Genomic DNA, 206,311 nt, shown 5'->3' with positions numbered 1-206,311 from the left:
CCCTCCCTCCCCAGCACACACATTATTACACCTACACTCCCTCCCTCCCCAGCACACACATTAATATTACACTTACACTCCCCCCCTCCCTAGCACACACATTAATATTACACTTACCACTCCCCCCCTCCCCAGCACACACATTACACATACACTCCCCACCTCACACATTACACACATTAATATTACACTTACACCCCCCCTCCCCAGAACACACATTAATATTACACTTACACCCCCCCTCCCCAGCACACACATTATTACACTTACACCCCCCCTCCCCAGCACACACATTATTACACCTACACTCCCCACCTCCCCAGCACGCACATTATTACACCTACACTCCCACCTCCCCAGCACACACATTATTACACCTACACTCCCCCCCCTCCCCAGCACACACATTATTACACCTACACTCCCCCCTCCCCAGCACACACATTAATATTACACTTACACCCCCCCCCCAGCACACACATTATTACACCTACACTCCCCCCCTCTCCAGCACACACATTAATATTACACTTACACTCCCCCCCTCCCCAGCACACACATTATCACACCTACACTCCCCCCCTCCCCAGCACACACATTATCACACCTACACTCCCCCCCTCCCCAGCACACACATTATCACACCTACACTCCCCCCCTCCCCAGCACACACATTATCACACCTACACTCCCCCTCTCCCCAGCACACACATTATTACACCTACACTGCCCCCCTCCCCAGCACACACATTAATATTACACTTACACTCCCCCCCCCTCCCCAGCACACACATTATCACTCCTACACTCCCCCCCCCCCTCCCCAGCACCCACATTACACATACACCCCCCCCCCCTCCGCAGCACACACATTATTACACCTACACTCCCCCCCTCCCCAGCACACACATTAATATTACACTTACACTCCCCCCCTCCCCAGCACACACATTATTACACCTACACTCCCCCCCCCTCCGCAGCACACACATTATTACACCTACACTCCCCCCCTCCCCAGCACACACATTAATATTACACATACACTCCCTCCCTCCGCAGCACACACATTATTACACCTACACTCCCCCCTCCCCAGCACACACATTATTACACCTACACCCCCCCCCTCCCCAGCACACACATTAATATTACACTCCCTCCCTCCCCAGCACACACATTATGACACCTACACCCCCCCCCCTCCCCAGCACACACGTTATTACACCTAAACTTTCCCCCCCCTCCCCAGCACACACATTATTACACCTACACTCCCCCCCCCTCCCCAGCACACACATTATTACACCTAAACTCCCCCCCCCCCTCCGCAGCACACACATTATTACACCTACACTCCCCCCCTCCCCAGCACACACATTATTACACCTAAACTCCCCCCCTCCCCAGCACACACATTAATATTACACTTACACTCCCCCCAGTGGCGTGCGGTGAGGTCGGTGGCTGGGGAGGCACAAGCAGCCTTTCATCCCCCCCCCCCCCCCCCCATAGAGTGGGAAAAAAAAAAAGGTGTAGCCCCCTCCCCACATTCGTGAAACCAGCACCGAGCAGAACCAGCTAGGGGGGGGGGGGGGGTAATGCCATAGCAGGGGAGACACTCGGTATGGGGTCCCCCTGCCATAACATTAATCTGCCCCCCCAAACCAGTCAGCCCAGGGCTGGAATTCCTCGGAAGTGGGGACCCCAAAAAATAAACATGGGGTCCCCCTCCCGAGCAATAACCAGCACTGGGCTGATAGCCCAGTGCTATGCCCCGCACCCCTGGTGGCGGTGGGTGCGGGGTTCATAGTTAATATTGTTCTTGACAGGTGGCCTACAGGTCCCAGCAAGCCTGCCCAGCATGCTGGCACTTGGAGAACCGCAAGTGCCAGCATGCCCGGACATAAATGGCCCGCTGGCACCTGTGGTCCACCTGTAAAGAACAGTAATATTGTTCTTTACAGGTGGCCAAAAGGTCCCAGCAAGCCTGCCCCAGCATGCTGGCACATGGAGAACCACAAGTGCCAGCATGCCCGGACATAAATGGCCTGCTGGCACCTGTTCTCCACCTGTAAAGAAAATATTAAAATAAAAACACCAGTCTCTTTAAAAAAAAATATAGTTTATTTGACAGGGTCTTCACCTGGGGGCGGCGGCCTTTAAGCTCTTTTGCATGGCCGCCGCCTCCCAGGGCTTCCGGCGTCTTCACCTGGGGGGCGCCACCTCCCCAGGGCTTCCAGCGTCTTCCTCCGGCGTCTTCACCTGAGAGGTGGCGGCCATTAAGCTCTTTTGCATGGCCGCCGCCGATCCAGGACTTCCGGCATCTTCAGCCTTCAGGAGCTCTTCTCCGCTCCTCCTCCGCCGTCGGACTGACAGCCGCTCCCTCGCGCTGACTTATATAAGTCATCCAGAGGGGGCGAAGCGATGACGCAGCGAGCCGTGATTGGCTCACGGCGGCCATCTTCAATTTAAAAAATTACGCTGAGGCGCCATTTTTGAAATGGGTTACCGCTCCGCTGCCAAACTCTGCATCGCCGCCGCCCCGCACCTCCGCCGTCACCCGCCCTCCGCCGCCTACACCGCCGCCGCCCGCACCTCCGCCGCCAGGACCTCCGCCGACACCCGCACCTCCGCCGCGCCCACAACAGTGATTGACAGCGGATCCAGTGACGGATCCGCTGGCCAATCACTGTGGCCAGACTCACAGGGGACGTGCTTTCATAGGTTGAAAGCACGTCCCTGTGTGAAAGCGGCACCACTAATGGTGCCGCTTTCTTATGCTATTTCAATGGGCTTTTAATGCCCATTGCTAGGACCCGCCCGCTCCCGCCCCCCATACTTTTCCCTATCTGACCGGGAGGCACCACGATCGGTGCCTCCCAACCCCATTTAGAGTCGGGATAATGGTTACATTGATATAAAGGAGATACTTATGACACAGAATATGTGTCATAAGTATCTTCTTTATATTATTTTAATCATTAACGACAGGGGAGGCACTGCCTCCCCTGACTGCACGTCCCTGACTCCCCCCCTCCCCAGCACACACATTAATATTACACTTACACCCCCCCCCTCCCCAGCACACATTATTACACCTACACTACCCCCTCCCCAGCACACACATTATTACACCTACACTCCCCCCCTCCCCAGCACACATTATTACACCTACACTACCCCCTCCCCAGCACACACATTATTACACCTACACTCCCCCCCCTCCCCAGCACACATTATTACACCTACAACCCCCCTCCCCAGCACACACATTATTACACCTACACTCCCCCCCCCTCCCCAGCACACATTACACCTACACTCCCCCCCCCCTCCCCAGCACACACATTATTACACCTACACTCCCCCCCCTCCCCAGCACACATTACACCTACACTCCCCCCCCCCTCCCCAGCACACACATTATTACACCTACACTCCCCCCCCCCTCCGCAGCACACACATTATTACACCTACACTCCCCCCCCTCCCCAGCACACACATTAATATTACACTTACACTCCCCCCCCTCCCCAGCACACACATTATTACACCTACACTCCCCCCCCTCCCCAGCACACACATTATTACACCTACACTCCCCCCCCCCTCCGCAGCACACACATTATTACACCTACACTCCCCCCCCCTCCCCAGCACACACATTATTACACCTACACTCCCCCCCCCCCTCCGCAGCACACACATTATTACACCTACACTCCCCCCCCCTCCCCAGCACACACATTATTACACCTACACTCCCCCCCCCTCCGCAGCACACACATTATTACACCTACACTCCCCACCCCCCCTCCGCAGCACACACATTAATATTACACCTACACTCCCCCCCTCCCCAGCACACACATTAATATTACACCTACACTCCCCCCCTCCCCAGCACACACATTAATATTACACCTACACTCCCCCCCTCCCCAGCACACACATTAATATTACACCTACACTCCCCCCCTCCCCAGCACACACATTAATATTACACTTACACTCCCCCCCTCCCCAGCACACACATTAATATTACACTTACACTCCCCCCCTCCCCAGCACACACATTAATATTACACTTACACTCCCCCCCTCCCCAGCACACACATTATTACACCTACACTCCCCCCTCTCCCCAGCACACACATTAATATTACACTTACACTCCCCCTCTCCCCAGCACACACATTATTACACCTACACTCCCCCCCTCCCCAGCACACACATTAATATTACACTTACACTCCCCCTCTCCCCAGCACACACATTATTACACCTACACTCCCCCCCTCCCCAGCACACACATTAATATTACACTTACACTCCCCCTCTCCCCAGCACACACATTATTACACCTACACTCCCCCCCTCCCCAGCACACACATTAATATTACACCTACACTCCCCCTCTCCCCAGCACACACATTATTACACCTACACTTCCCCCCCCCCCTCCCCAGCACACACATTATTACACCTACACTTCCCCCCCCCCTCCCCAGCACACACATTATTACACCTACACTTCCCCCCCCTCCCCAGCACACACATTAATATTACACCTACACTTCCCCCCCTCCCCAGCACACACATTAATATTACACTTACACTCCCCCCCTCCCCAGCACACACATTAATATTACACTTACACTCCCCCCCTCCCCAGCACACACATTATTACACCTACACTCCCCCCTCCCCAGCACACACATTATTACACCTACACTTCCCGCCCCCTCCCCAGCACACATTATTACACCTACACTTCCCCTGTGAGAGGTGCGGGGGCCTGCGGGTGCGTGTGGTGGTGCCTGCTGCCGTGCAGGTGTAGACGCGGTACTCACCAGGCGCCGCTCTCTCTCACCTTCAGGTACCGGAACCTTCAACGGACCTGGAATTCTTCAGTCGGATCCGGACACGGCGATTCCCTCTTGGAGCTGACCGTCGACCGAGCTGAGGAGAGAATGGTTTACATCAAAGGGGGTATCGACCCTTCTTCCGCTGGAACAGGGGATACCCCAGGGGTGGCCGCGACCTTCACCGGTTGGGCGAATGGTCATCACCGGCACAAAGCCTCAGCCACCCAGATTTCACACACTCGCGCTTTCGCACGTAGTGTGATGAAAAGGATTCTCACGTCCGTGAGCAATCCCGACTCCGGCGCTCGGGGACAAACAAGGGACAAACGCACACGAATGCTACTCACCGTCACAAGTCTTGCACTCCGATCTTCTCCACTTACAGGTCCCTGTAAGGAGGCAAAGAGAAACAGCCGTGCAGGGCCTAACTCTACCCTAGTGTCACACCCTATACTATCTACAACGGCAGAGCCCTCAAACTAGCTCTGTGGGTGTGGTGCAACATAACTAGCACAAACCTCATAACAGCAATTTGCCCTGCACGGTAACCACACACATCGGAATACAACTTAACACGGTGTTGTCCCTTTATCTACCCGACTCAGAACACCCCGTAGTGGGGGCCGCACAGCTCACCCACCTAATTACCTCAGGGTGGCCTGGGCCTAGCGCCCAGGGCCACCTGTACTCACCTCGGGGAAAACACTGCTTCGCTGGGCCTAGCGCCCCCTAACTGCACACAGGCCGGAGGCCTGACTTCGCCCACGGGCCTAGCGCCCGCCTAACTTGCTGCCCGTTGGGTGACCTGGGCCTTGTGCCCAGGGTCACCTTAATATTCCCTAATGGCCAAAATACACTAGGGCCTAATGCCCTCTAATGCCCCACAGGCCTAGTGCCTGGCTTGTGCCCCGGGCCTAGTGCCCGCCTAACTGGTGCCCGTTGGGTGACCTGGGCCTAATGCCCAGGGTCACCTTATCTGTACCTACTTGGCCACGGGCCAGGAGGGCCCGACTATATGCCCCCACTGGCCAGGAGGCCCGACTCAATGCCCACGGGCCGGGAGGGCCCGACTCAATGCCCACAGGCCGGGAGGGCCTGACTGTGCCCACGGGCCTATTGCCCGAACACCCGGTGGTCTAGGGAGGGGCGGGTACAGGGGCGCCTGATAAGGGCCTACCTGACCCGCTGGGAGAGGCGCCAGGGGGGAGCTTCGGCAGCCCTTTGCTTCCCACCCCTGGTGACCCCTCAGGCGCTGTTCTTTAATCTTCGGCCGCTGGCCCGTCCTGGCCAGCGGCGCCGCCGCCGTCGTCGCGCCGCGTCCAGCCGCCGCTGGACATCTTCCTTTCCGAGCCCGTCTTCTTTCTTCGCGCTCTTCTGCGCGCCCGCTCTCTTCCGCTCCCGCCCGTCGTCTCTCCTGCCGCTCTTCGGCGCGGCCTTGTCTTCACGGTCCCGCCCGGCGTCTGACGTCAGACGCCGGGGGCGGGGCCTATGACGCGGCGAGCGCCGATTGGCTCGCCGCGTCCCTCTCTGATTGGCTGCCGCTCCGGGAGCCGCGATTGGCTCCCGGAGGGCGCCAAGATTCAAAAGCCTCTGGTCCGGTGCAGGGAAAAGGGTAATCCCTGCACCGGACACCCGCCGCCGGGAAAAGGGTAATCCCTGCACCGGACACCCGCCGCCACGCACCCAGCGCTGGGGACAGACAAGCTGCCCCAGCGCTGTCCCCAGCTAGGGACACCACCACAGATGTGCCCACAGGGCACATCTCTACATTTCCCCCCCCTTTTTCCTTTGTAGTCCCTACAAAGTTCCTCACGACTTCCATTGTCCGCGGGTCAGGGAATTCCGAGGTCCCTCCGGCGAGGTTGTGTTCAAGGGTCCAGCCCGGACAGGCTGTGACCCCACATCCTTCCACCTCCAGCTCCGGGTTCCTCTTCTTCGTTCCTCCTGACCTCCATCGGTGGATCCTCTGGGGAAGTGGCATCTCCCCACGGTTGCTCAACGTGGGCCACCAAGGGGAATCTTCCTCCACGGGGACAGCAGTCCCCCACTCTTGGCCTTCCAGATCGTCTGGGACATCGTCCCTGTCTTCAGGGCGTGGTACCGACCACCACCCAACAGCGGAATCCTCCGGGGCATCCATTTCCTCCCGGGCAACAGCCATCATATGTCGAATTTCCTCGTGGGGCATCTCCAAAGGTCCTGTGTCTTCCTCTGGAACGGGTCCTCCCACGGCATCGCGATCCTGTCCCCGTACGTCCGTCCATTTCGGTACTTCCGGCAGGTATTGCTCCAGGACTATCTCCTCCTCTTCATGGAGGGCATTCAACTGGGAGCACGACTCCACCCGATCCTGCCAGTCACTCTCGTCGGCGCTTCCGATGCCAGAGTCGTCCTCCGTCTGTTCTTGGAGGGATTCGTCGGCGGACAGCTCACCGTAGTCCGAGTCTTCCTCCGATACCTGGACTGGGGTATTATTTTCCTCCTCAGCGTACTTAGTCCTTTCCGCTGGCACCTCTGTTTCCTCAGCGTACTCCTTCGCTTCCGCTGGCATCTCTTCTTCCTCAGCGTACTCCTTCGCTTCCGCTGGCATCGTGACTTCCTCAGCGTACTCCTTCGCTTCCGCTGGCATCTTTTGGTACCCAGGACACTCCTGTTCCGCACGTCCTGGACGTGGACGGTTCCATCGCGGGGAGATTCCGGACGTCTCCGTTACTGGGTCTTCACGCTTTTCTTCGCAGCGTGGTCTCTTCACCTCCCAGTCGTCCACCTCCGCCTCATGCGGGAAAGGATTCTGCCTTACTGGGGTCACTTTCCTGGGACAGAGTAGGTCCGCGGCATCTTCCCAGGGGCACTCACTGGCCGCATGTCCTGGTCGCCGACACTTCCAACAAGGGAGGGCCACTGCCACCTTCTCCAAGACGGGTTCCTGGTCCGCCTCCTTCACTGGGGAATCTTCACCCGTTGGTTCCGGCTCAGAAGAAATGGGCACCTGCGAACTAACTTCAAGCAAGGCCTTCCGCTCCATTTCCCTGGTTTCCTCCTCCCATCTCTGGGCGCGACCATCCGCAATCATCCGGTCTTCATCCCACGGACAATCGGGAAGCGCATGTCCTCTCGCCTCGCAGAGCGCACACACAGGCTCTGCAGCCACCCGGTCCCAAAGCTGCTGACGAGACTCCGTCATCTGCTTCACCGTGGCCTCGTAGTCCGTCCTGTCTTCCGTCCATGGACATTCCAGGAGCCGATGTTGGGGATCTCCACAGCTTTCACACCGGGAATCAACCTCGTCTTCGCTCAACTCTTCGTCCCAAGGACAACTGTTGTGCTCATGCCCGTAGTTTCCGCAGAGCAAACATCGGGACTCCTTCTTCGCTTGGCCCTGCTGACGTCTTCGGTCCGCTTCCTGGACCACCTTCTTTGGGGACGTCTCTCGCCAAGTACACTCGCTGGCAAAGTGCCCTGTCTGCCGACATCTCTTGCAGGGCGTCACAGCGGCTTTCTTGCGCCCCTTCTCCCGGCGCTCTTCTTTTCCACGCTGGACCGACCGCTGCACCATCTTCAGGATGTCTGCCCCAGACACCGTCACCCAGTCGCTCTGGTCCGCACACATCCGGGGGTGAGTCTTCTCCGGAGCCGTCCGCAGGGAGGTCTTCTTGGTGGCGTTCCACATCGTGTCCGTGATCCGGTCTCTTTGATCCTGCCGACTACGCCAAGTGTGAGAGGTGCGGGGGCCTGCGGGTGCGTGTGGTGGTGCCTGCTGCCGTGCAGGTGTAGACGCGGTACTCACCAGGCGCCGCTCTCTCTCACCTTCAGGTACCGGAACCTTCAACGGACCTGGAATTCTTCAGTCGGATCCGGACACGGCGATTCCCTCTTGGAGCTGACCGTCGACCGAGCTGAGGAGAGAATGGTTTACATCAAAGGGGGTATCGACCCTTCTTCCGCTGGAACAGGGGATACCCCAGGGGTGGCCGCGACCTTCACCGGTTGGGCGAATGGTCATCACCGGCACAAAGCCTCAGCCACCCAGATTTCACACACTCGCGCTTTCGCACGTAGTGTGATGAAAAGGATTCTCACGTCCGTGAGCAATCCCGACTCCGGCGCTCGGGGACAAACAAGGGACAAACGCACACGAATGCTACTCACCGTCACAAGTCTTGCACTCCGATCTTCTCCACTTACAGGTCCCTGTAAGGAGGCAAAGAGAAACAGCCGTGCAGGGCCTAACTCTACCCTAGTGTCACACCCTATACTATCTACAACGGCAGAGCCCTCAAACTAGCTCTGTGGGTGTGGTGCAACATAACTAGCACAAACCTCATAACAGCAATTTGCCCTGCACGGTAACCACACACATCGGAATACAACTTAACACGGTGTTGTCCCTTTATCTACCCGACTCAGAACACCCCGTAGTGGGGGCCGCACAGCTCACCCACCTAATTACCTCAGGGTGGCCTGGGCCTAGCGCCCAGGGCCACCTGTACTCACCTCGGGGAAAACACTGCTTCGCTGGGCCTAGCGCCCCCTAACTGCACACAGGCCGGAGGCCTGACTTCGCCCACGGGCCTAGCGCCCGCCTAACTTGCTGCCCGTTGGGTGACCTGGGCCTTGTGCCCAGGGTCACCTTAATATTCCCTAATGGCCAAAATACACTAGGGCCTAATGCCCTCTAATGCCCCACAGGCCTAGTGCCTGGCTTGTGCCCCGGGCCTAGTGCCCGCCTAACTGGTGCCCGTTGGGTGACCTGGGCCTAATGCCCAGGGTCACCTTATCTGTACCTACTTGGCCACGGGCCAGGAGGGCCCGACTATATGCCCCCACTGGCCAGGAGGCCCGACTCAATGCCCACGGGCCGGGAGGGCCCGACTCAATGCCCACAGGCCGGGAGGGCCTGACTGTGCCCACGGGCCTATTGCCCGAACACCCGGTGGTCTAGGGAGGGGCGGGTACAGGGGCGCCTGATAAGGGCCTACCTGACCCGCTGGGAGAGGCGCCAGGGGGGAGCTTCGGCAGCCCTTTGCTTCCCACCCCTGGTGACCCCTCCGGCGCTGTTCTTTAATCTTCGGCCGCTGGCCCGTCCTGGCCAGCGGCGCCGCCGCCGTCGTCGCGCCGCGTCCAGCCGCCGCTGGACATCTTCCTTTCCGAGCCCGTCTTCTTTCTTCGCGCTCTTCTGCGCGCCCGCTCTCTTCCGCTCCCGCCCGTCGTCTCTCCTGCCGCTCTTCGGCGCGGCCTTTTCTTCACGGTCCCGCCCGGCGTCTGACGTCAGACGCCGGGGGCGGGGCCTATGACGCGGCGAGCGCCGATTGGCTCGCCGCGTCCCTCTCTGATTGGCTGCCGCTCCGGGAGCCGCGATTGGCTCCCGGAGGGCGCCAAGATTCAAAAGCCTCTGGTCCGGTGCAGGGAAAAGGGTAATCCCTGCACCGGACACCCGCCGCCACGCACCCAGCGCTGGGGACAGACAAGCTGCCCCAGTGCTGTCCCCAGCTAGGGACACCACCACAGATGTGCCCACAGGGCACATCTCTACACCCCTCTCCCCAGCACACACATTATTACACCTACACTCCCCCTCTCCCCAGCACACACATTAATATTACACTTACACTCCCCCCCTCCCCAGCACACACATTAATATTACACCTACACTCCCCCCCTCCCCAGCACACACATTATTACACCTACACTTCCCCCCCCCCTCCCCAGCACACACATTATTACACCTACACTTCCCCTCTCCCCAGCACACACATTATTACACCTACACTCCCCCTCTCCCCAGCACACACATTATTACACCTACACTCCCCCTCTCCCCAGCACACACATTAATATTACACTTACACTCCCCCCCCCTCCCCAGCACACACATTATTACACCTACACTCCCCCTCTCCCCAGCACACACATTAATATTACACTTACACTCCCCCCCAGCACACACATTATTACACCTACACTTCCCCCCCCCCCCTCCCCAGCACACACATTATTACACCTACACTCCCCCTCTCCCCAGCACACACATTATTACACCTACACTCCCCCTCTCCCCAGCACACACATTATTACACCTACACTCCCCCTCTCCCCAGCACACACATTATTACACCTACACTCCCCCTCTCCCCAGCACACACATTAATATTACACTTACACTCCCCCTCTCCCCAGCACACACATTATTACACCTACACTCCCCCTCTCCCCAGCACACACATTATTACACCTACACACCCCCTCTCCCCAGCACACACATTATTACACCTACACTCCCCCTCTCCCCAGCACACACATTAATATTACACTTACACTCCCCCTCTCCCCAGCACACACATTACACCTACACTTCCCCCCCCCTCCCCAGCACACACATTATTACACCTACACTTCCCCCCCCCTCCCCAGCACACATTATTACACCTACACTTCCCCCCCCCTCCCCAGCACACATTATTACACCTACACTTCCCCCCCCCTCCCCAGCACACACATTAATACACCTACACTCCCCCTCTCCCCAGCACACACATTAATATTACACTTACACTCCCCCCCCTCCCCAGCACACACATTATTACACCTACACTCCCCCTCTCCCCAGCACACACATTAATATTACACCTACACTCCCCCCCTCCCCAGCACACACATTATTACACCTACACTTCCCCCCCCCCTCCCCAGCACACACATTATTACACCTACACTTCCCCTCTCCCCAGCACACACATTATTACACCTACACTCCCCCTCTCCCCAGCACACACATTAATATTACACTTACACTCCCCCCCCCTCCCCAGCACACACATTATTACACCTACACTCCCCCTCTCCCCAGCACACACATTAATATTACACTTACACTCCCCCCCAGCACACACATTATTACACCTACACTTCCCCCCCTCCCCAGCACACACATTATTACACCTACACTCCCCCTCTCCCCAGCACACACATTAATATTACACTTACACTCCCCCCCTCCCCAGCACACACATTAATATTACACCTACACTCCCCCCCTCCCCAGCACACACATTAATATTACACCTACACTCCCCCCCTCCCCAGCACACACATTATTACACCTACACTTCCCCCCCCCTCCCCAGCACACACATTATTACACCTACACTCCCCCTCTCCCCAGCACACACATTAATATTACACTTACACTCCCCCCCTCCCCAGCACACACATTAATATTACACCTACACTCCCCCCCTCCCCAGCACACACATTATTACACCTACACTTCCCCCCCCCCTCCCCAGCACACACATTATTACACCTACACTTCCCCTCTCCCCAGCACACACATTATTACACCTACACTCCCCCTCTCCCCAGCACACACATTAATATTACACTTACACTCCCCCCCCCTCCCCAGCACACACATTATTACACCTACACTCCCCCTCTCCCCAGCACACACATTAATATTACACTTACACTCCCCCCCAGCACACACATTATTACACCTACACTTCCCCCCCTCCCCAGCACACACATTATTACACCTACACTCCCCCCCCCTCCCCAGCACACACATTATTACACCTACACTCCCCCCCCCCTCCCCAGCACACACATTATTACACCTACACTCCCCCTCTCCCCAGCACACACATTAATATTACACTTACACTCCCCCCCTCCCCAGCACACACATTAATATTACACCTACACTCCCCCCCTCCCCAGCACACACATTATTACACCTACACTTCCCCCCCCCCTCCCCAGCACACACATTATTACACCTACACTTCCCCTCTCCCCAGCACACACATTATTACACCTACACTCCCCCTCTCCCCAGCACACACATTAATATTACACTTACACTCCCCCCCCCCTCCCCAGCACACACATTATTACACCTACACTCCCCCTCTCCCCAGCACACACATTAATATTACACTTACACTCCCCCCCAGCACACACATTATTACACCTACACTTCCCCCCCCTCCCCAGCACACACATTAATATTACACTTACACTCTGTGCCTGTGGTGTGGCTGCTCCTCTACTCATGTCTGCAGGCTCCTCTACCACTGCACAGTGCACACAGGCAAGTGCACCACGTGACTTCCTGGGTTTTAGTGAATCCACGGAGGGGAGGGGAGAGAGGGGTGGGTCTTCAGAGTCAGGGGGAGGGAACAGGGATGGACACTGGACAGGGACGCTGCTGTATGTCTCTAGCTTGACTTGCAGCAGGAGGAGCAAGGAGGAGAGGGAAGGGCCCTCACACAGAAAATCCTCACAGTGAAGAGCTTTTGCCGGCGCTGCTGCTGCCTGTCAGTGTGACAGCACTGCGCTTCAGCAAGTCTGCAGAGCGGGGAGCGCCTCTCTTGCCCAGCGCCTCCCTGCTTTGCAGACCTTGCTGAGCGGGTAGCGCCGGGCCAGTCTGACCCTATACACCCCATTGTGTACAGGAACCCAGACACCTCGTCTCCACTCCTCTGTGACCTCCTCACTGAGCAGCTTGTGTGATGAATAGACAGGGGAGGGTATAACCAGTGGAGTGACCTCTACTGGTGAGGGGGAGATCTGCACAGAAGGTCAGAGAGTGGATGTACCTCTGAAGTGCAGACACTGACTAGGCATTGCGGTGCCGTCAGTGGCGAGAATCCATGGCGCAGGACGCTGTGTGAGCTGGTATCCTAGACCAGGGGACACAGAACCACGGCCAGTGTGTAACAGCAGGAGATCGCAGGCATCTGTAATTCTAAACTACTGTGGGGATTTAGTAAACAGAATTTTGATACCTACCGGTAAATCCTTTTCTCCTAATCCATAGAGGATGCTTGGGTCAACTTCATGACCATGGGGTATAGACGGTTCCGCAGGAGCCATGGGCACTCTTAAGACTTTTCAATCTATGCCCCTCCTCCAGACCTCAGTTATAGGAACTGTGCCCAGGGAGACGGACATTTCGAGGAAAGGATTTACTTTAAACTAGTGGTGAGATACATACCAGCTCACACCTCATATATTAGTTTCGGCATGTTGCTGTAATTGGTTGATGCCTGTTGGCGTGTGTTCTGTTGAATGCCATGTTGTGCAGCATGCACAACATGGCATTCAACAGAACACACGCCAACAGGCATGAACCAATTACAGCAACATGCTGAAACTAATATAACACAACTTGTGTAACTCTAATAACAAAACTGCAGGTAAAGTACGCACTGGGACGGGCGCCCAGCATCCTCTACGGACTAGGAGAAAAGGATTTACCGGTAGGTATCAAAATCCTGTTTTCTCATACGTCCTAGAGGATGCTGGGGTCCACTTCATGACCATGGGGTTTATACCAAAGCTCCAGTACTGGCGGGAGAGTGCGGATGACCCTGCAGCACAGATTGACCGAACTTGAGGTCCTCATCGGCCAAGGTGTCAAACTTGCAGAATGTTGCAAATGTGTTTGACCCTGACCAAGTAGCTGCTCGGCAAAGTTGTAATGCCAAGACCCCCCGGGCAGCCGCCCAGGAGGAGCCCACCTTCCTAGTAGAATGGGCCTTCACCGACATCGGTAACGGCAATCCAGCCTTAGAATGAGCTTGCTGAATTGTACCTCTGATCCAGCGCGCAATAGTCTGCTTGGAAGCAGGACACCCAATCTTGTTGGGAGCATACAGGACAAACAGAGCCTCTGTTTTCCATATTCGAGCTGTTCTAGCGACATAAATCTTCAAAGCTCTAACCACATCTAGAGACTTTGACTCAGCGAACGTGTCAGTAGCAACTGGCACCACAATAGGTTGGTTTATGTGGAAAGAGGAAACCACCTTTGGAAGAAAATGTTGACGAGTTCTCAACTCTGCGCTATCTTCATGGAAGATCAGGTAAGGGCTCTTGTGGGACAAGGTCCCCAATTCAGACACTCGCCTTGCGGATGCCAACACCAAAAGCATCACCACTTTCCAAGTGAGAAACTTCAACTCTATTTCTTGTAGAGGCTCAAACCAACCCGATTGAAGGAACTGCAACACCACATTAAGGTCCCATGGTGCCACTGGAGGCACAAATGGAGGCTGGATGTGCAGAACCCCTTTCACGAACATCTGAACTTCTGGAAAGGAGGCCAATTGTTTTTGATAAGGCCGAAATGTGCACCTTGATTGACCCCAATCTAAGGCCTGCATCCACACCAGCCTGCAGAAAATGGAGAAAACGTCCCAACTCAAACTCTTCCGTAGGAGCCTTCTTGGATTCACACCGACACTTATTTTCTCGAAATACGGTGGTAATGTTTAGATGTTACTCCTTTCCTGGCCTGAATAAGAGTGGGGATGACTTCCTTGGGAATACCCTTTTCGGGCTAGGATCCGACGCTCAACAGCCATGCCGTCAAACGTAGCCTCGGTAAGTCTTGATACACACACGGCCCCTGCTGTAGTAGGTCCTCTCGAGGAGGAAGAGGCCGAGGATCTTCTATGAGCAACTCCTGAAGATCTGGATACCAAGCCCTCCTTGGCCAGTCTGGGGCAATGAAGATTGCTCAAACTCTTGTTCTTATTATTTTGAGAACTTTTGGAATCAGTGGAAGTGGAGAGAAAACATATACCGACCGAAACACCCACTGGGTCACCAGTGCATCCACTGCTATTGCTTGAGGGTCTCTCGACCTGGAACAATATCTCTAAAGCTTCTTGTTTAGACGAGATGCCATCATGTCTGCTTGAGGAACTCCCCAAAGACTTGTCACCTCTGCGAAGACTTCTTGGTGGAGGCACCACTCTCCTGGATGGAGATCGTGTCTGCTGAGGAAGTCTGCTTCCCAGTTATCCACTCCCGGAATGAAAATTGCTGACAGAGCTCTAACATGTCTTTCTGCCCAGAGGAGAATCCTTGTCACCTCTGCCATTGCCGCTCTGCTTTTCGTTCCGCCTTGCCTGTTTATGTACGTGACTGCTGTTACATTGTCCGACTGGATCTGCATGGGATCTTGAAGAAGATGTACCGCTTGTAGAAGGCAGTTGTAAATGGCTCTCAATACCAGAACGTTTATGTGAAGGCAGGCTTCCTGACTTGACCATTTTCCTTGGAAGCTTTCCCCCTGTGTGACAGCTCTCCAGCCTCGGAGACTTGCATCCGTGGTTATTAGGACCCAGTCGTGAATCCCAATCCTGCATCCCACTAGTAGGTGAGAACTGTGTAGCCACCACAGGAGCGAAATCCTGGCTTTGGGGGACAGGATTATTTTCCGGTGTATGTGTAGGTGGGATCCGGACCACTTGTCCAACAGGTCCCACTGGAATACTCTGGCATGAAATCAGCCAAACTGTATGGCCTCGTAGGCCGCTACCATTTTCCCCAACAACTGAATGCATTGATGTATCGACACGCTTGTTGGTTTCAATATTTGTTTGACCAGTTTCTGGATTTCCAGAGCCTTTTCCACTGGAAGAAATACTCTCCGTACTTCTGGTCCAGAATCATCCCTAAAAAGGACAATCTTGTCGTCGGTTCCAACTGCGACTTTGGAAAATTCATGATCCAACCGTGTTGTTGGGAGTATTGACAGGAAGAGTGCGATGTTCTGCACCAACTGTTCCCTGGATCTCGCTTTTATCAAGAGATAGTCCAGATAAGGAATTACACTGACTCCTTTTTAACGAAGCAGGACCATCATCTCCGCCATCACCTTGGTGAATACCCTCGGTGCCGTGGAGAGTCCGAACAGCAACGTCTGAAACTAGTAATGGCAATCCTGTACTGCGAATCTCAGATAAGCTTGGTGAGGAGGATAAATGGGAACATGCAAGTAAGCATCTTTTATGTCTACTGACACCATGAAGTCCCCCTCTTCCAGACTGGAAATCACTACCCTCAGGGATTCCATCTTGAACTTGAACCTTTTCAGGTAGAGATTCAGATTTTTCAGGTTTAAAATCGGTCTGACCGAGCCGTCCGGCTTCGGAACTACGAAGAGGCTTGAATAAAAAACCTTCTCCTTACTGTGCCAAGGGTACCAGGACAATGACCTGATCCTGACATAATTTTTGAATTGCCGTTGTTACTGCCTCTCTTCCCGGAAGAGAAGCTGGCAAGGTAGATTTGAAAAATCGGCATGGAGGGACGTCTTGAAACTCTAGTTTGTACCCATGGGACACTATTTGTAAGACCCATTGGTCCAGGCCAGATTGAATCCAGATTTGGCTGAAAAGTTTCAGATGTGCTCCCACCCGAGCGGTCTACCGCAAGGGAGCCCCAGCGTTATGCTGCAGATTTGGCAGAAGCGGGGGAGGACTTCTGCTCCTGCGATCCGGGAGACGCTGCGGATTCCTTTCCTTTTCTCCTCCCCCTACCTGCAAAAAAGGGGAGACCTTTGGCCTTTTTGTATTTGTTGGGCCGAAAGGACTGTATGTGAGAGTGATGTGTCTTTTTCGCCGGTGTAGGAGCATAAGGCAAGAATGTCGACTTACCTGCGGTATCCGCTGAGACTAACGCATCCAGCCCATCACCAAACAAGGCCTCACTTTTATACAGGAGAGCCTCCATATTTCTTTTGGAATCTGCATCAGCATTCCACTGGCGAATCCACAAAGCCCTCCGAGCCGATACTGCCATGGTAGCGGTTCTTGATCCCAAGAAACCAATATACTTCATGGATTCTAGTACGTACGCAGCAGCGTCTTTGATATGACCTAACATTAGGAGTATCTCGTCTCCATCTATTGTGTCAATGTCTAATGACAAGTTTTCTGACCACTTTTAAATAGCACTGCTCACCCACTCACAGACAATGGTAGGTCTGAGTAGCGTCCCATTGGCCACATCAATAGATCACCTCACTCACTTGCGGTCTGTCGGCTCCTTAAGTGAAGCCATTACAGGCGCAGGGAGAAACACCTTTTCTCTTTTATGACAGGGCCCTGTCTAAAATGTGGGGTGACTCCCACCTTTTTTGGAAAAAGGTAAGCTGCCTGAATTCCTTTTGGGAATCTGAAATTTCTTTTCAGGTTAAATCAGACCTGAGGTGGAGGGAAAATTACATTACTTCTTTACTAAAGTAAACCCTCTCCTTGTGGTAAAAGAGGGGGCTTCGTAATTTCTAACACCTCCTTTATAGCTAAAACATGTTTTGAATGCTTTTTTGCTAACTTAGGACCTATTCCCCTGGAATCACTAGTGTCGACACAGGAATCAGAGTTCGTGTCGGTATCAGTTTGTACTACTTGTGCAAATTTGTATGTGACCCAGAAAGGTCCCTGTGGATGAAAGGCAGAACTATTAAAAATCACATCTTCAACAGATTATTTTCATTTTCTGTATGAGATTCAGTCCAACCTCTTACTGATATGATTCACACTATCATGTAACCTTTCACCCAGTCAGGCTCTTGGTGTCATATTACACCTCTGTGTCCCTAACATGTGTCCACAGAGTTCCCTGCCACAGACATGTCACACACGTGCACAGCCACAGCACAGACACTCCGGGACTTATAGGTGACAGACCCACAGTAAAATCTGTCAGAGGGACACAGATAGGATTTGCCAGTTCACAACCCAGGGCCAGTAACACAATGTCTGTGAACACAAAATGCCCACTGACATTCAGCGCTTTTATAATGTTAATCACACAATTATATAGCACCAAATTCACTGTGGCCCCCCGTTTTGCACCCCGATACTTGTTCAGTAGTGGAGGAGGACCAGCATTGTCTCTGCAGCCTGAGGAGAGAAAATGGCGCTGAGCAGTGTGCCGGCTGACTGAGGAGGAAGCTCTACTCTTCAATGGTGTGTTTCTCCTCAGCTTTTATGAGGTAATTTTTTTTATACTGGCGAGGGTAGGACTGTGCCTCAGCAACTTATGCCCCTTTTTATGCCAGTTTCCATAGGTTTCATGCTGCCCAGGGCGCCCCCCCCTCCCCGCGTCCTGCACCCTGCAGTGCCTGTGTATGTGTGGGCAACATGGCGCGCTGCGCTCCCGCCAGCCGCGCGGTACCTTTAGCCGTCGCTTTCTTGATTGAAGATCTGTCTTCTAACACTCACCTGTCTTCTGACTTCTGGCTCTGTGAAGGGGGTGACGGCGTGCTGTGGGAGTGAGCATCTAGGCACGGCTAGCGTTCAGTTCCCCTCAGGAGCTAATGGTGTCCTGTCAGCCAGAAGCAGAGCCATGGAACTCTGAGGAAGTTGGTTCCTACTTCTGCCCCCTCAGTCCCACGAAGCAGGGAGTCTGTTGCCAGCAGTTCTCCCTGAAAATAAAAAACCTAACATAAGTCTTTTCAGAGAAACTCAGAAGAGCTCCTCAGAGTGCATCCAGTCTGCCTGGGCACATTTCTAAAACTGAGGTCTGGAGGAGGGGCATAGAGGGAGGAGCCAGTTCACACCCATTGAAAAGTCTTAAGAGTTCCCATGGCTCCTGCGTAACCGTCTATACCCCATGGTCATGAAGTGGACCCCAGCATCCTCTAGGACGTATGAGAAAGTAAGATACCATCCTGGCTTGCAATTGTTAATGTTATTGTGTACTGTGTGTATATTTACAATAAAGGGCAGTTGCCCCTGTGTCACTGACACCGCTGCCTTTCCTGCATTGCTCCATCTTTCCTGCATTCCCCCTGTGTCACTGACACCGCTGCCTTTCCTGCATTGCTCCATCTTTCCTGCATTCCCCCTGTGTCACTGACACCGCTGCCTTTCCTGCATTGCTCCATCTTTCCTGCATTCACCCTGTGTCACTGACACCGCTGCCTTCCCTGCATTGCTCCATCTTTCCTGCATTCCCCGTGTCACTGACACCGTTGCCTTTCCTGCATTGCTCCATCTTTCCTGCATTCCCCCCTGTGTCACTGACACCGCTGCCTTCCCTGCATTGCTCCATCTTTCCTGCATTCCCCCTGTGTCACTGACACCGTTGCCTTTCCTGCATTCCCCCGTGTCACTGACACTGCTGCCTTTCCTGCATTGCTCCATCTTTCCTGCATTCCCCCTGTGTCACTGACACCGCTGCCTTCCCTGCATTGCTCCATCTTTCCTGCATTCCCCCTGTGTCACTGACACCGTTGCCTTTCCTGCATTGCACCATCTTTCCTGCATTCCCCCCTGTGTCACTGACACCGCTGCCTTCCCTGCATTGCTCCATCTTTCCTGCATCCCCCCCTGTGTCACTGACACCGCTGCCTGTGTCAGTGACACAGGGGGAATGCAGGAAAGATGGAGCAATGCAGGAAAGGCAGCGGTGTCAGTGACACAGGGGGGAATGCAGGAAAGATGGAGCAATGCAGGAAAGGCAACGGTGTCAGTGACACAGGGGGAATGCAGGAAAGATGGAGCAATGCAGGGAAGGCAGCGGTGTCAGTGACACAGGGGGAATGCAGGGAAGATGGAGCAATGCAGGGAAGGCAGCGGTGTCAGTGACACAGGGGGAATGCAGGAAAGATGGAGCAATGCAGGGAAGGCAGCGGTGTCAGTGACACAGGGGAATGCAGGAAAGATGGAGCAATGCAGGAAAGGCAGCGGTGTCAGTGACACAGGGGGAATGCAGGAAAGATGGAGCAAAGCAGGAAAGGCAGCGGTGTCAGTGACACAGGGGGAATGCAGGAAAGATGGAGCAATGCAGGAAAGGCAGCGGTGTCAGTGACACAGGGGGAATGCAGGAAAGATGGAGCAATGCAGGGAAGGCAGCGGTGTCAGTGACACAGGGGGAATGCAGGAAAGATGGAGCAATGCAGGAAAGGCAGCGGTGTCAGTGACACAGGGGAATGCAGGAAAGATGGAGCAATGCGGGAAGGCAGCGGTGTCAGTGACACAGGGGGAATGCAGGAAAGATAGAGCAATGCAGGGAAGGCAGCGGTGTCAGTGACACAGGGGGAATGCAGGAAAGATGGAGCAATGCAGGAAAGGCAGCGGTGTCAGTGACACAGGGGAATGCAGGAAAGATGGAGCAATGCGGGAAGGCAGCGGTGTCAGTGACACAGGGGGAATGCAGGAAAGATGGAGCAATGCAGGGAACGCAGCGGTTTCAGTGACACAGGGGGAATGCAGGAAAGATGGAGCAATGCAGGGAAGGTAGCGGTGTCAGTGACACAGGGGGAATGCAGGAAAGATGGAGCAATGCAGGAATGGCAGCGGTGTCAGTGACACAGGGGGGAATGCAGGAAAGATGGAGCAATGCAGGGAAGGCAGCTGTGTCAGTGACACAGGGCAATGCAGGAAAGATGAAAAAATGCAGGAAAGGCAGCGGTGTCAGTGACACAGGGGAATGCAGGAAAGATGGAGCAATGCAGGGAAGGCAGCGGTGTCAGTGACACAGGGGGAATGCAGGAAAGATGGAGCAATGCAGGGAACGCAGCGGTGTCAGTGACACAGGGGGAATGCAGGAAAGATGGAGCAATACAGGGAAGGCAGCGGTGTCAGTGACACGGGGAATGCAGGAAAGATGGAGTAATGCAGGAAAGGCAGCGGTGTCAGTGACACAGGGGGAATGCAGGAAAGATGGAACAATGCAGGAAAGGCAGCGGTGTCAGTGACACAGGGGGGAATGCAGGAAAGATGGAGCAATGCAGGAAAGGCAGCGGTGTCAGTGACACAGGGGGGATGCAGGAAACATGGAGCAATGCAGGGAAGGCAGCGGTGTCAGTGACACAGGGGAATGCAGGAAAGATGGAGCAATGCAGGAAAGGCAGCGGTGTCAGTGACACAGGGGGAATGCAGGAAAGATGGAGCAATGCAGGAAAGGCAGCGGTGTCAGTGACACAGGGGGAATGCAGGAAAGATGGAGCAATGCAGGAAAGGCAGTGGTGTCAGTGACACAGGGGGAATGCAGGAAAGATGGAGCAAAGCAGGAAAGGCAGCGGTGTCAGTGACACAGGGGGAATGCAGGAAAGATGGAGCAATGCAGGAAAGGCAGCGGTGTCAGTGACACAGGGGGAATGCAGGAAAGATGGAGCAATGCAGGGAAGGCAGCGGTGTCAGTGACACAGGGGGAATGCAGGAAAGATGGAGCAATGCAGGAAAGGCAGCGGTGTCAGTGACACAGGGGAATGCAGGAAAGATGGAGCAATGCGGGAAGGCAGCGGTGTCAGTGACACAGGGGGAATGCAGGAAAGATGGAGCAATGCAGGGAAGGCAGCGGTGTCAGTGACACAGGGGGAATGCAGGAAAGATGGAGCAATGCAGGAAAGGCAGCGGTGTCAGTGACACAGGGGAATGCAGGAAAGATGGAGCAATGCGGGAAGGCAGCGGTGTCAGTGACACAGGGGGAATGCAGGAAAGATGGAGCAATGCAGGGAACGCAGCGGTTTCAGTGACACGGGGAATGCAGGAAAGATGGAGCAATGCAGGGAAGGTAGCGGTGTCAGTGACACAGGGGGAATGCAGGAAAGATGGAGCAATGCAGGAATGGCAGCGGTGTCAGTGACACAGGGGGGAATGCAGGAAAGATGGAGCAATGCAGGGAAGGCAGCTGTGTCAGTGACACAGGGCAATGCAGGAAAGATGAAAAAATGCAGGAAAGGCAGCGGTGTCAGTGACACAGGGGAATGCAGGAAAGATGGAGCAATGCAGGGAAGGCAGCGGTGTCAGTGACACAGGGGGAATGCAGGAAAGATGGAGCAATGCAGGGAACGCAGCGGTGTCAGTGACACAGGGGGAATGCAGGAAAGATGGAGCAATACAGGGAAGGCAGCGGTGTCAGTGACACGGGGAATGCAGGAAAGATGGAGCAATGCAGGAAAGGCAGCGGTGTCAGTGACACAGGGGGAATGCAGGAAAGATGGAACAATGCAGGAAAGGCAGCGGTGTCAGTGACACAGGGGGGAATGCAGGAAAGATGGAGCAATGCAGGAAAGGCAGCGGTGTCAGTGACACAGGGGGGATGCAGGAAACATGGAGCAATGCAGGGAAGGCAGCGGTGTCAGTGACACAGGGGAATGCAGGAAAGATGGAGCAATGCAGGAAAGGCAGCGGAGTCAGTGACACAGGGGGAATGCAGGAAAGATGGAGCAATGCAGGAAAGGCAACGGTGTCAGTGACACAGGGGGAATGCAGGAAAGATGGAGCAATGCAGGAAAGGCAGTGGTGTCAGTGACACAGGGGGAATGCAGGAAAGATGGAGCAATGCAGGAAAGGCAGCGGTGTCAGTGACACAGGGGAATGCAGGAAAGGCAGCGGTGTCAGTGATACAGGGGGAATGCAGGAAACATGGAGCAATGCAGGGAAGGCAGCGGTGTCAGTGACACAGGGGAATGCAGGAAAGATGGAGCAATGCAGGAAAGGCAGCGGTGTCAGTGATACAGGGGGAATGCAGGAAAGATGGAGCAATGCAGGGAAGGCAGCGGTGTCAGTGACACAGGGGGAATGCAGGAAAGATGGAGCAATGCAGGAAAGGCAGCGGTGTCAGTGACACAGGGGAATGCAGGAAAGATGGAGCAATGCAGGAAAGGCAGCAGCGGTGTCAGTGACACAGGGGAATGCAGGAAAGATGGAGCAATGCAGGAAAGGCAGCGCTGTCAGTGACACAGGGGGAATGCAGGAAAGATGGAGCATTGCAGGAAGGCAGCGGTGTCAGTGACACAGGGGGAATGCAGGAAAGATGGAGCAATGCAGGGAAGGCAGCGGTGTCAGTGACACAGGGGGAATGCAGGAAAGATGGAGCAATGCAGGAAAGGCAGCGGTGTCAGTGACACAGGGGGAATGCAGGAAAGATGGAGCAATGCAGGAAAGGCAGCGGTGTCAGTGACACAGGGGGAATGCAGGAAAGATGGAGCAATGCAGGAAAGGCAGCGGTGTCAGTGACACAGGGGAATGCAGGAAAGATGGAGCAATGCAGGAAAGGCAGCGGTGTCAGTGACACAGGGGAATGCAGGAAAGATGGAGCAATGCAGGAAAGGCAGCGGTGTCAGTGACACAGGGGGAATGCAGGAAAGATGGAGCATTGCAGGAAGGCAGCGGTGTCAGTGACACAGGGGGAATGCAGGAAAGATGGAGCAATGCAGGGAAGGCAGCGGTGTCAGTGACACAGGGGGAATGCAGGAAAGATGGAGCAATGCAGGAAAGGCAGCGGTGTCAGTGACACAGGGGGAATGCAGGAAAGATGGAGCAATGCAGGAAAGGCAGCGGTGTCAGTGACACAGGGGAATGCAGGAAACATGGAGCAATGCAGGAAAAGCAAAAGTCCTACACTGGATCTCATCCTACTAGTCTAACCAGCACCCAGATCACCAGTGTATTACACAGATCACCAGTACAGCGTATCATACAGATCACCAGTACAGCGTATCACACAGATCGCCAGCACATCGTGTCACACAGATCACCATCATACTGTATCATTCAGATCACCAGCACATCATATCACACAGATCACCAGCGCAGCGTATTATACAGATCACCAGCAGATCATGTCACACATATCACCAGTACAGCGTGTCACACAGACCACCAGTACAACATATCGCTTAGCTCACCACTGCAGCGTATCACACAGATCACCAGTACAGCGTATCACACAGATCAACAGCACATCGTATCACACAGATCACCAGTGCAGCGTATCACACAGATCACCAGTGCAGCGTATCACACAGATCACCAGTGCAGCGTATCACACAGATCACCAGCACATCGTATCACACAGATCACCAGTGCAGCGTATCACACAGATCACCAGCACATTGTATCACACAGATCACCAGTGCATCGTATCACACAGATCACCAGCGCAGTGTATCACACAGATCACCAGCACATCGTATCATGCAGATCACCAGCACATCGTTTCACAGATCACCAGTGTAGCGTATCACACAGCTCACCATCGCATTGTGTCACACAGATCACCAGCGCATTGTTTCACACAGATCACCAGTGCAGCATATCACACAGCTCATCAGCACAGCGTGTCACATAGATCACCAGCGCAGCATATCACACAGATCCCCAGCACATCATGTCACACAGATCATCATACTGTATCAGACAGATCACCAGCCTAGCATATCACACAGATCACCAGTACAGTGTATCATACAGATAACCAGCACATTGTGTAACACAGATCACCATCGTGCTGTATCACACAGATCACCAGCCCAGCGTATCACATAGACCACCATCATACTGTATCACATATATCATCAGTACAGGGTATCACACAGATCATCGTACTGTATCAGACAGATCACCAGCCTAGCACATCACACAGATCACCAGTACAGTGTATCACACATTCACCAGCCCAGTGTATCACATAGACCACCATCATACTGTATCACACAGATCACCAGCCCAGCGTATCGCATAGATCACCATCATACTGTATCACACAGATCACCAGTACAGCGCATCACACAGATCGCCAGCACATCGTGTCATACGGATTACCAGCACATCGTGTCACACAGATCACCATCATACTGTATCATTCAGATCACCAGTACAGCATATCACACAGATCACCAGCACATCATGTCACCCCGAGCACCAGCACATCGTGTCACACAGATCAACAGCACATCATGTCACACAGATCACCAGTGCAGTGTATCACACAGATCACCAGCGCAGCGTATTATACAGATCACCAGCACATTGTGTCACACAGATCACCAGCCCAGCGAATCATACAGATCACCATCATACTGTATCACATGGATCACCAGTACAGCATATCACACAGATCACCAGCACATCGTGTCACACAGATCACCAGCGCATCGTATCGCACAGTTCACCAGCACATCGTGTCACACAGATCACCAGCACATCGTGTCACACAGATCACCATCACTCAGATCACCAGCGTATGGTGTCACACAGCAACAGCACATCGTTTCACACATCACCAGCACATAGTATCACACAGATCACCATCGTACTGTATCACACAGATCACCAGCACAGCATATCACACAGATGACCAGCTCATTGTATCTCACAGATCACCAGTGTATCACAGATGACCAGCACATTGTATCACACAGATCACCAGCACATCTTATCACACAGACCACCAGTACAACATATTGCTTAGCTCACCACTGCAGCGTATCACACAGATCACCAGTACAACAAATCGCTTAGCTCACCACTGCAGCGTATCACACAGATCACCAGGACATTGTATTACACAGATCACCAGCACATCGTGTCACACAGATCACCAGCACATCGTATCACACAGATGACCAGCACATCGTGTCACACAGATGACCAGCACATCGTATCACAGAGATGACCAGAACATCGTGTCACACAGATGACCAGCACATCGTATCACACAAATTACCAGCACATCGTATCACACAGATAACAGCACATCGTGTCACACACATCACCAGCACACCGTGTCACGCAGATCACCAGCACATCGTATGTCAAAGATCACCATCATACTGTATCACACACATCACCAGCATATGGTATCACACAGATCACCAGCACATGGTATCACACAGATCACCAGCACATGGTATCACACAGATCACCAGCATATGGCATCACACAGATCACCAGCACATCGTGTCACACACATCACCAGCACATCGTATCACACAGATCACCAGCACATCATGGCACGCAGATCCCCAGCACATCGTATGACAAAGATCACCATCCTGCTGTATGACACAGATCACCAGCACATGGTATCACACAGGTCACCAGCAAATGGTATCACACACATCACCAGCACATCGTGTCACACAGATCACCAGAACATTGTATGACACAGATCACCATCATACTGTATAAGACAGATCCCCAGCACAGCGTATCACACAGATCCCCAGCGTGTCACACAGATCACCAGCGTATCATACAGATAACCAGCACATTGTGTAACACAGATCACCATCGTGCTGTATCACACAGATCACCAGCCCAGCGTATCACATAGACCACCATCATACTGTATCACATATATCATCAGTACAGCGTATCACACAGATCATCAGTACAGGGTATCACACAGATCACCAGCCTAGCACATCACACAGATCACCAGCGCAGTGTATCACACATTCACCAGCCCAGTGTATCACATAGACCACCATCATACTGTATCACACAGATCACCAGTACAGCGCATCACACAGATCGCCAGCACATCGTGTCATACGGATTACCAGCACATCGTGTCACACAGATCACCATCATACTGTATCATTCAGATCACCAGCACATCATATCACACAGATCACCAGCGCAGCGTATTATACAGATCACCAGCAGATCATGTCACACATATCACCAGTACAGCGTGTCACACAGACCACCAGTACAACATATCGCTTAGCTCACCACTGCAGCGTATCACACAGATCACCAGTACAGCGTATCACACAGATCACCAGCACATCGTATCACACAGATCACCAGTGCAGCGTATCACACAGATCACCAGTGCAGCGTATCACACAGATCACCAGTGCAGCGTATCACACAGATCACCAGCACATCGTATCACACAGATCACCAGTGCAGCGTATCACACAGATCACCAGCACATTGTATCACACAGATCACCAGTGCATCGTATCACACAGATCACCAGCGCAGTGTATCACACAGATCACCAGCACATCGTATCATGCAGATCACCAGCACATCGTTTCACAGATCACCAGTGTAGCGTATCACACAGCTCACCATCGCATTGTGTCACACAGATCACCAGCGCATTGTTTCACACAGATCACCAGTGCAGCATATCACACAGCTCATCAGCACAGCGTGTCACATAGATCACCAGCGCAGCATATCACACAGATCCCCAGCACATCATGTCACACAGATCATCATACTGTATCAGACAGATCACCAGCCTAGCATATCACACAGATCACCAGTACAGTGTATCATACAGATAACCAGCACATTGTGTAACACAGATCACCATCGTGCTGTATCACACAGATCACCAGCCCAGCGTATCACATAGACCACCATCATACTGTATCACATATATCATCAGTACAGGGTATCACACAGATCATCGTACTGTATCAGACAGATCACCAGCCTAGCACATCACACAGATCACCAGTACAGTGTATCACACATTCACCAGCCCAGTGTATCACATAGACCACCATCATACTGTATCACACAGATCACCAGCCCAGCGTATCGCATAGATCACCATCATACTGTATCACACAGATCACCAGTACAGCGCATCACACAGATCGCCAGCACATCGTGTCATACGGATTACCAGCACATCGTGTCACACAGATCACCATCATACTGTATCATTCAGATCACCAGTACAGCATATCACACAGATCACCAGCACATCATGTCACCCCGAGCACCAGCACATCGTGTCACACAGATCAACAGCACATCATGTCACACAGATCACCAGTGCAGTGTATCACACAGATCACCAGCGCAGCGTATTATACAGATCACCAGCACATTGTGTCACACAGATCACCAGCCCAGCGAATCATACAGATCACCATCATACTGTATCACATGGATCACCAGTACAGCATATCACACAGATCACCAGCACATCGTGTCACACAGATCACCAGCGCATCGTATCGCACAGTTCACCAGCACATCGTGTCACACAGATCACCAGCACATCGTGTCACACAGATCACCATCACTCAGATCACCAGCGTATGGTGTCACACAGCAACAGCACATCGTTTCACACATCACCAGCACATAGTATCACACAGATCACCATCGTACTGTATCACACAGATCACCAGCACAGCATATCACACAGATGACCAGCTCATTGTATCTCACAGATCACCAGTGTATCACAGATGACCAGCACATTGTATCACACAGATCACCAGCACATCTTATCACACAGACCACCAGTACAACATATTGCTTAGCTCACCACTGCAGCGTATCACACAGATCACCAGTACAACAAATCGCTTAGCTCACCACTGCAGCGTATCACACAGATCACCAGGACATTGTATTACACAGATCACCAGCACATCGTGTCACACAGATCACCAGCACATCGTGTCACACACATCACCAGCACATCGTATCACACAGATGACCAGCACATCGTGTCACACAGATGACCAGCACATCGTATCACAGAGATGACCAGAACATCGTGTCACACAGATGACCAGCACATCGTATCACACAAATTACCAGCACATCGTATCACACAGATAACAGCACATCGTGTCACACACATCACCAGCACACCGTGTCACGCAGATCACCAGCACATCGTATGTCAAAGATCACCATCATACTGTATCACACACATCACCAGCATATGGTATCACACAGATCACCAGCACATGGTATCACACAGATCACCAGCACATGGTATCACACAGATCACCAGCATATGGCATCACACAGATCACCAGCACATCGTGTCACACACATCACCAGCACATCGTATCACACAGATCACCAGCACATCATGGCACGCAGATCCCCAGCACATCGTATGACAAAGATCACCATCCTGCTGTATGACACAGATCACCAGCACATGGTATCACACAGGTCACCAGCAAATGGTATCACACACATCACCAGCACATCGTGTCACACAGATCACCAGAACATTGTATGACACAGATCACCATCATACTGTATAAGACAGATCCCCAGCACAGCGTATCACACAGATCCCCAGCGTGTCACACAGATCACCAGCGTATCATACAGATAACCAGCACATTGTGTAACACAGATCACCATCGTGCTGTATCACACAGATCACCAGCCCAGCGTATCACATAGACCACCATCATACTGTATCACATATATCATCAGTACAGCGTATCACACAGATCATCAGTACAGGGTATCACACAGATCACCAGCCTAGCACATCACACAGATCACCAGCGCAGTGTATCACACATTCACCAGCCCAGTGTATCACATAGACCACCATCATACTGTATCACACAGATCACCAGTACAGCGCATCACACAGATCGCCAGCACATCGTGTCATACGGATTACCAGCACATCGTGTCACACAGATCACCATCATACTGTATCATTCAGATCACCAGTACAGCATATCACACAGATCACCAGCACATCATGTCACCCCGAGCACCAGCACATCGTGTCACACAGATCAACAGCACATCATGTCACACAGATCACCAGTGCAGTGTATCACACAGATCACCAGCGCAGCGTATTATACAGATCACCAGCACATTGTGTCACACAGATCACCAGCCCAGCGAATCATACAGATCACCATCATACTGTATCACATGGATCACCAGTACAGCATATCACACAGATCACCAGCACATCGTGTCACACAGATCACCAGCGCATTGTATCGCACAGTTCACCAGCACATCGTGTCACACAGATCACCAGCACATCGTGTCACACAGATCACCAGAACATTGTATGACACAGATCACCATCATACTGTATGAGACAGATCACCAGTACAGCGTATCACACAGATCCCCAGCACAGCGTGTCACACAGATCATCATCGTACTGTATGACACAGATCACCAGTACAGTGTATCACACAGATCACCAGTACAGCGTATCACACAGATCACCAGTACAGCCTATCACACAGATCACCAGTACAGCGTATCACACAGATGACCAGCACAACATATCACACAGATCACCAGTACAGCATATCACGCAGATCATTAGTACAGCGTATCACACACATCACCAGCACATGGTATTACACAGATCACCAGTACCGCGTATCACACAGATCACCAGCGTATCACACAGATCACCAGCACATGGTATCACACAGATCACCAGTACAGCCTATCACACAGATCACCAGCACATGGTATCACACAGATCACCAGCACATGGTATCACACAGATCACCAGTACCACATATCACACAGATCACCAGCATATCACACAGATCACCAGCACATGGTATGACACAGATCATCAGTACATGGTATGACACAGATCATCAGTACGGCCTATCACACAGACCACCAGCACATGGCATCACACAGTTCACCAGTATAGCGTATCACACAGATCACCAGCACAGCGTGTCACACAGATCACCAGCACATGGTATCACACAGATCACCAGTACATGGTATCACACAGATCACCAATACCGCGTATCACACAGATCACCAGCACATGGCATCACACAGATCACTAGTACAGCGTATCACACAGATCACCAGTACAGCGTATCACACTCATCACCAGCACATCGTGTCACACAATCACCAGTACAGCATATCACACTCATCACCAGCACATCGTATGACACAGATCACCAGTACAGCGTGTCTCACAGATCATCATCGTACTGTATGACACAGATCACCAGTACATCCTATCACACAGATCACCAGTACAGCATATCACACTCATCACCAGCATATCGCACAGATCACCAGTACAGCGTATCACATAGATCACCAGCACATCGTATGACAGAGATCACCAGTACAGCGTATCACACAGATCACCAGCACAGCGTGTCACACAGATCAACATCGTACTGTATGACACAGATCACCAGTACAGCCTATCACACAGATCACCAGCACATGGCATCACACAGATCACCAACACATGGCATCACACAGATCACCAGCACATGGCATCACACAGATCACCAGCACATGGCATCACACAGATCACCAGCACATGGCATCACACAGATCACCAGTACAGCGTATCACACAGATCACCAGCACATCGTATCACACACATCACCAGTACAGCGTATCACACAGATCACCAGCACATGGTATCACACAGATCACCAGCACAGCATATCACACAGATCACCAGTACAGCATATCACACAGATCACCAGCACAGCATATCACACAGATCACCAGCGTATCACACAGATCACCAGCACATGGTATCACACAGATCACCAGCATATCACACAGATCACCAGCACAGCATATCACACAGATCACCAGCGTATCACACAGATCACCAGTACATTGTATCACACAGATCACCAGCACATGGTATGACACAGATCACCAGCGTATGACACAGATCACCAGTACAGCGTATCACACAGATCACCAGCACATCGTATCACACAGATCACCAGCACATGGCATCACACAGATCACCAGCACATGGAATCACACAGATCACCAGCACATCTTATCACACAGATCACCAGCACATGGTATCACACAGATCACCAGCACAGCGTATCACACAGATCACCAGCACATGCCATCACACAGATCACCAGTACAGCGTATCACACAGATCACCAGCACATCGTATCACACACATCACCAGTACAGCGTATCACACAGATCACCAGCACATGGTATCACACAGATCACCAGCACAGCATATCACACAGATCACCAGTACAGCATATCACACAGATCACCAGCACAGCATATCACACAGATCACCAGCGTATCACACACATCACCAGCACATGGTATCACACAGATCACCAGCATATCACACAGATCACGAGCACAGCATATCACACAGATCACCAGCGTATCACACAGATCACCAGCGTATCACACAGATCACCAGTACATTGTATCACACAGATCACCAGCACATGGTATGACACAGATCACCAGCGTATGACACAGATCACCAGTACAGCGTATCACACAGATCACCAGCACATCGTATCACACAGATCACCAGCACATGGCATCACACAGATCACCAGCACATGGAATCACACAGATCACCAGCACATCTTATCACACAGATCACCAGCACATGGTATCACACAGATCACCAGCACAGCGTATCACACAAATCACCAGCACAGCGTATCACACAGATCACCAGCACAGCATATCACACAGATCACCAGTACAGCGTATCACACAGATTACCATCATACTGTATGACACAGATCACCAGTACAGCGTATCACACAGATCACCAGCACATGGTATTACACAGATCACCAGTACATGGTATCACACAGATCACCAGCACATGGCATCACACAGATCACCAGCATATCACACAGATCACCAATACAGCATATCACACAGATTACCATCATACTGTATGACACAGATCACCAGTACAGCGTATCACACAGATCACCAGCACATGGTATCACACAGATCACCAGTACATGGTATCACACAGATCACCAGCACATGGCATCACACAGATCACCAGTACAGCCTATCACACAGATCACCAGCACATGGTATCACACAGATGACCAGTACAGCGTATCACACAGATCACCAGTACAGCATATCACACACATCACCAGCACATCGTGTCACACAGATCACCATCATACTGTATGACACAGATCACCAGTACAGCGTATCACACAGATCACCAGCACATGGTATCACACAGATCACCAGCACAGCATATCACACAGATCACCAGTACAGCATATCACACAGATCACCAGCACAGCATATCACACAGATCACCAGCGTATCACACAGATCACCAGCACATGGTATCACACAGATCACCAGCATATCACACAGATCACGAGCACAGCATATCACACAGATCACCAGCGTATCACACAGATCACCAGCGTATCACACAGATCACCAGTACATTGTATCACACAGATCACCAGCACATGGTATGACACAGATCACCAGCGTATGACACAGATCACCAGTACAGCGTATCACACAGATCACCAGCACATCGTATCACACAGATCACCAGCACATGGCATCACACAGATCACCAGCACATGGAATCACACAGATCACCAGCACATCTTATCACACAGATCACCAGCACATGGTATCACACAGATCACCAGCACAGCGTATCACACAAATCACCAGCACAGCGTATCACACAGATCACCAGCACAGCATATCACACAGATCACCAGTACAGCGTATCACACAGATTACCATCATACTGTATGACACAGATCACCAGTACAGCGTATCACACAGATCACCAGCACATGGTATTACACAGATCACCAGTACATGGTATCACACAGATTACCAGCACATGGCATCACACAGATCACCAGCATATCACACAGATCACCAATACAGCATATCACACAGATTACCATCATACTGTATGACACAGATCACCAGTACAGCGTATCACACAGATCACCAGCACATAGTATCACACAGATCACCAGTACATGGTATCACACAGATCACCAGCACATGGCATCACACAGATCACCAGTACAGCCTATCACACAGATCACCAGCACATGGTATCACACAGATGACCAGTACAGCGTATCACAAAGATCACCAGTACAGCATATCACACACATCACCAGCACATCGTGTCACACAGATCACCATCATACTGTATGACACAGATCACCAGTACAGCGTATCACACAGATCACCAGCACATGGTATCACACACATCACCAGTACAGCGTATCACACACATCACCAGCACAGCGTATCACACAGATCACCAGCACATGGTATCACACCGATCACCAGTGCAGCGTATCACACACATCACCAGCACAGCGTATCACACAGATGACCAGTACAGCGTATCACACAGATCACCAGCACATCACACAGATCACCAGCACATGGTATCACACAGATCACCAGCACAGCGTATCACACAGATCACCAGCACATGGTATCACACAGATCACCAGCACAGCATATCACACAGATCACCAGTACAGCATATCACACAGATCACCAGTACAGCGTATCACACACATCACCAGCATATCACACAGATCACCAGTACAGCATATCACACAGATCACCAGTACATCGTGTCACACAGATCACCATCACTCAGATCACCAGCGTATGGTGTCACACAGCAACAGCACATCGTTTCACACATCACCAGCACATAGTATCACACAGATCACCATCGTACTGTATCACACAGATCACCAGCACAGCATATCACACAGATGACCAGCTCATTGTATCTCACAGATCACCAGTGTATCACAGATGACCAGCACATTGTATCACACAGATCACCAGCACATCTTATCACACAGACCACCAGTACAACATATTGCTTAGCTCACCACTGCAGCGTATCACACAGATCACCAGTACAACAAATCGCTTAGCTCACCACTGCAGCGTATCACACAGATCACCAGGACATTGTATTACACAGATCACCAGCACATCGTGTCACACAGATCACCAGCACATCGTGTCACACACATCACCAGCACATCGTATCACACAGATGACCAGCACATCGTGTCACACAGATGACCAGCACATCGTATCACAGAGATGACCAGAACATCGTGTCACACAGATGACCAGCACATCGTATCACACAAATTACCAGCACATCGTATCACACAGATAACAGCACATCGTGTCACACACATCACCAGCACACCGTGTCACGCAGATCACCAGCACATCGTATGTCAAAGATCACCATCATACTGTATCACACACATCACCAGCATATGGTATCACACAGATCACCAGCACATGGTATCACACAGATCACCAGCACATGGTATCACACAGATCACCAGCATATGGCATCACACAGATCACCAGCACATCGTGTCACACACATCACCAGCACATCGTATCACACAGATCACCAGCACATCATGGCACGCAGATCCCCAGCACATCGTATGACAAAGATCACCATCCTGCTGTATGACACAGATCACCAGCACATGGTATCACACAGGTCACCAGCAAATGGTATCACACACATCACCAGCACATCGTGTCACACAGATCACCAGAACATTGTATGACACAGATCACCATCATACTGTATAAGACAGATCCCCAGCACAGCGTATCACACAGATCCCCAGCGTGTCACACAGATCACCAGCGTATCATACAGATAACCAGCACATTGTGTAACACAGATCACCATCGTGCTGTATCACACAGATCACCAGCCCAGCGTATCACATAGACCACCATCATACTGTATCAAATATATATTCAGTACAGCGTATCACACAGATCATCAGTACAGGGTATCACACAGATCACCAGCCTAGCACATCACACAGATCACCAGCGCAGTGTATCACACATTCACCAGCCCAGTGTATCACATAGACCACCATCATACTGTATCACACAGATCACCAGTACAGCGCATCACACAGATCGCCAGCACATCGTGTCATACGGATTACCAGCACATCGTGTCACACAGATCACCATCATACTGTATCATTCAGATCACCAGTACAGCATATCACACAGATCACCAGCACATCATGTCACCCCGAGCACCAGCACATCGTGTCACACAGATCAACAGCACATCATGTCACACAGATCACCAGTGCAGTGTATCACACAGATCACCAGCGCAGCGTATTATACAGATCACCAGCACATTGTGTCACACAGATCACCAGCCCAGCGAATCATACAGATCACCATCATACTGTATCACATGGATCACCAGTACAGCATATCACACAGATCACCAGCACATCGTGTCACACAGATCACCAGCGCATTGTATCGCACAGTTCACCAGCAAATCGTGTCACACAGATCACCAGCACATCGTGTCACACAGATCACCAGAACATTGTATGACACAGATCACCATCATACTGTATGAGACAGATCACCAGTACAGCGTATCACACAGATCCCCAGCACAGCGTGTCACACAGATCATCATCGTACTGTATGACACAGATCACCAGTACAGTGTATCACACAGATCACCAGTACAGCGTATCACACAGATCACCAGTACAGCCTATCACACAGATCACCAGTACAGCGTATCACACAGATGACTAGCACAACATATCACACAGATCACCAGTACAGCATATCACACAGATCATTAGTACAGCGTATCACACACATCACCAGCACATGGTATTACACAGATCACCAGTACCGCGTATCACACAGATCACCAGCGTATCACACAGATCACCAGCACATGGTATCACACAGATCACCAGTACAGCCTATCACACAGATCACCAGCACATGGTATCACACAGATCACCAGCACATGGTATCACACAGATCACCAGTACCACATATCACACAGATCACCAGCATATCACACAGATCACCAGCACATGGTATGACACAGATCATCAGTACATGGTATGACACAGATCATCAGTACGGCCTATCACACAGACCACCAGCACATGGCATCACACAGTTCACCAGTATAGCGTATCACACAGATCACCAGCACAGCGTGTCACACAGATCACCAGCACATGGTATCACACAGATCACCAGTACATGGTATCACACAGATCACCAATACCGCGTATCACACAGATCACCAGCACATGGCATCACACAGATCACTAGTACAGCGTATCACACAGATCACCAGTACAGCGTATCACACTCATCACCAGCACATCGTGTCACACAATCACCAGTACAGCATATCACACTCATCACCAGCACATCGTGTCACACAGATCACCAGCACATCGTATGACACAGATCACCAGTACAGCGTGTCTCACAGATCATCATCGTACTGTATGACACAGATCACCAGTACATCCTATCACACAGATCACCAGTACAGCATATCACACTCATCACCAGCATATCGCACAGATCACCAGTACAGCGTATCACATAGATCACCAGCACATCGTATGACAGAGATCACCAGTACAGCGTATCACACAGATCACCAGCACAGCGTGTCACACAGATCAACATCGTACTGTATGACACAGATCACCAGTACAGCCTATCACACAGATCACCAGCACATGGCATCACACAGATCACCAACACATGGCATCACACAGATCACCAGCACATGGCATCACACAGATCACCAGCACATGGCATCACACAGATCACCAGCACATGGCATCACACAGATCACCAGTACAGCGTATCACACAGATCACCAGCACATCGTATCACACACATCACCAGTACAGCGTATCACACAGATCACCAGCACATGGTATCACACAGATCACCAGCACAGCATATCACACAGATCACCAGTACAGCATATCACACAGATCACCAGCACAGCATATCACACAGATCACCAGCGTATCACACAGATCACCAGCACATGGTATCACACAGATCACCAGCATATCACACAGATCACCAGCACAGCATATCACACAGATCACCAGCGTATCACACAGATCACCAGCGTATCACACAGATCACCAGTACATTGTATCACACAGATCACCAGCACATGGTATGACACAGATCACCAGCGTATGACACAGATCACCAGTACAGCGTATCACACAGATCACCAGCACATCGTATCACACAGATCACCAGCACATGGCATCACACAGATCACCAGCACATGGAATCACACAGATCACCAGCACATCTTATCACACAGATCACCAGCACATGGTATCACACAGATCACCAGCACAGCGTATCACACAGATCACCAGCACATGCCATCACACAGATCACCAGTACAGCGTATCACACAGATCACCAGCACATCGTATCACACACATCACCAGTACAGCGTATCACACAGATCACCAGCACATGGTATCACACAGATCACCAGCACAGCATATCACACAGATCACCAGTACAGCATATCACACAGATCACCAGCACAGCATATCACACAGATCACCAGCGTATCACACACATCACCAGCACATGGTATCACACAGATCACCAGCATATCACACAGATCACGAGCACAGCATATCACACAGATCACCAGCGTATCACACAGATCACCAGCGTATCACACAGATCACCAGTACATTGTATCACACAGATCACCAGCACATGGTATGACACAGATCACCAGCGTATGACACAGATCACCAGTACAGCGTATCACACAGATCACCAGCACATCGTATCACACAGATCACCAGCACATGGCATCACACAGATCACCAGCACATGGAATCACACAGATCACCAGCACATCTTATCACACAGATCACCAGCACATGGTATCACACAGATCACCAGCACAGCGTATCACACAAATCACCAGCACAGCGTATCACACAGATCACCAGCACAGCATATCACACAGATCACCAGTACAGCGTATCACACAGATTACCATCATACTGTATGACACAGATCACCAGTACAGCGTATCACACAGATCACCAGCACATGGTATTACACAGATCACCAGTACATGGTATCACACAGATCACCAGCACATGGCATCACACAGATCACCAGCATATCACACAGATCACCAATACAGCATATCACACAGATTACCATCATACTGTATGACACAGATCACCAGTACAGCGTATCACACAGATCACCAGCACATGGTATCACACAGATCACCAGTACATGGTATCACACAGATCACCAGCACATGGCATCACACAGATCACCAGTACAGCCTATCACACAGATCACCAGCACATGGTATCACACAGATGACCAGTACAGCGTATCACACAGATCACCAGTACAGCATATCACACACATCACCAGCACATCGTGTCACACAGATCACCATCATACTGTATGACACAGATCACCAGTACAGCGTATCACACAGATCACCAGCACATGGTATCACACAGATCACCAGCACAGCATATCACACAGATCACCAGTACAGCATATCACACAGATCACCAGCACAGCATATCACACAGATCACCAGCGTACAGCGTATCACACAGATCACCAGCACATGGTATCACACAGATCACCAGCATATCACACAGATCACGAGCACAGCATATCACACAGATCACCAGCGTATCACACAGATCACCAGCGTATCACACAGATCACCAGTACATTGTATCACACAGATCACCAGCACATGGTATGACACAGATCACCAGCGTATGACACAGATCACCAGTACAGCGTATCACACAGATCACCAGCACATCGTATCACACAGATCACCAGCACATGGCATCACACAGATCACCAGCACATGGAATCACACAGATCACCAGCACATCTTATCACACAGATCACCAGCACATGGTATCACACAGATCACCAGCACAGCGTATCACACAAATCACCAGCACAGCGTATCACACAGATCACCAGCACAGCATATCACACAGATCACCAGTACAGCGTATCACACAGATTACCATCATACTGTATGACACAGATCACCAGTACAGCGTATCACACAGATCACCAGCACATGGTATTACACAGATCACCAGTACATGGTATCACACAGATTACCAGCACATGGCATCACACAGATCACCAGCATATCACACAGATCACCAATACAGCATATCACACAGATTACCATCATACTGTATGACACAGATCACCAGTACAGCGTATCACACAGATCACCAGCACATAGTATCACACAGATCACCAGTACATGGTATCACACAGATCACCAGCACATGGCATCACACAGATCACCAGTACAGCCTATCACACAGATCACCAGCACATGGTATCACACAGATGACCAGTACAGCGTATCACAAAGATCACCAGTACAGCATATCACACACATCACCAGCACATCGTGTCACACAGATCACCATCATACTGTATGACACAGATCACCAGTACAGCGTATCACACAGATCACCAGCACATGGTATCACACACATCACCAGTACAGCGTATCACACACATCACCAGCACAGCGTATCACACAGATCACCAGCACATGGTATCACACCGATCACCAGTGCAGCGTATCACACACATCACCAGCACAGCGTATCACACAGATGACCAGTACAGCGTATCACACAGATCACCAGCACATCACACAGATCACCAGCACATGGTATCACACAGATCACCAGCACAGCGTATCACACAGATCACCAGCACATGGTATCACACAGATCACCAGCACAGCATATCACACAGATCACCAGTACAGCATATCACACAGATCACCAGTACAGCGTATCACACACATCACCAGCATATCACACAGATCACCAGTACAGCATATCACACAGATCACCAGTACATCGTGTCACACAGATCACCATCACTCAGATCACCAGCGTATGGTGTCACACAGCAACAGCACATCGTTTCACACATCACCAGCACATAGTATCACACAGATCACCATCGTACTGTATCACACAGATCACCAGCACAGCATATCACACAGATGACCAGCTCATTGTATCTCACAGATCACCAGTGTATCACAGATGACCAGCACATTGTATCACACAGATCACCAGCACATCTTATCACACAGACCACCAGTACAACATATTGCTTAGCTCACCACTGCAGCGTATCACACAGATCACCAGTACAACAAATCGCTTAGCTCACCACTGCAGCGTATCACACAGATCACCAGGACATTGTATTACACAGATCACCAGCACATCGTGTCACACAGATCACCAGCACATCGTGTCACACACATCACCAGCACATCGTATCACACAGATGACCAGCACATCGTGTCACACAGATGACCAGCACATCGTATCACAGAGATGACCAGAACATCGTGTCACACAGATGACCAGCACATCGTATCACACAAATTACCAGCACATCGTATCACACAGATAACAGCACATCGTGTCACACACATCACCAGCACACCGTGTCACGCAGATCACCAGCACATCGTATGTCAAAGATCACCATCATACTGTATCACACACATCACCAGCATATGGTATCACACAGATCACCAGCACATGGTATCACACAGATCACCAGCACATGGTATCACACAGATCACCAGCATATGGCATCACACAGATCACCAGCACATCGTGTCACACACATCACCAGCACATCGTATCACACAGATCACCAGCACATCATGGCACGCAGATCCCCAGCACATCGTATGACAAAGATCACCATCCTGCTGTATGACACAGATCACCAGCACATGGTATCACACAGGTCACCAGCAAATGGTATCACACACATCACCAGCACATCGTGTCACACAGATCACCAGAACATTGTATGACACAGATCACCATCATACTGTATAAGACAGATCCCCAGCACAGCGTATCACACAGATCCCCAGCGTGTCACACAGATCACCAGCGTATCATACAGATAACCAGCACATTGTGTAACACAGATCACCATCGTGCTGTATCACACAGATCACCAGCCCAGCGTATCACATAGACCACCATCATACTGTATCACATATATCATCAGTACAGCGTATCACACAGATCATCAGTACAGGGTATCACACAGATCACCAGCCTAGCACATCACACAGATCACCAGCGCAGTGTATCACACATTCACCAGCCCAGTGTATCACATAGACCACCATCATACTGTATCACACAGATCACCAGTACAGCGCATCACACAGATCGCCAGCACATCGTGTCATACGGATTACCAGCACATCGTGTCACACAGATCACCATCATACTGTATCATTCAGATCACCAGTACAGCATATCACACAGATCACCAGCACATCATGTCACCCCGAGCACCAGCACATCGTGTCACACAGATCAACAGCACATCATGTCACACAGATCACCAGTGCAGTGTATCACACAGATCACCAGCGCAGCGTATTATACAGATCACCAGCACATTGTGTCACACAGATCACCAGCCCAGCGAATCATACAGATCACCATCATACTGTATCACATGGATCACCAGTACAGCATATCACACAGATCACCAGCACATCGTGTCACACAGATCACCAGCGCATTGTATCGCACAGTTCACCAGCAAATCGTGTCACACAGATCACCAGCACATCGTGTCACACAGATCACCAGAACATTGTATGACACAGATCACCATCATACTGTATGAGACAGATCACCAGTACAGCGTATCACACAGATCCCCAGCACAGCGTGTCACACAGATCATCATCGTACTGTATGACACAGATCACCAGTACAGTGTATCACACAGATCACCAGTACAGCGTATCACACAGATCACCAGTACAGCCTATCACACAGATCACCAGTACAGCGTATCACACAGATGACTAGCACAACATATCACACAGATCACCAGTACAGCATATCACACAGATCATTAGTACAGCGTATCACACACATCACCAGCACATGGTATTACACAGATCACCAGTACCGCGTATCACACAGATCACCAGCGTATCACACAGATCACCAGCACATGGTATCACACAGATCACCAGTACAGCCTATCACACAGATCACCAGCACATGGTATCACACAGATCACCAGCACATGGTATCACACAGATCACCAGTACCACATATCACACAGATCACCAGCATATCACACAGATCACTAGCACATGGTATGACACAGATCATCAGTACATGGTATGACACAGATCATCAGTACGGCCTATCACACAGACCACCAGCACATGGCATCACACAGTTCACCAGTATAGCGTATCACACAGATCACCAGCACAGCGTGTCACACAGATCACCAGCACATGGTATCACACAGATCACCAGTACATGGTATCACACAGATCACCAATACCGCGTATCACACAGATCACCAGCACATGGCATCACACAGATCACTAGTACAGCGTATCACACAGATCACTAGTACAGCGTATCACACTCATCACCAGCACATCGTGTCACACAATCACCAGTACAGCATATCACACTCATCACCAGCACATCGTGTCACACAGATCACCAGCACATCGTATGACACAGATCACCAGTACAGCGTGTCTCACAGATCATCATCGTACTGTATGACACAGATCACCAGTACATCCTATCACACAGATCACCAGTACAGCATATCACACTCATCACCAGCATATCGCACAGATCACCAGTACAGCGTATCACATAGATCACCAGCACATCGTATGACAGAGATCACCAGTACAGCGTATCACACAGATCACCAGCACAGCGTGTCACACAGATCAACATCGTACTGTATGACACAGATCACCAGTACAGCCTATCACACAGATCACCAGCACATGGCATCACACAGATCACCAACACATGGCATCACACAGATCACCAGCACATGGCATCACACAGATCACCAGCACATGGCATCACACAGATCACCAGCACATGGCATCACACAGATCACCAGTACAGCGTATCACACAGATCACCAGCACATCGTATCACACACATCACCAGTACAGCGTATCACACAGATCACCAGCACATGGTATCACACAGATCACCAGCACAGCATATCACACAGATCACCAGTACAGCATATCACACAGATCACCAGCACAGCATATCACACAGATCACCAGCGTATCACACAGATCACCAGCACATGGTATCACACAGATCACCAGCATATCACACAGATCACCAGCACAGCATATCACACAGATCACCAGCGTATCACACAGATCACCAGCGTATCACACAGATCACCAGTACATTGTATCACACAGATCACCAGCACATGGTATGACACAGATCACCAGCGTATGACACAGATCACCAGTACAGCGTATCACACAGATCACCAGCACATCGTATCACACAGATCACCAGCACATGGCATCACACAGATCACCAGCACATGGAATCACACAGATCACCAGCACATCTTATCACACAGATCACCAGCACATGGTATCACACAGATCACCAGCACAGCGTATCACACAGATCACCAGCACATGCCATCACACAGATCACCAGTACAGCGTATCACACAGATCACCAGCACATCGTATCACACACATCACCAGTACAGCGTATCACACAGATCACCAGCACATGGTATCACACAGATCACCAGCACAGCATATCACACAGATCACCAGTACAGCATATCACACAGATCACCAGCACAGCATATCACACAGATCACCAGCGTATCACACACATCACCAGCACATGGTATCACACAGATCACCAGCATATCACACAGATCACGAGCACAGCATATCACACAGATCACCAGCGTATCACACAGATCACCAGCGTATCACACAGATCACCAGTACATTGTATCACACAGATCACCAGCACATGGTATGACACAGATCACCAGCGTATGACACAGATCACCAGTACAGCGTATCACACAGATCACCAGCACATCGTATCACACAGATCACCAGCACATGGCATCACACAGATCACCAGCACATGGAATCACACAGATCACCAGCACATCTTATCACACAGATCACCAGCACATGGTATCACACAGATCACCAGCACAGCGTATCACACAAATCACCAGCACAGCGTATCACACAGATCACCAGCACAGCATATCACACAGATCACCAGTACAGCGTATCACACAGATTACCATCATACTGTATGACACAGATCACCAGTACAGCGTATCACACAGATCACCAGCACATGGTATTACACAGATCACCAGTACATGGTATCACACAGATCACCAGCACATGGCATCACACAGATCACCAGCATATCACACAGATCACCAATACAGCATATCACACAGATTACCATCATACTGTATGACACAGATCACCAGTACAGCGTATCACACAGATCACCAGCACATGGTATCACACAGATCACCAGTACATGGTATCACACAGATCACCAGCACATGGCATCACACAGATCACCAGTACAGCCTATCACACAGATCACCAGCACATGGTATCACACAGATGACCAGTACAGCGTATCACACAGATCACCAGTACAGCATATCACACACATCACCAGCACATCGTGTCACACAGATCACCATCATACTGTATGACACAGATCACCAGTACAGCGTATCACACAGATCACCAGCACATGGTATCACACAGATCACCAGCACAGCATATCACACAGATCACCAGTACAGCATATCACACAGATCACCAGCACAGCATATCACACAGATCACCAGCGTATCACACAGATCACCAGCACATGGTATCACACAGATCACCAGCATATCACACAGATCACGAGCACAGCATATCACACAGATCACCAGCGTATTACACAGATCACCAGCGTATCACACAGATCACCAGTACATTGTATCACACAGATCACCAGCACATGGTATGACACAGATCACCAGCGTATGACACAGATCACCAGTACAGCGTATCACACAGATCACCAGCACATCGTATCACACAGATCACCAGCACATGGCATCACACAGATCACCAGCACATGGAATCACACAGATCACCAGCACATCTTATCACACAGATCACCAGCACATGGTATCACACAGATCACCAGCACAGCGTATCACACAAATCACCAGCACAGCGTATCACACAGATCACCAGCACAGCATATCACACAGATCACCAGTACAGCGTATCACACAGATTACCATCATACTGTATGACACAGATCACCAGTACAGCGTATCACACAGATCACCAGCACATGGTATTACACAGATCACCAGTACATGGTATCACACAGATTACCAGCACATGGCATCACACAGATCACCAGCATATCACACAGATCACCAATACAGCATATCACACAGATTACCATCATACTGTATGACACAGATCACCAGTACAGCGTATCACACAGATCACCAGCACATAGTATCACACAGATCACCAGTACATGGTATCACACAGATCACCAGCACATGGCATCACACAGATCACCAGTACAGCCTATCACACAGATCACCAGCACATGGTATCACACAGATGACCAGTACAGCGTATCACAAAGATCACCAGTACAGCATATCACACACATCACCAGCACATCGTGTCACACAGATCACCATCATACTGTATGACACAGATCACCAGTACAGCGTATCACACAGATCACCAGCACATGGTATCACACACATCACCAGTACAGCGTATCACACACATCACCAGCACAGCGTATCACACAGATCACCAGCACATGGTATCACACCGATCACCAGTGCAGCGTATCACACACATCACCAGCACAGCGTATCACACAGATGACCAGTACAGCGTATCACACAGATCACCAGCACATCACACAGATCACCAGCACATGGTATCACACAGATCACCAGCACAGCGTATCACACAGATCACCAGCACATGGTATCACACAGATCACCAGCACAGCATATCACACAGATCACCAGTACAGCATATCACACAGATCACCAGTACAGCGTATCACACACATCACCAGCATATCACACAGATCACCAGTACAGCATATCACACAGATCACCAGTACATCGTGTCACACAGATCACCATCACTCAGATCACCAGCGTATGGTGTCACACAGCAACAGCACATCGTTTCACACATCACCAGCACATAGTATCACACAGATCACCATCGTACTGTATCACACAGATCACCAGCACAGCATATCACACAGATGACCAGCTCATTGTATCTCACAGATCACCAGTGTATCACAGATGACCAGCACATTGTATCACACAGATCACCAGCACATCTTATCACACAGACCACCAGTACAACATATTGCTTAGCTCACCACTGCAGCGTATCACACAGATCACCAGTACAACAAATCGCTTAGCTCACCACTGCAGCGTATCACACAGATCACCAGGACATTGTATTACACAGATCACCAGCACATCGTGTCACACAGATCACCAGCACATCGTGTCACACACATCACCAGCACATCGTATCACACAGATGACCAGCACATCGTGTCACACAGATGACCAGCACATCGTATCACAGAGATGACCAGAACATCGTGTCACACAGATGACCAGCACATCGTATCACACAAATTACCAGCACATCGTATCACACAGATAACAGCACATCGTGTCACACACATCACCAGCACACCGTGTCACGCAGATCACCAGCACATCGTATGTCAAAGATCACCATCATACTGTATCACACACATCACCAGCATATGGTATCACACAGATCACCAGCACATGGTATCACACAGATCACCAGCATATGGCATCACACAGATCACCAGCACATCGTGTCACACACATCACCAGCACATCGTATCACACAGATCACCAGCACATCATGGCACGCAGATCCCCAGCACATCGTATGACAAAGATCACCATCCTGCTGTATGACACAGATCACCAGCACATGGTATCACACAGGTCACCAGCAAATGGTATCACACACATCACCAGCACATCGTGTCACACAGATCACCAGAACATTGTATGACACAGATCACCATCATACTGTATAAGACAGATCCCCAGCACAGCGTATCACACAGATCCCCAGCGTGTCACACAGATCACCAGCGTATCATACAGATAACCAGCACATTGTGTAACACAGATCACCATCGTGCTGTATCACACAGATCACCAGCCCAGCGTATCACATAGACCACCATCATACTGTATCACATATATCATCAGTACAGCGTATCACACAGATCATCAGTACAGGGTATCACACAGATCACCAGCCTAGCACATCACACAGATCACCAGCGCAGTGTATCACACATTCACCAGCCCAGTGTATCACATAGACCACCATCATACTGTATCACACAGATCACCAGTACAGCGCATCACACAGATCGCCAGCACATCGTGTCATACGGATTACCAGCACATCGTGTCACACAGATCACCATCATACTGTATCATTCAGATCACCAGTACAGCATATCACACAGATCACCAGCACATCATGTCACCCCGAGCACCAGCACATCGTGTCACACAGATCAACAGCACATCATGTCACACAGATCACCAGTGCAGTGTATCACACAGATCACCAGCGCAGCGTATTATACAGATCACCAGCACATTGTGTCACACAGATCACCAGCCCAGCGAATCATACAGATCACCATCATACTGTATCACATGGATCACCAGTACAGCATATCACACAGATCACCAGCACATCGTGTCACACAGATCACCAGCGCATTGTATCGCACAGTTCACCAGCAAATCGTGTCACACAGATCACCAGCACATCGTGTCACACAGATCACCAGAACATTGTATGACACAGATCACCATCATACTGTATGAGACAGATCACCAGTACAGCGTATCACACAGATCCCCAGCACAGCGTGTCACACAGATCATCATCGTACTGTATGACACAGATCACCAGTACAGTGTATCACACAGATCACCAGTACAGCGTATCACACAGATCACCAGTACAGCCTATCACACAGATCACCAGTACAGCGTATCACACAGATGACTAGCACAACATATCACACAGATCACCAGTACAGCATATCACACAGATCATTAGTACAGCGTATCACACACATCACCAGCACATGGTATTACACAGATCACCAGTACCGCGTATCACACAGATCACCAGCGTATCACACAGATCACCAGCACATGGTATCACACAGATCACCAGTACAGCCTATCACACAGATCACCAGCACATGGTATCACACAGATCACCAGCACATGGTATCACACAGATCACCAGTACCACATATCACACAGATCACCAGCATATCACACAGATCACCAGCACATGGTATGACACAGATCATCAGTACATGGTATGACACAGATCATCAGTACGGCCTATCACACAGACCACCAGCACATGGCATCACACAGTTCACCAGTATAGCGTATCACACAGATCACCAGCACAGCGTGTCACACAGATCACCAGCACATGGTATCACACAGATCACCAGTACATGGTATCACACAGATCACCAATACCGCGTATCACACAGATCACCAGCACATGGCATCACACAGATCACTAGTACAGCGTATCACACAGATCACCAGTACAGCGTATCACACTCATCACCAGCACATTGTGTCACACAATCACCAGTACAGCATATCACACTCATCACCAGCACATCGTGTCACACAGATCACCAGCACATCGTATGACACAGATCACCAGTACAGCGTGTCTCACAGATCATCATCGTACTGTATGACACAGATCACCAGTACATCCTATCACACAGATCACCAGTACAGCATATCACACTCATCACCAGCATATCGCACAGATCACCAGTACAGCGTATCACATAGATCACCAGCACATCGTATGACAGAGATCACCAGTACAGCGTATCACACAGATCACCAGCACAGCGTGTCACACAGATCAACATCGTACTGTATGACACAGATCACCAGTACAGCCTATCACACAGATCACCAGCACATGGCATCACACAGATCACCAACACATGGCATCACACAGATAACCAGCACATGGCATCACACAGATCACCAGCACATGGCATCACACAGATCACCAGCACATGGCATCACACAGATCACCAGTACAGCGTATCACACAGATCACCAGCACATCGTATCACACACATCACCAGTACAGCGTATCACACAGATCACCAGCACATGGTATCACACAGATCACCAGCACAGCATATCACACAGATCACCAGTACAGCATATCACACAGATCACCAGCACAGCATATCACACAGATCACCAGCGTATCACACAGATCACCAGCACATGGTATCACACAGATCACCAGCATATCACACAGATCACCAGCACAGCATATCACACAGATCACCAGCGTATCACACAGATCACCAGTACATTGTATCACACAGATCACCAGCACATGGTATGACACAGATCACCAGCGTATGACACAGATCACCAGTACAGCGTATCACACAGATCACCAGCACATCGTATCACACAGATCACCAGCACATGGCATCACACAGATCACCAGCACATGGAATCACACAGATCACCAGCACATCTTATCACACAGATCACCAGCACATGGTATCACACAGATCACCAGCACAGCGTATCACACAGATCACCAGCACATGCCATCACACAGATCACCAGTACAGCGTATCACACAGATCACCAGCACATCGTATCACACACATCACCAGTACAGCGTATCACACAGATCACCAGCACATGGTATCACACAGATCACCAGCACAGCATATCACACAGATCACCAGTACAGCATATCACACAGATCACCAGCACAGCATATCACACAGATCACCAGCGTATCACACACATCACCAGCACATGGTATCACACAGATCACCAGCATATCACACAGATCACGAGCACAGCATATCACACAGATCACCAGCGTATCACACAGATCACCAGCGTATCACACAGATCACCAGTACATTGTATCACACAGATCACCAGCACATGGTATGACACAGATCACCAGCGTATGACACAGATCACCAGTACAGCGTATCACACAGATCACCAGCACATCGTATCACACAGATCACCAGCACATGGCATCACACAGATCACCAGCACATGGAATCACACAGATCACCAGCACATCTTATCACACAGATCACCAGCACATGGTATCACACAGATCACCAGCACAGCGTATCACACAAATCACCAGCACAGCGTATCACACAGATCACCAGCACAGCATATCACACAGATCACCAGTACAGCGTATCACACAGATTACCATCATACTGTATGACACAGATCACCAGTACAGCGTATCACACAGATCACCAGCACATGGTATTACACAGATCACCAGTACATGGTATCACACAGATCACCAGCACATGGCATCACACAGATCACCAGCATATCACACAGATCACCAATACAGCATATCACACAGATTACCATCATACTGTATGACACAGATCACCAGTACAGCGTATCACACAGATCACCAGCACATGGTATCACACAGATCACCAGTACATGGTATCACACAGATCACCAGCACATGGCATCACACAGATCACCAGTACAGCCTATCACACAGATCACCAGCACATGGTATCACACAGATGACCAGTACAGCGTATCACACAGATCACCAGTACAGCATATCACACACATCACCAGCACATCGTGTCACACAGATCACCATCATACTGTATGACACAGATCACCAGTACAGCGTATCACACAGATCACCAGCACATGGTATCGCACACATCACCAGCACAGCGTATCACACAGATCACCAGCACATGGTATCACACAGATCACCAGTACAGCGTATCACACACATCACCAGCACAGCGTATCACACAGATGACCAGTACAGCGTATCACACAGATCACCAGCACATCACACAGATCACCAGCACATGGTATCACACAGATCACCAGCACAGCGTATCACACAGATCACCAGCACATGGTATCACACAGATCACCAGCACAGCATATCACACAGATCACCAGTACAGCATATCACACAGATCACCAGTACAGCGTATCACACACATCACCAGCACAGCGTATCACACAGATCACCAGCACATGGTATCACACAGATCACCAGCACATGGTATCACACAGATCACCAGCACAGCGTATCACACAGATCACCAGTACAGCGTATCACACAGATCACCAGCACATGGTATCACACAGATCACCAGCACATGGTATCACACAGATCACCAGCACATGGTATCACACACATCACCAGCACAGCGTATCACACAGATCACCAGCACATGGTATCACACAGATCACCAGCACATGGTATCACACAGATCACCAGCACAGCGTATCACACACATCACCAGTACAGCGTATCACACAGATCACCAGCACATGGTATCACACAGATGACCAGTACAGCGTATCACACAGATCACCAGCACATGGTATCACACAGATCACCATCATACTGTATGACACAGATCACCAGTACAGCGTATCACACAGATCACCAGCACATGGTATCACACACACATCACCAGTACAGCGTATCACACACATCACCAGCACAGCGTATCACACAGATCACCAGCACATGGTATCACACAGATCACCAGTACAGCGTATCACACACATCACCAACACATCTTATCACACAGATCACCAGCACATGGTATCACACAGCTCACCAGTACAGCGTATCACACAGATCACCAGCACATGGTATCACACAGATCACCAGCACAGCGTATCACACAGATCACCAGCACATCGTGTCACACAGATCACCAGCGCATCGTATCGCACAGTTCACCAGCACATCATGTCACACAGATCACCAGCACATCGTGTCACACAGATCACCAGAACATTGTATGACACAGATCACCATCATACTGTATGAGACAGATCACCAGTACAGCGTATCACACAGTTCACCAGCACATCGTGTCACACAGATCACCAGCACATCGTGTCACACAGATCACCAGCGCATCGTATCGCACAGTTCACCAGCACATCGTGTCACACAGATCACCAGCACATCGTGTCACACAGATCACCAGAACATTGTATGACACAGATCACCATCATACTGTATGAGACAGATCACCAGTACAGCGTATCACACAGATCCCCAGCACAGCGTGTCACACAGATCATCATCGTACTGTATGACACAGATCACCAGTACAGTGTATCACACAGATCACCAGTACAGCGTATCACACAGATCACCAGTACAGCCTATCACACAGATCACCAGTACAGCGTATCACACAGATCATCATCGTACTGTATGACACAGATCACCAGTACAGCCTATCACACAGATCACCAGTATAGCGTATCACACAGATGACCAGCACAACATATCACAGATTACCAGTACAGCATATCACACAGATCATTAGTACAGCGTATCACACACATCACCAGCACATGGTATTACACAGATCACCAGTACCGCGTATCACATAGATCACCAGCACATGGTATCACACAGATCACCAGTACAGCCTATCACACAGATCACCAGCACATGGTATCACACAGATCACCAGTACCACGTATCACACAGATCACCAGCATATCACACAGATCACCAGCACATGGTATGACACAGATCATCAGTACATGGTATGACACAGATCATCAGTACGGCCTATCACACAGACCACCAGCACATGGCATCACACAGATCACCAGTATAGCGTATCACACAGATCACCAGCACAGCGTGTCACACACATCACCAGCACATGGTATCACACAGATCACCAGTACATGGTATCACACAGATCACCAGTACATGGTATCACACAGATCACCAGTACCGCGTATCACACAGATCACCAGCACATGGCATCACACAGATCACCAGCACATCGTGTCACACATTCACCAGTACAGCATATCACACTCATCACCAGCACATCGTGTCACACAGATCACCAGCACATCGTATGACACAGATCACCAGTACAGCGTGTCACACAGATCATCATCGTACTGTATGACACAGATCACCAGTACATCCTATCACACAGATCACCAGTACAGCATATCACACTCATCACCAGCATATCGCACAGATCACCAGTACAGCGTATCACACAGATCACCAGCACAGCGTGTCACACAGATCAACATCGTACTGTATGACACAGATCACCAGTACAGCCTATCACACAGATCACCAGCACATGGCATCACACAGATCACCAGCACATGGCATCACACAGATCACCAGCACATGGCATCACACAGATCACCAGCACATGGCATCACACAGATCACCAGCACATGGCATCACACAGATCACCAGCACATGGAATTACACAGATCACCAGCACATCTTATCACACAGATCACCAGCACATGGTATCACACAGATCACCAGCACAGCGTATCACACAGATCACCAGTACAGCGTATCACACAGATCACCAGCACAGCATATCACACAGATCACCAGTACAGCGTATCACACAGATCACCAGCACATCGTATCACACACATCACCAGTACAGCGTATCACACAGATCACCAGCACATGGTATCACACAGATCACCAGCACAGCATATCACACAGATCACCAGTACAGCATATCACACAGATCACCAGCACAGCATATCACACAGATCACCAGTACAGCGTATCACACAGATCACCAGCACATCGTATCACACACATCACCAGTACAGCGTATCACACAGATCACCAGCACATGGTATCACACAGATCACCAGCACAGCATATCACACAGATCACCAGTACAGCATATCACACAGATCACCAGCACAGCATATCACACAGATCACCAGTGTATCACACAGATCACCAGCGTATCACACAGATCACCAGTACATCGTATCACACAGATCACCAGCACATGGTATGACACAGATCACCAGCGTATGACACAGATCACCAGTACAGCGTATCACACAGATCACCAGCACATCGTATCACACAGATCACCAGCACATGGCATCACACAGATCACCAGCACATGGCATCACACAGATCACCAGCACATGGCATCACACAGATCACCAGCACATGGAATTACACAGATCACCAGCACATCTTATCACACAGATCACCAGCACATGGTATCACACAGATCACCAGCACAGCGTATCACACAGATCACCAGTACAGCGTATCACACAGATCACCAGCACAGCATATCACACAGATCACCAGTACAGCGTATCACACAGATTACCATCATACTGTATGACACAGATCACCAGTACAGCGTATCACACAGATCACCAGCACATGGTATCACACAGATCACCAGTACATGGTATCACACAGATCACCAGCACATGGCATCACACAGATCACCAGCATATCACACAGATCACCATTACAGCATATCACACAGATTACCATCATACTGTATGACACAGATCACCAGTACAGCGTATCACACAGATCACCAGCACATGGTATCACACAGATCACCAGTACATGGTATCACACAGATCACCAGCACATGGCATCACACAGATCACCAGCACATGGTATCACACAGATCACCAGTACAGCCTATCACACAGATCACCAGCACATGGTATCACACAGATGACCAGTACAGCGTATCACACAGATCACCAGTACAGCATATCACACACATCACCAGCACATCGTGTCACACAGATCACCATCATACTGTATGACACAGATCACCAGTACAGCGTATCACACAGATCACCAGCACATGGTATCACACACATCACCAGTACAGCGTATCACACACATCACCAGCACAGCGTATCACACAGATCACCAGCACATGGTATCACACAGATCACCAGCACATCTTATCACACAGATCAACAGTACAGCGTATCACACAGATCACCAGCACATGGTATCACACAGATCACCAGCACATCTTATCACACAGATCACCAGCACATGGTATCACACAGATCACCAGCACATCTTATCACAGATCACCAGCACATGGTATCACACAGATCACCAGTACAGCGTATCACACACATCACCAGCACAGCGTATCACACAGATGACCAGTACAGCGTATCACACAGATCACCAGCACATGGTATCACACAGATCACCAGTACAGCGTATCACACAGATCACCAGCACATGGTATCACACAGATCACCAGCACAGCATATCACACAGATCACCAGTACAGCATATCACACAGATCACCAGTACAGCATATCACACACATCACCAGCACAGCGTATCACACAGATCACCAGCACATGGTATCACACAGATCACCAGCACATGGTATCACACAGATCACCAGCACAGCGTATCACACAGATCACCAGTACAGCGTATCACACAGATCACCAGCACATGGTATCACACAGATCACCAGCACATGGTATCACACAGATCACCAGCACATGGTATCACACACATCACCAGCACATGGTATCACACAGATCACCAGCACATGGTATCACACAGATCACCAGCACATGGTATCACACAGATCACCAGCACAGCGTATCACACACATCACCAGTACAGCGTATCACACAGATCACCAGCACATGGTATCACACAGATGACCAGTACAGCGTATCACACAGATCACCAGTACAGCATATCACACAGATCACCAGCACATGGTATCACACAGATCACCATCATACTGTATGACACAGATCACCAGTACAGCGTATCACACAGATCACCAGCACATGGTATCACACACACATCACCAGTACAGCGTATCACACACATCACCAGCACAGCGTATCACACAGATCACCAGCACATGGTATCACACAGATCACCAGCACAGCGTATCACACAGATGACCAGTACAGCGTATCACACAGATCACCAGTACATCTTATCACACAGATGACCAGCACATGGTATCACACAGCTCACCAGTACAGCGTATCACACAGATCACCAGCACATGGTATCACACAGATCACCAGCACAGCGTATCACACAGATCACCAGTACAGCGTATCACACAGATCACCAGCACATGGTATCACACAGATCACCAGTACAGCATATCACACACATCACCAGCACATCGTGTCACACAGATCACCATCATACTGTATGACACAGATCACCAGTACAGCGTATCACACAGATCACCAGCACATGGTATCACACAGATCACCAGCACATGGTATCACACAGATCACCAGTACATGGTATCACACACACATCACCAGTACAGCGTATCACACACATCACCAGCACAGCGTATCACACAGATCACCAGCACATGGTATCACACAGATCACCAGTACAGCGTATCACACACATCACCAGAACAGCGTATCACACAGATGACCAGTACAGCGTATCACACAGATCACCAGCACATCTTATCACACAGATCACCAGCACATGGTATCACACAGCTCACCAGTACAGCGTATCACACAGATCACCAGCACATGGTATCACACAGATCACCAGCACAGCGTATCACACACATCACCAGCACATGGCATCACACAGATCACCAGCACAGCGTATCACACAGATCACCAGCACATGGTATCACACAGATCACCAGCACATGGTATCACACAGATCACCAGCACAGCGTATCACACAGATCACCAGCACATGGTATCACACAGATCACCAGCACATGGTATCACACAGATCACCAGCACATGGTATCACACAGATCACCAGTACAGCGTATCACACACATCACCAGCACATGGTATCACACAGATCACCAGCACATGGCATCACACAGATCACCAGCACATGGTATCACACAGATCACCAGTACAGCCTATCACACAGATCACCAGCACATGGTATCACACAGATGACCAGTACAGCGTATCACACAGATCACCAGTACAGCATATCACACACATCACCAGCACATCGTGTCACACAGATCACCATCATACTGTATGACACAGATCACCAGTACAGCGTATCACACAGATCACCATCATACTGTATGACACAGATCACCAGTACAGCGTATCACACACATCACCAGCACAGCGTATCACACAGATCACCAGCACATGGTATCACACAGATCACCAGCACATCTTATCACACAGATCAACAGTACAGCGTATCACACAGATCACCAGCACATGGTATCACACAGATCACCAGCACATCTTATCACACAGATCACCAGCACATGGTATCACACAGATCACCAGCACATCTTATCACAGATCACCAGCACATGGTATCACACAGATCACCAGTACAGCGTATCACACACATCACCAGCACAGCGTATCACACAGATGACCAGTACAGCGTATCACACAGATCACCAGCACATGGTATCACACAGATCACCAGTACAGCGTATCACACAGATCACCAGCACATGGTATCACACAGATCACCAGCACAGCATATCACACAGATCACCAGTACAGCATATCACACAGATCACCAGTACAGCATATCACACACATCACCAGCACAGCGTATCACACAGATCACCAGCACATGGTATCACACAGATCACCAGCACATGGTATCACACAGATCACCAGCACAGCGTATCACACAGATCACCAGTACAGCGTATCACACAGATCACCAGCACATGGTATCACACAGATCACCAGCACATGGTATCACACAGATCACCAGCACATGGTATCACACACATCACCAGCACATGGTATCACACAGATCACCAGCACATGGTATCACACAGATCACCAGCACAGCGTATCACACACATCACCAGTACAGCGTATCACACAGATCACCAGCACATGGTATCACACAGATGACCAGTACAGCGTATCACACAGATCACCAGTACAGCATATCACACAGATCACCAGCACATGGTATCACACAGATCACCATCATACTGTATGACACAGATCACCAGTACAGCGTATCACACAGATCACCAGCACATGGTATCACACACACATCACCAGTACAGCGTATCACACACATCACCAGCACAGCGTATCACACAGATCACCAGCACATGGTATCACAGATCACCAGCACAGCGTATCACACAGATGACCAGTACAGCGTATCACACAGATCACCAGTACATCTTATCACACAGATCACCAGCACATGGTATCACACAGCTCACCAGTACAGCGTATCACACAGATCACCAGCACATGGTATCACACAGATCACCAGCACAGCGTATCACACAGATCACCAGTACAGCGTATCACACAGATCACCAGCACATGGTATCACACAGATCACCAGCACATGGTATCACACAGATCACCAGTACAGCATATCACACACATCACCAGCACATCGTGTCACACAGATCACCATCATACTGTATGACACAGATCACCAGTACAGCGTATCACACAGATCACCAGCACATGGTATCACACAGATCACCAGCACATGGTATCACACAGATCACCAGTACATGGTATCACACACACATCACCAGTACAGCGTATCACACACATCACCAGCACAGCGTATCACACAGATCACCAGCACATGGTATCACACAGATCACCAGTACAGCGTATCACACACATCACCAGAACAGCGTATCACACAGATGACCAGTACAGCGTATCACACAGATCACCAGCACATCTTATCACACAGATCACCAGCACATGGTATCACACAGCTCACCAGTACAGCGTATCACACAGATCACCAGCACATGGTATCACACAGATCACCAGCACAGCGTATCACACACATCACCAGCACATGGTATCACACAGATCACCAGCACAGCGTATCACACAGATCACCAGCACATGGTATCACACAGATCACCAGCACATGGTATCACACAGATCACCAGCACAGCGTATCACACAGATCACCAGCACATGGTATCACACAGATCACCAGCACATGGTATCACACAGATCACCAGCACATGGTATCACACAGATCACCAGTACAGCGTATCACACACATCACCAGCACATGGTATCACACAGATCACCAGCACATGGTATCACACAGATCACCAGTACAGCATATCACACACATCACCAGCACATCGTGTCACACAGATCACCATCATACTGTATGACACAGGTCACCAGTACAGCGTACCACACAGATCACCAGCACATGGTATCACACAGATCACCAGTACATGGTATCACACAGATCACCAGCACATGGCATCACACAGATCACCAGCACATGGTATCACACAGATCACCAGTACAGCGTATCACACACATCACCAGCACAGCGTATCACACAGATCACCAGCACATGGTATCACACAGATCACCAGCACATGGTATCACACAGATCACCAGTACATGGTATCACACAGATCACCAGCACATGGTATCACACAGATCACCAGCACAGCGTATCACACACATCACCAGTACAGCGTATCACACACATCACCAGTACAGCGTATCACACACATCACCAGTACAGCTTATCACACACATCACCAGTACAGCGTATCACACAGATCACCAGTACAGCGTATCACACAGATCACCAGTACAGCATATCACACAGATCACCAGTACAGCATATCACACAAATCACCAGCGTATCACACAGATCACCAGTACATCGTATCACACAGATCACCAGCACATGGTATCACACAGATCACCAGTACAGCATATCACCAGTACATCGTGTCACACAGATCACCATCATACTGTATGACACAGATCACCAGCGCAGCGTATCACACCAGTACAGCCTATCACACAGATCACCAGCACATGGTATCACACAGATCACCAGCACATGGTATCACAGATCACCAGCACATGGTATCACACACATCACCAGTACAGCGTATCACACAGATCACCAGCACATGGTATCACACAGATGACCAGTACAGCGTATCACACAGATCACCAGCACATGGTATCACACAGATCACCAGCACATGGTATCACACAGATCACCAGCACATGGTATCACACACATCACCAGTACAGCGTATCACACAGATCACCAGCACATGGTATCACACAGATGACCAGTACAGCATATCACACAGATCACCAGCACATGGTATCACACAGATCACCAGCACATGGTATCACACAGATCACCAGCACATGGTATCACACAGATCACCAGCACATGGTATCACACAGATCACCAGCGTATCACACAGATCACCAGCACATGGTATCACACAGATCACCAGCGTATCACACAGATCACCAGCACATGGTATCACACAGATCACCAGCACATGGTATCACACAGATCACCAGTACAGCATATCACACAGATCACCAGTACAGCATATCACACAGATCACCAGCATATCACACAGATCACCAGTACAGCATATCACACAGATCACCAGTACAGCATATCACACAGATCACCAGCATATCACACAGATCACCAGCATATCACACAGATCACCAGTACAGCATATCACATAGATCACCAGCATATCACACAGATCACCAGTACAGCGTATCACACAGATCACCAGCGTATCACACACATCACCAGCACATCTTATCACACAGATCACCAGCACATGGTATCACACAGATCACCAGTACAGCATATCACACAGATCACCAGCGTATCACACAGATCACCAGCACATCGTATCACACAGATCACCAGCACATCGTGTCACACAGATCACTAGCACATCGTATGAGGACAAATCTGGAGACAGGAAACATTAATATCAAGTCTGTTTTATTCTGCGGTCACAGAAATACCTTGGAAGGGAATGAACTGATTACTGAATTACAATACATGATGTGACACATTGAGTACTACAACTTCTCATAGGGCACAACAGGACCGACACCAATTACAAGTCTCATATACAGGATTCAGCTCATTGCACTTACAACTGTAAACTTTATCTTTTTATATTTTTTAATATAATTTATTTTATACATAATTTTCCCATCATGTCCATCTTAGCCCCATCTAACCCTTCCAACAAAACAAAGGCAGGCTAGGTGGATGTGAAGACCCGGCTCCGTGTTCATCTCCCGGGACCCAGCTCCTCCCACCCAGGGGTCTCAGCCAGCCCCAATATAACGTCCTCTCTGTCTATAGGAATATAGCTTTATTTTATACACAAAGAAGCTTCTGCTTGGCAGGTGACACCAGCACACATGGCTATCGCTCGTCATGCTGGATTGTACATTTTCTTTTTTTTCTTCTCTTTTTATTGTATCTTTTTTTTTTTTTTTTGCATCACTTATATCACAGGAACAATTTACTCGCTGTACAACTATTTACAATGGTGGCTGAAGAAAGAGCCATTGACAACATAACCGAGACAGCTAATAATACAGATTGCAAAGAGTCCCCACAATGGTACAGATCATCTGGGAGGGTTATTTTCTGCACCATACCATTTATAGCAGTGACCTCACACCTTCAGTGGAATACCCCCCCCCCCCCCCCCCCGCCCCAGGACGGAGATAAGCGGCACATATTGGGATGATCGCAAACCAATCTCTTTCTATGTATAAACTTATTAATAAGTCCGTAACTCTTACCGATTTCACGCCCTTACATACCACGTGTCAGTCACCCTGCAGTCGCAGTGTATCGTAACGCTCTCCTTCTACCAAAGGGAGGTCTCCCTGATCAGAGTGCACACCAGCGGGAAAGTCACTGCGCCCACCTTGGATACTCCAGAGGTTCCCCGCTGCGGTGATGACATGTACAATGACACAAACAGAAACAATATACCACGTACCAATCTCCTCTCACCCAGATATTGTACCCAAAATATTAGATTTTACTTATTATTGTTTTTTTCAGGGTAGAATTATTTTCTAGGATATTGTGAGAACATTGTAGTATGATAATTATGTACCGACTACGAGAATTCTGTGGCGACACATAATTAATGTTCTCCGGAACAATTACTATTGAAATTCCCATGGAGAGTTCTATACAATAAATTTGAGAAGATACATTAATTAGATTTGCAGAGCGGGTAAATTATTGTCTATCTGGCTCAGGGCTTGCCAACATGACAGATATTCAGGATATCACTGTCTGAGCACACAGCAGCTATGTTGTAAGTTTGCAAAAATTGCTATAAAGCGATTTTTGCGCATACGCGCATTTGCAAGGTCCTAAACTGCGCTCTGAAGAGGAGGGCGGGAACGGGGTGTCGATGCCGCGTTTTGTGGGCAGTGATGCTCCGTTTAAGGGGACGTGGTCCGGACAACGCAAGTGTAACCAGACCCTAGCTGAGGCGTGTTGCGGCGGTTACGTGACGTCACACACAGCAGCTGCGTCCCAAAACATGGCGGGTAGCCGTCTGCCTTCACAGCTAGGCTGCGTATGCAGACGGCTACTCGAAACATGTGAAGCCGTGAAATGCTTTTGCATGTCTGCGGGAAGGGGCTGGATCTGGCATGTGAGGCGGGCTTGCCCTGAGCTGGGCGTCCCCCAGGACAGGTTTTAAGGAAATCTAATGAGTCCAGGTGGTTAAATCAATTTAACAGAGGTACTAAATAATTTACCTGTGTACAAGCATGGATATCCTTGAAACCTGGACTGTAATGGCGGAGTTTGGGAAAGTCTGGTATAGATTATAAATCAGTAATTTACTGTATTATTAAACTCGACTGTTCTCCAAAAACCATATCCTGAAAACCTAATACCTTAAGATACGGAACTCAATTGGTATTATCGGATGATGTACCCCGGTAGAGTTTGAGTGTGGTCATCACAGACACTTCATTCACCCGGCTGTGCCACTCTACGTACGTACATATTGCCCGACAAGGTTATGCAGAAATCAGGGAAATACAAGGGGACGAACAGGTAAATATGGTCATAGTAAGAATCTGCAATCCTCAGAAATGATAAGAAAACGTGCAAAGTACACAGAGCAGCTCTAGCCATGCATTAGGACGACAGACTAGTCTTACAGGCTACAAGCCTTTGGCAAATTCCTTGGAGAAGTCAAACATGCCACTAACATCATACACACAGGGCGTAAATAGAAACATCTCAATGCAGATTCCCAACAGCACATATTCAAATCAATCCGTATACCTAACATTGAAATGTTGATAAATATGAACACAGTATCCCCCCCGATCCCAAATTTGTTGCATAGACAATTAGACATGATCATCGGTTACTACAACTCAAAATGGATGGAAGCGCCAAACGGGTAGACCAGTGAGACCGTCAGCTTGGAGCATGCTCAACAGTAAGCGGACACGGGAGCGACTTTACAATACTTGAGCAGTTCAAGATACGGACGCCTTGCTCCGTAAGATAACATGCGGCAGAAGTAAGGAGGCTCTTTGAAGACCATCTCTCCGAGCATGGTCGCTGCTGATGGCTTAGGACTTGAATTGCACAGTCTTTAGAAAAAGAGAGATCATCTTATTTTGTGCTCTTTGTCTTCTCTCTATTGCTTCTAGAGATTCCCTATGTGCTAATCCCACCACAAAAGAGACACACACAAAGTATAATGATGATACCGAGAAATACACTGGAGAGCAAAATAAATATGAGGTATATGAGTAACTTAAAGTGGAATGGTTAAGGCCGTTCTGAAATGAACAAAAAAGAAAGACAAAGGAGAGCGACAGACACGGGAATCGCCATGTGAATGGCTGATTGATGGCTTACTACTGATTGCCGACAGACATGCCTGGCCTGCATTATTATTATATAGTCAGCCAGTCATCGCACTGTCTCTCAGAGTCCTATGGCCGCATGTTTCACTAGGATGAACAGTGGTAGGTCCTCACTTTTTTTCTTGCAGGCGCCTGGCGCCTTGGATTTGGTTTTTGTTGGCCCCCTGGATTAAGCGGAAGCATGGGATATCACCATTGGTCAGAAATGGAATGCTATCGGAAATGTGGAGCATGTCACTCCAAGCCCTATATTCAAAGGTCATCGGTGGAGATCCCGGAAAGACATATGAAGGACACCAAGCAAGTCCCAGAACTCTGAGTATACGATCGACGTGAGAATAGGAGATTACCCTCGCCGGAGGCTGCAAGTCTCCTCTTTCACGCCGCAGCCGGGGTATTTGTTCCTTGTGGCTTCTCATTACTGTGTTCTCACATCTCGCCCAATACTTGATGGTATTATTTCACCAAGATCATTTGTTCTGCTCTGTGGATCACCAGTGAGGGCTCCGTATTCCCTACAATGGACTGAAGAGAAAGGGGAAATTATTATTTATTTCCCAGCATGGCCGACGTGTGTCACTCTGTAACAGGCCTCACCCCCCACCCCACCTCAAGTTACTTCTTACTTACTTACACAACTTGTAGTATCAATGGCTCAGCTCTATAGTGTAAGTACAGTAACCTGGGGTGACTGTAACACGTGTAATATCAATGGCTCAGCTCTATAGTGTAAGTACAGTAACCTGGGGTGAGTGTAACGCCTGTAATATCAATGGCTCAGCTCTATAGTGTAAGTACAGTAACCTGGGGTGAGTGTAACACCTGTAATATCAATGGCTCAGCTCTATAGTGTAAGTACAGTAACCTGGGGTGAGTGTAACGCCTGTAATATCAATGACTCAGCGCTATAGTGTAAGTACAGTAACCTGGGGTGAGAGTAACACCTGTAATATCAATGGCTCAGCTCTATAGTGTAAGTACAGTAACCTGGGGTGAATGTAACACCTGTAATATCAATGGCTCAGCTCTATAGTGTAAGTACAGTAACCTGGGGTGAGTATAACTCCTGTAATATCAATGACTCAGCTCTATAGTGTAAGTACAGTAACCTGGGGTGAGTGTAACGCCTGTAATATCAATGGCTCAGCTCTATAGTGTAAGTACAGTAACCTGGGGAGAGTGTAACGCCTGTAATATCAATGGCTCAGCTCTATAGTGTAAGTACAGTAACCTGGGGTGAATGTAACACCTATAATATCAATGGCTCAGCTCTATAGTGTAAGTACAGTAACCTGGGGTGAATGTAACGCCTGTAATATCAATGACTCAGCTCTATAGTGTAAGTACAGTAACCTGGGGTGAGTGTAACTCCTGTAATATCAATGGCTCAGCTCTATAGTGTAAGTACAGTAACCTGGGGTGAGTGTAACGCCTGTAATATCAATGACTCAGCTCTATAGTGTAAGTACAGTAACCTGGGGTGAGTGTAACTCCTGTAATATCAATGACTCAGCTCTATAGTGTAAGTACAGTAACCTGGGGTGAGTGTAACTCCTGTAATATCAATGGCTCAGCTCTATAGTGTAAGTACAGTAACCTGGGGTGAGTGGAACTCCTGTAATATCAATGACTCAGCTCTATAGTGTAAGTACAGTAACCTGGGGTGAGTGTAACGCCTGTAATATCAATGGCTCAGCTCTATAGTGTAAGTACAGTAACCTGGGGTGAGTGTAACGCCTGTAATATCAATGGCTCAGCTCTATAGTGTAAGTACAGTAACCTGGGGTGAATGTAACGCCTGTAATATCAATGACTCAGCTCTATAGTGTAAGTACAGTAACCTGGGGTGAGTGTAACTCCTGTAATATCAATGACTCAGCTCTATAGTGTAAGTACAGTAACCTGGGGTGAGTGTAACTCCTGTAATATCAATGGCTCAGCTCTATAGTGTAAGTACAGTAACCTGGGGTGACTGTAACACCTGTAATATCAATGACTCAGCTCTATAGTGTAAGTACAGTAACCTGGGGTGAATGTAACTCCTGTAATATCAATGACTCAGCTCTATAGTGTAAGTACAGTAACCTGGGGTGAGTGTAACTCCTGTAATATCAATGACTCAGCTCTATAGTGTAAGTACAGTAACCTGGGGTGACTGTAACACCTGTAATATCAATGACTCAGCTCTATAGTGTAAGTACAGTAACCTGGGGTGAGTGTAACTCCTGTAATATCAATGGCTCAGCTCTATAGTGTAAGTACAGTAACCTGGGGTGACTGTAACACCTGTAATATCAATGACTCAGCTCTATAGTGTAAGTACAGTAACCTGGGGTGAGTGTAACGCCTGTAATATCAATGACTCAGCTCTATAGTGTAAGTACAGTAACCTGGGGTGAGTGTAATCCTGTAATATCAATGGCTCAGCTCTATAGTGTAAGTACAGTAACCTGGGGTGAGTGTAACACCTGTAATATCAATGGATCAGCTCTATAGTGTAAGTACAGTAACCTGGGGTGAGTGTAACACCTGTAATATCAATGGATCAGCTCTATAGTGTAAGTACAGTAACCTGGGGTGAGTGTAACGCCTGTAATATCAATGGATCAGCTCTATAGTGTAAGTACAGTAACCTGGGGTGAGTGTAACTCCTGTAATATCAATGGCTCAGCTCTATAGTGTAAGTACAGTAACCTGGGGTGAGAGTAACACCTGTAATATCAATGGATCAGCTCTATAGTGTAAGTACAGTAACCTGGGGTGAGTGTAACGCCTGTAATATCAATGGATCAGCTCTATAGTGTAAGTACAGTAACCTGGGGTGAGTGTAACTCCTGTAATATCAATGGCTCAGCTCTATAGTGTAAGTACAGTAACCTGGGGTGAGTGAAACTCCTGTAATATCAATGGCTCAGCTCTATAGTGTAAGTACAGTAACCTGGGGTGAGAGTAACACCTGTAATATCAATGACTCAGCGCTATAGTGTAAGTACAGTAACCTGGGGTGAGTGTAACACCTGTAATATCAATGACTCAGCTCTATAGTGTAAGTACAGTAACCTGGGGTGAGTGTAACACCTGTAATATCAATGGCTCAGCTCTATAGTGTAAGTACAGTAACCTGGGGTGAGTGTAACACCTGTAATATCAATGGATCAGCTCTATAGTGTAAGTACAGTAACCTGGGGTGAGAGTAACACCTGTAATATCAATGACTCAGCTCTATAGTGTAAGTACAGTAACCTGGGGTGAGTGTAACACCTGTAATATCAATGGATCAGCTCTATAGTGTAAGTACAGTAACCTGGGGTGAGTGTAACACCTGTAATATCAATGGATCAGCTCTATAGTGTAAGTACAGTAACCTGGGGTGAGTGTAACACCTGTAATATCAATGGATCAGCTCTATAGTGTAAGTACAGTAACCTGGGGTGAGAGTAACACCTGTAATATCAATGGCTCAGCTCTATAGTGTAAGTACAGTAACCTGGGGTGAGTGTAACTCCTGTAATATCAATGGCTCAGCTCTATAGTGTAAGTACAGTAACCTGGGGTGAGTGTAACTCCTGTAATATCAATGGCTCAGCTCTATAGTGTAAGTACAATAACCTGGGGTGAGTGTAACACCTGTAATATCAATGGCTCAGCTCTATAGTGTAAGTACAGTAACCTGGGGTGAGAGTAACTCCTGTAATATCAATGGCTCAGCGCTATAGTGTAAGTACAGTAACCTGGGGTGAGTGTAACACCTGTAATATCAATGGCTCAGCTCTATAGTGTAAGTACAGTAACCTGGGGTGAGAGTAACTCCTGTAATATCAATGACTCAGCTCTATAGTGTAAGTACAGTAACCTGGGGTGAGAGTAACACCTGTAATATCAATGACTCAGCTCTATAGTGTAAGTACAGTAACCTGGGGTGAGTGTAACTCCTGTAATATCAATGACTCAGCTCTATAGTGTAAGTACAGTAACCTGGGGTGAGTGTAACTCCTGTAATATCAATGACTCAGCTCTATAGTGTAAGTACAGTAACCTGGGGTGAGTGTAACACCTGTAATATCAATAGTTCAGCTCTATAGTGTAAGTACAGTAACCTGGGGTGAATGTAATGCCTGTAATATCAATGACTCAGCTCTATAGTGTAAGTACAGTAACCTGGGGTGAGTGTAACTCCTGTAATATCAATGACTCAGCTCTATAGTGTAAGTACAGTAACCTGGGGTGAGTGTAACACCTGTAATATCAATGGATCAGGTCTATAGTGTAAGTACAGTAACCTGGGGTGAGTGTAACTCCTGTAATATCAATGGCTCAGCTCTATAGTGTAAGTACAGTAACCTGGGGTGAATGTAACGCCTGTAATATCAATGACTCAGCTCTATAGTGTAAGTACAGTAACCTGGGGTGAATGTAACGCCTGTAATATCAATGGCTCAGCTCTATAGTGTAAGTACAGTAACCTGGGGTGAGTGTAACGCCTGTAATATCAATGGCTCAGCTCTACAGTGTAAGTACAGTAACCTGGGGTGAGTGTAACTCCTGTAATATCAATGACTCAGCTCTATAGTGTAAGTACAGTAACCTGGGGTGAGTGTAACACCTGTAATATCAATGACTCAGCTCTATAGTGTAAGTACAGTAACCTGGGGTGACTGTAACACGTGTAATATCAATGGAGCAGCTCTATAGTGTAAGTACAGTAACCTGGGGTGAATGTAACTCCTGTAATATCAATGGCTCAGCTCTATAGTGTAAGTACAGTAACCTGGGGTGAGTGTAACACCTGTAATATCAATGACTCAGCTCTATAGTGTAAGTACAGTAACCTGGGGTGAGTGTAACACCTGTAATATCAATGACTCAGCTCTATAGTGTAAGTACAGTAACCTGGGGTGAGTGTAACGCCTGTAATATCAATGGCTCAGCTCTATAGTGTAAGTACAGTAACCTGGGGTGAGTGTAACTCCTGTAATATCAATGGCTCAGCTCTATAGTGTAAGTACAGTAACCTGGGGTGAGTGTAACTCCTGTAATATCAATGACTCAGCTCTATAGTGTAAGTACAGTAACCTGGGGTGACTGTAACACGTGTAATATCAATGGAGCAGCTCTATAGTGTAAGTACAGTAACCTGGGGTGAATGTAACTCCTGTAATATCAATGGCTCAGCTCTATAGTGTAAGTACAGTAACCTGGGGTGAGTGTAACACCTGTAATATCAATGACTCAGCTCTATAGTGTAAGTACAGTAACCTGGGGTGAGTGTAACTCCTGTAATATCAATGGCTCAGCTCTATAGTGTAAGTACAGTAACTTGGGGTGAGTGTAACTCCTGTAATATCAATGACTCAGCTCTATAGTGTAAGTACAGTAACCTGGGGTGAGTGTAACACCTGTAATATCAATGACTCAGCTCTATAGTGTAAGTACAGTAACCTGGGGTGAGAGTAACACCTGTAATATCAATGGCTCAGCTCTATAGTGTAAGTACAGTAACCTGGGGTGAGTGTAACACCTGTAATATCAATGGCTCAGCGCTATAGTGTAAGTACAGTAACCTGGGGTGAGTGTAACTCCTGTAATATCAATGACTCAGCTCTATAGTGTAAGTACAGTAACCTGGGGTGAGTGTAACTCCTGTAATATCAATGGCTCAGCTCTATAGTGTAAGTACAGTAACTTGGGGTGAGTGTAACTCCTGTAATATCAATGGCTCAGCTCTATAGTGTAAGTACAGTAACCTGCGGTGAGTGTAACACCTGTAATATCAATGGATCAGCTCTATAGTGTAAGTACAGTAACCTGGGGTGAGTGTAACGCCTGTAATATCAATGGCTCAGCTCTATAGTGTAAGTACAGTAACCTGGGGTGACTGTAACACCTGTAATATCAATGACTCAGCTCTATAGTGTAAGTACAGTAACCTGGGGTGAGAGTAACTCCTGTAATATCAATGGCTCAGCTCTATAGTGTAAGTACAGTAACCTGGGGTGAGTGTAACACCTGTAATATCAATGACTCAGCTCTATAGTGTAAGTACAGTAACCTGGGGTGAGTGTAACTCCTGTAATATCAATGGCTCAGCTCTATAGTGTAAGTACAGTAACCTGGGGTGAGTGTAACTCCTGTAATATCAATGGCTCAGCTCTATAGTGTAAGTACAGTAACCTGGGGTGAGTGTAACTCCTGTAATATCAATGGATCAGCTCTATAGTGTAAGTACAGTAACCTGGGGTGACTGTAACACGTGTAATATCAATGGCTCAGCTCTATAGTGTAAGTACAGTAACCTGGGGTGAGTGTAACTCCTGTAATATCAATGACTCAGCTCTATAGTGTAAGTACAGTAACCTGGGGTGAGTGTAACTCCTGTAATATCAATGACTCAGCTCTATAGTGTAAGTACAGTAACCTGGGGTGACTGTAACGCCTGTAATATCAATGACTCAGCTCTATAGTGTAAGTACAGTAACCTGGGGTGAATGTAACGCCTGTAATATCAATGGATCAGGTCTATAGTGTAAGTACAGTAACCTGGGGTGAATGTAACTCCTGTAATATCAATGACTCAGCGCTATAGTGTAAGTACAGTAACCTGGGGTGAGTGTAACGCCTGTAATATCAATGGCTCAGCTCTATAGTGTAAGTACAGTAACCTGGGGTGAGTGTAACGCCTGTAATATCAATGGCTCAGCTCTATAGTGTAAATACAGTAACTTCGGGTGACTGTAACGCCTGTAATATCAATGGATCAGCTCTATAGTGTAAGTACAGTAACCTGGGGTGACTGTAACACCTGTAATATCAATGGCTCAGCTCTATAGTGTAAGTACAGTAACCTGGGGTGAGTGTAACGCCTGTAATATCAATGACTCAACACTATAGTGTAAGTACAGTAACCTGGGGTGAGTGTAACGCCTGTAATATCAATGGCTCAGCTCTATAGTGTAAGTACAGTAACCTGGGGTGAGTGTAACGCCTGTAATATCAATGACTCAACACTATAGTGTAAGTACAGTAACCTGGGGTGAGTGTAACGCCTGTAATATCAATGGCTCAGCTCTATAGTGTAAGTACAGTAACCTGGGGTGAGTGTAACACCTGTAATATCAATGGATCAGCTCTATAGTGTAAGTACAGTAACCTGGGGTGAGTGTAACACCTGTAATATCAATGGATCAGCTCTATAGTGTAAGTACAGTAACCTGGGGTGAGTGTAACACCTGTAATATCAATGGATCAGCTCTATAGTGTAAGTACAGTTACCTGGGGTGACTGTAACGCCTGTAATATCAATGGCTCAGCTCTATAGTGTAAGTACAGTAACCTGGGGTGACTGTAACACGTGTAATATCAATGACTCAGCTCTATAGTGTAAGTACAGTAACCTGGGGTGATTGTAACGCCTGTAATATCAATGGCTCAGCTCTATAGTGTAAGTACAGTAACCTGGGGTGACTGTAACGCCTGTAATATCAATGATTCAGCGCTATAGTGTAAGTACAGTAACCTGGGGTGAGTGTAACGCCTGTAATATCAATGATTCAGCGCTATAGTGTAAGTACAGTAACCTGGGGTGAATGTAACACCTGTAATATCAATGATTCAGCGCTATAGTGTAAGTACAGTAACCTGGGGTGATTGTAACGCCTGTAATATCAATGGATCAGCTCTATAGTGTAAGTACAGTAACCTGGGGTGAGTGTAACGCCTGTAATATCAATGACTCAGCTCTATAGTGTAAGTACAGTAACCTGGGGTGAATGTAACACCTGTAATATCAATGGTTCAGCTCTATAGTGTAAGTACAGTAACCTGGGGTGAGTGTAACTCCTGTAATATCAATGGCTCAGCTCTATAGTGTAAGTACAGTAACCTGGGGTGAGTGTAACACCTGTAATATCAATGGCTCAGCTCTATAGTGTAAGTACAGTAACCTGGGGTGAGTGTAACTCCTGTAATATCAATGGCTCAGCTTTATAGTGTAAGTACAGTAACCTGGGGTGAGTGTAACACCTGTAATATCAATGGCTCAGCTTTATAGTGTAAGTACAGTAACCTGGGGTGAATGTAACACCTGTAATATCAATGGATCAGCTCTATAGTGTTTGTACAGTAACCTGGGGTGAGTGTAACGCCTGTAATATCAATGGCTCAGCTCTATAGTGTAAGTACAGTAACCTGGGGTGAGTGTAACTCCTGTAATATCAATGGCTCAGCTCTATAGTGTAAGTACAGTAACCTGGGGTGAGTGTAACGCCTGTAATATCAATGGCTCAGCTCTATAGTGTAAGTACAGTAACCTGGGGTGAGTGTAACTCCTGTAATATCAATGACTCAGCTCTATAGTGTAAGTACAGTAACCTGGGGTGAGTGTAACGCCTGTAATATCAATGGCTCAGCTCTATAGTGTAAGTACAGTAACCTGGGGTGAGTGTAACACCTGTAATATCAATGACTCAGCTCTATAGTGTAAGTACAGTAACCTGGGGTGAGTGTAACTCCTGTAATATCAATGGCTCAGCGCTATAGTGTAAGTACAGTAACCTGGGGTGAGTGTAACGCCTGTAATATCAATGACTCAGCTCTATAGTGTAAGTACAGTAACCTGGGGTGAGTGTAACGCCTGTAATATCAATGACTCAGCTCTATAGTGTAAGTACAGTAACCTGGGGTGAATGTAACACCTGTAATATCAATGACTCAGCGCTATAGTGTAAGTACAGTAACCTGGGGTGAATGTAACTCCTGTAATATCAATGGCTCAGCTCTATAGTGTAAGTACAGTAACCTGGGGTGAGTGTAACACCTGTAATATCAATGGCTCAGCTCTATAGTGTAAGTACAGTAACCTGGGGTGAGTGTAACACCTGTAATATCAATGGATCAGCTCTATAGTGTAAGTACAGTAACCTGGGGTGAGTGTAACACCTGTAATATCAATGGCTCAGCTCTATAGTGTAAGTACAGTAACCTGGGGTGAGTGTAACGCCTGTAATATCAATGGCTCAGCTCTATAGTGTAAGTACAGTAACCTGGGGTGAGTATAACGCCTGTAATATCAATGGCTCAGCTCTATAGTGTAAGTACAGTAACTTGGGGTGAGTGTAACGCCTGTAATATCAATGGCTCAGCTCTATAGTGTAAGTACAGTAACCTGGGGTGACTGTAACGCCTGTAATATCAATGACTCAGCTCTATAGTGTAAGTACAGTAACCTGGGGTGAATGTAACACCTGTAATATCAATGACTCAGCACTATAGTGTAAGTACAGTAACCTGGGGTGAATGTAACGCCTGTAATATCAATGGCTCAGCTCTATAGTGTAAGTACAGTAACCTGGGGTGAGTGTAACACCTGTAATATGAATGGCTCAGCTCTATAGTGTAAGTACAGTAACCTGGGGTGAGTGTAACACCTGTAATATCAATGACTCAGCTCTATAGTGTAAGTACAGTAACCTGGGGTGAATGTAACGCCTGTAATATCAATGACTCAGCTCTATAGTGTAAGTACAGTAACCTGGGGTGAGTGTAACACCTGTAATATCAATGGATCAGCTCTATAGTGTAAGTACAGTAACCTGGGGTGAGTGTAACACCTGTAATATCAATGGCTCAGCTCTATAGTGTAAGTACAGTAACCTGGGGTGAATGTAACACCTATAATATCAATGGCTGAGCTCTATAGTGTAAGTACAGTAACCTGGGGGTGAATGTAACACCTGTAATATCAATGGCTCAGCTCTATAGTGTAAGTACAGTAACCTGGGGTGACTGTAACTCCTGGAATATCAACACCTGTAATATCAATGACACAGAGACTAAAGGAGTATAACACATTATATTACTGCAGTGTATATGGTCATTTCTCAGGACTGGGATAGTATTGATACTAGACGGAGGTTCAGAAGACACGTATACAGATAATCACCTTATACTTCAGTGCTCCTTTGATACCAACGCATGGTGAGAGAGCAGAGGGAGTGGGTAAATAAATATATACAAGCTTACAGGAAAAGTGAAAGTAACCGCTGTGTCTCAGTTTCTCATGTTAAGTTTTGAATGTTGCAACACGACTCCCATTTCAATCACGCCGTCAGGAACGGAGGAAGAGTGTGATTCATATACTATATGTTACAGCAAGAATATTACCGCAAGGATTCACTATCCAATATCCATTTCAGGTGTCTGGTGTGCACCTATTACTACTACCACAATTTGTGAGGTAGCTCCAGCTAACATCTATAAGGAACTAATTCAGTGTATGTCTCTATCTTTATTATTATACTTATCCACCCGCCAGTGAGAGTAGGCCATTGCACATCAAGGGAGTTAAGTAACAGACTTTTCACAGACTCCAATGCAAAGCTACCCTCGTGGCTAACGTAACCTAGTTATAAGGGCAACATACCCCGCAGCTGCCCTGTGTGAGAACAAAGACTACTCTTCTACCTTGATTGATATCCCAGTTAGAAAGAGAACATAATTCCCAAACTGCTGGACTTATCAGTGCTCATATCTTCTGTGGATTTGTATTACACATATGGATACCATTGATACAGGGACAGCATCAAGGGCCCCAATTAGGAACAGGTATTGCAGCTGCTTATTTATAACAAAATACCTGGGTATTGCAGTATTAATTCATCTATATTTTTGTTTTTTTAAAAGGTAATTTTTGTATTGCATGCATTACCTATTGTATAGGAGTAAACTGAAATACCTAGTACATGTATAGAGTGTTAAAGGTTTGGTGAGGGATGTTAACCAGTCAGACTATTCCCTGTCTAATAGTCTAATGTATGCTAGGAGGTAAACCCTCTGTATGTTATTAAAGCTATTGATTATTGCAATAAAACAAAAACTGTTACTTACTGTGTTGGGTATGTGAGAGTAGGCCTTGCCATGGAACCTGGCACCCAAAGAGAAAACAGGTAAACCCATAGGGAGGTAAATCATATGGGATATTCTTCATCCCTCCAGGGAGGGCTTACCCAAGCAAGCCCAGAATTAAATTATAGCTTGGGTGGAGGCACAACTATAAAATACTACCAATAGTAATCCCTAAAGGGAAAAAGGGGTTACATGTATATGATAAGTTTTGTAGGATTTGGAAGAACTACCATCTATCCCTTATGTATATGGTAGGATTTGGAAGCACTACCGTCTATCCCTTCTGTATATGGTAGAATTTGGAAGAACCACCATCTATCCCTTCTGTATATGGTAGGATTTGGAAGAACTACCATCTATCCCTTCTGTATATGGTAGAATTTGGAAGAACCACCATCTATCCCTTCTGTATATGGTAGGATTTGGAAGAACTACCATCTATCCCTTCTGTACATGGTAGGATTTGGAAGAACTACCATCTATCCCTTCTGTGTATGGTAGAATTTGGAAGAACTACCATCTATCTCTTCTGTCTATGGTAGAATTTGGAAGAACCACCATCTATCTCTTCTGTATATGGTAGTATTTGGTAGAACTACCATCTATCTCTTCTGTATATGGTAGGATTTGGTAGAACTACCATCTATCTCTTCTGTATATGGTAGGATTTGGTAGAAGTACCATCTATCTCTTCTGTCTATGGTAGGACATGGAAGAACCACCATCTATCTCTTCTGTATATGATAGTATTTGGAAGAACTACCATCTATCTCTTCTGTATATGGTAGGATTTGGAAGCACTACCGTCTATCCCTTCTGTATATGGAAGGATTTGGTAGAACTACCATCTATCTCTTCTGTCTATGGTAGGACTTGGAAGAACCACCATCTATCTCTTCTGTATATAGTAGTATTTGGAAGAACCACCATCTATCCCTTCTGTCTATGGTAGTATTTGGAAGAACTACCATCTATCTCTTCAGTATATGGAAGGATTTGGAAGAACTACCATCTATCTCTTCTGTATATGGTAGGATTTGGAAGAACCACCATTTATCCCTTCTGTATATGGTGGTATTTGGAAGAACTACCATCTATCTCTTCTGTATATGGTAAGATTTGGAAGAACTACCATCTATCTCTTCTGTATATGGTAGTATTTGGAAGAACTACCATCTATCTCTTCTGTATATGGTAGGATTTGGAAGAACTACCATCTATCCCTTCTGTATATGATAGGATTTGGAAGAACTACCATCTATCTCTTCTGTATATGCTAGGATTTGGAAGAACTACCATCTATCCCTTCTGTATATGGTAGGATTTGGAAGAACTACCATCTATCCCTTCTGTATATGGTAGGATTTGGAAGAACTACCATCTATCTCTTCTGTATATGGTAGGATTTGGAAGAACTACCATCTATCCCTTCTGTATATGGTAAGATTTGGAAGAACTACCATCTATCTCTTCTGTCTATGGTAGTATTTGGAAGAACTACCATCTATCTCTTCTGTATATGGTAAGATTTGGAAGAACTACCATCTATCTCTTCTGCATATGGTAGTATTTGGAAGAACTACCATCTATCTCTTCTGTATATGGTAGTATTTGGAAGAACTAGCATCTATCTCTTCTGTATATGGTAGGATTTGGAAGAACTACCATCTATCCCTTCTGTAAATGGTAGTATTTGGAAGAACTACCATCTATCTCTTCTGTATATGGTAGTATTTGCAAGAACTACCATCTATCTCTTATGTATATGGTAGGATTTGGAAGAACTACCATCTATCTCTTCTGTATATGGTAGGATTTGGAAGAACTGCCATCTATCTCTTCTGTATATGGTAGGATTTGGAAGAACTGCCATCTATCCCTTCTGTATATGGTAGAATTTGGAAGAACTACCATCTATCTCTTCTGTATATGGTAGGATTTGGAAGCACTACTGTCTATCCCTACTGTATATGGTAGAATTTGGAAGCACTACCATCTATCCCTTCTGTATATGGTAGGATGTGGAAGCACTACCGTCTATCCCTTCTGTATATGGTAGAATTTGGAAGCACTACCATCTATCTCTTCAGTATATGGAAGGATTTGGAAGAACTACCATCTATCTCTTCTGTATATGGTAGGATTTGGAATAACTACCATCTATCTCTTCTGTATATGGTAGGATTTGGAAGAACTGCCATCTATCCCTTATGTTTATGGTAGTATTTGGAAGAACTACCATCTATCCCTTCTGTATATGGTAGGATTTGGAAGAACTACCATCTATCCCTTCTGTCTATGGTAGGATTTGGAAGAACTACCATCTATCTCTTCAGTATATGGAAGGATTTGGAAGCACTACCATCTATCCCTTCTGTCTATGGGAGTATTTGGAAGAACTACCATCTATCTCTTCTGTGTATGGTAGGATTTGGAAGAACTACCATCTATCCCTTCTGCATATGGTAGGACTTGGAAGAACCACCATCTATCTCTTCTGTATATGGAAGGATTTGGAAGCACTACCATCTATCTCTTCTGTATATGGTAGGATTTGGAAGCACTACCGTCTATCCCTTCTGTATATGGTAGAATTTGGAAGCACTACCATCTATCCCTTCTGTATATGGTAGGATTTGGAAGCACTACAGTCTATCCCTTCTGTATATGGTAGAATTTGGAAGCACTACCATCTATCTCTTCAGTATATGGAAGGATTAGGAAGAACTACCATCTATCTCTTCTGTATATGGTAAGATTTGGAAGAACTACCATCTATCTCTTATGTATATGGTAGGATTTGGAAGAACTGCCATCTATTCCTTCTGTATATGGTAGTATTTGGAAGAACTACCATCTATCTCTTCTGTATATGGTAGGATTTGGAAGAACTGCCATCTATCCCTTCTGTATATGATAGGATTTGGAAGAACTACCATCTATCCCTTCTGTCTATGGTAGGATTTGGAAGAACTACCATCTATCTCTTCAGTATATGGAAGGATTTGGAAGCACTACCATCTATCCCTTCTGTATATGATAGGATTTGGAAGCACTACCATCTATCCCTTCTGTATATGATAGGATTTGGAAGCACTACCATCTATCCCTTCTGTATATGATAGGATTTGGAAGCACTACCATCTATCTCTTCTGTATATGGTAGGATTTGGAAGAACTACCATCTATCCCTTCTGTATATGGTAGGACTTGGAAGAACCACCATCTATCTCTTCTGTATAAGGAAGGATTTGGAAGAACTACCATCTATCTCTTCTGTCTATGGTAGGATTTGGAAGAACTACCATCTATCCCTTCTGTATATGGTAGGACTTGGAAGTACCACCATCTATCTCTTCTGTATATGAAAGGATTTGGAAGAACTATCATCTATCCCTTCTGTATATGGTAGGATTTGGAAGAACTACCATCTATCCCTTCTGTATATGGTAGGACTTGGAAGAACCACCATCTATCTCTTCAGTATATGGAAGGATTTGGAAGAACCACCATCTATCTCTTCTGTATATGGAAGGATTTGGAAGAACTACCATCTATCTCTTCTGTCTATGGTAGGATTTGGAAGAACTACCATCTATCTCTTTTGTCTATGATAGGATTTGGAAGAACTACCATCTATCCCTTCTGTATATGGTAGGATTTGGAAGAACTACCATCTATCTCTTCTGTATATGGTAGGATTTGGAAGAACCACCATCTATCCCTTCTGCATATGGTAGGACTTGGAAGAACCACCATCTATCTCTTCTGTATATGGAAGGATTTGGAAGCACTACCATCTATCTCTTCTGTATATGGTAGGATTTGGAAGCACTACCGTCTATCCCTTCTGTATATGGTAGAATTTGGAAGCACTACCATCTATCCCTTCTGTATATGGTAGGATTTGGAAGCACTACAGTCTATCCCTTCTGTATATGGTAGAATTTGGAAGCACTACCATCTATCTTTTCAGTATATGGAAGGATTTGGAAGAACTACCATCTATCTCTTCTGTATATGGTAAGAGTTGGAAGAACTGCCATCTATCCCTTCTGTATATGATAGGATTTGGAAGAACTACCATCTATCCCTTCTGTCTATGGTAGGATTTGGAAGAACTGCCATCTATTCCATTTGTATATGGTAAGATTTGGAAGAACTACCATCTATCTCTTCTGTATATGGTAGTATTTGGAAGAACTGCCATCTATCCCTTCTGTATATGATAGGATTTGGAAGAACTACCATCTATCCCTTCTGTCTATGGTAGGATTTGGAAGAACTACCATCTATCTCTTCAGTATATGGAAGGATTTGGAAGCACTACCATCTATCCCTTCTGTATATGATAGGATTTGGAAGCACTACCATCTATCCCTTCTGTATATGATAGGATTTGGAAGCACTACCATCTATCCCTTCTGTATATGATAGGATTTGGAAGAACCACCATCTATCTCTTCTGTATATGGAAGGATTTGGAAGAACTATAATCTATCCCTTCTGTATATGGTAGGACTTGGAAGAACCACCATCTATCTCTTCTGTATATGGAAGGATTTGGAAGAACTATCATCTATCCCTTCTGTATATGGTAGGACTTGGAAGAACCACCATCTATCTCTTCTGTATATGGAAGGATTTGGAAGAACTATAATCTATCCCTTCTGTATATGGTAGGACTTGGAAGAACCACCATCTATCTCTTCTGTATATGGAAGGATTTGGAAGAACTACCATCTATCTCTTCTGTCTATGGTAGGATTTGGAAGAACTACCATCTATCTCTTTTGTCTATGGTAGGATTTGGAAGAACTACCATCTATCCCTTCTGTATATGGTAGGATTTGGAAGAACTACCATCTATCTCTTCTGTATATGGTAGTATTTGGAAGAAACACCATCTATCTCTTCTGTATATGGTAGGATTTGGAAGAACCACCATCTATCCCTTCTGTCTATGGTAGTACTTGGAAGAACTACCATCTATCTCTTCTGTATATGGTAGGACTTGGAAGAACTACCATCTATCTCTTCTGCATATGGTAGGATTTGGAAGCACTACCATCTATCTCTTCTGTATATGGTAGGATTTGGAAGCACTACCATCTAACCCTTCTGTCTATGGTAGTACTTGGAAGAACTACCATCTATGTTTTCTGTATATGGTAGGACTTGGAAGAACCACCATCTATCTCTTCTGTATATGGTAGGATTTGGAAGCACTAACATCTATCCCTTCTGTCTATGGAAGGATTTGGAAGAACTACCATCTATATCTTCTGTATATGGTAGGACTTGGAAGAACTACAATCTATCTCTTCTGTATATGGTAGGATTTGGAAGCACTACCATCTATCCCTTCTGTCTATGGAAGGATTTGGAAGAACTACCATCTATCTCTTCTGTCTATGGAAGGACTTGGAAGAACTACCATCTATCTCTTCTGTATATGGTAGGACTTGGAAGAACTACCATCTATCTCTTCTGTATATGGTAGGATTTGGAAGAACTACCATCTATCCCTTCTGTCTATTGTAGTACTTGGAAGAACTACCATCTATCTCTTCTGTATATGGTAGGACTTGGAAGAACTACCATCTATCTCTTCTGCATATGGTAGGATTTGGAAGCACTACCATCTATCTCTTCTGTATATGGTAGGATTTGGAAGCACTACCATCTATCTCTTCTGTATATGGTAGTACTTGGAAGAACCACCATCTATCTCTTCTGTATATGGTAGGATTTGGAAGAACTACCATCTATCTCTTCTGTATATGGTAGGATTTGGAAGAACTACCATCTATCTCTTCTGTATATGGTAGGATTTGGAAGAACCACCATCTATCCCTTCTGTATATGGAAGGATTTGGAAGAACTACCATCTATCCCTTCTGTATATGGTAGGATTTGGAAGAACTGCCATCTATCCCTTCTGTATATGGTAGGATTTGGAAGAACTGCCATCTATCCCTCTTGTATATGGAAGGATTTGGAAGTTCCACCATCTATCCCTTCTGTATATGGTAGGATTTGGAAGAGCTACCATCTATCCCTTCTGTCTATGGTAGGATTTGGAAGAACTACCGTCTATCCCTTCTGTATATGGTAGGATTTGGAAGAATTACCATATATCCCTACTGTCTATGGTAGGATTTGGAAGAACCACCATCTATCTCTTCTGTATATGGTAGTATTTGGAAGAACTACCGTCTATCCCTTCTGTATATGGTAGGATTTGGAAGAACTACCGTCTATCCCTTCTGTATATGGTAAGATTTGGAAGAACTACTGTGGCCGGAGAGAGCCCTCCGCCACATGGTTAATGACGGCCGTGGCACTGTAGGGGTTAATCCTTAGCTGCCAGGCACCATTTGGACAATAGGCGCTTGGCGTCACTGTTGAATGTACTTACGGCACTGGGCGCGGACTGTTTAAAAATATGTTTAATGATGTGTTTTAACATGTCATATGCAGTGCTCTGTGTACAATTGTAGGATTGCATGTTTAAATGTATTTATATTTAAGATGTGGTCACCTGTATTTTAAAGGGAAAAATGCACTTACTATATCTGTCTGAATAAGGATCTCCTATCTTCTGGGAATAGGAAGTGGCATGCTAATCGCCCTCTCCCAGCAGATGTGTGAATGACAAAACCCTTTTGATGTGCACGGCAGGTAATGGCTGTGAGTGTCAGATTGGGTTGGGAACCTGTATTTATTTATGTAGCTGGTTTCATTGATATACGAATCCTGAATGGTAGATGCAGGAAGGAATAATATTTGTTTGGGAAATAAAATACAAACCGTATTTGAAGCTATGTGATAAATTTATCAATAGTGAATGTTAAACTGATAAACGTCTGTGTGACAGGAAAGAGGAAATTGTTTTATTCATTTATTTGTATTTTGTAAGATATCCTGATTGGATAGAAAGGACTCAGGGGGGACATGACCCCCTGTTGTACTGTGTGGAAAATTGACATAAAAAGTAGGCCTGCGAGCATCCAGAGTGTATTATACCAACTACATTCTGCTGTGAATATCTTGCTGTATGCTGTTTCCCCTAGCAATAGGGAAGAGTTCTCTTTAGAACTATTGCAAATAAATGCCATTTGCCTCAAGAAGACCGCGTCATCTTGTGACCTACAGGGCTATAAGAAACTTAGCCCCGTTCACCGGATGTCCAGGGTGAACCAGCGTCTCCAAGTTCTGACTTCCGCCAGCTACCGGTAGAGGCCTAGTCAAGTGACTAGTGGGGATTTGTCAACACCACACAGGTGTGGTAAGGCAGCGTGTCGGCACATACAGAGCAGAACCGTGGTTCCAAACGCCACGGCAGGTTAGGAGTTTGGTGGTGGCAGCATAAACCCGCCCACGGCGCAGTGGGTGGAGTCAGTAACAGGCGGTTACTGACGGTAAGCGGGAATCCCCTATGTGGCCAGGTCCGGTGTGACCTAAATATCCATTCTGTGCACTGGGGACGGGAGCGAAAGCGATGAGGGCTTTTCGTACGGGACCGTCCGGTCACAACTACCATCTATCTCTTCTGTATATGGAAGGATTTGGAAGAACTGCCATCTATCCCTTCTGTCTATGGAAGGATTTGGAAGAACCATCATCTATCCCTTCTGTATATGGTAGGATTTGGAAGAACTACCATCTATCCCTTCTGTCTATGGTAGGATTTGGAAGAACCACCATCTATCCCTTCTGTATATGGTAGTATTTGGAAGAACTACCGTCTATCTCTTCTGTATATAGTAGTATTTGGAAGAACCACCATCTATCCCTTCTGTCTATGGTAGGATTTGGAAGAACCACCATCTATCCCTTCTGTCTATGGTAGGATTTGGAAGAACCACCATCTATCCTTTCTGTCTATGGTAGGATTTGGAAGAACCACCATCTATCCCTTCTGTCTATGGTAGGATTTGGAAGAACCACCATCTATCCTTTCTGTCTATGGTAGGATTTGGAAGAACCACCATCTATCCCTTCTGTATATGGTAGGATTTGGAAGAACCACCATCTATCTCTTCTGTATATGGTAGGATTTGGAAGAACCACCATCTATCTCTTCTGTATATGGTAGGATTTGGAAGAACCACCATCTATCCCTTCTGTATATGGTAGGATTTGGAAGAACCACCATCTATCTCTTCTGTATATGGTAGGATTTGGAAGAACCACCATCTATCCCTTCTGTCTATGGTAGGATTTGGAAGAACCACCATCTATCTCTTCTGTATATGGTAGGATTTGGTAGAACTACCATCTATCCCTTCTGTATATGGTAGGATTTGGAAGAACCACCATCTATCTCTTCTGTATATGGTAGGATTTGGAAGAACCACCATCTATCCCTTCTGTATATGGTAGGATTTGGAAGAACCACCATCTATCCCTTCTGTATATGGTAGGATTTGGAAGAACCACCATCTATCTCTTCTGTATATGGTAGGATTTGGAAGAACCACCATCTATCCCTTCTGTATATGGTAGGATTTGGAAGAACCACCATCTATCTCTTCTGTATATGGTAGGATTTGGAAGAACCACCATCTATCCCTTCTGTCTATGGTAGGATTTGGAAGAACCACCATCTATCTCTTCTGTATATGATAGGATTTGGAAGAACCACCATCTATCCCTTCTGTCTATGGAAGGATTTGGAAGAACCACCATCTATCCCTTCTGTCTATGGTAGGATTTGGAAGAACCACCATCTATTCCTGCTGATGGGTAGTAATATGGTGGCACCTGAGGAGTTTGCTCTTCTCCAGTCTGTCAATACTGACACCTGGGTACTGCAGGCCGAGTAACAATGCTGCACAATATTGGAGCTGGACGTCAGATACAGAATTACACAACGTGAGTTTACTGACATCTAGGTTAATAGTGGATGCAGAACATATTCAGTCTCCAGTCACCAACAACGCATTTCTGAGGAAAACCAGCATGAAAATAAAATATTCCTGGCTGTAAATAATGTATGGCCCAGAGCACTGATAATGGCTTATTTGTATCTCCTTCATCATTGTGCATTACTGAAGTCACAGCCTCCTCTGTACCATGAGACATGGACATCAGGAGTTATACTCACTTTTATACCCAGAGTTCCACGCTGCAATTTGTCTTCACAGGATGCTTCATATGTGTCTTCATCCTCAGATCTCCACTGGTGTTACCGCCATGAAGAGGAAACAGGAGAGAGTAGAGTATAAGCCTGGCTTTCCTCGCAGTGCAGAGAGCAAAGGTCAGTAAAACGCGCTGGACACACAGGATACAGCGGTGAGACACAAGGGAGGTTATTGCTAGTATTGTCTCTCTGCAATGTCGTCATCTCTTACCCTGAGGATACGCTGTGTGTATGACATGGACAAGACGCAACAGTATACAGATGTACCGCAGATTGGATTGCCTGCCTCGTTATATATCTGCGCGCAGTTAATCCCAAATTAATACCACAGATGTCTCACTAGTCACATAGAGCCACAAACAGTGTGCATAAGGGTAGGTCAGTCATTCATATGTGATGTGTGTGCTTCAGACAGTATGCTCGGCTGAGGCAGGGACTGGAGTGGCTGGTGGTATGGTCTCAGTGAGGCGCTACGCTATATGCGGGTGTCATATAATGTCACAGAAGCAGGGTGGTGAGCAGCGGCCATTAAACAACAGAAAAGTCCAGTAGCGGCAGCTGGTTCATTAGACCCGAAAGAAAAGAATAAATCCTGGTCTCATTGTCCCTCCCTGAGCGTCGAGTCCAAGCGTCCAAGACGCAATAGTTGTAGACAAGGTAGTCTCACAAGGAACACAAATGTCTCTCACATAGATGGTCTGACCCAGGACGTGAGACAACCACAGTAGACTGATAAAAGCTTCTATTAAGGGTTTGCAGGTGTAATACAAACAAATTAGGATAAAACATAAGATACAACTCCAGTACACATATACAGTATAGCTACACTCTCTCAAGTAAATACAGAGAAATGACAATAATCATTATAATAATAATAATAATAATAACTAATAATGGCGAAACCTAAAAGTTATGCTGTAAAACGTCTTGCAATGAATTCCACGGAATAGTAACTTACCTTACAGAGCTCGCTCACCAAAACGAGGAAAATTTCTTGCCAAATGCAGACACCGCTGAAATTGGGAGAGTAAAATCAGGTTACTAGTACTAAATAGAATATGTTTGTGTTGTATCATTTGTAACAATCATACGTACTACATACTACTCACCCAGCGTGTAATATTATACAGGGGATACACTGCAGTGCACACCGTACTTACAGGGGATACACTGCAGTGCACACCGTACTTACAGGGGATACACTGCAGTGCACACCGTACTTACAGGGGATACACTGCAGCACATACTGTACTTACAGGGGATACACTGTAGCGCACACCGTACTTACAGGGGATACACTGCAGCGCACACCGTACTTACAGGGGATACACTGCAGCGCACACCGTACTTACAGGGGATACACTGTAGCGCATACTGTACTTACAGGGGATACACTGCAGCGCACACCTTACTTACAGGGGATACACTGTAGCGCACACCATACTTACAGGGGATACACTGTAGCGCACACTGTACTTACAGGGGAAACACTGCAGCGCACACCGTACTTACAGGGGATACACTGCAGCGCACACCGTACTTACAGGGGATACACTGCAGCACACACCTTACTTACAGGGGATACACTGTAGCGCACACCATACTTACAGGGGATACACTGCAGCACATACTGTACTTACAGGGGATACACTGTAGCGCATACTGTACTTACAGGGGATACACTGTAGCGCATACTGTACTTACAGGGGATACACTGCAGCGCACACCGTACTTACACAGGGGATACACTGCAGCACACACCCTACTTACAGGGGATACACTGCAGCACATACTGTACTTACAGGGGATACACTGCAGCACATACTGTACTTACAGGGGATACACTGTAGCGCACACCGTACTTACAGGGGATACACTGCAGCGCACACCGTACTTACAGGGGATACACTGTAGCGCATACTGTACTTACAGGGGATACACTGCAGCGCATACCGTACTTACAGGGGATACACTGCAGTGCACACCGTACTTACAGGGGATACACTGTAGCGCATACTGTACTTACAGGGGATACACTGCAGCGCATACCGTACTTACAGGGGATACACTGTAGCGCATACTGTACTTACAGGGGATACACTGCAGCGCATACCGTACTTACAGGGGATACACTGTAGCGCACACCATACTTACAGGGGATACACTGTAGCGCACACTGTACTTACAGGGGAAACACTGCAGCGCACACCGTACTTACAGGGGATACACTGCAGCGCACACCGTACTTACAGGGGATACACTGCAGCGCACACCTTACTTACAGGGGATACACTGTAGCGCACACCGTACTTACAGGGGATACACTGCAGCACATACTGTACTTACAGGGGATACACTGTAGCGCATACTGTACTTACAGGGGATACACTGTAGCGCATACTGTACTTACAGGGGATACACGGCAGCGCACACCGTACTTACAGGGGATACACTGCAGCACACACCCTACTTACAGGGGATACACTGCAGCACATACTGTACTTACAGGGGATACACTGCAGCGCACACCGTACTTACACAGGGGATACACTGCAGCACATACTGTACTTACAGGGGATACACTGTAGCGCATACTGAACTTACAGGGGATACACTGCAGCACATATTGTACTTACAGGGGATACACTGTAGCGCATACTGTACTTACAGGGGATACACTGCAGCGCACACCGTACTTACAGGGGATACACTGTAGCGCATACTGTAATTACAGGGGATACACTGTAGCAAATACCGTACTTACAGGGGATACACTGTAGCGCATACTGTACTTACAGGGGATACACTGCAGCACACACCGTACTTACAGGGGATACACTGTAGCGCATACTGTAATTACAGGGGATACACTGCAGCACACACCGTACTTACAGGGGATACATTGTAGCGCATACTGTACTTACAGGGGATACTCTGCAGCACACACCGTACTTACAGGGGATACACTGCAGCACACACCGTACTTACAGGGGATACATTGTAGCATACACCATACTTAAAGGGGATACACTGCAGCACATACTGTACTTACAGGGGATACACTGCAGCACATACTGTACTTACAGGGGATACACTGTAGCGCATACTGTACTTACAGGGGATACACTGCAGCACACACACCGTACTTACAGGGGATACATTGTAGCGCATACTGTACTTACAGGGGATACTCTGCAGCACACACCGTACTTACAGGGGATACACTGCAGCACACACCGTACTTACAGGGGATACATTGTAGCATACACCATACTTAAAGGGGATACACTGCAGCACATACTGTACTTACAGGTGATACACTGCAGCACATACTGTACTTACAGGGGATACACTGTAGCACATACTGTACTTTCAGGGGATACACTGCAGCACATACTGTACTTAAAGGGGATACACTGCAGCACATACTGTACTTACAGGTGATACACTGCAGCACATACTGTACTTACAGGGGATACACTGTAGCACATACTGTACTTTCAGGGGATACACTGCAGCACATACTGTACTTACAGGGGATACACTGTAGCGCATACTGTACTTACAGGGGATACTCTGCAGCACACACCGTACTTACAGGGGATACACTGCAGCACATACTGTACTTACAGGGGATACACTGTAGCACATACTGTACTTACAGGGGATACACTGCAACACACACCGTACTTACAGGGGATACACTGTAGCGCATACTGTACTTACAGGGGATACATTGTAGCGCATACTGTACTTACAGGGGATACACTGCAGCACATACTGTACTTACAGGGGATACACTGCAGCACACACCGTACTTACAGGGGATACACTGCAACACACACCGTACTTACAGGGGATACACTGTAGCGCATACTGTACTTACAGGGGATACACTGCAGCACATACTGTACTTACAGGGGATACACTGCAACACACACCGTACTTACAGGGGATACACTGTAGCGCATACTGTACTTACAGGGGATACACTGCAGCACACCCCGTACTTACAGGGGATACACTGTAGCGCATACTGTACTTACAGGGGATACACTGCAGCACACACCGTACTTACAGGGGATACACTGCAGCACACACCATACTTACAGGGGATACATTGTAGCATACACCATACTTACAGAGGATACTCTGCAGCGCATACTGTACTTACAGGGGATACATTGTAGCGCATACTGTACTTACAGGGCATACACTGCAGCACATACTGTACTTACAGGGGATACACTGCAGCACACACCGTACTTACAGGGGATACACTGCAACACACACCGTACTTACAGGGGATACACTGTAGCGCATACTGTACTTACAGGGGATACACTGCAGCACATACTGTACTTACAGGGGATACACTGCAACACACACCGTACTTACAGGGGATACACTGTAGCGCATACTGTACTTACAGGGGATACACTGCAGCACACACCGTACTTACAGGGGATACACTGTAGCGCATACTGTACTTACAGGGGATACACTGCAGCACACACCGTACTTACAGGGGATACACTGCAGCACACACCATACTTACAGGGGATACATTGTAGCATACACCATACTTACAGAGGATACTCTGCAGCACATACTGTACTTACAGGGGATACACTGGAGCGCATACTGTACTTACAGGGGGATACACTGTAGCGCATACTGTACTTACAGGGGATACACTGTAGCGCATACTGTACTTACAGGGGATACACTGCAGCGCACACCGTACTTACAGGGGATATACTGTAGCGCATACTGTACTTACAGGGGATACACTGCAACACACACTCACTGTACTTACAGGGGATACACTGTAGCGCACACCGTACTTACAGGGTATACACTGTAGCGCACACCGTACTTACAGGGGATACACTGCAACACATACTGTACTTACAGGGGATACACTGTAGCGCACACCGTACTTACAGGGGATACACTGCAGTGCACACCAAACTTACAGGGGATACACTGCAGTGCACACCGTACTTACAGGGGATACACTGCAGTGCACACCAAACTTACAGGGGATACACTGTAGCGCACACCATACTTACAGGGGATACACTGCAGTGCACACCGTACTTACAGGGGATACAATGTAGCACACACCGTACTTACAGGGGATACACTGCAACACAAACCATACCTACAGAGGATACACTGCAGTGCACACCGTACTTACAGGGGATACACTGTAGCGCACACCATACTTACAGGGGATACATTGTAGCACACACCGTACTTACAGGGGATACACTGCAGCACATACTGTACTTACAGGGGATACACTGTAGCGCATACTGTACTTACAGGGGATACACTGCAACACACACCGTACTTACAGGGGATACACTGTAGCGCACACCGTACTTACAGGGGATACATTGTAGCACACACCGTACTTACAGGCGATACACTGTAGCGCACACCGTACTTACAGGGTATACACTGCAGCACATACTGTACTTACAGGGGATACACTGTAGCGCATACTGTACTTACAGGGGATACACTGTAGCGCACACCGTACTTACAGGGGATACATTGTAGCGCACACCGTACTTACAGGGGATACACTGTAGCACACACCATACTTACAGGGTATACACTGTAGCGCATACTGTACTTACAGGGGATACACTGCAACACACACCATACTTACAGGGGATACACTGCAGCGAATGGCGTACTTACAGGGGATACATTGTAGCACACACACCATACTTACAGGGGATACACTGTAGCGCACACCGTACTTACATGGGATACATTGTAGCACACACCGTACTTACAGGGGATACACTAGCGCACCCCGTACTTACAGGGGATACACTGTAGCGCACACCGTACTTACAGGGGATACACTGTAGCACACACCATACTTACAGGGTATAAACTGTAGCGCACACCGTACTTACAGGGGATACACTGCAACACACACCGTACTCACAGGGGATACACTGTATCGCATACTGTACTTACAGGGGATACACTGCAACACACACCGTACTTACAGAGGATACACTGCAGCAAATGGCGTACTTACAGGGGATACATTGTAGCACATACACACCATACTTACAGGGGATAAACTGTAGCGTACACCGTACTTACAGGGGATACATTGTAGCACACACCGTACTTACAGGGGATACAATGTAGCACACACCGTACTTACAGGGGATACACTGCAACACACACCGTACTTACAGGGGATACACTGCAACACACACCGTACTTACAGGGGATACACTGTAGCACATACCGTACTTACAGGGGATACACTGCAGCACACACCGTACTTACACAGGGGATACACTGTAGCGCATACCATACCTACAGGGGATACATTGTAGCATACACCATACTTACAGGGGATACATTGTAGCATACACCATACTTACAGGGGATACTCTGCAGCACACACCGTACTTACAGGGGATACACTGTAGCGCATACTGTACTTACAGGGGATACACTGCAGCACACACCGTACTTACAGGGGATACACTGTAGCGCATACTGTACTTACAGGGGATACACTGTAGCGCACACCGTACTTACAGGGGATACACTGTAGCGCATACTGTACTTACAGGGGATATACTGCAGCACATACCGTACTTACAGGGGATACACTGTAGCGCACACCGTACTTACAGGGGATATACTGTAGCGCATACTGTACTTACAGGGGATACACTGCAACACACACTGTACTTACAGGGGATACACTGCAGCGCACACCGTACTTACAGGGTATACACTGTAGCGCACACCGTACTTACAGGGGATACACTGCAACACACACCATACTTACAGGGGATACACTGTAGCGCACACCGTACTTACAGGGGATACACTGCAGCACATACTGTACTTACAGGGGATACACTGCAACACACAACGTACTTACAGGGGATACACTGCAGCACATACTGTACTTACAGGGGATACACTGTAGCGCACACCGTACTTACAGGGGATACACTGTAGCGCACACCATACTTACAGGGTATACACTGTAGCGCACACCGTACTTACAGGGGTTACACTGCAACACACACCGTACTCACAGGGGATACACTGTAGCGCATACTGTACTTATAGGGGATACACTGTAGCGCACACCATACTTACAGGGGATACACTGTAGCGCACACCGTACTTACAGGGTATACACTGTAGCGCACACCGTACTTACAGGGTATACACTGTAGCGCACACCGTACTTACAGGGGATACACTGCAACACACACCGTACTCACAGGGGATACACTGTAGCGCATACTGTACTTACAGGGGATACACTGCAACACACACCATACTTACAGGGGATACACTGCAGCGAATGGCGTACTTACAGGGGATACATTGTAGCACACACCATACTTACAGGGGATACACTGTAGCGCACACCGTACTTACAGGGGATACATTGTAGCACACACCGTACTTACAGGTGATACACTGTAGCGCACACCGTACTTACAGGGGATACACTGTAGCGCACACCGTACTTACAGGGGATACACTGTAGCGCACACCGTACTTACAGGGGATACACTGTTGCGCACACCGTACTTACAGGGGATACACTGTAGCACACACCATACTTACAGGGGATACACTGTAGCGCACACCGTACTTACAGGGGATACACTGTAGCGCACACCGTACTTACAGGGGATACACTGTAGCGCACACCGTACTTACAGGGGATACACTGTAGCGCACACCGTACTTACAGGGGATACACTGTAGCACACACCATACTTACAGGGTATACACTGTAGCGCACACCGTACTTACAGGGGATACACTGCAACACACACCGTACTCACAGGGGATACACTGTAGCGCATACTGTACTTATAGGGGATACACTGTAGCGCACACCATACTTACAGGGGATACACTGTAGCGCACACCGTACTTACAGGGTATACACTGTAGCGCACACCGTACTTACAGGGTATACACTGTAGCGCACACCGTACTTACAGGGGATACACTGCAACACACACCGTACTCACAGGGGATACACTGTAGCGCATACTGTACTTACAGGGGATACACTGCAACACACACCATACTTACAGGGGATACACTGCAGCGAATGGCGTACTTACAGGGGATACATTGTAGCACACACCATACTTACAGGGGATACACTGTAGCGCACACCGTACTTACAGGGGATACATTGTAGCACACACCGTACTTACAGGTGATACACTGTAGCGCACACCGTACTTACAGGGGATACACTGTAGCGCACACCGTACTTACAGGGGATACACTGTAGCGCACACCGTACTTACAGGGGATACACTGTTGCGCACACCGTACTTACAGGGGATACACTGTAGCACACACCATACTTACAGGGGATACACTGTAGCGCACACCGTACTTACAGGGGATACACTGTAGCGCACACCGTACTTACAGGGGATACACTGTAGCGCACACCGTACTTACAGGGGATACACTGTAGCGCACACCGTACTTACAGGGGATACACTGTAGCACACACCATACTTACAGGGTATACACTGTAGCGCACACCGTACTTACAGGGGATACACTGCAACACACACCGTACTCACAGGGGATACACTGTAGCGCATACTGTACTTACAGGGGATACACTGCAACACACACCGTACTTACAGGGGATACACTGGAGCGAATAGCGTCCTTACTGGGGATACATTGTAGCACACACACACCATTCTTACAGGGGATACACTGTAGCGCACACCGTACTTACAGGGGATACACTGCAACACACACCGTACTCACAGGGGATACACTGCAACACACACCGTACTCACAGGGGATACACTGTAGCGCATACTGTACTTACAGGAGATACACTGCAACACACACCGTACTTACAGGGGATACACTGCAGCGAATGGCGTACTTACAGGGGATACATTGTAGCACACACACACACCATACTTACAGGGGATACACTGCAGCGAATGGCGTACTTACAGGGGATACATTGTAGCACACACACACACACCATACTTACAGGGGATACACTGTAGCGCATACTGTACTTACAGGGGATACACTGCAACACACACCGTACTTACAGGGGATACACTGCAGCGAATGGCGTACTTACAGGGGATACATTGTAGCACACACACACACACACACACACACACACACACACACACACACACCATACTTACAGGGGATACACTGTAGCGCACACCGTACTTACAGGGGATACATTGTAGCACACACACCGTACTTACAGGGGATACACTGTAGCGCACACCGTACTTACAGGGGATACACTGTAGCACACACCATACTTACAGGGGATACATTGTAGCACACACCATACTTACAGGGGATACACTGTAGCACACACCATACTTACAGGGGATACATTGTAGCACACACCATACTTACAGGGGATACACTGTAGCGCACACCGTACTTACAGGGGATACACTGTAGCGCACACCGTACTTACAGGGGATACATTGTAGCACACACCATACTTACAGGGGATACATTGTAGCGCACACCGTACTTACAGGGGATACATTGTAGCGCACACCGTACTTACAGGGGATACATTGTAGCACACACCATACTTACAGGGGATACACTGTAGCGCACACCGTACTTACAGGGGATACATTGTAGCACACACACACACACACACACCATACTTACAGGGGATACATTGTAGCGCACACCGTACTTACAGGGGATACATTGTAGCACACACCATACTTACAGGGGATACACTGTAGCGCACACCGTACTTACAGGGGATACATTGTAGCACACACCATACTTACAGGGGATACACTGTAGCGCACACCGTACTTACAAGGGATACACTGCAACACACACCGTACTTACAGGGGATACATTGTAGCACACACCATACTTACAGGGGATACAATGTAGCGCACACCGTACTTACAGGGGATACATTGTAGCGCACACCGTACTTACAGGGGATACATTGTAGTACATGCCCCTCAGTAATGTCTGTTCCCGTGGTACACACTGATAATCACAAACACGTATAGAAATGACGCGGCTCTCTGCGGTCTTGGTACAGTCAGTAATAACACTTATTGCATGGCATCCAGCTCAGCGTTTTGGGTTTATTAGCCACCCTTTTGCTGATACCTGAATACAAGCCTAATAAAGGTGAAATGTTGGCGCTGGATACCGTGCGTTACGTGTCATGACTGACTGCGCCAAGAACGGAGAGTGCCGCGCCATTTCACATATTCACACAGAGGCTGTGGCCAATGGAACGGGGTACTGTGGGGGTAGAGGTACCTTCAGTAAGTTTGCCTGCTTGCTCAGCTGCACCTCCAGGGAGTATTTTGGAGAACATGCTTTCCCCCTCTGGGCCTGGTGCTCCCGGAGCTGCCCCTGCAGGTGTGGCTGTTGGTTTCTGGCCAATTTTCGCACCTGTGAATAGAGGTAAACAGATAACATATAAAAGGTTTAGGACACGCCTGGCCAACTTGTAGTTCTCCAGCTACAAATCCCAGCATGCCCTGCCACAGTTTTAGCTTCCCCTAAAAGCCGAACTGTGGCAGGGCATGGTGAGGCGGGATGCAGTTAGGTTGCTGGCAGTCGGCATACCGGCGGTCAGGATAACGATTGCTGAATTCCAACCGCTGACAATGTCGCCAGCCGGAATCCCGGCTAGCAGGGGCTATTCCCACTTGTGGGGGTCCACGACACCCATAAAGTGGGAATAGAACGTGTGGCGAGAGCAGCGAGCCCACAAGGGGACTATTTGTGATCACCCCGCTGCCGGCATACTGGCGGCCGGAGTGCCGTTTTCGGCCGCCGCATATCATACTGGACCCGGAGGGGCTTGTAGCTCACAACAGCTGGAAAGCCACAGGTTGTCCAGGCCTGGTTTAAGATGTGCTGTTTTGGTGGCCCTACTAATCTGTGCAACAGGTCTATACCACCAGACTGCCCCTTCATAGGACTCGAGCAGAAACTGATGAGTGGTATGTACCGTGAGGACCATTACAGCCATCGATGAGCCCAGAACATCTGGAGTTATCCATTACTGTACATAGATACAGGTTTGTGAGGGTTCAGCTCATCTTAGTGGTTAAGACGGCAGGTTTCTTGATGTAATATAGGTGACAGCTTATTCATGTACTTACAGTATAATGGAATATAATTGGAAACTTAATGGGAGGACTCATTTTGACTGAAACTCCTACCATAAATACAATCTGCAACATGTCTCCTCTCCTGACTTCTTGTCTAATCTGCCTTCCTATGTAGACTCTACAGCAAGTCTTCTCCTGGGCCAGACTGCCTTCCTATGTAGACTCTACAGCAGGTCTTCTCCTGGGCCAAACTGCCTTCCTATGTAGACTATACAGCAGCTCTTCTCCTGGGCCAGACTGCCTTCCTATGTAGACTCTACAGCAGGTCTTCTCCTGGGCCAGACTGCCTTCCTATGTAGACTCTACAGCAGGTCTTCTGCTGGTCCATACTGACTTCCTATGTAGACTCTACAGCAGGTCTTCTCCTGGGCCAGACTGCCTTCCTATGTAGACTATACAGCAGGTCTTCTACTGGGCCAGACTGCCTTCCTCTGTAGACTATACAGCAGGTCTTCTCCTGGGCCAGACTGCCTTCCTATGTAGACTCTACAGCAGGTCTTCTCCTGGGCCAGACTGCCTTCCTATGTAGACTCTACAGCAGGTCTTCTCCTGGGCCAGACTGCCTTCCTATGTAGACTCTACAGCAGGTCTTCTGCTGGGCCATACTGCCTTCCTATGTAGACTCTACAGCAGGTCTTCTCCTGGGCTAGACTGCCTTCCTATGTAGACTCTACAGCAGGTCTTCTCCTGGGCCAGAGTGCCTTCCTATGTAGACTATACAGCAGGTCTTCTCCTGGGCCAGACTGCCTTCCTATGTAGACTATACAGCAGGTCTTCTCCTGGGCCAGACTGCCTTCCTATGTAGACTATACAGCAGGTCTTCTCCTGGGCCAGACTGCCTTCCTATGTAGACTCTACAGCAGGTCTTCTCCTGGGCTAGACTGCCTTCCTATGTAGACTATACAGCAGGTCTTCTCCTGGGCCAGACTGCCTTCCTATGTAGACTATACAGCAGGTCATCTTGTGGGCCAGACTGCCTTCCTATGTAGACTATACAGCAGGTCTTCTCCTGGGCCAGACTGCCTTCCTATGTAGACTATACAGCAAGTCTTCTCCTGGGCCGGACTGCCTTCCTATGCAGACTATACAGCAGGTCTTCTCGTGGGCCAGACTGCCTTCCTATGTAGACTCAACAACTCGTCTTCTCCTGGGACAGACTGCCTTCCTATGTAAACTCTACCGCAGTTCTTCTCCAGATTGCCTACCTATGTAAACTCTACAGCAGATCTTCTCCTGGACTAGGCTATCTTCCAATGTATACTATACAACAGGTCTTCTCCTGTGCTAGACTGCCCACTTATGTAAACTCTACAGCAGGTCTTCTCCTGGACTAGGCTACCTTCCTACGTAGACTTTACAGCAGATCTTCTCCTGGGCCAGACTGCTTTCTTATGTAAACTCTACAGCAGGTCTTCTCCTGGGCTAGGCTATCTTCCTATGTAGACTCTACAGCAGATCTTCTCCTGGGCCAGACTGCTTTCCTATGTAGATTCTACAGCAAGTCTTCTGTTGGGCCAGACTGCCTTCCTATGTAGACTCTACAGCAGGTCTTCTCCTGGGCCAGACTGCCTTCCTATGTAGACTCTACAGCAGGTCTTCTCCTGGGCCACACTGCCTTCCTATGTAGACTCTACAGCAGGTCTTCTCCTGGGCCAGACTGCCTTCCTATGTAGACTCTACAGCAGATCTTCTCCTGGGCCAGACTGCCTTCCTATGTAGACTCTACAGCAGGTCCTCTCCTGGGCCAGAATGCCTTCCTATGTAGACTCTAGAGCAGGTCTTCTCCTGGACCAGACTGCCTTCCTATGTAGACTCTAGAGCAGGTCTTCTCCTTGGCCAGAGTGCCTTCCTATGTAGACTCTACAGAAGATCTTCTCCTTGGCCAGACTGCCTTCCTATGTAGACTCTACAGCAGGTCTTCTTTTGTATAGAATTACTGAGGGTACTCTCCTGGTCCAGACTGAATTGCCATGTGGAATTTATAATGTATAATGTCCTGGACCAGATTGCCTTCTTGTGTAGAATCTACAGCATCCTTTTCTGTCCTAGTTTGCCTCCCTTTGTATGACTTATAGAAGTCTATTCCTGGGCCAGACAGCATTCCTACATAGGCTCTATTGGGGGGATCTATAGGGGTCTATTCCTAGGCCAGACTGCCTCCCTTTGTAGGAGCGACTGCACATGGTATCTTCTTATGACCTAGACTGCCTCCCGATGTAGGATCTATAAGGGTCTTTCCCTAGTCCTGACAGTGTCCCTTTATACATGTGTCCTCATACATCTAGCTGCAATATGCCATGCAACGTGAATGAGCCGTCAGTTTCTCTGCAACTCCGCTAACGTTAGGTGTCTTTTATTGGCAAAAATTCATCTTATTTGCATACGTAATGCTCCGTTACAGTGTCAGTAATAATAAGATTTTACTCACCGGTAAATCTATTTCTCGTAGTCCGTAGTGGATGCTGGGACTCCGTAAGGACCATGGGGATTAGCGGCTCCGCAGGAGACTGGGCACAACTAAAGAAAGCTTTAGGACTACCTGGTGTGCACTGGCTCCTCCCACCAAGACCCTCCTCCAGACCTCAGTTAGGATACTGTGCCCGGAAGAGCTGACACAATAAGGAAGGATTTTGAATCCCGGGTAAGACTCATACCAGCCACACCAATCACACCGTATAACTCGTGATACTATACCCAGTTAACAGTATGATAACAACTGAGCCTCTCAAGAGATGGCTCAACAATAACCCTTTAGTTAGGCAATAACTATATACAAGTTTTGCAGACAATCCGCACTTGGGATGGGCGCCCAGCATCCACTACGGACTACGAGAAATAGATTTACCGGTGAGTAAAATCTTATTTTCTCTAACGTCCTAAGTGGATGCTGGGACTCCGTAAGGACCATGGGGATTATACCAAAGCTCCCAAACGGGCGGGAGAGTGCGGATGACTCTGCAGCACCGAATGAGCAAACTCTAGGTCCTCCTCAGCCAGGGTATCAAACTTGTAGACTCTTGCAAGAGTGTTTTAACCCGACCAAGTAACAGCTCGGCAAATTTGTAAAGCCGAGACCCCTCGGGCAGCCGCCCAAGAAGAGCCCACTTTCCTCGTGGAATGGGCTTTCACAGATTTAGGGTGCGGCATTCCAGCCGCAGAATGTGCAAGTTGAATCGTGCTACAGATCCAGCGAGCAATAGTCTGCTTAGAAGCAGGAGCACCCAGCTTGTTGGGTGCATACAGGATAAATAGCGAGTCAGTTTTCCTGACTCCAGCCGTCCTGGAAACATATACTTTTCAGGGCCCTGACTACGTCCAGAAAACTTGGAATCCTCCAAGTCCCAAGTAGCCGCAGGCACCACAATAGGTTGGTTCACATGAAAAACTGATACCACTTTAGGAAGGAATTGGGAACGAGTCCTCAATTCCGCCTTATCCATATAGAATACAGATAAGGGCATTTGTATGACAAAGCCGCCAATTCTGATACACGCCTGGCCGACGCCACGGCCCACAGCATGACCACTTTCCACGTGAGGTATTGTAGCTCCACGGATTTAAGTGGCTCAACTCAATGCGACTTCAGGAAATTCAACACTACGTTGAGATCCCACGGTGCCACTGGAGGCACAAACGGGGGTTGACTATGCAGCACTCCCTTAACAAAAGTCTGAACTTCAGGCAGTGAAGCCAGTTCTATTTTGGAAGAAAATCGATAGAGCCGAAATCTGGACCTTAATGGAACCCAATTTTAGGCCCATAGTCACCTCTGACTTGTAGGAAGTGCAGAAAACGACCTAGCTGAAATTCCTCCTTTGGGGCCTTACTGGCCTCACAGCACGCAACATATTTCCGCCATATGCGGGGATAATGGATTGCGTTCACTTCTTTCCTAGCTTTAAATAGCGTAGGGATAACTTCCTCCGGAATGCCCTTTTCCTTCAGGATCCTGCGTTCAACCGCCATGCCGTCAAACGCAGCCGCGGTACGTCTTGGCACAGACAGGCCCCCTGCTGCAGCAGGTCCTGTCTGAGCGGCAGAGGCCATGGGTCCTCTGAGATCATTTCTTGGAGTTCTGGGTACCAAGCTCTTCTTGGCCACCCGGAACAATGAGTACAGTTCTTACTCCTCTCCTTCTTATTATTCTCATTACCCTGGGTATGAGAGGCAGAGAAGGGAACACATACACCGACTGGTACACCCACGGTGTTACCAGAGCGTCCACAGCTATCGCCTGAGGGTCCCTTGACCTGGCGCAATATCTTTGTAGCTTTTTGTTGAGGCGGGACGCCATCCTGTCCACCTGTGGCCTTTCCCCACGGTGTACAATCATTTGGAAGACTTCTGGATGAAGTCCCCACTCTCTCGGGTGGAGGTCGTGTCTGCTGAGAAAGTCTGCTTCTCAGTTGTCCACTCCGGGAATGAACACTGCTGACAGTGCTAACACATGATTTTCCGCCCATCGGAGAATCCTTGTGCCTTCAGCCATCGCCATCCTGCTTCTTGTGCCGCCCTGTCGGTTTACATGAGCGACCGCCGTGATGTTGTCTGACTGGATCAGCACCGGCCGGTGTTGAAGCAGGGTCTAGCCTGACTTAGGGCATTGTAAATGGCCCAAAGTTCCAGAACATTTATGTGTAGGGAAGTCTCCCGACTTTTCCATAGGCCTTGGAAGTTTCTTCCCTGTGTGACTGCCCCCCAGCCTTGAAGGCTGGCATCCGTGTTTGCATGGGACTTGGCGAATGGAAATTCTTCGTAAGAAGCTACCATCTTTCCCAAGGCTCGCGTGCATAGATGCACCGATACCTGTATTTGTATTAGGAGGTCTCCATCTAGAGACGCCAACTCCTTGGACTTCTCCTCCGGGAGAAACCCTTTTTATCCTGTTCTGTGTCCAGAACCATACCCAGGAACAGTAGACGCGTCGTAGGAACCAGCTGTGACTTTGGAATATTCAGAATCCAGCCGCGCTGTTGTAGCACTTCCCGAGATAGTGCTACGCCGACGAACAACTGCTCCCTGGACCTCGCCTTTATAAGGAGATCGTCCAAGTACGGGATAAGTACTTCGGCCATTACCTTGGTAAATACCCTCGGTGCCGGGGACAGACCAACGGCAACGTCTGGAATTGGTAATGACAATCCTGTACCACAATTTTGAGGTACACCTGGTGACGAGGGTAAATAGGGACATGCAGGTAAGTATCCTTGATGTCCAGTGATACCCTGAAATTTTCCAGGCTTGCAATAATCGCCCTGAGCGATTCCATTTTGAACTTGAACCTTCGTATATAAGTGTTCAAGGATTTCAATTTTAGAATGGGTCTCACCGAACCGCCTGGTTTCGGTACCACAACATTTTGGAATAGTAACCCCGGCCTTGTTGAAAGAGGGGTACCTTGATTTCACCTGCTGGAAGTACAGCTTGTGAATTGCCGCCAGTACTACCTTTCTCCGAGGGCAGCAGGCAAGGCTGATGTGAGGCAACGGCGAGGGGGAGTCGTCTCGAACTCCAGCCCGTATCCCTGTGATACTACTTGCAGAACCTAGGGATCCACCTGTGGGCAAGCCCACTGATCCCTGCAGTTCCCGAGACGCGCCCCCACCGCACCTGTCTCCACCTGTGGAGCCCCAGCGTCATGCGGTGGACTCAGAGGAAGCGAGGGAAGATATTTGATCCTGGAACTGGCTGACTGGTGCAGCTTTTTCCTTCTTCCCTTGTTTCTGTGCAGAAAGGAAGCGCCTTTGACCCGCTTGCTTTTCTGAAGCCGAAAGGACTGTACCTGAAAATACGGTGCTTTCTTTAGGCTTTTGTGAGGAAACCTGAGGTAAAAATTTTTCTTCCCAGCTGTTGCTGTGGATACGAGGTCCCAGAGACCATCCCCAAACAATTCCTCACCCTTATAAGGCAGAATCTCCATGTGCCTTTTAAATGCAGCATCACCTGTCCACTGCCGGGTTTCTACTACCCTCCTGGCAGAATGGACATTGCATTAATTCTGGATGCCAGCCGGCAAATATCCCTCTGTGCATCCTTTATATATAAGACAACGTCTTAAATATGCTCAATGTTAGCAAATATTATTATCCCTGTCTTAGCGTATTAATATTATCTGACAGGGTGTCAGACCACGCTGCAGCAGCACTATTTATGCTGAGGCAATTGCAGGTTTCAGTATATAACCTGAGTGTGTAAATACAGACTTCAGGATCGTCTCCTGCTTTTTATCAGCAGGTTCCTTCAAGGTGGCCGTATCCTAAGACGGCAGTGCCACCTTTTGACAAACGTGTGAGCGCCTTATCCACCCTAAGGGATATCTCCCAACGTGACCTATCCTCTGGCGGGAAAGGGTACGCCATCAGTAACTTTTTAGAAATAACCAGTTTCTTATCGGGGGAAACCACGCTTCTTTACACACTTCATTCATTCATCTGATGGGGGAACAAAACAGTGGCTGTTTTTTCTCCCCAAAAATAAAACCCCTTTTATGTGGTACTTGGGTTTATGTCAGAAAATGCGTAACACATTTTTCATTGCCGAGATCATGTAACGGATGTTCCTAGTGGATTGTGTATATGTCTCAACCTCGTCGACACTGGAGTCAGACTCCGTGTCGACATCTGTGTCTGCCATCTGAGGTAACAAGCGTTGTTTTGAGCCCCTGATGGCCTTTGAGACGCCTGGGCAGACGCGGGCTGAGACGCCGGCTGTCCCACAGCTGTTACGTCATCCAGCCTTTTATGTAAGGAGTTGACACTGTCGGTTAATACCTTCCACCTATCCATCCACTCTGGTGTCGGCCCCACAGGGGGCGACATCCCATTTATCGGCCTCTGCTCCGCCTCCACGTAACCTTCCTCATCCAACATGTCGACACAGCCGTACCGACACACCGCACACACACAGGGAATGCTCTGACTGAGGACAGGACCCCACAAAGTCCTTTGGGGAGACCGAGAGAGAGTATGCCAGCACACACCAGAGCGCTATATAATGCAGGGATTAACACTATAACTGAGTGATTTTTCCCCCAATAGCTGCTTGTATAAACAATATTGCGCCTAAATTTAGTGCCCCCCCCCTCTCTTTTTAACCCTTTGAGCCTGAAAACTACAGGGGAGAGCCTGGGGAGCTGTCTTCCAGCTGCACTGTGAAGAGAAAATGGCGCCAGTGTGCTGAGGGAGAAGCCCCGCCCCCTTTACGGCGGACTTTCTCCCGCTTTTTCTGTGATACTGGCAGGGGTAATTTTACATCTATATAGCATCTGGGACTATATATGATGTATATTTTGCCAGCCAAGGTGTTATTTATTGCCCTCAGGGCGCCCCCCCCCCCCCCAGCGCCCTGCACCCATCAGTGACCGAAGTGTGAGGTGTACATGAGGAGCAATGGCGCACAGCTGCAGTGCTGTGCGCTACCTTGGTGGAGACCGAAGTCTTCTGCCGCCGATTTTCCGGACCTTCTTCGTGCTTCTGGCTCTGTAAGAGGGACAGCGGCGCGGCTCCGGGAACGAACACCAAGGTCGGGTCCTGCGGTCGATCCCTCTGGAGCTAATGTTGTCCAGTAGCCTAAGAAGCCCAAACTACCACCTGTTAGGTAGGTTCGCTTCTTCTCCCCTTAGTCCCTCGCTGCAGTGAGTCTGTTGCCAGCAGATCTCACTGAAAATAAAAAACCTAAATATACTTTCTTTCTAGGTGCTCAGGAGACACCCTAGTGTGCATCCAGCTCACCCGGTCACAGAAATCTAACTGAGGTCTGGAGGAGGGTCATAGTGGGAGGAGCCAGTGCACACCAGGTAGTCCTAAAGCTTTCTTTAGTTGTGCCCAGTCTCCTGCGGAGCCGCTAATCCCCATGGTCCTTACGGAGTCCCAGCATCCACTTAGGACGTTAGAGAAAGGATATGCGGCATTCCTGTAGTCTGTGTGCGACTTCGGCTGTATCCATTTATGAAATGCAACGTTGCAGTGATTTCAAGAAAAACAGCCACTGACACTGTAACATTTCATATGCAGATACAGCCACGGTCACACACAGAATATAGGCACGCCGCATATCATTTTAATCAGCAGAATCTGGAAACAAAATGCACAAAAAGACGCCCGGCGTTAATAAATACGATCACGAATAGGCACAACTAGAAGGGCTGAGTAATGTGACCACAGCAATGATGGCAGGATCATCATCTGAATCTCAGAGTATGACATCTGCAAGGTCAATACTGGGAGATCTATAATGTGACATCTCTGTTTCCATATTCCACCCACTTATTATACACGTCATACAGATATAGCCCCCTGTATACACATCAGAGGTATTACACAAATCAGGGTAAAATAATCGTAGCCATCAATGGCCCTCATTCCGAGTTGTTCGCTCGGTATTTTTAATCGCATCGCAGTGAAAATCCGCTTAGTACGCATGCGCAAAGTTCGCACTGCGACTGCGCCAAGTAACTTTACTATGAAGAAAGTATTTTTACTCACGGCTTTTTCTTCGCTCCGGCGATCGTAATGTGATTGACAGGAAATGGGTGTTACTGGGCGGAAACACGGCGTTTCAGGGGCGTGTGGCTGAAAACGCTACCGTTTCCGGAAAAAACGCAGGAGTGGCCGGAGAAACGGTGGGAGTGCCTGGGCGAACGCTGGGTGTGTTTGTGACGTCAAACAGGAACGACAAGCACTGAACTGATCGCACAGGCAGAGTAAGTCTGAAGCTACTCTGAAACTGCTAAGTAGTTAGTAATCGCAATATTGCGCATACATCGGTCGCAATTTTAAGAAGCTAAGATTCACTCCCAGTAGGCGGCGGCTTAGCGTGTGTAACTCTGCTAAATTCGCCTTGCGACCGATCAACTCGGAATGAGGGCCAATATTCACAATAAAGTGATAGGCAGAAAAACGTTTTGAGCTACAATCTGCTGTTTTTAACAGTAACTGAATTAGACTGTTAGCTCCTTGGTGCAGGGACTTCTTCCTCGAGTACCACAATGCAATGGACGATGCTCATATTTATTCTCCTCTATAAACTCAGCAACATTATGTAGACATACACATTAGTTACAGGATAAAGTGGATTCACCGATATAACTTGGGGCTGATGTAACAAAGCGATACGGACACACAGCAGACGATCTCTAAAGTCACCGCAATGTAGTCCATATTCAGTCAGGGGGTATATTATTAAGGGACGTTTTTTGCGAAGCTGGCGAGGATTGTCCGCGTTAAGGGCTGGATTACAGGTCTAGAGTAACACAAGTACAATCAGGCCTGCCTTGTGTGTACTATTGCCGCACTTTTACATCCAGACCTCAATGTAACGGAGAAATTACAGCTTCCAAATATTAACTTTTAGTAAATACACCCTTGTCTGAGTCAGACTGCTGCAGAAAATTGGTTTCACTGGTCACCCATGGACTTACCAGCAGGGGCCCCTTGCATTGCAGTCTGTGGCCCTCTGGCTGGTTGCGGTGTTGGCTTCGCTGCAACCTTGGAGCTGTCTGTTGGTTCCACTTTTGGCTAGAAATGTAAAGTTGAACAGATGAGAGTAAGAGGCTCGGCCACATTCTCTGGTCACTTCTACACAGGGGCGCACAGATACAGTGTACTACACTAGTCACATGGACAGCACTGGTAGGCTCATTATCTATGCATTTGTGCCGGTCTATCTGCCTACTGCCACGTACCGCAGGACTGCCGGTGTGCTGCTCTTCCCATGTGCTGGTGTTGGTCTATCCCCCTACTGTCACGTGCCGCAGGACTGCCAGTGTGCCGCTCTGCCCATGTGCTGGTGTCGGTCTATCCCCCTACTGTCACGTTCCGCAGGACTGCCGGTGTGCCGCTCTTCCCATGTGCTGGTGTCGGTCTATACCCCCTACTATCACGTGCCGCAGGACTGCCGGTGTACCGCTCTTCCCATGTGCTGGTGTCGGTCTACACCCCTACGTCACATGCCGCAGGACTGCCGGTGTGCCGCTCTTCCCATGTGCTGGTGTCGGTCTATCCCCCTACTGTCACGTGCCGCAGGACTGCCGGTGTGCCGCTCTTCCCATGTGCTGGTGTCGGTCTATCCCCCTACTGTCACGTGCCGCAGGACTGCCGCTCTTCTTATGTGCTGGTGTCGGTCTATCACCCTACTGTCACGTGCCGCAGGACTGCCGGTGTGCCGCTGTTCCCATGTGCTGGTGTCGGTCTATCCCCCTACTGTCACATGCCGCAGGACTGCCGGTGTGCCGCTCTTCCCACGTGCTGGTGTCTGTCTATCCCCCTACTATCACGTGCCGCAGGACTGCTGGTGTGCCGCTGTTCCCATGTGCTGGTGTCGGTCTATCCCCCTACTGTCACGTGCCGCAGGACTGCCGATGTGCCGCTGTTCCCATGTGCTGGTGTCAGTCTATCCCCCTACTGTCACGTGCCGCAGGACTGCCGATGTGCCACTGTTCCCATGTGCTGGTGTCAGTCTATCCCCCTACTGTCACGTGCCGCAGGACTGCCGGTGTGCCGCTCTTCTCATGTGCTGGTGTCGGTCTATCCCCCTACTGTCACATGCCGCAGGACTGCCGGTGTGCCGCTCTTCCCATGTGCTGGTGTCGGTCTATCCCCCTACTGTCACGTGCCGCAGGACTGCCGGTGTGCCGCTCTTCCCATGTGCTGGTGTCGGTCTATCCCCCTACTGTCACGTGCTGCAGGACTGCCGGTGTGCCGCTCTTCCCATGTGCTGGTGTCGGTCTATCCCCCTACTGTCACGTGCCGCAGGACTGCCGGTGTGCCGCTCTTCCCATGTGCTGGTGTTGGTCTATCCCCCTACTGTCACGTGCCGCAGGACTGCCGATGTGCCGCTGTTCCCATGTGCTGGTGTCGGTCTATCCCCCTACTGTCACGTGCCGCAGGACTGCCGGTGTGCCGCTCTTCCCATGTGCTGGTGTCGGTCTATCCCCCTACTGTCACGTGCTGCAGGACTGCCGGTGTGCCGCTCTTCCCATGTGCTGGTGTCGGTTTATACCCCTACTATCACGTGCCGCAGGACTGCCGATGTGCCGCTGTTCCCATGTGCTGGTGTCGGTCTATCCCCCTACTGTCACGTGCCGCAGGACTGCCGGTGTGCCGCTCTTCCCATGTGCTGGTGTCGGTCTATCCCCCTACTGTCACGTGCTGCAGGACTGCCGGTGTGCCGCTCTTCCCATGTGCTGGTGTCGGTTTATACCCCTACTATCACGTGCCGCAGGACTGCCGGTGTGCCGCTCTTCCCATGTGCTGGTGTTGGTCTATACCCCTACTGTCACGTGCCGCAGGACTGCCGGTGTGCCGCTCTTCCCATGTGCTGGTGTCGGTCTATCCCCCTACTATCACGTGCCGCAGGACTGCCGGTGTGCCGCTGTTCCCATGTGCTGGTGTCGGTATATCCCCCTACTGTCACGTGCCGCAGGACTGCCGATGTGCCGCTGTTCCCATGTGCTGGTGTCGGTCTATCCCCCTACTGTCACGTGCCGCAGGACTGCCGGTGTGCCGCTCTTCCCATGTGCTGGTGTCGGTCTATCCCCCTACTGTCACGTGCTGCAGGACTGCCGGTGTGCCGCTCTTCCCATGTGCTGGTGTCGGTTTATACCCCTACTATCACGTGCCGCAGGACTGCCGGTGTGCCGCTCTTCCCATGTGCTGGTGTAGGTCTATACCCCTACTGTCACGTGCCGCAGGACTGCCGGTGTGCCGCTCTTCCCATGTGCTGGTGTCGGTCTATCCCCCTACTATCACGTGCCGCAGGACTGCCGGTGTGCCGCTGTTCCCATGTGCTGGTGTCGGTATATCCCCCTACTGTCACGTGCCGCAGGACTGCCGATGTGCCGCTGTTCCCATGTGCTGGTGTCGGTCTATCCCCCTACTGTCACGTGCCGCAGGACTGCCGGTGTGCCGCTGTTCCCATGTGCTGGTGTCGGTCTATCCCCCTACTATCACGTGCCGCAGGACTGCCGGTGTGCCGCTGTTCCCATGTGCTGGTGTCGGTCTATCCCCCTACTATCACGTGCCGCAGGACTGCCGGTGTGCCGCTCTTCCCATGTGCTGGTGTCGGTCTATCCCCCTACTGTCACGTGCTGCAGGACTGCCGGTGTGCCGCTGTTCCCATGTGCTGGTGTCGGTCTATACCCCTACTATCACGTGCCGCAGGACTGCCGGTGTGCCGCTCTTCCCATGTGCTGGTGTCGGTCTATACCCCTACTGTCACGTGCCGCAGGACTGCCGGTGTGCCGCTCTTCCCATGTGCTGGTGTCGGTCTATACCCCTACTATCACGTGCCGCAGGACTGCCGATGTGCCGCTGTTCCCATGTGCTGGTGTCGGTCTATCCCCCTACTATCACGTGCCGCAGGACTGCCGGTGTGCCGCTGTTCCCATGTGCTGGTGTCGGTATATCCCCCTACTGTCACGTGCCGCAGGACTGCCGGTGTGCCACTGTTCCCATGTGCTGTTGTCAGTCTATACCCCTACTATCACGTGCCGCAGGACTGCCGGTGTGCCGCTGTTCCCATGTGCTGGTGTCGGTCTATCCCCCTACTATCACGTGCCGCAGGACTGCCGGTGTGCCGCTGTTCCCATGTGCTGGTGTCGGTATATCCCCCTACTATCACGTGCCGCAGGACTGCCAATGTGCCGCTGTTCCCATGTGCTGGTGTCGGTCTATACCCCTACTATCACGTGCCGCAGGACTGCCGGTGTGCCGCTGTTCCCATGTGCTGGTGTCGGTCTATCCCCCTACTGTCACGTGCCGCAGGACTGCCGGTGTGCCGCTGTTCCCATGTGCTGTTGTCAGTCTATACCCCTACTATCACGTGCCACAGGACTGCCGGTGTGCCGTTCTTCCCATGTGCTGGTGTCGGTCTATACCCCTACTATCACGTGCTGCAGGACTGCCGGTGTGCCGCTGTTCCCATGTGCTGGTGTCGGTCTATCCCCCTACTGTCATGTGCCGCAGGACTGCCGGTGTGCCGCTGTTCCCATGTGCTGGTGTCGGTCTATCCCCCTACTGTCATGTGCCGCAGGACTGCCGGTGTGCCGCTGTTCCCATGTGCTGGTGTCGGTCTATACCCCTACTATCACGTGCCGCAGGACTGCCGGTGTGCCGCTGTTCCCATGTGCTGGTGTCGGTCTATCCCCCTACTATCACGTGCCGCAGGACTGCCGGTGTGCCGCTGTTCCCATGTGCTGGTGTCGGTCTATCCCCCTACTATCACGTGCTGCAGGACTGCCGGTGTGCCGCTGTTCCCATGTGCTGGTGTCGGTCTATCCCCCTACTATCACGTGCCGCAGGACTGCCGGTGTGCCGCTGTTCCCATGTGCTGGTGTCGGTCTATCCCCCTACTGTCATGTGCCGCAGGACTGCCGGTGTGCCGCTGTTCCCATGTGCTGGTGTCGGTCTATACCCCTATTATCACGTGCCGCAGGACTGCCGGTGTGCCGCTGTTCCCATGTGCTGGTGTCGGTATATCCCCTTACTATCACGTGCCGCAGGACTGCCAATGTGCCGCTGTTCCCATGTGCTGGTGTCGGTCTATCCCCCTACTATCACGTGCCGCAGGACTGCCGGTGTGCCGCTGTTCCCATGTGCTGGTGTCGGTCTATCCCCCTACTGTCACATGCCGCAGGACTGCCGGTGTGCCGCTGTTCCCATGTGCTGGTGTCGGTCTATACCCCTACTATCACGTGCCGCAGGACTGCCGGTGTGCCGCTCTTCCCATGTGCTGGTGTCGGTCTATACCCCTACTGTCACGTGCCGCAGGACTGCCGGTGTGCCGCTGTTCCCATGTGCTGGTGTCGGTATATCCCCCTACTGTCACGTGCTGCAGGACTGCCGGTGTGCCGCTGTTCCCATGTGCTGGTGTCGGTCTATCCCCCTACTATCACGTGCCGCAGGACTGCCGGTGTGCCGCTGTTCCCATGTGCTAGTGTCGGTCTATCCCCCTACTGTCATGTGCCGCAGGACTGCCGGTGTGCCGCTGTTCCCATGTGCTGTTGTCAGTCTATACCCCTACTATCACGTGCCGCAGGACTGCCGGTATGCCGTTCTTCCCATGTGCTGGTGTCGGTCTATACCCCTACTATCACGTGCTGCAGGACTGCCGGTGTGCCGCTGTTCCCATGTGCTGGTGTCGGTCTATCCCCCTACTGTCATGTGCCGCAGGACTGCCGGTGTGCCGCTGTTCCCATGTGCTGGTGTCGGTCTATCCCCCTACTGTCATGTGCCGCAGGACTGCCGGTGTGCCGCTGTTCCCATGTGCTGGTGTCGGTCTATACCCCTACTATCACGTGCCGCAGGACTGCCGGTGTGCCGCTGTTCCCATGTGCTGGTGTCGGTCTATCCCCCTACTATCACGTGCCGCAGGACTGCCGGTGTGCCGCTGTTCCCATGTGCTGGTGTCGGTCTATCCCCCTACTATCACGTGCTGCAGGACTGCCGGTGTGCCGCTGTTCCCATGTGCTGGTGTCGGTCTATCCCCCTACTATCACGTGCCGCAGGACTGCCGGTGTGCCGCTGTTCCCATGTGCTGGTGTCGGTCTATCCCCCTACTGTCATGTGCCGCAGGACTGCCGGTGTGCCGCTGTTCCCATGTGCTGGTGTCGGTCTATACCCCTATTATCACGTGCCGCAGGACTGCCGGTGTGCCGCTGTTCCCATGTGCTGGTGTCGGTATATCCCCCTACTATCACGTGCCGCAGGACTGCCAATGTGCCGCTGTTCCCATGTGCTGGTGTCGGTCTATCCCCCTACTATCACGTGCCGCAGGACTGCCGGTGTGCCGCTGTTCCCATGTGCTGGTGTCGGTCTATCCCCCTACTGTCACATGCCGCAGGACTGCCGGTGTGCCGCTGTTCCCATGTGCTGGTGTCGGTCTATACCCCTACTATCACGTGCCGTAGGACTGCCGGTGTGCCGCTCTTCCCATGTGCTGGTGTCGGTCTATACCCCTACTGTCACGTGCCGCAGGACTGCCGGTGTGCCGCTGTTCCCATGTGCTGGTGTCGGTATATCCCCCTACTGTCACGTGCTGCAGGACTGCCGGTGTGCCGCTGTTCCCATGTGCTGGTGTCGGTCTATCCCCCTACTATCACGTGCCGCAGGACTGCCGGTGTGCCGCTGTTCCCATGTGCTGGTGTCGGTCTATCCCCCTACTGTCATGTGCCGCAGGACTGCCGGTGTGCCGCTGTTCCCATGTGCTGTTGTCAGTCTATACCCCTACTATCACGTGCCGCAGGACTGCCGGTGTGCCGTTCTTCCCATGTGCTGGTGTCGGTCTATACCCCTACTATCACGTGCTGCAGGACTGCCGGTGTGCCGCTGTTCCCATGTGCTGGTGTCGGTCTATCCCCCTACTGTCATGTGCCGCAGGACTGCCGGTGTGCCGCTGTTCCCATGTGCTGGTGTCGGTCTATCCCCCTACTGTCATGTGCCGCAGGACTGCCGGTGTGCCGCTGTTCCCATGTGCTGGTGTCGGTCTATACCCCTACTATCACGTGCCGCAGGACTGCCGGTGTGCCGCTGTTCCCATGTGCTGGTGTCGGTCTATCCCCCTACTATCACGTGCCGCAGGACTGCCGGTGTGCCGCTGTTCCCATGTGCTGGTGTCGGTCTATCCCCCTACTATCACGTGCTGCAGGACTGCCGGTGTGCCGCTGTTCCCATGTGCTGGTGTCGGTCTATCCCCCTACTATCACGTGCCGCAGGACTGCCGGTGTGCCGCTGTTCCCATGTGCTGGTGTCGGTCTATCCCCCTACTGTCATGTGCCGCAGGACTGCCGGTGTGCCGCTGTTCCCATGTGCTGGTGTCGGTCTATACCCCTATTATCACGTGCCGCAGGACTGCCGGTGTGCCGCTGTTCCCATGTGCTGGTGTCGGTATATCCCCCTACTATCACGTGCCGCAGGACTGCCAATGTGCCGCTGTTCCCATGTGCTGGTGTCGGTCTATACCCCTACTATCACGTGCCGCAGGACTGCCGGTGTGCCGCTGTTCCCATGTGCTGGTGTCGGTCTATCCCCCTACTATCACGTGCCGCAGGACTGCCGGTGTGCCGCTGTTCCCATGTGCTGGTGTCGGTCTATCCCCCTACTATCACGTGCTGCAGGACTGCCGGTGTGCCGCTGTTCCCATGTGCTGGTGTCGGTCTATCCCCCTACTATCACGTGCCGCAGGACTGCCGGTGTGCCGCTGTTCCCATGTGCTGGTGTCGGTCTATCCCCCTACTGTCATGTGCCGCAGGACTGCCGGTGTGCCGCTGTTCCCATGTGCTGGTGTCGGTATGTACCTTTCAGGATTTTTCTCTCCTTTGAGAGTCAGGGACTAATACCCAGAAGCTGTGTAACAAAATATCAAGACGTGTGTAGCGGAATTGTGTCGCTCACATAACCGCACTCACAACTTACATGGACACTAGAATTAGAAAATGTTGTGTAAGTCTTAGGGGCACATTTATCACAATCCACGGCCCGGCTGTAATGACGCCTGACAGCGCTGGAGGTGCGGGATGCCGGCCAATCTTAGATGTTTTTTTAAAGGGGCAATCACTTACAAGGGAAAACCACGCCTTGTAATTAACTGCCCGCTCAAAAAAAACGTCAGAGATCGGCCAACATCTCGCACCTCCGGCGATGCGGATGGAATGTGATGTACAATTATCACACGCAGGGTCAGCTGTCCCCTCAGCACAATTATCACTGTAACGTCAGAAAATGATACATGGGCCCATGTTTATGTACTGTGTAACCCCCTTTACATAATGTAAGTAAGGATAATGTTGAATAATATGCTCGATAGTGGTCTGCAGCCAGTACCTGTGTCTCCGCTACTGAGCGCAGCTGCGGTCTCACCACATTCCCCTCACTGTCGGCAATATACACACATTTAGCGACCTTACCAGTCACCTGGTTTCCCTCGTCCTATGTACTGAGGGTTGTGTGCAGAATCTATGAGGTACACACGTAGCATACTGACACCTCGCACGTTATTGTACTGCACCGTGACATTCCTGCAATATTGTGATGTAACTATGACATGTCTAAATCAGCATTACTGTTTAGCATGCATTACCAATAATGGCCACTTGGGGGAGCTCTTACCTAAAGTCATTCATTGCACACTCCAGTTCCCAGAGACGATGAGTCAGGACCACTGCTGTAGCCCGGGATGGATACCCCTAGAGGAGTTGAACACTGAGCATTGGCATACCGGGCAGCAGCCGGCATCAGGCTATGCCATCCTCAACTGATCGCACTACATTTGGGGGCAGGGAGGGGGTGGCAATGATCTCCGTTTCCCAAAACGAAGATGTATCGCTTCCGTTTTATGGGAGTTCCAAGGCCAGAATCTCCAGTATTTCCTGGCCTCAGGACGGAGCTGTGGCAGCTGGGCCAGTATTTACTAAAAATCCGAGTTTGGACGATTTGTGTTTTTTTTTCTAAGTCCCAATCCGGGAATTCACTAAGCACCAATCTCGGCAGTGTCTGGTCTATTCGTAATGGTTTGAATGACAACGTTCCGAAATACGAATGAATAGACCATCGGTCAAACGCGGCTGTTATTTCATAGAATACGGGAATTCACTATTCATTCGTATTTGGGTGTTAGTCTCTGAGGGCTCAAGTGCGGGTCTGTTTTTTTCCGATTCGTTAAAAAAAGCAGCAAAAAAATGGACCTGCTTTTTCCAGTCGAGTTTGGATAACCATGCACGGATCAGTGAGATCTGTGCATGGTTATCTATGGGAAAGGGTCTGTTTAGTGTAAAAACAGAAAAAAAAATTGCGTGGGGTCCCCCCTCCTAAGCATAACCAGCCTTGGGCTCTTTGAGCCGGTCCTGGTTGACAAAATATGGGGAAAAAAATGACAGGGGTTCCCCCATATTTCATCAACCAGCACCGGGCTCTGCGCCTGGTCCTGGTTCCAAAAATACGGGGGACAAAAAGCGTAGGGGTCCCCCGTATTTTTTAAACCAGCACCGGGCTCCACTAGCCAGGTACATAATGCCACAGCCGGGGGACACTTTTATACTGGTCCCTGCGGCCCTGGCATTACACACCCAACTAGTCACCCCTGGCCGGGGTACCCTGGAGGAGTGGGAACCCCTTAAATCAAGGGGTCCCCCCCTCCAGCCACCCAAGGGCCAGGGGTGAAGCCCAAGGCTGTCCCCCCCATCCAAGGGCGGCGGATGGGGGGCTGATAGCCATGTGTAAAAAATGTGAATATTGTTTTTAGTAGCAGTACTTTGCGGTCAGCGGTGAGGTTACTTACGGTCAACTGCTGACCGCAAAGTTCCCACCATTGGCTACAATGGAGTGCATAGGCGCTACATTGTATCTCTGCCGTGTGCTGCCTCACAGACACTACAGGAGCACACAGCCAATCAGGAGAGTGCCACGACATGGCGCTCCCTGATTGGCTGAAGGGACCCTCTTTGACAGGAGTCAGCGGGGGTCCTGGCAGTCGGGGAAAGGAGTCCCATGTGTAAACATGGGACCCCTTTCAGTGCATGGTCGGGTTTCCGTTTTTTTGTTTTGCCAAGTACGTGGATTATACATTGGACAGAATCTACACTGGATTATGTGAGTATAATTTTTTTCACAGGTCCCCCAAGGATTCTACATGGAGAAGAGGACCGAGCCTCGTGGGAACATAGGTAAGTATGTATGTATGTATGTATGTATGTATGTATGTATGTATGGAGGTGTGCATGTATGTAATAAACTTATACTGTCACGGTGTGTGTCCTGTTTTTTTGGGGTATTTTTTTAGTAGTAGTGCTACTACAGGTACCAGCGGGCCAGGTTTTCCACTGCATGCTGGTACTTGTGGTTCTCCAAGTACCAGCTTGCGGGGGAGGCTTGCTGGGACTTGTAGTACTGCTACTAAAAACAATATTCAAATTTTTTACACATGGCTATCAGCCCCCCATCCGCCGCCCTTGGATGGGGGGGGGGCAGCCTCGGGCTTCACCCCTGGCCCTTGGGTGGCTGGAGGGGGGTGACCCCTTAATTTAAGGGGTTCCCACTCCTCCAGGGTACCCCGGCCAGGGGTGACTAGTTGGGTATGTAATTCCAGGGCCGCAGGGACCAGTATAAAAGTGTCCCCCGGCTGTGGCATTATGTACCTGGCTAGTGGAGCCCAGTGCTGGTTTAAAAAATACGGGGGACCCCTACGCTTTTTGTCCCCCGTATTTTTGGAACCAGCACCAGGCGCAGAGCCCGGTGCTGGTTGATGAAATATGGGGGAACCCCTGTCATTATTTTTTCCCATATTTTGTCAACCAGGATCGGCTCAAAGAGCCCGAGGCTGGTTGTGCTTAGGAGGGGGGACCCCACGCAATTTTTTTCAGATTTTTTACGACTTTAAACACCTTTTTAAGGTACACAATGAAGCCCTGCACGGATCTCACAGATTCCTTTTATTTTGTCAGGCAGTGTTTTACTCATCACTCCCGTAAAACACTGCCTAACATTACGAATCACATCGACATCGGAAAATACGAATTTGGAAAAGTCGGCAGCTTAGTGAATGATCGTATCAGGATTCAAAAAGTTGCAGTAAAATGCACCCGATACCATTCGAGTTCAAACACCCTTCAAAACGGCAAAAATCACGAATCTTAGTAAATATACCCTCCAGTTCCAATTTCACATGACATCTGAAAATCAGTATGTCCCGGAAGACATAGTCTACAAAGGGTTTACTACGTTTGGCCGGCGCTCAGAATCCCAGCGCTGGGATCCCGACCGCCAGATTGCCGGCAGCCTGGGCAAGCACAAAAGAGCCCTTTGCGGGCTCGCTGCGCTCTACACGATGCAGGCACGGTGGTGCGCGTATTTATTCTCCCTCCAGGGGTGTCGTGGACACCTCAAGAGGGAGAATAGTTGTCGGTATACTGGCGGTCGGGATCCCGGCGACGGTATGCTGAGCGCCGCGATCACGACAGCCGGTATATCAAGTGGCACCCATCTACAAATACAGCTGGATGAGGGCGGTCAGTTCCTTCTGTGGTTGTGGACGGACTGGGAACACATTCTCTTGGTGAACTTTTGCAGCTATATGTGTAATGACGGAGAACATTGCACAGACCATACGATGGAATATTTAGCTGGATTTATAGTACAACTGATTAGTGATGAACCATCACTCTATGACAAATGTTAAGGCCAGTACACACTAGCCGAGCCCCCGCCGACGCCGATATTGGCTGCGGGGACTCGCAGGGGTGCCAGCATCGGCACGTGCATACACACTTGCTGATGCCAGGGGGAAGGGAGCGACGGCGGGGGGAACAGCAGCAGCATGGCAGTTGTGAACAAGGACCTCTCTCCTCTGTACATGTTCAGACGAGGGAGGGGGTCGTTAATGACGCGCGGGAGCGCGCATTGTTAACGATTGTTAGTGTACACACTATCTAAAATCCTTTCTAAATTATATTGTTCAAAATATCGCCTAGTGTGTAAGGGGCTTTAGCTACACTATATCTAGAATCTGCTGCACACTGGGCTGATGCAGACTGGTTGGAGTACCTACAGTATCACTTCCTTGGGAGCAGCGGTGACAGCGCTGGATGGTGACGCAGCAGGAGGAGTCTGTGTTACAAGCAGGCGCCTTCTGCTGCAGTACTGATCTCCTCTGTGTCCCAGGACGCAGCATCAGACCTAGCGTTGGATGGCCGATAGGTCTCTGACTAACAATTAAGACTGACCTATGGATTTATAAAAGTTTGCATCTGAGGAATATTTGCCTTACAAGCTTTAATGGCTGACCTTTTATAACTGAGACCAATTTATGGGTCTTTTGCCCTATGAACATTTATGCCTGAGTTCTGCATTGAAGGGTGTTCACTTACTAGTACAGGTGGCTGAGCAGAGGACTGCACAGTCGGTGGTGGTTTCGCTGTCTGCTGAGGCGCTTGCTGTTGCTGTGTCCGCAGTGCTGGCTGACCCTGAGGCCCCGGCTGCTGTGGTCGTGAAGATGCCTGACCTTGGCTGCCCGATGGTGGTGGTGGTTGCTGCTGCTGTTGTTGTTGTTGCTGCTGCCCCTGTGTCCTCGTTGGTTGAGTCGAACCCTGTTGATGCTGAGACTGTTGATTAGTAGCTTGGTGTAAAGGTGCTTGATGGGGTGTTTGATGGGACAGCGATTGATGGGAAGTTGGCTGTGAAGGTTCAACAGGCTGTTGCTGTCTGGAACTTTGCTGCTGAGGATGTGGTTGTTTACTTTGCTGCTGTTGACTTGATTGGGACGGTCTAGCTTGCTGTGATCCTTGGTGATGAGACTGTAAATCAGGTTTTTGCTGTTGTGATATCTGTGATTGCCTTTGGGATTTCTGTGCTTCTGAAGGATGGTGATAACTGGACGACTGCCTTGATTGCTGGGAGTAGTCAGAGGAACTTGGTGGATAGCCAGATTGGGATCTTGAATCTGATTGTTGCGCCTTTTTCAAAGAGGATGATGGCTGAGAGTGTGGACGTGATTCATGACGTCCTTGATCTCTTGGGTGCTGTTTAGATGATCGTCTTGACTGTTCATCAAGATGACGAGAAGAAGAAGAAGAATGTCTTCCAGAATCTCCATGATGTCTGTGTTCTTTAGAAGATGAGTGGCGAGGTTGAGAATAGTCATCATGTTGCCACATATCATCATCAGGGGGCTCATCATAATCATGATATGTATGTTTAACCGGCATTTTTTTCTGGGCTGAAGAGTGGCTGCTATAATACCTTGATCGATCAGAACGAATTTCTCTTGGCTTATCAAACCAATCCGTTTCCTCCTGACCCAAATGATAGGCTTTGGGAACCAAAAACAAACCATGGTCAGCTTTTGTGACCAATGACGAGAGTGGATTAGACTGAAGCCATGCAACAAACTTACAGGAAGCCGTTTATGACATGCAGGAATGCTGAAAGATACACCAAGGAACCATCACTGGACTCTCACAAATTAAAGTATTGGGAGCTCACCATGTGGCAACACACATGAAACAAAACCACCAATGAAACATAAATAAGAGGTGTAAAAACGAGGAGAAAAGGCACATCATGCAAACTCAGGAAAAGGCATATAGTTCTATGAAGTGCATGAAACAATAAATATGAGGTAATCATCTCCAGCATGCTGAGACATCACCATCTATAGTCTTTACCTTCACTGTCTGACACAACACAGTGTGAATCGTCCATCATGTAATTTTCTTCCTGTTTGTATGTATGGCTTCTTGGCACTTCTTTAGAATGATCTTGCACGTCAGGCAGTGAGTGGCTGGAACAGAAGGGAGGGCAACTTTCCACGGAGGACTGAGGCATAGGGCCACCTGAGGAACGAGACATACCAACAGACTTTCCAAGGGGGCTTACAGGGCTTTCTTCTTCCGATGGCTGGGACCGCATTGGGGCTCTTCCTCGGCTCTGACTCATGGTAAGAGTGGAAGGTTTGGAACTTGATTTGTGATACCTGTCGGTAGTGTCCCGCTCATACGACTTGCTCCTGCTGCTTCCAGAGTCACGACTTCCTTTTTCCAAAGCACAACTGGATGCTGACCGGGAGCGGCTTCCGCTACCATAAACTCTATCGTCATCCTCCACCATGTCTCTACTGGAGACCCCGTAATATTTCTGCTGTTCATACACATTTTTCTTCAAGCCGTAAGTAATCTCATCCTGAAGCTTCTTTGCTCTTGAAGAGACACTACTGCTGCTGCCCATTGACGTTGTCGTCGGGTAAGAAGCAGCCAGGTCAGATTCTACGTCTTTAGCTTCCTCAATTGGAGAAAACTTGGAAATTTTTTGTTCCATTCCTTGCTTTCGATGCTTGTTGCGCTTGGAAGACACAACAGCTGGAGCCAGGTTTTTGGAAGAATGTTTTTGCATCCCAACACTAGAGCCGTGCTTATCTAAACGTGTGGAGTGTCTGGAATCATTATCTCCATAATAATAGCTGCCACTCATAGAATCGCGTCCATTATTATCATTGCTATGCTGGTAGGTGCTCTTCCCCTTGTAATCTGAGCTGTGGTGATCATAGACATCCTCTTCAGACTCTTCCTCAGCTCTGGAATAGCAACAAGGCTTGCTGGAATGATCACTTTCCATGTGGCCATTCTTCTCTTTCATGTGTCGCACATTGTTATTCTGATGTACTGCCTGAGGCAAAGGTTCTACTTTTTGACTCTCTGATGAAGATGGATTTTCTTTAGTCAGTTCACTTATGTCTTCAATCATAACATAGTTACGGGGAATGTTTTGTTCTAGATTTGTATAAAGGGAATCTGAGGAATAACTATTTGTGGGGCTCTCTGCCCCATTGCTTCTCTCCGCTTGCCTCACCTCTGCTGCCTTGTATTGGTCATAATTACTGGCTACAGTGGTGCTACTGAAGGCAGTATCTGGCATTGCTGAAGATATAACCACTGTGGGATTTCCAATCACTTCATAATTTGTAGGGACTTTGTGCTCTAGATCAGCCAGTGATGTCTGTCTAGGCCTCTGGTGAGCGGTGTGGGTGTCTGGTGGTTGGAAGCCTGAGTTTACAGAAGTTTGCAATGAGGTCTGATTTGCATAGGTAGTTTGGACTTGATAAGAGTTTGGCGGTCGGAAGCCTGTATGATTCTGCAAGCCTAATTCTGACTGATAAGTTGTAGCTGGTGCAGTGCTGTGGGTCTGATATGAGCTTTGTGCAGGATAATTGGATAATTGGGTTTGGAAGTTGTTTTGAGACGGCCCGTTACTGGACACAATATATTGTGGTTGCTGAAATCTGTTGGGTTGTAGAGGGGCAGAAACTGGGGCAGTTGTTTGGCCTGCAGTGTACTGGTAAGAGTTAGATGTGTAAGAGGACGCTGATGTTTGGAACTGCTGTGTATTCTGGAAATCGGAATACTGAGGGGCGGTGCCGCTCCTGTTTAATAGGCTGTTGCCATCGTAACCGGACATCCGAATGTTGTTGAGCTCACTATCTGACATATAATCCCTGTTCTCCCCCAAACACCTAAGATAAGAGAACTCTCTTCTACCCCCTCTGTCTTTGACAAAGGACTCTTTTCTCTGAGTGATGCCAAGTTCTAAATACTTCAGCTTAGCATCAATCTCCTTCTCCTCTTCCTCCAGCTCAGCCTGCTGCTTGCGTAGCTTGGTGGATTCTTGCTCTACGATCTTCAGGTCATGGTCAATGGTTTTTAGAAAACCAACTTTTGGCATCTGAATGGCTTGACCTCCAGTCATCTTCTGAGTGAGGTTCGGCATGTACATTTGGGAATGAGCCTGACTGGTGGTCAGTGGAAGATGAGCCTCATCGGGCGGAGGGCTGGGCAGAGTTCGCTTCACTTTGCGTGTCAAAGTATTTGACTGGAAAGCTGAAATCTACAACGAATAAAATAGATGTGTAGACTGCCCAACAATAGTACAGAAAATAAAAAAGGGTAAATAATATACAAACATGCACAAAAAGTACAAAAATAATACAAATGTATAAAAATCAAGTAAACACTGTTGAAAGGCAAACTTAAATCATTCAGAATTCCAATCAATGAAAGGAAAGAAAATACATTATTTGGCATTTCTCTGTGATAACATAAATGATGTGTGTGCATGAGCGGTGTGTGATTCGGTAACGCCAAGCGTCTTTGAGTTTTTTATCCAGCGAAAATGCATCTTAGATGCAAAGTAATGTAATAAGACGCACGAGCAGCTTCAGCTGAGTAAAATGATATGCGTCATGGCTATACTCTGCGTGTGACTGTGACTGTATCTGCATACCAAATGCTATACTCTGCGTGTGACTGTATCTGCATACCAAATGCTATACTCTGCGTGTGACTGTATCTGCATACCAAATGCTATACTCTGCGTGTGACTGTGACTGTATCTGCATACCAAATGCTATGCTCTGCGTGTGACTGTGACTGTATCTGCATACCAAATGCTATACTCTGCGTGTGACTGTATCTGCATACCAAATGCTATACTCTGCGTGTGACTGTATCTGCATACCAAATGCTATACTCTGCGTGTGACTGTATCTGCATACCAAATGTTATACTCTGCGTGTGACTGTATCTGCATACCAAATGCTATACTCTGCGTGTGACTGTGACTGTATCTGCATACCAAATGCTCTGCTCTGCGTGTGACTGTATCTGCATACCAAATGCTATACTCTGCGTGTGACTGTGACTGTATCTGCATACCAAATGCTATACTCTGCGTGTGACTGTATCTGCATACCAAATGCTATACTCTGCGTGTGACTGTATCTGCATACCAAATGCTATACTCTGCGTGTGACTGTATCTGCATACCAAATGTTATACTCTGCGTGTGACTGTATCTGCATACCAAATGCTATACTCTGCGTGTGACTGTGACTGTATCTGCATACCAAATGCTATACTCTGCGTGTGACTGTGACTGTATCTGCATACCAAATGTTATACTCTGCGTGTGACTGTGACTGTATCTGCATACCAAATGCTATACTCTGCGTGTGACTGTGACTGTATCTGCATACCAAATGCTCTGCTCTGCGTGTGACTGTATCTGCATACCAAATGCTATACTCTGCGTGTGACTGTATCTGCATACCAAATGCTATACTCTGCGTGTGACTGTATCTGCATACCAAATGTTATACTCTGCGTGTGACTGTATCTGCATACCAAATGCTATACTCTGCGTGTGACTGTGACTGTATCTGCATACCAAATGCTATGCTCTGCGTGTGACTGTGACTGTATCTGCATACCAAATGCTATACTCTGCGTGTGACTGTATCTGCATACCAAATGCTATACTCTGCGTGTGACTGTATCTGCATACCAAATGCTATACTCTGCGTGTGACTGTATCTGCATACCAAATGTTATACTCTGCGTGTGACTGTATCTGCATACCAAATGCTATACTCTGCGTGTGACTGTATCTGCATACCAAATGCTATACTCTGCGTGTGACTGTATCTGCATACCAAATGTTATACTCTGCGTGTGACTGTGACTGTATCTGCATACCAAATGTTATACTCTGCGTGTGACTGTATCTGCATACCAAATGCTATACTCTGCGTGTGACTGTATCTGCATACCAAATGTTATACTCTGCGTGTGACTGTATCTGCATACCAAATGCTATACTCTGCGTGTGACTGTATCTGCATACCAAATGTTATACTCTGCGTGTGACTGTGACTGTATCTGCATACCAAATGTTATACTCTGCGTGTGACTGTATCTGCATACCAAATGCTATACTCTGCGTGTGACTGTATCTGCATACCAAATGCTATACTCTGCGTGTGACTGTGACTGTATCTGCATACCAAATGCTCTGCTCTGCGTGTGACTGTATCTGCATACCAAATGCTATACTCTGCGTGTGACTGTGACTGTATCTGCATACCAAATGTTATACTCTGCGTGTGACTGTGACTGTATCTGCATACCAAATGCTATGCTCTGCGTGTGACTGTGACTGTATCTGCATACCAAATGCTATGCTCTGCGTGTGACTGTGACTGTATCTGCATACCAAATGCTATACTCTGCGTGTGACTGTATCTGCATACCAAATGCTATACTCTGCGTGTGACTGTATCTGCATACCAAATGTTATACTCTGCGTGTGACTGTATCTGCATACCAAATGCTATACTCTGCGTGTGACTGTATCTGCATACCAAATGTTATACTCTGCGTGTGACTGTATCTGCATACCAAATGCTATACTCTGCGTGTGACTGTGACTGTATCTGCATACCAAATGCTATACTCTGCGTGTGACTGTATCTGCATACCAAATGCTATACTCTGCGTGTGACTGTATCTGCATACCAAATGTTATACTCTGCGTGTGACTGTATCTGCATACCAAATGCTATACTCTGCGTGTGACTGTATCTGCATACCAAATGCTATACTCTGCGTGTGACTGTGACTGTATCTGCATACCAAATGCTCTGCTCTGCGTGTGACTGTGACTGTATCTGCATACCAAATGCTATACTCTGCGTGTGACTGTATCTGCATACCAAATGCTATACTCTGCGTGTGACTGTATCTGCATACCAAATGTTATACTCTGCGTGTGACTGTATCTGCATACCAAATGCTATACTCTGCGTGTGACTGTATCTGCATACCAAATGTTATACTCTGCGTGTGACTGTATCTGCATACCAAATGCTATACTCTGCGTGTGACTGTGACTGTATCTGCATACCAAATGCTCTGCTCTGCGTGTGACTGTGACTGTATCTGCATACCAAATGTTATACTCTGCGTGTGACTGTATCTGCATACCAAATGCTATACTCTGCGTGTGACTGTGACTGTATCTGCATACCAAATGCTCTGCTCTGCGTGTGACTGTATCTGCATACCAAATGCTATACTCTGCGTGTGACTGTGACTGTATCTGCATACCAAATGCTATACTCTGCGTGTGACTGTATCTGCATACCAAATGCTATACTCTGCGTGTGACTGTATCTGCATACCAAATGTTATACTCTGCGTGTGACTGTATCTGCATACCAAATGCTATACTCTGCGTGTGACTGTGACTGTATCTGCATACCAAATGCTATGCTCTGCGTGTGACTGTGACTGTATCTGCATACCAAATGCTATACTCTGCGTGTGACTGTATCTGCATACCAAATGCTATACTCTGCGTGTGACTGTATCTGCATACCAAATGCTATACTCTGCGTGTGACTGTATCTGCATACCAAATGTTATACTCTGCGTGTGACTGTATCTGCATACCAAATGCTATACTCTGCGTGTGACTGTATCTGCATACCAAATGTTATACTCTGCGTGTGACTGTGACTGTATCTGCATACCAAATGCTATACTCTGCGTGTGACTGTATCTGCATACCAAATGCTATACTCTGCGTGTGACTGTATCTGCATACCAAATGCTATACTCTGCGTGTGACTGTGACTGTATCTGCATACCAAATGCTATACTCTGCGTGTGACTGTATCTGCATACCAAATGCTATACTCTGCGTGTGACTGTATCTGCATACCAAATGTTATACTCTGCGTGTGACTGTATCTGCATACCAAATGCTATACTCTGCGTGTGACTGTATCTGCATACCAAATGTTATACTCTGCGTGTGACTGTATCTGCATACCAAATGCTATACTCTGCGTGTGACTGTATCTGCATACCAAATGCTATACTCTGCGTGTGACTGTGACTGTATCTGCATACCAAATGCTCTGCTCTGCGTGTGACTGTGACTGTATCTGCATACCAAATGCTATACTCTGCGTGTGACTGTATCTGCATACCAAATGCTATACTCTGCGTGTGACTGTATCTGCATACCAAATGTTATACTCTGCGTGTGACTGTGACTGTATCTGCATACCAAATGCTCTGCTCTGCGTGTGACTGTGACTGTATCTGCATACCAAATGCTATACTCTGCGTGTGATTGTATCTGCATACCAAATGCTATACTCTGCGTGTGACTGTATCTGCATACCAAATGTTATACTCTGCGTGTGACTGTATCTGCATACCAAATGCTATACTCTGCGTGTGACTGTATCTGCATACCAAATGTTATACTCTGCGTGTGACTGTATCTGCATACCAAATGCTATACTCTGCGTGTGACTGTATCTGCATACCAAATGCTATGCTCTGCGTGTGACTGTGACTGTATCTGCATACCAAATGCTATACTCTGCGTGTGACTGTGACTGTATCTGCATACCAAATGCTCTGCTCTGCGTGTGACTGTATCTGCATACCAAATGCTATACTCTGCGTGTGACTGTGACTGTATCTGCATACCAAATGCTATACTCTGCGTGTGACTGTATCTGCATACCAAATGTTATACTCTGCGTGTGACTGTGACTGTATCTGCATACCAAATGCTATGCTCTGCGTGTGACTGTGACTGTATCTGCATACCAAATGCTATGCTCTGCGTGTGACTGTGACTGTATCTGCATACCAAATGCTATACTCTGCGTGTGACTGTATCTGCATACCAAATGCTATACTCTGCGTGTGACTGTATCTGCATACCAAATGTTATACTCTGCGTGTGACTGTATCTGCATACCAAATGCTATACTCTGCGTGTGACTGTATCTGCATACCAAATGTTATACTCTGCGTGTGACTGTATCTGCATACCAAATGCTATACTCTGCGTGTGACTGTGACTGTATCTGCATACCAAATGCTATACTCTGCGTGTGACTGTATCTGCATACCAAATGTTATACTCTGCGTGTGACTGTATCTGCATACCAAATGCTATACTCTGCGTGTGACTGTGACTGTATCTGCATACCAAATGCTATACTCTGCGTGTGACTGTATCTGCATACCAAATGCTATACTCTGCGTGTGACTGTATCTGCATACCAAATGTTATACTCTGCGTGTGACTGTATCTGCATACCAAATGCTATACTCTGCGTGTGACTGTATCTGCATACCAAATGCTATACTCTGCGTGTGACTGTATCTGCATACCAAATGCTATACTCTGCGTGTGACTGTGACTGTATCTGCATACCAAATGCTATACTCTGCGTGTGACTGTATCTGCATACCAAATGCTGTACTCTGCGTGTGACTGTGACTGTATCTGCATACCAAATGCTATGCTCTGCGTGTGACTGTGACTGTATCTGCATACCAAATGCTATACTCTGCGTGTGACTGTGACTGTATCTGCATACCAAATGCTCTGCTCTGCGTGTGACTGTATCTGCATACCAAATGCTATACTCTGCGTGTGACTGTGACTGTATCTGCATACCAAATGCTATACTCTGCGTGTGACTGTATCTGCATACCAAATGCTATACTCTGCGTGTGACTGTATCTGCATACCAAATGTTATACTCTGCGTGTGACTGTATCTGCATACCAAATGCTATACTCTGCGTGTGACTGTATCTGCATACCAAATGTTATACTCTGCGTGTGACTGTGACTGTATCTGCATACCAAATGCTATACTCTGCGTGTGACTGTATCTGCATACCAAATGCTATACTCTGCGTGTGACTGTATCTGCATACCAAATGCTATACTCTGCGTGTGACTGTGACTGTATCTGCATACCAAATGCTATACTCTGCGTGTGACTGTATCTGCATACCAAATGCTATACTCTGCGTGTGACTGTATCTGCATACCAAATGCTATACTCTGCGTGTGACTGTATCTGCATACCAAATGCTATACTCTGCGTGTGACTGTATCTGCATACCAAATGTTATACTCTGCGTGTGACTGTATCTGCATACCAAATGCTATACTCTGCGTGTGACTGTATCTGCATACCAAATGCTATACTCTGCGTGTGACTGTGACTGTATCTGCATACCAAATGCTATACTCTGCGTGTGACTGTGACTGTATCTGCATACCAAATGCTATACTCTGCGTGTGACTGTATCTGCATACCAAATGCTATACTCTGCGTGTGACTGTGACTGTATCTGCATACCAAATGCTATACTCTGCGTGTGACTGTATCTGCATACCAAATGCTATACTCTGCGTGTGACTGTATCTGCATACCAAATGCTATACTCTGCGTGTGACTGTGACTGTATCTGCATACCAAATGCTATACTCTGCGTGTGACTGTATCTGCATACCAAATGTTATACTCTGCGTGTGACTGTATCTGCATACCAAATGTTATACTCTGCGTGTGACTGTATCTGCATACCAAATGTTATACTCTGCGTGTGACTGTATCTGCATACCAAATGTTATACTCTGCGTGTGACTGTATCTGCATACCAAATGCTATACTCTGCGTGTGACTGTATCTGCATACCAAATGCTATACTCTGCGTGTGACTGTATCTGCATACCAAATGTTATACTCTGCGTGTGACTGTATCTGCATACCAAATGCTATACTCTGCGTGTGACTGTGACTGTATCTGCATACCAAATGCTATACTCTGCGTGTGACTGTATCTGCATACCAAATGCTATACTCTGCGTGTGACTGTATCTGCATACCAAATGCTATACTCTGCGTGTGACTGTATCTGCATACCAAATGCTATACTCTGCGTGTGACTGTGACTGTATCTGCATACCAAATGCTATACTCTGCGTGTGACTGTGACTGTATCTGCATACCAAATGCTATACTCTGCGTGTCACTGTATCTGCATACCAAATGTTATACTCTGCGTGTGACTGTATCTGCATACCAAATGTTATACTCTGCGTGTGACTGTATCTGCATACCAAATGCTATACTCTGCGTGTGACTGTGACTGTATCTGCATACCAAATGCTATACTCTGCGTGTGACTGTGACTGTATCTGCATACCAAATCTATACTCTGCGTGTCACTGTGACTGTATCTGCATACCAAATGCTATACTCTGCGTGTGACTGTGACTGTATCTGCATACCAAATGCTATACTCTGCGTGTGACTGTATCTGCATACCAAATGCTATGCTCTGCGTGTGACTGTATCTGCATACCAAATGCTATGCTCTGCGTGTGACTGTATCTGCATACCAAATGCTATACTCTGCGTGTGACTGTATCTGCATACCAAATGCTATGCTCTGCGTGTGACTGTATCTGCATACCAAATGCTATACTCTGCGTGTGACTGTGACTGTATCTGCATACCAAATGCTATACTCTGCGTGTGACTGTATCTGCATACCAAATGCTATACTCTGCGTGTGACTGTGACTGTATCTGCATACCAAATCTATACTCTGCGTGTCACTGTGACTGTATCTGCATACCAAATGCCACGCTACATTTCGGATAAAGATAGAGCTGCAGTTACACACAGAATACTGGCATGCTGCATATCATTTTGATCAACAGAAGCTGCTTGTGCGTCCTATTACATTACTTTGTGTCTAAGACGCATTTTCACAGAAAAATATGCAAAATAAGACGCTTGGTGCTACCGAGTCCCGCAAACGGAACGGTGCGACTTCAAGGGCTGTTTAACGTGACTGCAGCAAGTATGTAAGAGGACACATCTGTAATTAAAGCAGAATGATACTGCGAGCTGTGAGATGGCAACGGAGCAGTGTGAGACCTGTGGCTAGCGTGAAGCGTGCGGAGCCTGCAAGCTGTGAGATGGCAGCGGATGACATGCTTGGTGTCTGCAAGCTGTGAGATGGCAGCGGATGATGTGTGCGGATCCTGCAAGCTGTGAGATGGCAGCGGATGACGTGTGCGGATCCTGCAAGCTGTGAGATGGCAGCGGATGACGTGTGCGGATCCTGCAAGCTGTGAGATGGCAGCGGATGATGTGTGCGGAGCCTGCAAGCTGTGAGATGGCAGCGGATGACGTGTGCGGATCCTGCAAGCTGTGAGATGGCAGCGGATGACGTGTGCGGGGCCTGCAAGCTGTGAGATGGCAGCGGAGCAGTGTGAGACCTGTGGCTAGCATGAAGCATGCAAAGCCTGCAAGCTGTGAGATAGCAGCGGATGACATGTGCGGAGCCTGCAAGCTGTGAGATGGCAGCAGAGCAGTGTGAGAGCCGTGGCTAGCGTGACGTGTGCGAAGCCTGCAAGCTGTGAGATGGCAGCGGGCGATGTGTGTGGAGCCTGCAAGCTGTGAGATGGCAGCAGAGCAGTGTGAGAGCTGCGGCTAGCATGACGTTTGCGGAGCCTGCAAGCTTTGAGATGGCAGCGGATGATGTGTGCGGAGCCTGCAAACTGTGAGATGGCAGCGGATGATGTGTGTGGAGCCTGCAAGCTGTGAGATGGCAGCGGAGCAGTGTGAGACCTGTGGCTAGCGTGACGTGTGCGTAGCCTGCAAGCTGTGAGATGGCAGCGGATGATGTGTGTGGAGCCTGCAAGCTGTGAGATGGCAGCGGATGACGTGTGCGTAGCCTGCAAGCTGTGAGATGGCAGCGGATGATGTGTGTGGAGCCTGCAAGCTTTGAGATGGCAGCGGATGATGTGTGTGGATCCTGCAAGCTGTGAGATGGCAGCAGATGATGTGTGTGGAGCCTGCAAGCTGTGAGATGGCAGCGGATGATGTGTGTGGAGCCTGCAAGCTGTGAGATGGCAGCGGATGATGTGTGTGGAGCCTGCAAGCTGTGAGATGGCAGCGGATGATGTGTGTGGAGCCTGCAAGCTTTGAGATGGCAGCGGATGATGTGTGTGGATCCTGCAAGCTGTGAGATGGCAGCGGATGATGTGTGTGGAGCCTGCAAGCTGTGAGATGGCAGCGGATGATGTGTGTGGAGCCTGCAAGCTTTGAGATGGCAGCGGATGATGTGTGTGGAGCCTGCAAGCTGTGAGATGGCAGCGGATGATGTGTGTGGAGCCTGCAAGCTGTGAGATGGCAGCGGATGATGTGTGTGGAGCCTGCAAGCTGTGAGATGGCAGCGGATGATGTGTGCGGATCCTGCAAGCTGTGAGATGGCAGCGGATGATGTGTGTGGAGCCTGCAAGCTGTGAGATGGCAGCGGATGATGTGTGCGTAGCCTGCAAGCTGTGAGATGGCAGCGGATGATCTGTGTGGAGCCTGCAAGCTTTGAGATGGCAGCGGATGATGTGTGTGGATCCTGCAAGCTGTGAGATGGCAGCAGATGATGTGTGTGGAGCCTGCAAGCTGTGAGATGGCAGCGGATGATGTGTGTGGAGCCTGCAAGCTTTGAGATGGCAGCGGATGATGTGTGTGGATCCTGCAAGCTGTGAGATGGCAGCGGATGATGTGTGTGGAGCCTGCAAGCTGTGAGATGGCAGCGGATGATGTGTGTGGAGCCTGCAAGCTTTGAGATGGCAGCGGATGATGTGTGTGGAGCCTGCAAGCTGTGAGATGGCAGCGGATGATGTGTGTGGAGCCTGCAAGCTGTGAGATGGCAGCGGATGATGTGTGTGGAGCCTGCAAGCTGTGAGATGGCAGCGGATGATGTGTGCGGATCCTGCAAGCTGTGAGATGGCAGCGGATGATGTGTGTGGAGCCTGCAAGCTGTGAGATGGCAGCGGATGATGTGTGCGGATCCTGCAAGCTTTGAGATGGCAGCGGATGATGTGTGTGGAGCCTGCAAGCTGTGAGATGGCAGCGGATGATGTGTGCGGATCCTGCAAGCTGTGAGATGGCAGCGGATGATGTGTGTGGAGCCTACAAGCTGTGAGATGGCAGCGGATGATGTGTGTGGAGCCTACAAGCTGTGAGATGGCAGCAGATGATGTGTGCGGATCCTGCAAGCTGTGAGATGGCAGCGGATGATGTGTGTGGAGCCTGCAAGCTGTGAGATGGCAGCGGAGCAGTGTGAGATGGCAGCGGATGATGTGTGCGGAGCCTGCAAGCTGTGAGATGGCAGCGGATGATGTGTGCGGATCCTGCAAGCTGTGAGATGGCAGCGGATGATGTGTGTGGAGCCTGCAAGCTGTGAGATGGCAGCGGATGATGTGTGTGGAGCCTGCAAGCTGTGAGATGGCAGCGGAGCAGTGTGAGATGGCAGCGGATGATGTGTGCGGAGCCTGCAAGCTGTGAGATGGCAGCGGATGATGTGTGCGGATCCTGCAAGCTGTGAGATGGCAGCGGATGATGTGTGTGGAGCCTGCAAGCTGTGAGATGGCAGCGGATGATGTGTGCGGAGCCTGCAAGCTGTGAGATGGCAGCGGATGATGTGTGTGGAGCCTGCAAGCTGTGAGATGGCAGCGGATGATGTGTGCGGAGCCTGCAAGCTGTGAGATGGCAGCGGATGATGTGTGCGGATCCTGCAAGCTGTGAGATGGCAGCGGATGATGTGTGTGGAGCCTGCAAGCTGTGAGATGGCAGCGGATGATGTGTGCGGATCCTGCAAGCTGTGAGATGGCAGCAGAGCAGTGTGAGCTGTGGCTAGCGCGACGTGTATTTTCAGGTAACAGATGGTCTTGGGTTCATCTAATTCTATCCTACTGTTGTGTAGCCCGGCACCATCATACACTTTAGTGACCTTGCTGAGTGGGGACACCTGGTACACCATGGGTTACCCAGGGCAGAGAAAATGTGATGGAGAGGAGGCACTCTACCCACACATGCACCTCATACCTCTACAGTGGCAGCTAATATATATTTCATTCAATCAAAAAGCAACAAAAAACAAAAAAAAGTTTAAGAAATAGCGTCTCACATAAATAAATCACCACACAATGGTGCTTCGTCTATTGTCTCTCTCAGCTAATGTTCAGCATGTGCAAATATACAACGTGCATGCAGCACAACATGAGACAAATACAAGAGAAAACAGAAAAAAAGACAATAAAACATAAAGGCTAGCAGATGATAATGACAAGCCTGGAACATAAGATGGCAACGTACTTATCCAGTATGGGACCCTGTATTTCATATCAGTAGAGCGCTATGCGGGGTACTCTGCTAGTGCTCTTACCTGGCCACCTGGCAGAAACTGTTGCTGGTACAGAGAGAACCTGTCCTTGGCAGACTCCTCGGAGGTTGGACTTAGAGGCTTAGGATCCGACAAAGACCTCTGCATGGTTTTGATTGGACGGGGTAAGATCTGCTGTCGTTGGGTACTTTCAGCTGTAAAATGCTTTTGAGGGGTCACGTGGGCTTTGTTGAGTCTTTCACTGGAAGCGAAAGTAGATTCCAGTAATCTGTGGGGTGAGAGTGGAGACACTGGAGAATAGAGGACCTGCGGAGACTTGGGGGGCTGTCTATTAACTAGCTGAGAAAGTGTGTCTGCTGGCAAATGGGACTGGTAACCAATTTCCAGGGGATCAGGTTTCTTCTTCTCAAACTTTGTGGTTCCTTGTTGTCTAGATATATTAACATCTAGGGGCCCTGAAGTTGCAATCTGAATATTAGATGAATATGGTGTTATTGTTGTAGGAACACTAATTTGAGGGACCACGATTCCATGTGACTGAGCTTCTGGTTCTGTCTGACAGGCAAGACTCTCCCCTCGATGTGTCTTCTCTGGAGCTGATATATATTTTACTATCTCCACTTTGGGATCTGGAGTTGTAATATGTATGCAGGGTGAGACTCTGAGGAGCTGGTCTGGCTCTGTTTGCACCGAGCAGTCACTAATTGTCTGGATAGCTATGCTGGAGGTTCCTTTGGAATCATGTTTACTGTCTGAGCTAGAGTCAGAATGACGAGAATATCTAGATCTCCGCCTTCTTACTGGTTGTTCCCATTCGGCATTGTCCTCATCATCCGTCTGCACACTGCAATCTGTGCTTCTCTTAGTCCTGCGCCGTCGCGCCATGTAAAACCGTTCTTCTCCATCCTCATCGTCAGTCTGCACACTGCTGTCAGTGATTTTCTTCACAATGTACGGTTCATGGCTGTCCTCTGTGTTGTAGGCATCCCTGAGACGTGGCATTGAGTTCCTCTTCTTAATGCCTTTATTCACTTCCCACTGCTCATCGGTTTGAAGGGACATTTCGGAGGCAGAGTTTGTCAGTGGCCTCTGTGGTCCTGGATAGCGTGGTTGCCCCTGAGCTTCTAGCACAGTTGGAGCCATAGCAATAAATGGAGGGTTAATTTGCGGCCAATACTGGCCACTTTGTGCCAGGGTTCTCTGCATTTCAATAGCAATGTCAGACACTGTTTGGGGTGGAAGTCTGGTGGGCTGCTCACAGGCTGGAGGAGCCGTGGTCTTCTGTCTCTTCTGTTCCTCCAGTTGCTGCTGAAGCTGCTGTTGCAGCTGTTGGATTTGTTCAAGTTGCAGCCTTTGCTGAGCCAGCTGCTCTCGCTGTAGGGCATACTGGGCCTGACGCTCTTCCTGCTGTTGCGCCAGCACTTGGTGCTTGATTGACTGCAACTCTTGGAGCTCTCTCTGGACCAACATTTGTTCCTTTTCTCTGTGACGTTGCAGTTCTAAGCGTTCCCTTTCTAGCTCCTCATGTAGACGCATCTGTCTTAGTGCCTCTAACTCAACTCTCTCTCGTTCTACCTGAAGTATGTGTTCTTGTTGCTTTCTCTGTCTTTCCTCTTCTTTCTCCTTCTCCTCTTTCTCTGCTCCAGCCTTATGAGTTGGCTGGCTCTCAGATGCAGGCTTCTGAATTGACGACTGCTGTGATTGACTGGTGTCTTTGGAAGAAGTCTGTATCCCAGAGGAAGCCACTGGGAGCTCATCAGGAGGCACCGCCGCAGATGCTTCTGGCCGTACATTAGAGGCTATAACAGAGGTTGAAACTACTGTTGAAATAGGGATGGATGATACTGTACTTGCACTATCTGGACATGTAGTTGTACTAGTTGCAAGAGTGCTAGAGGGTTTCCCCAAATAAACAGGGGTATCTGATGTGGATGCTGAAGTGGCAGAAGAGAATCTGCTGGGATCAGGATAACGATATGTTGACTGTGGTGCCAGCGGCATCCTTGGAGCAACAAGTGGCACTCTAGTTAGGCTTGCTAGAGGTACAGCTGTGACATTTCCTGGACCATATGGTCTATACATACCTCGGATCATTGGTCTTAATACAGAAGCTGGCTGCGTGGTGATTGGAAGTGTAGAGGCTATGGGTGTATTGATGGTTGAGTAAATCATACCATCGGCAGCTCTAACAGTTGCTGCAGAGGGGTACATTTGTCTAATAGCCCCAGATCGGGAGCCTGGCATATTATACTGCCCTAAGCTTCCAAAGCCTTGACGACTATCTGAGAACTGGGGGCCGTACATTATGTTTTGCCTATTGGGTGCCATTCCCTGTTGATGAAGAAGTACAGGCCCTGTACCCATGGAACTAGGCCCATACTGCAATAGATCTGGGCTATTTGTGTGCCTACCCCCATACTGGTCCATTGAATTCAGGGCTGCACACATTCGGCTGATTTCTCGAGCTGTTGTTGCACTGTATTGAGCAAGATTTGACTCTTGAAAGTTAGATAGATCCCTAGCAGAATATCTGTAATCAGAGTATATATTAGACATGGAACTGAAACGTCTCATGGGCAGCGAGCTGTTAAAGAAATCAGTAGGTTGGCGTAAGTCTGTAAATGAACCATACTGTAATCCTTGACCTACGTAGTTGCCATCAGTGAAGGTCATGCTATAAGAACTTTTCATGGTACTAAGGTCCATTGCACCTTCTCCTCCAGGACCTTGGTAGGGTTGATACAATCCAATGTCTGTCAGGTTGGTTTCTGACATAGATGAATGAAGCCTTCCTGTAGGACCATAAGGATAGAATTTCTGTTCTTCATACAAATTCTGAGCAGGAACAACAGGTTGGGGTGGAGGTGGTGCCATGGGTTTTGATTCTCTATATTGATAGTTGTCTGAGGGCTCCTGTTCTCTTTGTCCATAGTATGGTACCCCAGACTTCACACCTTGAGCTGTTTCCCCAGGGGTTTGTTCTGGTAATTTAGAAGAATTATATGCACCTGCACAACTGCCACCAAAGGGAAACTTGTAGACCACATCACAGCACACTACCTGGCTTTCAGGTTTAATCCCTGTCAGGTCTAAAGCATTTGGTGCCTGTTCTTCTTTTATAAGTTTTGTAACTGTGCCAGGTACCATCCCATCCACCTGTACCATCATGGTATGAGGCTGGTTGCCACCAATATTGGTTGGAGCATGTTGAACTTTAGGCTCAGGAACCCCCTTATAGGCTTCTGTAAAACCCATGCCCTGATCCTGTTGGAATTGTCTGGGCATGGCACTAATGTTAGCAATGTTTTGTGCATTAGTTGGTTGAGAAACTATATCTCTTTTAACCATCGATGTTACCTGACTAGGGAGGTTATATCTTGCAAACAGGTCTTTCTGCATACCACCCATTTCTTCTTGTTTGCCAATAGGGGCACCTGTGCCACTTCCTCTCAGCATACCAGATTGGGCTGTTTGTTCCATGTGCCTAACTTGTGTTAAGCACATTGCACTTCCTGTTCCTTGACCAAAATCTACCCTGTTTTGAAAAGGATCACCATACACCATAGGCTGTTTCGGCTGTGACACAATCATGGAAGATGCAACAGTTATGCTAACAGTTGTGGCTGTGCTAATAACAGCATGAGGTTGTTCTTGGGCATTAAGATTCACAATTAAAGGCTGCACAGCCGTAGACTGGCGTGTTGGAGATTGGTCCATTGTAAGGGAATACCGCCTGGTGTCAGTGGCTAAAGACGTAAGATCCATGCCTTGGTCAGTCATAATGACCGGAGCAGATTTTATCGCAGTTCGTAAGTCAACAGCACTGTTGCTAGGTTTGGGACCAGGCTCCACCCTAGAGGTCCCAGGTATAGAAGATATTCTACAAAGTGATATATTCTCAGGTGGCAAAGAAGCCCAATTATAAGTATTGCAAGAGCCATCTACAACTGCATTGGACTGTCCTTTAGAAGAAATCATATGCAATCCTGAAGCAGGACCCCTTTCTATTACTGTATGTGCCTTACTGTAGTTGGACTGCATTTGTTCTTGCTGAGATTGTGTATTACTAACTGGTGTCTGACTGTAGCTATGAATGGTTTGCTGACGGTTTAATCTAGTAGGGGATGTGACTGGTGAGGTAGAGGAACTGACACTTTTAGACTTTGTATGAGTAGATGAATCAGATGCAAGTGTAATAACCATGAATGGAGCCTCTTGAGAAGATTGTTGTCTAGATAGACGAGGTGACCTAGTGCGGTCAGGTGTCTGTGTGCCTTGAGCTACCATAGGTGAAGACAGACCAGAAGAGGCCGCAGAGCTATCAGGCCTTTGGACGCCCTGAGTCTGGGATGAGAATTCTGCGGTGTGTTTGTTACCAATAGACATATTTATTCTTGGAGATGAATGTGTTGGACTTTGTGTAGGTGAGGTAGGAGAAAGCGGGGGACTGGTACTCTTAAAAAAAGAAATAACTTTAGATGTCAATGATACATTTGTCCCCATAGTCTGTGCTTGATCTCTCATTGATGTATTTAGATCTGCATTCCTTCTGTTTCTATATTGCTCTTCATTTGAGATATAGTCAGAGGTTCCTCTGGTCTGTCCATAGCTCCGGTGACTGGGGAGAGCAGGTGTTCCATCAGTGTTTGTATTAGAGGTGGCAGCTGTGGATACCTTTCCATACTGATAAGATGATGTTACTGTTTTTGAACTGGGAACTGTGGATGAACTGTGGAGCTTTGTCTGATCTACTCCATCTTTAGAAAAGTGCTGTGTAACACGCACATCTGGTATGACTCTGCTTTCAGAAGACGCAAACGACACTGGTGCAGACAACTGTGTTGGGCTTGTTCCAGGAGTAAGCGGACCACAAGCTTGTTTCATCATCTCATTGTATGCATTCTCTGCATTCAGAAACTGTTTATCAGTGTGCACATCTGCTTTTTTGTCTTCTTCCACAGATAAGTCAATTGATGATGATTGATGCATTCTTGAGATATTCTGAGATGTTTGCAAAATTTCATCATAAACTGTTCCAGGTGTTGACAAATCCATCTGGTAATCGTTCTGAGAAGAGCCAGTCCTGCTATTGTCATAGCCATAATCATCGATGTATTGATATTCAAAGTTATTCTGACGTTCTGTGCCCACATACCCAACCTGCTGGTAATTATTACCATAGATCAGGTTTTGCTGCGATTGCTGCTGTTTCTGGAACATTTCAGCTTTTCTCATCATTTCCTCGTAGACCTCTTCTGCACTTTTCAGCGGTTTGTTGCTAGCGCTGGTAGACGTCTTTTCTGTTGGAGAATACAGAGACATAAACGTTGGCAAGTTGTACTCGCTCCCCGACTTGTATAATTTGGAAGCAATGATCTCAAATCCTTCTGCTTCTGAATCAATGGAAGGCGAGTATTCAGAACAAGAAGACCTGTGTAACTCCTCCATCTCTGCGGCTTGTCTCATCTCTTCGGTGGGCGAAGCATCCTCAATTGGAGACAAGTTGCTGGGAGGTGTTTTGGAGCGCTCTCTTCTTCTCTGTGCCCGTAGTTCTTCTTTATCTCTCTTGGTTTTCCGTGCAGTGCTTCTGATCCGCTGCTGTTCCACTTCTCTCATTTTTTCCTGTTCTCTTAGTAGTTCTTCCTCCTCGCGCAGCTCTTCTTCCTCAGAGGAGTCCTCAATAGTAGGCAGCAAGGGACCATGTGAGCGATGGCGAGCCTTTCTCTGCTGCTTAACTTCTTCCAGTCTCTGTCTTCGACTAGGGCTGCTGTCACTATCTTCTTCAAGGGATGACATTGACGTAGGCGATGTTCCACTGGTGTAGCTTGGTGTTGTTGCTGGCAATGTGGAGGAGTACTCTCCTCTTGATCTTTCCTCTGGTGATCCAGTCAAACTTTCCATCTCTAGCTCCGGTTCCCTATCTAAGCTAATGTCTGCCTCATGGTCAAGGTCCATGTCTCTGTTATAATTGTTTGTGCTATTTAACTCAATAGTCTTAAATCGTCTCAGTCCTCCTTGCAATGCAGATACATCTTCCTCCTCCTCTGCTTCTAGGTCTTTTCTATTCTCATCATACATGTTACTGGAGTTATAACCAAGATTCCTCTTTGAAGTGGAGGTACCTTTGGCCTTGTCAGAGTCAGTCTTCTGCCCATTTTTACTACTGCTGTACTTTACATGGTTGTATTGCTCATCTTCATCTTCAAGATTGTCCTCTTCTGCGCTCATTTCCAAAAGCTGTCTTCTCATAAACTCTTCATCAGTGAAGTTCCCCTTTGGTTGCCTTGTTGGTAAAGGGGAGAAACCTTCACTACTGTCCTCAACATAATCATGACGCAGTTTACTGCCAAAATCATCAGACGACTCCACGCACTCTCTTTGATCCCGCTGATTCTCCCATTCCAGAGAGTCTTCATCTTCCTCTAGGATATCTTCCAATTCTTCATCTGAGTCAAATGCCTCAGGAGTAATGGACAGTGATCTTGGTCTCTGCTTCTGTTTCTGATCTTCTCGTGAACCGTGGAATGTCTTCCCATTGTCGCCTTGGGAAGAACCTTTTGATTCCAGCAAAGGTCGAACAGAACTTTCCAGCTTAGTTAGTTCTGATGGGCTTGGTGGGCTGCGTTGAGATATCCCTGTTCCATTTAACTTTTCTTCCTCTTGTTGCACCAGTCCTGCGATCTCACTTTGTGAACTAGAAATTCCATCAGAAGAGTATCCTGTGTCACTGAGGCTTTGAGGGCTGCGAGACAAGTCATGGGAATAAGGCTTGCTTATATCCTGTGAAAAACCATAAATACTTTGTTAGTACTGTATATGTGTGTGGTAGAATCTTGTTTAACAATTGTATATACTATATTCTGCAACGCTTACTGCCCATCCCTTTTCTTAAGGAACAATGGGGGTAATTCAGAGTAGATCGCAGCAGCAAATTTGTTAGCAGTTGGGCAAAACCATGGGCCTAATTCAGACCTGATCGGTGCTGTGCGTTTTTGCACAGCAGCCGCTTAAGTCTGAACTGCGCCGTGACTGATTCATTTGGGGGCGATTCCTGGCCGATGCAGCTTCCTGTTACCGGTGGTTCAGCGTTTCCAGAGCTCTGATCTGCTTCTTCCTATAAGATCTGGGAGGGTAACTGAATGGGTGCCTGGTCATATGTCCTAACCTACAACAGTGGTTACATGCTTTTTTATCTCTGTTGCTTGTGAGTGTATATCATTAAATTACCTATTTTCATTCAAATATCTGGCTGTACTTGCACCATGTCCATTTGTTTTTGGGATATTTGAAGGTGATATCCACTCCCATTGTGAGGAAATACATCTGAGACACAAGGATAATATCATTCTGTGGTCTATCACTCACACCATTCCCTCAGCAAATTTGGAACAGAAAATTTGGCAAGTGGGATATATCTTTAATGTAAGTTATTCAACTTACATGTGAACATTTGTTAATAGCGCTATTGGTGATCCGCAATTTTGGGACTAGTGAAGAGTCTCCCATAGGCTAACTAAAGCTGCAATTAACTGTTGGCGTTGTGTGCAAATAACATTTTAGTAGAGGTCTGAATTAGCCCAATGTGCAGTGCAGGTGGGGCAGGTGTAACATGTGCACTGCAGGGGGGGTAGATGTAACATGTGCAGAGAGAGTTAGATTTGGGTGGGTTATATTGTTTCTGTGCAGGGTAAATACTGGCTGCTTTATTTTTACACTGCAATTTAGATCTCTGTTTGAACACACCACACCCAAATCTAACTCTCTGCATATGTTACATTTATTTATTTATTTATTAGCAGTTTCTTATATAGCGCAGCATATTCCGTTGCGCTTTACAATTAGAACAACAGTTATAGAACAAAACTGAGCAAAGACAGACATAGCGGTAGGAAGGCCCTGCTCGCAAGCTTACACTCTATAGGGAAATAGGTATTGATACACAAGGATAGATGCTACCTGTCACATAATGGTTCCCCAGATTGCTAGCTTCTTAGTGGGTTGTATGATATGGTCACCCAGCAATGTTGGTAGACAAAATGTGAGTTTATGTGGACTGTACAGAGGGGATGTAACTTGATAGGGAAGCTGTGAAGGTTATGTGTGTGGGTCTGAAATTTGGTAGGCTTGTCTGAAGAGATGAGTTTTCAGGTAACGTTTAAAGGTTTGGAGACTAGAGGCGAGTCTTATTGTGCGTGGGAGAGCATTCCACAGAGTGGGTGAAGCCCGGGTAAAGTCCTGTAATTTTGAGTGGGAACAGGTAATACATGTGGATGAGAGACGCAGATCTTGTGCAGAGCGGAGGGGTCTGGTAGGGAGATATTTTGAGATGAGTGAGGAGATGTATGATGGTGCAGTTTGGGTAATAGCCTTGTATGTAAGTAAAAGTATTTTATATTTGACACGGTAGAATACCGGTAACCAATGGAGGGACTGACAGAGCGGATCAGCAGACAAAGAACGTCTGGCGAGGAAGATTAGCCTCACAGCTGCATTTAAAATGGATTGAAGTGGTGAGAGCCTATGTTTGGGAAGACCAGTAAGGAGACTATTACAATAATCAATGCTGGATATGATGAGTGCATGGATCAGAGTTTTTGCAGTGTCTTGTGTAAGATAAGGGCGTATTTTGGATATGTTTTTAAGGTGCATGTAACATGATTTAGAGACAGATTGAATGTGTGGAACAAAGGACAGTTCAGAGTCAAGGATGACACCTAGGCAGCGAGCTTGTGGGGTAGGGTGGATAGTTGCATTGTCAACAGATATGGCAATATCAGGTTGGTAACTACCCTTAGCTGGTGGGAAAATAATTAATTCTGTTTTGGAAATGTTGAGTTTGAGGTGGCGAGATGACATCCAAGATGAAATGGCAGACAGGCATCCAGTGACACGAGCCAATACAGATGGTGATAAATCTGGGGAGGATAGGTAGATTTGAGTATCCTCAGCGTACAAATGATACTGAAATCCGAAGGAGCTGATTAGTTTACCAAGAAGGGAGGTATAGATTGAGAAAAGCAGAGGACCTAAGACTGAGCCTTGCGGTACTCCAACTGATAGAGGTAGAGAAGAGGAGGTAGAATCAGAGAAGCGAACACTGAAAGATCGATTAGATAGGTAGGATGAGAATCAAGTAAGGGCTGGGTCCTGAATCCTGAAGACCTAGGGACTCTAGTGTTTGTATGAGAAGAGAGTGGTCAACAGTGTCAAAAGCAGCAGAGAGATCTAGAAGAATAAGTAGTGTGTAATGGCCTTTTGATCTAGCAGTGACTAGATCATTCACTACTTTGGTCAGTGCCGTCTCCGTGGAGTGTTGGGCACGAAAGCCTGACTGAAGTGGGTCCAGTAAGTTGTGGGAGTTAAGAAAGTGTGTAAGGCGAGTGTAGGCAAGTCTCTCAAGTAGCTTGGAGGGACTGGGTAGCTGAGAGATGGGACGGTAGTTAGAGAGTGTGTTTGGGTCAGAGTTGTGTTTTTTTAGAATGGGAGTAATGACTGCATGCTTAAACAGAGAGGGAAAGATACCAGTAGAGAGAGAGAGATTACAGATTTTAGTTAAGGTTGGGATAAGCACAGGAGACAAACTTTTGCTGACCTGTGAGGGTATAGGATCAAGAGGAGAGGTAGTGGAGTAGGAGGATGAAAATAGTGTTGATACTTCATCTTCACTTGTGGGATCAAATGAAGAGAAAGTGCCAGAGGGTTCAGGTAGGGATTTGAGCACTGGCTGAGTTAGAGCATACCATTTCATCTCGGATTTTATCAATCTTATCCTTGAAGTAGGAAGCAAGATCTTGTGCACGGATAGTAGCTAGTGGGGGAGGTGAGGGAGGGTAAAGAAGTGATTTAAATGTATTAAAAAGTCGTTTGGGGTTGGTGGCATGATAAGAGATGAGAGATTGGAAATATGTTTGTTTGACATCTGCCCCACCTGCAGTGCACATGGGCCCTTATTCCGAGTTGATCGTAGCTGTGCTAAATCTAGCACAGCTACGATCATTCACACTGACGTGGGGGGACGCCCAGCACAGGGCTAGTCCGCGAGACATGTCAGTGCCGCCCCCCCCCGCACAAGTGCAAAGGCATGGCACAGCGGCGATGCCTTTGTACTTCAAGATTAGCTCCCGACCAGCGCAGCTTTAGCGTGCTGGCCGGGAGCTACTCATCACTCCCCGGCCCGCAGCGGCCCGCCCCACCAATGGTCCGGCCACGCCTGCGTTGGCCGGACCGCTCCCCCTAAACGGCGGCTTAACGCCGCCGTCCAGCCCTCTCCCGCCCGGCGACCGCCTCTGCCTCAGAGGCGATCGCTAGGCAACGACAGCTGCCATGCGCTGGCGCACTGCGTAGCCGGTGCAGTTCCGACCCGATCGCTGCGACAAACTGCAGCGAGCGATCGGGTCGGAATGACCTCCATGGTTTTGCCCAACTGCTAACAAATTTGCTGCTGCAATCAACTCTGAATTAGGCTTAATGACATTAGTAAGTCCAATTAACAAATAAAGAATATTTTTATGAGACAGTAACAGCGTGGCGTTTAGAGGATTCTGCTATGTGCTAAAGAAACATTTCAATCTTTTCCTTTACTGCGTAATCCAAATGTAGATGCTTCTTAGAGAGTAAACCTAATGTCTCCTGTCATACACTGCATACTCCCAGCTTAGAGGTATCATACAAGCAGTCACATCACTTTATGTTGCACCACGTGGGTAATAAGACAGAAAAGCTCATTAGTAACCAGACAATAACAGTCTCGTGTTTCCTTTTGGTTATGTTAAGCCCCTTTAATGCCTCCATTTCAGGAGCGAGCACCTCTCTTACTGCTACACAGTGGTAGTGATGGGGAGCAGGCTCCGATGATTTGGGAATCACTTGCTAGATTTGGTCTTGCTGCTGGAGACTACACAATGGGATAGCACCTCTGCGGCCTGGGGCTGGAGACTACACAATGGGATAGCACCTCTGCGGCCTGGGGCTGGAGACTACACAATGGGATAGCACCTCTGCAGCCTGGGGCTGGAGACTACACAATGGGATAGCACCTCTGCAGCCTGGGGCTGGAGACTACACAATGGGATAGCACCTCTGCAGCTGGAGACTACACAATGGGATAGCACCTCTGCGGCCTCGGGCTGGAGACTACACAATGGGATAGCACCTCTGCGGCCTGGGGCTGGAGACTACACAATGGGATAGCACCTCTGCAGCCTGGGGCTGGAGACTACACAATGGGATAGCACCTCTGCGGCCTGGGGCTGGAGACTAGACAATGGGATAGCACCTCTGCGGCCTGGGGCTAGAGAGTACACAATGGGATAGCACCTCTGCGGCCTGGGGCTGGAGACTACACAATGGGATAGCACCTCTGCGGCCTGGGGCTGGAGACTACACAATGGGATAGCACCTCTGCGGCCTGGGGCTGGAGACTACACAATGGGATAGAACCTCTGCGGCCTGGGGCTGGAGACTAGACAATGCGATAGCACCTCTGCGGCCTGGGGCTGGAGAGTACACAATGGGATAGCACCTCTGCGGCCTGGGGCTAGAGAGTACACAATGGGATAGCACCTCTGCGGCCTGGGGCTGGAGACTACACAATGGGATAGCACCTCAGCGGCCTGGGGCTAGAGAGTACACAATGGGATAGCACCTCTGCGGCCTGGGGCTGGAGACTACACAATGGGATAGCACCTCTGCGGCCTGGGGCTGGAGACTACACAATGGGATAGCACCTCTGCGGCCTGGGGCTGGAGAGTACACAATGGGATAGCACCTCTGCGGCCTGGGGCTGGAGACTACACAATGGATAGCACCTCTGCGGCCTGGGGCTGGAGACTACACAATGGGATAGCACCTCTGCGGCCTGGGGCTGGAGACTACACAATGGGATAGCACCTCTGCGGCCTGGGGCTGGAGACTACACAATGGGATAGCACCTCTGCAGCCTGGGGCTGGAGACTACACAATGGGATAGCACCTCTGCGGCCTGGGGCTGGAGACTACACAATGGGATAGCACCTCTGCGGCCTGGGGCTGGAGACTACACAATGGGATAGCACCTCTGCGGCCTGGGGCTGGAGACTAGACAATGGGATAGCACCTCTGCGGCCTGGGGCTAGAGAGTACACAATGGGATAGCACCTCTGCGGCCTGGGGCTGGAGACTACACAATGGGATAGCACCTCTGCGGCCTGGGGCTGGAGACTACACAATGGGATAGCACCTCTGCGGCCTGGGGCTGGAGACTAGACAATGGGATAGCACCTCTGCGGCCTGGGGCTAGAGAGTACACAATGGGATAGCACCTCTGCGGCCTGGGGCTGGAGACTACACAATGGGATAGCACCTCTGCGGCCTGGGGCTGGAGACTACACAATGGGATAGCACCTCTGCGGCCTGGGGCTGGAGACTACACAATGGGATAGAACCTCTGCGGCCTGGGGCTGGAGACTAGACAATGCGATAGCACCTCTGCGGCCTGGGGCTGGAGAGTACACAATGGGATAGCACCTCTGCGGCCTGGGGCTAGAGAGTACACAATGGGATAGCACCTCTGCGGCCTGGGGCTGGAGAGTACACAATGGGATAGCACCTCTGCGGCCTGGGGCTGGAGAGTACACAATGGGATAGCACCTCTGCGGCCTGGGGCTGGAGACTACACAATGGGATAGCACTTCTGCGGCCTGGAGACTACACAATGGGATAGCACCTCTGCGGCCTGGGGCTGGAGACTACACAATGGATAGCACCTCTGTGGCCTGGGGCTGGAGACTACACAATGGGATAGCACCTCTGTGGCCTGGGGCTGGAGACTACACAATGGGATAGCACCTCTGTGGCCTGGGGCTGGAGACTACACAATGGGATAGCACCTCTGCGGCCTGGGGCTGGAGACTACACAATGGGATAGCACCTCTGTGGCCTGGGGCTGGAGACTACACAATGGGATAGCACCTCTGCGGCCTGGGGCTGGAGACTACACAATGGGATAGCACCTCTGCGGCCTGGGGCTGGAGACTACACAATGGGATAGCACCTCTGCGGCCTGGGGCTGGAGACTACACAATGGGATAGCACCTCTGCTCCTGGGGCTGGAGACTACACAATGGGATAGCACCTCTGCTCCTGGGGCTGGAGACTACACAATGGGATAGCACCTCTGCGGCCTGGGGCTGGAGACTACACAATGGGATAGCACCTCTGCGGCCTGGGGCTGGAGACTACACAATGGGATAGCACCTCTGCTCCTGGGGCTGGAGACTACACAATGGGATAGCACCTCTGCGGCCTGGGGCTGGAGACTACACAATGGGATAGCACCTCTGCGGCCTGGGGCTGGAGACTACACAATGGGATAGCACCTCTGCGGCCTGGGGCTGGAGACTACACAATGGGATAGCACCTCTGCTCCTGGGGCTGGAGACTACACAATGGGATAGCACCTCTGCGGCCTGGGGCTGGAGACTACACAATGGGATAGCACCTCTGCTCCTGGGGCTGGAGACTACACAATGGGATAGAACCTCTGCGGCCTGGGGCTGGAGACTACACAATGGGATAGCACCTCTGCGGGGGTGATACGTGCACAATGAAATGCATTTTACATGGCAATTTCATCACTTATCACTTTCAAGAGTTACATATGCTATAAGCGAAGATCCAGCAGTGTTTTTCAAAAATAATTCATTAATGGCACAATGTACAAACGTTCCAATAGGAAGGTTCACGCTGTCCTCATATTTACCCCAATGATGGACTTCAATCCTGCACAGCACCGTTCTTCTATCTGTCTTAGGGGGACATTTACTAAGCAGTGATAAGAGCAGAGAAGTGAGAAGTTGCCCATGGCAACCAATCAGCACTGAAGTAACATCTATAATTTGCATAGTATAAAATGATACAGAGCTGCTGATCGGCTGATGGGGCAATTTCTCCACTGGCTCACTTCTCCACTCTTATCACTGCTTAGTAAATGTATCCCTTAATCTGCAGAATGGCGCAATAGCCCCGTGTAGGCGAACGCTGGACTAAAATGCACAAATAAAAGCTGTGCCTCCATAATGTAACAATTAATAAATGACCCCAGAGACTTCTAATAGCTGACGAGGGGAGAAGACCCCACGGAGCAGCCGCTAACACCTAGATAATGAAACGTCCCTCATTTTAGTGATATTCACAGTCCATGTATTATCCAGCACTGAGAACCTATAAGAGACGGTTACAGAACTCACCTCTTGTTCTTTTTGGATTTCTGAGGAGGACTTCCCATTCCGTGTTACGACTTCCTTTTTGCCGCCGACACTCTTTCCCTTTGGCACCATCTGCTTTATTAGCTTTTGGGACTCAGCAGGAGCTCTGGGCTGTTTGATCTCCTCTGGGGGCTTCCTGTCTTCGGTCAGAGACGGAGCCTTTCCTTGTTCTGTACCCCTGAGATGGTTTGCTTGTGAACTTCTCTTGTCAGGTGCTGTCTCTGGTCCTGATCTTTGCTGCTGGCTGCTGGCTGTTCCGGTCTGGTGTTGGGGAGATGCTGAGTAAGCGGGTCCTGTCTTCTGGTGATGGGGTGATGCCGTCTGGCTAGGAGCCGGTTGGTGCCTTGGTGAAGCTGCTGATAAAGCTCCTGGATGGTGTTTGGGAGAAGCTGTTGGTGTAACTCCTGGTTGGTGGCGTGGTGACCCTTGCTTTGATGGTGGTAGGAGCGGTGATGGCGTATCACCTAAGCTGCCTTCCAGTAGCCTCTGAGTTTGGCAGTTCAAACACAACCATTCGTTTTTCTGTAACATAAAGCAAACATCATGGTCAGGAAAGAATCATGGTAACAATTCCAGCACCTCATCTAGAAGTAAGAGACATGCCCCACAGACATACTACGCCCAGGCGTGCTCATATGCCAGCAATGCAACCAGCTTCAGCCCTCCTGGAGGGACAAACTGGAATAGAGGCCAGAGGCTGCTGTGCCCACATAGAGCAACCGCACTGCTCACCATCGCTATGAGTCCACATCTGGCTGAGCCAACCTCCTACACCCCATCCAGTGTCCACCTTAGTTACATACATGGATATGGAGAGGTCTCTGCTTGGCTAGAGGAGGGTGACAGCCATGACGGGTGCTTCTACAGCCATGAACATGCTTCATAAGAAGAGACATCACTCAAGGTAAAACACATAACAGCAAAGCCTAGTGCAGTCTAACGTCGCTGAGATTTCTAAACAACAAATTATAGATCTAAAAACTCATAGTATAATCACTACAGAGAGATACAGTACACAGAGCATTCCAGTAACCTAAACTACTAGTGACCACTATACCATACAGAGAGCATACTAGTTCCCCATATACATACAGAGAAAGTACTAGTGACCCATATACATACAGAGAGCATACTAGTGACCCATATACATACAGAGAGCATACTAGTGACCCATATACAGAGCATACTAGTGACCACTATACCATACAGAGCGCATACTAGTGACCCATATACATACAGAGAAAGTACTAGTGCCCATATACATACAGAGAGCATACTGGTGACCCATATACAGAGCATACTAGTGACCACTATACCATACAGAGCGCATACTAGTGACCCATATACATACAGAGAGCATACTAGTGACCCATATACAGAGCATACTAGTGACCACTATACCATACAGAGCGCATACTAGTGACCCATATGCATACAGAGAAAGTACTAGTGACCCATATACATACAGAGAAAGTACTAGTGACCCATATACATACAGAGAGCATACTAGTGACCTATATACATACAGAGAGCATACTAGTGACCCATATACATACAGAGAGCATACTAGTGACCCATATACAGAGCATACTAGTGACCACTATACCATACAGAGCGCATACTAGTGACCCATATACATACAGAGAAAGTACTAGTGACCCATATACATACAGAGAAAGTACTAGTGACCCATATACATACAGAGAGCATACTAGTGACCCATATACATACAGAGAGCATACTAGTGACCCATATACATACAGAGAGCATACTAGAAACCCATATACAGAGCATACTAGTGACCACTATACCATAGAGAGAGCATACTAGTGACCCATATACATACAGAGAGCAAACTAGTGACCCATATACATACAGAGAGAGTACTAGTGACCATATACATACAGAGTACTAGTGACCCATATACAGAGCATACTAGTGACCACTATACCATACAGAGAGCATACTAGTGACCCATATACATACAGAGAGAGTACTATTGACCCATATACAGAGCATACTAGTGACCACTATACCATACAGAGAGTATACTAGTGACCCATATACCATACAGAGAGCATACTAGTGACCCATATACATACAGAGACCATACTAGTGACCCATATACAGAGCATACTAGTGACTATTATACCACACAGAGAGCATAAAAGTAACCCATGTACATACAGAGAGAGTACTAGTGACCCATATACAGAGTATACTAGTGACCACTATACCATACAGAGAGCATACTAGTGACCCATATATATACAGAGTACTAGTAACCCATATACAGAGCATACTAGTGACCACTATACCATGCAGAGAGCAAAATAGTGACCCATATACATACAGAGACAGTACTAGTGACCCATATACAGAGCATACTAGTGACCACTACACCATACAGAGAGCATACTAGTGACCCATATACATACAGAGAGAGTACTAGTGATTCATATACAGAGCATACTAGTGACCACTATACCATATAAAGAGCATACTAGTGACCCATATACATACAGAGAGAGTACTAGTGACCCATATACAGAGCATACTAGTGACCACTATACCATACAGAGAGCAAACTAGTGACCCATATACAGTACAGAGAGCATACTAGTGACCCATATACAGAGCATACTAGTGACCACTATACCAAACAGAAAGCAAACTAGTGACCCATATACATACAGAGAGAGTACTAGTGACCCATATACAGAGCATACTAGTGACCCATATACATACAGAGAGCATACTAGTGACCCATATACATACAGAGAGCATACTAGTGACCCATATACATACAGAGAGCATACTAGTGACCCATATACAGAGCATACTAGTGACCACTATACCAAACAGAAAGCAAACTAGTGACCCATATACATACAGAGACCCATATACATACAGAGAGAGTACTAGTGACCCATATACAGAGCATACTAGTGGCCATTATACCATACAGAGAGCATAATAGTGACCCATATACAGTACAGAGAGCATACTAGTGACCCATATACAGAGCATACTAGTGACTATTATACCATACAGAGAGCATAAAAGTAACCCATACAGTACAGAGAGCATACTTTTTACACAATGGGATGTAGATATGTGACCGGCAGCCAGCAGACCGTCAGACACAATATCGGCACCTACATCCTGCCCCCTCACAATCCCTGCAGTTGGCATGATGACTACCAGGGACTATTCTCACTCGTTGGTGTCCACAAAACCCATAGAGTGAGAAAATAGAACCTGTAGCGAGCGCAGCGCAAATAGGGACTTACTCGCCGGGTGCAATAGCATCGCCGCCGTCCGTGCGGCGTGGGGAGGGCCAGACATGCAGGGTGGACTAGCCCTGTGTTGGGCGTCCCCCCGCATGTCAGGATGGCTGATTGCACTGTAAATAACTTACAATGCAACGGTGTCAGCGAGTCCATAAGAAAACTTGGATCTGATGTGGAACGCTCTGTCAGGCTTAATGTCGCAGACAGAGGAGAATGAGCCCTAACCTGTAACGTGTGTATGAGTGCCCCCCGATGCCGGGTGATCCTGACCTTGTTCTCTGGACGCCAGCCGGTGGCCCATGTGCTGTTCACTGTACAAGGACACGTCTACTAGGCCCGAGCGCGAAGGAGGAATCGCTACGAGACCTAGTGCAATACTAATAAAAACATGATTATGATCGGCTGAGAGAGGAAAATGATTACTTCTCTACCCTGCTGGGAATCAACAATTAACCTAATTAATTGTGATAAAGCTGCAATTAGTTGCTGTGAGGGGGAAACAGATGCTGCTTTCTATACATGTGTAATGTTCTGCAGAATAGGTGCACATCTGACAATCCTCAATCTATAGGCGATACCAGTGTATGGCACATGTCTGATCTGCCCCCGAGATATGCCAGGGGGAGGCGATCCAAGTGTGTGAGGGGGTGACAACAGAAATCGCTGACATGTATAATCCTCCACAAACAGCGCGCAGAACGGATACTGAGGGACTCACGCTCACCCACAGCCGCCCACCCAGGTCACTGCAGCAAGTTTTACTCCGTTCCATGAAGTCTGTTCTTTAATTAACATTCATTTCATTTTCACGCCTAACTTTTCCAGCTTACAGAGTGAGACAGCGGAATGCCGACATAATGTCGCCATTGCTTTTGTGGCTTCATACACAGACTGCATCCGTTACCCCAGTCAGCGGCTTTTGCTTTCATCCATCAATCTGCATCTGAAGTGACTCCTGAAATCCAGTCCAGCTTTAATGAGAATTATACAGAGAGAAAGTCGATTCGCTTGAAGGAGAACACGGACCTTGCGGCCTGTCAGACGGCCCAGAAAATGGCAGATAATATGAGGCGCCCGCACGAGGCACACGTCTGATCCGGCCTCGGCTCACAAGGATAAATCTGATTAATATCTGCTTTGGAGCTGGGGGTCATCTTTCCTGAAGTACTGAGAAGACATCTGAGGCTGGAAACAGCGGAGGTGGAGGACGCGGCCAGGGAAGGAAGCGTGAATGAACCGCCGTGTAGCATCTGATTTTCCCCTTTCGTTCCACGTGTAACAACCATAATGAACTCACCTACTCTCACACTGTGGGGGAGATGTACTAAGCCTTGGAGAGAAAGAACCAGCCAATCAGATCCTAAATGCCATGTTACAGGCTGTGTTTGACAAGTGAGGTAGGAGCTGATTGGTTGGTACTTTACCTCTCTCTAAGGATTAGTACATCTCTCCTCCCAGATGCCGGAAAGAACCGGCCATGGTAAAGGATTCTGCGCTCTATGTGAAGTAGGCTGGTCGGGCCTTGATGGCGCCCCTCAGCCTCCACCCTCATCATCCTTGCCAAGGCCAGGGGCAGAGGCGGATCCAGGGGGGGTAATGGACTCCCAGCGTATGTCGCAGAGATGTGCACAGCGTCCGACAGGCAAACAGTCATGCTCAGCCGCTCTAATCTACTGTATGTTCTAACACCTGGCAACATCCTTCAGGATGGAGCTAATCTCACAGCGCCCAGGTGCCCACCTCAGGCTACATCTCATCACAGTGTCACCCTGCATCTACTACTAGTCCCCAGATACAATATGCCTCATAGACAACCATCTCACATGTATATAAATACATGTATACACTATGGGGCAGAAAGACAAACATCCAGTAACTGGGCACCTGGGTCACACCATGCTGACCTCCAAGGGGAGAAAAGGTAGGTGTAACATGTGCAGAGAGTTAGGTGTGGGAGGGGTGTGTCCTAGCTCAGAGCTACATTGTAGTGTGAGACTAAAGCTGCCCAGCATGTGTGGGCTACATGCAGAAGCAGCCAGTAACTGAGCACCTGGGTAACAGCATGCTGCACTGCATGGGGCAGATGTAACATGTGCAGAGAGTTAGGTGTGGGAGGGACGTGTCCTAGCTCAGAGCTACATTGCAGTGTGAGAATAAAGCTGCCCAGCATGTGTGGGCTACATGCAGAAGCAGCCAGTAACTGAGCACCTGGGTAACAGCATGCTGCACTGCAGGGGACAGATGTAACATGTGCAGAGAGTTAGGTGTGGGAGGGACGTGTCCTAGCTCAGAGCTACATTGCATTGTGAGAATAAAGCTGCCCAGCATGTGTGGGCTACATGCAGAAGCAGCCAGTAATTGAGCACCTGGGTAACACCATGCTGCACTGCAGGGGGCATATGTAACATGTGCAGAGAGTTAGGTGTGGGAGGGACGTGTCCTAGCTCAGAGCTACATTGCAGTGTGAGAATAAAGCTGCCCAGCATGTGTGGGCTACATGCAGAAGCAGCCAGTAACTGAGCACCTGGGTAATACCATGCTGCACTGCAGAGGGCAGATGTAACATGTGCAGAGAGTTAGGTGTCGGAGGGACGTGTCCTAGCTCAGAGCTACATTGCAGTGTGAGAATAAAGCTGCCCAGCATGTGTAGGCTACATGCAGAAGCAGCCAGTAACTGAGCACCTGGGTAATACCATGCTGCACTGCAGAGGGCAGATGTAACATGTGCAGAGAGTTAGGTGTCGGAGGGACGTGTCCTAGCTCAGAGCTACATTGCAGTGTGAGAATAAAGCTGCCCAGCATGTGTAGGCTACATGCAGAAGCAGCCAGTAACTGAACACCTGGGTAACACCATGCAGCACTGCAGGGGACAGATGTAACATGTGCAGAGAGTTAGGAGTGGGAGGGACGTGTCCTAGCTCAGAGCTACATTGCAGTGTGAGAATAAAGCTGCCCAGCATGTGTGGGCTACATGCAGAAGCAGCCAGTAACTGAGCACCTGGGTAACACCATGCTGCACTGCAGAGGACAGATGTAACATGTGCAGAGAGTTAGGTGTGGGAGGGGCGTGTCATAACTCAGATCTAACAAAATCTGATCGCACCCGTGAACGCAAAGAGATTGACAGGAAGAGGGCGTTTGTGGGTGGCAACTGACCGTTTCAAGGGAGTGTCCGGAAAAACGTAGGAGGGACCCAATGTTTTGTGGGAGGATTTCTGATGTCCGTTCCGGACCCGATCATCGCAGCGGGTGACTAAGTCATGGGCGGTGCAGCTCTCCAGCACAAGCGATCGCACACCCGCACACAACTAATACCCTTCCCTGTAGGCGGCGACTCCTGATCGCAGGGATGCAGAAAACGCACCCTAGTGATCAGGTGTGAATTACCCCGAGTACACAGACGCAGTAGGAATCAGCACACACACAGTGTATGGGGAGTTTGGCAGCTGGGAAGTGGCAGCAGAACACAACGTTCCTTCCATCTGCTCTGCTACAGTGATTCCTGGTACTTTGATGTACGGGTTATATGATCAGCGTTGCGGGGGAGTTCTGCCAGATCTGTGTCAGTCCTTCCCACTCACCACCTTGAATGTTTAACCAGCGAAGATAAAGAGCTTCTGACAACTCTGGGAAATATTTTAATTCCATTGAATTTCAAATCTAATTTCAACCCAGCTTTGAAGAGGCCTCTCTGCAGCTGTTCCCTGACCTCTAAATCCAGCGGTAAGGCAGCAGCACGATCCCGTTCCCTGACCTCTGTATCCAGCGGTAAGGCAGCAGCACGATCCCGTTCCCTGACCTCTGTATCCAGCGGTAAGGCAGCAGCACGATCCCGTTCCCTGACCTCTGTATCCAGCGGTAAGGCAGCAGCACGATCCCGTTCCCTGACCTCTGTATCCAGCGGTAAGGCAGCAGCACGATCCCGTTCCCTGACCTCTGCATCCAGCGGTAAGGCAGCAGCACTATCCCGTTCCCTGACCTCTATATCCAGCGGTAAGGCAGCAGCATGATCCCGGAGCCCTGCCAATAACGGTATCTACTGCCGTGTCTATAGGGGGGTACACACGGAGAGATCCGTGCTTAATTTCTGACTAGGTGTGTATGCCCATAGTGATATCGCCAGTACTACATTGGCATGCATGCGGCACAATCTAGTAGATCGCTCACTTCACCGCCGATTAAAGGTTTAAATGAGAATGTTGTGGAAGCGGCAGAGGTGCTCAGTAGAGATCTGCAGAATACTGTTATCAGTGATCAGATGCCCCATCATTATTATCATCATCCGGCCCCTGGATGGGCAACAGCTGAGCTGCAGGGTACAGGTCCCAACATAACTGCGACACAGCAAAATACATATTTAAACATGTTGTACATACCCGGTGCCTAGCGTCCAATACATTTAAAGATGGCGCCTAGAGCCAGTGAATTTTAAAAGTGGCGCCAAGCGCCCATTGTTCTCCGAAATGGTGCTGGGCACTTAAGGGTTAACCCCTTACGTGCCGTGGCCGCCATTAACCATGTGGCCACAAAGGTCTCCGGCCACAGCGATATACGTATGTTATACCCGGGGAATGTGTCTGACACACAGGACGGGAACCTGGCATCACTTTCACGGCTCAGCGTTCACCTGTGCGTCTCTTTTGTACTGTCTCGGATAGGTCATTTCATAGACGCCAAGTGACGCACAGGAGCAGAGACGTGTTGAGAGAATAGTTCTGTCATATGAATAATAATCATTCAGAGCCAAAACCCCGGCACAGAGATGGGGGTGCGATACGGTATGTGTTGTCGCCACTGGCATCTGATGTGAGATCGGTGTCACTCCCAGGGCCCAACACCAGGCACCATTATACAAGTAGACTGACATGAGTGTGACATCACTAACGCAGTGGAGTGAGAACCCCATTCACATGCATGCAGTCAGCCGTGGCCCACGTGGCACCCGTCCATTTCCCGTGGATAATTCAATTGAAAACTTGTTAGTTTAGGAGAAAGCGCAACAGCCCTCACAATGTTACTGCAGAGAGATAATACAATGTAGGTATCAGAATACAGAATAGGAAAAGTGGAGCAGGAATAACAGCAATAATCTCGGTCTAGATTGGATTACGGCGTCACCGCGACCGTCTCGTGCAGTCAGTAGAGGAACTGGTGCAGCTGCCGTAATAACTCAGTTACTTGGCTGTAAGTAAGAGGGAATCAGATAACACAGAGGAGGAATATCTGACAAGTGCTTTGATTTGAGAACTGATCATCGGCTGCCAGACACAGAGTTCTGCTATACGCAGGAATGGGAGAGTCTGTACACACAGCAACATCAACAGTGCCACCAGCAGACAACGGCAGTGACTAAACAAAGGGGCTCCATACTTAGGCTGGGTACACACCGGCGGATCGGACCATATATCGGATACATCGGCAAGTGTGTATACCCTATATCATTAACGATGCGTGCTCCCGCAGGTCATTAGCGAGGTACAATATTGCTGACCACTTCCTATGCAGCAGGGGCACCGCCATGTTTCCTATCACAGGCAACGCAGACGACGTCATCGGGCAGCCCCGAAAACGGTCATGACGCGCATGCGTGTCCTACCCTCCTCCTCCCCAACGCCGCGTCACCACCCTCATACACCCATCGCCTGTCAATCATGACGTGATCGCTTCCTTCCGTCGATCTGGGGCTGAATTTTGAAAGAATTTGTTTCGTAAAAGGCACAAATTGTGTTTTCATTCAACTCTGCTGCAATTTGACAATTTCTCCTAATTATCCTATATAATAAAAGGCTAACGCTGCTCCTCACCTCTATGGGGCGCTGGCACTGGGGGCCACTAGATGGCGTCCGACAGAGCAATTGAAGGGTTTCTCCTTTCAGGCGCTCGCGGACACACACCTCAGCATGACAGCGCCCCATCTCCCAGCAGCACTGTGATTATACAGGCTTCTAAGTCGTCTAACACATCAATGATTATTGGGGGTAATTCTGAGTTGATCGTAGCAGGACATTTTTTTAGCAGTTTGGCAAAACCATGTGCTCTGCAGGGGAGGCAGATATAACATGTGCAGAGAGAGTTACATTTGGGTGGGTTATTTTGTTTCTGTGCAGGGTAAATACTGGCTGCTTTATTTTTACACTGCAATTTAGATTGCAGATTGAACACACCCCACCCAAATCTAACTCTCTCTGCACATGTTACATCTGCCTCCCCTGCAGTGCACATGGTTTTGCCCAACTACTATCAAAATTCCTGCTGCGATCAACTTGGAATTACCCCCATTATACGGCGTATAGTATTTCTAGCGTTCTTCAGCTGCTGCTGCTACACTCAGGTGCAGCTACAGGAGGGAAGGTTTGGTGCATGCCGCTGATGAGGGGGGCAGGTTTGCTGCATGCCGCTGATGAGGGGGGCAGGTTTGGTGCATGCCGCTGATGAGGAGGGCAGGTTTGGTGCATGCCGCTGACGAGGAGGGAAGGTTTGGTGCATGCCGCTGATGAGGGGGGCAGGTTTGGTGCATGCCGCTGATGAGGGGGGCAGGTTTGGTGCATGCCGCTGATGAGGAGGGAAGGTTTGGTGCATGCCGCTGATGAGGGGGGCAGGTTTGGTGCATGCCGCTGATGAGGGGGGAAGGTTTGGTGCATGCCGCTGATGAGGAGGGCAGGTTTGGTGCATGCCGCTGATGAGGGGGGAAGGTTTGGTGCATGCCGCTGATGAGGGGGGCAGGTTTGGTGCGTGCCGCTGATGAGGGGGGCAGGTTTGGTGCGTGCCGCTGATGAGGGGGGAAGGTTTGGTGCGTGCCGCTGATGAGGGGGGCAGGTTTGGTGCGTGCCGCTGATGAGGGGGGCAGGTTTGGTGCATGCCGCTGATGAGGAGGGCAGGTTTGGTGCATGCCGCTGATGAGGGGGGAAGGTTTGGTGCATGCCGCTGATGAGGGGGGCAGGTTTGGTGCATGCCGCTGATGAGGGGGGCAGGTTTGGTGCATGCCGCTGATGAGGGGGGAAGGTTTGGTGCATGCCGCTGATGAGGGGGGCAGGTTTGGTGCGTTCCGCTGATGAGGGGGGCAGGTTTGGTGCATGCCGCTGATGAGGGGGGTTTGGCTGGTGAGTGCCAGCATGGGATTCCGAGCTGGAATCCAGCTCTTGGGGAGGATGGATGGAACAAAAAAGCCTGTTTAGCTGCTCAGTAATCTGGGGAGCGAGGAGGGGGGCGGTGTAGCTGACCCCTTCCAGCCCGGGGCTGTGTGCCTCTGTTAGCCTCGCCTCCTCCTCACCGCCTGCGATTACTGTATCAGCAACACTGCAGCAGGCTGCAGCAAGGGGAACAGATCACCAGGTAAGTTGTTAGGTTATACACTGGATGGGTATAGATGACAGGCTGAATGTTCTGTGAGATATATGGCAGTCACTGATGCTCTCTGTATTATAGGGCAGTCACTGTTTGTCTCTGTATTGTATAGTGGTCACTGACTGTCACTGTATTGTATCACAGTCACTGATGCGGTCTGTAGTATATGGCGGTCACTGTTTGTCTATGTATGGTATGACATTCACTGACTGTCTCTATAGTGTATGGCGGTCACTGATATGCTCTGTAGTATATGGAGGTCACTGATTGTCTCTGCATTGTATGGTGGTCACTGATTGCCTCTGTACTGCATGATATTCACTGACTGTCTCTGTATTGTACTGAGGTCACTGATTGTCTCTGTATTATATGGAGGTCACTGAGTGTCCCTGTATTGTATGGCAGTCACTGACAGTCTCTTTATTGTATGGCAGTTACTAGTGTGCTGTATAGTATATGGCAGTCACTCTTTGTCTCTGTACTGCATGATGGTCACTGACTTCTCTGTAGTGTATGGCGGTCACTGATTGTCTCTGTATTATATTGAGGTCACTTACTGTCTCTGTAGTGTATGGCAGTCACTGATTGTCTCTGTAGTGTATGGCAGTCACTGATTGTCTCTGTAGCGTATGGCAGTCACTGATTGTCTTTGTAGTGCATGGCAGTCACTGACTTCTCTGTAGTGTATGGCGGTCACTGATTGTCTCTGTATTATATTGAGGTCACTTACTGTCTCTGTAGTGTATGGCAGTCACTGATTGTCTCTGTAGTGTATGGCAGTCACTGATTGTCTTTGTAGTGTATGGCAGTCACTGATTGTCTTTGTAGTGTATGGCAGTCACTGATTGTCTCTGTAGTGTATGGCAGTCACTGATTGTCTCTGTAGTGTATGGCAGTCACTGATTGTCTTTGTAGTGTATGGCAGTCACTGATTGTCTCTGTAGTGTATGGCAGTCACTGATTGTCTTTGTAGTGCATGGCAGTCACTGATTGTCTCTGTAGTGTATGACGGTCACTGATTGTCTCTGTATTATACGACAGTCTCTGATGCTTTCTATTATATAGCATTACATATAGCCTTGATGGGTGCGTTTTCATGAACTAGTCCCTATGGTTACTTTAGTGAAGTGTAAATGGCACTGAGTGCCTGCATTAGAGTTATGTATCGTTGTATGGGTACGAGTACGGATATGGCGCTACATAATGGCAGCATCTGCAGGAGGAGTCATCTGCATCATCCTCACCTACTGGAAATAAAAGCAGCACATACGGGTTCTGGGCCTGATGAGGAAATCGTCTATACGTGCTCCAGCATTGTGTACATCCGCACATATGGCGATGCCATCATCTGTGCGCACTAGCTCATACATGGTGATACACAGACATAGGCCACAGATGCCTGACACTGCGCTCACTGCACCTTGCCTAGGCGAAGTCGCCCTATCACAGACTGGTTACACCTCCTCAGGGGAAAGCGGAGGCGAGATTGCAATGTGAATGACCTTGCATCACCCGTACCTGCCTACACTCTGCCCCAAACAGGCGTAGTACGAGAATATGCAAGATATGCTGACATGCGTACATCCAACTCTGCATCGGGGGTCCGGGGTGTCCCCTCACTTATTTTTAGGAGAATAAAGAAGAACAAGGTGACACGGTGAAGGGTACAGGAAGCAGCGCACTTCTTATCCAGGCAGCAGCGGGAGAAGCGTCTATAAGTGATGTCATTGCTGCAGCAGAAATTATCTGTTACTCAGGTGTAGCAGGACACAGATGCCTTTAGGTGGCCGGCACAGCAATGCCATGAGTCCCACGCACTGCCACAAGAAACCTCATTCTGATTCCCACGCACTGCCACAAGGAACCTCATTCTGATTCCCACGCACTGCCATAAGGAATCTCATTCTGAGTCCCACGCACTGCCACAAGGGACCTCACTCTGAGTCCCACGCACTGCCACAAGGAACCTCATTCTGATTCCCACGCACTGCCATAAGGAATCTCATTCTGAGTCCCACGCACTGCCACAAGGAACCTCATTCTGATTCCCACGCACTGCCACAAGGAACCTCATTCTGATTCCCACGCACTGCCACAAGGAACCTCATTCTGATTCCCACGCACTGCCATAAGGAATCTCATTCTGATTCCCACGCACTGCCATAAGGAATCTCATTCTGATTCCCACGCACTGCCATAAGGAATCTCATTCTGATTCCCACGCACTGCCATAAGGAATCTCATTCTGAGTCCCACGCACTGCCACAAGGAACCTCATTCTGAGTCCCACGCACTGCCACAAGGAACCTCATTCTGATTCCCACGCACTGCCATAAGGAATCTCATTCTGATTCCCACGCACTGCCATAAGGAACCTCATTCTGAGTCCCACGCACTGCCACAAGGAACCTCATTCTGATTCCCACGCACTGCCACAAGGAACCTCATTCTGATTCCCACGCACTGCCATAAGGAATCTCATTCTGATTCCCACGCACTGCCATAAGGAACCTCATTCTGAGTCCCACGCACTGCCACAAGGAACCTCATTCTGATTCCCACGCACTGCCACAAGGAACCTCATTCTGATTCCCACGTACTGCCACAAAGAACCTCATTCTGAGTCCCACGCACTGCCACAAGGGACCTCATACTGAGTCCCACGCACTGCCACAAGGAACCTCATTCTGAGTCCCACGCACTTCCACAAGGTACCTCATTCTGAGTCCCACGCACTGCCACAAGGAACCTCATTCTGAGTCCCACGCACTGCCACAAGGTACCTTATTCTGAGTCCCACGCACTGCCACAAGGAACCTCATTCTGAGTCCCACGCACTGCCACAAGGAACCTCATTCTGAGTCCCATGCACTGCCACAAGGAACCTCATTCTGAGTCCCACGCACTGCCACAAAGAACCTCATTCTGAGTCCCACGCACTGCCACAAGGGACCTCATACTGAGTCCCACTCACTGCCACAAGGAACCTCATTCTGAGTCCCACGCACTGCCACAAGGGACCTCATTCTGAGTCCCACGCACTGCCACAAGGAACCTCATTCTGAGTCCCACGCACTGCCACAAGGAACCTCATTCTGAGTCCCACGCACTGTTCAGGCCGGATGCTGTACAGCAATTAATGTCTTCTGCACACGGATGTGCCTCAGCGGTGACAGGGAGCTGGCTTAGCGCACACCTGGGGATGGTCCGCGTTATGGACGTGTTATGAGAGTGTCGCGGACGTATTTATGAAAGCCGCTGCGTCTACAGACACTGAACTTCTCACATAGTAGCCCACACGGATGGAGCTAGTGGACTTGTTGATGGTGCGAGCGATGGTGGCGTCTAAGGTCGCAGCGTTTGTACATTCAGCGTCTCGGTCCTTGCACAATGAGACGCTCGGCTGTACACCGGGAAAAGGCTTTGTAGCGGCACTGCGGTCACTCAGGCATCATAGAGAGCGGTCTCTACCACGCGATGCGCCCCTGTAGTTATCTTCCCCGGCTGACTGTGGTCTCTAAGCACACCGTTATCTATGAAACATACAATGATCAGAATCTGGAAATGTTCTAGATAGCTGATAGCAGAGTGCCGCATGCAGACACCAGGCATTTTACATGGAGACGTGCATTAAATAGTAATATCGCTGCCAGTGATCCAGTGCCGCTACTCACCTCCGGTAATGAGGGCGTATAATCACGTTCTGCTGACTATAAAGACTCTCGCCTGCTAAATGTAACAGAAATGTGATTCATACACCGAGCAGCGTTACTTCATCTAGTACTTTTATATAATGCCTCCAATGCACAAATCATTTTACAAGCATGCAATAAAGACACTTAGGGGTATATTCAATTGCTGCTGAAACTGCCGTCTAGTCAGAAAGACGGCAGTTTTTGACTTTTTCAGATCGGAAGGGGTTCCAACCTATTAAATCCTCCGGCTTTTTATTCTGACAAGTCGGGGAATTCGACTTGTCGGAAAGCACGTGGATCGGAGGAATAGCCGACGATCTGCGTGCTTCTGTCGGAAACGGGACCAAATTTGACAGGTTTTGGTCCCGTTTCCGACAATCTCAATCTGACTTTAAAAAAAGTTGGATTGAGCAGGGTGTCCCCCCCGGCTAGGCTCCTCACTCCCGGCAGCGCACCCCAGCCGCCGCTGACAGCTCCCCCCAGCCGCCGCAGATACCTCCCCCCGGCCACCGCAGATACCTCCCCCTGGGCGCTGCAGATAGCTCCCCCCAGGCGCCGCTGACAGGTCCCCCAGCCGCCGCTGATAGCTCTCCCCCGGCCGTTGCTGATAGCTCCCCCCCCCGGCCGTTGCTGATAGCTCCCCCCAGCTGCCGCTAATAGCTCCCCCCAGCCGCCGCTGATAGCTCCCCCCCGGCCGTTGCTGATAGCTCCCCCTGCCGCCGCTGATAGCTCCCCCCCAGCCGCCGCTGATAGCTCCACCCCGGTCGTTGCTGATAGCTCCCCCCAGCCGCCGCTGATAGCTCCACCCCGGCCGTTGCTGATAGCTCCCCCCAGCCGCCGCTGATAGCTCCCCCCTGCCGTTGCTGATAGCTCCCCCTGGCCGCCACTGATAGCTTCCCCCTGCCGCCACTGATAGTTCCCCCCAGCCGCCGCTGATAGCTCCCCCCGGCCGCTGCTGATAGTTCCCCCTGCCGCCGCTGATAGCTAACCCCTGCCGCTGCTGACAGCTTCACCCAGCAGCCGCTAGCAGCAGCAGGACGGGACACCGTGAACGGACAAATCTGTCAGTCGGATTTGGCCGCTCATTGAATAGGACAAATGCATGTTGGAATGGATCCGACTTTAATTGAATATACCCCATACAGTATATCATGCCATCACCTATCACTATGGGCGAGTACTGCAGACCAGGGAGCTGACCATACAATGGGATATATGTAACCTGGAGATGGCTGTGTAATGTTGGGATTGATCGGAGGATGTGTCTAGCGGGCTTGGTTGGGTTCGTGTGACCGCCAGTCACCATACCAACGATGGGATTCCGGCTTTTAGATGCCTGAAGTGGGGGGTGTCGAGCGCAACAAAGACACCTGGTGGGCTCAGTTCTGAGCTGGGATTGCCACAGGCTCTATTCCCACTCTGGGTGTCGTGGACGATTGTCGGGATTGTGAGGGACGGGATCCCCACCCTCAACAGTTGCGCCACCGCCGCCGTCTCCTCCCACTCCACCAGAGGAAGGGGGAAAGAAGTGACACTTTGATAAGATTAGAAGGGAGGAGACATAGAAAGGGGGGAAAGAGACACTGAGAGACAAAGAATGAAAGGGGGGTAGGCACACCGAGAGACATAGAATGTGATGGTGTTCTGAGACAACGCAGGGGGGAGGTGATGGTGTGCTGAGAAACGACATGACAGGGAAATGTATGTGTGGCTGAAAGACGCAGGGAAAAGATGATGGTGTGGCTGAGAGACGCAGGGGTGAGATGGTGTGGCTGAGAGACGCAGGGGTGAGATGGTGTGGCTGAGAGATGCATGGGTGAGGTGTGGCTGAGAGACACAGGAGCAAGATGGTGTGGCTGAGAGACGCAGAGGGAGATAATGGTGTGGCTGAGAGACGCAGGGTTGAGATGTGTGGCTGAGAGATGCAGGGGCGAGATGGTGTGGCTTAGAGATGCAGGGGCGAGATGGTGTGGCTGAGAGACACAGGGGGGAGATGATGGTGTGGCTGAGAGACACAGAGGGAGATGATGGTGTGGCTGAGAGATGCAGGGGCGAGATGGTGTGGCTTAGAGATGCAGGGGCGAGATGGTGTGGCTGCGAGACACAGGGGGGAGATGATGGTGTAGCTGAGAGACGCAGAGGGAGATGATGGTGTGGCTGAGAGATGCAGGGGTGAGATGGTGTGGCTTAGAGATGCAGGGGCGAGATGGTGTGGCTGAGAGACGCAGGGGGGAGATGATGGTGTGGCTGAGAGACGCAGAGGGAGATGATGGTGTGGCTGAGAGATGCAGGGGTGAGATGGTGTGGCTTAGAGATGCAGGGGCGAGATGGTGTGGCTGAGAGACACAGGGGGAGATGATGGTGTGGCTGAGAGACGCAGAGGGAGATGATGGTGTGGCTGAGAGACGCAGGGGTGACATGGTGTGGCTTAGAGATGCAGGGGCGAGATGGTGTGGCTGAGAGCCGCAGGGGCGAGATGGTGTGGCTGAGAGACGCAGGGGGCAGGATGTGAGTCTGGTGGAACCACTGTTGTATGATGCTGACCTTCTTAATATTCCTGCACAAACATGCATCTTCTGGACAATGTGATCTCCTACATGAATAGTGAATACCGACTGAAGACGCCATCTGCCTTAGAGGATACATTTCTTCAAAGGATCCACATTGTAAGAAACCATCATGTAGGTAAGGTGCATGTGGAATTGAAAGGAATGTTCCGAGTGTGACGTGAAACAGGTGGTGTGTCATGTTAGCACGCCCCATTTTCAGTGTCACGCCCCTTCCGGAGTGTGACCACACCCCTTCTGGTGTGTAGCCATGCTCATTTTTCCGGAACGCACACAACCTACTTTCGAAGTCTTTTTTTGGGGGGATGGTGGTGGTGGGGGGCGCCATTCTTAATGTTGCCCTGGGCTCCACAAAGCCGCTGCCAGTAACAGGCCTTCTCAGGACTGTCGGGCCGTAGCTCCGGTGACACACCCTGGACTCTGCCTGGTCTGTAGCTCCAGTGACACGCCTTCTCTGGTCTGTAGCTCCAGTGAGACGCCTTCTCTGGTCTGTAGCTCCAGTGAGACGCCTTCTCTGGTCTGTAGCTCCAGAGAGACGCCTTCTCTGGTCTGTAGCTCCAGTGAGACGCCTTCTCTGGTCTGTAGCTCCAGTGACACGCCTTCTCTGGTCTGTAGCTCCGGTGACACGCCTTCTCTGGTCTGTAGCTCCGGTGACACGCCTTCTCTGGTCTATAGCTCCAGTGACACGCCTTCTCTGGTCTGTAGCTCCAGTGAGACGCCTTCTCTGGTCTGTAGCTCCAGTGACACGCCTTCTCTGGTCTGTAGCTCCGGTGACACGCCTTCTCTGGTCTGGAGCTCCGGTGACACGCCTTCTCTGGTCTATAGCTCCAGTGACACGCCTTCTCTGGTCTGTAGCTCCAGTGACACGCCTTCTCTGGTCTGTAGCTCCAGTGACACGCCTTCTCTGGTCTGTAGCTCCGGTGACACGCCTTCTCTGGTCTGTAGCTCCGGTGACACGCCTTCTCTGGTCTGTAATTCCGGTGACACGCCTTCTCTGGTCTGTAGCTCCGGTGACACGCCTTCTCTGGTCTGTAGCTCCGGTGACACGCCTTCTCTGGTCTATAGCTCCAGTGACACGCCTTCTCTGGTCTGTAGCTCCAGTGAGACGCCTTCTCTGGTCTGTAGCTCCAGTGACACGCCTTCTCTGGTCTGTAGCTCCGGTGACACGCCTTCTCTGGTCTATAGCTCCAGTGACACGCCTTCTCTGGTCTGTAGCTCCAGTGACATGCCTTCTCTGGTCTGTAGCTCCAGTGACACGCCTTCTCTGGTCTGTAGCTCCAGTGACACGCCTTCTCTGGTCTGTAGCTCCGGTAACACGCCCTCTCTGGCCTGTAGCTCCAGTGACACGACTTCTCTGGCCTGTAGCTCCGGTGACACGCCCTCTCTGGACTCTGTCTGGCCCCTAGCTCCGGAGACACGCCCTATCTTGCCTCTGTCTGGCCTGTAGCTCCAGTGACACGCCCTATCTGGCCTCTGTCTGGCCTGTAGCTCCAGTGACACGCCCTATCTGGCCTCTGTGTGGCCTGTAGCTCCAGGGACACGCCCTATCTGGCCTCTGTCTGGCCTGTAGCTCCAGGGACACGCCCTATCTGGCCTCTGTCTGGCCTGTAGCTCCACATGCCCTATCTTGCCTCTGTCTGGCCTGAAGCTCCAGTGACACGAACTATCTGCGCTCTCCCTATGTTAAAGCACCCCTCCACAGGTGCAGATGAGACTGACAATCCGCATCAGGACCTAGCAGAGGAAGAGAAGGAACATCTGGTATCTGACTGCTCAGTGATACATTACCTCAGCAAATCACCAACATCACCATCAGGGTAACCAGTGACAACTCACTATTGGTTACTGGTAATCTGACCAACAATCTGCCGTTGTACATTTCTGTCATCAGTCATATTCCAGGGGTCTGTAAACAGACATTCCGGAGCAGCCATACAGTAAGAAGACTTGCCATGTATCTAGCTAGAAGAGAGATGGACCTTTTCCTGTCCTATGAGATGTCAGCTATATAAGTGATACAGGTCACCGATGTAATGTACACTGCACCAGGGAACAGGTGGTCAGCTCCTCCAGTGATTGCGGGACTGTTACGGGAGTGTAGCCAGACCTCCATGAGATGATGAGGTATAAGGAAGGGACGCCTATTTATGGCGGATATCCTGCACCCAGCATGTACGTGCCAGTACTAATGATGAACAGGGGGTGATGCGACAGTACACATAAGCCGCACGGACACTGGCATCAGTGTAATGCAGTAAAGGTGGCTGCCACGGCCATACGCACTGTGGCCAACTCAGAACAAGGCCTAGATCTGGCTCATTATTAAGACATCCCTGAAAATGAATGAACTGGATCAGATAAAAAGTGGAGCTATAAGCGCAGAAAATGCTCATATAACAAAGTCACAGGGTAGAGCTGGGAAAAGCCACTCAGAACCTAAATAGTCTCTATCAGACACATTTTAATTAGAGATGAATTAATTAGTGAGGACTTGATGAAGCGCTATATTCAGGAGAAGGTGACAAGAGGGATAGTGAGGAGATCTCTCCTACAGTACGCCCTACCAGTGTCCTGTAAAGCTCATGATGTAATGGGAGGCACAGCACTAATGCCAAGTACCCCCTCTACTAGTGACTGGTGAGGGTGTGGCCGCTATGGGGCCAGCGATGCACAGGCCTGACTCCGCCCTCTACCCTTCTGTTCTCACTGACGCGTTTCATCTGCTTCTCCCCAGAAGTAAGTAGCACTCATCACAAGCTCTGACCAATCAGAGCGCTCCCATTCATTCCAATGACAGAAAGTGAACTGCCAATAACCCAGGAACCTCGTTAGCTTCGTCTTATATGTTTAGTTTTTTAGATGCTACTAAAGAGATCCTTCCCTATGGATATACGCGGATGTGGTGCAGTGGTTACTCTTTCTACAGTGCCTGTGTCCTGTCATGTAATATTTCTTTTTACAGATCCATTATAGGTGCTACTGGGCCTGATCTGCCAGGGCATGCTGGTACTTGTGGTTTTCCAAGTACCAATAAGACCTACAAGGCAGTCAAACAAATAATACTATTCTGTTATATAAAATCCGGGAGAAGTTTCTGCTTTCTAATAAAGTACCTCATTAAATCTGGAAGAGCATATTTGGGGAGTAATGCAGCTTATTTTCCAATAAATCTAAAAACATTTCCATTTGTGCCTCGGGAGTGAGAGAATCACTATTTATTTGTCCAACTCCAGCAAATATATTAATGATCATTTCCCTGGGGCGGCAATTTGTTTAGTCAAATTCAATTTCCTGCATTTGTCACATTCTCCGTGCTGCATAATGTCTGTAATAAAGCGTTGAGTGGCTCATCTGCATCAGGGCAGTGTATGGAGCACGCTCAGGTCTTGCTGGACCTCACTGGTGTCAGACAGGTATCACATATCACCGGCTGTGTACAGAGCACACTCAGGTCTTGCTGGACCTCACTGGTGTCAGACAGGTACCACATATCACCGGCTGTGTATGGAGCACGCTCAGGTCTTGCTGGACCTCACTGGTGTCAGACAGGTACCACATATCACCGGCTGTGTATGGAGCACGCTCAGGTCTTGCTGGACCTCACTGGTGTCAGACAGGTATCACATATCACCGGCTGTGTACAGAGCACACTCAGGTCTTGCTGGACCTCACTGGTGTCAGACAGGTACCACATATCACCGGCTGTGTACAGAGCACACTCAGGTCTTGCTGGACCTCACTGGTGTCAGACAGGTACCACATATCACCGGCTGTGTACAGAGCACACTCAGGTCTTGCTGGACCTCACTGGTGTCAGACAGGTACCACATATCACCGGCTGTGTACAGAGCACACTCAGGTCTTGCTGGACCTCACTGGTGTCAGACAGGTACCACATATCACCGGCTGTGTACAGAGCACACTCAGGTCTTGCTGGACCTCACTGGTGTCAGACAGGTACCACATATCACCGGCTGTGTACAGAGCACGTTCAGGTCTTGCTGGACCTCACTGGTGTCAGACAGGTACCACATATCACCGGCTGTGTACAGAGCACACTCAGGTCTTGCTGGACCTCACTGGTGTCAGACAGGTACCACATATCACCGGCTGTGTACAGAGCACACTCAGGTCTTGCTGGACCTCACTGGTGTCAGACAGGTACCACATATCACCGGCTGTGTACAGAGCACACTCAGGTCTTGCTGGACATCACTGGTGTCAGACAGGTATCACATATCACCGGCTGTGTACAGAGCACACTCAGGTCTTGCTGGACCTCACTGGTGTCAGACAGGTACCACATATCACTGGCTGTGTACAGAGCACACTCAGGTCTTGCTGGACCTCACTGGTGTCAGACAGGTACCACATATCACCGGCTGTGTACAGAGCACACTCAGGTCTTGCTGGACCTCACTGGTGTCAGACAGGTACCACATATCACCGGCTGTGTACAGAGCACGCTCAGATCTTGCTGGACCTCACTGATGTAAGACAGGTACCATATTTCACCGGCTGTGTATGGAGCACGCTCAGGTGTTGCTGGACCTCACTGGTGTAAGACAGGTACCACATATCACCGGCTGTGTACAGAGCACGCTCAGGTCTTGCTGGACCTCACTGGTGTAAGACAGGTACCACATATCACTGGCTGTGTATGAAGCACGCTCAGGTGTTGCTGGACCTCACTAGTGTAAGACAGGTACCATATATCACCGGCTGTGTATGGAGCACGCTCAGGTCTTGCTGGACCTCACTGGTGTAAGACAGGTACCACATATCACCATGGTCTTCACCCTGATGCATCTACATTCCTCAATAAATAATGGAAAAGCATGGCATAACCCCTTCCCCGCTCTTACCCCTATGCTGAGCCCTAGTGTGGCATAACCACTTCCCCGCTGCGGATCTTCTCACACCTATGCTGAGCCCTAGTGTGGCATACCCACTTCCCCACTGAGGGTCTTCTCACCCCTATGCTGAGCCCAAGTGTGGCATAACCCCTTCCCCGCTGCAGATCTTCTCACCCCTATGCTGAGCCCTAGTGTGGTATAACTCCTTCCCCGCTGAGGGCCTTCTCACCCCTATGCTGAGCCCAAGTGTGTTATAACCCCTTCCCTGATGACCGTCTTCTCACCCCTATGCTGAACCTAAGTGTGGCATAACTCCTTCCCCGCTGAGGGTCTTCTCACCCCTATGCTGAGCCCACATGTGGCATAACCCCTTCCCCGCTGAGGTTCTTCTCACCCCTATGCTGAGCCCAAGTGTGGCATAACCCCTTCCCCGCTGAGTGTCTTCTCACCCCTATGCTGAGCCCAAGTGTGGTATAACCCCTTCCCCGCTGAGGTTCTGCTCACCCCTATGCTGAGCCCAAGTGTGGCATAACCCCTTCCCCGCTGAGTGTCTTCTCACCCCTATGCTGAGCCCAAGTGTGGTATAACCCCTTCCCCGCTGAGGTTCTGCTCACCCCTATGCTGAGCCCAAGTGTGGCATAACCCCTTCCCCGCTGAGTGTCTTCTCACCCCTATGCTAAGCCGAGGTGTGGTATAAACCCTTCCCCGCTGAGGTTCTTCTCACCCCTATGCTGAGCCTAAGTGTGGCATAACCCCTTCCCCGCTGAGTGTCTTCTCACCCCTATGCTGAGCCCAAGTGTGGTATAACCCCTTCCCCGCTGAGTGTCTTCTCACCCCTATGCTGAGCCCAAGTGTGGCATAACCCCTTCCCCGCTGAGTGTCTTCTCACCCCTATGCTGAGCCCAGGTGTGGCATAACCCCTTCCCCGCTGAGTGTCTTCTCACCCCTATGCTGAGCCCAAGTGTGGTATAACCCCTTCCCCGCTGAGTGTCTTCTCACCCCTATGCTGAGCCCAAGTGTGGTATAACCCCTTCCCCGCTGAGTGTCTTCTCACCCCCATGCTGAGCCCAAGTGTGGCATAACCCCTTCCCCGCTGAGTGTCTTCTCACCCCTATGCTGAGCCCAGGTGTGGTATAACCCCTTCCCTGATGAGGGTCTGCTCACCCCTATGCTGAGCCCAAGTGTGGCATAACCACTTCCCTGCTGAGGGTCTTCTCACCCCTATGATGAGCCCACATGTGTCATAACCTCTTCCCCGCTGAGTGTCTTCTCACCCCTATGCTGAGCCCAGTTTTTAATGTTTGCGTTCATCACATTCCGGCATTCAGTTTGCTTCTTTTTATGCAGTTTTTATGCAGTAACCAAACAAATCTAGAGATTGTATTTTCATATAACACCTCAAATAAAATGTAATTAAAAAGGCCAAAAAAGTTTCTATTTGTAATATCAAGAAAGTGAAAAAGAAAAAAAAATGATAATACAGGTTGAGTCTCCCTTATCCAAAATGCTTGGGACCAGAGGTATTTTGGATATCGGATTTTTCCGTATTTTGGAATAATTGCATACCATAATGATATATCATGGTGATGGGACCTAAATCTAAGCACAGAATGCATTTATGTTTCATATACACCTTATACACACAGCCTGAAGGTCATTTTAGCCAATATTTTTTATAACTTTGTGCATCAAACAAAGTGTGTCTACATTCACACAATTCATTTATGTTTCATATACACCTTATACACACAGCCTGAAGGTCATTTAATAGAATATTTTTAATAACTTTGTGTATTAAACAAAGTGTGTGTACATTGACCATCAAAAAACAAAGGTTTCACCATCTCACACTCACTCAAAAAAGTCCGTATTTCGGAATATTCCGTATTTCGGATTATTTGGATATGGGATACTCAACCTGTATATATTTCAACACCACAGATAATTCCTTTGTGCTTCAGGTTTAAGAATTAATCTACAGTTGTAAAATTGCAAACAGCAGGATTTTATGCAGAGGTTTGCAGAACCAAATCTTCACTGAAAAATATATTTTTGCTAATTTTCTCCATCTTGATTAGACTAATGATGTGTAGGAATAATATCCCAGCCAGACAAGGCCAACCGTTTTATAAAATAGAAAACCTATAGCATAAAATAACAGGACTCCATGTTTTATTTGCCACAAGATGGTGAGATCTGGGAGTGATTCAGATGTGGTTGGAATGATCATCACTTACTTGGAACCAGCAGTGATGCGCAGATAGGGTAATTCAGCAGGGATAGCACAGATAGGGTAATGCAGCAGTGATGTGCAGATAGGGTGATGCAGCAGCGATGCACAGGTGGGGTAATGTGGCAGCGATGCACAGATGGGGTAATGCAGCAGCGATTCACAGATGGGGTAATGCGGCAGCGATTAGCAGATAGGGTAATGCGGCAGCGATGCACAGATGGGGCAGCGGTGTACAGATGGGGTAATGCGGCAGGGATGGAACAGATAGGGTAATGCGGCAGCGATACACAGATGGGGTAATGTGGCAGGGATAGTACAGATGGGGTAATGGGGCAGGGATGGTACAGATAGGGTAATGGGGCAGGGATGGTACAGATAGGGTAATGGGGAAGGGATGGTACAGATAGGGTAATGGGGAAGGGATGGTACAGATGGGGTAATGCGGCAGCGATACACAGATGGGGTAATGTGGCAGGGATGGTACAGATGGGGTAATGGGGCAGGGATGGTACAGATGGGGTAATGTGGCAGGGATGGTACAGATGGGGTAATGGGGCAGGGATGGTACAGATAGGGTAATGGGGCAGGGATGGTACAGATAGGGTAATGGGGAAGGGATGGTACAGATAGGGTAATGGGGCAGGGATGGTACAGATAGGGTAATGGGGAAGGGATGGTACAGATAGGGTAATGCGGCAGGGATGGTACAGATGGGGTAATGCGGCAGGGATGGAACAGATAGGGTAATGGGGCAGGGATGGAACAGATAGGGTAATGCGGCAGCGATGCACAGATAGGGTAATGCGGCAGGGATGGAACAGATAGGGTAATGCGGCAGCGATGCACAGATGGGGTAATGTGGCAGTGTTGTACAGATGGGGTAATGCGGCAGGGATGCACAGATAGGGTAATGCGTCACGGATGGTACAGATAGGGTAATGGGGCAGGGATGGTACAGATGGGGAATGCAGCAGCGATGCACAGATGGGGTAATGCGGCAGCGATGCACAGATGGGGTAACGCGGCAGCGATGCAGATGGGGTAATGTGGCAGCGATGTACAGATGGGGTAATGCGGCAGCGATGCACAGATGGGGTAATGCGGCAGCGATGTGAAGATGGGGTAATGTGGCAGCGATGTACAGATGGGGTAATGCGGCAGGGATGGTACAGATGGTGTAATGTGGCAGCGATGTACAGATGGGGTAATGCGGCAGGGATGGTACAGATGGTGTAATGTGGCAGCGATGTACAGATGGGGTAATGCGGCAGCGATGTACAGATGGGGTAATGCGGCAGGGATGGTACAGATGGTGTAATGTGGCAGCGATGCGCAGATGGGGTAATGCGGCAGCGATGCACAGATGGGGTAATGCGGCAGCGATGTACAGATGGTGTAATGTGGCAGCGATGTACAGATGGGGTAATGCGGCAGCGATGTACAGATGGGGTAATGCGGCAGGGATGGTACAGATGGGGTAATGCGGCAGCGATGCACAGATGGGGTAATGCGGCAGCGATGTACAGATGGGGTAATGCGGCAGCGATGTACAGATGGGGTAATGTGGCAGCGATGTACAGATAGGGTAATGTGGCAGGGATGGCACAGATAGGGTAATGTGGCAGCGATGTACAGATGGGGTAATGTGGCAGCGATGTACAGATAGGGTAATGTGGCAGGGATGTGCAGATAGGGTAATGGGGCAGGGATAGTACAGATAGGGTAATGCGGCAGGGATAGTACAGATAGGGTAATGGGGCAGGGATAGTACAGATAGGGTAATGCGGCAGGGATAGTACAGATAGGGTAATGGGGCAGGGATAGTACAGATAGGGTAATGCGGCAGGGATAGTACAGATAGGGTAATGCGGCAGGGATGGTACAGATAGGGTAATGAGGCAGGGATGGTACAGATGGGGTAATGCGGCAGAGATGGTACAGATAGGGTAATGGGGCAGGGATGGTACAGATGGGGTCATGGGGCAGGGATGGTACAGATGGGGTAATGGGGCAGGGATGGTACAGATGGGGTCATGGGGCAGGGATGGTACAGATAGTGTAATGGGGCAGGGATGGTACAGATGGGGTAATGCGGCAGGGATGGCACAGATGGGGTAATGCGGCAGGGATAGTACAGATAGGGTAATGGGGCAGGGATGGTACAGATAGGGTAATGCGGCAGTGATGGTACAGATAGGGTAATGGGGCAGGGATAGTACAGATGGGGTAATGGGGCAGGGATAGTACAGATGCAGGGATGGTACAGATAGGGTAATGAGGCAGGGATGGTACAGATAGGGTAATGTGGCAGGGATGGTACAGATGGGGTAATGGGGCAGGGATGGTACAGATGGGGTAATGGGGCAGGGATGGTACAGATGGGGTAATGGGGCAGGGATGGTACAGATGGGGTAATGGGGCAGGGATAGTACAGATGGGGTAATGGGGCAGGGATGGTACAGATAGGGTAATGGGGAAGGGATGGTACAGATGGGGTAATGGGGCAGGGATGGTACAGATGGGGTAATGCGGCAGGGATGGTACAGATGGGGTAATGTGGCAGTGATGTACAGATGGGGTAATGTGGCAGCGATGTACAGATAGGGTAATGCGGCAGCGATGTACAGATGGGGTAATGCGGCAGCGATGTACAGATAGGGTAATGCGGCAGCGATGTACAGATAGGGTAATGCGGCAGCGATGTACAGATGGGGTAATGGGGCAGGGATGGTACAGATAGGGTAATGCGGCAGGGATGGTACAGATGGGGTAATGCGGCAGCGATGTACAGATGGGGTAATGTGGCAGCGATGTACAGATGGGGTAATGTGGCAGCGATGTACAGATGGGGTAATGCGGCAGCGATGCACAGATGGGGTAATGTGGCAGTGATGTACAGATGGGGTAATGTGGCAGCGATGCACAGATGGGGTAATGTGGCAGTGATGTACAGATGGGGTAATGCGGCAGCGATGTGCAGATGGGGTAATGTGGCAGCGATGTGCAGATGGGGTAATGCGGCAGGGATGGAACAGATAGGGTAATGCAGCAGCGATGCACAGAATGTCAATCACTTGACGTCCGACGCCACAGGAGCCGTACTGTGCAGTACAGGCCCTAACCAATATGATGCCCTAGGCAAGATTTTGGCTGGTGCCCCCTAGCACCACCGCTGGTTCTGCCTCTGACCTTGCACCTCTTTAACAGCACCATCACCCCTCACCCATAGCAGTCCTTATTTTGTTGTTTGTACCCCCTATATTTTAAATAGGAACAGTTCGCACATTTGGCGCACAGCCCAGAAAGGGGTGTGTTTTTGCTGGCAAGGGTCATGGCCACACAATAGTAACCCCAATTCCAATTACACCACACAGTACTTCAACTTTATTCACATTTGATCATGCGATAAAGTCCATAATTCATATTACATCACACAGTAGTATCACTTTACCTTATAAACGTTACTCCTCACAGTAGAGCCCCTTATTCACACTACATCACACTGAATTGCTCCTTATTCACATTACACCACACCATATTGCTCTTTATTCACATTAGACCACACAGTGGTGCCCTTTCTATATGTAACGCCACATAGTAGAGCACCTTATACACATAATTCCACACAGTAATGCCCCTTACACATATGAGACACATTATTAATGCCCTTTTACACATAATGTCCCTTACACATCTGCTGCACATTATTAGTGCCCCTATACACATAATGACACACATACAGTAGTACCCTGTTACACATATGCCACACATTATTAATGCCCTTATACACATAATGACACACATAGTGCCCCTTTACATATATGTTGCACATTATTAATGCCCTTTTACACATAATGTCCCTTACACATCTGCTGCACATTATTAGTGCCCCTATACACATAATGACACACATACAGTAGTACCCTGTTACACATATGCCACACATTATTAATGCCCTTATACACATAATGACACACATAGTGCCCCTTTACATATATGTTGCACATTATTAATGCATTTTTACATGACACACATAATGCTCCTTACACATATTCTGAACACTACTGCACAACCAACCCACTCACATGCACACAGCACTCACACTGCCACTAACACTGTGACCTCTGCCTCTGCTTGGATACAGATGTGTCCTCATAAATCTTGCCTCAATGCTAATGTCGGGCACCTTTTTTTGTGAAAATGCATCTTATTTGCATTGCTATGTGGCTAGGATGCACAAGCAGATTCTGCTAATTACACTGATATGCAGCATGCCTATATACTGTGTGAGACTGTGGCTGTATCTGCATATGAAATGCTACACACAGAATATAGGCATGCCGCATATCATTTTAATCAGCATAAGCTGCTGATGCCCCTAGGCATATCAAATGCCCTAGGCAATTGCCTAGTTTGCCTATGCCTATGGCCGGCTCTGAGTACAGGCCTGGTACCAAACATCATTACTTTGCGCCTGAAGCCACACCTGCGTCTGGAGCTGAATAAGGCCCCTGGTCCTTAGGTCCACAAATCTGTGGTAAATTGGATTTAGTGTGGTGTGTAAGTTACTGTCTGGTAATCGGGCACTTGTACAGGGGCTCCCCTCTTTCACATGACAGAGCCACCATACTTCCAGTTAGAATTATATGATATAGGAACTTAAAGCCCTTACCCCTATGTGCGATGATAGCACGTCCTGATTGGCTCCCTGGTTGCCCATGTGGGGAAGGTCAGTCAGGCAAACGTCGTCTTCAGCAGATTTAGGGGTAATTCAGAACTAATAGTAGATGTGCGAAAAAATGCACAGCTACCATAATTTTCTCTGACATGCGGGGGACGCCCAGCTCAGAGCAAGTCCGCCCTGCATACCGGGTCCTGCACCCCCCCCCCCCCCTCCACCGCAAACATGCAAAAGCCTCGCACGGCAGCAATGCTTTCGCATGGTTCGAGTAGCCCTCTGCCTACACAGCCTAGCTACCCGCCATGTTTTGGCAGTGTGTGACGTCACGCGGCCCAGCAATGGTCCGGACATACCTGCGTTGTCCTGCCCGCACCCCTTAAACGGAACGCTGATGCCCACAAAACGCGGCGTCGACACCCCGTTCCCGCCCCCCTCCAGGTCTTAAACTGTGTTCTGCAGAGAATGCAGTGTAGGACTTTGCACATGTGCGTTCCGGTGTACGCACAGAAATCGTTCCATATCCATTTTTGCACACTTGGGACGGGTTCTGAATTAGGCCCTTCATTCATATTCAATTACACAGCGCTCCCTCCGCCAACATGACAGAAGAGGATAACACTGCATGAGAGTCCGCTGTCTGATAGATTGGAGTAGCACTTGCTAAGGGTTAATGAAGACACGCAGAGGGGTAAATAATTAGTGGAGATATGGAATGGTGCGGGTGTAGAGACATATACACGTCCTGCAGATGTGAGACGGGGTACAGAGCGGTGTCACATTGCCCGGGACTAAACCACTGTAGAAGCTATCGTCAATGGTTACCGGTTTCCCTAGCCCCACACCCCAGGCTCTCCTGAAGCGAGGTACTCTAGGCACAGCATGAGTTTCCCCACCAGTATCTTATATAGTGACGAGAGAGAATGTTCGGTATAATACTGGCGTGGTGCGCACAGTGGGCTACACAGTGAAGGAGCAGGTTGACCATCCCTGGGCAAGGAAGCAACACATTTGGAAATAAATGAACTTAGGAAGTACGAAAAAGTCAACTTTGCCATTAAAGTCACAAGTCCTGCCCCCCCCACCGTGCATGCAATACAAGACAGAAAAGTGCGCGGCCAGGCATACTGTGCTTGCCGCTACCTCCTGCTGAATTGATTTCTCCCCACAAGGGGAACTGCTCCTGATGTACAAAGAATAAATTAGCAATATTTCTATTATTATACTTTATTTGTAAGGAACCACAAAGTGTCTTCAGTGCTGAACAAGTACGTGAACATACAAACATATGAGAATTACAGAGCATAAATGCACAACAGGGCCAGATTAACAATGGGGGAGCGAGCGTGAACTGAACACCTAGGTCTGGGCTTCCAGTATCAGCGAGCATGAGCTGAACACCTAGGTGTGGGCTTCCAGTATCAGCGAGCATGAGCTGAAGACCTAGGTGTGGGCTTCCAGTATCAGCGAGCTTGAACTGAACACCTAGGTCTGGGCTTCCAGTATCAGCGAGCATGAGCTGAACACCTAGGTCTGGGCTTCCAGTATCAGCGAGCATGAGCTGAAGACCTAGGTCTGGGCTTCCGGTATCAGCGAGTATGAGCTGAACACCTAGGTTTGGGCTTCCGGTATCAGCGAGCATGAACTGAACACCTAGGTCTGGGCTTCCAGTATCAGCGAGCATGAACTGAACACCTAGGTCTGGGCTTCCAGTATCAGCGAGCATGAGCTGAACACCTAGGTTTGGGCTTCCAGTATCAGCGAGCATGAACTGAACACCTAGGTTTGGGCTTCCAGTATCAGCGAGCATGAACTGAACACCTAGGTCTGGGCTTCCAGTATCAGCGAGCGTGAACTGAACACCTAGGTCTGGGCTTCCAGTATCAGCGACCATGAGCTGAACACCTAGGTCTGGGCTTCCGGTATCAGCGAGCGTGAACTGAACACCTAGGTCTGGGCTTCCAGTGTCAGCGAGCATGAACTGAACACCTAGGTCTAGGCTTCCAGTATCAGCGAGCATGAACTGAACACCTAGGTCTGGGCTTCCAGTATCAGCGAGCATGAACTGAACACCTAGGTCTGGGCTTCCAGTATCAGCGAGCATGAACTGAACACCTAGGTGTGGGCTTCCAGTATCAGCGAGCATGAACTGAACACCTAGGTCTGGGCTTCCGGTATCAGCGAGCATGAGCTGAACACCTAGGTCTGGGCTTCCAGTATCAGCGAGCATGAACTGAACACCTAGGTCTGGGCTTCCGGTATCAGCGAGCGTGAGCTGAACACCTAGGTCTGGGCTTCCAGTATCAGCGAGCATGAGCTGAACACCTAGGTCTGGGCTTCCAGTATCAGCGAGCATGAACTGAACACCTAGGTGTGGGCTTCCAGTATCAGCGAGCATGAGCTGAACACCTAGGTGTGGGCTTCCAGTGTCAGCGAGCATGAACTGAACACCTAGGTCTGGGCTTCCAGTATCAGCGAGCATGAACTGAACACCTAGGTCTAGGCTTCCAGTATCAGCGAGCATGAACTGAACACCTAGGTCTGGGCTTCCAGTATCAGCGAGCATGAACTGAACACCTAGGTCTGGGCTTCCAGTGTCAGCGAGTATGAGCTGAACACCTAGGTCTGGGCTTCCAGTGTCAGCGAGCATGAACTGAACACCTAGGTCTGGGCTTCCAGTATCAGCGAGCATGAGCTGAACACCTAGGTCTGGGCTTCCAGTATCAGCGAGCATGAACTGAACACCTAGGTCTGGGCTTCCAGTATCAGCGAGCATGAACTGAACACCTAGGTGTGAGCTTCCAGTATCAGCGAGCATGAACTGAACACCTAGGTCTGGGCTTCCAGTATCAGCGAGCATGAGCTGAACACCTAGGTCTGGGCTTCCAGTATCAGCGAGCATGAACTGAACACCTAGGTCTGGGCTTCCAGTATCAGCGAGCATGAACTGAACACCTAGGTCTGGGCTTCCAGTGTCAGCGAGCATGAACTGAACACCTAGGTCTGGGCTTCCAGTATCAGCGAGCATGAGCTGAACACCTAGGTCTGGGCTTCCAGTATCAGCGAGCATGAACTGAACACCTAGGTCTGGGCTTCCAGTATCAGCGAGCATGAACTGAACACCTAGGTCTGGGCTTCCAGTATCAGCGAGCATGAACTGAACACCTAGGTCTGGGCTTCCAGTGTCAGCGAGCGTGAACTGAACACCTAGGTCTGGGCTTCCGGTATCAGCGAGCGTGAACTGAACACCTAGGTCTGGGCTTCCGGTATCAGCGAGCGTGAACTGAACACCTAGGTCTAGGCTTCCAGTATCAGCGAGCATGAACTGAACACCTAGGTCTGGGCTTCCGGTATCAGCGAGCATGAGCTGAAAACCTAGGTCTAGGCTTCCAGTAACAGCGAGCATGAGCTGAACACCTAGGTCTGGGCTTCCAGTATCAGCGAGCATGAACTGAACACCTAGGTCTGGGCTTCCAGTATCAGCGAGCGTGAACTGAACACCTAGGTCTAGGCTTCCAGTATCAGCGAGCATGAGCTGAACACCTAGGTCTGGGCTTCCAGTATCAGCGAGCATGAACTGAACACCTAGGTCTGGGCTTCCAGTATCGGCGAGCATGAGCTGAACACCTAGGTCTGGGCTTCCAGTATCAACGAGCATGAACTGAACACCTAGGTCTAGGCTTCCAGTATCGGCGAGCATGAGCTGAACACCTAGGTCTGGGCTTCCAGTATCAACGAGCATGAACTGAACACCTAGGTCTAGGCTTCCAGTATCGGCGAGCATGAGCTGAACACCTAGGTGTGGGCTTCCAGTATCAGCGAGCGTGAACTGAACACCTAGGTGTGGGCTTCCAGTATCAGCGAGCATGAACTGAACACCTAGGTCTAGGCTTCCAGTATCGGCGAGCATGAGCTGAACACCTAGGTCTGGGCTTCCAGTGTCAGCGAGCATGAACTGAACACCTAGGTCTGGGCTTCCAGTATCAGCGAGCATGAACTGAACACCTAGGTGTGGGCTTCCGGTATCAGCGAGCGTGAACTGAACACCTAGGTCTAGGCTTCCAGTATCAGCGAGCATGAGCTGAACACCTAGGTCTGGGCTTCCAGTATCAGCGAGCATGAACTGAACACCTAGGTCTGGGCTTCCGGTATCAGCGAGCGTGAACTGAACACCTAGGTCTAGGCTTCCAGTATCAGCGAGCATGAGCTGAACACCTAGGTCTGGGCTTCCAGTATCAGCGAGCATGAACTGAACACCTAGGTGTGGGCTTCCAGTATCAGCGAGCATGAGCTGAACACCTAGGTCTGGGCTTCCAGTGTCAGCGAGCGTGAACTGAACACCTAGGTCTGGGCTTCCAGTATCAGCGAGCATGAGCTGAACACCTAGGTCTGGGCTTCCAGTATCAGCGAGCGTGAACTGAACACCTAGATCTAGGCTTCCAGTATCGGCGAGCATGAGCTGAACACCTAGGTCTGGGCTTCCGGTATCAGCGAGCGTGAACTGAACACCTAGATCTAGGCTTCCAGTATCGGCGAGCATGAGCTGAACACCTAGGTCTGGGCTTCCAGTATCAGCGAGCGTGAACTGAACACCTAGGTCTAGGCTTCCAGTATCGGCGAGCATGAGCTGAACACCTAGGTCTGGGCTTCCAGTGTCAGCGAGCCTGAACTGAACACCTAGGTCTGGGCTTCCAGTGTCAGCGAGCATGAACTGAACACCTAGGTCTGGGCTTCCAGTATCAGCGAGCCTGAACTGAACACCTAGGTATGGGCTTCCAGTATCAGCGAGCATGAGCTGAACACCTAGGTCTAGGCTTCCAGTATCGGCGAGCATGAGCTGAACACCTAGGTCTGGGCTTCCAGTGTCAGCGAGCATGAACTGAACACCTAGGTCTGGGCTTCCAGTGTCAGCGAGCATGAACTGAACACCTAGGTGTGGGCTTCCGGTATCAGCGAGCCTGAACTGAACACCTAGGTGTGGGCTTCCAGTATCGGCGAGCGTGAACTGAACACCTAGGTCTAGGCTTCCAGTATCGGCGAGCATGAGCTGAACACCTAGGTCTGGGCTTCCAGTGTCAGCGAGCATGAACTGAACACCTAGGTCTGGGCTTCCAGTGTCAGCGAGCATGAACTGAACACCTAGGTGTGGGCTTCCGGTATCAGCGAGCGTGAACTGAACACCTAGGTGTGGGCTTCCAGTATCAGCGAGCATGAGCTGAACACCTATTTCTGGGCTTCTAGTATCAGCGAGCGTGAACTGAACACCTAGGTCTGGGCTTCCAGTGTCAGCGAGCATGCGCAATGCTCACCTGGAAATATTGGACTTGATTAAGGGAGGGAGCAGTTATCCGGATTCGGAGCTACTGTAATATGCAAATGTTGGGTTCAGCCTTCACCTTGTGTACTTCCGTAAGATGGAATATGCAAGCCCTGAGACGCCACTCTCTATGGCCATGAATGGTGAAAATACTCCATCGGCGAATCTCACCATCCACACATGCACCAGCCTATGGCAGACACAGCGTTTCCTTCTCAACTCCGGCTAAACATGGCCTCTGCGGCTGGGGTACCACGTCTGAGAACGCAGCTGTTTGCATTGACACGCCTATGACACTTGCCCGTAACACACACATGAAATGGCCTCTTTGGCGTTCACTGTAGGCCATCTCCCATGGAACACCCACTCAGGAAAATGCATGCGCCATAGCGGTTTTCAGGAATTAAAGACTTTTCAAACATGCGCAGCAGCAAATAATCACTCAACTGCGCAAACATTGGCACTGCGTCCACCTCTGTATCAAGCCCATTACCTACATAAATTGCAGCTATCCATGATCTGGCTATAACGGCATCAAACTAAATCAGCCCCTTAGTATCTAAGCCACAAGCTTTGGAGGAGGGCAGAATGGCGGAGCAGAGGCATAACTAGAAGATCGTATTGCAGGATGAATAGGCATAACTAGAAGATTGTATTGCTGGATGAATAGGCATAACTAGAAGATCGTATTGCAGGATGAATAGGCATAACTAGAAGATCGTATTGCTGGATGAATAGGCATAACTAGAAGACCGCATTGCTGTATGAATAGGCATAACTAGAAGACCGCATTGCTGGATGAACAGGCATAACTAGAAGATTGTATTGCTGGATGAATAGGCGTAACTAGAATACCGCATTGCTGGATGAATAGGCATAACTAGAAGATCGTATTGCTGGATGAATAGGCATAACTAGAAGATTGTATTCATGGATGAATAGGCATAACTAGACGACCGTATTGCTGGATGAATAGGTATAACTAGAAGATTGTATTCCTGGATGAATAGGCATAACTAGAAGACCGCATTGCTGGATGAATAGGCATAACTAGAAGACCGCATTGGTGGATGAATAGGCATAACTAGAAGATTGTATTCCTGGATGAATAGGCATAACTAGACGACCCTTTTGATGGATGAATAGGCATAACTAGAAGGCCCTATTGTTGGATGAACAGGCATAACTAGAAGACCCTATTGTTGGATCAATAGGCATAACTAGAAGATCAGATTGTTGGATGAATAGGCATAACTAGAAGATCAGTTTGCTGGAGAAGATAGTATTACTGGATGAATAGGCATAACTAGAAGATTGGATTGTTGGATGAATAGGCATAACTAGAAGACCGTAATGCTGGATGAATAGGCATAACTAGAAGACCGTAATGCTGGATGAATAGGCATAACTAGAAGACCGCATTGCTGGAAGAATAGGCATAACTAGAAGATCGCATTGCTGGATGAATAGGAATAACTAGAAGACCGCATTCCTGGATAAATAGGCATAACTAGAAGACCGTATTCCTGGATGAATAGACATAACTAGAAGATCAGATTGTTGGATTAATAGGCATAACTAGAAGATTGTTGGATGAATAGGCATAACTAGAAGATCGGTTTGCTGGAGAAGATAGTATTACTGGATGAATAGGCATAACTAGAAGACCTTAATGCTGGATGACTAGGCATAACTAGAAGACCATATAGCTGGAAGGTCGCACCACTGCGAGACGGTAAGTTACTCCATGACTCTCACTATGCATTGATTGGCTCATTTCTAAGTAGTATCTTCCAATTAGTAGCCATTTGTGCCCCAAGAAGTAATCTCGTGTACGGTGAGCGTCACACCCAGCATTCACACCACAGTTACACTGATCTGAGGGGCAGGTCTCCCCTATGACTGTACATAGGAATAACAGCAGCTGGCAGGCCATTATATTACAGATTGTTGCTGATTCCTCCACGGACAGTTACTGAATGCTGCCATCCACTAGGGACAGGGAGTTCTCTGCTGCAGGGAGACATTGTCTACTCCTTTGTACATTTATGGTTTTACAGCTCACTGTGTTCCTGTGTCCGACCTGCGCTCGTACAGATAAAAGGTGCCGGCTTTCATAAAAGCAAAGCCTGTACGGAGCCCAATAACCTCATTCGCCACAACAAAGGATCTGCGTGTAGCTACATATGAAAGCAATTGTAGCTCAGTCACAGACCAAACCAACTTCCTCTGAGCTGGGGGTGAGCAGACGGAAGATAATACTGGGTTTTTATTTTGTTTAGTTTGCCCAGTGGACACTTCCTGTCATTGTTACAGGTAATTCAGACAATGTGAGGGTTCTAGTAATTAGTTCTACAGAAACTTACTAGTGTAGTACTGTCTGGAGAAGGGAGGGAACAAGGTCATTGCCCGTCATAAGCCACTGGTGGATTCCACTACTTACAATCTGCCTTTGCATCACTGGTACTCGATACTCCTGGAAGCGATGCTCTGATATGGGTTGGGTTGACCATTGACAACCAACCACCACCCATTAGCGGTGCTTCTGCCAAAGAGGGCGGATATCCGACGGTTCTCCACCACTGATGTCACAGAGGCCTGTGACGGTATTTTTCTTTCCCCCATGGTGCAGGGACACGGATGGCCCCAGTCAGGGTTTAATGAGACCTCCCACAGCTTCAGTGAAGGTGGACACTATTGCTCCAGCTGATGGGGAAAGAGGGGTTCTCTCCCTTTTGGAAAGGGTTTATATACCTAAGCCCTTAGCTCAGTCTAAGCAGTGGAGTGGTCAATGGAGTATGCACTTACACTGAGTGAAGAAGTTGGAAGTGTTGGGTCTCAATGAGAAGGATACATTCAATCCTATGATGTGAGGTTACCGGTGGCAGAAAAAGCTGTTTGTAGCTAATGAGAAGTTTTACAACGTGTGCGTTGATTCTAACGTTGGAGGGACGGCTTTTGACGTCACACACCCGCCCAGCGTTCGCACAGCCACGCCTGCGTTTTCCCTGGCACGTCTGCACTTTTCTAAGCACTCCCTGAAAACGGTCAGTTGACACCCAGAAACGCCCCCTTCCTGTCAATTTTCTTGCAGCCGCCAGTGCGAATGAAAACGTCGCTAGAACCTGTGTAAAACCACAAAGGACTTTGTACCCGTACGTCGTGCGTGCGCATTGCGGTGCATACGCATGCGCAGAAATACCGATTTTTAGCCTGATCGCTGCACTGCAGACAACGGCAGCTAGCAATCTTCTCGGAATGACCCCCTAAATCCTTATTTCCAGCATCTGCATAAGTATCAACCTGATATGTTCTTTCCACGGCACCAATATCTGCAGCCAATTACCGCCACTTGTCCTGGTAAGACGATTCCCGTGATGGTGGGTGTGAGGTCAGTGATCGGCACCACAATAATAAACCCTCCTCATTCTACTCAATACAACTACAAGGAAATACAATATCTGCCATGTAGAGATCAGAGCGCGTAACCTGGTAAATATATATGTGGTTACTACGTTACTCCGCCTGACCAGCTTCTATCACAGCTTCCTCTCCACACTTCTGTACTTCCAGCCAGCACTCCACATCTTGTCAGCGGAACGCACTCTGAATCACTCATCTGTCTCTGAGGACTTCTATAGGGAGTCTGCAGCGCAGCTCAGATCAATAACCAATTACAGTAAGAGATCCAGCATGGCCGCCGGAGACACAGTCATGGCTTCTACAACGCAATGCGTGCTGCAGGTATGAAAGCCACATACCCACACAGCTGTTCTGTACGCCACACTTACACACATTAACCGTGTTCCAGTCATTTACAGTGATCAGTAATATGAAGCAGTGATCGCGCTGAGCCCCCCAAAAAGTGGGTCCCACGGAACCCTCACTTTTAAAAATTGGGGTCTTATTTGTCCTTTTCTGAGTCCCATCGGAATGAAGGTTCATATTAATCTTATTAATTATTCAAATATAAAAAGAGACTTGACTTGGACACTACAAAAGTATTGTGAGGGGGAGGAGGGTGTGACAGTGCTGAAAGGGGGAGGATGGGGTGACAGTGCTGCGAGGGGGAGGAGGGGGTGACAGTGCTGCAAGGGGGAGGATGGTGTGACAGTGCTGCGAGGGGGAGGATGGTGTAACAGTGCTGCGAGGGGGAGGAGGGGGTGACAGTGCTGCGAGGGGGAGGAGGGGGTGACAGTGCTGCAAGGGATAGGATGGGGTGACAGTGCTGCGAGGGGGAGGAGGGTGTGACAGTGCTGCAAGGGGGAGGATGGGGTGACAGTGCTGCGAGGGGGAGGAGGGGGTGACAGTGCTGCAAGGGGGAGGATGGTGTGACAGTGCTGCGAGGGGAAGGATGGTGTAACAGTGCTGCGAGGGGGAGGAGGGGGTGACAGTGCTGCGAGGGGGTGACAGTGCTGCGAGGGGGAGGAGGGGGTGACAGTGCTGCGAGGGGGAGGAGGGGGTGACAGTGCTGCGGTGGGGAGGAGGGGGTGACAGTGCTGCAAGGGGGAGGAGGGGGTGACAGTGCTGCGAGGGGGAGGAGGGGGTGACAGTGCTGCGGTGGGGAGGAGGGGGTGACAGTGCTGCAAGGGTGAGGAGGGGGTGACAGTGCTGCGAGGGGGAGGATGAGGTGACAGTGCTGCGTGGGGGAGGATGGTGTAACAGTGCTGCGAGGGGGAGGAGGGGGTGACAGTGCTGCGAGGGGGAGGATGGTGTGACAGTGCTGAGAGGGGGAGGAGGGGGTGATAGTGCTGCGAGGGGGAGGATGGTGTAACAGTGCTGCGAGGGGGAGGAGGGGGTGACAGTGCTGCGAGGGGGAGGATGGGGTGACAGTGCTGCGAGGGGGAGGAGGGGGTGACAGTGCTGCGAGGGGGAGGAGGGTGTGACAGTGCTGAGAGGGGGAGGAGGGGGTGACAGTGCTGCGAGGGGGAGGAGGGGGTGACAGTGCTGCGAGGGGGAGGAGGGTGTGACAGTGCTGAGAGGGGGAGGAGGGGGTGACAGTGCTGCGAGGGGAAGGAGGGGGTGACAGTGCTGCGAGGGGGAGGAGGGTGTGACAGTGCTGCGAGGGGGAGGATGGGGTGACAGTGCTGCGAGGGGGAGGAGGGGGTGACAGTGCTGCGTGGGGGAGGATGGTGTAACAGTGCTGCACGGGGGAGGAGGGGGTGACAGTGCTGCGGTGGGGAGGAGGGGCTGACAGTGCTGCGAGGGGGAGGAGGGTGCGACAGTGCTGCGAGGGGGAGGAGGGGGTGACAGTGCTGCGGTGGGGAGGAGGGGGTGACAGTGCTGCGAGGGGGAGGATGGGGTGAAAGTGCTGCGAGGGGGAGGAGGGGGTGACAGTGCTACGAGGGGGAGGATGGGGTGACAGTGCTGCGAGGGGGAGGAGGGGGTGACAGTGCTGCGAGGGGGAGGGAGGAGGTGACAGTGCTGCGAGGGGGAGGAGGGGGTGACAGTGCTGCGAGGGGGAGGAAGGGGTGACAATGCTGCGAGGGGGAGGAGGGGGTGACAGTGCTGCGAGGGGGAGGAGGGGATGACAATGCTGCGAGGAGGAGGAAGGGGTGACAGTGCTGCGAGGGGGAGGAGGGGGTGACAATGCTGCGAGGAGGAGGAAGGGGTGACAGTGCTGCGAGGAGGAGGAAGGGGTGACAGTGCTGCGAGGGGGAGAAAGGGGTGACAATGCTGCGAGGGGGAGGAGGGGGTGACAGTGCTGCGAGGGGGAGGAAGGGGTGACAATGCTGCGAGGGGGAGGAGGGGGTGACAGTGCTGCGAGGGGGAGGATGGGGTGACAGTGCTGCGAGGGGGAGGATGGGGTGACAGTGCTGCGAGGGGGAGGATGGGGTGACAGTGCTGCTGGGCTGTGTAGCATACAGGACACCCTGCACCAGAGCTGTAACTAGATATTTCGGTGCCCTTTGGCAGAAAGGGAATTGGTGCTCCCCCTCCCAGATTTAAAATCAAGGACAGTGCACGACAAAGGCGCGCACCAAAAATTTAGGGGCATGACTTCACGGGGAAAGAGCATGGCCACATAATAGTACCAATTCACATTACACCACACAGGTAGAGCACATTATACAGATTGCACCAGGTAGAGCACGTTATACAAATTTCTCCAGTTAGAACACCCTATACACATTGCACCAGGTAGAGAACATTATACAGATTACACCAGGTAGAGCACGCCGTTATACACATTGCACCAGGTAGAGCACGCCGTTATACACATTGCACCAGGTAGAGCACGTTACACACATTGCACCAGGTAGAGCACGTTACACACATTGCACCAGGTAGAGCACGTTACACACATTGCACCAGGTAGAGCACGTTACACACATTGCACCAGGTAGAGCACGTTATACACATAGCACCAGGTAGAGCACGTTATACACATAGCACCAGGTAGAGCACGCTATACACATTGCACCAGTTAGAACACCCTATACACATTGCACCAGGTAGAGCACATTATACAGATTGCGCAAGTTAGAACACCCTATACACATTGCACCAGGTAGAGCACGTTATACACATTGCACCAGGTAGAGCACGTTATACACATTGCACAAGGTAGAACACCTTATACACACTGCACCAGGTAGAGCCCCTTATACACATTGCACCAGGTAGAGCACATTATACACATTGAACCAGGTAGAGCACATTATACACATTGAACCAGGTAGAGCACATTACACACATTCACCAGGTAGAGCACGTTATACACATTGCACCAGGTAGAGCACGTTATACACATTGCGCTAGTTAGAACACGTTACACACATTGCACCAGGTAGAGCACGTTACACACATTGCACCAGGTAGAGCACGTAATACACATAGCACCAGGTAGAGCACATTATACAGATTGCGCAAGTTAGAACACCCTATACACATTGCACCAGGTAGAGAACGTTATACACATTGCACCAGGTAGAGCACGTTATACACATTGCACCAGGTAGAACACCTTATACACACTGCACCAGGTAGAGCCCCTTATACACATTGCAGCAGGTAGAGCACATTATACACATTGAACCAGGTAGAGCACATTACACACATTCACCAGGTAGAGCACGTTATACAAATTGCACCAGGTAGAGCACGTTATACACATTGCGCTAGTTAGAACACGTTATACACATTGCACCAGGTAGAGCACGTTATACACATTGCGCTAGTTAGAGCACGTTATACACATTGCACCAGGTAGAGCACGTTATACACATTGCGCTAGTTAGAGCACGTTATACACATTGCACCAGGTAGAGCACGTTATACACATTGCGCTAGTTAGAACACGTTATACACATTGCACCAGGTAGAGCACGTTATACACATTGCGCCAGTTAGTGTTCTATACACATTGCGCGAGGTAGAGCATGTTATACACGTTTTATATGGTAGCAGGGAGTAGGGACAGAGAGAGGCACCAGGGAGTAGGGACAGAGAAAGGCACCAGGGAGTAGGGACAGAGAGAGGCACCAGGAAGTAGGGACAGAGGTAGCAGGGAGTAGGGACAGAGGCACCAGGGAGTAGGGACAGAGAGGCACCAGGGAGATGGCCCCGGTGGCTACGTAGAGGCCTCTCATGAAGCGGTCAGATGTCCCCGGTGGCTACGTAGAGGCCTCTAATTAACCGGTCAGATAGCCCCGTTGGCTGCATAGAGGCCTCTCATGAAGCTGTCAGGTGGCCGCGTTGGCTGCATACAGGCCTCTCGTGAAGCTGTCAGATGGCCCCGTTGGCTGCGTACCCGTTGGCGTAGAGGCCTCTCATGAAGCTGTCAGATGGCCCCATTGGCTGCGTACAGGCCTCTCATGAAGCTGTCAGATGGCCCCGTTGGCTGCGTACAGGCCTCTCATGAAACGGTCAGATGGCCCCGTTGGCTGCGTAGACGCCTCTCATGAAGCTGTCAGGTGGCCCCGTTGGCTGCGTACAGGCCTCTCATGAAGCTGTCAGATGGCCCCGTTGGCTGCGTACAGGCCTCTCATTAACCTGTCAGACGGCCCTGCTGGCTGCGTAGAGGCCTCTCAAGAAGCTGTCAAATGGCCCCATTGGCTGCCTAAAGGCCTCTCATGAAGTGGTCAGATGGCCACGTTGGCTGCGTAGAAGCCTCTCATGAAGCTGTCAGATGGCCCCGTTGGCTGCATAGAGGCCTCTCATGAAGCTGTCAGATGGCTCCGTTGGCTGGATAGAGGCCTCTCATGAAGCTGTCAGATGGCCCCATTGGCTGCCTAAAGGCCTCTCATGAAGTGGTCAGATGGCCACGTTGGCTGTGTAGAAGCCTCTCATGAAGCTGTCAGATGGCCCCGTTGGCTACATAGAGGCCTCTCATGAAGCTGTCAGATGGCCCCATTGGCTGCCTAAAGGCCTCTCATGAAGCGGTCAGATGGCCCCGTTGGCTGCGTAGACGCCTCTCATGAAGCTGTCAGGTGGCCCCGTTGGCTGCGTAGACGCCTCTCATGAAGCTGTCAGGTGGCCCCGTTGGCTGCGTACAGGCCTCTCATGAAGCTGTCAGATGGCCCCGTTGGCTGCGTACAGGCCTCTCATTAACCTGTCAGACGGCCCCATTGGCTGCATAGAGGCCTCTCATGAAGCTGTCAGATGGCTCCGTTGGCTGGATAGAGGCCTCTCATGAAGCTGTCAGATGGCCCCATTGGCTGCCTAAAGGCCTCTCATGAAGTGGTCAGATGGCCACGTTGGCTGCGTAGAAGCCTCTCATGAAGCTGTCAGATGGCCCCGTTGGCTACATAGAGGCCTCTCATGAAGCTGTCAGATGGCCCCATTGGCTGCCTAAAGGCCTCTCATGAAGTGGTCAGATGGCCACGTTGGCTGCGTAGAAGCCTCTCATGAAGCTGTCAGATGGCCCCGTTGGCTGCATAGAGGCCTCTCATGAAGCTGTCAGATGGCCCCATTGGCTGCCTAAAGGCCTCTCATGAAGTGGTCAGATGGCCACGTTGGCTGCGTAGAAGCCTCTCATGAAGCTGTCAGATGGCCACGTTGGCTGCATAGAGGCCTCTCATGAAGCTGTCAGATGGCCCCGTTGGCTGCATAGAGGCCTCTCATGAAGCTGTCAGATGGCCACGTTGGCTGCGTAGAAGCCTCTCATGAAGCTGTCAGATGGCCCCGTTGGCTGCATAGAGGCCTCTCATGAAGCTGTCAGATGGCCCCGTTGGCTGCATAGAGGCCTCTCATGAAGCTCTCAGATGGCCCCGTTGGCTGCATAGAGGCCTCTCATGAAGTGGTCAGATGGCCACGTTGGCTGCGTAGAAGCCTCTCATGAAGCTGTCAGATGGCCCCGTTGGCTGCATAGAGGCCTCTCATGAAGTGGTCAGATGGCTCCGTTGGCTGGATAGAGGCCTCTCATGAAGCTCTCAGATGGCCCCGTTGGCTGCGTACAGGCCTCTCATGAAACTGATGAGGATTATTTTCCGCCCAGCAACAGAAATTCTGCTTGTTACCGTAGCCAGACAAATGACATTGAGCTTCATCAGGAACTGCAGCGATAACGCCAGAAATTACCCACCGAGTGACGCAAAACTTCAGAAATCGACAACAAATGTGTATCATGAATGAGGCCGCCATCTGGACGATATCATATTCAAAACCAACTGAAAATGAAATGTATTCCCTTCACCGTTACATTATGTACTAACCTTTTGAATAGAATTAATCAGCATTTACCATATATTTTTTGTTACCTTTTAAAATCTGGGAGTTTTTCTTGACCTCACCCTGTATATGAAGGGCTTCTGTTTAATGGGCGTCAGCGTAAGAGATGGGTGTGAGGATAACAAAGAATTGCTGTAACCGCGATTATCAATATGAAAGTTCTTCCAGCGAGTCTGAGAAATGAAGTCACTGAATTACTGCATATGCTCCAGGTGCAGCCACGAACACCACCGGAGTATCCCAGAGTCGTCTCCATGAACAACGTGTCACAGACTATTGTGTACGTATAATATAATGTACCTGCGCTATATCAGGCGTATCACAGTGAGCCCTTATAATGCGACGTCCCCCTAGTCCTGCGACAGTATAATACACACAGTGAGCCCTTATAATGTGACGCTCCCCTGGGTCCTGCGACAGTATAATACACACAGTGAACCCTTATAATGCGACGCCCCCCTGGGTCCGGCAGACAGTATAATACACACAGTGAGCCCTTATAATGTGACGCTCCCCTGGTCCTACAGACAGTATAATACACACAGTGAGCCCTTATAATGTGACGCTCCCCTGGTCCTACAGACAGTATAATACACACAGTGAGCCCTTATAATGCGACGCTCCCCTGGTCCTACAGACAGTATAATACACACAGTGAGCCCTTATAATGCGACGCTCCCCTGGGACCGGCAGACAGTATAATACACACAGTGAGCCCTTATAATGCGACGCTCCCCTGGGTTCGGCAGACAGTATAATACACACAGTGAGCCCTTATAATGTGACGCTCCCCTGGTCCTACAGACAGTATAATACACACAGTGAGCCCTTATAATGTGACGCTCCCCTGGTCCTACAGACAGTATAATACACACAGTGAGCCCTTATAATGTGACGCTCCCCTGGTCCTACAGACCGTATAATACACACAGTGAGCCCTTACAATGCGACGCTCCCCTGGGTTCGGCGGACAGTATAATACACACAGTGAGCCCTTACAATGCGACGCTCCCCTGGGTTCGGCGGACAGTATAATACACACAGTGAGCCCTTATAATGCGACGCTCCCCTGGGTTCGGCGGACAGTATAATACACACAGTGAGCCCTTATAATGCGACGCTCCCCTGGGTCCGGCAGACAGTATAATACACACAGTGAGCCCTTATAATGCGACGCCCCCCTGGGACCGGCAGACAGTATAATACACACAGTGAGCCCTTATAATGCGACGCTCCCCTGGGTCCGGCAGACAGTATAATACACACAGTGAGCCCTTATAATGCGACGTCCCCCTGGTCCGGCAGACAGTATAATACACACAGTGAGCCCTTATAATGTGACGCTCCCCTGGTCCTACAGACAGTATAATACACACAGTGAGCCCTTATAATGTGACGCTCCCCTGGTCCTACAGACAGTATAATACACACAGTGAGCCCTTACAATGCGACGCTCCCCTGGGTTCGGCGGACAGTATAATACACACAGTGAGCCCTTACAATGCGACGCTCCCCTGGGTTCGGCGGACAGTATAATACACACAGTGAGCCCTTATAATGCGACGCTCCCCTGGGTCCGGCAGACAGTATAATACACACAGTGAGCCCTTATAATGCGACGCCCCCCTGGGACCGGCAGACAGTATAATACACACAGTGAGCCCTTATAATGCGACGCTCCCCTGGGTCCGGCAGACAGTATAATACACACAGTGAGCCCTTACAATGCGACGCTCCCCTGGGTTCGGCGGACAGTATAATACACACAGTGAGCCCTTATAATGCGACGCCCCCCTGGGTCTGGCAGACAGTATAATACACACAGTGAGCCCTTATAATGCGACTTCCCCCTGGTCCTGCAGACAGTATAATACACAGTGAGCCCTTATAATGCGACGCCCCCCTGGGTCCGGCAGACAGTATAATACACACAGTGAGCCCTTATAATGCGACGCCCCCCCTGGGTCTGGCAGACAGTATAATACACACAGTGAGCCCTTATAATGCGACTTCCCCCTGGTCCTGCAGACAGTATAATACACAGTGAGCCCTTATAATGCGACGCCCCCCTGGGTCCGGCAGACAGTATAATACACACAGTGAGCCCTTATAATGCGACGCCCCCCTGGGTCTGGCAGACAGTATAATACACACAGTGAGCCCTTATAATGCGACTTCCCCTGGGTCCGGCAGACAGTATAATACACAGTGAGCCCTTATAATGCGACGTCCCCCTGGGTCCGGCAGACAGTATAATACACACAGTGAGCCCTTATAATGCGACTTCCCCCTGGTCCTGCAGACAGTATAATACACAGTGAGCCCTTATAATGCGACGTCCCCCTGGGTCCAGCAGACAGTATAATACACACAGTGAGCCCTTATAATGCGACGCCCCCCTGGGTCTGGCAGACAGTATAATACACACAGTGAGCCCTTATAATGCGACTTCCCACTGGTCCTGCAGACAGTATAATACACAGTGAGCCCTTATAATGCGACGCCCCCCTGGGTCCGGCAGACAGTATAATACACACAGTGAGCCCTTATAATGTGATGTCCCCTGAGTCCGGCAGACAGTATAATACACATAGTGAGCCCTTATAATGCGACGCTCCCCTGGGTTCGGCAGACAGTATAATACACACAGTGAGCCCTTATAATGCGACGCTCCCCTGGGTTCGGCAGACAGTATAATACACACAGTGAGCCCTTATAATGCGACGCTCCCCTGGGTCTGGCAGACAGTATAATACACACAGTGAGCCCTTATAATGCGACGTCCCCCTGGGTCCGGCAGACAGTATAATACACACAGTGAGCCCTTATAATGCGACGTCCCCCTGGGTCCGGCAGACAGTATAATACACACAGTGAGCCCTTATAATGCGACGCTCCCCTGGGTTCGGCAGACAGTATAATACACACAGTGAGCCCTTATAATGCGACGCCCCCCTGGGTCTGGCAGACAGTATAATACACACAGTGAGCCCTTATAATGCGACTTCCCCCTGGTCCTGCAGACAGTATAATACACAGTAAGCCCTTATAATGCGACGTCCCCCTGGGTCCGGCAGACAGTATAATACACACAGTGAGCCCTTATAATGCGACTTCCCCCTGGTCCTGCAGACAGTATAATACACAGTGAGCCCTTATAATGCGACGTCCCCCTGGGTCCGGCAGACCGTATAATACACACAGTGAGCCCTTATAATGCGACACCCCCCTGGGTCTGGCAGACAGTATAATACACACAGTGAGCCCTTATAATGCGACTTCCCCCTGGTCCTGCAGACAGTATAATACACAGTGAGCCCTTATAATGCGACGCCCCCCTGGGTCCGGCAGACAGTATAATACACACAGTGAGCCCTTATAATGTGATGTCCCCTGGGTCCGGCAGACAGTATAATACACATAGTGAGCCCTTATAATGCGACGCTCCCCTGGGTTCGGCAGACAGTATAATACACACAGTGAGCCCTTATAATGCGACGCTCCCCTGGGTTCGGCAGACAGTATAATACACACAGTGAGCCCTTATAATGCGACGCTCCCCTGGGTCTGGCAGACAGTATAATACACACAGTGAGCCCTTATAATGCGACGTCCCCCTGGGTCCGGCAGACAGTATAATACACACAGTGAGCCCTTATAATGCGACGTCCCCCAGGGTCCGGCAGACAGTATAATACACACAGTGAGCCCTTATAATGCGACGCTCCCCTGGGTCCAGCAGACAGTATAATACACAGTGAGCCCTTATAATGCGACGCTCACCTGGGTCCAGCAGACAGTATAATACACACAGTGAGCCCTTATAATGCGACGCTCCCCTGGGTCCGGCAGACAGTATAATACACACAGTGAGCCCTTATAATGCGACGCCCCCTGGGTCCAGCAGACAGTATAATACACACAGTGAGCCCTTATAATGCGACGCTCCCCTGGGTCCAGCAGACAGTATAATACACACAGTGAGCCCTTATAATGCGACGTCCCCCTGGTCCTGCAGACAGTATAATACACACAGTGAGCCCTTATAATGCGACGCTCCCCTGGGTCCGGCAGACAGTATAATACACACAGTGAGCCCTTATAATGCGACGCCCCCCTGGGTCAGGCAGACAGTATAATACACACAGTGAGCCCTTATAATGCGACGCCCCCTGGGTCCGGCAGACAGTATAATACACACAGTGAGCCCTTATAATGCGACGCCCCCCTGGGTCCGGCAGACAGTATAATACACACAGTGAGCCCTTATAATGCGACGCCCCCTGGGTCCGGCAGACAGTATAATACACACAGTGAGCCCTTATTATGCGACGCCCCCTGGGTCCGGCAGACAGTATAATACACACAGTGAGCCCTTATAATGCGACGTCCCCTTGGTCCGGCAGACAGTATAATACACACAGTGAGCCCTTATAATGCGACGCCCCCCTGGGTCCGGCAGACAGTATAATACACACAGTGAGCCCTTATAATGCGACGCCCCCCTGGGTCCGGCAGACAGTATAATACACACAGTGAGCCCTTATTATGCGACGCCCCCTGGGTCCGGCAGACAGTATAATACACACAGTGAGCCCTTATAATGCGACGTCCCCCTGGTCCGGCAGACAGTATAATACACACAGTGAGCCCTTATAATGCGACGCCCCCCTGGGTCCGGCAGACAGTATAATACACACAGTGCGCCCTTATAATGCGACACCCCCTGGGTCCGGCAGACAGTATAATACACACAGTGAGCCCTTATAATGCGACGCCCCCCTGGGTCCGGCAGACAGTATAATACACACAGTGAGCCCTTATAATGCGACACCCCCTGGGTCCGGCAGACAGTATAATACACCACCTGCACTATATCAGGCGTATTACAGTGAGCCCTTATTATGCGATGTCTCCCTGGGTCCGGCAGACAGTACACATGTTCTATATGGTCAGTGATAGGACGATGGGAGTACATACGGCTGCAGGCGTATGTCAGTATAGCAGTCGGCACAGGCTATATCAGGCGTATGTCAGTATAGCAGTCGGCACAGGCTATATCAGGCGTATTATAGACAGTACACGTTCTATATGGTCACACACTCAGTGATAGGACGATGGGAATAAATACGGCTGCAGGCGTATGTCAGTATAGCAGTCGGCACAGGCTATATCAGGCGTATGTCAGTATGGCAGTCGGCACAGGCTATATCAGGCGTATGTCAGTATAGCAGTCGGCACAGGATATATCAGGCGTATTACAGAGAGTACATGTTCTATATGGTCACTGTGACCGGACAGTCCCTGTACGAAAGACCTCACCGCTTTCGCGTCCTGTCCCCAGTACACAGATTGGAAGTTTAGGTCACACAGGACCTGGCCACATAGGGGATTCCCGCTTACCGTCAGTAACCGCCTGTTACTGACTCCACCCACTGCGCTGTGGGTGGGTTTATGCTGCCACCACCAAACTCCTAACCTGCCATGGCGTTTGGAACCACGGTTCTGCTCTGTATGTGCCGACGCACTGCCTTACCACAGCTGTGTGGTATTGACGAATCCCCACTAGTCCTCTACCGGTAGCTGGCGGAAGGCGGAACTTGGAGACGTTGGAGTGCTCTCGGGACAGCCGGAGAACGGGGCTATGTATTGCATAGGCCTGCAGGTCACAAGATGAAGCGTCGTCTTTAGGCAAAAGATCTCAAAAAGGCTGAGCAATACAGCAAGATGTTCACAGCAGAATCAAAATGGTATAATACACTCTGGATGCTCACAGGCCTCTTTTTTATCCCCACAGTACAACAGGGGGTCATGTCCCCCCTGAGTAATTTCCATCCAATCAGGATATCTTACAAAATACAAACAAATTAATAAAACAATTTCCTCTTTCCTGGCACACACAAAGTTTTGTATAATTTAAACTCCAATTCCTACCACCTGGGAGTTTACACTTCACCATTGAGACATTTAACACATAACTTCAAATACAAATGTTTCTGTCTCATTCACATCTCCATGCAAACCCAGTGTTTGGGATTACAACAGGAAAGACTGCCACACAACAAACAGTCTTCCTTCCACCTTCGTTTGCATTTCAAAGATGTTTGGCCACCAAGAGGCCGGCTAATTGACACTTACTTGTACATAGCAAGTCTGGAGCTAGGACAATTACCATACGACTTCCTATGCAAAAAGTGTCTCACAAACTATTTTCAAGGCCTTTTTAGAAACAAAATACCTTGTACTTTCCTCATAAGTGCCGTGTCCATCATTCTCCAACTGCGCACTGATATAACATATTACACATTATTAAACATATTTTAAATACCCGGTGCCTAGCACCCACAATACATTTAAAGATGGCGACTAGCGCCAGTGCACAGTTTAAAAGTGGCGCCAAGCGCCCATTGTCCTCCTAATGGCGCCGGGCACTAGGGGTTAACCCCTTCAGTGCCGCGGCCGCCATTACACGTGTGGCTGGTTAGTCTCTCCGGCCACAGTCACACACTCAGTGATAGGACGAGGGGAATACATACGGCTGCAGGTGTATGTCGGTATAGCAGTCGGCACAGGATATATCAGGCGTATTATAGACAGTACATGTTCTATATGGTCACACACTCAGTGATAGGACGATGGGAGTACATACGGCTGCAGGCGTGTCAATATAGCAGTCGGCACAGGCTATATGGTCACACACTCAGTGATAGGATGATGGGAGTACATACGGCTGCAGGCGTATGTCGGTATAGCAGTCGGCACAGGATATATCAGGCGTATTACAGACAGTACACATGTTCTGTATGGTCACACACTCAGTGATAGGACGATGGGAATACATACGGCTGCAGGCATATGTCAGTATAGCAGTCGGCACAGGCTATATCAGGTGTATTACAGGCAGTACACATGTTCTATATGGTCACACACTCAGTGATAGGATGATGGGAGTACATACGGCTGTAGGTGTATGTCAGTATAGCAGTCGGCACAGGATATATCAGGCGTATTACAGGCAGTACACATGTTCTATATGGTCACACACTCAGTGATAGGACGATGGGAGTACATACGGCTGCAGGCGTGTCAATATAGCAGTCGGCACAGGCTATATGGTCACACACTCTGTGACAGGACGAGGGGAATACAAACGGCTGCAGGCGTATGTCGGTATAGCAGTCGGCACAGGCTATCTCAGGCGTATTACAGACAGTACACATGTTCTATATGGTCACACACTCAGTGATAGGACGATGGGAGTACATACGGCTGCAGGCGTGTCAATATAGCAGTCGGCACAGGCTATATGGTCACACACTCAGTGATAGGACGATGGTGATGCATACGGCTGCAGGCGTATGTCGGTATAGCAGTCGGCACAGGCTATATTTAGCCATCCGGAGCGGCTGAACGCTCTCTCTTATTCTCTGTGTTCAGCTGCTGGGGCTCAGAGGAACACGGCGCTCCATGTCCCAGATTTCTCCAGCCCCGTACTGACGATGAATAGAGCATCTCCTACAGGCATTTCCCAAATGTGCTGCTCTGACATATTTCCCTGATCACACAATGTAATCACTGCCACATTTACACATCACAATCTGCCTGACAATCATCTCTGTAATTATCCCCCTACTGTACAGTGCTCGGAGAGTACTAAGGGGGGTGAGATGGAAGCCCCCGAGGCAGAGGTAAATGAAGGGAGCGTTCTCACCGCTTTCTCTGTCTATGGAGACGCGGATTCCGGAATTCACTACACAGCTAAACACTACCAGTAACTATCTAAGCTGAAATTATGTAACGCTCAATGTCTACTACCACCAATAATAATAATAATGGGGTGTACAGCAACCACTTACAGGATAGATTCAGTACGTACACTTATGTAACTATACTGGATGGACAGTAGGGGGCGCTGCACCTCATGTAGTCACAGTGTAGTCTCACAGAACCTGGCCTGCAGCATAAAGAGATCAGGCGGCATAGGTAGCAATAGTTGATTTGGGTCGATGTTTGGTCACACATTTACTAACAGGTGATATTTGACATTGTTGCATCATCCGTCACTTGTGTCACTTGCTGTGCAAGCTGCGGTATCGCGTCAGCAAGCAGGAAAAGACTGGAGCCGGCCGGGGGCTGAGAAACAACAAGTCAGAAGCCAGAAGTGGCGTTAGAACAAGATGACGTCTGCAATGTACAAACAGTATCAGAAGACGAGAGAGGAGTCCAACGATCCTTTGGGGGTCATTCCGAGTTGATCGCTCATTAGGGTTTTTTGCAGCGCTGCGATCAGATAGTCGCCGCCTATAGGGGAGTGTATTTTTGCTTTGCAAGTGTGTGAACACTTTTGCAGCGGACGGCACAAAAAAGTTTTGTGCAGTTTCTGCGCAGCCCAGAACTTACTAAGCCGCTGCGATCACTTCAGCCTGTCCGGGCCCGGAATTGACGTCAGACACCCGCCCTGCAAGCTCTTGGATACGCCTGCATTTTCCCAAACACTCCCAGAAAACGGTGAGTTGCCACCCACAAACGCCCTCTTCCTGTCACTCTCCTTGCGATCGGCTGTGGGAATGGATTCTTCGTTAAATCCATCGCCCAGCAACGATCGGCTTTGTACCCGTACAACGCGCCTGCGCAATGCGGTGTATATGCATACACAATTTTGCAGAGATTTAACCTGATCGCAGCGCTGCAAGAAGTTGCTAGCGAGCGATTAACTCGGAATGACCTGCTGGGTCTGGACGGTAAGGAGACAATGCTTGCTGAGTGAGGAGGTCTAATGCTCTGCCACTGGAATGCTACAGCTAGGCCCAGGGCTGTGTATACTGCATAGTAGGCCCTGGCCATAGCAATGCACGGGGCACCTACCCACCCATTCCTGTGGATAAAATAATACAGATGTACTCTCCTGCAGTCTCCACACACTCCCATACAGCGACTGACTGTCAGCACTCTGATTGGTGGATAACTCCTGCCATTCACCAATCACTGTCTGGCTGCAGGCTGGGAGACAATTCACAATCAGAGCAGCCGGACACCTGCCTCACAACAAGCTCTGGAGGCACCGGCCCGTGGGACTACCACAGTGACTCCAGCGGATCACAGCTTACACGGAACTACGGAACTGCTGGTAAGAAGCAGAGAGGAAGAGTGCTGCAGCGGTGACAAGGGGGAGGGGCAGAGCGCCATGTGGATGGCCACAGCAGTGACAAGAGGGAGAGGCAGAGCGCCATGTGGCCTGCAAGGGGGAGAGGCAGAGCGCCATGTGGCCTGCAAGGGGGAGAGGCAGAGCGCCATGTGGCCTGCAAGGGGGAGAGGCAGAGCGCCATGTGGCCATCATGAGCCATACACAGCTAGTTTTAGATTTTGGAGAGCACAGTGGTGTAGGCAGACATAAAACAGTTTATACCTCCTTCTTACTAAGCAGCATATAAGAGTTTTACCTCTCATGTTCCCACGTTGGTTTAATACATTATACAGTAAGTGACACTGGTTACGCCTATTCTGAGCAATACTCAAATACAATCATTCTGGAACAGATGCCTCATACATCCATCCTCAGTACACCAGGCAGTGCGAGATGCCTCATACATCCAGCCTCAGTATACCAGGCAGTGCGAGATGCCTCATACATCCAGCCTCAGTACACCATGCAGTGCGAGATGCCTCATACATCCAGCCTCAGTACACCATGCAGTGTAAGATGCCTCATACATCCAGCCTCAGTACACCAGGCAGTGCAAGATGCCTCTGTGACAGGACGGTACCGTACGAAAGCACTCGCCGCTTTCGCGTCCCGTTGGCTGCGCACAGAATGGAAGGTCAAGCCGCACGAGGCCTGACCACATAGGGGATTCCCGCTTACCGTCAGTAACCGCCTGTTACTGACTCCACCCACTGTGCTGTGGGCGGGTTCTCGCTGCCACCACCAAACTCCTAACCTGCCGTGGCGTTTGGGTCCACGGTTCTGCTCTGTATGTGCCGACGCACTGCTTTACCACAGCTGTGTGGTGCTGACGAATCCCCACTAGCCACTTGCTAGGCCTCTACCGGTAGCTGGCGGAAGGCGGAGCTTGGAGACGTTAGGTGCTTCCCTGGACAGCCGGAGGACGGGGCTAGGTTTGGCCTAACCCTGTTGGTCACAAGATGAAGCAGTCTTCTTGAGGCAAAGATGTTTATTGCTCAATAACCTTTAAAAAGGCTCCTCCCTATTGCTAGGGGCAACAGCATACAATCAGATGTTTTCAGCAGAATAAGATGTTTCAATCCACAATCCTATGGGCCAACTGCCCTCCTTTTATCCCTCTCCAAGACCCCTTACCACAGGGGGTAAGCCCGCCCTGTGGTGCACAACCAATCAATGTTTACCCATGAGCTGTGCATGCCTTGGTCTCATGCACAGCTTACATTGTCCCCTATGGACAGTGGGGAGTGGTCGGTCTCCTTTGACTCTCTCATCTTGGAGGATCAGGATACGCCCCGGTGCCGTTCAGTCTGGCTGGGGGAAGTTTTCCCTCCTAAATCTGACTTCCAGAAACCTGCCCGGGACCCAGCTCACTGCCTGCAGCCTGGATTTGGGCTCCAGAGCTGGGCAGCCTGGCTCCCCGGTCCAGGTCTCTTGGCCACTACGGGTGATCTCCATGGAGCTCCAAGAAACCACTCAGCTTGTTTCATAGCTGAGCTGCTTCTCTCTCTCCCTGTGCCCCTTGGAAGTGTGAGGCTGGATGGGAAAGCATTCCGTTTTTGGGGAAAAGGTCTGGGAGAATCCATCAGCCTGCACAGCCATGGATTCCCCCCTCCTGGGACACACAACCAAGTAAGTGCAATTTACCTTTAAATACATTACATTTAAATCACACTGTACATGTTATACATTTAAATACACTCTGAGCCTGCACAGGCTCCACATACCTAGGCACTGCAGTGCCTTACAACACACTGTACTTCCTATTATTTTTTACACAATGTCTGGTTTGTGGAATACTGTGTCCTAGTCCTGCAGCCTGGCTGCTAGGACCCTGTCTGTGCTGGCTCCCCTAGCCCTGCAGCCTGGCTGCTAGGGCTCTCTCATTGCTGGAGGTATGGGGCTGGCTTCCCCCACCCTCCAGCCTGCCTGCCTGGCACTGGGGTCCAGGGAGCTGGCTCTCCCTGTCCCCCCAGTGTGGCACTAACTTTGTGGCCTCGCCGCACGCAGCGGCGCACCCCCCTGTACCAAAGCCCGGCGGCCCGGGACACTTGTCCCGGCCGCCGTGACTCTGGCTCTATTGCAGCGCTGAGGTGCCGGGAGCGTAGCTCCCGGACCCCAGCGCTCATCATCCTGCTCACCAGCCTAATTGCACCCACACCGCTAGGGAGCCGGCTAGCCCGGTCCCCCATGAGCGGCGCCTGTGGTGGCCTCGCCGCGCATGGAGCCGGCTAGCCCGGTCCCCTGTATGCGCGCTGATTTCAAGTGCCCTCGCAGCAGCGTCCGGCAGGGAGCCGGGCTGCGGCGCACCCCCCCCCTTGCCGGCCAGCAGCCCGGGACGTCCGTCCCGGCTGCTGCGGCTGGCCACCCGTGCTGGGCTGAGGCACCGGGAGCGGAGCTCCCGGCCCCCAGCGGCGGCTCTCCCTTCTCCCCGGCGCGCACACTCCAGTGCGCCCGGGGCTGCACCGACTGTTGCCGGGAGCGGAGCTCCCGGACTCCGGCGGTAAGCGGCTGCCCTCTCCCCCGGCACGCACACACTGCTGAGCGCGCCGGGGGCTGTCCTCACTGCCGTGGTCTCCGGAGAGGTCCGGGACCACGGCACATATAAAGTACATTTCTTTAAACATTTTGTACATTTTATAAACACGACGCCTAGCGCCCATTGTCCTGTATAATGGCGCCGGGCACTAGGGGTTAACCCCTTCAGTGCCGGGGGCAGCCACTTTCCGCGTGGCTGGAGCCTCTCCGGCCACAGCCTCATACATCCAGCCTCAGTACACCAGGCAGTGCGAGATGCCTCATACATCCAGCCTCAGTACACCAGGCAGTGCGAGATGCCTCATACATCCAGCCTCAGTACACCATGCAGTGCGAGATGCCTCATACATCCAGCCTCAGTACACCATGCAGTGTCAGATGCCTCATACATCCAGCCTCAGTACACCATGCAGTGCGAGAAGCCTCATACATACATCCTCAGTACACCACACAGCGCGAGATGCCTCATACATCCAGCCTCAGTACACCACGTAGCGCAAGATGCCTCATACATCCAGCCTCAATACACCATGCAGCGCAAGATGCCTCATACATCCAGCCTCAATACACCATGCAGCGTGAGATGCCTCAGAAATCCAGCCTCAATACACCATGCAGCGTGAGATGCCTCATACATCCAGCCTCAATACACCATGCAGCGCGAGATACCTCATATATCCAGCCTCCATACACCATGCAGCGCCAGATGCCTCATACACCCAGCCTCAATACGCCATGCAGCGCCAGATGCCTCATACATCCAGCCTCAGTACACCACGCAGCGCCAGATGCCTCATACATCCATCCTCAGTACACCACGCAGCGCGAGATGCCTCATACATCCAGCCTCAATACACCATGCAGTGCGAGATGCCTCATACATCCAGCCTCAATACACAATGCAGCGCGAGATGCCTCATACATCCAGCCTCAATACACAATGCAGCACGAGATGCCTCATACAGCCAGACTCAATACACAATGCAGCGCGAGATGCCTCATACATCTAGCCTCAGTACACCACGCAGCATGAGATGCCTCATACATCCAGCCTCAATACACCACGCAGCGCGAGATGCCTCATACATCCAGCCTCAAAACACCACGCAGCGCGAGATGCCTCATACATCCAGCCTCAATACACCACGCAGCGCGAGATGCCTCATACATCCAGCCTCAGTACACCATGCAGTGCAAGATGCCTCATACATCCAGCCTCAGTACACCACGCAGCGCGAAATGCCTCATACATCCAGCCTCAAACACCATGCAGCGCGAGATGCCTCATACATCCAGCCTCAATACACCAGGCAGTGCGAGATGCCTCATACATCCAGCCTCAATACACCATGCAGCGGGAGATGCCTCATACATCCAGCCTCAATACACCACACAGTGCGAGATGCCTCATACATCCAGCCTCAATACACCATGCAGCGCTAGATGCCTCATACATCCAGCCTCAATACACCATGCAGCGCTAGATGCCTCATACATCCAGCCTCAATACGCCATGCAGCGCTAGATGCCTCATACATCCAGCCTCAATACACCACGCAGTGCGAGATGCCTCGTACATCCAGCCTCAGTACACCATGCAGCGTGAGATGCCTCATACATCCAGCCTCAATACACCATGCAGTGTGAGATGCCTCATACATCCAGCCTCAGTACACCATGCAGCGTGAGATGCCTCATACATCCAGCCTCAATACACCATGCAGTGCGAGATGGCTCATACATCCAGCCTCAGTACACCACGCAGCGCATGATGCCTCATACATCCAGCCTCAGTACACCATGCAGTGTGAGATGCCTCGTACATCCAGCCTCAGAACACCGTGCAGCGCATGATGCCTCATACATCCAGCCTCAGTACACCGCGCAGCGCATGATGCCTCGTACATCCAGCCTCAGTACACCACGCAGCGCATGATGCCTCGTACATCCAGCCTCAGAACACCGTGCAGCGCATGATGCCTCATACATCCAGCCTCAGTACACCGCGCAGCGCATGATGCCTCATACATCCAGCCTCAGTACACCATGCAGCGCAAGATGCCTCATACATCTAGCCTCAGTACACCATGCAGCGTGAGATGCCTCATACATCCAGCCTCCGTACACCACGCAGCGCATGATGCCTCATACATCCAGCCTCAATACAACATGCAGTGTGAGATGCCTCATACATCCAGCCTCAGTACACCACGCAGCGCGAGATGCCTCATACATCCAGCCTCAGTACACCCTGCAGCGCATGATGCCTCATACATCCAGCCTCAATACACCATGCAGCGCATGATGCCTCGTACATCCAGCCTCAGAACACCGTGCAGCGCATGATGCCTCATACATCCAGCCTCAGTACACCGTGCAGCGCATGATGCCTCATACATCCAGCCTCAATACACCATGCAGCGCGAGATGCCTCATACATCCAGCCTCAGTACACCATGCAGCGTGAGATGCCTCATACATCCAGCCTCAGTACACCATGCAGCGTGAGATGCCTCATACATCCAGCCTCAGTACATCGTGCAGCGCGAGATGCCTCATACATCCAGCCTCAATACACCACGCAGCGCGAGATGCCTCATACATCCAGCCTCAATACACCACGCAGTGCGAGATGCCTCATACATCCAGCCTCAGTACACCATGCAGCGTGAGATGCCTCATACATCCATCCTCAGTACACCCTGCAGCGTGAGATGCCTCATACATCCAGCCTCAGTACACCATGCAGCGCGAGATGCCTCATACATCCATCCTCAGTACACCCTGCAGCACATGTTGCTTGGTGTGAGTGAACCACATAGTCCAGCACAGCTCTGCTAGCATTGGGACATCTGTCCTTGATGAAACTGCAGGAAGGAGAGGGAGGACACGTTGTGTGCTGTGGGGGGCAATCCCTCTGATCCCCCCTTCTCCCGGAATCCGCCACTGCATCTTGCAAATTCCCATAGAAACCTAAGGGAGCTACAGACGAAACAGAGGCACAGGCATCTGCTGCTGACCCCCGGCGACATGATGTACCACAAGTAGCAGCTACCCTTTCCCTTATCTCCCTGTGCAGGTACTTATCAGGGAGGGCAGCCGGGGGCATAATACATGGCTCCCGATGGTTCTAGTGGCGCCTCGTCCTGAGATCTGTGTGTCGCAGTAATACAACAAAGGCGCGCTCTCCGAGCACGAGGCTGTTCCCAGGACGCAGCTGATTATACCCCCTCCAAGGTGTACAGAACAGAATGAGCCCCTTCCATTACTCTCGTTACTATTATCACTATCATTATTAGGCCCATGTCAGCAGCTGCGTTCTCTGCATCTAGTGACAGCGCCTCAGCCCTGAGAACAGCAGAGAAGGCACCATGACATCCCGGGAATACACAGGGTGATGTGCAGAGCCTGATATAGAGAGGGCTGCACTGCAGAGCCTGGTATAGAGAGGGCTGCACTGCAGAGCCTGGTATAGAGAGGGCTGCACTGCAGAGCCTGGTATAGAGAGGGCTGCACTGCAGAGCCTGGTATAGAGAGGGCTGCACTGCAGAGCCTGGTATAGAGAGGGCTGCACTGCAGAGCCTGGTATAGAGAGGGCTGCACTGCAGAGCCTGGTATAGAGAGGGCTGCACTGCAGAGCCATGCGTCTATTGTTCCTGCTCAGCCGGGAGTCTCTGTTTCCAGCATCAGAAAACACCATGAGCGCATTTACATATCGCAAATAGGTCAGAACTGCTGCTGAGCGCACACAAAGCACACGCAGGATTACACGCTGATACATTCTGTGCTGTAAGTGCAGCATTACACTAAATCACACTCCGCATATTACACTAAATCACACTCCGCATATTCAGCCGATACATGCAGCATTACACTTAATCACACTCCGCATATTACACTAAATCACACTCCGCATATTACACTAAATCACACTCCGCATATTCAGCCGATACATGCAGCATTACACTTAATCACACTCCGCATATTACACTAAATCACACTCCGCATATTACACTAAATCACACTCCGCATATTCAGCCGATACATGCAGCATTACACTAAGTCACACTCCGCATATTACACTAAATCACACTTCGCATATTCAGCCGATACATACAGCATTACACTAAATCACACTCCGCATATTACACTAAATCACACTCCGCATATTCAGCCGATACATGCAGCATTACACTAAGTCACACTCCGCATATTACACTAAATCAAACTCCGCATATTACACTAAATCACACTCCGCATATTCAGCCGATACATGCAGCATTACACTAAGTCACACTCCGCATATTACACTAAATCACACTCCGCATATTACACTAAATCACACTCCGCATATTCAGCCGATACATGCAGCATTACACTAAGTCACACTCCGCATATTACACTAAATCACACTCCGCATATTACACTAAATCACACTCCGCATATTCAGCCGATACATGCAGCATTACACTAAATCACACTCCACATATTCAGTCGATACATACAGCATTACACTAAGTCACACTCCGCATATTACACTAAATCACACTCCGCATATTACACTAAATCACACTCCGCATATTACACTAGATCACACTTCGCATATTCAGCCGATACATACAGCATTACACTAAATCATACTCCGCATATTACACTAAATCACACTCCGCATATTCAGCCGATACATGCAGCATTACACTAAGTCACACTCCGCATATTACACTAAATCACACTCCGCATATTACACTAAATCACACTCCGCATATTCAGCCGATACATGCAGCATTACACTAAGTCACACTCCGCATATTACACTAAATCACACTCCGCATATTACACTAAATCACACTCCGCATATTCAGCCGATACATGCAGCATTACACTAAGTCACACTCCGCATATTACACGAAATCACACTTCGCATATTCAGCCGATACATACAGCATTACACTAAATCACACTCCGCATATTACACTAAATCACACTCCGCATATTCAGCCGATACATGCAGCATTACACTAAGTCACACTCCGCATATTACACTAAATCACACTCCGCATATTACACTAAATCACACTCCGCATATTCAGCCGATACATGCAGCATTACACTAAGTCACACTCCGCATATTACACGAAATCACACTTCGCATATTCAGCCGATACATACAGCATTACACTAAATCACACTCCGCATATTACACTAAATCACACTCCGCATATTCAGCCGATACATGCAGCATTACACTAAGTCACACTCCGCATATTACACTAAATCACACTCCGCATATTACACTAAATCACACTCCGCATATTCAGCCGATACATGCAGCATTACACTAAGTCACACTCCGCATATTACACTAAATCACACTCCGCATATTACACTAAATCACACTCCGCATATTCAGCCGATACATGCAGCATTACACTAAATCACACATAGCATATTACACTAAATCACACTCCGCATATTCAGCCGATACATGCAGCATTACACAAAATCACACTCCGCATATTACACTTAATCACACTCCGCATATTCAGCCGAT

General features: G+C 49.4%; 1 protein-coding gene across 1 annotated transcript; it reads right to left on the bottom strand.

The window, feature by feature from the left end:
* Window positions 1–61,584: 61,584 nt before the first annotated feature.
* Window positions 61,585–179,348, bottom strand: BSN (bassoon presynaptic cytomatrix protein). Its single transcript, XM_063950542.1, has 12 exons — window positions 175,412–179,348; window positions 162,568–163,644; window positions 152,389–152,699; window positions 145,369–145,908; window positions 131,186–137,923; window positions 117,951–120,162; window positions 116,655–117,595; window positions 105,219–105,315; window positions 94,938–95,072; window positions 85,543–85,597; window positions 84,549–84,623; window positions 61,585–65,062 (listed from the first exon to the last, which is right to left on the bottom strand). The coding sequence occupies exons 1-10, from the start codon at window positions 179,346–179,348 to the stop codon at window positions 85,557–85,559; spliced, it is 16,029 nt and encodes a 5,342-aa protein (XP_063806612.1). The 3' UTR covers window positions 61,585–65,062; window positions 84,549–84,623; window positions 85,543–85,556.
* Between the last annotated feature and the right edge of the window lie 26,963 nt (window positions 179,349–206,311).

Source organism: Pseudophryne corroboree, unplaced genomic scaffold (genome assembly GCF_028390025.1).
Source record: "Pseudophryne corroboree isolate aPseCor3 unplaced genomic scaffold, aPseCor3.hap2 scaffold_1053, whole genome shotgun sequence".
Lineage (NCBI taxonomy): Eukaryota > Metazoa > Chordata > Amphibia > Anura > Myobatrachidae > Pseudophryne > Pseudophryne corroboree.
The sequence above is the reverse complement of the archived record's forward strand: the minus strand, read 5'-3'. Positions and strand labels throughout refer to the sequence as shown.

Bases quoted from the DNA above. Each gene is read 5' to 3' on its own strand.
- BSN (XM_063950542.1), bottom strand. From the start codon at position 179,348: ATGCTCGCTGACACTGGAAGCCCAGACCTAGGTGTTCAGTTCACGCTC. The intron at 145,909-152,388 runs GTCAGGGAACAG...TTTATGTTACAG, and splicing joins CCTTACCGCTGGATTTAGAG to AAAAACGAATGGTTGTGTTT. The intron at 137,924-145,368 runs GTGAGTTCTGTA...GGTTTTTCACAG, and splicing joins AAATCCAAAAAGAACAAGAG to GATATAAGCAAGCCTTATTC.